General features: G+C 40.6%; 2 protein-coding genes across 2 annotated transcripts; one reads left to right on the top strand and one right to left on the bottom strand.

The window, feature by feature from the left end:
* The first annotated feature begins 67,110 nt into the window (after window positions 1–67,110).
* Window positions 67,111–261,204, top strand: NECAB1 (N-terminal EF-hand calcium binding protein 1). Its single transcript, XM_004602353.2, has 13 exons — window positions 67,111–67,460; window positions 76,736–76,760; window positions 106,842–106,950; window positions 158,769–158,794; window positions 173,805–173,902; window positions 213,121–213,257; window positions 227,855–227,976; window positions 229,967–230,043; window positions 234,922–234,975; window positions 246,874–246,986; window positions 254,823–254,900; window positions 255,615–255,706; window positions 259,923–261,204. The coding sequence occupies exons 1-13, from the start codon at window positions 67,362–67,364 to the stop codon at window positions 259,949–259,951; spliced, it is 1,059 nt and encodes a 352-aa protein (XP_004602410.2). The 5' UTR covers window positions 67,111–67,361; the 3' UTR covers window positions 259,952–261,204.
* Window positions 261,205–264,404: 3,200 nt separating this feature from the next.
* C2H8orf88 (chromosome 2 C8orf88 homolog) lies at window positions 264,405–285,026 on the bottom strand. Its single transcript, XM_055124424.1, has 6 exons — window positions 284,860–285,026; window positions 278,413–278,511; window positions 275,952–276,025; window positions 272,821–272,896; window positions 266,124–266,230; window positions 264,405–264,467 (listed from the first exon to the last, which is right to left on the bottom strand). The coding sequence occupies exons 2-6, from the start codon at window positions 278,483–278,485 to the stop codon at window positions 264,405–264,407; spliced, it is 393 nt and encodes a 130-aa protein (XP_054980399.1). The 5' UTR covers window positions 278,486–278,511; window positions 284,860–285,026.
* Window positions 285,027–288,358: the final 3,332 nt, after the last annotated feature.

Raw genomic sequence — 288,358 nt, 5'->3', positions numbered from 1 at the left:
GCTGTTGGGAAACTTTGATCTTAGCAAAACAGCAGCTGAATAAATATCCTGCACTCTTCCCAGTGCTATCAGCTTTTCTCCCTAGAGTGGCGTGAATATGATGGGGTAGTTTCACATATCAGGAGCGACAGAAGTATGGCAGTATTTTAACTATTGGAGAGTTTATCCTAAAGGAAACAATACTATGTTTTCTTCTAGATATATCTCTATTGAAAAGAGGCTCAGGGACTAGGGATCTGGCTCAGGTGGTAAAATACACACCTTGTGTGTGCCAGGGCTAGATTCTACCATGTCCCCTCTCTGCATCCCTACACCCCGAAACCCCTACTGAGCACTGCAATAAGAACCGTAGTGACAAAGACACTGTGTTGGGAAGGCTGAGTTCTGGACAAATAAACCAGCCACCTTCTGATTTCTTTGATATCTGTGAAGGAATCTAAATAGGCACATTCTTTACTCAGTCTCTGGCACTAAGCCAGGGTCCTAGTGAGCAAGGACTGATTACTGAAACTGTTGGGAAGCAGAGGATTACTGATACTGTTGATTTGAAGCCTGCCAGGTGAGAAGAAAGCAGAGATCTCCTGGACGTTCTGTCTTAGGTATATACCCCAACACAACCCCCACGAACTCCCCCCCAAACACACACACGTTTGCCACTTCCATAGATAAAAGAAGAAAGGAAAGACAAGTTCAAGGACAATAGTATGGAGTCAAAGCTTCCTTCTGTTTTCTGCTTAGAACTGACCTTACCTGAACTAACAAGCCCTAGACCCTAGATTCCATGTCTGTGTGGGCATGTGTTGGAGGCATTGGGATATAAAAACCACATGAACAGACAAAGAGCAAAATCGCTATCCCAACTGAATCCTGGATCAGCCAGTCAGACTGATTATGTGTCTTCACGTATTTTGGGACCCTTCTTTTTTTTCACTTTGTTTCTTGGCTATATCTCTTCTCAACTTTCCCTCTGAGTTGCTCAAGTTTTGTTATTCTTCAACAGCTGTCTTCTTCTAGAGCCAAGCCAGGTCAATCATATCCTTTAACACAGTGTAATTTTTTCCCTATTGAATGACATTTATTATGTTCTGTCTTTGACTTTTATCATATCTTATTTATTATAAACTTTATTCAGAACACTATTGGGGAGAATATCAGAGAAAGAGTTTATCTCCCCTCAAACATGTTTAACTGGCATTAACTCTGGATGTATTATCATTGAACGGCTGGTGATCGGAAAATTAAATTTTAAACATAAATGTTTGTTCAGCTGCTTACCCGTCAGTCTAGGTTTAAGGGTTCATAGCCCCATGGACATCCTCCTTTAATCACTTGTAATTTTTTTTGGAAAGGCATCATTTAATAATTTGTTTTCCATTGCTGAGAATGAAGACTCTATGAGCTCTATGAGCCACTGTCGCGACCGCGTGGTTTTGGACTTCTGGTATTTTAGCTCAGTTCACAGCCTAGATGCATTTCTGTAAGGAGCCGCTCTGGGTGCCAAAATGGGTTAGAAGACCTCTCAGATCATAGTCTTTAGGAGCAGAGCGTCTGTTTTGCGTGCGGCAGCTCCGGATCTTATCTAGGCCAATCACTTGTGATTTTGTCATTAAAATCTGCACTTCAGTTAGACTATAAGCGATAGAAATATATAAAATGGGGCTTGATTTCTGCTGCTAGATATTTAGTGTCTGTGACCCGGTCAAGTATATATTAAGTGCCTTAGAAAGCATTTATGAAATGAATGAGTGAAACATTCTGGAATACGTTTATGGACACCCATCATTAAGTATAAAGTCACTTAGCTCTTTGTGTCTGGAGTGGGAGCACCGGTAGGGGGCTTGCCTTGCATGCGGCTGACCCGGTTTTGATCCCCAGTCTCCAATATAGTTCCTGGAGCTCTCCAGGAGTGATTCCTGAGTGCAAAGCCAGGAGTAAGCCCTGAGCATCACTGGGTGTGACCCCCCAAAATATAGTGTCACTTGGCTCTTTTGACTAACTATGTTTTCAGTCAAAGACCATTAGATAAATGTTACCTTTTGGCATTACTGCGGCTATTCATATAGATGGTAGTTTTTTATTGATTCTTCAGCAATTATTATAATTCATAAGATAAAAGAAAAGAAATGTTTAACTGAAATAGATTTTAGAATTCATCTAAAATTCTAAAACATGTGTGCTATGAAGCGATACACAAATTTATGTAAATCTGGCAGTATGGGTTTATGTATGAAAATTTAACTACACCGTTATATGACTAAATTTTTTAAAAGTAGATAAAATAAATATTTGTCCTTATATGTGGCCACAAGTAACCCTTAGTTTACATTAGTATTTTTTAGATAATTCTCATAGTTCCATTCATTTAAATTACTTTACATAAAATACTACTTTGATAGGTTAAAAAAAAAGACTAAACATTTATTCCCCCTTAAATCCAATTTCTTGAACTGCTGAATGTCCAGTAAACTATGTAATATTTAATCAATCAATAAGCACAAATAAACTCTAACTTACTTAGAAATCCAGGTGCTGCCTCAGACTATTTATTATATTTAAGCTAGAAAATAGAGTATAAGATACTGGCAAAATCTTATTTATAAACTACATGCTTTTAAAAAGACTTTACTTACACAATGGAATACCATGCAGCTGTTATAAAAGATGAAGTCATGAAATTTGCCTATAAGTGGATCAACATAGAGAGTGCCATGTTGAGTGAAATGAGTCAGGAAGAAAGAGACAGACATAGAAAGATCGCACTCATATGTCGAATATAAAGTAACAGAATGAGACACTAACACCGAAGAGTAGTAGAGATTAGAACCAGGAGGTCTGCCCCACAGATTGGAAACTGGCCTCACATGCTGGGGGAAAAGGCAGCAGAGACAAAGAAGGGAACACCTAGTAGAGAATATTGGGAGGACCCACTAGGGTTGAAAGCTGAGTACCAAAAGTGGACTATAGACTGAACATGATGGCCACTCAATACCTCTCTTGCAAACTACAACACCCAAAAAGAGAGAGAACAAAAGGAAATGCCCTGCCGCAGAGGCAGGGTGGGATGGTGGGGGTTGGGTTGGGGGTGGTGGGAGGGAATCTGGGAACATTTGTGGAGGAGAATGGGCACTGGTGGAGGGATGTAAACCGAATACAAACATGAAAGTTCATAAGTTTGTAACTGTACTCCACAATGATTTACTAATAAAAATTTAGAAAAAATAAAAAATAAAAGACTTTACTTATCATATTCTACAATCCAATAACTTTTTGCTTTGTTTTGGGACCATGACTGGCAGTGCTTGGCTGCTACTTCTGGCTCAGAGATCAGGAATCTCTGTGGACGTTGCTGTATCCACAGTGTCAGGATTTAAGGGGGCTCCTACATGAGAAACATGTGACCCAGTGAGGGGACAGCGTCTCCAGCCTACACGGCTTTGAATGAGCATTGTCAAATTAGTGACATGTTTAGAAGTGAAAGAAATCTTGAAAGATTTGAGTTTGGGGGGAAAATGATTTATTTAAATGCACTATTAGTTTTCAGTACAGGAAAACGTAGCCCGTTTCAATAAACATAATGTGTTTCTATAACAGGAACAGCTGTGTGGAGGAGGAATAGCAAGCAGAAAAGGAGCAAAAAAGAAAAATACAAACCAAAAAAAAAGTGAATTTTGTACAGACGCCAAAGAACAGAAGGTGAATAGCCAACATAAAAATAAAGTACTCTTGTCATACTGTGTTAGTCACTTGGACTGTAAGATTTAACTTGTGACACAGCTTCCTAAACCTTCTGAAGTACTCATTACATGATTAAATGCACTTAACATTGACCTGGAAGTTCCACGCATTGTCATTCATTATTCATTAACGAGTCTCAGACTAGTCCACTTTGGAAATACACAGTTGATTCTGCCTTAAGGGTTATACAGTCAATTAGAGGTGACAGACAAGTAATAATTTATATATCCTATAATATTAGCATGCTCTGTTTGAAGGGATGCCAAACCACCTGTGAGGAAAATGGCCCCCAAATGCTTTCTAATTATATACCTGATGTTCAAATGACATTTTGCAAACAATAACAACTGGTGTTTAGTTGTACTGATAATAAAATGTGCATTCTCTAGCTACAATATTTAGTATTGTGTTTATATATTCTCATCTCATAAAATGACTATTTTGGTTAGTTTTTATTTTTAAACCAGCAGATGTTTATTCTTATTTGAAAATTAACATAGATACTGCCTATTTCATAGATGAACTCTCAGAGAAAATATATTAAAAAATAATAAGGCCAACTATGAAGCAAATAATTTATCAGTTGATATCTTGTGTTAGGAAATGGCATTAGTTAGAATATACCTAAAAAGTAACTTTTTTGAAGTCCCTCTTTCAGTGTCTGGGATGTTGTGTACACATGTGGTTCTACAAGGGATGGGGAGAGAACTCTGGTTCTATGGAACTAAAATCACATTTCATAAATGTTTTGTTTTGTTTCAGAAAAACTATTGGGGTTTAATTGCACTTATAATAATCTGTAAATGTTAGACTTAGCTACAAAACAAACAAACAAAAAAACCCTCTTAATTTAGGCAGCTTTTCTCATCTTTCTTTGAAGGAAGCCAGGTTAATTGACAAGGATGAGGTGAGATGAGGCTCAGACCTAAAAGGTAAAATGGTGGAGAAGAGAATAATTAGAGTGTAATTTTAATGTAGGGCTGGAGCAATAGCACATTGTAAAATGAATGAAAGTTTGAGGGAGGGAAAACTTAAATGATTCGCAGGTTCCTGAGGAGAATGACTGAGGTATGAGTTAGATGGTTCAGGTTTGAGTCAGATGTTGTTGAATTTCAACAGGGATGTGTTGAATTTGAAGGACATCCATAGAAGTAGGTAGAGAAAGATTTATGCTAGGGCTGGAGAGATAGCATAGCAGATAGGACGCTTGCCTTGCATGTGGCCAAGCTGGATTTGATCCCCAGCATTACATATGGTCCCTTAAACATAACCAAGAGTGATTGCTGAATGCAGAGCCCAGGCAAACCCCTGAGCATTGCCAGATGTGGCCACAAAAGAAAGAGGGAGAGACAAAGAGAGAGAAAGAAAGAGAAAGAAAGAGATAAGCAGAAGAAAGAAAGAAAGAAAGAAAGAAAGAAAGAAAGAAAGAAAGAAAGAAAGAAAGAAAGGAAGGAAGGAAGGAAGGAAGGAAGGAAGGAAGGAAGGAAGGAAGGAAGGAAGGAAGGAAGGAAGGAAGGAAGGAAGGAAGGAAGGAAGGAAGGAAGAAGGGAGGGAGGGAGGGAGGGAAGGAAGGTAGAAAGAAGGGAGGGAGGGAGGGAAGGAAGGTAGAAAGAAAGAAAGAAAGAAAGAAAGAAAGAAAGAAAGAAAGAAAGAAAGAAAGAAAGAAAGAAAGAAAGAAAGAAAGAAAGAAAGAAAGAAAGAAAGAAAGAAAGAAAGAAAGAAAGAAAGAAAGAAAGAAAGAAAGAAAGAAAGAAAGAAAGAAAGAAAGAAAGAAAGAAAGAAAGAAAGAAAGAAAGAAAGAAAGAAAGAAAGAAAGAAAGAAAGAAAGAAAGAAAGAAAGAAAGAAAGAAAGAAAGAAAGAAAGAGAAAAAGAAAGAAAGAGAAAAAGAAAGAAAGAGAGAAAGAGAAAGAAAATAAAGAGAGGGAGGGAAGGAAGATTTATGCTAGAGTTAAAATAATCAGGGATTATTGTGTATTGGTGATTTAGTCTGTCAAATTCAGGAATTATGTATATAATGAAGAAAGAGAAGAGCAGAGATGAATTCTAGAGAGCTATTTATAGAGTAGATGAATATATTTTTAAGAAAATAAAAAGAAGTAGAGTGGGTTGTCATGGAAATCTTGGAGAGAAAAGACTTAAAAACTATAGTGGTCAAGTGAGAAGAGGGCTTACTGAAGTGACTGCATTTAGAAATGAGTAAAAACAATCTTCATTAGTGGTGGTCAGATTTCAGTGGACTGAAGAATGAATAGAGAAAGAGGAAATGAACTTAGATTGTTCCTTTTAGAACAGGGGCATGTAAAGGGAAGAAAAGAGATTGTACTACAGCTAGGGGAGAGTTCAGGATCAAAAGATCCTTTCATTCACGGGAAATACATGAATATACAGTTGGCACTTGCCTAGCATTCGGGGTCCTGAATTCTCTGCAGTTAAATCTCTGAGTAAAACCAATGACTGCAGACAGTCTTTACCCATCACCTGTTGTTAACAGAAGGCTTACTAATAACACAAACAGTAGATTAACATATATTTTCTATCTCGATAGCACAGTGGTAGGGTGTTCGCCTTTCATGCGGCCGACCCATGTTTGATTCTTCTGCCCCTCTCAGACAGCCCAGCAAGCTACCGAGAGTATTGAGCCTGCATGGCAGAGCCCGGCAAGCTACCCATGGTGTATTGGATATGCCAAAAATAGTAACAATAAGTTTCACAATGAGAGACATTACTGGTGCCCGCTTGAACAAATCGATGAGCAAAGGGATGATAGTGACCATCACACAGTCTTACTCCTACACTAGTTTCCCCTTGTGTAGACTGCAAGGAGGAAGGCAAGGGTCCAGAGGTAAAAGCTACAGGAAGGTTGAGTGTGGAAAGAGAGGAAGGAGTCCCAGGAGCACTGTGTGTAACTGTGGAAATACATTGCAATTTCTCTATTTTTGTTTTCAAGTCCTTTGAAAAGACTCTGTAAGATGGCAAGTCTTAGTCCATTTGTCTTAGCGTTAGTGCTGGTTTCTGCAGTGAAACAAGTCAAAGCAGTAACCTTTCTTGCTCTGGCAGATGGCACCATTTGCTTTCTGGCAAGGCTTCCTGTCTTGCTCCTTGTCTGGTGCCTGTCCGAAGCACTTAAACCCACCAAGGAATCTTTGGTTTATTCCTTTACTGTGGTATCTATTCACGCCTAAGTGGACACATGCAGTTGAAACTGGCAGTTGTTGTTCAAAGGTCAACTGTGTTTACTTGTAGGAGGGAAATAAGAGGAGAAATAAATCTTGAAGATAAGTAAGAGTGCAGAATATGTGCAAGCAAAAAGCGAAGAGCTGATGAATGGAACAGCTGGAGATGGATGCACTGCTGCCTGTTTTGGCTCAATTGCTGTTAGATTAGTGCTTTCCTCATTCTTGCTCTCTAGAAGGAATGAGTGCCAAGTGTCTCCACTCAGTCACTTGTGTGACTTCAGAAGAGGTGGGACTAATGATCTACTTAGTAAAAATAAGTAGAACAATTAAGCCTTAGAATCATCAACTGAAATAGAGTCATATTTTGGGGGGAAGCATTCTACCTTCCCAGAGCATTTATTCTCTTGTTCCTCCAAGAGTCTTACCTGCCACGCAGGATGATCTGTCTGGCCCACTACTGCCTTGAGCTTAGTGGTTATGTGTTTCCTCCTGAGATTCAGCATAGTCAAGCTCCTTGGCTAACCAACGTTAAACCTTACCATGACTTCCACAGGTGATGAACATATTTTTTTGGTTTCATTATTTCTTTCACAGGTTTCTTTTTTTTATCAAATTTTTTATTAATGAATTACTGTGAGGTACAATTACAGACTTACAAACTTTCATGGTTGCCTTTCAGTCATACAATAGTTGAATGCCCATTCCTCACCAATGCCCATTTTCCACCACCAATGGTCCCAGCATCCTCCCCCACCCCATCCCGCCTCTGTGGCAGGGCATTCCCTCTTGTTCTCTCTCTCTCTCTCTCTCTCTCTCTCTCTCTCTCTCTCTCCCTCTCTCCCTCTCCCCCTTTGGGTGTTGTGGTTTGCAGTAGAGGTATTAAATGGCCATCATGTTCTGTCAATAGTCTACTTTCAGCCCGCATCTCCCATCCCAAGCAGGCCCTCCTAGCACCCTTTACTTGGTGGTCCCTTCTTTATCTGCCTTTTCCCCCAGCAGGCAAGGCCGGCTTCTAAGCTGTAGAGTAATCCTCCTGGTACTTTCTTAATGAGATCAATATTGTATGGGAGAGCAGAGTGTTATCATGTATGCTAGTTAATCACTTACAAAGTGCAGCCCTGTCCTGCACGAGTGTGTCACTCAGTTCCTGCCCCCTACCACTACTAAAAACCCTGCACTTCCATTCATAACTGGGCATGAAGACCCAGCTTGACACTATTTCTCACTTGTCTATGAGGAAATGGAAGCAACCTTCCTTACGGCAAGGAGCTAGTTTGACTATGTGATGAGGAAAGGGTCCCAGAGGCCTGAAAGCATGAATCAGAGGGGATACAGATGCTAAAAGTTCCTACATAGCTGACATGGTTGATGATGCTACTCAGGTTATTGCATTACCAAGAAATAAACATCTCAGTTGAACCATGATTTATGTAGCGCTCTCTGTTACTACTGCTTAATTTTACCTTAAAAGCCAAAATTATGTTTTTGGGGTCTAACATAATCAAAGTAATTTAAGGTCCATAGTGGTACATGTAATATGACCTGATAAAAGTTTTGACTATTTTAACTATACATTTAACTATATAGTTTAACTATAAGTTGCATTGCCAGTCGACCAAAAACTTACATTCGGTAGACTGAGAATACCTGTAAAGGCGATTAGAGGCTGCCCCAAAAGCCTTTGTCCCTCTCGGAGAGCCCGGCAAGCTACTAAGAGTATCCTGGAGATGTTACTGTCTCCCACTTGAGAAAATCAATGAACAATGGGGTGACAGTGACACAGCAATTCAGTGAAGTTACATTTCTAAATATTTAATTTTTTTTAGAAATAAATCACATTGTTTCTAACATAAGTAGCATGACCAGTCTGGGTATTTTATCAGTATGTTCCTAAATGGTGTTGCAGGATGTGCTGTTACTATCAGAGAAGTATATCAAGAACCCTGGGCTTACTCTGATTCTGCTTTAAAAAAAAATAAGTTTTTAATTACATTAGGAAATTTTAATTGAGAACATTCTTCTGATCACTACAGAAAAGGAGATCTGCAAATGTTAAGGGCCTAAATCAGGCATAAACTCAGCCCACACAGGGACACAGAGTGGGTGAAGAAGAATAGCAGGAAATGGGCTTATGGTTAGGTCCTTGTAAATCAGAACAAGGAAATAGATTTTTATTCTAGGACCTATAGAAATCTTTAAAAATTTTAATCTGCGAAGTGCAATGAACAGGTAGGCCTTTAAAACTACTACTCTGGGCCAGAGAGATAATATAGCTGGCAGCTGGCAGGGTGCTCACCTTCCATGTGGCTGACCTGCAGGGTTCGATGTCTAGCACATCATATGGTTCCAGACCCCTGCCAGGAGTGATCCCTGAGCACAGGGCCAGAGGTAAGGCCTGATCACCCAAAAAGAGAAAAATAAGTATATGACTTTGTGACTATTGAAGTCATGGCATATATCTGGGGGATCCAGAGGGAGGGAGAAGCAGAAGGAAAATCTGAGGAGAATGGAGAGGAGAGTGGAAGAGACTGTAACTGACACCAACCAGCCTGGCCCTTGTTCCCTCCTTTGTCCGCCCATCGCCAGCGGACTCCCCAGAGTGGGAGAAGTGATGGAGACCACCCAATGCAAGTAAAAGTGACGGAGACCACCCAACAGAGAGCCACCGCGCCACTTTTTAAATTTATTGGAGGGATGGGTACTTGATCATTGTATGACTGAAATGCAGGCACGAAAGTTTGTAAGTCTGTAATGTACCTCACAATGATTCACTAATAAAAAATAAAAAAGAAATGTGAAAAAAATGTAACTTATTTTTTTGAGTACACACCTTCTCTTTCCCTTTCCCTCTCACTTCTTGACCTCCTCTCTCCTTCCCCTCCCCCTCCTCTGTCTGTGTCTCCTCTTTCTCACTTTGTTGAAGTAAGCTGCCAGGTTGTACCCCCAGTGGAGGGCCCTGTGACGAGATGGAGGGTGATCTCCAGCCACCAGCCACAGGCAAACTGAGGTCCTCAGGTCAACAGCTTGAGGAACAGAATCTCACCACAAACTGCATGAGTCACCGTGAAAGAAATGATTCCAATCAAGTCTGGAGAGGATTGTGGTTGGGTACAATTTGATGGGATGGTAGGGAGTTTGCCTTGCACGCAGCTGACCCAGATTCTATTCCTCCATCCCTCTCAGAGAGCCTGGTAAGCTACTGAGACGATCCTGCCCGCACAGCAGAGCCTGACAAGCTACCCATGGCATATTCGATATGCCAAAAAAAAAGTAACAAGTCTCACAATGGAAACATTACTGGTGCCTGCTCGAGCAAATCAATGAGCAACAGGACAACAGTGCAAAGTGCTATGGTATTTATACATGATGGAATATTATGAAGCTGCAAGTAATAATAAAATTATTGACTTCTCTGTAACTTGGATGGAACTGTAGGATCTGTAGGATATCATATTAAGTGAAGTAAGTTGGAAGAACTGGATGATTTCGCTTATTTGCGGTGTATATAATAACAGGGAATAAGAAGATCAGAGAAGGAAAGAAGCTGAGGGTAGAAGAAGGGGAGAGTGGCAGGGAACAGGGCGGTGAGAATCTGCATGTTCCTCAGTGGTGCAGAGGGGAGGTATGTGCATATCTCCGAACCCCAGTCAACAGCACTGTGAGCATGGGAGCCAAGCCACAATAGCAATAACCAAATATGAAAGTGGGCCTGTCCTGTTAAGGAGGTGGCTGGGATGTTGGCAGGGCACTGAGGGACACTGGGAGAGGGAAATTGGTGGTGGCCTTGGTGTTGTGACGTGAAACACCTGGAACTTAACTGTGAACAACTTTGTAAATCATGGTCCTTTAATTAAATAAATTTGGAAAAGACAAGAGAGTTGAAAATAAATTTGGAAATAAAATCTAAAAACAAAAGATAAAAGGACAAAAGGCATTGTGGAAAAAAAAACCAGAATAAATAGATAAAATATTACTGATCTCCGGAAAATGAAAGTAAGGGAAGAGATAGGGAAATTGGTTAGGAGATATTGCAGTCACCTAGACAAATACCATTAGACAATGGTTCATATCTCTTGGGCAATTAGGGGATTTTGAACACATTTTTTTCTTTACCAGAAGCGTAAATATAATAAAAGTAAAGAACTTAATCCAGTAGCAAGGATTTTCACTTGTCTGATTCATGAGTCAGAACATTCCTTCCCACCCAAGGTCCAGGGCTGCCGCTGGCTGCTCCCAGCCTGTCTTTATTGTCAGGGAGAAAATATTTTGGCTCAACTTGGCTGGTCACCACAGGGACCTTTAGCCACAGTTGCTTATGGAAATATGGTCAGCAAAATGGTTGTCAAGGTTTCAGTTAATCAAATGAAACACAAGTGAGCACTTTGATTCACGGCTTCCAAAGTAAGATGCCAACAAATTCAGTCAATAATCCGAGCCATTGAAGGGGATTCTGCAGCTGCTTGCTCTGGTCTGATTTCTAGAATAAAAGCTATAGGCAACGCATGGATGGGACAGCTTTTGATGCATGACTCAAAGAAAGAGGACAAAATTGGCAGGAGATGGTTGCCTTCTGATTTTAAGTCACATCGATAAGACTCATATATTTTGGTTATTTTGAAGATCAAATGAAGGAGTTCTTGCAAAAACTTGAAGATTCAGGGCACAGCAGATGTTGAAATTGTAAATCCCAATATGATGATCTTATGAAGTGACATCTTAGGGAGGAATGACAAAAGTTGGATTTATATTTGAACAGAATGGCATCAGACACCTCACCTATGCTTCAATATGATTCATCATATAATTACTTAAAAACAGTTACATTTTCACAGAATAAAACTATTGAACATTGTTGGCAAAACTGTGTGGCAAATTTGTTTCAAAAGAGTTCAAAACTACTGTTGCACATGAAATCTCAGATAGATAATTTATAAACTTGAAACAATATGTTAATCACATTAGTCCATTGATTATTTTTCTTAGCCTGTGTTCAAACACACCTTTGGTGAGTCAGGCAGCTCTGGGTCTTAATATCACTTAAACTAGGAATTAGTATAGCAGATGCCACATTACATATCCTATGATAAGTTGGGAGACAAATATATTAAAATGCTACATATAAATTTATTAGAATATTGCATGAAACAACAAACTATGCAATTGAGTTAAAATAGGAACTTTTGAGTAATTATTCAAGAAGAATAGAAGAGATGTGTAACTAATTGCACGTATATTAAAGTAAAACTTTAAAAATGTTCTATGTTGAATAAGAGGAAACTGGTAAGATAGACCCTTACAAAACTACTCATGATTAGATTTCAGTCATTCAGTAATCTCTATGCCACAGTGATTCAATAAAAATTTAAAGCAAACTGATGAGAAACCAAATAGTAGTCTCCAAGTAATTTGAACAATTTTTTTCTGGTTAGTAAATATCTGCCTGCTGCATTATACCATGACACATTCTGGAAGGAAGAAATGAGATATTACCAGTATCCATTAAAAGCCCATAGAGGGGATATAATGATGCATGACAATGGGAGGCATTCAGAATAGATATAAAGTGTTTCTTCCCAGTGGAAACTGTCAAAAGTTATTTTCTTGTCTGTGGATAAGAAAAGGAAATCAGATGACACCCTGAGTTTCTTTCATGTGTAAGTTTGGATCTTCTGGCTAGACGAATGTTTCAATGTCTTACTAACTTGTACAATTTGGATGATGAGCAGTTTTTTTTTTACCTTGTGAAATAAGTTTTGTGTAATGGAAATAGGGTCTCTGTGAGAGAATCATATCCCTACAGCAAGGAAGTTAATCATGGAGAAAAGAAGTAGCTGTAAAAAAGAGAGAGAGAGAGAATCAAGATAGAGAAGGCTGTGAGTCTCAAAAGGGCCACTCATTATGGGAGAAATTGTCCGCCGTCGATGCAGGGGCAAGGTTGGGATAGTATCAACAAATCATAATTGTACTTTCAGTGGAATATCTCTAGAATGCTACAGGTGTAGCAAAATGAATAAGCCAGAAGTTATTGTAGCGTAATTGGTTTTAAGAATCACTTCTTTGAAAATTGTGGTAAATGCATATAATTTATTTACCTCAACTAACAGGGAAAAAAAGGAAATCTTGCTTTTGCTACAACTTCTATGAAACTAAAAGATACTGTAAGAAATAAAGCAGAGAGAGAAAGCACAAATGCAGCATCATCTCACTTGTATGTGATGTATACAGAAAGAGAGTGAAGGAATGGACAGGATCCAATGAAAACAATCCTCTGAACTCTCATAATATGTCGGAGTCTACCACAGCTGGGAGCAGGAGAAAGAGGAGGTTGAATGGAAAGGGATGTGGTGGACTGGACATAATATAAGGACCATGGAAAGAGTATTTGATGCTTTTGAGGTGGTAGAGGGTTGAGTAACTTGGTATCTCAAAAGCATAAATATCAGTTTTTGATTTGGTTCAAAAAGAAGAAAGGATTCTAAGTGAAAACAAAATCATTTTAGAAAAACTCTGAATTTTTGGACATAGTAGTACCAACTCTCTTACAACCATGTTGCCTTAATAACAAAATACACACAGAGAGACAGAGAGAGAGAGACAGAGAGAGACAGAAACAGAGACAGAGACAGAAAGAGACAAGGAGAAAATTGCTTCTTTAATACATATCTCTTTTTAATCTACTGTCCCTGTTATCTAGAGCTTAGACTTTTTTTTTCTTCCCAAAAGTACTCATTATAATTCTGAATGTATGCCAAGCCTTTGGTCCCACTCAGAGCCTTTTATGGAAAGTTTCTTGAAATTTTTTTGCTTGTGATTATTTCTGGGCCTTTTTGTTCTTTATGTTCTTCTCCTGTGCTGCACACTTGATGAAGAACATGCAAACTGGAATACTCTAATAAGTTGGAAAAATTAAAAAAAAATTTTTTTTTAATTTTTGGAGTTGGAGAATGTAAGAGCAAACCAAGCCAGCAACAAAAAAAGAACCCTGAATAATTTCAGATCATTAATAAAAAATTCCTGACAGCAGAAATTAGTTTAAACTTTACAACAAGAGGCTGGAGTGATAGTACAGCAGGTAGGACATTTGTTTTGCATACAACTGCCCTGGGTTGATTTCTGGCACTGCATATAATTCTCTGAGCCTGCCAGAAGTGACACTGAGCAGAGTCAGGAGTGGAGCAAAGAAATTTAATAATTTTTAAAATTAATTCATTAAAAAAATTTAGAACAAGTCTGTTAAACTTATTCCTCACCAACTTAGTTTCATAAATATCTTGTATATGCATATCTGTCTAGAGTAAAAGGTCTAATCTTTGAGAATTTCACAGGATCAATTACTTTGAAAAAGTGAACACTGGCTTTTTTTTAGAGACTAGAGTTAAAGTTTTGCAAATTATATTTCCTTGGAGAGAATAGCTCCATAATTTTGAGATTAAACTCTACCATCCCTGAAAACTCGGTTCTTATCTCAGCACCCACATCCGAGAAATAAAGAAAAGAGAAACAAAGCTTGAAAGGGAGTTTATGGAAGTTTACTGATTTTGAAAAAACATCATTAGACGTATTTCCCTTTTCATAATAATCTTTTTACACAAAAATTATCTAGCCATTAAAACTCACAAAATATTCATAGTCTAAATCAAGAACACAAAGGAATAAGCAAAAGTAAATAAATTAATCGAATCCTTAAATGAATTGTGAACTGACTACAGGTACCAACTTTGAAACTCTGATTTTTCAATTGCAAGATCTAGTAACTTGCGCTTTAGGAGTTAGAAAGAAATGATGGGGGTTTGGGAACATGCTCTCTCTAGATATATTTAGTAAAAGTAAGTTGACAATAAAGTTTTTAAGTTTATAGCAATGTGGAAGTGGGTGTTGCTGAGTGAAGTTTAGTTAGAGATTCCTCACCTCGCCAATAGATGCATTTTTGCACTATCATATCAGATACTAAATTTTGACCTGCTCAGATAAAGGAAATGATAAAGGAAAGAACATTCTGGAACAGTGTGTTCTCCCTTTCTTCTTGAGGACAGTTAGTTTAAAGTAATGCACAGCAACTCAAACAAATAGCAAAATAAATGGAATGGAAAGCAGAAACTCTTCTGGAACTGAATGACATAAGACATACATCAGTGGCTTGACAATTTCCTCCATGTCTATTCTAATCTCACTTCCAACTTATCATCCTAGAATAAAAGCCCTAAAAAGAAAAGAAACTGAGATCAGGTCCTGAAATCCTTTTTAAAATAAGTGGATTTAGAAGGGGTGGACAAGAATGATATGCTCATTTTTTCCTTTTTAACTGAAAACATTTGCTGAGAGGCCTAAGAAATGGTCTTTTGTTCTTATTGTTTTTGGATGTTTTGTTTTGTGTTTTGGGGTCACACCCAGTGATGTTAAGGACTTACTCCCAGCTCTGTGCTCAGGCATCCCTATTGGTGGGGCTTAGTGGACCATAGGGGATGCTAGGGATCAAACCTGGGTCAACCACATGCCAGCCAAATGTCCTACCCACTCTATTATCACTCTGGGCCTTAAAACCAGAGATATAGTAGCGGGGATAATGTGCTTGCTTGCATCTGGGCCTCGTTTGATCCCTGGGACTGTATATGGTCCTGTGAGCCCCTCCAAGAGTGCTCCTTGAGCACTTATTCAGGAGTGAGCCCTGAACATCTCTGGTGTGGCTCCCTAACCCTCACCCCCCAATTCACTAAGAGAGTTTTAATGATAAAAATTATTTCATACAAACTTATTTTATTAAAGAAAATATTGACATTTTAATAAACGTGATAATAAACATATTTCAAGATACCTACAACACACACATTTTCCCCATTTTATTATTCAATATGCCAAGTAATAGTAACAACAATCTCACAATGGAGACGTTACTGGTGCCCACTCAAGCAAATCGGTGAGCACTGGTATGACAGTGCTACAGTGCTATTATTTTATTTGAAGCATCAGGACTGATCATAGTTCATTAACTATAGCGTTTTGTGATTACAGTGTTCCAACACCACACCTCCCCACAAAGTCTCTTCACTCCACAGTTGTCTCAGGGGCCCTCCAAACTTTCCCTGTCCCCACCCTACTGGTAAATCCAGTGCTATAAGCCAAAGGTTTACAACCAGAACAAAGCTTCTAGTATTCCCATACTAGGTTTCGCCTATCCCACGTGTGAGAATGACCATTCTGTTCTGCCCCTCTCCAGACTTCACTCAGCATGAAACCTCCAATTCAATCCAAATTGCATCATGTCCTTTTCCCCCACTAGAATCAAATATTATTCCATTGTGTTAGTACCATCGTTTTCTTACCCAGTATCCTGCTCTTAGAAACTCGGGTTGTTTCCAGAACTTGGCTATTGTGACAAGGGCTGCAAGAAACATCTGAGCACACGTCTTTTTGAAATGGTGCTTTGGGGTGTTTGGGGTAGAATCTGAGAAGCAGAATTGCTGGGTCCTATGGAAGGTTAATGTTTAGTTGCTTTTGTTAGCTTGTTTTGTTTTGTTTGGCCATACTGCACTTTGCTCAGAATTTACTCCTGGCTCTTCACTTAGGAATCATTCCTGGGGTGTAGGAGGTGAGGAAATCTTATGGGGAAATAGGGATTGATCCTGGGTTGGCCAGATAGAAGGCAGGCACTGCTGTACTACCTCTTTGGCCCCAATCATTCCTAATTCTTTAAAGAAAAGTCCATATTGTTTTCCGAAGAAGATGAACTAATTGATATTCCCACCAGCAGTAGATGAAGGTGCCTTTTCCCTACATCCATGACCAGGATGAAAAGCAGAAATTGATTGTTTGTTTAGAGGCCTGATTGTTTTTGTTCTTTTTATGTGTACACACTTTTCTTCAAATATTTTATGTTTATACACAATTGATAAATTGTGTATTTATCAAGTATAAAATGCATATTTTGATATTTACATAAGCTAATATAGTTTTACCACAATTCTTTAACTTCATAAAAATCTAGATAATAGCAGCTTAATACCAACAGTAACAGCAGATTATTAAGTTTGGGAGGGAAAATTGGGATAATAATCTACTAGTATAGAACTAGGGTATGTGATATTATGCTTCTGTTTATTTCTTTCTCTGAAGTTTATTCTTTCTTTGAACTTGAACTGACTGCTTTGCAGGTGGTTGGCTTGGTGCCATTCCCCACATCCAGCTGATTATGAAGACACAGTTAACTTTTAAAATAAAAACATAACTTTGGTTCTCAATTAGGATTAAAGAAGTCTCTTTATCCAATATACTTTTTTTTAAAAAAAGGAGAGAATTTGAGAGTAGGACTGTAACAAATATTTTTGTTGTTGTTTCCAGCAAACTTGTATTTACATTTAAAGAATAGTTGTGAAAACTACAGAGAATTCCTATGTATTCTGCATTCAGGTTTCCCTAAAGTTAATATTATATTAATTCATTTGGCAGTCACAACTAGTGAAGTAATTATTATGCATTATATTTAACAAGGGTCCAAATTTTATTGGGATTTCATTCTTTTTAGATTATTTGCTTTAGCCATTAATACAGTTTGCTTTTTACAATAGATACTTTTATGCATGAAAATTAATTATTTAGATTTATACTGGTACAAATGGATTCCCTGAATTAGCTCAAAAGACATAGGGATAAAGGAACTGATTAAGTGCCCTTTAACTCTAGGAAAATTTGAACTGGAGAGATTTAATTGGATCTTAACTCATAATTGGCATAAATAAGCACTGAAAAAAAAAAGGTTTCTGCTGACTATAGTGAATTCTCTCAGATATTAGCAAGTTTATTTATTTCATTCTGACCCCTGTCACCAGCACTAAATTGTTTCTCTCTCTTTTTTAAAGGGGCATATTTTTATTTATTTAAAAATGCGAGCATATTTCCCATGGGTTTAATCACTTTTCAGAATCTATGAGAGAAGGCCCATTTGGCTGCTCTTGCTTTGGAAGATAAGATTCACGTTGAACATGGAAAGTGAGCAATGTGGTGTCCGGTACAGAATAATAAATATACTGTTTCACAAAGCAGTCAATATGGGCCAGTCCCTGGGCTAAAGTACTTTAGGTGTGTCATCTTATTTAATACTTATTTTATACTCACAGCCACCCTTGGAAACTGCTGTTTTTGGTGGAATGTCTCCAGCAGATGTGGGGGCTGTGAGGACTCTACCTGCTCATGCCACGAGGCTGTGCATTGTTAAGGGTTCGAGCCCGGCTCTCAGTGCAGACTGAGCATGTGCTCCAGCTCTGAGCTGTCGCCAAACCTGGAAATCACTATTGTGTGACGCTAAGAGCTAAAAGACTAAAGAACTTTCCAGAATTCGTTTCATTTTTAGTGAAGGTTGAAATTTAGGATTTAAATCCATGCCCAGGGTTTTAATCCTGTTCCTATAGTCTTGTTCTTAGATTTGGGGTTATAGTAAAACTTGTAAATATTTCAGAAATGCATGTGTTCATGAATAATAAATGAATAAACATATCCAGGTGCTAAATCTTTGCGTGTGGCGTGTCTTACATGGGTTGAGCTTGGAGAACTGTTTAGTTTAGCTCATCTTTACTTTAATTTTTTTGCAATAGATTTGCTCAAGAAAAACAGGCATACTTTCTGGCAGTTTTGAGATTTGCATAGGAATCGGAAGAATTGCTCAAGAGACAAAAGAGAAAATGCTTCTGTATATAAAATCCTTCTGTATATAAAAGACAACAGGAAAAAGTCATAATGAAAATAAGAAGAAATAAAAAAAGGGGGAGAATAAACATTCTTTTCATTGAATTGAAAGTGTTACAGGGAAAAGGAGATTGAATACCTATTGTCTGGGTAAGCTATTTGAATAACCTCATTCAAGAAGTAATAAAGAATCATCTAAACTCAGAGAGAGAGAGAATGAGTAGTCAGTATTGAATGTTATAATGTTTTTTCACTATTTGCCCTACAGCCTTTTGTACTGATGGGATATAAAAAGAGACCAAAGGCAGGAAGTGAAAGACAGGAAGATTGCATTAATCTCGCCAGGAGAAATGACTGACCTTTAACACAGTGTAGAAGGAAGCTTTTAAGGAGCTATCTCAAGGACAGAAGACATCCCCCTCATTAGAAAGTCATTTTGAAAATGAAAAGAACAACAATATACTTTCTCTTCCTGATAGCTAAATAGAGGATATCCTCTTCTATTTTATTTCTTCTCATTGTAAATCAGAATTATGTATTATCCCAAATAAGTGTAAGATCTAAGAAATTTTCAATGTGAACATTGTTAATTCTCATTTATTTATGTAGGAAACACAGGAAGTCTGAAACTATGCTTTGTAAACTCTAAGATGAAATAAAATGTTTGATAGGGCACAAAATCAGATAATTCGACATTTGTTTTGCAAGGATTCAGAGTGAAGTAGGTTTTACATTCTCAGAAAACACAAAACGGGCAATGGAGAACTTATCTGAGAAAGTCCAGAATTGGGGGAACTTTAGAGGGAAACCGGACAGAGACAAAAACTTTTCCTGGAAAATAAACCTAAGCATGAAGCATTTAATAATCTTATACATGTACAATAATGTTCAAAAATCCACGAAGTAGGGCCAGAGGGATAGCACAGCAGATAGGGCATTTGCCTTGCATGCAGTTAACCGAGGACCCTGGCATTAGGTGTGGTTCCTGAGTTTCCAACAGTGATCCCTGAGGGAGAAAGAGCTCTGAGCAATGTTGTGTGCCCCTTCCAACAACGACGACGACGAAAGCCAACCCAGTTCTACCTCATGAATGATTACTTCCCAAATGTAAAGTTTATCGGATAACTGACTCGTAAAAAAAAAAAAAAAAAGGCTTCCAAAGACTTAAACCAAAGGTTACGTTTTTCAGTATAGGGGTGTACTCGTAAAGTCACAGTAACCAATAAGGAGGCAGCAATGACTAAATGATTCATGAAAAAAAAGACGGGTGAAAGGCTTAGGCAATCTGATCCAAAGTTTAGACATTCAAGCTAAATATATGTTGCCAGTTACCCATGAAACAATTTTAAATGCACAGCTTTTATAACTTTCGAAACTGTAAGAATGGTTATGCATACTTAGGAAAATATAAAACCAACAAAATCATAATACTTAGCTTTTTGCTTGATACTATGTAGCTTAAAGTGACGTATCTGAGCTACGTAAATATTGAACTACTATTTAAAGAATTGATTTGAGGACCATAAAGTACACTTTAATTTTTTATTAAGGACTCAGGTGCTTTTACCCTGAAGAAGAATTTTATTGAAAGATCAAATGGAAATATTGCATAAATAATATTCTCAAGCTTCTCATAAGACTCTTTCACACTCAAACAACCTCTCATCTTTTAGTTTGCTCTGTCCCAGAATTCCTAAAATTGGCAATTGGAATACTTACAGAGAGGAGTATTCAATCACATACCACAGCTTAAAAATCCTCTTTTAATATCTCTTTCTCCAGAGTGCCATTCTTTATGGAAGCTGTCATGTGTCTTTTCTCTCTCGTCCAGAAAAATTCCTTAAGCTTTAATAGAAAAATAGGTGGGTTTTGGAGTTATTTTTTCTTTTTTTGGCTTTTTTTTGCATCCTACCTGGTGGCACTCAGGGATTACTTCTGGCTCTGCACTCAGGAATGACTCCTGGTGAAGCTCGGGGAAACTTGGGGGTTGCTGGGGATCGAACCTGAGTGCAAGGCAAATGCCCTTCTTGCTGTAACATTTCTCGGGGCCTATTATAGCAAAACATTTGCCACCGTATTTCCTACTTCGTTATACAACATTTTGAATGTGGTTCCACCCTACATCCCTACTTCCTTGTAAAATATTTTGAATGTGGTTGCCTACAACAATCTACTAGAAAAAAGCTAAGCACAACCAAATCCACAGCCATCTTCATCCCACTAGGCATGGCACTAAGAAAGCTCTGCATAAATATCTAATCAAATTATTGAAGCATCTGGCAATTTTATGTCCCTTCGCTTCCATCTAAAACTTAGAAAGATGCTCTAGGGTTAAGAAAGAAAACCAGACTGATGGAGCCTTGATGTTCGGGGAATGGAACAACCCTCGTTGGGTGAAGCCACCTTTATGTATTAATTTGACTTTGATTGGGTCAAGATAAAGTCATATAAATACCTTCGTACTGATATGTATCCCAGATTTCTAGTTGGTCAATACTGGTCAGTGGACACTGTACTGGAGACTTCCTTGATCCCCAGTTACTATTTTCATCATTAACATATAAAAATTATGCCCTGGATGATGCTTCCGCCTCATTTTCTGTGCATGTGATGGGCAGTAATATATACCTACTCCATGTTCCTCAGCGTTGCGTGCTCACCATTCCCCTTATCAATATGTATGAGTTCTCCTGAAGCACTAAAACATATGTATAGATTATTAAGTCATCCTGGCTCTCCCTGGGCATAATAAAAAACTGGGCATCCCCAGTTTTCTCACTGTAGGCTGGCCTTTTTCTTCAGTTTATGTTGTTCCTTACCCTCCCTTTCTATTTACTTGTTCCTGTGCTTTGGGGATGATGCATTTATAATCAAAGATTAATCTACATGACTCATGTAGAGTATATTATGACAGTAACTATGATTTATATGATAAACTAGCCAAAAATAAGATCATTCTTAAAAACCTTAAAACATTAGATTATCTTATTAAAGCTTTCTTCATTGAGGTCCTGTGAATTGTAAGTGTTACTGATGGTTTCTCATGCACAGAATTCCAACAATGCAGCCATCACCATTTACCCACCTTCCTTCTCCAAGGACCCCAGTGCCCCTCCCTCTCAACACTGCCCCCCCCACACACACACATACAGCTAGCAGCTCAGTCATGTGGATCAGCTCCTGATTGTGTTGTTCTTGACCTTTGTTGCTACCTGGCTGTGTATCTTGAAGTCCCACACACGAGACAGATCATTCTGCATCATTCCTTTCCTTCTGAAGGACATCATTTAGCATGGCATCCTCTACTTCCACCCAGGTTGCAACAGATTATGTGATTTTATAAAAGCACTGTAAGTTTTTTTTAAAATCAATTCAATTTCCTGGCTGTAGAATTATCTCCTGCTTTTGTACCAAGAGGCAGGGGCAAAGTGCAGGTGCTCACAGCACATCAGACCATAGTAAACTTCTCAGGGGGCTTGAAGTTGTGCACTTTTGTGAACACTCTACATCGTGGTTCTTGTGTGAGTGCCCTCAGAACTGGGAGCCCCTCAGAGCTGTGTCACATCCTCTGCAGCAGATAAAAGATGATAATGTCAGCTAGCTCAGAGCTTCTCTTCAATCTTCTTCCTCTGCCTCTAAATATTTACTAAATTGGAGTCATGCCTACATTTTTATTTGAAAAAAAATATCCTGCTGATAAAGTAAATTTGAAAACTGCTTGGCAAGCATAAACCTAGCTTAATCATTGCAGTGTCTGTAATGGGAGCTCATTAGAGACAGACAGTAACACATTCGTGGGAAATGCTTTCACTTCATTGCCTTATAATTATCTTGCAATATTTTGACATATTTAATTGAAAAACTATTCGTAAATATGACTTGTCCTTTATGATTTCTTTAGATAAATTTCTCTCATCTAGGAGAACAACTGTTTTTGTTTTTCTATGCTTTATATGGTTTCTTTAGTTGCTTCTTATTTTTACTACTTACTCCAGCTAGAGATTGTTTTTGAATAGAGTGTGAGAATTTAGTTGGTTATGTTATAAGCAACTATTTTACCAAATACATTTATTGACTATTTTATTTCACCCCTGTTAATGTGGCAATTTGCATAGAAGAGCCTTATTTTTCAAATACAGTGTCATTTGCTTTATTTATGTCTGTATAATTGCTCACTTTATTTCAATTGCTAATCTGCTATATTTGTTCCATAGTACATAACTCTTCCAATATTTCCTTGGTATCTCCAATAAATTCAAGTAACTCAAGTTTTTCCATTATTTCTTTTTAAAAAAATTTTTTTAATTGAATCCCTGTGAGATAAGCCCTTACAAAGCTGTTCAGGATTGGATTTCAGTCATACAGTGTTCCAACACCCATCCCTCCACCAGTGCACACTTCCAAGCACCAGTGTTCCCAGTTTCCCTCCCAACACCCCCTCACCCTCCATCCCTGTCTGCCTCTAAGTACCCTCCCTATCTGCAGCAGCATACACTCAAATTGTGCTTCAGAGCTGTGATAGTCCCGCGGCTGGAGTGAGAGTAAAATGGGTGGGGCACTTACCTTGCATTCACCCAGCATGGGCTCAATTACCTGGAGCCCCGCCAGGAGTGAGCCCCAGTGCAGAACCAGGAAGTTGCACTGAGCACCGCTTGGAAGAGCTTCAAACCAAACCAAATTATCAAAAAAACAAAAAACAAAAACATTAGGGGCCAGAGCAACACACAGCATGTAAGGCACTTGTCTTGCATGTGACAGACCCAGCTTTGATCCCGAGCATGGCATGTGGTCCTCCAAGCACTCCAGGAATGATTCCTGAGTGTGGATGCAGAAGTAAGCTCCGAGTAACACTGGGTGTGACTCAGAAAATGAAGAAACAAAATTTAAATAAAATATATATTGGGTCGGGCTGGAGCGATAGCAAGCGGGTAAGGCGTTTGCCTTGCCAGGTTCAATTCCTCCACCCCTCTCAGAGAGCCTGGCAAGCTACCCCTGGCATATTCGGTATGCCAAAAAACAGTAACAACCAGTCTCACAATGGAGATGTTACTGGTGCCCGCTTGAGCAAATCGATGAGCAATGGGATGACAGTGATACAGTGATTCAGTGATATATTAGGGCCATAGAGATAGTACAGAGGGTAGGGCTCTTGCCTTACACATGACTGATCTGGGTTTGATCCCTTGCATACCATAAGGTCCCTCAAACATTACCATGAGTGTCCCTGAGCACAGAACTAGGAGTAACCCCAGAGTAACCCCAGCTTATGGCTCAAAAACAAAAATTGAGTTATGATAGTCTTGGCAATTTCATAAAGTTCTGATTAATGTGAGGGAACTCTAGAACAAGACTTCTCTACAGAGTTTGCCTTGAACCACTTTATCAAAGTTAATAAATCTGCCCCTCTGGGGCCCTAGAAATCTGCATTTCAAACAGGCTTTCCTGGCTGAGAGAGGCTGGTGTGGAGACCCTGCTCTGCATATCTTCACGTGGCAGGTTGATGGGCTCTTACTCTTCATGTGACAGGGCCTGACGCTAGAGATGCTGATGTTAGAGGCAGGGCATGATGTATAGGATTACAATAAAGGTGATAAAAGTAGAAGTATTTATAAAATAGGTTTACTCTAACTTAAGGTATAAGTTGGTAGCCTTTGTTTTGAGCATTCTGATGTATTAATTAAATTTGAGTTTGGTTAATTGTTAAAAGCATGAATAGAAATGGCCAATTGAGGAAGGACTTCTCCCTTCTGTGAGAAATGACTTTTATTTGTTGACATGTCAAATGGTCACTGTCACTGTCACTGTCCTCCCATTGATCATTGATTTGCTCTCGAGTGGGCACCAGTAACGTCTCCATTGTTAAGACTTGTTGTTACTGTTTTTGGCATATTGAATACACCACAAGTAGCTTGCCAGGCTCTGCTGTGTGGGTGGGATACTCTCAGTAGCTTGCTGGGCTCTCCGAGAGGGACAGAAGAATCGAACCCAGGTTGGCAAATGCCCGGTAGGATGCTAAAATTTTGAATCATTAAATATCTTTTTCAAAATGCAGAGAGATCCATGAAATTTGACTCAGACAAGAGAAATCTGCAATTAAATGATGTATAGGCTAAAGCATTTAGAAACAATGGCACATCAGTTTTGCCACTTAAGACCATGTGACCAGGGGCCGGACAGATGTACAGGAGTTAAGGTGGTCACCTATCATGAAGACAACCTAAGTTTGATCCCTAGCGACACATAGAGTTCCCAGAACTCCAATGCGGAGTGACCACTGAGCACAGAGCAAGGAGTAAGCCCTGAGCATCGCAGGGTGTGCTCCCCACAAAGAAGAGGGCATATGATTTTGAGCAAATAGCTTCATTATTGATAGCCTCAGTTTATTTTTTTTTATTTTATTGAATCACCATGAGATAGTTAAAAGCTTTCATGTTTGGGTTACAGTCTCACAATGATCAAACACCCATCCCTCTACCACTACACGTTCCCCACCACCAATATCCCCAGTATCCCTATCCCCCCTTTCCCACCCTCCCCCTGCCTCCATGGTAGACAATATTCCCCATAATCTCTCTCTACTTTTGGGCATTATGGCTTGCAACACAGACACTGGGAGGTCATCATGTTTGGTCCATTATCTACTTTCGGCACACATCTCCCATCCCAACTGATTCCTCCAGCCATCATTTTCTTAGTGATCCCTTCTCTATTCCATTTGCCTTCTCCCCTCCACTCATGAAGCAGTCTTCCAGCTATGGGGCAATCCCCCTGGCCCTTGTATATACTGTCCTTGTGTGTCAGCCTCATGTGATGTTATTCTATACTCCACAAATGAGTGCAGTTCTTCTATGTCTGTCTCTCTCTTTCTGACTCATTTCACTTAGCATGATACTCTCCATGCCTATCCATTTACAAGCAAATTTCATGACTTCATGTCTCCTAAGAGCTGATAGCCTCAGTTTCAACACATGCTTATAACTGGGAGGACAATGCAACGATTATCAACAGAAAAATAAAAAGCTAGAAAATGAAGCTATCAGGCTGGGTTACTTCTATACGAGTGAGGGAACAAACCAGGAAGTAGAGAACAGAGAAGGAGTCTTGAGGTCCTAGAGAGAGAGTACACTGATGAGCAGGACGATGCTTGCCTTGCACGCGGCTGACCAGGGTTTGATTCTGGGCATCCCATATAGTCCCTTGAGCACTGCCCGGAGTAATTCCTGAGTACAGAGCCAGGAGTAAACTCTAAGCATCACCAAGTGTGGTCTAAATACAAAAACAAACAAAAAGAATGAGTCTTGAGTAGCTATCAAATTTGAAGAAGGGTAAGAATAGGCATTCAGAGATTCACAAATTTATTTGGCCTGCTGGGCCCTTTCCAGGAAAGAAAAAAGGATTCGGTGCCGCATTGGAAAGCATCTACTCTGGCACTCTGGATCACTCAAGCATCTCCCTCAAGGGAATGGGGGCGGAAGCAGTACATTTAGAAAATACTGAACATGGGAAAACTTTGGTTTTCTTGTTTCATCATAGTCTTGGTCTTCTGTTGAACTCAATTGGATAATTATTTCCCTCCTGTTTTCATTAGCATCAATGATTTTTTTTTCTTTTTGGGACACACCCAGTGATGCAGAAGAGTAACTCTTGGCTCTGCACTCAGGAATTACTCCTGCTGTGCTTGGGGGACCCTATGGGATGCCGGGAATCGAACCTGGGTCAGCCGCGTGCAAAGTGAACACCCTACCCGCTGTGCTATTGCTCCTGCCCCAGCATCAAGACTCTTAAAGGGCTTCTGAGGACAAAATCTAGCGCGTAAAACAAAGAAGAGGAAAATAATTAGCTGAAGTGGGGACGGCGCCAGATGCCCCAAGATCGCTCCTTCTTTGGCCTCTGCAAACTGTGGCCCTAGACATCTTTCTGGAAGCTTAGGCCCAAACAGCAAGGTGTGGGATCCACGCGATCAACACAAAGTCAAGCCTGAAAGACCACGGTCACTCTGACTGGGAAGTAGAAAAGCAAACAGGAAGCCTAGGAGAAGCACAGGGACAGGCTACTCCTTTCATTGCTAAATGGTGACTGAGGACTGACTTGTCTCGTGCAAGACAAGGTTTGAAGTCACAGCTTTGGCGTATGGATGAAAGACCCGCTTTTATTTGCCCCTGCTTTTACTTTGCAACTCAGAAATGGGCGATGCTTACTCATTTTGTATCTTTCTTGGGCCATTTTATTTTATTTTATTTTATTTTATTTATTTATTTTTTATTTTATTTTATTTTATTTTTATTGAATCACCATGTGGAAAGTTACAAAGTTCTCAGGCTTATGTCTTAGTTATACAACATTCAAACACCCATCCCTTCACCAGTGCCCATATTCCACCACCAATAACCCCAGTATACCCCCCGCCCCCGCTCCCCCATCCCCAACTGTATAACTGATGAATTTCACTTCATTTTCTCTTTACCTTGATTACATTCCATATTTCAACACAAAACTCACTATTGTTGTTGGAGTTTCCCCCCAAGAAAGACAGCCCTACTACCAAGGAAGCATTTGATAATTAGTTTTCCATTAAAAGATTGTATGTTTTCAGTTTTTAGAAAAGGTCGGCCGTGCGTATTGGAGCTATCCCAGTCCTGCATCCCAGAGCCGTGTTAGTTGCTGCTCAGTGTCGCCGGGGCTCCATCGGGAGAAGGTGTGGTGGCTGCACCTCCTCCGTCTGGATCCGCAGTGTTGCTGGCCTGGTCTCGGGTCCAGAGCATTATCCCGCCGCATTGCTCATCTTGGGCCATTTTAGATACTTGTCTTAGTTTGTTTTAAATATTTGATCTTCTTGCTATTTGTATTTAAATATCCATTGTTCTTATTTCTTCTTCTTGTTAGTTCACCAGTTAATATTAAAGGTTCTGCAGAGAAATTCAAGGTGAACAAATAATTCTAGAAAGACATGGAAGAAGTTCATGGGCATTTGTCTTTTAGGACCCATTATGCCTTTCCCTCTTATCTACTACCTTGCAAATAAGTTTGCATAATGAATATGTATCTTAACTATCTGTCAAGGAAATCCCTATTTCTACTGTAAATATTAACCTTGCTTAACTCCTTATCACTACTAGTACTCTCAACTCCTCAATAAGCACTTCGTCCTCTGTTAAAAAAGTAACAAAGAAAACAATAAATTTCTTTTTTTAAGACTTCTTTACTTTAATGGAGAACACATAATTCTTTTAGGCAATAGCAACTTCTTGTAATTTTCCAAGACTCAAGAATCATGTTACCAAGTTAATAAAGTAACTCAAAGCTAAAAATATAGAGTATAAGTATTTTTAATTAATATCTTTATATCCTTCATATAAATGACCATCAGTGACATCTATGGAACATAAAATATTTTTATTTTTTAAGGATCTTCATACTGTTTTCTTTTTCTTTTTAAGAGGTTTTATTGGATCACTGTGAGATACAGTTACAATTACTCATGGCGGTGCTCAGGCGACGATATGGGATGCTGGGAATTGAACCCGGGTCAGCCGTGTGCAAGGCAAATGCCCTACCTGCTGTGCTATTGCTCTAGCCCCAAGGCCAATACTTTTATCCATTAATTTTGTGTAGGGTATTAGCAATCTTTTTTATCTGTGGTGTGGTGGGTATTTTTCCCCAAACTATTTATTGAAGAAACTTTACTCATGGTATGAATTTGCTTCCTTTGTCACACAGTAGATGTTAATGTATGTGTGAAATTAGTTCCAGCCTCTATATTTCATTCCATTGTTCTTTTGACACATGTTTTTCTAATTCCATCTGTTTTATCTGTTTTAACTGCTGTCATTTTGTTATGTAGTTAGAATTCAGAGAGCATGATACTGATGTCGGTGGACCCCACGGGTGGCTCACATGAGTCAGGAGGAGAGAAAAATGGTCGCTTTCTCCCCAACCGCCTCTGCCACCCGGGTCCCAGGCTTACTGGGTTCTTGTTTTGCCTCACAGAAAAGAATTTCAGGAGTAGACAGGCAGTGAAGTAAAACAGATTTTATTTGGGGGTTTTGAAGGGAAGGAGGAAGAGAAAGTGGGAGAGAGTGGGGAGTATCATGCCAAAGGCTTCTCCAGGCTTCTCCAAGGGTGGAGAGACCCCTACACACACCCCAGCATTAGACAGATAAACATAAAAGTACACATCTCAAGATGCAGGTGGAATATTTGCTTGAGCGCCACATGTGCTCGGCCACATGGGCATAAGCAGCATATGGGCTCGGGCAGCATATGCCCTTCCTTTGTTCAAGGTGACCTTTATAGGGTTTCTCCAACCTGCCCCCATGTGGGGCTTCTACCTAGGTCAGAGTCTGTTGCTAAGGAGGTTGTCAAGGGGGTGGAGTTGGGAGTGGTGAGGGTCTTCTTTGAAATTCCACTCCTGGCCTTTTTATTCCTGATGGAGCTTCTGTCAGAGGGGGTCCTGCCTCCTCAGGGTCTGTTACAGACTGGCACCAGCTCTCCAGGAGGTCAGGACTATGACTTCCCAGGAAATTTACTGCCATTGCCCTGTCAGGGGCCTTCCCTGTCTGCCTGCCTGCCTACATCAATACCTCCACTTTGCTCTCAGGATTTCTTTAGTTGTTCGTTTGTTTTTGTGGTCCCACACACATTTTATAGTTATTTGTTCTATTTCCTTGAAAATGCCATTGTGCTCATAACTGTATCAATCACAATAGCCCAAACATAAAACACTCATAAGGTGTTTATGTTTAAAATAAACTGAGGTATCTGTAAGCTGAGTAGGAATACTACTGAAAGCAAAAAAGAATGATAAAATTGTGCCATGTGGGACAGAATGGATGTATCTTAAGGTAATCATGCTAAGTGACATAAAAAAAAGGAAATAAAAAATAGTTAAGAGATTTGGTGGGGGGTTAAGTGGGCTTGGGTCTTACATGGTGATGTTCAGGAGTTACTCCTAGCTTTGCACTCAGGAATTACTCCTTGCAGTGGGGGACCATATGGGATGCTAGGGATTGAACCTGTGCTGGCCATGTGCAAGTCTAGGCAGGGCTCTAGCCACAGATTTGTGATTCTCTAGCTGGTAGCTACAGGGCAAAGGGAGAACTGGAACAAATGGGTTGTGGGGTTTCTTGGTGCTTGGGTGGCATTAGGTCTCTGGTGTTGGTTGTGGTGAATCCTTATATACATAATGTGGTATTAATTATAAATCAGATTTTTAAAAATCATTTTAAATAAGTTTAAAGCTTGTCCTAGAAAAGTAAATTCACATATAACTTAAAATTGGGGGGAAATAATTTGGTTAAATTACTAAGTTGTGGATCTCAGAATTTCTGTGTACACAGTAACCAGTCAGACCACTGACGAATTAAAAAAAAAATTCTCAGGTTCTAATTACTCATAGTTTTGTTTTAGTAATTCTAGGCAGAGACCAGGATGCTATCATTTGAAGAACTATTCCAGGCATTTCTGATGCAAACCTTCCATAGGTCATACTTTGAGAATGCTAGACTGCAGCGTAAGTTAACAAGATCTTTCCAGAGAAGTGCTTGAAAACACTTTCCCTGGAATGTTTCCAGTCAGTGCTGGTCTGCGATTATTAAAAAAAAAAAAAAGGTTGAGAATCACTGGAAACCAGGGAGAGTTTCCACTTCTTCCAGATCTTTTGCATTGACGCCAGTAAAGGATTGTCAGATGCGGAGTGGGAGTCGGTAATTCCACTTAAGTCTGGAGATGAGAAAGTAAAGAACCAGAAGCACCGTGCCCCTCACTATTTAGACTGTTCTGTTTTTTATGTTTTGAATATTCTATATGATCTTCTGTGTTATATGTGCATATATGCACATATTCTCTGATTATATATGTATATAATTTATGTACATACACATATACACACATGTATGCATACAATTTTTTTTTATTTCATAAAGTAGTTCCCAATATTTGATTTCATTTAGTATTACGACCATGGCAGAGTCTGGCAAGATCCCCATGACGTATTCGATATGCCAAAAACAGTAACAACAAATCTCACAATGGAGATGATACTGGTGCCCACTCGAGCAAATCAATGAACAGCAGGATGACAGCCTACAATATTCCAACATTAATCTATTATACCTTCCCACCACCATATTTTGGATGTTTCCATCCTGAACTCCAACCCCGACTCCAAAGCAGAACGGAAGTAATTTATTTCGTATTGTTTGTTATGGAAAACTGCTGAAAATGCTCCATAAAAGTTTTTGTAGAGGAAAGAGGGTGAAGATTGTTGTATTTCACTCAGGGGCCTTTAAGCCCTTCTATAAAAAGATCACTAACATGTTGTTCAAGGTGGAGCCTTGTGTGCTCACACACACAGAGACACACACACATATCCATAAAAAATATTTCCCTCTAAGATTGGTTGCCTCCTACTTTAAACCCCACTAAACGTGGTGTGGTACTCTTGGAGTGTGGATGATGTGAGGTATGATTCAGGCTGCATGGTCCAGAAATACATTCACTCTGGGCAAGGCTTGGCCGAGCATGTGGAGGGAGGCTGTGAGTGTGGCAGTGGTTGAGTTCTGGAGGTTTTCGGCTGCAGGGGCTGGGTCCCTTGGGGTGGGGAGGGGTCTTACCCACCCCACTCCGGGATGCCCTGGATGAAACAGCCTGGTGCAGGGTCTGGCTCCCTTCCAGGTCTGGCTCCCTTCCAGGAGAGGAGGACAGGTGACTCTGCAGACAATTTTTTGAGAAGAGTCTCTTCAGCAGCGTTCAGAAGGCCCGGGCCAGACTGCCCTGCGAGCCTTAGCCCAGACCGCAGTTCAACACAAGTGTCCAGGGATTTGGTGTCACTCAGTCTGGGGCTGCTGGGGCTTACCCAGGCCCCCGTGACTGTGATCAGGGGACTCCTGGGCTGCATGTGGCAATGCCTGGAGACCATATGGTGCCTGGGATTGAACCTGAATTAGGCACATGTCAAGAATGTACCCTAACCTCTGTACTATCTTCTGGTCCCTGTTTTTGTTGTTGTTGTTCATTCTGTTGGGGTATGCTGACTGGCAGTGCTGAGAGACCCCTCACCTCCTGCAGGCAAAACATATGCAAAAGCCTTTGGAGCACTCTGTGGTCCATTGAGGATAAATTAAGCAACTCTCACATAAATGCATGAGATTATTAAAAAATGAATCATAAACTCTGGAAATCCACTTGCTCAGAAATTGCCTTGACAATCATGCTTCATATTTTAATTATAGGTGTTTAATTTCTTTTCATTATTAGTTCCTTTCTCAAGATATCATTACAGATTAGAATTTCTCTTCCAAAAACACTCAAGAAAACATAATCAAGTTGCTTGATTTTGAAACTGTTTTCTGAATTGTAAAAGAATTATCTTTGTACTGCATAAATAAATACAGAATTCTTTCTCTCTTATTTTTTGGTTTTTGAGCCACAGCAAGCAATGCTCAGGGATATCTCCTGGCTCTGCACTCAAGAATTACTCACCCATACCTCCACCAATGCACATTTTTCACAACAATGTCCCCAGTATCCTGTTCCCCATCCCACCCCTCCCCGTGCCTCTTTAGCAGACAATTTCCCGCATACACTCTCTCTACTTTGGGGCATTATGGTTTGCAATACAGATACTGAGAGGCTATGGTCCTTTATCTACTTTCAGCACACATCTCCCATCCCGAGTAATCCTTCCAACCATCATTGACTTAGCGATCCCTTCTCTATCCCAGCTGCCTTCTCACCCCAGCTCATGAGGCAGGCTTCCAAATATGGAGCAATATTCCCGGCCCTGTCTCTACTGTCCTTGGGTATCAGTCTCATATTATGCTATTTTATATTCCACAAATAAGTAGAGTCATTTTATGTCTGTCCCTCTCTTTTTGACTCATTTCACTTAGCATGATACTCTCCATGACCATCCACTAATACGCAAATTTTATGACTTCATCTTTCCTAGGCAGAGAGCCTCTTGCCCTGCTCCTGGCTGTCTTCACAGGGGCCCCTCACAGGGGGTTGGTCTCAGTTTCCCTCCCCACCCCGAGCAGAGCCCTGGTAGCTGAAGACCTCCGGAGCCCAGCCACAGCCATGCGCAGGGCCCCTGTCCACATGTTTGGATCAGCCTCAAGTATAAAGGAACTGGCAGTGGAACCCAGGTGTGTGGGACCCAGAGCTGAGATCTCCAAGGCTTCTCAGATTGAGACTGGGCCTCTTCCACCCAGATCCCCCATTTTCCGGTAGCTAGGTGGTCACACCCAGGGACTGCCCCCAGCGCCTTGAAATCCCACCAAAAGCCAACATCCAGAGACTATAAAACCAAGCTTTTATAGCCTAGTTCTCCCTCTGGGAGAACCTGGCAAGCTACCAAGAGTTTTCTGCCTACATGGGAGAGCCTCGTAAACACCCCATGTCATATTTATATGCCAAAATCAGGAACAATGATGGGTCTCATTCCCCTGACCTTGAAAGAGCCTTCAATGCGGCACCATTGGAAAGGACGAGTAAAGAAAGGCTTCTAAAATCACAGGGCTAGGATGAATGGAGACGTTACTGAGACCGCTCAAAAAATTCGATGATCAACCAGATGATGATGATGATGATGATGATGATCTTTCTCAACCGCTGCATAGTATTCCATTGTGTAGATGTACCAAAGTTTCTTTAACCAGTCATCTGTTCTTGGGCACTCGAGTATAAACCTATTCCTTTATTTTCAGTTGCCTGTGCTTTTACGGGGATGTTCTAGCACTGACTAGATCTTGTAGGTCCCTGTCAGCTCTTAGAGTGTGTGAGGTGGTGGCCAACAGTTCTGTGGAGGCATGGCCGCTCTCTCCCCCACACTGAGGCAGCTTCTCTGCTCACCTCTGCACAGCCGAGGAGGGTACAGCAGGAGCTCTGGCCCTGAGCTGAGGTGACTGGGCACAGGGCCCAGCCAGGGAGAGCAGCAGCCACAGGGCTATGGCGCCGCTGAGCAATGGGACCATTTAACTGTCAGTGTCCAGCTGTTCTGCAGGGGAAGGGGAGCAGGACCGGGGCGGGGGGGGGGGGGGCGGGCAGCCGGCAGGTTCCGCCTCTCACACGGGTGGCCAGCCCAAGACATTTCTATAATTATTTCAGTTGGAACATTGCATGACTGAAACTCAATCACAAACAACTTTGTAACTGTATCTCATGGTGATTCAATAAGAAAAAAGAAAAAAATTGTAAAAAAGCAAAAAATTACTGTCATGTTTGTTTGCCTGCTAGATTTTATGTCATGAATCTCTGTTTTTAATATTTAGACTAATTATTTATTTTTGTTATCAACATACCACCATTTATTTCCATCTTTATAAACCTACTACCTTAGTTTGAATTTTTTGGTGTAGAATTACTGCCTGAACTCAAATTCACCATAAACTTTCATCCAAAGCCTCAGACCCAATTTTCCCACTAGAGTTTTATTTTCTTTTCTGCTTCTTAAAGCACAACTAAACATATGCTAATTACCTACAGGAAGCAATGCAGACACCCACTATGTAAATTTCTTTCCCACTGTTAATACTTCCTAACACCAACCTTCAGTTAACACTATAAAAATATTAAAATGTTATTTTAAAAAAAACAACTATAGTTGTCCAAAATAAAGTTCATAACTATTTGTTTTATTTTTTATGAAAACAGTAACTGACATTCTAAACTGAGTGAGACCTTGTCAGAGGGGAAAAAAAGAAAAATGTACACAAATTTTACTATCAGTTCTGAATTATGTGATAGAACATGATTATCCTGTAGGTCTGTGAGACGGTTTCTGTTAAGGTGAATTCTCCTTTGAATATCTTTACGGCCTTTGAACTAAATCTCTCACACGATCTAGATTCTAGAGATTTCCCTGTCAGCACAGCGCTGGGTATCATGTTTATATCCCTAAGCCTGTTTGTTCCCAGTAGTCTTCATACTTGGCAGCTTCTAGAGTTTCGACCTGAACTGACCTTCTAACTGGCTTTGTATCAAACCAGGCTGGCTTGCCCACTGCTCAATGCATTCCAACACTCAACCTTTAATTAATTTTATCAACATTCTTTTTTTAAAAAAAAACAATAGTAGCTGTCTCAAAATAAAGTTTAACCACCATTCATTGAGTTATTTAGCTCCCTTAGCTCCTTAACCCAAATCACTGACTCATATGGAGAGATCGCTAATATGAAGAGTGTGAAGTTTGCTTGGACAAAATGGTGACCAGGGCCGAATGGCAACCCGCTGATGAGAAAACAGCATTCCCAGAATCAGAGGTCACCCTGTCCCCAGTGAGGAAGGTGACAGCAAGCCACCAGGCTGCATTCCATGCTTCCTCACATCTATCCCCTACAGATAACAGGCTGGCCCAAGCACACTGGTTCCACCGGTCTTTGTTCCTTTCTCCCCTTTTCCTGCCCAAGACAACTTATAAGCCCCTTTTATCTCTCCCAGAGCACGGCTTTTCCCCAGCCTTACCCAAGTTGTGTAGAACTGGTGTGTTCCCCAATAAACTTCTCCTATTTCCTTCACATTAGCTTATCTCTATCTCTCTCTGTGTCGGCTGAGGTCACAGACCTATCAGAGAGATCTCTGATTTTACTTGAGCTAAAAACTCAGAAATGTCTCAGTCTAGTCCATTTCCTTCTTGGAACTTGCATTTACATATCCATGTTTAATTGAACTCTTTTTTATTTAATTTTCAATACATTTTCAGAGGGTGCTCCCTCTGTGTTAGGTGTAGAGGGAAGAGCAGGGGGGATATCTCCCAAAGTTTCTGCTGCAGTTTAAAGCGAACAGCCTCAAAGGGAGGAGACTTTTGCTTCTTTGGTCGTCAGCACATTTCCCCCAAGAATTTGTCAACTCAAATGATCTCTAAAGTTCGCCTTACAAGAAGAGTCAGAGAAGGAGCTTGCCTTGCACACGGCTGGCAAAGGTTTGTTCTCTGGCACCATGTATAGTTCCCTGAGCACAGAACCAGGAATAATCCCTGAGCACTGCCAGCTGTGGTGCCCAAACCAAAGGAGAGAATACATTAAAAAGAAGAGAATTGAAAAGCACCTTACAATGCCGAGTATAAAGATACATAACCAACAGCAGAGCACGCGGATAATGTGGATTGCTGCCTCTCACTCCAGCTCCTCTTCATCAGATTTAAATGATAATTTTGTAGCATTGAATATTGTTGGCTAGAGTTAGGTTTTGTGTGTGTGCTTGTGTGTGTGTGTGTTGTATCACACTCAGCAGTGCTCAAGGGCTATTCCTGGATCTGTGCTTGGAAGTGACCCCTGGGGTGTTAAGGGAGCCATACGTGGTTCTTGAGATTCAGAATAGACTCAGCCACGTGCAAGGCAAGTTCCTTAAACTCTGTGCTGTACGTCTGGTCCCTAGGAGGTTTTATCTTCTAGAACTATCAACTTATCATGCTTCTCTCTCCTAGCTTGTAGGTTTTCTGTTGAGACTGCTAAGCATAGGGGCAGGAAAGATAGGAGAGTGAGGAGGGCACTTGCCTTGCATGCAGCCAACCAGGGCTTGATGACTGGCAGGATAATATGGTCCAGTAAGTCCTGCCTGAAGTGACCCCTGAGCACAGAGCCAGGTATAAACCTGAGCACTTCTAGATGTGGTCCAAAGTCATAAAGAAATGGAAGAAAGGAGGGAAGGAAGGAAGGAAGGAAGGAAGGAAGGAAGGAAGGAAGGAAGGAAGGAAGGAAGGAAGGAAGGAGGAAGGAAGGAAGGAAGAAGGAAGGAAAGAAGGAAGGAAGGAAGGAAGGAAGGAAGGAGGAAGGAAGGAAGGAAGGAAGGAAGGAAGGAAGGAAGGAAGGAAGGAAGGAAGGAAGGAAGGAAGGAAGGAAGGAAGGAAGGAAGGAAGGAAGGGTAGGAGGAAGGAAGGGTGGGAGGGAGGAAGGAAGGAAGAAAGGAAGGGTGGGAGGGAGGAAGGAAGGAAGGAAGGAAGGAAGGAAGGAAGGAAGGAAGGAAGGAAGGAAGGAAGGAAGGAAGGAAGGGTGGGAGGGAGGAAGGAAAGAAGGAAGGAAGGAAGGAAGGAAGGAAGGAAGGAAGGAAGGAAGGAAGGAAGGAAGGAAAAGGAAGGGTGGGAGGGAAGAAGGAAGGAAGGAAGGGTGGGAGGGAGGAAGGAAGGAAGGAAGGAAGGAAGGAAGGAAGGAAGGAAGGAAGGAAGGAAGGAAGGAAGGAAGGAAGGAAGGAAGGAAGGAAGGGTAGGAGGAAGGAAGGGTGGGAGGGAGGAAGGAAGGAAGAAAGGAAGGGTGGGAGGGAGGAAGGAAGGAAGGAAGGAAGGAAGGGTGGGAGGGAGGAAGGAAGGAAGGAAGGAAGGAAGGAAGGAAGGAAGGAAGGAAGGAAGGAAGGAAGGAAGGAAGGAAGGAAGGAAGGAAGGAAGGGAGGGAGGGAGGAAGGAAGAAAGGGAGGGAGGGAGGAAGGAGGGAGGAAGGAAGGACGGTCTAAGGATAGGAAACCTATCAGACCAACAAACCTATCAAACCTATCAAACACGGTCTTTACACACCGTGTCCCACCTCACCTCACCCTCAGTCCCTCGGGTCTATGGAGGGGGTACACTGAAGGATTTCTTCTCAAGGAAATCTTGTATTCTATGGACAGACTTGCCTAGCTCTTCAATAACCAAGGAGTTATCTAAGACTTCCAAGTTTGGCAGCTCGTCTCTGCAGCGCTAGTTTACAGGGTGGATTTCTCTGGCCCAAGATTCTGGCTCTGCTGATTATAGATACTGCTTCTCAGCGATGGCTAGCAAGTAGGAAGAGGCTGTTTTTGCCTATAGCTTCAGCTGAAATTAATAGGACTTTCATATACCACAGATCCCCACCAGATCCCCACTTCTGGCATGCTTCGGGGACCATATGGGGTCCCGGGGTTAAACCAGGTTCGGTTACACTCAAGGCAAGTGTCCTGCCTGCTGTCTCTCTCTCTTAGGTCCTCATGAGTCATCCATTTCTGAAGCTGGTCTTGGCCGTTAACTAGCTGGTTGGTAAGGGGCTCCAGAGTCTCTACACAGTAGGCACAACTCCTACTTGTGATGAACCATAGTGACTTGCATTTAAAGAATGCAAGGAAGGAATGTAAGAGGGTGCCTAGAATTGAGTTACAGAATTTAGAACAGTCTTTGCAGTAATGCCAGACCCTGATCTGTTCGCTGAAACATTCAAATGAATATGTGTGGAATCAATGTTGAACCAACCGATTAGTAGCGCTGATGTCAACTTTTGGCACAATGTTGCATAAGTCACTGCTTGCCTCTCTATAAAAATTCATAGGACAAAACTTCAGTGATTTATAAAAGATATAAAAGCAATAAGTCTTTTTAAAATTAGAAAGGTAATAGCTAAACATTTCAATTGACTCTTCCATAATCCAATCTATATTATGTCTCCTATGACATTTTTGTGTCATAGGAGACATAAATTATAATTTGAATAAAAAATTTTCTTAACAACCAAGAGGGCTGGAGCGATAGCACAGTGGGTAGGGCATTTTCCTTGCATGCGGCCGACCTGGGTTTGATTCCTCCGTCTCTCTCGGAGAGCCTGGCAAGCTACCAAGAGTATCTTGCTGAATGGCAGAGCCTTGCATTCATTATGCCAAAACAGTAACAACAAGTCTCACAATGGAGATGTTACTGGTGCCTGTTCGAGCAAATCAATGAGCAATGGGATGACAGTGAACAACCAAGTATTGCCATTATGGCTGAATTTGTTGGATACAGTGGCTATAATTTTACATATGGAAGCTAATATGGAATAAAGGTCTATATCTTGTCTTGTCAAGAAATAATAAAGATATAAAGAAATAACTTTCTTAAATTTAGCTAATGAATATGCTACTTTTGTCAATATGAATTTCTGAAATATTTGAGTATAGAGCAAGCAATGTATTTGGATTTTTTTTTTGGCTTTTTGGGTCACACCAGGCAATGAACAGGGATTACTCCTGGCTTTGCACTCAGGAATTACTCCTGGCAGTGCTCAGGGGACCATATGGGACGCTGGACTTGAACCCAGGTCAACCGTGTGCAAGGCAAACGCCCTACCCACTACTGTCGCTCCAGCCTGGATAATATTTTTAAAACTTGTATACAGAACAAATATACCAAGATTTTATGGGGAATAATTGTAAGAGGGAAATAACTGTTACATTATTTTTAATAATTTTAACGCGTTTTAATTCCCTTTGGGAAAATTTATTTGATTTCAACAGAAAACTTCTCTATTCAACCATAAATAGTGAAGTAAAACATTTATATTGTCACATCCACCAGAAAGAAAGTATGCCAAATGCAAAAATTGTTTCCTCCTTCATGTTTCCTTTTACTTATATTTTATTCATCTTTATATTTATTTTCTTATTAGTTCAAAAGCATTTGCTGAGCATCAACTATGTTTCATTCTCTTAGGTTCTGAGTCTTTAATGGTGATAAAGTAAAACGTAGGTGTGATGCCTATTCTGCTGATGAACCGTGGTTATATTGTTTGCACTGGTCAGCAGGTAGTTACCAATTTTCACTCTTGCCCAAAAATGAAGTTGGGATCTCATCTGAGGGAGCAGGAGAGGCTGGGAGCTCGGGAGCAGACCTTACCACAGTCCTTCAAAGAAAGGAGGAGTCTAGTTAAAGCAGAGCAACAAGAAAACAAACAAATAGCCTCATCGAAAGTGGGTGAAAAGATAAACAGAAGTTTGCTCAAAATAAAGCATACAGGTAACCTGTAAGTGTATGAAAAACTGCTCTGCATCATTTATCATCAAAGAAATGCAAGTCAAAACGACAATGAGAGATCACCCCAAACCAGTGAGACTGGCACATGTTAAAAGGAATGAAAACAACCAACAAGAAAGAACCTCCTCCGCTACTTATGGGAATGCCAGTAGGTCTAATATTTCTGGAAAACATTACAGACACTTCTTAAAAAACTAGGAATCGAGCCTCAGGAGGACCCGGCAACCCCACTTCTCAGCATCTCCCCAAATGCCCAAGTCTATTTAGAGAGACATTTGGACTCTACTGTTTATTGCAGCATTATTCACAGTAGCCAACGGGCTGGAGCAAAAACACAGCAGGTAGGGTGTTTGCCTTGCACAAGGCCAACCTGGGTTCAATTCCTCCGCCCGTCTCGGACAATCCTGCAAGCCACCAAGAGTATCCCGCCTGCACAGCAGAGCCTGGCAAGCTACCCATGGTGTATTTGATATGCCAAAGACAGTAACAACAAGTCTCACAACGAAGATATTACTGGTGCCCACTTGAGCAAATCGATGAGATGTCAACAGGATGACAGTGACAGTGACAACCAAGGCCTGGAAACAATCTTGTGTCCAAGAACAAATGACTGAACTAAGGAACTATAGTACATAAAGGCAGTGGTATAGTGCTCAGTTTAAGAAAAGATGAAATCATGCAATTAATTTGGGGAAGGATCTGGAGAGTATCATGCTGAGTCAAATTAGTCAGAAAGAGAGATTGATGTCTGTCACTTCTGGCATATAAAGAAACATAGTAAGAAAATAACAAATTTGCGAAGGCAGCAGAAACTCAGAATTGACCTTCAATAGATAGCTTATCGCAGGTCGGGGGAGATAAGATGGTTGGGGAGGGGAGGCAGGAGGGCAATTAGGAGAATGATGCAGGGGAGTGGGCACTTTGGTGGAGGGTGAGGTCTGGGATATTCTATTCTATTTATTGTTGACAGTACTGTAAATCATGGGGCCTAAAATAAAACATGGGGAGAAATTACCAAGCAGATATTCAAGGCTTCTCTTTTAATCAGACACAAAACTGCTGGAAGCTGTAAGTTTTTGCATTTAAAAAAATCGAGCTTCCAACATCACTATCAACAGGAAATGAAAATGATTTTTTTACTCTGATTAGTGATTTTTAACTTCAATATTCTCATTTTAGGTTCCAGAACACCTCTTTTAATCAGTTCAGTACCAAGGGTTTTATTCACTTTAGGTGTGTAAAAATTTCTCAACCATTCTACATAAGAAAGTAATATTTAACTAACTCCCTACCCTTATATCTCAGCATATGTTTATTATATTTTTTTAATTCATGTTTTTGTAAGTTGAGTTATTTTTGTTTTTGTTTTTGTTTTTTGGCTTTGGATCACACCCAGTGATGCTCAGGGGCCACTACTGGATCAGTACTCAGAAATCACTCCTGGCGAGCTCAGGGTGCTATGGACTGAACCTGGGTCAGCTGCATGCAAGGCAAGTGCCTCCCCTGCTTCCCTGTCTCCAGCCTCAGTGCTCACAAAACTTTTAAAGTGAACATAAACCTTAGGACATCAAGCAGCTGTCTCTCTTGGAAGGATATTGATTCATTTTTTTCCCTAAACAAAGTATATCTATGTCTGTACAACCAACAATTCTTTTTAATTTTTAAGGATTTAGAAACTTTAAAATAAGGTGGGAAAGAAAGGTAGTTGAGGATAGGTTATTTTTGTCTTCCTTAAATAGAAATGAAATCAGGTAAATAAAAAGTTAACTGTATTTATAAAGGTCACATGATAAATCAGTGGCAGAGAGGCATCTATTTATTTAGTCATTTATTTGGAGGGTTGCACTTGGCACCACTCAGTGCTTACTCCTGGCTCTGCACTCAGGGATTACTCCTAGCCAGTTCAAGCAACCGTATGGGTTACTGGAGATCAAACTGGGGTGGCCATGTGCCATGTAAGTGCTCTACCCACTATACTCTTTTCAGTTCCTAGAGATGGTATTTAAAACCACTTTCGTTTCTTTTTTCATAGTTACATTTGATTTTATTTATTTTTATCTCAAATTCTGGTTTTATTTTTTTAAATTGAACCAGCACGAGATACACAGTTACAAAATTGTTCATAATTGGGTTTCAATCATACAATGATCCAACACCCATCCCTTCACCAGTGTATATTTCCCACTATCAATGTCCTCAGCTTCCTCCTGCCACCCTTTTCTTCTCTCTTTTTCTTTTGCGTACGCTCTCTCTCTCTCTCTCTCTATATATATTATATTATATATATATATATTTCTGTCTTTTTTGGGGCATTATGGTTTGCAATACTGATATTGAAAAAAAACAAGTTTATTTACTCCAAAACTTGTATTTCTTGAATAGTTCGTCCAATTATAACTAAAATTACTGCCCTTGCTGTTAAGAAATTAGGCACAAACACATCAGATTCCTGATCTTTGTTAATGAACAAAATTTTTATTCTGAAAACTGTTAGAAGCTACTCCCTTGAATTACAAAATTTCATAAACACATATTTTGGTGGGTCTAGCACAGTGGGTAGGGCATTTGCCTTGCACGCGGCCAACCAGCCCCTCTCTGAGAGCCTGGCTAGCTACCGAGAGTATCCCGCCCACACGGCAGAGCTTGGCAAACTACCTGTGGCATATTCGATATGCCAAAAATAGTAACAAGTCTCAAAATGGAGATGTTACTGGTGCCCGCTTGAGCAAATTGATGAGCAATCGATGGGGTGACAGTAATACAGTGATACAATGATAAAAATTATAAAAAATAGTTCATTCATCTATAACTATATTAATATCATATTTAATGCTTGTCTAGATTTATTCAAGAATGCTTCAGTCTACCTGTGAAATGACATTTGGACAAGGTTTTATTCCTGCTCTGCTACGCTGAGCTCACTTTATGTGATCAAACATTTATAAGTAGCTAGTTTACATTTTTATGCTTGATATATGAATAGACATTTGCATCATAAGTTATATGAGTAATGTTTCTGAAATAACATTAACATACTACCTACTGAGGTTAGGCATTCTCAAATAGTAGAATTATATTTAGACCAGAAGAGGGCATAAGAACCATAGCAATGGAAAATTGGACACAGCAGATCATGGTTTTCTTAAAGAATTGTATTGTGAGCCAGTGTATGCACTACATAACTCTTTTTTTGAAAGAGTAGTGTGTTTTCACAGAAACATTTTCCCTATGAAAATCTCTGTGAGTAAAGAAAAACTACACCAAGATATATGAGCAAAAATTAAATTAAAATAACTCCAGTGTCACATTCCAAAGACAACGATCAACAGCCATTAGAACGTTATGTTTTATGCCTGGGTGTCCAAATTCTGTACCCTGGGTTATTTGTCTCCAGTTCTCTGTGGAGGATCAGATCTTATGCCTGGAAAAATAAGATTCATAACCAAGAGTCAAAAATCAATCCTGACAGTACAGATTTTCCTCACTGTGTTCCTGACATTGAGTGTTAGTTCCTAACCAGGTTGTACACTTGGAGATCAACAATCCACTTATGGATTTTCTATTTATGTGTCAAGAAGACAAGAGTCTGTTCTAGATGGATGATATTCCTCTACAGAGCAACAGCTTTCATAATTGCAAAATCATGTTCCACTTTTAAAGACAGAGAGTCCATACATGGAGTCCCAACTTCCAGGCTTAGTAAATAAGGCTCCATGTTTTAGGGTGGGATAACCTAGTGGGTTAATTTAAGGAATGTGGAACTTATAAGGAGATATGATGTGATATTTCCACAAGAAAAGGTAATAACTCCCAACAAATTTTATTATGCAGTATTTGGACAGTTACATGACAACAGAATCTCTTCCCAGCGTGAGTGTACCCAGAAGTCTATGATGAGTGGACCAGTACTGGGGGGAGGGGAGCACCATACAGTGAATCTACCTGGAAAGAGGAAGAGTGAAGTGGGAAGTTATTGGAGTCTCTAGGTGATATCACTCAGTCGCATGGAAAGAAGTGTCTGGGTTAGGGATCTCAAAAGCCAGCTGGGAACTTACAAGTGTATAAAAGACAAGGCAAACATTTTTCCTTTGTGTGTTATTTTATAAAAGAAATCTATGTGCAAAACTTAAATGGGATATCAGTGGGAATTTGAGCTCAGCTGATAGTGAAGAAGTAAATAACGTAGGAAGCAAAATACATTGCCTATCTTTGTTATTGTTTACATAAAACAACACCACTGTATCACTGTCATCCCGTTGATCATCGATTTGTTTGAGTGGGCCCAGTAATGTCTCCATTAGTCCTAGCCCTGAGATTTTTGCAGCCTCTCTTTACTTGTCCTTTCCAATGGTGACACATTAGAGGCTCTTCAGGGTCAGGGGAATGAGACCCATCATTGTTACAGTTTTTGGCATATGAATACGCCACGGGGAGCTTGCCAGGGTCTCCTGAACCCATAAATCAACCTACTGAAAATGCTGGTAGGTAGGTTTTTGTGACAGATATCGACAGGCTTTCTCTGTGTCAACATCTCTAACTGAAATCTTGGTTCTATGTCTAAAATGCTTAATTCCACACAAGTAAGACCACATCTTACGTTTAATTCTTGTAATGGAGTTCCACGATCCATAGAAGTCCCTTACTTGTAATAAGGATTCACATTTTATGAAGCTTTCTAACACTGAACAAGCTCGTATCAAATGTGCAGTATGGATTTCCACACTTGCAATGCTACATTACAGGGTTGGAGACCACCTTTCCACAGGTACTGTGCTGTATGGCGTAGATGTAGGAAATTTAACATATATAAAACTTGAGATATTAGGATAAGTGCTAAGCTCATATTTTAAAGAGTCTATAGTTAGAAATTGAGATTCCACACAGGAACAATGGCTGTTCCATGCTAAAGACACTATGTAAAGGAAGGCCGATTTCAGTGTCTAGAGAGATGTTTTTCTAAACTCAGAAATCCAGGTAAACATATGGTCAGTTCCAAGTATGGAGGATTGGAGGCCACATCTAATGTTTGAATAGTTTTTATTGTAAATTCTAAGAAGTTCAATTCTGTTATTTCAGGCTGAGATGAGCAGATTGCATTTAGACCGCATCTTTAGTTTCAGGTTTCACTTTAAAAAGACTGTTTTCCAGGCCTGAAGATATATCACATGGGAAAGAAATCATGATTTGCCTGAAAAACAAAAATTCTAATCTTGAAAGTCCTTATCCAGATAGAGAAACCTAAATTTCATTCCTAGAAAAATGATACTTTGTAGGGAGAAATGAGTTACATTTGTTCTGCCTTTGCATGCCTGCTATATCAGATTTTCTACTTAAAAAGTTAGGACCCACTTTTCTATAGCTATAGTCAACACTTGAAGGCAGATACTCCTTTACTGAGGACTTAATTCTATTATAATACTTAGGTTCTAAGAGAGTAGGCTGAGTCTCAAATGATGAGCCAACATTTATGCCAAAACAGGAAGAATATCCTTATAACCAAATTGATGGACTGGATTGATTCCTTGTCTAAATTTCACATAAGTAATCTAGGTCACAAGCTTGAGGTATGTAGCTCTTTATATTGTCAACTTCTATGATTAAAACACCAGGTGACAATCTGGCTGTTACCATGTTCAATACTTGAAAAACAATGTATAATACTTAGTGAGTAAAATCCCATGTGTGAAGCACCAGATTTTATTCTTGTACAGTCTTCATGCTTAGAGATTTGAAATTTTATAGACGCAGTGCCAAGTTGCTGCCAAGTTGCTCTCTTAAAGATCCAATTTTGGGTCTTCTCTTTTTTTCTCACATGCTTAAGGAATGGAATTGCACAACACAAAGAATATTAGCTTTATTTCTGGCAAAACTGAATTCCTTTGGGGGTTGGGGAGATAGTACAGTGGGAAATGTGCTGCCTTGCCCACTGCCAACCCAGGTCCAATCCCCAGCACCCATAGTCGTCCCCCAAGCCTGGCAGGAATGATTCCCTGAGCCAGGAGTGAGCCCTGAACACAACCAGATGAAACCCCCAAACACATAAACAAAACAACCCTAAAACTGAATTTCATTGTTAATAACTGTGACTCCATCTGTACGGCATCATATTCTATACTTTTAGGGGAGGGATCCATGTTGTGAGACAGTCCCTATTCATGGAATGCCAGATTCATATAATTTCCATGTTTAGGGATTAAACTTTAAAGTCTGTAGTGCCACTTTAATGCCCTCAATACTGGGCTAGAGTATAATACTATACGTAGCCTAAGAAATCAGGTTCAATAATTAGGAATATTGAAGCCCAAGATTAAAACACATGATCCTATGCCTAGAGAGTAAGTCTTCTCACATGGCATGCCAAGTTCTCTTTATGACTATAAAGAAGTACCATGTTCTATAACGAAAAGTGTCTCTAGTGCCCATGAATGTTTGTTCAATTCCCATATCTGTGTTGGCTGCATACAAGGTACAAGGTAACTCCTAATCTGCTGTGCTCTCTCTCCAGTCATTTATTTACCTTTTTTATTGTTATTGGGCCACACTGGCTATACTCAGGGCTCACTTCTTTTTTTTTGGGGGGGGAATCACACCTGGCGATGCACAGGGGTTTCTCCTGGTTCTGCACTCAGGAATCACCCCTGGCGATGCTCAGGGAACCATATAGGATGCTGGGAAACCCGGTTGTTTGCGTGCAAGACCCTACCCGCTCTGCTATTGTTCCAGCCCCCAGGGCTCACTTTTGACTCTGCACTCAGGGATCACTCCTGACAGGGCTTGGGTGTAAAAAACTAAAGAACGCCGAGGGGGGGTGAGCACTCGCGGGCTCTCCGGGCGGCTCTGTCTCACCACCCGAGTTCGGTGCTCTGGAACCGCAGTGTGTGGACTGGATCGGGACGGCCGGTGGTCAAGGACAGGCGAAGGAAGAACGAGGACCAAGCTGGTTGCTGATTAGTTACCATTTATTCAATCTTCAAACTTTCTCATCTCCCGCACTCCCAGCTCCGGCCTCTCTCTGGATCTCCTCTGCTTCTCTCTGGCTTCTCTCTCTCCTCCTCCCTGTCTCTCCCCGATCTCTCTCAGTGGATCTGGCCCTCTTGATCTGCCCCCGGAAACAAGATACAAAACCAAAACCGAAGCTGAAGCCTTCTTTGGGCTGAAAGCACTCGGATTTACATCCCAAAGACCAGGCTGGGCTGCAGCAAGAAATCTACATGTCAACTACAAACTAGACAGCACCTGAAATTTACATCCCAAAGACTAGGCTAGCACCTTAGATCTGCGGGTCAAAGATCAGCTAGGTTTCTGTGACAAAACTCCAGAAGGCAGCTGGAAAAGGGGAAATATTCCAACATCTCCCCCCTTTTTGTTTAGAACAGATTTTAACCATAAAATAAAATGTTAGGCACAAAAAGTTCAATAACACTAGCAGAACACCTATTCTCTAGCACAGATACGCTTTCAGCAGGACCCATCCAAGGATGAAATCCCATGGTTATGTTTCTCCTCTCTGTCCAACAAACATATAAGCATTCACAATATTAATCATTTTGTATGGGCATAGCAAGAGATGCATAAAACTTTTAGAATTGCTCTCCGGGGGTCACCTCATCTCAGACTACAGCGCTCAGGCCAGATTAGTCTTTCCTAGCCCTAGCAGGGTCCAAATCTAGTATCACTGTTTGGATCATGACAGCATTTGTCCATGATCAAGCTCTTAACTTATAGTTAAGCATTAGGCACTTTGTCCAGGCCCATCTCGATGCCAGGGTAGCACACAACTCACCGCTTGCCCTGGGTCCTTCTTGTCCCACGTCGGGACCGTGCTTTGGGGGTGCTAGGAAGTAAGGGCAGCTGAGGCTTAGGTCAAGAGAACAGATGCCCTGGAGGAAAATATCATGTAGAGTCAAATGACTCCCAGGTTACAAAAGCATAACATTTGTTAAGTCTTCCTGTGTCCATACAAAAAGGACTTGCTCTGAATAAACTATGCAAAGGACTCAAGGAGAAGAGAAAAACATTATTTACAAGTCAACAGAACACTAAGAAAGAAGCTACAAATAAACAAAGAGGAATAGGAGCACTGTAACGGGAGTAACCCAATAAACCTAAACTACTGAGGCTATGTTATCCTACATATCCCCCTTTTTCTTTTTACAAAAACACCAAAATTTGAAAATGAGGAACAATTCCAAATTACAACACAATTTCAAATAACAATACAGTCTCATTAGTTTTGCTAAGATTTCAGTCCGACCCTGGGTCCAGAGCAGTGCTTGTAGTAAAGAGTCCAATTGTCCTGCACTGTCCAGGGGTGGTAAGAGTCACCAATGATAAGAGTCATTTAGTCACAGTTTGAAGAAATGAAGTTTCTGGATCAAAACTGAAGAGTTGTCCTTGTAACAGCAGCAGTAGTGGTAGCAGCAATGAGTCTCTGGAAAGCAGCTATTAGGAGTCCAACAAATTTCAGGAAGCACTGGATCAGTCAGGGAGCACTGGAACAGGAGCATCGCAACTTCTGGCAGGAGAACTTCAGCAGAGGAATGCAGCCATTCTCTGGTCTGGTTCCTCGGCAGTCATAGGTGCAACCTAGCTTATGTTTGGAAAAAACACTTTAAAGTTATTAGAGGCTTTGACAGTTGGGGTTTGGTCTCCATGCCTGTGGATAAAGAGACAGAGGAAAGCTCCAATACAAATGGATATCCTAGAGATAAATGAAAAGGTGTTCCTGTTAAATCATTCCTTTCTCGTTCAGGAACCTGTGAATTCCAAGGAAAGGGTGAAAATAAAGTATTGTTAATTCAAATATGGAGGCCTGGTGGTTGTCCAATCCACAACCTGTAAAAGAGGGGTAGAAGGAAAGGTCTTAATGTGACCTCATTAGATGTGTAAGGAGCTAGAGGCCTTTGCTGCAGGTCCTCTAACGCTGGCTCCTCTTCTTTCCTTGTGACTTCCAGCTGAAGTCAGTTTGGCGATGAATCAGAGCTGGAATTTGAAGGGTTGTGAGACTCTGGAGGTCTGAGATCCAAGTCAGGTGGTTGAATTCTGCTTCTGATAAGAAGTAAAGGGATCCAAAGTTTCTTAGTGGGGTTATCATCTGTTGAAACAAAAGCATAGCCTTTTCCTCGAATGAGGAGTTTTCCTGCTACATTCAATTGAGAAAATACCTCCTTTTTGTATTTGATTTAACATTCCATATGTCCACTGAAAATGCAGAGGTGGTGGGCTTAAGGCCGCAGTGTTCTATACTGAAAAGGGGTTGTAGTAACTGTATCAGGGCAGGAAATAGGCTGCACTTCCTGCCATCCCTGGCTGCAGCGATTATACTGATTGGAGCTTTGAGACTCCACACTGGGGAAAGGGGCTGCAACTGAGAACATCCTCTGATCTTGCGGGGCCTGGGGCTGGCCCCCTTGCAGGTGTCCCGAGTTGGGGTCACCCACTGCATCAAAATTAAAGCGACAATCTCTGGCCCAATGATTTCCCCTCTTACACCGGGGACAGGGCCCGGGAGGTGCAAGTCTGGCTCTGCAGTCTCTGGCCCAGTGGTTTCCCTCCTTACACCTGGGACAGGGCCCAGGACGTGCTCTCGTAGCACGGCTTGGGGGCGCATTGCAATCTCTACGAAAGTGGCCTGGTTTTCCACAATTAAAACATCTTTTCTGAGCTTGTCTCTGTAAGGCATAGACCTGCACCTTATGTTTAACAGAGACAACATTCCAGCATGCTTCCAAGTACCCGAATATGTCTTCCTTCTCCTTAATAGGGCGCAGAATGGCTTGGCAATCCTCATTAGCATTTTCAAAGGCCAATTGTTTAGTCAACAGCTCATGAGTCTCCTTACCCTCAACTTGCATTTCTATGGCTTCCATCAATCTTCCTACAAAGTCTGCATAAGGTTCTGAGGCTCTCTGGAAAATCTTGGTAAAACTTCCCTTAAATTCTGCTTCTGCATAAACCTTCTCCCATGCACGCAGGGCTCTGTCACGGACATAAGCAAGAACAGCAGGAGGCAAGGTGACTTGCCTTTCTGGGTCGCGCCATTTCCCTTCACCAGTTAACATCTCACAAGTCAACTCAATCCCTGAAAAGTTTTGTCCAGCATGGCGTAGGCCTTGAAGCTTTGCCTTGGCCTCCTTGCTGAGCCACATTCTCCATTCCAAGTACTGAGAACGGCTTAAGCACGTCTTAGCAACCCTGTGAAAATCTTGAGGTGCCCAGTAGGCCTTTTTACTCCAGTCTGCAAGATACTCCCTACAGTACGGAGATGTAGGCCCGTACAAGACACAGGCCTGTTTGAAACGACTGAGAGAATCCATCCTTAACCTGCAACAAGATGGATGCTGCTTCTTCTCTGCCTGGACTGGGCGATTGGGAGCATGTCCCGAGCGGTCTGGAGGCCGCTTGGCTGAGTCACTCTCGGACTCAGAATCTGAGTAAGTGGCAGAAGACTCATAACCAGCATCACTTCCATCTAATACAATAGAAGTAGAGCAATATTCACCAGCCTCAGAAGTATTTTTACTATGGAAACCCTTTCGAGACTTAGGTGTGGGAGGAGCTGAGGCCGTATTATTCCATATATTCTCCTCCACATCAACTGCACTTTTCAAAAACAGGAGAATAGAATTAACAATCTCCCAGGTAGTCCAGAATTCCACGGGGATCTTAGTCCCTTCCTTAGATGCCTTGGAGACATTTTTCCTAACTTGTTTCCAAATCTTACTTTCTAGAGTTCCTTCGTCTGGGAACCATGGGTTAACTGCATAAACTACCTTAAAGCAGGACCGGAGTTGGTCTCTGGAAATGCAGAGTTCCGGGTCTCCTGTTCTGCGGGAGAGACACTGAATCAAATCCATAAATGGCTTGCCCTGTTCAGTCTGGCTCGAGAAAATATGAAAGATCTTGGGAAGGCCCAGAATCTGTCCCATCTTAGTGGAGGATTGCTGTTCGGATTTTAATCCACAGCACACTAAAAAATCCTGTTCTCCCACTCTCTAGAGTGGGGTGCACCGAACGCTATTCTTACCTTTAGTTGGTAGTTCGTGCCCGCTCCAGGGACGCCAGCTGTAAAAAACTAAAGAACGCCGAGGGGGGGTGAGCACTCGCGGGCTCTCCGGGCGGCTCTGTCTCACCACCCGAGTTCGGTGCTCTGGAACCGCAGTGTGTGGACTGGATCGGGACGGCCGGTGGTCAAGGACAGGCGAAGGAAGAACGAGGACCAAGCTGGTTGCTGATTAGTTACCATTTATTCAATCTTCAAACTTTCTCATCTCCCGCACTCCCAGCTCCGGCCTCTCTCTGGATCTCCTCTGCTTCTCTCTGGCTTCTCTCTCTCCTCCTCCCTGTCTCTCCCCGATCTCTCTCAGTGGATCTGGCCCTCTTGATCTGCCCCCGGAAACAAGATACAAAACCAAAACCGAAGCTGAAGCCTTCTTTGGGCTGAAAGCACTCGGATTTACATCCCAAAGACCAGGCTGGGCTGCAGCAAGAAATCTACATGTCAACTACAAACTAGACAGCACCTGAAATTTACATCCCAAAGACTAGGCTAGCACCTTAGATCTGCGGGTCAAAGATCAGCTAGGTTTCTGTGACAAAACTCCAGAAGGCAGCTGGAAAAGGGGAAATATTCCAACACTTGGGGAACCATGTAGGGTAACAGGAAATGAGCCTGGGTGGGCCAGATGTAAGGCAATTTCTTAAACTCTGCACTACCTGTCTGGACCCTTTTTTTTTTTAGTGATTATTCCCTTTCTGACTTGTAGATAGCTTTATTTTGGTTATACTTTCATAGGACATTTTCTCTGTGCACACATAAAGAATGATCTCTCATATCTCTTTCTTTGTCAATGCTACTGTGTTAGTGTCTCACCATAAGACTCATTTAGTCCTAATGACCATTTAAAAAGCTCTATTTTCAACCACTCACTTTGGGGATTAGGGATTCATCCCAGAATGATGGAGGCACACAATTCAAGCATATGGCATGTCAAGTGTGATGCCTTCGAGAGATGTTTCCATGTTTTGGAGAGCTGTTTTCTCTGACTGTTTATTCATTCACTCAACTTCCATATCTGGAATGTCATATTTTAAACATGCCTGGCTAAGCCTGATTCTTATAATCGACACAGTGCCTGTTTCCATACTTGGAGGTATGGTCTTCATCCTTAGAAATCAAAATTTCATACCTGAAATATCAACTTCAACATTAGTAGGGCCATCGTCTCCCCTTGGAAGTTGAGATTCCACATATGGAATTCCTGGTTTCTTGTCAGAAGACCAAATTCCTTCTATGGAGACCCAAAATCTATGAGAAGATATAGATCTATGTATCTTATTTATTAAGCCCACATTTTGGTCATGTAAATTTAGGATTTTTACATGTTGTGCCATTCTCCATGTTTGGAAGACTAGGATCCCTGCTGGAACATTCAGATTACATACACAAATCATGGATCCACTTTTAAGATGCATAAAAAATAGGCAATTTCCCAGGTTTCAGAGAGTTCATGTATATGCTTGAAATACAAGACACAGTCATGTCCCACACTTGAAGAGCCAAGTCACATATTTTGAAATCAATGACATGATCAGTGGAAGACACAAATCATGTAGTTTGCCTATACCATTATAGTTGTGACCATTCAATTTTGTGGCTACACCAACAATTACTGAACACTAAATATGTACCTGAATAATTTGATTTTATTCTGTGGGCTATTTCTCAATATCTGACAGGTAAGAAAAGTGGCACAAAGAGTTTTGGGGCATTCCCAAAGTCTCTTAGCATAATAAGATGAACTCTTTCACATGTGTTTTATATGATAATAAACTAGATTTGATTGCGCACTTCAATGAGCCCAAAACTAAAGCAGTGCTAATTTCCTGGCTGTACAACCAGCTCAGCTGTCTCTGTGGGATAATATGCATAACCTATACTTTGAATTGTGAATAAATTCTAAATAGTACATAAAATAAATGGTATGTCAACTTCAAGAATATTTCTTTATAGAGTAAAAAATAAGTTCCATTCAACACCAGTGGAAGAAATTCATGGCATGCACATCAATATGATATTCATAATTAGTTCTTATAAAGCAATTTCCATTCCTGAAGCATTTTATGAAATTAATTAATCTTTCTCCTATCCTTTATAGGGAGATAACTACTCTCTCTGCAAGAGCCTCTAATCATGAGACTCAAAATGCTTTATGAATATTATATATAGTGATAAGCAGACCCCAGGCACTTCAGATATACACAAGCTGGCACCGAAGAGATTAGGGTTCATTCATTCACTAAGCAAATGTTTATTTAGTGGCATTACTAGAAATCTATCTCTCTGGAGTGATATTTCCAAGACACACATTGTAGGACTGGATGGAGTGGACATTATAAAGATGGTATTTTCTTTTTATTTTTCCCAAGAAGACAACAAATTCCTCTTGACTGCTTCCAAATGTAGAATTGGTCTCATGAGGGTAATTCACCCACGTGTAAAGGGTTCTACTTTCTTCAGCTCATATTTTTTGAACTTGTAGTTTCTGGCTCGGTTGCAAGACTTGCCATAGTTTACCTTGAATTTGTAGTTCCGTCTGCCCATGTTTGCCTTTGGTATACACCATGGCTACTGCACTGTCCACTGCCACATCTTTATTCACTTTCAGCAGTAAATCTTGGCCTCTAGCACCAGGCTGCCAACTACTTCCCAGAGACCTAAACATCTCTAGCTCAGAAGTTTGAAATTCAGTTTTCATTCGTAATGTTAGTCAAGCATTAACTGCTATTCAAATAACTGTTTATTTGGAGCCACATTCAGCATTTAATGACATCTAGGTCAATGGTGAAACACAAATACACACACACACACACACATATATGATGGTGGAACCAATAGGCTAGTCACATAACCAATGCGAGTAGAAGGCCAGACCATGTAGGGTTGTGTAGTTACACGCTGTGATACTTGCATAATGAGAAAATCACTCAAAGATTCCTTTCTCTGAATGAATCCCAGTCATTAATGCTACATGACTGTTCGATGATTCAGTATCAGCAGGACCTGACTGAAGAGGTCACGTAAGTAGCAACAGGAACAATGGGAGTGTGTCTGAAAGCAATTCTGGCGAAGCTAATTAATAGAGTTGGGAGGCGAGAATATAACATTGGGTTCTAGAGATTGTCAACATGGGAGACTCTACCAATAGCCAGAATTTTATGCCCTAAAAGGGTATTGTAAGAAGTTCTAGTAAAAGGATGCTTAAAGCCAGAGCAAAGGAATGATGGAGGGAGCAGGGAGCAAGCAGGGAGGGCAGAACCACCGTGATGCAGATCTGCCTGGACCAACCATGAAGCAAATTCAAAGAGCTTGAGATGATTTATCTTGCTAAGTGTCTATGTTCTTGTAAATTAGAAATATAATAATAATAACAAATACTACCTAACTCATAATGTGTGGATATTCATCATCATCATCATCATCATCATTATCATCATCCCGTTGATCATCGAATTTCTCGAGTGGTCTCAGTAACGTCTCCATTCATCCTAGCTCCAGATTTTAGAAGCCTCTCTTTACTTGTTCTTCCCAACAGTGCTGCGTTGGAGGCTCTTTCAGGGTCAGGGGAATGAGACCCATCATTGTTACTGGTTTTGGCATATGAATATGTCACGGGGAGCTTGCCAGGCTCTCCCATGCGGGCAGGAAACTCTCCATACTTGCCAGGTTCTCTGAAGGGATGAATTAGGCTATAAGATGTCACGCGGCTGCAAAGCGTGCTTCTGGGAGCTTGGTTTTATAGTTTCTGGATGTTGGCCATTGATGGGATTACACGGCGCTGGGGGCAGTTTCTGGGTGTGACCACCTAGCTACTGGAAAATGGGGGATCTGGGCAAAAGAGGCCCAGTCCTGATCCGAGCAGGCTTGGAGATCTCAGACCTGGGTACCTGGGTACCGAGGAATCTCACGCATGAAGGAACCGGCAGAAGTGTGGATATTAAATGATTATAAATAAAATATATTTTATAGAATATAAAATATATAATGGTCTCACTCATATGTATGTTGAAAAGATATATTTTATATATGTATAATATATTCAAATATATATTTTATATATGTATATGTGTTCTGAGTAGGGTCTGGAACTCTTTTGGCAATATATTTTATTTTATCACTACTTAAGGAAATCTCTGATGTAGGCTGCTTCTGAATGCTGCTGCTTCTGAATACTATCTTTTCTTAGATTCCTCACTACTTACCTTGATCTATGTATTGGAAACCAAAGTTTTTCCACACTGACTTCATATTGAGTCAGTGACCTTGGCTGTCTGTGAAACTCCCAGCTTACTGCTGACTTAGCAGACAGGTTTAGTTCTAATCTCAGTCCTCTCATCTGTCTATTACTTGCACCCAGCCTGCATAGGCAGAAAGTAGACCTGCCTCCGGGGGAACGCAATGGTGGTATTAAAAGCTCTGTGTCTTGGAATAACTGCATTATCAGGCATTCAAAGACAGTAACAACTGTCAATGGGGAGATGTTATTTCATCTATTCAAACTTAGTGCTATAGACCATAATTTTATTATACCACTGCTCCATTTCACAGCTGAATATCATTTCAAACAGGATTTTTTTCCCGTCACATGAAATGATAAATCTGTATGTTTATGACTGCAAATCTAGTTATTCATGCTTTATGTAAGCAAATTAAAATTTTTCCAAGTGCTGATTGACAATATTGAATATTATGAATTTTCTTGAGATGCTGAGGAAGTGGTGTAACAGATCCAGTGACTTAAGGATGGGAGGACTTAGCCCCCAGAGGGTGAGAAGAAGCTGTGTGGAAAAACAAGATTCAACACAGTCAAACCAGAGAATCGGTATGAGACATCGACTGCCGTGATTTTTGTGCATCTGTGTCCACCACTTCACTACAAACCACTTTTAATCTTTGTCTTTCCTTTCCTGCCTACTTCCCCTTTCCCATCACTTTAGCTTACCCTAGAATTATACTCCCCAATACAGCTTGACTGTGTAAATTTTGCTTGTGACTCTTTTTTAGCCAACATGGGCCAAACATCTTCTTTATATTATTGGCTGCTTATTCCCCAAGAGAGAAGTGCTTAGAAGTGAATCCACGGGGCAGAGGGCACAGAGAGTGAACGATTATTGGAGCTTTAATTTTTCCCCTTTTTGCAGAACTTAATTGGCATTGGCATTTCTTACACAAAGTTGTTTCTTCAAGTCTAAACAACTCTCCTTCCTTTTATCCTAGCAGACAAATCTGATGCCAGAAGGAAATTGGAAGGAAGAAGTTATTGCTGTTGCTCTCTCTGAGAACTTTCTCAAGTGTAATTCAATTTGTAAATTGCTTTCGTAAATTTGACTTGAAAATCGTCTCAAAGATGTATGTAAAATGGTATCTTTCATAAGAAAGTTAAAAGGTTTGCTTTACTTCTATCAGAAATAGACTGGTTCTAAAGGGTTAGTTTTCTTCAGAAAATAAAAGAAGTTTACATGGTGGATTCTGAAACGCTAGGAGGAGGAGCAGATCTATGATTAGAATATGATTTCCAAGTCTTCTGCAACAAAAAGTAGTTTAATAAATTAAATAAAATGATTTCTAAATTTGTTTCAGATAACTTTGACTTGGGGCCAAGAATATGACTCAGGCATGAGGTTCTGTTGGATTCCCCGCAGGGCACACACGAAAGCTTCAAATAACCTTAATTACCCACAATCTAGGAGCCATTTAAGCTTCGGGTGGATCTCTTGTAGAGATTTCTTCACTAACAAGATCATTCTTACTTATTTCCCTAATTAGAGACTAATTTGCACTATTTTAAAAAATTGGGATAAATGGTTTTTCTCCACCTTCTAACCTGTTTTTAATTTATTTTTTATTTTTAAAATTTAGATTCCTGTAATTTACAATACTGTTAATGATAGGTTCATGCATACATAATTGCAACACCACATGCATCACCAGTAGGATACCTACTTCCCCCATCAAGATCCCCAAAGCCTCTCTCCCTTTTAACCACACCCCTACCAACAAAACAAAACAAAACAAAACAAAACAAAGCCTCCATTTTGTAGAGCAATTCTCCTGTTCTGTTGCCTTTGACACTTTGTTTCTCTGTGTAATTTTAAGCTTCACATGAGAGAGATCAGTATGTACCTATCCCGTTCCTTTTGACTACACTCTAGTTCCATCCTTGTCAAGGCAAATTGCATAATCTTGTTATTCTTTAGAGCTGTGTAGTATTCCAATGTGAATATGTACCTCAGCTTCTTGATCCATCCATCTGGAGCTGGGCTTTTGAGTAGTTTCCATATCTTGGCTATTTTATTAAGTGTTGTAATAAACATAGAAGTGCATATATTCTTTTAAATGAATGCTTATGTGTTTGGGAGTAGATGCCAAGAAGTAGTATTGCTAGTTCATATGGGAGTTCTATTCCTTTTCTTTTTCTTTTGGAAAGACACTCATATTATTTTAAATATAGATATCGAACCAAATGACATTCCCAACAGTAGATGAGAGTTCCTTTCTCACCACAACCCTGCCTACACTGGACTACTTCTCAACCTTTTGGTATGCACTGTTCTCACTGTTTTGAGATGGTATCTCAATGTTGTTTTGATTTGAATTTTCCTAATCATGAGTGACTATGAGAACTTTTTCATATGCTTATTGACCATCTGTGTTTTCTTTGGGGGAAATGTGTGTTTATTTCCTCTCCCCATTTTTGGATGGAGTTGAACTATTTTTGCTAAGTTTTGTGAGTGCTTTATAGACCTTAGATGTTAGCCCTTCATCTGAGGAAGTGTGTGCAAATATTTTCTCCTAACAGTTCGTTCATCATAGCACTTTTAAAAATTTATTTATTGAATCACTGTGAGAACAGTTATAAATCTTGGTCATCCGATGATCAAACACCCATTCCTTCACCAGTGCACATTTTCCACCACCAAAAACCCCAGTATACCCCCCCATCCCACCATCCCACCCCTACCTCTCCCTGTGTGGCAGATGATTTCCGCATTACTCTCTCTACTTTTATTACATTCAATATTTCTACTCCAGTCCCACCATTATTACTTGGAATTTTCCCCAACACTCAGACCTGCTGAAAAGGCAATATTAGACCATTTGTTTTCTATTGCTGGCGAGAATGGTCACTCGATCTTGGAATTCTAAAATTTTAATAATTAGGTCTGGAGAGATTTCTGCCAAGAGTCACTCAGTTCCAAGATCCATTTGTGTGTCTCCGGGATCATGGCTGTTAAGGAGCTTAATAAGTAGCCAGGGGCCCTTTGTGGGTCTCCTTGGGGTAGGAGAGGAGAAGGACCGGCTCCTCCCCTACCCCATGAGGCCTGGTATGTGTCATCACTGCTGGCCCGTACCTGGATTTTCCAAAAAAATTTGGAAGATGGCGGTCACCAGGCTTCCTGGGGAACAGGCGGAGGGACAGCACCCACTCCCATCTGGGGTGGCCCAACGAAGGTGGCCTAATGAGAAGTCCAGAGGCATTTCTGCCAAGAGTCACTTTGTTCTGAGATTCATTTGTGTGTCTCTCAACCATACCATTTTTTTAATAATAGCTTGTGTTTCTTTTGATGCACAGATTTTTATTTGATGCCTTCCATTTATTTTTGTTTTTGTTATCTTTAATCCCTGACAAATTTCACCGGCACATTGAGAACTTACTCTGTGTCATGAACAGCACTAAATGCTGGGATTCACTGGTGAGCCACGCCTTCAGGATCTGCCCATGATGGACCACAACTTAATTCCTGTCTATGTTCAATTATCAATCTTACTGAATCACTGTCAAAGTCGTTTTAAAGATAAAAAGACTTGCTCAGGTCTCCATGACAGATAAGCAACAAATGACTTTTCCAACTCTCTCCTACTATCTCCCCAGGAACTAATGATTCACTGTCAGGAACTCATTTTGCAATCCCACAATTTACGACCTGGAGAAGATACTAAGCATATTGATACAGCCATCAGGACCCGTTTCTCACCTCACTGCAAGTCTGACATTGCATGTATGTATGTGTGCATACATGTCCACAAAGCTTCCTGAGTGTTTTTCCTCTTCAGATTGGAAATTCTTACTAATATTCCTGCATTTGACATTTGACAATAGTAACAAGATCTTCAACTGTCTAGCTGACATTAGACAAAAAGTGTGTGTGTGTGTGTGTGTGTGTGTGTGTGTGTGTGTGAAAATTCTTATTTAAGTAAATGGAAATTGAGGGCCTGAGCAATAGTGCTGTGGGTAGGTTATTTGCCTTGCATGTGTCATCACCCAGGTTAGGCCCAGCACCCTATATAGTTCCCAGAGCCAGCCAGGAGTGATTCCTGAGTGTGTAGTGCCAGAAGCACTGCTAGGTATGGCCAAACAACAACAACATGGAAATTGAAGTGGGAGCTCAAGAGGTCATACACAATGGCAAATGGTGAGATAATCACTCATCTTGCTCCCCATTTTTTTTGCATTTTGGCTCACACCCGGTGATGAACAGGGGTCACTCCTGGTTCTGCACTCAGGAATTACCCCTGGTGGTACTCAGGGGACCAAATGGGATGCTGAGAATCGAACCCCAGTCGGCCGCATGCAAGGCAAATACCCTACTGGCTGTGCTATCGCTCCAGCCCCCTTACCCCCTAAAGTTGAATCTCAACTTCATTCTCATTTTAATTTTAATTTTAACATAATTCATAGAGGCTATGAGTCTGGTTTTTTAATATATGTTGTTGGTTACTAAAATAGAGAGCTGCTTTCTATATTTTCTCCTTGTGAAATGGTAGCCGAGTTCACCGAAGACTGGCCTTTCTGTGGTGAGGGTGCTGCTCTAGCAGTTGTGCCTGGCTTTTAATATAATTCACTACTTATTATTCTGCTCCAGGTTGTGAGGTCCCTCTTCTTTTCTCAGTATCTGTTTTAATCATCAACTTACGTAATTGAATATTATGACAAGGAAGCAGCTACCATCCTTCACTCTCTCACTCTGATTCCACGCTCGGGTCAGAATGTATTTAATCCTTCCTTCTTGCATTCATTCCACATTTGCTGAGTGCCTTTCATGTGTCTAGCAACTTCTGAGACATAAAGTACAAATGAAAATATAGTTCTTATGCTCTAGCATCTTAGAATGTAGACAGGCAGTCAGAAAGGATACTGAAAAATATAATTTTCCAAAGTATAATAAGAGACATGAAAGGGGTATGTGGAGAGTATTATGAAAATGAAGGCGGAAAAATCATCCTATTCTAGGATTGGTGGGGGCAGCAAGAGGGAGAAAAGCAGGAGGAGATTCTGAACACTCGGCCGAGGGGAGGCTGGCTGGCTGTGGAGACCCTGTATTCTAGGCGGAGACGGTCAAGGGCAGCAACCCAGGAGAATGGGTGAGCAACGCGCTTTCAAAAATCTGCAGAAATAATAGTCATAACTCTGTGCCATTGCTTCTGTGCAAAGTAGCTGCTAAGTGTTTTACATGCATTATTTAACTTCCGTTATCCAAACCCTCATCTCTGTGGCAGAGAGCATTATTATTTCTATTTGAGAGTCGAGAAAAATAGGATCTAAGTAGCCCACCTTAACATTGACATGATTTAGTCTCCACAGATAATAAAGAAAGTCTGGGACATGAGCCCGGCCCTCTCCACATCAGAATTTGTCTGATTATTCACTCCAGTCATCCTGCACAGCCAGAAGGTTGAGAGTTTGGGGAGACTGGGGTGGGAAGAGGGGGGTGAATGAGAGGAAGGATAAAATTGAAAAAGCAGAGGTGGTTTTTTTCTTGAAGGCACCAGTGACTGTCTGAGATTTGGGGCAATGTCCAAGTTGTCCAGAGGTACATTTTAGAAGGCATATTCTAAAGGAGCAGAGATCGGAGGACAGAGCCAGGCAGGGAAACCAAGAAAGGAGTGGGACACGGCCACAGGCGATAGATGACAGGTTTTTTTTTTTTTCATCTTGAGATATCGAGGCTGAAAGATGGTAGCTTCCAAGACAACCCTTGCAATTGCCATGAGGAAAAGATCAAGTCAGGTGAGGGACATGGAGGAAATATTCTGCTTTTTCTCAGGTTCTTCTTTTGGATGAACTGATAAAGGAGAATACTCGTTAATAGGCTGGAAACAAATGATACAGGGAATTAGGAGAGTTTATGAAGTCAACCAAACAGAATAAACACAGCCAGACTAAGAGTGCAAGTAAAGGGAAGCAAATGGTCATTTAGTGGTGTCCAGGCTGTGGACTGCAACTTCAAGTAGCTCGGGCAGCACTGCTCACCGGACCCTGGGGTCAGACATTGGCCTAAGGACAGGGTGCAGAAACTTTGCATCTTACAGGGTTTCGAAGTGGTGGTGCTGATAATGACCGCAGGCACTGAGCACTGGCTCTGTGTTCAGTATTTGCACACGATAGCTCACTGAGAGAAGGCTACAGATTAGGCAGACTGCCCGGAGCAGTGCCTGATTCATGGAGGCTCTTTGGTGTGTGACTTGCTTTTGCCAGCCACATACCAAGATAGAAGCGTCCAAAATTCAATAAAACAAGTAGACTTTAGCTTTATTATTCATACGGTTTAATAGCTCTCTCTCTTTTTCTCTCACTCTGTGTGTGTATCCTAAATGTATGACCATATCCCAATGTATAAAATAGAACATGCAGTATATGATAAGCCAAAATATTCCAGATATCTGAAAACATGTATAGGGGCTGGAGCCATAGGACATCTGCTTTGCATATGACCAACTTGGGTTCGATTCCCAGCATCCCATAATTCCTGAGTGCAGAGCCAGGAGTAATCCCTGTGCATCGCTGGGCGTGACCCCAAAAGCGAAAACAAAACCAAAACAAAATATGTATAGGAAGGTAGCCAATATTGGTTAATTATTTGGGCTCGAGGTACTCACTACTCCTGAAGCTCATTCTTCCTGCTGTGGTTATGCAAGTGCTCTGGCAGACGAGGCACTAATAAGGCGCTGTGCCCTGCGCTGTCCTCTGTTAGCTCTCACTGCAAATCACTTGTCTCATTGCATTAAAATTATCTATTGAAATAGTGCCACTTAAGTCACATCTTCTTCAAGGGCAAGGACAATTCTTTTCATCATATCCTGAACTATGCTTGTCCCAAAGCAGATACTGCACATATGCCTAAACAGGATTAAAACAAACAAACAAACAAAACGACTTTTGCCCAATAGACAGATTTCTTAGTCTCTCTGTCTGTCTGTCTCTGTCTTTCTTTTTTGTTGTGGGACCACTCCTGGCAGGATCCTGTCCCCAGCGGTGATCAGGCCTTATGGTACTCAGGACGCGGCAGTGCTCCGAGAGGGGGGAGGTTGGACCTGCATGTGCAACACCTGGGCTCCTCACCTCGTGCATTGCCTGAGCACCCCACCCTGTGCAGTGCCTGTGCACCCCGCGAGCCACCCTCGGGGCTAGGCAATGGTTGTCTTTAACAGGTAGACATTTAGTTACAGTTACTCAGAGTCTGGCTGTAAAAACTGACTCAATCGTTTCTGTCATTTTCTAGCTTTTCTACTCTAGAAAACAATATGTTTTCTAGAAAAATTAGTCATAGAATGACCAAATAGTCTAGCTCTCTCAATTCTGGGTATCTAGTAACAGAAAAGGAAGATGGGATCTCAAAGAAGCACACACACTCTCATTTTTACTATAGAATCATTTGCAATAGGCAAGAAAAGGGAACAATCTAAGCGTCCTGCAATAAATGGATGGGAAAAAATTTGATGGAGAAAAGTATCTATATACACACATACAAATAGTATCACTTCACTTGTATCACTTGTCATCCCGTTGCTCATGGATTTGCTCGAGCGGGTGCCAGTAACGTCTCCATTCATCCCTTTCACGTGCTAGTGTAGTCCAATGGCATCTGCTTGCTCCAGGAACACAAAGAGCCTCAAACTGTTCAGGGCCTTGACGAAGAAGTCTGACCATTCGTAGGTAGGCAGGCACGCATTCTTTTGACATCCTGTGGAATCCAGTCGGTAACAGCTCTAGTCCAGTGGTCTTCTCCAAATTGCATTACGTGTCTGGCCCATCTCATTTTCGACGACATGGCAAACGAGACAGCGTCCCTGATTCTTGATTGTCGATGGAGGTCAGAACTCCGGATTCCTTCTCTCACTTGAATGAAACGTAACATTCCAAGCATGGCTCTTTCGATTCCTCTTTGGGAGACCTGAATAGCGTTCTCATCCTGTTTTCATAGGGCCCAGGTCTCTGAGGCATATGTTAGTACACATACATATAGTACATATATAATTTCATGCAACCAAATTCTCAATCATGAGAAAAAAGAAAATCCCATCACTTGTAATAACATGGAAGAACATTGAGGACATTATGCTAAGTAAAATAAGCTAGATAGAGACAGAGGGTCAAACTCATGGAAACAGAGTAGAAAAGTAGCTGCCAGAGGCTGGAGAAAGGATAGAAAACTCCAACTACGAAAACACGGAAAAGAATGATTCCAAGGACTAGCCTACCTGCCACTCAGGAAGTTGCCAGGAAGTTGGAGGCCGGGTTACTGCAATCATAGCCAATGTTTGGATCTCTTAGTCTCCATGGGGGAAGTGATTCCAGGACTCCTGGCACTGTGGACACTTGACAGAGTCTACCAGAATAACTTTTCCTTGATGACTACTGATCTACCAAGTCCCAAGTAAAGATCTCAGCCTCTCCTGCAGTTTCCTGAGGCCAGAGTTTGGACGTAAGTTTCTGTTTTACTTCATTAGGAGAGGTGAGCCCAGCTCTCAGCAGACCCTACATCCAAATTCCAATGTGAGGAGAAGAGTTAGGCTGCCAAGCAATGAGATTGTCTTCTAACTGAAAGGGTTAGGAGTCAATACCCCAAATGATGTCCTGAAGAATCAGAGGGAGAGAGAGAGAGAGAGAGAGAGAGAGAGAGAGAGAGAGAGAGAGAGAGAGAGAGAGATGGGGGGTGGGAAGAGAGACTAATGGCTGTCAGAAACAGTTTAGATAATAGTTCCTACATGGAATATAATACATTCCTACATGGATATCATCTCCTGGTAGCCTAGAAATACCTTTTAATGTCAAAATCTTATCACAAGAATCCTGAGGGATGGAATCTAGAATTCCGTTCCCTTTCCTCCCGCCCAGGGTTGAGCTCCAAAGAAGTTGGTAAGAGGATCTATTTTCTCCCTCCAGTCAGCTGTCTCCTGTCTGTGACTGATACTACACACAACAGTGAAGCATCTGTGTTTCGGGAAAGCGATGTGTGAAAACAGTTTTCAAAAAATGCAGACTGTCTACATAAAAAGAAAACCCCCAATATGGTGGGTTACCACTTTGGAGAACCGACTGAATTTGGCTGTGAATGGGAATCTAATTGCCACCCATTTCTCTGGGAGCCGTCTACGAACATCATGTTTTATTTGACTAGAAAAATAGCCACATTAGCATGATGTCCTTGTGGAACTTGTTTTTTTTTCTTAAAAATTAACTGGTTGCTTATTAATAATTTGCATTTCTTCTTGACAGTCCATTAGAGAAAATAAGTAAAGCCACAAGTACAAAAACTGTCATTTGTTTTGGCAGAGAAGAGAGGAAACTTTATACTCAAGTGTTACAAATAGCTACTTGTATTTGAATTATGACTACTGATGATTTCTCCTATTCATTTATAATCAGAGGAAGACTTCATCTACTCTTGCTACCATGGATTGCATAAAAATATCATCAGCAGAGCTGAACTTAAGGGCTGTCGGACCCACGGGACGGGTTAGAGGAGCTAGAATCAAGCTGTGCATGTTGCAGAAGATCTTTTCAATCCTCCATCTCATCGCAAGAGCAAATAATGTATTTCTGTAAACTGGAGAGCATGATGTTCATGGAAAAAAACTTGCAGTTTTTCTTCTTCAGTAACTTAAGTCACCTGTTTCCATTTGATGGTCTGTTTTTAATGATCTTATAAATAAATTGTTTTGATGAGCAGTTGTCAAAGAAGTTTGGCTAATGAGATTTGTTATAATTAAGGCAAAAACACACAAAGCTGCCAGACTAAGATTTCTAAAGTGCAGCTCCAATCAACATTTTTCCTTATTGATTCTAATGTCCCTGCCTCGGTCTCTAATTAATGCTTGAGTTGCATCCTTGGACTTCAAGTGTCTTCACCCCATAGCCTTTGCCTATTCTCTTCGATTTTATTCTATTCTCTGTATGTTTAGTATAAACCAGTTCAGGGGCAGTTAATCCAGGATGCACATAAAACTACTTGAGAAAACTTTTTAAAAAATCGGTGCTCAGGACCCATTGCGTGCTAATTGGAAATTAATCTAGGGGTAAAGCATAGGTATTACTTAATGTTTCTACTGTTTTTAACTAGTTCAGTCCAATATAGTTAGAAAATAAGCTTTTTTATGAGGTCTTTAAATTCATTTGTATTAAACAGTGACTTTTTCCTGGGGGGAACACCCTGCGATGCTCAAGACTTACTTTTGGCTCTGCACTCTGGCAGGCTCCTGGGACCATATGAGATGCCGGGTATGGGACCTGGGTCGGCTGCATGCCAGGCAAATGCCATTCCTGCTATACTTCTGTTTGGTATGGTGAACATTTTTTTTTCAATGCTCCCAAATTCTGAGTCAAAACTTCAGACAGGTTGGAGGAATAGTATAGGGGTTAAGTCTTTTGCTTGCACATGGCTGACCTGGTTTGATTCTTAACACCTGAATATGGTCCCAAGCACTACCAGGAGTGACCCCTGAGCACGACTGCATTTGGTCTCCAAATAAGCAAACAAATTCAGACAAGGTACTTAGCAATGAGGGAAATTAGACTCCTGTCCACATTTCAAACAGACTAACAAGAGGAGCAAATGCTTCCAGGGATAACTGAGTCTAGGTGACATGATATAACTACAGATTGATCCTGGATGTCCTTGAAATGGTCATGGACTTGTTGTGTAACCACTGTGAAATGTCCTTCAAATGTGTTCGTACTCTTGAGCTAGTCTCATCCTTGCTTCACAAATGATGATGCCTGAGGATTTCTGTTCTTGTACTTCCTGTCAGCTACCTGCAAATGCCCCTCCCCAATCAGACACCCTATAAAATGAAGTTCTTTCCTTACCTCTTTCTTTCTTTTTTTCTTCCTTCCTTTTTTCTTCCTTCCTCGTTTCTTTCTTTCTTTCTTTCTTTCTTTCTTTCTTTCTTTCTTTCTTTCTTTCTTTCTTTCTTTCTTTCTTTCTTTCTCTCTCTCTTTCTTTCTCTCTCTCTTTCTTTCTCTCTTTCTTTCTTTCTTTCTTTCTTTCTTTCTTTCTTTCTTTCTTTCTTTCTTTCTTTCTTTCTTTCTTTCTTTCTTTTCTTTCTTCCTTTTCTTTCTTCCTTTCTTCTTTTTGTGGGGAGGGGCACCCCAGGCTCTTTACTCAGTGATCAGTCCTGACCAAGCTCAGGGGACCATATGTAATGCCAGGGATGGAACCCAGGTTGGCTGCATGCAAGGCAAGTGCCCTGCCTGCTGTCCTATCTCTCCAGCCCTAGATTGAAACTTTCATTTCTTAGGGCCCAGTCTTTGGAACAGGAAGTCAGCTGGGTCATCCTGAGTAATAAACCTGAGTTCTGCCCCATTTGCAGAGCCTTGGCTTGGTTTTTGCTGGCACCTGGTGAGAATGTCCTTGACAACAGCACTGCTGATGTGTGACTTCGCTCTGTGCCAGCTGGGGTCTTAACTAGGGTGGCACAAAGGGCTGGGCATGACTCCGATGGTATTGAGATCACCTGGAGAATGGCTTCATCAATCAGGTATTTGCTGCATAGACAAGGAATGGGGGCTGGGCTCAGCTACCCGGCCACAAGCCACATGCTTTTGCCCCCCCCCCCCCCCCCAGACTGACTGCCTTCCATGCTGCAGGCACCAGGGATCAGATTTCTTACAAGAAACCCTGCTCCAGGAACAAGCACTTGGCCAAAGAGGGCTTCTACCCACCTAGCTTCTACCCACCTAGCACTAGAAGGCGACTCACATCACTTTTGCTTACATTCATCCCGTGCATCACAATCCTTCAAGGGCAGCCTGCCCACTCTCCACTAGAGAGTGCCACTGAATTCCTGGCCGGCTTTTAAAGCTGTGTGGTCATCCATCTCTGGCCTCTCCAACGACACACACAGCACTGAAAAGTGTCCAGTGCATTTCCTGCAAGCAATTAGTGTCCTTAATTTTGTGCCTTAAAGGCCTCCCTCTTTCTGAGTCCAGGGCGGCTCCCCGGAAGCTCACTGGGGTCAAGGCAGGCTGGGAGGAGGAAGGGGGACTTGGAATCCTTGGGTCTCCTTCTCGAAAGCTCTGCTCTTAAACCTGGGGGGTGGGGGTGAGGGATATGTAAGCACAGGTTGGGGAGTGGGGGTACTGCCACATTCCAGCCTGGACCCTTTGAGGTTATCACCATTTTCCTAGCAAGGAAAACGGCTGCTCCCAAGATTCAGCCACTTGTTAGCGCACAGAAAGCAGATGCACTCAATCCTAGTGGTGGCTCGCTCTGGTTTCAAGATTCCTCTCGGACCTAACGCAGACCAGAATACAGCCCTTAGCCCACCGGCCTTCCTCTGTGGGGCCAACAAGTCTGTTTGGGTGCGTGGGTGGGTGGGCGAACGCTCGCTCTAGGTTCTTTCGTGCAGTTTCCAGCGCAGTTAGCGCAGGGCTGCTGGGGATAAACAAACAGTTGCAGGTCCCCCAATCCCGTCTCCACGCTTCTCTCCACACGCGACTCCCTGCTCGCCTGGCTGTCAGCGGGGCCCGCGGCGAGGCCGGGGGTCAGAGCCGCACCCCAGCGGACGCGGGGGGCTGCGCGTTGCTAAGTGCCGCGCTGAGCCCGGCGCGGGCGAGCAGGGGCGGCGCGCGGAGAGCGCGTGGGAACGCGGAGCGCGTGGGAACGCGGGGCGCGCAGGGCGCGGGGCGCGCGGGGCAGGCGGCAGAGGGAGCGCGGCTTGGCGCCTGCTGCAGCGGCCGCACCCTCGCGCGGCCGGCCCGGCTGCACGATGGAGGACTCCCGGGAGACGTCGCCGTCCTCCACCAACTCGTCGCAAGAGCTCAGCTCCGCCCTGCAGCTGTCCAAGGGCATGTCCATCTTCCTGGACGTAAGTACCGAGCGGGCATCAGGATTCTGCCCTGCGGGGAGCAGGAGGGTGGCCCGATGCTCATCAGCCAGTGCTTGCCGGGGTCCCCACCCCCTAGCCCCCAAGCCCTCTGGCCCCTGTCTGGGCCCCGGGACAGCTCCCCGAGCGAACGCGGGCGCCGGGCGCCGACAGCCACGCAACTTGGAACCCGGCTGTCCCGCTGCTGCAGCGCGGGGCCGAAAGTTCCGTCCGATCCCCCCCAGCCTCGGTGCCAGGCGAGAGCTGCTCGGTCAGCGAGGGTCGGTGCCGAGGAACCCGCCCGTTTCCAGGGGCGAAGGGCCGGGCTCGGTGCCCTGCGCGCTGCCCCCAGCCCCTTCCCTGCGCTGTCACTTGGCGAGCACGTTGCCCACCTTTGCTTTGCTCGCCTTTTCTTTTTCCGCCGAGACGGCCAAGATCTCCTTTAAGATGGTTCTGTTCTCCCGGACACCTCCTTCCCTCCTGTTTTTCTTCCCTGTTACTCTCCTCCCCGCCCCGCTGCGAAGTGCAATGACTGGTGTTACGTTGTTCTTCACTCCTGCCTTTAGGCTGCTCAGCCGCTGGTCCTTTTCATCGCTTCTGTATCCAAGACTCCTTCCTTCCTTCCATTTGTCTGATCTGAGGATCCTTCTTTCTTTAACCGCCCTCCCACACCTCACTCCCCCCCCCCCACCCCATTTCTTTCTGAGTGGTTTCTAGCCTTGGAGCACGTTTCTTCATGTTTCTTTCTTTCCTTCTCTCCCCCGCCCCCACCCTTTTGCTTTCCTTCAATTCCCTGCTCTTTCTGATTTTCTCTCCCCTGCCCAGGTCTTTTCTTTACCTTTCCGTTCTGTGCTTTTTCCTGCCTCCCTGGGCACCCCCAGTCCTCACATTCCCGCTATGTCCAGGAGGGAGCAGGTGGGAATAATTCTGGTAACTACTTAGGATTCTGTTTAGGCAAGATAGGAAACTGGCAAAGGGGATTAAGGGGTATTGAACGTTTGCTCCTCTCCGAGTTATGTCCTTTGGAAATCAAGATGAGGGCCCCAGAGTCTAGGCGTGTTTGTGGGAAGACAGAAATATGGGGAAATCCAATTCTCAGTATCAGTGGGTGAAGCAGAGCGAATGGGGAGGAACACAAGAACCCTCTTAAACCTATTTTGAATGATTTTTGTGGGACTCTTTTCTTTTTGTGTAGGGAACAAAACCTAAATATTCAATAAAACCTGATCTAAGGCCAGGGTTGGCTAAGGATGGAGATAACGCGGAGCCAAATCACCTAGCAGCTCGTCTCCATATCCCGGCCTGCTTGGCCGGCCAAACCTGCCCACCAAAATCCAAGTGTCATTCCCATCCTTAACTCTGTGGGATGGATGACATTATTCAGGAGCCATCAACTCGATTTGCTTGGGCCAACTAGAAGGTATTATTGGTGCTAATGGCTTGGTGGTTCCCTTGAATTCTGGCCATTTTAGATCAAGAGCCTCAGGGGAGCCCAGCTGACTCCAGGCTGAACCTTTGCTCTCCTGGGAAGGAAATCCGGAGGGCCTGAATCCCCAGCAGTTAGGAGGTTAAGAGCTAAGCTCCTGGGAATTGACCCCGGACCACCTTCCTTTCTTTCTGACTTCTGGCACCTTCTTCCCTGTGGCCCCTAGGGATGGAGTACCTCTCTGTGACTTCTTTGAAAAGCGGCTAGTAAATTCTGGGGATGCTGTGAAGATGAATGCCTTGCAGCTATTTCTGTGAAAAAAACATCTTCCCTGAAACACATATTAAGCTTAGCCCGAGAGTCCAAACTGTGACTTCTTTCTTTCTTTTTCTTTACCATTTTTTGGGTGAGATACTGTGATTTACAGTATGGCTAATTCACATTTTTGGTCACATTATTCCAACACCACACCCATCAACCGAGCTCTCACTCCCCCCACCAGTGGTCAGGGACCTCTTCCAGTTACCTCCCCAGAATTCTGTCTCAATTCTATAGAAATAAACCTCAAGATCTGAGGTCTTTATCCATTTCTTATTCCATTACTCAAGTGTAAAGAAAGAGAAAATAACATCTCATTATATGTACATGTATATAGGGTTTTGGACCACAACTAGCCATACTCAGAGGAATATTCCTGGCTCTGTCCCCGGGAATTACTCCTGGCAGAAATTGGGGGACAGGTATATGGGATGATGGGGGCCCAAGCAGGTCTGCTACATGCAAGGCAAACAACCTACCCACTGTACGTCACTCTGGTCCCTCATTTAATATTTTATGTGCAGTACTGTTCCCAAATTTTGCAGTTATAAAACATCAGATCCCTGTCCTGAGGGCATGTACATTCTCTAAATTGGAAACTCTTGCTTTTCTATATCTATTTCTGGAATTTAAAAATAAAAATCTGGGTTCATATGAGAATGAGAAGTGTTAACATGCTTGTATGTTAAAGTCTAAAAAAAAAAACCTGCTGTTGGATGTTTTTTTCAGATACAAAACATTTTGTTTACACTTTTCTTCAATATACTTTGTGAAAATTCTACTACTCTAGTGAAATAAGGAAAGGGCTTTTCAAACTTAGGAATTTTGAAATTTTTATTTCTAGATCATATTGCTTTTTAGCTGAAAAGAAAATGTAAAATGTAATTTTATTTGATTACTTTTAATGTATTCCAATAGCATTGCAAAGGAAGATTGCTTTTTGAATTCTATTCTGATTATAATAAATAGGTGACAGATATTTCCTATTCCAAAGAGCAGCACAAATGTTACCAACTAGAATTTCTTTGTCACACAGACCAGTTTCCAAATTTCAGAAAAGCTTTGATTTCCAGGGTTGATATTCTAATTCCAATTAATAATTAATCTTTCAAGACATTTTTATGGATACTATTATTGACATGAGTAGACATAGTCGGCTGATAGAAACAGCCATCAGCAGAAAATCAGAGAGATTTGCCACATATACTGCCTTTTGCTCCTTTTTTCTTATCTCCAAGTCCTCACCAGTAAGAAGTGTGACACTGATTCTAAAGGTGGTTATTGTGATTATGAAATAAGACTTCTTAGGGTAGGGCACTGACTGAAGAGGAAATGGAAATGCATGACAGAGAGACAGAGAGAGAGAGAGAGAGAAAGAGTGAGAGAGAGAGAGAAAGCAGTCTTTATTCATATATATGACCTTTTACTGATACTTTATATCAGTGTTCTATGCTGAATGCATAAATAACAATAGCCAAAATCAAAACTAATATGAGGTCTATTTCTTTACTTGGCATTTAAAAAAAATTTTTTTTTCTTTTTGGGTCACACCCAGCGATGTTCAGGGGCTACTCCTGGCTCTGCACTCCGGAATCACTCCTGGCAGTGCCTGTGGGAACCATATGGGATGCGGGGCATTGTATCTTGGTCGGCCTCGTGCAAGGCAAACGCCCTACCCGCTGTGCTATTACTCCGGCCCCTACTTGGCATTTTTAATTGCTTTTTCTTTTAAAACAAATGATGGCATTAAGTGCCCGTTCACATAAATATTCTCAAATCTCTATGGAGGCATTTGGTAGCCTGGTGCTCTCACCAAAGCGTGTCCCTGTGTTGAGTGTGGAAGTGGCTTTTCCAGCACCGGTGGATTCTTGAGTATTGCGTGAACATTCGCATACAAAACTCCCAAGATTAAAAGTCAGTGTTTGTGGCACGTTTGAAGAATCCGGGAAAGGGTCCCTCCCCAAATGCCCGAGCTTCCCCTTTACCCACGGACACCACCGTGCTGCCCCGTCCTGTCCGCGTGTCCGCTCTGCGGCCAGGCCCCAGGCCTGCGCTCTCTGGCCCGGCCACGCGCTCCTCGTCTGAAACTGTGTCTGGCCTCCCTGGACTGTGTTCCCCAAGCCTTGTCCGAGCTTGCCTGCGCCTCCCGCCTGGCCTTGCCTGGGTCAGAGCCTGGGTCTGAACTTCCCGGGGCCCCTGTCTGGGCCTCTGATACCTGCTGTCCTCGGCTGTCTGTCTGGGTACACAGAATTGCTAGATTCTGCAGTCTTCGGGCGATTTGGAAAGAGAGAAGGGGTGCAGGAGGAGAGAGGGAGAGAAAGTGAGAGAGAGACAGAGAGAGAGACAGAGAGACGGAGACCTCTGGGGGGGCGGGGGTCTCCTTTTATCTGCTTGCCATCGCCCACGCAGCCCTCAAATTTGATTGGCTCCCTGTTCACGGGCGAGATTGAAGGTGACCGATTAAATTCACCTGCCGCTCCGCTGTCCACTCCTGCTGCGCGGCGTATTTGCTCAGGGCCGGAGAGCAGCTCCATGGAAGGACCAGGAAGGTGACAGTCATTTCCTTCTGCAACTAGTCCCCAGGTTGCTGCACTGCTGCATGTTGGAAGAGGCCCCTCTGGGCGCTTTAGAGACTCTGCTCCTGAAGGGACAGCGCGAGGACATTCAGCTCATGCTCCCGCGCGAGGGACATTGCAGTTCAATTTCACTGCAGCTTTGCACGCGTCTTTTCACTGTCTTTCCCCATATGCTTTGGCTTCGGTTTTTCTTTCTGGGGAGCATTTGTCCTGAACCACCATAGCTGGTGATTGTACAGTGGGACCAGTCTGGCTTTGATCCTGAGTACCCCACATGTCACTCTTCCACTTTGAACCAGTTGAAATAAGGAAAACATGGTTGGATTGTATTATACATTCATTGTTTGAATGTATAATAAACAAGTCATACATACATTGTTTGTATGACTTACAGAGGCAAAATTGAGAACTGGAGGGAAGTGGAGGCCTGAGAGTACAGCAGGGAGGGAGTTTGCCTTGCATAATTTTTTAATCCCCATTTGCCACCTATTTCAATGCCCGTTTCCCTACAGTTTTGTGCCATGATGTTGAGTGACCTGGTAGTAAAACTACCCTTTGGATGTGACTATACGCTCTAGTTGGAGTTTACCTCCCTGTATCCCACATTCTCTGGAGTTCTCTAACTGACTGGTCAGATATCTTTTATTTTAATAAGAATTTCTAAGTACAGTTTAAGTAATAGTGATGATAGTGTTCAAGTTTATAGAATTGATGTACAAAGATCCTGCACCCCACCACTACCAAAATGCCCTTGACCTTACCCCCCTACCACTTTATCACCTCTTGACCTAGTTTTATTTTATTGGATGTTTATTATTATTATTTTTGTCTTGGAGCAACATCTTGTAGTGCTCAGGACTTACTTTTGGCTCTATGCTTAGGGATCATTCCTATCTGGGTCAAAGGACCATGTGGGGTACTGGGGATCAAAGCCAGACTGGTCACATGTAAGGCAAGTGCTCTACCCACTGTACTATCACTCTAGCCCCTCCTGAACTAATCTTAACTGTACATGAGAGGGGTGTTCAGCAAATACTAATTCAGTGAGTTATGACTGCATCACAATTGTATAACAGCTGCCTTCAACTACTTCAGGTAGGAACTAAGTAATTTTAGTCCGGGTTATCAGTGAACATATTTTGAAGTAAATTATGTTATCTAAAAGTTATTGTAAAGGCACAGCATCAACTGCATTCATAATAGTCTGATAATATATGTAAACCTCTTTACTATGTATCTTGTGATAGTAACCAGTGCAATAATCCTTGGTAGCACTGTACCATTGTTCATCGATTTGCTCAAGCGGGCACCAGTAACGTCTCCATTGTGAGACTTGTTATTGTTTTTGGCATATCAGATACATCACGGGGAGCTTTGCAGGCTCTGCCATATGATGGGATACTCTTGGTAGCTTGCTGGGCTCTCCGAGAGGGATGGAGGAATCGAACCCGGGTCGGCCACGTGCAAGGCAAATGCCCTACCCTCTGTGCTATCACTCCAGTCCATAGTAGCATAATGTTATTAATTCAATTGCTATCTGTAGTGCACATATTTTTTATGACTCTGTGTCCACAGAGGCAAATTGCAGCAGAGTCCTTTTCATATTTAATTACAAAGAACTGTCTTAATAGCAAAAGCTTCCATCTTAATTTCTTCCATCACTAGGAGTCTGCATGCTATTTAAGATTGCTCTTGAGGAAATGAAACGACAGAAGTCTGAAGTCCAGGTTTCAGTCAGTGGTTTTCCTCTTCTTGACACTTTCAACCCATAAGGACACATCAGAACTTGGAACAGAATCAGCGTTTGTCACAGATAAGGAATAGTGTGTGTTTTGGGTCTCCCTGATTTTCAGCGGAGACTTTATATTTTTGAGGGAGAAACTAAGAAGTAGAGGTATTTCCCCTAAATCCCTACAAGAAATCATGCCTGTGTTGTAACAGGTGTGTGCTTTTGGGCCGGCAGAGATGAAACAATAGGTCAGGGTCTTGCCTCACTTGCCACTGATGTGGGTTCAATCCCTGGCACCGCAGATGGTCTCCACAGCCCCACCAGGAGTGATCCCTGGGCAGTGCCAGGAGTACTGGCCCTCTCTACAACGTGTGTTCTGTTCTGCTCTAAGCGCAGAAATTGCTTACTATAGAAAACAATCCTACTGCAATAATTAAGTGAATTATTTCTAAAGAATGGCCAAATTCCTAAGCCACATGTCCAGTCAGGGTAATAGAAGGCTGTTGTTGGAAAATTTTATTTTTATTTATTTATTTTGCTTTTTGGCTCACACCTGGTGATGCACAGGGGTTACCCCTGGCTCATGCACTGAGGAATTACTCCTGTCGGTGCTCAGTGGGACCCTATGGGATGCTGGGAATCAAACCCGGGTTGGCTGCGTGCAGGGCAAATGCCCTACCAGCTGTGCTATTGCTCCAGCCCCTGTTGTTGGAAAATTTTAACAGGTGAGATTTCTAGTAATAATAGTAGTATTTTTGTTGTTATAAAACACACTGTAGTAATGGATTCATCTACTCCTCTTCTCCATGAAGTGAACAAAAGAAAGGAAGATTGTGTTTCTATAGTAGCAGGCAGCAAAACAGGCACTTTGGTAATGAAAATTCTTCATGATTCATGCTGGCCAACAAGAAGTAATGAGTTAAAAGTGAGCAGCTCTTGTACTTATCCATCTCCTCACATAGTTTAGAAAAAAGATCTTCAAGTGTCCCTTGTACCTGGTTTCAAGATTGTACTTACAATGTGGTAAAGGAACGTGTTCTTTGATGTTATGTAAGACATCATTGTGCATCTTATTACCATATTTTCCCTATAATTAAGGATCCATTTGATAGTTACCAACAGAAAAACTAATTCAGCCTCGCTTTGCAAAGATTTTAAATAACAGTTCATTCTCTCCTGTAGTGAAAGGTGGAAATCATCTTTTCAGATGTCCTAAATAGGGACTCAGAAATGTCCCCAGGATCTGCCTTCCTGTAGTTTCTGGACACAGCTTTATCCAGAGATGTATATTTCCAGGTTATTAGATATTGAATTAATTTCCTCGGGGTGCCATAATAAAGTACTGCACAAGGGTGGTTAAACAGTAAAATTTATTCTTTTGACAACAGGTGAGAGAGAGGGCTACAATTACAGTGTGGGTAGAACTAGGCTTCCTCTGAAGGCTGCAGTGCTAATGTGTCCCTTGCCTCTCTCTAGCTTCTGGGAGGCTGTTTGCCCCTGGCAGCTCTTGGCTTGCCTCTCCAGCACTTTTTCATTACCTCTGTCATCATATAACCTCTTACTTTCTCTCTTCTGATACACCTCTGAATCTCACCTTAGAGAAATCATAAACGCTTGAATTTAATTCAGTGAGGCCTTCTCTTAGTTTAATATTAATATATAATCTCTATTCCTAAACCAAGTCATAATCAGAGTAAATGGGGCTTTGGGTTTCAACACATTCCAATCCAATAGGATAGCAAAAAGGTAGACAGCAACTCATTCACAGATTCAAAGTCAACTGGTAACTCCAGGAAAACCACCGGCTGTGGGGGCCAGAGAGACAGTATAGTATGGAAGATGCTTGCCTTATATGCAGCCAGGCTGGGTTTGGTCTCTGAGACTGGCCAGGAATGATCCCTGAGCACAGAATCTGGAGTAACCTTGAACACAGAACCTGGAGTAACCCTGAACACAGAGCCAGGAGTAAGCCCTGAGCGCAGATGAGTGTGACCCCAAAACCCAACAAAAAATATGCCTTTTTTATGTGCTTTTGCTTGAATAGAGACAATGTCGCCAGGGGGTGATGAAAGCTTGTTGACTAAGCTAAGCACACTTTGCTTAACTTTGAGAGTCTTGCTGGAGAGATAGTGCAGGAGGTAAGACACTTGCCTTTCATGAGAATGGAGCATCTGTGACTGGCTTCCGCTTCCTGTTTGCATATGGTCCTCCAGGCACCACCAGGGGTCACTCCTGAGCAAACAACCAGGAGAAAAATCCCCTGACACCTGCTGGGTATGGCCCCCAACCCCTCTTCCCTGCCAATACAAGTAACAGAGTAGGTGCCAAATAATATAGTTAGTGCATAGTAGCAAAATTAGAGTGCTGTACATATAAATACTTGTTAATCCACAATAGATTTTTTTGCTTTTGTTTGAGTTTTATTAATACACGATAGCTATAGCACAATGGGTAGGGTGTCTGCCTTGCACGAGACCGACCTGGGTTTGATTTCTCTGTCCCTCTCGGAGAGCCTGGCAAGCTATGGAGAGTATCCTGCCCACATGGCAGAGCCTGGCAAGCTACCCATGGCATATTCAATATGCTAAAAATGGTAACAAGTCTCACAATGGAGACATTACTGGTGCCCGCTCGAGCAAATTGATGAGCAACAGGATGACAGTGACAGTGACGGTGATGATTAACTCACATTGGATTGAACATGTTTAATGTTGGTGATTTATTATATATGTATCTATAAAGTCATCACTATCAACAATAATATGAATAAAGCGTCTTCATGTCCTCTGGTAATCTACCACTTTGTCTGCTAATTCCTAAATAACTCTTGATCTGTTCTCTGTCATTCTAGGCTAATTTACATTTTCCCATATTTACATAAGTGGAAACCAATTTTTAGGTGTTATTTTGTCATTTTGTCTAGTTTGCTACTCAGAATGACTACTTTGAAATCTATCCAAGTTATTATGAGCACCCAGAACTATTCCTTTTCATTGTTCAGCTCTGTTCCATTGTGTGGATATATCAAAATTTATTTGTATATTCATTTATTAATGGGCCTTTGGGTGAGTTTCAGTTTTTTACTATTATGGTAACATCTTATTTGGTAGATTGATACTTATTTAAATTTGGAATTTCTCTTATTTGAAAATGAGAGTAATCTATATATAAAATTTGCTACAATATTTAAAACAAATCATAATTAAATTTTTCTATTTTTCCTTTTCAGATACTGAGGCGAGCAGACAAAAATGGTAAGAACAAAAATATATAGCTTTTGTTCATTAATATTTTATCTTTTAAATCAGTTTCTAATGAATAATATGGCAGAGAGTGGAGAACTCAAGAAATTGACATATAAAATGTTAACTTTTTTCACCAAGAGATTTAGGCAAGTTCATAGCATCAAATATTCATGAAAAGTTGAAAGAATTATTTATATTTGATGGGAAGGGGGAATTTATGCCTTAGAAATAAAGAACCATCTTATTTTGGCTCTGAGTTTCCTATTGCTGCTTTTATTTTATTTATTTGTTTATTTTTTTGGGGGGTTCACTCAGGGGTAACTCCTGGCTCTGCACTCAGGAATTACTCCTGGCAGTGTTTGGGGGACCATATGGGATGCTGGGAATCGAACCCGGGTCGGTCGCGTGCAAGGCAAACGCTTTACGCACTGTGCTATCACTCCAGCCCCAACTGCTGCTTTGATTTTAAAGTAAAAACAACGTCTATTTCTATCTTTGAATATTTGCTGTATACAAGGTATTGAACAAAGTGCCTTGCATGCATTATGCTTTAGATTTAATAAGATATAATTCTGAAATTAAACAGTAGGAACAGATCTGCAGCTTGTCTGTGTGACTTTTCAAGCTAAATGTAGTAGAAGCATTGGGACTGGCTTCTGCACTCTAAGACTGTTTTCTGTATCCACTACCAGATTTAGTTTTACTCCTTGAGTCTTGACCTTGAAATAATAATATACTGAGAGTAATAATCTACAGAGAGAGAAAAGAGAAACTAATAAGAAACAAATGTGTAAACCAACTACCATTTAAATGATGCATGTATATGCTGTCATAGTCAATATCCTTTCACTCTTTGACTCCAAAATAAATTTGTTCTATAGGTACCAAACCAGAGCTTGTTGAGTTTATGTTGCTGTGATAGCAGAAGGACGCAATAGACATTTATTCTTGACAAAGAGTTTCCTGGCAAATTTAGTTTACCAGAAGTCCTTTTCTTTGTTTGAAATACGATTTCTTATCTAGGGGAGATTCCAGACAGAATCCAAAGCAGGCAGCTTAAAGACATACATTACAGTCTAGTTAGCCACTACGCAGCCGAATCAAGAAAAGCTTAACTGGTGCTATCAGCATTTTGACTCGAGAGAAAAGATGTTAATCCATGGAGCAATAGAAGTGTCCTAGATCCTTCTACTATTTAACTTTGTACATCCATCAAAATGTTTTCTCAAACTATGTCGGAGTGATTGGAAGCTTATCAATTCAGTGGCCCTTTTCCCGTGGCACGTTTCCCCCTGCGTCACTTGATTAAATGTTAAGACAGCCATAATGATGCGATCTTCTTTTCTCCCACTCTTCAGCCTTCTGCCTGATCGTCACAGTGCAATTTGAATTGTCCGCGTGTTTCCATGCCACCAGCTCGCATCTCCCTCCTTATTGCTAGCTCATTCATGCCCGTTTTCTTCCTCCTTTTTTTTTTTTGCTTTTTGGGTCACACCCAGCGATGCTCAGGGGTTACTCCTGGTTTTGCACTCAGGAATTACTCCTGGCAGTGTTTGGGGGACCATATGGGATGCCGGGGATCAAACCCAGGTCGGCCTCGTGCAAGGCAAAAGCCCTACCCGCTGTGCTATCGCTCCGGCCCCTTTTCTTCCTCTTTATACAAACCCCTAGTTTTCTCAGGTTACACTACCCATTTCTTGGATCACAGTATGGAAGGTCTTTATGATCTTGACATATGTCACTCTTCTAGCCATTAAAACATATCTTATATAAAAAGACCTTAAAAAAAAACACCAGAATGACTTAATGGCTTTTATGATGCCTTCATACACCATGTGGTATAGAGCGGCTACTTGCCCTGGCGGCCCCAGTGGTCCTGTGCAGTCCCAGATTTCCTCTTCCTGGATATCCTGCTATGACACTTCTACACACCTCGAACCCTGTCCTGAGCCCCAAGTCTAATACGCTGCCAAAGCTGTCGCTTGTTCCTTATTCCCATCATCTTCACCAGCCCCCTGAGACTCGGGGGGTTTGTACTGGCCACACGTACAGAGATGCTGCCTGCTTGGACGTGCACCTGCTCTCACCTTTTCTCTTTTGGCCATTCGGGGAACCCCCATTCTCCTTCCTCACGGGAGGCTGCATCTGAGAAGTCAGCCGGAACGCCCAGGCAGGGTACCCCGCTCTTCACACGAATAGATTGTTGCCCCTTCTGGGATAAGGATAGCAGCCGCTTACCAGACGTTCTCCTCTTTCCCACACAGCTCTCTAGGGAAGGGAACTTGTCTTATGAGCAACCATTACGGCCAACCTGTGGACACTCGTTGAATGAATCTCTAATGGCTTGAGAACCTTTCAGTTCCCTTCATCCCCCTTCTCTCTGGCCGCTCTGCCCCTATCTTTTGCCCATTTCACTTTTCCTGCCCCTTCTCTGTGTAAATGGAGAGGAGGGGGAATCAGGAAAGTTCGGCATCTTCACCCTTAGCATCTCTTTCATAAAATGGAGATAGTGGCTTCTACGTCAGTAGGTTCTTGTGAATATTAAAGAAGATGATATCTATGCACCCAGTTTAGCACCATGCATACATAAGATTAATTTGTTATAGTTGTTGGGGGCCACACCTGGCCATGCTCAGCTTACTCTGGGCTCTGCACTCAGGGATCACGCCCAGCGAGTTTGGGGGACCAGCTGGCATGGCAGGAATGAATCTGAGTGGGCCGGGTGTGAGCCAAACAGTCCCCACTACTGGCCCCTGAGATTTATGTCTGTAGGTAGCTAAGCTGCCAGAGCCAACAGGACTGTATGCATGGGACACAGTTACGCTTCAAAATGTGCCTTGCAGGAGGCAGGCTGGGGGGAGAGAGGGGACCTGCACGGCAGTGGTAGACGGACATGAACACTGGTGGTTTGGAGTTGGAAACGCTATTATTGACAGCCTTGTAAATCATGGTGCTTAAAAAATTTAAGAATAAAAAAACAACCTTATCCTGCTCATTTTGCTGTTGTTAGGATTCAGCATCACTATCACTGTTATCACAGAAAGCTGGAAACTGCCGTTTGAGCCACTGTGCCTTGGCGATGGGACACACATCGCACATTCCAGCCGTTTCCATTCCAGTGGAGATGTCTGCTGTTGTTGTTTTTTTGGGGAGAGACGAGTTACCATGCAAACTTGAAAAAAAAAAAGGGAAAGGGATACTGGATAATCAAATGTAAATGAGAAAATATCAGCTTAAAAAAACATCTTTCTGCACCATGTGTTCATCACATTCTGTATTTGCAAATAAGCAGCTGCTGCATTCCTTGATCTCTGGGGAACAGACCCTCACATGATGGAATCCCTTGTGGAATTGCAGAACTGGTGACAGGTTCACAAAGGGAATACGGGTCGATAAGCAGTTTGATAGCTGGCCTGCCAGAGTCGAGAATTAACCTTTGGAGTCCCTTGGCATGAAAGTGAAGCTGCTGGGAAGGTTTTTATTCTTCAAATTCCCATTTTCCAGTCTTAATTAATTCTATATGATTGGTGACTAGCTAGAATAACGGAGTCTTGGAGAGATTTCGGTTTGGGTTATTTTCAAATTTCTTCCCTTTTTTGGTGGGGGGGTGCTTGGGGAGGGTACATGCCTGGCTATGCTGAGGGTTTATTCCTGGCTCTGTGCTCAGGATCACTCTTGGTGCGGTCGAGGGAACTTCTGGGGCACCAGGCATAGAATCCAAGTTGGCTGCATGCAAGGAAAACACCTTACCTTCTACGCTATTGCTCTGGTCCCTGGTTTGGGTTGATGTAGAATCACAGACTAGAATCCTGGATATAAAGATAGCAGCACTGTAGCACTGTTGTCCTGTCATTGATTTGCTCAAGTGGGCATCAGTAATGTCTTCATTGTGAGACTTGTTACTGTTTTTGGCATATCGAATATGCCACGGGTAGCTTGCCAGGCTCTAGTATATAAAGATAGACCTCAAAATAGGACTGCTTAGCAGAGACATAAGTGCTTTGATTGAAAGAGTCCAGAATTAAAGTTAGACATGCAAAACTCCAGAAAAAACTTACGTACATCTATGTAGAATTAAGATTGGAAAATGGGCACTTGTAAAATCTGCTAAAAGATGATTTTAACCTTAGAGAAAGACAAAATGAAAATGTTCAGGGTAATTAATAAAATCTTTGAGTTCTGCTTTGGATATATGTCTGCTAAGATCAGCTGCCATTTTTGGTCATCAAATAGGTCTATTGTCTGAAAAGCATCTTGATCCCCACTTAATGAGCCATCTCCTTGAGATGGTCTTCCAATCCTCAATGGACTTTAATTCTCTCCAGCTTCCTGTGCTTTGTAGCATGTGAGGGCAAAGATCGCTCCTATTTCTTTTTTCTTTTTTTTTTAAATTTTTCATTAGAGAATCACTGTGATGTACAGTTGCAAACTTATGAACTTTTGTGCCTGCATTTCACTCATACAGTGATCGTTTACCCATCCCTCCATCAGTGCCCATTCACCTCCACTAATGATCCCAGTATCCCTCCCACCACCCCCACCCCATCCCCCCGTGACCCCACCCTGCCTCTGAGGCAGGAATTCTCTTTTGTTTTCTCTCCTTTTGAGTGTTGTAGTTTGCAATTAGAGGTATTGAGTGGCCTTCATGTTCTGTCTATAGTCTACTTTCAGTTCGCATCTTCCAACCTGAATGGGTCCTCCCAACATCCTCTACCTGGTGTTCCTTTCTCTATCTGAGCTGCCTTTCCCCCCCAGCATGTGAGGCCGGTTTCCAAGCTGTGTGGCAGACCTCCTGGTTCTTATCTCTACTACTCTTGAGTGTTAGTCTTCCACTCTGTTATTTTATATTCCACAGATGAGTGAAGATTGCTCCTATTTCTATCCCACCAAAAGTAACCAGCAAAATGTCTATCACAGTGTAGGTGCTCAATTAATATTTGTGACTTTATTATAAGAGGTTGGTTGTCAACAATTTGACCTGGAAAACTGAAGAAGATATAATCCAGCTTGGCATTTTTATTATTTATCTGATATGTATTAGTTAATTTAATTAGTTAATTAGTATTATTTAACTAAATATTATTTTCCCATTTTATTATTGTTTTAGTAATTCTATTAAAGTCTACATAATAGATAACTTAGAAAATCCTAGTAATATGACCTTAAACACATTACTTCACTTCCCCTTGACTCAGCTTCCTCATCTATGAATGTAGGATAATATTTTTTCTCTTAGAAAGTTGACTAGATAATTAAATGAGATTATGACTATAACACAGTCTTTATCTTACAAATTGTATAATTGCATGAGCAACTGCTCAACATTTTAATTTTTTAAAAGTTGTATCATCATTTTAAAAATGAATAGGAAATAAAGGTTAAACATTTTTTTTCTGAGTTACACTGTAGCTAGTGGTAACCAAGATTTTTTTTTTTGAGTCACACCTAGTGATGTACTGGCTCATGCACTCAGGAATTTCTCCTGGTGGTGCTCAGGGCACCATATGGGATGCTGGGAATTGAATCTGGGTCAGCTTGCACGTGAGAACGTGCAAGGCAAATGCCCTACCCGCTGTGCTACCACTCCAGCCCCAGTAATCAGGATTCTTGAACCTCAGTCTGACTACCAATTTGTTGAGCTTTTTATTTTATATTATATGCAAATATGTATATATTTTATCCCACACATACATAAGTATAGTTGAAACTATAATTTGACTTTGTAAAGTTTTTGAATATAATCTTTTGATTATTCAATATGCAGTAGTTTTATTGACTTAGTACATTAGATGTTTCTTGGTAATCTGAATGTGGTCAGGTAGAGCTGTTTTTGTTGTTGTTGTTGTTGTTGTTGGGCTTTTTTTTTTTTTGTCTTTTTTGGTGGGGTGGGGGTGGGCTAAAGCCATAGGAAGAAAAATGTGATGTGTGTGTCCAGTATGTACTATTTTGTTTTTTTTGTTTTGTTTTGCAAGAAGAGTTGAACTATTTTTGATAACAAGAGTAAATGGTGGAAAATGCTTTAAAAAATAATAATTTTGTCTCTTCATTTTGTTTTGGGGCCACACTTAGAGATGCTCAGGAATCATAGCTGGCTCTGTGCTCAGGGCCCACTGCCGCTGTGCTTGGAAGATCCCGTGGGGGTGTTGAGGATCAAACCTGGGTTGGCTGTGTGCAAGGCAAGCACCTCGCTGACTGTTCAATCTCTCTGTTCCCAAGAATTGTAACTCTTATAATAACCATTCCACGTCAGGAAAATAACTCTGGCAATAAAACTCTAGTTTAAAAGCAGTTTGCATTTGGGAATATTTTGAAAACTTCATTGAATCAATATAAAACCAGTGTTAACACATTAAATGAGAATTGTGAAGTACTTTTAAATTTCATTGTTTAAAATTTGGTTTAGTCAATTAACACATAACAATGTAACCTTGGTTAAAGGGGGGAAACAGATATTCAGTAACTGGGAGTATTTTCCCTAAAGACAGAACATTTCAACACCATTTGGAAATCTGTGATTTTTTATTTTCTGCATCTTGATGTTTTACTTAGTCAAGCATCATTTCCCACCCTCCAGTGTACTACAATTCCTTTTGAGAGTCTAATCAGGGATTCTAACTGCACAGAAAGATCAAAATGTGAAAGATTGAGCCTTGGATATGTACACTGACATAAAACTAATTCTCATTTCATTATTTGCCACTAATTTTTCAGTTGGGAAAAATGGGTGAAACAATCAAATCACAAAGCAGTAGGCTTCTCAAAGAGTCCTTTTCCTCTTCCTCTTTTTTTCCCCTCTCAGTCATATGTAAATTCACAAACTCTTTGATTATACATCTTTCTGGAATTGTAATGGGGTTAGGTCCTGGTGAACCTACATCAAGTTGAAATAAATATGAATTTTTAAAATGTGTATAATTCCGCCAACCTAGTGAAGATCACAGCTAAGGTTCACCTTAAAGAGTCATAGAACAACCATGTTAGTTTATAGTTGGCTAAATCATAAAGTGTTGACTATCGTATAACTTATACGTGAGAACCAAAATGGTGGCATGGACTTCCACCATCTGTGAACACCATCAACGAAAGACATTCTGGAGTATCAGTTGTTTGCTGCCCGTGATCACTAGGCTGATTGGAAGGTCTGACTTAAAGCGACTGTCTGGCCTTAGGGGACCCTCAACCTAAATACACTGATTTCAGGAAAGTTAAAATTTCAAAGTTCAAAGTATAGTTTCTCCTGAATGCAGATCGTGCTTGCTCCATCTTAAAGTCTTCATGTTTTTTTTATTTTTTCAACTTTGCAAGTGGAACCCTCTAAAATTGGGGACTGTATGTATCTACCTGCTTGAAAGTCAAAGCAGAGTCTACTAAAAATGAGTCATCAAAAAAAAAAAAAAGCCTTGTGCCCCAACAGTTACCCTTTCTGACAAAGTGTGCTTATCGAGCAGCGCAGGGTGTGGGAAGTATGAGTGGGAGCTGGATTGTAATGATTTTTTTTTTTACCAAGAGCAAACAAATGTTCTATTTCCATAGTATTTTTTTAATCAACATTTAAAGTAGTTCTTGCTTACAAATGAATTGTTTTTTCTTCCAAACACCAAAAAAACTATAAAAAATTCGTAACTTTCCTTAGCAATGCTTATCAGTTAGAGAAAATTTAGGCTGAAATTTCGGAGCTCATGATACGGCTGCCGTGGACAGCCAGGGCTGTGCTGTCAGAGCGACTCTACGGTTACATCCTGGAAAGAGCCGGGGAAAGGATCTGCTGCAATGTGGCTCCTGCTAGAGAAGTTTCCTATGACCCAGATTCAGGGATTGGCAGCCCAGCCTTCCCTTCCCTTTCTGTTCCGTCCAAAATCATTTTCTGTGCTCCAGGAGGCCCGTAGCATTATAGTTAGTCTTCTGATTTTGCTGTCAGCTGACCTGATTTCAATTCCGTTTCATTTGCTCTGTCATCTGGCCAAGTGCTAACTTAAGTCGTTCATCTGTAACATGGAGATGAAGATAACACCTTCTTCCTAGGCTTGTTGAAAGATTACTTACACGCTTACGAAGATGAACACGTTTACAAAGGTATTCGACCCTAAGGAATGTATTAAAGGTGTTGAAAATTTTCACATTTCATTTGAATTTTTATTCTTATTCGCAATTTGGAATGGACAATCCCATCTAGCTTTAACTCATTCTGAATTCTCCATCTGTCATTACCAGATATTCTTTTCATGAGGAGTTGACTGAGAAATCTGAGCTTTCCTGGCATTTTCTACCTTTGCCCCGGTAGTTCTGCATTGCCTATGTTTACAGATCAGAAATCCTATCATCATTTTCTACGTGTGCTTGGAGTTGGTTCTTTATGTCTAAGGCATCTTTTGGGTTTTATCCTTCACAGTGGAAACTGAGACAGAAATTTATCTTGATAAACAAAGTAAATAAATAGTTTAGGGCTGGAGATAGCTCAAAGGACTGAAGTGTGTGCTATGCATGCAGGAGACCCACGCCTGTTTCCAGATACTCTATGTTTCCCCAAGAAGTACTGAGAACAATCGCAAGCACCAACCCTATAAGCACCAATGAGTATAGTCCCCAAATAAAATAACTTAAAATAAGATGACATAGAAGGACAATTAAAGTAATAAAATTGTTATACATAATACATCAAAGACTGTCTTTGACTTGAAAATGCTGCAGTGCTGTCTTATGTTGACCTTGTATTCCTGGTGTCAAAATAACCAGTATAACCAGTGGGTCACTGCATTCTTTTAAAAGTAGCAACCATTCAGCTCTCCAGGGTTCAATTCCCAGCATCCCATATGGTCCCCCGAGCACCGCCAGGAGTGATTCCTGAGTGCAGAGCCAGGAGGAAGCCCTGAGCATTACCAGGTAGGACCCAAAAAAGCAAAAATAATAATAATTAAAAAATAAATCAAGGTAGCAACCGTTTGGTCTGGGGCTATGATTCAGCGATAGAGCACATGCTTACCAGGTTTGAAATCCTTGGTTCAAGGCCTGGAATGAAAAACAAAATAACACAGTTTGATTTTTATTCAGAGAAATGGTCCAACCAGTCATTATTTACACAGGCTTAAAAACTGTTTTTATTAAAAGAAGGAAAACTCTGCATATAAATGATAGTGTAAGTTTCTATAGTGCAAGAGAGAGTGCAGTATATTCTTGTCTTCCATCTTTTGCTCATGTAGCTACTATTAGGCAATGCTCTGAATTGCTGCACTCTAGAATAGGCACTAAAGATATCGAAGTAAATGAGGCAAACTCAAACTCTGTATGGTATGTGTATGCGTGCGTGCGTGCGTGCGTGCGCGTGCGCACATATGAATTGCGGTGGGGGGGGGGGAGATAAACCTGAATTAGAAAGTAACACTCCAATGTATGCAGTGACATGTCTGCACTAGATAATATATCAGAATAAACGTTAGGTAGTGTACCTCTGAGTTGTCTGTTAGAAATCCATCTTTTGCTACCTATGTATTACCTGTAGGTAAAGCCTAGACTGCTGAGCATGAATTTGCCTGACCATAGTTCTCTTCGTTATCACTAAGGCTTGGCTTCTAATTCTCTCAGCCCTCAATCTCTGTCTCCGCACAGCTTACCCTGCTGGATGGGCTTGGATTTTGTTACAGTTAATCCATCCAATGAAACCTGTTCAGAATTTTGTTTGGCACAGAAATGGCTTGAGTTATGAATTGCTTTAGAAGCGAGTTTTGTTACGTGGGCGTGTGATTTTGGGTGGTTACTAAAATCCTCATGCGTGACTTCAAGGACTCTTATGATAAATGAATAAAACAACACTATGAATGCACGTTGTGTATATGACAAATACATGCCTTTGCTTAATTCCTCATTTTTCTGCACTTTTATAGTTTCATAGCATATACCACACAATACCACCTAGCACAGTTACACAGTTTGTGTATATCCTTTTCCCTTATTAGATTTTAAATTATTTGAAGGCATTGTTTCATAAATATTACTTATTAATAATTCATTGCAATCTATGGGGCTATAGAGAAAAGTAAGTCAAATTCTGTCTTGGATATTGAGAAACCTCCTGAATTATAACTCATCCAGGTAAATTCATGTAGGCTAGGTGGGTGTCAGAAATTCTAAGAGGAAAAAAAAAAACAAGGACAAAGACACAGAGCCTGAAAGGAATGCATAGGAATTAGTTACTGAATACAAATTCTCAATTGGAACAAATCTGTCACATGCATTTTACCATGCTCAAATCTACCACCAAGCACAAATTTCAGAGGCTTCTTTCTCTAATAACTTGACATCTAATCCATTCACAGCCAGTCTGTTTACTCCGCTGTTAGAATATCTTTGAAGTCTAATTATTTTTCATTACTTTCAAATCTCTCCTCTCGTTCAAGCCTTCATAACCTTGTACTTACACTATTGAGAAATCTCTTATATTAGAGCAATAAAAGGACTCAATAAATCCACAACAAAGGTGAGCCAGGTAAGAAACTGGAATAGATATTTTTAGCTGAATAACTAGCCAAGAATTGGGGATTAGTTGGAAATGTCTAATGACAGAGAGGGAGGCGCCTACTTCTGCACAGCCGAGGTCAGACTTCAAGGAATGGCATGGCTCACTGGGTAGCAGTAATCCCGATTGATAGTTCCATATTCATTTGCTGTGATTTGTAGTCACAATTAATTATGAAAACTGATGGATGAATAACTGTTTCTTTGTTAAGAAGTAGACTCTGTCCTCTCCCTTAATATTCTAAATCACATCTGTTTTGTTAAAATATATGAAAAATTTAATAGACTTATATTAAATTTAATAGATTGTCTTACATGACTAAGAAAATTGCTTCAACTTCTAAAAGAAATTAATATTATAGTAATAACAGTAAATAATGCTGGCAATGGATTACTGTGTACCAGATGCTGTGCTAAGAATGATTTTATTATATCTCCATTATAATCTGACAAACAAGATAATATCATTAACCAGTTTTATCACTGAGCAATCTGAAATATAAGAAATTTGTTCAAGGACATAAAACAAGTAAATAAGATTTATATTCAAATCCACCTCTAATTCAAAAGTTTTATAGAGTACTTAGCCTAAGATGCTTCATTTGGCTCTTCTCTAGATTTTATGCTGTTGAAATCTAGAAATATGAACTTTTCCATATAAACAATGGTAAGCAATTTAATGTCATTAAAAAAGTAATGTCAAAAATATATGGAATAACTGCCTTTGGGCCTGTTTGAATGCTGCATTGTATAATGAAGGTTTGGAACCAAAAGGACCATCTTGACACTAGCATTTGTTATTCAACCATTTGCCAAATATTCTCTGCTAGGAACTGTGGTAGGTGATATGAGTATAAATACAGAAATTATATAAAGTTTGGTATGCTAGATTGTAAACTTAGGTTGACCTCTATTATTATTTATCTATTCATTTTCTATGTACAAAATTGTAAATTAGTGGAACTTTTCTGAGGAATAAGCAAGGTAAGTATATGTAGAGCTTGTAGGACTATGTTTAGTGTATGTAGATATGCATATGTATATGTAGAACTAAATGTTTAGTGTATAGTGGATATTTAAGGAATTTAAGTTTCTCTGGAGGGTACCACGCTAAGTGAAATAAGTTATAAGAAGAAATACTAGATGCTCTCAATCATCATGTATATGGAGAAATAACAAGGGAATAGACAGTAATAAATGATGACTAATTTTTGGCTTTTGAGATACTGGAGTAGAAGGATGGAATGCCAGATGAATTTAGTTGGTCAGTTTGAATTTCAGCCATTGAAAATGTATTCAATCAGAATAGTAATTGGATGGCTGGGAATAGCAGCAGATAAATAGATAAATGGAAACCTCCAGCCATTCTCTCTGTCTGTCTCTGTTTCTGTCTCTGTCTCTGCCTCTCTCTCATATTTTCCTTTCAGACACTATGGCTTGCAATACAGTTACTGAAAGGGTATCATGCATATCACTTTACCTCCTTTCAGCACTCAGTTCTTGTCCAGAGTGATCACTTCCTACCATCATTATAGTGATCTCTTCTCTGATTTCACTCAGCATGATACTCTCCATGTCCACTCATGTATAAGCAAATTTCATGACTTCATTTTTCCTAACAGCTGTGCAGTATTCTATTGTGTAGATGTACCATAGTTTCTTTAACCAGTGACCTGTTCTCGGGCACTTGGGTTGTTTCCAGATTCTGGCTCTTGTGAATAGTGCTGCAATAAATATAGAAGTGAAGATGGCTTTTCTGCATTATGTTTTGAAACCTCTAAGGTATATTCCCAGGAGCAGTACTGCTGGATTGTCAGAAGCTCAATTTCTATTCTAGTTTTTTTGAGGAATGTTCATATTATTTTCCAGAAAGGTTTTCCCACCAGCAGGAAATGAGAGTCTCTTTCTCTCTATATTCACAACCACACCGGTTTTTCCTTTTCGATGTGTGCCAGTCTCTGTGGTGTGAAATGATAACTCATTGTTGTTTTGATTTGCTTTCCCTGATAATCAGTTATGTCTGGCAAAAAAATAACAATTCTTTTGGGGAAGATAAACTAGCTGGGAGAGGAGTGATTTTCTAGGGAATAGAAGTGAGGCCAACTAAGCAATTCAATTACGTATGGTATTCTTTTTCTCTGAAGCTTATATTACAACATTTTTTATTTTGCAACACATTTTGCCTACACATGGAGTATTCTTTGCATCGAAAATCATGAATCCATATTGTCTACAAATGCTAAATGTTCCTCCAACAAATGTTTCTTCCGGTATTCTATGAGAGGCTGAATAATGGGGGGAGAGGGGCGTGTTTTCTTGTTTTTCTCTCAGTCTTGCATGAAATGTTATTAATTTCCCATGGAAATGACTTAAACAATTTTTACTAAATTGGAATCACATCATCTTTTTGTCATGAAAAACTAATCACATTCATTCCCTCGAGATAAGTTTTTCTATTCCAAGTGATAAAAATACTTTTTATATGAGGAAAAAGAAGCTTTCTGATAAAGTCAATATTTAGAATCCAGTCAGTGAAGAGCCAGACACTTAGCTGGATTATTCTGTTTTCTTCTAGGTATTTTTGGCAGTTGGTAGATTTTTAAACCAAAGGCAACTTAATGATCAGCATCCAGAATTGTGTACCAGGTTATGTTTTTCAGGGATTTCAGCTGAGTTAATTAACCATTTTATTTGCTTGTTTGGGAGTCACGTGTGGCTTTTTTACCCCTAGCTCTGTGGTCAAGATCATTCCTGTGGTGCTGGGTGTCAACCTATGTTGGCTGTATGTGAGACAAGTGCGTTGCCTGCTGAACTATCTCTCCAGCCCTTGAATTAAATATTAGTAATGGATTTTAGTTTTTGTCTGTATTAGGAATATATATATATATGTATTTGTATATGTAACAGAGGCTGAGACCTCCAAGCCTGCTCAGATTGGGACTGGACCTCTTCCGCAGCTAAGTGGTCACTACCCAGGGACTGCCCCCGGCGCCGTGTAATCCCACCAACAGCCAACATCCAGAGACTTAAAAGCAAGCTCCCAGAAGTGAGCGATATTTTATAACCTACTTCTTCCTCTGGGAGAACGTGGCAAGCAACCGAGAGTCTCCTGCCCACATAGTAGAACCTCACAAACTCCCCATGGTGTATTCATATGACAAAATCAGTAACAGTGCTGGGTCTCCCCTGACCCTGAAAGAGCCTCCAATGTGGCATCGTTGGAAAGGACAAGAAAAGAGAGGCTTCTAAAATCTCAGGGCTAGGATAAATGGAGACACTACTGAGACTGCTTGAGAAATTCGATGATCAACAGGATGATGATGATGATGATGATGATGATGATGATGATGATGATGATGACGATGGTGATGATGATGATGATATATAACAGAAAAGAAAATATAAATGCTTATGAAATTATTGTGAGTATGATCAATAAAATACCAGTAAAAACCTGCTTGATAGATAACATTTTTATTGTATGAGTAACACATAAAACATTCTTTCAATTAATTTATAGAAAGAGAACAAAGGTAACTATATCTGGGATTGAGAAAATGAATCTTCTGGTCTCTATAGCAACAAATGCCTTTATTTCAAAATATAGCATAAATAAATATAATGCATCACTGAATAACTGTATCACTGTAATCTTGCTCCTCATTGATTTGCTCGAGCAGGCATCAGTAATGTCTCCATTGTGAGACTTGTGGTTACTATTTTTGGCATATCAAATACGCAACGGGTAGCTCTGCCATGCAGGCAGGATACTCTCGGTAGCTTGCTGGGTTCTCTGAGAGGGACGAAGGAATTGAACCTGAATCAGCTATGTGCAAGGCAAACGCCCTACCCGCTGTACTATTGCTCCAGCCCAATATAATGCATAATGCAATTTATTCACATCATGTTATATGTAGGACTCCTATCCTAAAAAATGCCCTAATATCATGTCTCTCCTCTCCAACATTCCCTTTTCCTATGAATTTATGGAAACCATTGATTAATTTTACAATATTAACAGCTGAATCTTTCCTAGAACATTATAACATGGATTAATAAAATTATCTTTCAGAGTGGCAATTTTCAGTTAATAGTACATTTTTTTAAATTTTATTTTATTGACTCACCATGTGGAAAATTACAATGCTTTCAGGCTTAAGTCTTAGTCATACAATGCTGAAACAACCATCTCTTCACCAGTGCCCATATTCCACCACCGAAAAAAAAACCCACAGTACGCCTCCCATCCTGCCCACCCCTGCACCCCCCCTTGTAACTGATAAATTTCACTTTACTTTCTATTTACTTTGGTTACATTCAATATTTCAACACAATCCTCACCATTATTGTTAGGAGTACCCCACTAGAGTCAGACCTGTTGTGAAGGGATATGAGGTCGCACGGCCGCAGTAGCGGCTGCGCGGTCTTGGATTTCTGTACTTTAACAACTAAGTCCAGGGAGATTTCTTCCAGATATTGGATAATTGCAAGCTTGTAAACCCCATCTGTGGTCATCATAATATGGCGTCCCCACGCCCTTCATCCCCGGGAAGGGACAGGCGAGAGAGAGAAATACCTTTTCCCTCCTGGGCGGGCATGGGGTCTCGGCTTGGTTCTCAGGCTGGAGACATTCTGCAAGTAGCTGCCCATGTTGAATTTGGTTCAGCTGGGTCTGGATTCACGCTCGTGCAGCCGTGGAGGAGCCAATCGTACATTTTTTAATTAATTTATTTTTTAATTAGTGAATCACCGTGAGGGTACAGTTACTTATTTATACATTTTCGTGCTCATGTTTCCCTCAGACAATGTTCAAGAACCCGTCCCTTCAAAAATGCCCATTCTCCATCACCAGTAAACCCAGCATCCCTCCCACCCCCACCCCACCCTGCCTCTGTGGCAGGGTATTCCCTTTTGTTCTCTCTCTCCAATTGGGTGTTGTGGTTTGCAATATGGGTGTTGAGTGGCCACTGTGTTCAGTCTCTAGTCTACATTCAGCACGCATCACCCTTCCCCCGCGTGGTCTCCAACCACATTTTACTTGGTGTTCCCTTCTCTATCTAAGCTGCTTTTCCCCAGAATGTGAGGCCAACTTCCAAGCCATGGAGTTAACCTCCTGGTACTTATTTCTACTATTCTTGGGTGTTAGTCTCCTACTCTGTTATTTTATATTCCACAGATGAGTGCAATCTCTCTACGTCTGTCTCTCTCTTTCTGACTCATTTCACTTAGCATGATACTTTCCAGGCTGATCCACTTATATGCAAAGTTCATGACTTCATCTTTTCTAACAGCTGCATAGTATTCCATTGCATAGATATACCAAAGTTTCTTCAACCAGTCATCTGTTCTAGGGCACTCGGGTTTTTTCTAGATTCAGGCTATTGTAAACAGTGCTGCATTGAACATATAAGTGCAGATGTCATTTTGACTATACTTTTTTGCTTCTCTGGGATATATTCCCAGCAGTGGTATTGCTGGGTCAAATGGGAGCTCAATTTCTAATTTTTGAGAATCGTCCATATTGTTTTCCAGAAGGTCTGAACCAGTCGGCATTCCCACCAGCAATGTAGCAGGGTCCCTTTCTCCCCACATCCTCTCCAACAGTGGTTGTTTTTGTTCTTTTGGATGTGTGCCAGTCTCTGTGGTATGAGGTGGTATCTCATGGTTTTTATCTGCATCTCCCTGATGATTAGTGATGTAGAGCACTTTTTTATGTGCCTTTTGGCCATTTGTATCTCTTCCTTGGGAAAGTTTCTGTTCATTTCTTTGGCCCATTTTCTGATGGGGTTGGATGTTTTCTTCTTGTAGAGTTCAACCAGTGCCTTATATACCCTTGATATCAACCCCTTATCTGATGGGTATTGGGTGAATATCCTTTCCCATTCTGTAGATTGTCTTTGTATTCTGGTCACTGTATCTTTTGTGGTGCAGACGCTTTTTAGTTTAATGTAGTCCCATTTGTTTATCTCAGTAAACAGTACACATTTAAGACGTACCTTTCCATGATCTGATATCTCAGTTTTTAAAATGAATGAATTCTACTGTAGATAAACCTGTCATCCATGAGTCTACAGAAAGATATCCTGGATATTTCCTATATTTGATGATTATGGATAAAGCTTTTATAATAGTTAAACACAGGTTTTTAAATAGATATTAATTTTTGGCCAATTGAATAAATTCCTATGAGCATTATTACTGTGAAAGAAGATGGTAGAATTTCTTCCAATGTGTCTGTAACATTTATTTTTTTAAGAACCAAGAATGAATATCATGTCATTCCAAATCCTAGCAGGAAATTAGTAGTATCTGTTTTGTGTGTGTGTGTGTGTGTGTGTGTGTGTAGAAGGGGTTTTCTCCTATTTTAATGAGTACATTGTAATCTCCTATTACTATTTTAGTTACTAATTCCTTTTAACTAACAATATTGAAAATATTTCTAAATACTTATTTACTATATCCCTCTGTTGTTGTTGTCTTTGGGGTTTTTTTTTTTGGTGTAGTGTTTGTTATGATTTTTTTTTTGTCATTTTCTCACCTTTGTTAATTTGGGGGCCACATATGCCAATGCTCAGGGCTTACTCCTGGCTCTGCACTCAGGGATCACTCCTGGCGGGGCTCAGGTGACCATGTGGGGTACTGGGGATCAAACCAGGGTCAGTCACAGGCAAGGTGCTCATGTCTGAACTGGCTTTCACTTTCTTGTTGTTGAATTCCTTGCAAATCATTATGCTCAGATACAGTTTAACAAATATTTTTCCTAGTCCATGACTTTTCATGAAAGATCAATAAAGATCAACAGATATAAAGATATTTTAAATGTTTGTGAATTTTTTATATTTCTTTTTATTAAAAGTTTAATTATAATTGAGGTAATAAAGTATAGGGTATAGATGTACAAAATTACTGCAAACCCACCATCGTCAGCGTGCCTCCACCACTGTCCTCTGTCCCCTCATCTGCCCTCATTCCTTCTCGCTCCAACCCCAGTGCTTGTAATCAGGTTTGTAATTCAAAACTGGGGTTGTCATTTTTCGACCTGTCTATTATTTGCTTAATTCAAAAATCCCAATATGTGCACAAATACTCAAGCAATGGAAAAATAAGATTATGGGGTGTATTTTTGGGGGTTCGTGTTTTCTTATAAACAAAACTAATGTGGAATCCTTTGATTACTATTCTCTGACTTCTTGCCAACTATATACTAAAAAGATAGGACAGGGGTTACTTGCTCTTACCTTGCATTTGACACACACTGGGTCAATTCCCCCTACTACTTAGTCCCTGAGCACTGCCAGGTGTAACCCCTGAACCACGCACCCAGAAGCAAGCTCTGAGCCACTACTAGGTGTGACCCATCTCTCCCCATCCACCCCACTCCTCAGAAATCTAAACTCTAAATTAAACCATGCACCTAGAATCCTTATGTTTCTCTGACAACAATCCTATAGGAAGCTACTTTTTTCAAATGAAATATTTTATATGAAAAATAATTCTTCTCATATGTGCTTATTAAAACAATGAAAAAAGTATTTGTAGCATAAGACTGATTTACGCTTTTGTGTAGTTTCTTTTTTTTTTTTTTTTGCTTTTTGGGTCACACCCGGCGATACACAGGGGTTACTCCTGGCTCTGCACTCAGGAATTACCCTGGCGGTGCTCAGGGGACCATATGGGATGCTGGGATTTGAACCCGGGTCAGCCGCGTGCAAGGCAAACGCCCTGCCCGCTGTGCTATCACTCCAGCCCCTTTTGTGTAGTTTCAATTAATAAAATTATCCCTCATGTATTTTTTAACTTCATTATTTAAAACTGAAACACATTTTCTTAGAGAAATTATATTGCAAATTTTGTTTAGTTTAGATTTAATACCTGGGCCACAGAAATATTAAATTACATATTAGCCCGGGTTCAATTCCTCCTCCCCTCTCAGAGAGCCTGGCAGGCTACCGAGATTATCTCATCTGCACAGCAGAGCCTGGCAAGCTACCCGTGGCATATTCGGTATGCCAAAAACAGTAACAACAAGTCTCACAATGGAGATGTTACTGGTGCCCACTAGAGCAAATCGATGATCAGTAGGATGACAGTGACAGTGACAGTGACAGTGACAATTATTTGACAGACAGGATTTGTCATTATTTGATGGATTTATTTCCTTAATTTGTCCCTCTGTGTTCCACAGGTGAGTGAGATCACGAGTATCTGTCATTCTCCTTCCAACTTATTTTACTCAGCAAGATGCCCTCCAGTTCCATATATGTTGCGACAAACTGCAGTTTTTCACTTTTTCTATCTCAGCGTACAACTTCCCAATCAACTGTAATTGTACATTTGGGTTGTTTTCATATTCTGGCTAGAATAATAAGTGCTACAATGAACATGGCCCCACATATATCCTTTCAGATGATTTTTTTTGTTTTGATTTTTGTTTTTGTGTCACACCTTGCTGTGCTCAGGGATTACTTCTGTTTCTTGCTGTGCTCAGGGATTACTTCTGTTTCTTGCTGTGCTCAGGGACTACTTCTGTTTCTGTGCTCAGGGGTCATACCTGGTGAGCTTGGGAGACCATTTGTAAAGCTGGGGATCAAACCCGGGTAAGCCACACACAAGACAAGTGCTTTAGTCCTGTACTATCTCTTCGGGCCCAAAATAATATTTTTATATTTTGGGGCAGATACCCCGCACAGTAGAACCTGGCAAGCCCCCCGTGGCGTATTCGATATGCCAAATACAGTAACAATAACAGTCTCATTCCCCTGACCCTGAAAGAGCCTCCAATTGTTGGAAAAAATGAGAAAGAAGAGGCTGCTTAAATCTTAGGGCTGGGACAAAAGGAGACATTATGGCGCCCACTGGAGTAAATCAATGAACAATGGGATGACAGTGACATTCACAGTGACGGGGTAGATGCTGAAGAGTGGAATTGTTGGGTCATATGGGAGTTCTATTCTGGCATTTTTGAGAGATCCCTGTTCTGTTTTCCATAGAAGTTGAACCAAATGATATTCTCACCACAATAAATGAAGATTCCTTTCTCATTACTTCCCAGCCAACATTCACTGTTTCACATTTCTTTGATATATCCCATTCCCAAAGGTGTGAAATATTATCTTATCATTGTTTTGATTTGTATTTCCCTAAGTACAAGTGATGGCGAGCACTTGTTCCTATGTCTATTAGCCATATGTAAATATTCTTTGAGGAAGTTTCTGTTTGTCTCCTCCCTATTTTTCCATGAGTTAATGGATATTTTTATTGAGCTTTGTGTTTTGTAAATTTCAGATATTAAACCTTTGTCTGATATATTATGTGCAAATGTTTCTCCCATTCAGTAGATGTCTTTGTATATAGCTTAAGTTTTCTTTGCCATGAAAATTTTATGATTTATAAAATTATATAATAATTATATATAATTTTTATAATTTTTCAATTTTATAAAGTTTCATGTATTTACTTTAAAATTTTCAGTTTGCAGTATTGATAATGGCGGGTTTTCATCAAAAAACATTCCAACAGCAAACCCTCCACCATTGTCCCACCGTCCGCCTTCCCCTCACCCTGCCTCTCCTCCCGTAGTGATGAGCTTCCTATCCAAGGCTGGATCTCGGTTTCTACTGCCTTTGAATATTTGTTTCCTTGCTACACTTCATTATATCCCATGCATGAAACGTATTCTGGGTCTTTCCCTTGCCTTCTAAGTTCACTCAGCGTGGTACTTTCCAGATCCATCCACCCAGCAACAAATGCGATGCTTTTGTTTTTCCTTAGAGCCGAGTAGTATTCCATTATGCTGCTATGCCTGTTTCTTTATCCACTTTATCCTGCTCTTGGACATTTGGGTGCTTTTTAGATTTTGGCTCTTGTGACTTATGCTTCCGTGAACCTTGGGGTGCAAAAGTCTTTTCTGAATAGAGTTTTTGGGCCCTTGTGGTAAATACTCCAAAGCAGAATCACTGAATCATATTGAGAGATGGGTAAGGAAAGAACTCCGAGGGCATCACCCTGTTCTCATATGTTCTAGTTCTTATTTTTCTAAAGAGGTGTTTCTTTGTCTTGCACTGCTGAACCTTTCAACTCAGTGATTCTTCAACTACTTGTTTGTGCAAAATCTCTTGATTGAGGCCCTAAGGATGAGTCAGTGTTGGGAGACCTGCCTGCAACCTCTGGTTTTATCCCATTGCCCTCCTGCGTGCTGAGTGATATGCTGGTGGCAACAAAGTGTGCAGCCTCTGCCGTGCCATAACCAAGTGGGTGCAAGTTCTGCAGCTGAAGTTTGCCATCCCTGGCCAGCACCCCAACTAGTGTGGGGGCAATAGAACCAACAGTGTGAAACCCCCTGGTCACTGCAACAGCAGCAGCAGCAAAGGGAAGCATGGAGAGCTAAAATCCTCCTTGGTATTCTTCTGTTCCAATAGTCTATTCTTAAACTTGTTACTTCTGCTTGAAACATTTTAATTTATTTTAAATTAAATTAAATATAATTAAACATTTTAATTAATTAATTTGTTTTTTGAGTCACACCCAGCGCGGCACAAAGGTTACTCCTGGCTCTGCACTCAGGAATTACCCCTGGTGGTGCTCAGGGGACCATATGGGATGCTGAGTATCGAACCCGGGTTGGCCACATGCAAGGCAAACGCCCTACCCGCTGTGCTATGGGCTCCAGCCCCACATTTTTATATTTTCTCTGTCTTTGTTGTAGTTCTCATTTTATGGTATTGACTCCTTTTCTTATTTCAGTTAACAATGTTAAGACGTCTGCTTTGACTTAGTTTTCAGGTTAAATTACCTAGTTCTGTTTATTGCATCTGAAAAATTTCCCCGGAGTTTTGTTTTGCTTCATTATTTATGGCATACCCCTCTGATTCTTGATTTTAAGAACAGAGATCAGCATCTGTGCTTTGGGTTAAACAACTGTCGTTCCTTGCTCATTGTGTGAGGAGTAGAGCTGGCAGAATATAATTCTGGTTTATGTATCCGAGATATCGTGGTGTCTGTAGCTTTGAATAGTGAAACACTGTGCACATTTAGAGGGATGGAACTCTGGTGCTAACACAGGGTAGCAACTGAGTGAACAGGGCCCTGAGATGCTATTAGAAGGCCCCACAGATTTCAGCCTTCTTATGGAGGCCACCAACACCGGCCCGGGGGGCTCAGGGACCTGGCTGTATCTGGAGGTGGTCAGGGGCCCTTTGGGTGCTGGAACTCCAACTTTGGTCCTTGCCCATCCCTTAACCTGTGGGTTCTCTCTACAAACCTGCAAAGTGGATTTATTTAATGCATGGCTCCTGTTCCTTCTCATGACCCTTTTCTGCCCACAAGGTACAACATGGATGAGCATTGCCAGAAACACCTCAGATACATTATGCCTTTGATTTTTTTCCCTTAATTTTAGCTTTTTAGGTCATACCCAATGATGCTCAGGGGTTACAACTGGGTCTGAACTCAGGAATTACTCCTGGTGGGTCTCAGGGACCATATGGGATGTCGGGAACTGAACCCGGGTTGGCCACGTACAAGGCAAACGCCCTACATGCCGTTCCATCTCTCCAGCCCCTGCCTTTGACTTTAAATCCATTTTTCATCTTCTGTATTCAAGAAACTTCTTACAGTGGCCAGCCTTTTCCTTGGACCTATACATCCCATTATGTGGCCCATAGTTTAAGAAGCTGGATTGTAACAAAACAGGCAGCTTGGATTTTGTGTTGTACTTGCTCAGTGTCCTGTCTTGTTTGGATTTTGGACCACCCTTGGTGGTGTTTAGGGCTTCCTGCTGGCTCTGTGCTCAGGGACACTCCTGGCAGTATCCAGATGTGTGTGGTGCCAGGTGTGGGAGCTGGGTCAGTCCTGTACAAGGTAAGCCCCTCACCCGACATACTATCTCCCCAGCACACACAGTCTCTTTCTTTTTTTATTTTATTTTATTTTTTTTAATTTTATTGAATCACCATGAGATAGTTACAAGCTTTCATGTTTGGCTTACAGTCTCACAATGATCAAATACCCATCCCTCCACCAGTGCACATTCCCCACCACCAATATCCTGGGTATACCCCTACTTTCCCACCCTCCCCCTGCCTCCATGGCAGACAATATTCTCCATACTCTTTCTCTACTTTTGGGCATTATAGCTTGCAACACAGACACTGAGAGGTCATCATGTTTGGTCCATTATCTACTTTTGGCATGCATCTCCCATCCCTACTGGTCCCTCCAGCCATCATTTTCTTAGTGATCCCTTCTCTATTCCATCTGCCTTCTCCCCTCCACTCATGAAGCAGTCTTCCAGCTATGGGGCAATCCCCCTGGCCCTTGTATCTATGGTCCTTGGGTGTCAGCCTCAAGTGATGCTACCCTACACTCCACAAATGAGTGCAGTCCCTCTATGTCAGTCCCTCTCTTTGTGACTCATTCACACTTAGCATGATACTCTCCATGTTTATCTATTTATAAGCAAATTTCATGACTTCATCTCTTCTAACAGCTGCATAGTATTCCATTGTATAGATGTACCGAAGTTTCGTTAACCAGTCATCTGTTTTAGGGCACTCGGGTTGTTTCCAGATTTTGGCTATTGTGAACAGTGCTGCAATGAATATATAGGTACAGATGTTGTTTCTGCTACGCACAGTCTGTCTTTCAACTGCTGTTGAAAGAGAAAGTTGACAATGTTAGATTAACATCTACTTGGTTGGTAGTCATTTTCTCTTGTTCTCTGTCTCTTATCTGGTTTTAAGCAGTAATTTATGATTCTATTTTATATCATCCCTTAGCAAATTAATCACATTTCTGTTTATAAAATTTAGTGGTTGCCATATGCCATTTTTGCTAATGTAATTTTGTAGCATTTCATTTTTACTAATCTATCTTCAAATTATACTATTCTACTTTGTGGTTATAGCAGATATAGGAGAATATTGTCTATAATTTTATTCATTATGAAATTAATATAATATTTCACTTGGCCATGTGCTATAATTACTGATACATTTTAATATTATTTTTATACACATATCTCTTAGATTAATTTAGAACAAGAAATATTTTTTTCATTTCTTTCATTTACTCTTCATTTACTATTCTTTCTGCAAATTAACATTTCAGTACAATTACCACTTTTCTCCCTAGAGAACTTCATTTAACACTTCATGTAGGAATAAGCTGGTGGCAATTAATTCCTTCAGTCTATATGAGAAGGCCTTTGTTTTTCCTTCACTTTAAAAATAATTTCACTGCATATAAAAATTCTGGATTGTGTTCTTTTTCCTTCTACATTTCAAATACTTCAGTCTCTACTCTGTGCTTATGTGGTTTCTGACAATAAATTCATTGTAAATTGCAATTCTTATCACCGGTCCCAGGTAGATGTTTTTCCTCTACTTCTTTCTGAACATCCTCTTGGTCTTTGCTAGTCTGCAATTTAAACGTGACATGTTTAAATTATCGGTTTAGTATGTCTTTAGATTGTTATCTGTGGATTCGGAGGAGTAAATGTTGTTTAAAACTCTCACAGCTTTCTATACCTCTGATTTCATTTTTCTCGTTAGTTGTGGAAACTTCTTGACTCATTACTTAAAGGTTTTGTTGTTTGCTTGAGTTTTCTTTCTTTGGGTATTTCACTTATGTGTATGTGACACCTTTTGAAGCTTCAATGTTCCGATTTTTTTCTTATTTTTGTTATGCATTTCAGTTTGAACATGCCACTGATTTTTTTCTTTGGCTCTGAAAAGTTCCCTGAGCATTCTTCATAGACATTCTTTAGTTAAATTTAAAAAAAAAACACAAAAAACGTTTTCTAGTATTTTCTTTCTTTCTTTTTTTCTTTCTTTCTTTCTTTCTTTCTTTCTTTCTTTCTCTCTCTCTCTCTCTCTCTTTCTCTCATGGAGATTGCACTCAGCCTCTGGCAACTTATCAAAATTAGTGTTTCCATGTTCATATTAGCTTACGACTAGTTACTTTTACTCTAGATTAACCAATCTTGACTGCTACACTCTTTTTCCCCCCTGATTTGAGATAGTCATTAGACCTACAACTTCAGTTCTATGATGAATCCAAGAAAAGTTATAGATCTTCACTTTGTTCCAATTTTTGTTGTTTTGAAGGACAGGATGATGCCAAAGGAAATGGTGCTGCCTCTTTACAGATGCCCTAAAATAGGAATTATTCTGCTTTTGTTTTCAGTGTAGAAGTTATCAGTGAGTTATTTAGAAGCACGCAGCATTGAAAGCCTGGAGCAGGAAAAGGCTCCCATTTAGAGATAAGGAAGTTAATGTACAGTGATGGGGAATGACTTGCACAAAGTGCTCTGTACGTTTGACAGAAAGTGTTTATCTGTTAGATTGAACAAAAAACAATGCATTGTAACTTCTCTGAATACACAAGCTAAGAACTTCATTTCAGAGAGAAGGTGCCATTTTCTGTTTCCGCCTCTACAATTTGCAAATATGTGCAAAGACGCGCTGTCCTTTGTCTGCCAAGCCCAGTAATGCTTCCCAGGTGTTCATTTGTACCAGGACTTGGCTGTTATAATTGATGATGATCATGTTTTGTTTTTGATCTTGTAAGCTGCACTACTTAAAGTGTTCCAAAATGTTAAAGTAATGCATGAAATAAAAGCCATGTTTTGAAAGGATAATTACTTTAAAAGCTTACAAAAACTAAATTAAAATGGTGATAGAGGGAGGAGAAGCACTGAGATATAGAGCTTAAGTGGTTGGCATATTGATGGAAATAAAACTTGAAGAAGAAACTATAGCAGTGTAAAACAGCCTTCCCCATCTCATAGAAACACCAGATTTACATGTACAAAAGCTGATCACCTATAAATTAAAATTTAAATGTTAAAGCACATTAAATATTATATTTGTTTGAATACAATATTCTTCCAGGATAAAAGATAGGCACCAAAAACTTATATATTGTCTTCACTTAACATGAGAGCACTAGTAAATCCATCCCAAACAGTATCTATAGCATGAAAATATGTGTGCAGTTATGTTAACCTCTTTGTTCTTGCAACAGAAAAGCATTTGCAAACTCCACAACATAAAGAATTCTGTTGACACTCCCAGTCTATTCTATTCTATTTTTTCCTCACTCTTAAGCCTTTTTCCTGAGACAACAAACTGACTTCTAGAATCTCAGTTGCTCTGTGTTTATGAAGCCAGAAACTCAGCCTCTTCCACCTTCTCCTTCCACCCTCTCCTTCTCGCTCTCCTCTCTCTCCTTTTCTTGACTCATAACATCCTCTGACTTGCTTGATGCCTTATTCCACCAGAATATAAAATTTTAGCAAGGTAGAAGTGAGTTCTGTACATCACCTTCTGCTTTCCTAAGGGGAAAGAGGTGTTACATCCAACTGTGTAGAGGGCTTATAATGACTGTGCCAAGGATCATGTGTATTGGGGATTACTTGATGCTGATTGGACCATCTGTGGTGCTAGGGATAAAACTGGCATTGGTTGAGCACAAGGCAAGCTCCTATGCTGGTCTCTCTCTCAGGCCCTCAATCTCCACTTTTTTGTCCGGTGCTTTTTCTTGCAATGAGTGAAGACATCATCCATTTGACTGCTCGTAACTGGAAAGTGTGTATCACCCTGCATTTCTCTCTCCACTCCTAACTATCACAATTCCTCTTGATTATACTCACTAAGCGGATTACAAACCTATCCTTTTTTTTTTGGCTTTTTGGGTCACACCTGGCGTTGTGCAGGGGTTACTCCTGGCTTTGCACTCAGGAATTATTCCTGGCGGTGCTCAAGGGACCATATGTGATGCTGGGAATAGAACCCGGGACCCGGGTTGGCGGTGTGCAAGGCAAACATGCTATCCGCTGTGCTATCGCACCAGCCCCAATATTCATTTTTTTTGTCCAGTGTTTTTTCACATTGTCACCACCAAAAATGTATATCACCACTGATTTCTTTAAATACTAGGAATTGAGCTTCCATATGACCCAGCAATCCCACTGCAGGCATCTACCCTGAGGGTCCAAAACCACAATTTAGGAGCCACATCTGCATTCCTGTGTTCATTGCAGCACTAGTCACAGTCACCCAAATCTGGAAGCAACCAAAGTATCCAAGAAAGAAACTGTTATGTGTACATATACACAATGGAATATCACTCAGCTGTAAGAAAAGATGAAATCATGAAAGTTGCTGCCATATGGATGGAACCTGAGAATATCATACTGAGTGAACTTAGGCAGAAATAAAGAAGGAAAGGCACAGACTGAGTTCTCTTATATGTGCTATTTAGAGAAACAGGACAGGGGAACAACTAATGTCCAATAGTAACGGAAACTGGGAACTTGAGTGCAGTCTGCAGCTTACCACAGAAAGTAGGAGGGCGAGGGACACTGGGACAACTGTGGTGGAAAGTGGATAGCTGGGTGGAGGGGGTGGTGCAGGAATATTTCATGTATGACACCCTACTAATAACAGTCTTAAAGTGCAGTGCACCAAACAAGCAACCAAAACACTCCAGCAGACTTTGAAAATACCCTTTCTGCGGCTGGAGTGATAGTACAGCAGGTAGGGGGTTGGTTTGCCTTGCATGTCGCCGACTTGGGTTTGATCCCAGGCATCCCGTATGGTCCCCCAAGCACCAGGAGTAATTTCTGAGTGCAGAGCTGGGAGTAACCCCCGAGCATCGCTGTGTGTGACCCAAAAGTCAAAATAAGAAAGAAAAAAGAAAAGAGATACCTTTGTTTTAATATATATATATAACTATAGCATAGCAGATAGGGTGTTTGCCTTGCACGCAGCTAACCCGGGTTCGATTCCTCTGTCCCTCTCGGAGAGCCCAGCAAGCTATCGAGAGTATCCTGTCTGCATGGCAGAGCCTGGAAAGCTACCTGTGGTGTATTTGATATGCCAAAAAGAGTAACAAGTCTCACAATGGAGATGTTACTGCTGCCCGCTCGAGCAAATAGATGAACAGGAGGACAGTGCTATTGGTGCTACACTTTCTATCCTTTCAGTCAGACACGTAATTCAATATCTTCTATAACTTTTTCATAGTTTCCCTGAGAAGAATCATGAAGAGAGGCTTATAGCCACATAGAGCCATCAGAACACTCATTATTTGGTGTTTTCATTTAATAATATGTACATTACTGTTCGAACTCAGTCACTCTAGTCACTGTAGAGAAGTCTTACCCTGTCTGTCCTGCCCACATGTAACTGAAGTTCTGTTGACTCAGCTCACAGGAAAACGATGAAATATTCATCAAGGAAAACATATTCCACTATAAAATATGGATGTAGTACAGTTGTCGCAGATCATAGTGGAAAAAATGGAAATGGTGGATGGATTTCACTTTTTCTTTCATCACTTTTTGAAAAAATGTAGATGAAAATGTCTTTCCCCTTCTCTCTTTGACAGACACTTAGATCTGGTGTGTGTCCAGTTCTCCTGCCTGGAAATAATATGTATTATATAAAAAGAGGTACACAATAGATACACCAAATTTAGTTTGATATATATAGCAAGTTAAATGGGGCTAATGTTTAAAATAGTCATTTGGGGCATGACACTAAAATAGCCCATTCAAGCAGGGACCCAAAATTAGGCACCGGCAGTGAATGAAGGTCCCTATTCCTCCACACCCATGCCAACACTGGTTGGTTTTGTTCTTTGTGATGTGTGCCAGTCATATCCAAGCCTGCTTTATAACATGTAGGACTACTGGAAAGTTTCAATTTAGGCTGTCGCACTTTTAAACAAGCAAATGCAGAGTTACTTTGAAATATTTCTAGATTTGAGTCTTAATGTTACAAAAGTATTGTGTCTTATTAAGGATGTAGAAGAGAAATCCGGTTGGAGTATGGTTCTGCATTACTAAGCAATTATAAACTTGTATTACATTATTTTATTTCTACTTCATTTGCTTGTTTACATTTTTTTAAAAAAAGAGCAACACAGTTAAGTCTTCTTAACTGGCATGACTTTCAGAATAACATAATTCATGAGCTCTAATATATGATAGTAAATCTTAATTTTTGCCACCCAAAAGGCAGTTTGTAGTTTTTCTATCCAACTTACATGTTTTGCCTGAGTTTTTCCTCAACAAAGTTGTCCTCTGTCTGGTTTTATCTTAAATTATGCTGTTTGACCTTCGACTCTAAATCCCACTGTTATTATTGTTATTGCAATAGAGATAGAGGTAGCAGAAAGAAGTTGCTTTGAGCAACTTTTATTTGCTTTATGACACTGAAAAAGGAACACAATAATCATTTGCATTATGACACTGAAACAGGAACACAAAATTAGGCAATTGATGAACCTTGGATTAAACTTGATTTTGTAATGAGTTGCTGTGCTGTTAAATGGCTGAGCTGAACCGGCTTAGGGGGATGTGCCAGTAACTCCTTCAGTGCTGGATCCAGAACAGAATGTCTAGACCTCTTATGTTATGTATCCAGCAGAGCCTGGAAAGCTACCTGTGGCATATTTGATATGCCAAAAACAGTAACAGTAATGGGTGTCATTCCCCTGATCCTGAACTCGATAGGGGCAAATGAGACATTACTGGCACCCACTCGAGCAAATTGGTGAGCAATGGGACAACAGTGATACAGTGATTCCGTGATGTTATGCATCTACCCCATTAACTGTTAGCATAAATTAACTGTACATTTGGTGTAAATACCTATTAAAAGTGAAATGAAAATCTAAAGCTCTCAGAAGGCTTTATACTTTAAAACTTAGAATTGGGTTAGAGTGATAATATAATTGTTAAGGTACTTGCTTTTCAGGCAAAGGTATTCATTTGTTTAGTCAGTAAAGGAATATACCCAGTTTGCTGAACTGTGTTAGCAATCCCACATGTTGTAATCTACTTGATCCATATATACCTAATGATGGTTCTTCAATCTTTGAGACTGTATATGGAAGCAAACCATTAAGTAATTGCATCTTTCTTGGACTTTTATCTATAAATATAATTTTGGTATGGCCAGTTAAGTTGCTTATTGTTTGTCATACCTTATGAGAAAGAAGAACCCAAAATATTCAAAACCATCTAGACATTATATTAAGTGTACATATCCAAAATCTCTTAACTATAAAGATCACTGTATCACTGTCACTGTCATCCCATTGTTTGTCTATTTACTCGAGTGGGCACCAGTAAAGTCTCTATTCCTCCCAGCCCTGAGATTTTAGCAGCCTCTCCTTACTCGTCTTTCTCAACGATTAGAGGCTGTTTCAGGGTCAGGTAATGAGACCTATCGTTACTGTTTTTGGCATATGAATATGCCACGGGTAGCTTGCAAGGCTCTGCCCGTGCAAGCAGGATACTCTGTAGCATGCCGGGCTCTTGGAGAGGTATATATATGTATGTGTGTGTGTATATATATATATATATATGTATGTATATATGTACATATATATTACTTTTTATGATTTGTTGATTATTGTCTTCTTTAATGCCTTGGATTGTTCTCGTTTTGAATATATATGTACACAAATCAACCTGCACAAATATATAAGCAAAGATTTTTTAAAAAGTAAGAGATGAAATAATGTACAGTGTGGAAATTATTTGCTTCTTTTCTGCTTATGCAATTTCAGATGATGGAAAATTGTCCTTTGAGGAATTCAAAGCATATTTTGCGGATGGTGTTCTAAGTGGAGAAGAATTACACGAGCTCTTCCACACCATTGATACTCACAATACCAAGTAAGGAACTTTTTCAGCATTTGGATTTGTGAATTAGGTAGACTGGAATAAATATAGAGCAATAAAGGAAAGCAGAGGAAAGTTCTGAGATTCTTCTTCTTTAATAATTAAAAAAACTGAATATTGAATTGAAAACCTTCTATAGGAAATTCTTCTTAAATAACTTCAGATAAAACAAAAGCATAAATTATATGTAATTCTAAATCTGCTCCCTAATAAAAGAGAAGAATTTTATCTTGTTTCCAAGGTTTTAGATCAGATTGTTTCACTTAAAAAAATTATCCTCAGTTCACACTTGAATTAATATAGTGGAATGAAGAATTGCAGCTCTTATCTGGACTATTCAGATGTGCTAAACTCTCAGTCACTGTTAACCTGAGAAATGCAGTCAATGCAGGACGTAGAATTTTCTCTAAACTACCAGTGCATACAGGGATCTGATTTATTTATGTTATACATGTAGATCTCCTCTTTGCAGTAGTATTAGATTTATAAAGCTTCTATTATAATCTCCTGCAATTTAAATAAGTAAAATAATGAGAAATTGTGTGTATTGAACAGCAGAAATATGCTGCTTGATTTGGGTAATTGATCCAAATCACATTATTTGTGTTGGCTGTGTTTACAGAATTTTAATGTGAAAATACACCATTTCAACCATAATTTGAGACCTCTCAGCTTGACTCTTGCTTAAAATTCACTGTCTTGCTTCAGGCAATTGTTGAGATGGCTTCATTGCACTAGCCAGCACCCCAAGAAAATGTTCTTGGACAATCTATGCACAGATTTTTTCTTGAGGCAAAATAATAAGACAAATTTAAAGATTAAGTTCACTTTACTTAAGCAGCCGACAATTTAAAAAAATCAGATTGTGAATTTGACTGCTATTGGGGTTTCACATCCCTTCTGAAATGGCATGCGATTTTTGTGGTCAGAAAAGATATTAGCAGGATAATTTGCTTTATATTGCTTGCTATAACTAAAGGGTGAAATGAATAATCAAAAATACTCAGTAAAAGAAAATTTGTGAAAATTGTTATATATCACCACGGGATTGTGAAGTCTTTGTCTGCAGATTAATAAATTGTTTGTCACTAATTGAGCATTTATCATGTACCTGTTCAGAAGGCAGACATGGGTGGAGGGGAAATATAGACATGGTGCAGGTAAGGTTGCTCAGGTGGTAGAATTGGTGTTGGAACATCAAAAGTCTGTAATAACTGTATCATGAACAATTTTGAAGACCATGGTGTTTAAATATATTTTTTAAAAGATCCTTGTAGATAAGAGCATCAGAAGTCCCTATGCTATCCAATAGATGCTAACATGGCACACCTCTACTAGGGGCTGGCAATACAGTGTGGAAGCAGTGTTTACTTTATAGAGAAATAGACCCAGGAGCTGGCATTTCACTCAAATAGATAAACGCTATGATTTGATGGATGCCTAGGATCTTAGAATGACAAAGGGCTAGGCTTTGATATGGTAGGCTCAAGGAATATTTCTTGGGCAGGTGAGTTATAGTTGACCAAGTAAAGAAATAGATGGGAGAATTTCCCAATCAGAGGAGAAAGCGTCAGACAAATTCTGGAAGCTGAAGGTGAACGGATGCAGCAAGTCTGTTCACCAAGTGAAAAACTCACGTGGATAAAGAAACTCTGCTACATCTAACACAATGGAATACTAACAGCTCAAGGAAAAATAAGTAATGAAATTTGCTTATACATGGATGGCCGTGGAGAGTATCATGCTGAGTGAAATGAAGCAGAGGGAGAGTGACAGACAGAATGATTGCAATCATTTGCGGGATATAAAAAATATATAGATGATATTAATACCCAAAGACAGTGAGGGTCTGGAGGTCTGTGGTTGGAAAAATGCTACAGGTGGGGTTGGGTGGGCTGGGAAGGGTAGTTAGAACAGAGGGGCACCAATGTCACATTGGTAGTTGGTAGTTGGAAATGATCACTCTAGTCAGGAACTGAGTGCTGAAAGGAGGTAATAAACTGATATACATGATAACCTGATAACTTTTCAGTATCTCTATTGCAAACCGAAAAGTCTGAAAGGAAAGAGGGATGGGAAGGGAAGAGAGAGAGAGAGAGAGAGAGAGAGAGAGAGAGAGAGAGAGAGAGAGAGAGAGAGAGAGAGAGGTGTCTGCCATAGAGAGGCAGGCTGGTGGTGGCAGAAGGGAAGTCTAGGGACATTGGTATTGGTGGTGGGAAATATACACTAGTAAAAGGATGGGTGTTGGAACATTGTATGACTGAAGCCCAATCCTGAACAACTTTGTATCTTACGGTGGTAAATCTGAAAGGAAGGGGAAAGACTAATCTGGAGAGAAGAATGAAAAGGAAGGGATTTTCATCCTGAGATTGCAAAAGTGCAATGTTGACACCTAAACCAGGGAAAACTACAAGAAAGTAAGCAACGTTTTTGCATATCATTGTGATTCTGTTGAAGGATAATTTTAAGGGCAGGAAGATAGAAAAAGAGAACAAATTATAGCTAACCCATAAATGGCTGTTGGGCATGATGTTTTTGCAGAGAAGAAAGGAGGACCTATTGTTACTTTCTGAGAAATGAGACTGAGTGAAAAAAAAAAGGATCAGAATTTTCCTTTGAGGTTTAAGCGTTGACATTCAAATGCTAATACTGTCGTGTGTGCTGATTACTTCTTGCTGATCAGAGTTGTTAAAGTTTTGACAATATCCAGGTTTGGAACAATTATTGGGAGTTAAAGTTCTAGAACTAGGTGACAGAGGTTTTTAAATGTGCATTTGCTGGTATTAGTAACAAATCATTTCAATAGGTCTTGTTGATGATTTTACTATTTTATGTGTGTGTTTTAGCTGGAGTTCCTTGAAATGCATAGCATTATATTAGCTTACATAAATGCTAAGGATTTGCAACAATGGCTCATATAATAAGTACATAATAATATTTAACTGCATTTTTGCTTATATATATCAGTAACAACTGTTTTCTTATACTAATGGTGTTCAAATTGATTTGGAGCTCACATTACGATGGATATTATAGTCCAAAATTCCATTTTAAAGGATAAGTGTCAGAAGCTGGAGAGATAGTTTAGATGGTAAGGTTCTTGCACTATATGAGCCAACTGCAAGAGTAATCCCTAAACTCAGTGCCTGTCTAAGCCTTGAGCACTGCCAAGTGTGACCCAAACCACTGTCCCATCCTCCCAATTAAAAAAAAAGTTGATTCAGTCTTTAATCCTTTAAGGATATGAATTCAGACACTGACATAGAAATTTCAGTTTATTTTTATGCAGTGTTAACTCTTTATCTTTGTATAGTCTACTTTTTGTTATCTTAGTGATTGCTATATACTTCCCCCCATCCATTTATTTTCTGAGAAAATAGACTTTCATATACACTCAGCATCCCAACCACTCTGACTAGATTCCGGGAATGGCTTAGCCCGGAGGAGTCACTTCAGACAGAGGCTGACAAGGCAGAGTTGTCTCATGCTCACAGGGAAGCACAAGTGTCCGGAAACTAGAATGTTCTCGGAGGCCAGCAAGACTGCTCTGGTGGCCTGATGTCTAGTCTGGTGATTTAATTTAGCCATAGAGTCATGAAGTCATTATCTCCCAGAGCTCTGAATTTTCTTGTTTAGTTGAATAACATCCTGTGCCTTGCAAAGGGATATTCAAACACAATATTAGTTGAGTTCCTTCCTCCTATCTATGTAAATTCAAGTCTCCTTGTTATAATTATGGATTTTGTCATGTTTGTTGTTTCAGGGAGGGTACACTTGCTTGTTTGGAGGATCATGCATTGTCAAATTTGAAAAGTAACATGCACTCTTTGATAATCTTTGTAAATGAAGAAAAAATAATGAGAACATTCTTGGTCTATCAAAATTTCTCCTCCTAAATATATTCTTAAATTTTAATTTGTGGTCATGAGAAATCAATATTGTTTGGAAACACAATTAAAGCTGTTCCAGTAATGCCAATATGAATATTTCAAGTATTTGAAATATCAAAACTCAGTAAATTATTTCCTGTAAAATGACCAAAAAGAAAAGCAGCTAAACTTATACAACTGTTTAGAGATCATATTTTATAGTTTCTAAAATACTTATTTACAGGGGCTGGAGCAATAGCACAGAGAGTAGGATTTTCCTTGAACACAGCCGACCCAGGTTTGATTCCCAGCATCACATATGGTCCTGTGACCACCGCCAGGGGTAATTCCTGAGTGCAGAACCAGAAGTAAGCCCTGTGTATCACCAGGTGTGACCCAAAAGAGAAAAAAAATTAAAATACTTGTTTAGTTTACACATTTTTATCATAGTTTAAGTCATACGGTTCCAATAGTGCTTACGTTTGTAGAATTGATGGATAAAGTTACTGCACATTCCTGCAATCTAAGTGCTCATGTCTTCTCAGGTTCAGTATTCCTTCCCTCCACCCTTCCCCCACTATTTGTGAATCGAAAATTATAGATTGGTGTAAATTCTTACCTCATTTTACCACACCAATGTGCCTTGGACCCTCATCTATGCTCTTGTGTTACTTCCAACCTGCTTCATCATTCCCCCAACTCAGCCACTTCTTCTACAACCGGATATTCTCAGCGCTGTAATCCAGAGCCCAAAGCTTATTATTGATTGCTTGATTTTTCTTTTTTAAATTTTTAATTTAAAAAAAATTTTTATTAGTGAATCACTGTAAGGTACAGTTACAAACTTATGAACTTTCATGTTTGCAGTTGGTTTAAATCCCTCCACCAGTGCCCATTCTCCTCCACCAATGTTCCCAGTATCCCTCCCGTCACCCCCACCCCAACCCCACCACCCCACCCTGCCTCTGCGGCAGGGCATTCCCTTTTGTTCTCTCTTCTGTTGGGTGTTGTAGTTGATGAAAAATAAGATGTTGGGTGTTGTCGTTGATGAAAAATAAGATGTCACCTCACTGGTGTGAGGTGACATCTTATTTTTATTTCCTTGATAAGTGACAAACACTCTTTCATGTACTTACTAACCACTCATGTCTTCAGGGAAATGTCTGTTCTCCTCCCCCACTTTTGATGGGGTTATTGGGTTTTGTTGTTGTTGTTGCTGAACTTTATAAGTGCTTTATACATTTTGAATATTTATTCTTTACCTGATACACTATGTGCAAAATACTTCTCCCAGTTGGTAGAGTTTCTTTTTATTTTAGAGTGAGTTTCTTTCTTTTGCCATGTGAAAACTTTTGAATGTCATATAGTCTTACTTGCTTTTTTTGTTTGGTTTCGTTGTCATTGCTAGTGAAATTAAGTCATTGAAAATGCCTTTGAGGTTCAGATCCCAGAGAGTTGTAAGGTTTACTTTAATATTTTTATTAAGTTCAGATACTAGAGAGGTCTAAATTTTTCTTAATGCATTTCATAATTTCTGGTCTAATATCTAGCTCATTGATTCCCTTTGAATTAATAATTGAGTATGGTATGAAATATAGACCCAGTTTTATTTTTTTGTAGCCTGTTATCAAGTTTCCCCAATATAATTTGTTGGAGACTTTCCTGTCTCCACTTCATGCACCCAGCTCCTTTGTCATAGATTAACTGCCTCAGGGCTTATCATTGAACAATCAATAGTAATCCTTTATTCTGATGTCCTTATGAACTTCATAATTTTCCAGTTTATTTGTCATCTCATTTTAAATCTTCTGCGGTCAAATGTACTTTCCCTAAAATTAAAAAAAATACGTCTCATAATTGTATTTATTTATTCAGTTTTTTGTTCAGTGTTGTGTGGGGGTCCCGTCCTGTCCAGCAGGGAGGACCCTTCGTGGGGCTAAGGAGGGGACGCAGACGAATGAACAGATGCAGAGCCAGATGGAGGAGGAGGAGAGAGAGAGTTTATTCTACTGCAGTTACAATACTTACAATACTTATACCTCTCTGCTGGGAGGAGGTGGTATAGTATGCATGCTTGGATTCCCATAGGAACAGTAGTAAAATGCAGATCAGGCATGGGCGTTGGCTAGTGAGAGACAAATGGCGAAATGATAAGATCAGCAGTGGCTGATTTGTTACAGGAATCCCAAGCAGCCTCCGCTTGACTAGAAGATAAGAGCCAGGCTTTTAAAATGGCTCCCTACAGTGTTGCACATATACTGAGGATTGAGTCCAGAGCCTTGTATATGTAAAACATGCAGTCTACCTCTGAGCTATAGTCCATACTCCTAATTATCTTTATAGCTTCATTTATTTTCTTTAAATATTTGGGAGGGAAGGACATACACTATTATTTAAGATAATCAACCATATTTATAGTGACTGATATAAATATGATTGTAGAGGAATCAATCATATTTATGTTGACTGATATAAATATGATTGATACAAATATGATTATAGAGGACTTTTAGTTTTGTAATAACATCTGTAATAGGCCGCAGATTCCATCAACATTGGTTGATTTCCATTGATGCTCAGTGTGCTGCCCTGGGTGGAACAGGCCTGCACTAGAGTTGAACCCAAGTACCTTTCTCTTTGACTTCCTTTTTCTTCTGATCATTTCCCTTCACATGGTTCAGGAAGTTCTCTTGATTCAGTATGCTTCATGTGTTCCCTTAAGAACTCAGATATGAATTGTCTTATTAAGAATCTTGCCCTCATGTTTGGTCCTTAGTCTACTTTCAGCACACATCTCCCATCCCAAGTGGTCCTGCCAACCATCATTTGCTTGGTGGTTCCTTCTTCATCCCACCTGCCTTTTCCTTCAGCACATGAGGCCATCCTCCAAACTGTGGAGCGATCCTCCTGCCCCTTATCTCTACTGTCCTAAGGTGTTAGTCTCATATTATGTTACTTTATATTCCACAAATGAGTGCAATCATTCTATATCTGTCCCTCTCTTTCTGAGTAATTTCACTTAGCATGACACTCACCATGAATGGTGGAGGGATGGGTGCTCAGTCATTATATGACTGAAACATAATCATTAAAGTCTGTAACTGTATCTCATGGAGATTCAATAAAAAAAAGACTCTTGCCCTCTACTTGTCCATTTACAACAATGGTAAATAGCATGGTGGGTAACATCACTGACTTCTAGTTTTGCCTTGGAAACATTTGTAAGGCATTTCTTTCTTAGCTGTGCCCATTATTTTTATGTCTACAATATCACCTTTCTTGTATATCCAAATGTACTCTTGAGAACCTATATTGGAAACCTATTTTCAGCTTCCTTTCTATTGACTCTTCTGGCAGTTTCCTTGGAAAGAGTGGCTTAGCCAAAAGAAAGCTCATTACATATTTTTAAAACTATTTTTCTTTAGTTTTGTAAAAAAATGCTACTTAGAAAAGAATACTGTATCCCACATTTAAGTTTGAGTTTTTAAACATCTAAAATGAACAAACTAAACACATAACTTTGATACCTCACAAATTGAAATCACCACACAGAGAACAGAATAGAGGAAAGATTGCTAACTTAAGAGGAAGTTTCCATGGTTCATCAAAAGTGTTCCTAATTTTTAGTTAGAGAAAAACATGAGTAAATCGCCATAATTCCTTAAGTATTATCCCATACAGTGACAGAGGGAAATATCCTTTAAAGACCAAAATGAATCTCAGTGTACAATACTGTGGAGTTCCAGATTGTCAAGATAGACCAAATTGTAGACCAGATGGATGTTTTGCTCTTAGGTCAGAGAAAAAAATAAGCAGAAAAGTTTTCAGGGTCTGCAAATTGAGCTGTGACTAGAGAAGGACAACTAATGTCTTCAGGTCAAGTATTTTTTTCTAGACTAAAATATTTTTTGTTGACTGCTAAACATTAATTTCAACCCAGTACATGCTAAATAGCTGAAACTCACGAAAGTAACAGAAATATCTCCACAGACTAAAAGAGCACTGTCCATCTTGAGCCAGTTTTGAAAGCCTAAAATACTTTTTTTGTTAAACTAAACAAAAAAATTTCTCCCTAAATATCTACTTATTTTTTCCTTAGTTCTGTTCCTTGGGATCCTGCTGGATACAAATATTTTAGCAAAGGTTTTTCCAATATCTGAAGGGATCCCTTATGCACCCTTGATGAGATAAAACCCTACAATAGTTGGAGAATGACGATATTAAAAGGTGCATCCATATGTTTTTTTTTTCAAGTAAAAATGCTGTTTATCTTAACATTTCTCTACACCACTTAAATTCTAAAGCTTGATGATTTTGTTGATAGTCTTTCTCATATCCAATTATCCACCGCTGTGCTTAAGTCAAGATAATATGTTTGCTTTTGGGGGCCATACCCAACAGTGCTCAAGAACTTCTTCCTGTTTCTGTACTCAGAGTTGGCTACTCGTGGTGCTGGTGATCGAACTGGGATTGACTTTGTGTGAGCAAGCACTATAAGACATATACAACTTATCTTTATAGCAACAAATACATAAATTTTATTGACAGTTGGAAACATAAAGCAGAATTGCTGTTCAAGAAATGAACAGGTTGGTCCAGAGTCAAGCAAGTCTACACTGCATTGTGAGTCAAAAGTTTCAGCAGCGTGCAGGAGAGCACCTATAAATATGACCTGTCCCATTTTCAACTAGAACTAAAGACTAGAAAGACAGCACCAAGAGCAATATATCTGGAGAACATGGCGGGTCACAGCTCCAGGTAGGTAGGGCATGACTCAGAAAAGGTGAAGAAATGTGGTAGAGCTAATGTCGAGAGATGAAGTGGAAATTGAAGTCTAAAGCAGTGTTTCTCCAACTGTGGCCTCCTTCCAAGCTTATTTCCTTCTTGTGGTTCTCCTGTCCTACTCTGGTTATCCCCCTAGTACCACACTGTGGCCCCCTAGCTATGTTATTGTCGAAGGGTCACCCTTGGCATATCCCAAATGCTCACAGTGGTTTGCATGTCCCCAATTGAGAAGCACTGGACTAGAGGATAGCAGACTTAACTGCACTGGTCAAGTGAATGTACATGCCAGGGTTGAGTTTTAGCAATAACTTCGGTGAAGGGGTTTTGCCAGCAGCATGTTGTACATATTCTGACAAAGCTCAGACTGACCCTCAGCAAACCAGCCAAGAAAACAGTCTAGAGGGAGCATGTCTTTTAGCTCCATGAGTAAGACTTAACTGTAAGAATGATGCAGTATCTAGGCATTGAGTAGCTTCCTTAAGCAAAGAAATATGCTGCTTTCCAGAGAGAACTAGCTGACATCTGTGGCCAACGATTGAAGTTAGAATATTTACATGCTGAATGGAGACACAGAGGCTGTAAGTTTCTCCTTAGCTGGAGGGAGAAAATAATAGTCTTTCAACAGAATTTCCTCAGTTTCTCCTGGGTTCAACTTGGCCAGAAATTAAAGCAGAGCTAAAGATAATGTAAGCCTTGACTTTAGGCTGTGAAGGACAGAAATACAAGTGGACTTAAAGAAATAATTGCCTGACTTGAGTATTTGAAAAGGTGTGAGATAGATCAGCTTTGTACATACTAGACCAAATGCTTCAATGGGAGCATTGGTTGGAGCCTGTTTGTCATTATCTTTCATCTCTTCTTTTCTCTGAGCTACCAGTTCTCTTGGGAAAACCCTTTTGCTAAGAGTTGCTTAGGAGAAGGTCAACAAGGTTCAGAGTGTAGCTACTTGGCTAATTCTCAGTGATGGTTTTTATTTCCTAATAGTCCAAGCAAAATTCTGATCTTGGATTCCATCCTAGTTTCTGAAAATGACTGTTTGCAGGAAAACCGTGAAAGGTAACCAGAGTGCTATTATTAGAATGGCAGGAATAGATCCTGTGTAGGCAAAACTCGACACCCCTGCAGAGCAAGGAACTGCCTGCCTAGCTTTGAAGGCTTCCCTGGACCAGCTCAGGGTTTGGAGAGGAACGACCTGTTTTTCCAAACACACAGGACATTTATTTTTTTTTAATTTTATTTTTTATCGAATCACTGTGAGATACAGTTACAAAGTTTTCATATTTGATCCACCACCAAACATGTGCATAGCCCCCTCCCACTCCCCCTCTACCTGCGTTGCAGACATTTTTCACTTTACTCTTTCCTTACTTTGATTACATTCAATTTTCAACAGGGATCTCACTATCATTATTTGGAGGTTTTTCTCCAACAGTCAGACATGTTGGATGGCATCAATAGATTGTATGTTTTCATTTTTCAGAAAAGGTCGCACTAGCGGTTCGGAGCTGTCCCAGTCCCTCATCCCAGACCTGTGTGAGTGCTGCCCATTGTCGCCAGGGCTCCATCTGGAGAAAGCGTACCGGCTGTACCTCCTCCATCTGGCTCCCTGGTGTGGCTGGCCCGGTCTGGGGTCCGGAGCATTCTCCGGCCGCGTTGCTTACCAGAATGCCCGCTTTCTTCTCTGTTGAATGTCCATACAGGACATTTAATGGAGTCTGAAATCTGGAGTGTTCTGACAGTGTGAGGTCAACCCAGAAAACGTGGACCTCTGTGAGGGCAAAGATTCTAGGGAGAAACAGGTATCAACTCAGCTCTTCCTGCTCATCTCCAGGGTTTGTTGCAAGGGCTCTGCTTCCAGTGCTCTGACACTAGAATCTTAGTACAATGCTCTCTACTGCTTTGCCCCCATGGCCTTGCCAGTTCCATCTCCCTGGACTGCCCCAACTTAGACTTAGTGAAGGAAACCTCAGTGGTCTTCCCTTAGTCTTTCTTCATATCCACCTACATCATTTCGTTAATTGGTTACTTAATTAATTGCTTTGGGGGCCACAGTAGCTGATGCTCAGGGGTTACCCTTGCCTCTGCACATAGAAATTGCTTAGGGGACCGGATGGGATGCTGGGAATTGAATTTTGGGTCGGCCGAATGCAAGGCAAATGCCCTACTTGCTGTCCTACTCCCCCAGCCCCTCACCTACTTAGTTTGTAGTTTGCACCTTGGGAAGTTTTCACATATCATGTAGTCTTTGTTTTTCTTTTTTATTTTAAATGGGGGAAGGGAGTTTCTGGACCACACTCAGTGGTACTCAAGGCTTACTTCTGCCTCTGCTCAGAGAATACTTGGTGCTCGGGGTATCATATCTGGTGTCAGAGACTCAACCTAGGGCCAGCTGTGTGCAAGCACTTGCATAACACCTGCATCATCGCTCCCATCTTGCTCTCTTTTCTAAAGAACTAAAAAATGAGAAAGAAATATGACAATAACTAAGAGAAACAGAGTAATAGCTTCCCATACAGCTGCTCTTTTTGCTACATTTTAGACTGAGACTGGTGGGTCATCTCATTAGGAAAATCTCCCATCTGTGACAAGTTCCTGTTGGTAATACCATTTGGGTATTAGATCTAATCTAGAGCTGTTCGATTTCTTTTGAATTTTACCATTTTCACATGTGCTGTCTATTTTAATAATTCCTAAAACCCATTTTCATTCTTTGTGTATCTAGACTTCATGAAGAAATAGAGAAAAACACACTCGTTCCTGAAAATGTGTTTAAAATTTCTTTTATTTCCAGGAAAGGCATTTCATTGTTAGCACCCCTATATTAAATCGGGCACAGTTTTCAAGATGGTACAGAAGATTTTTCCGTAGAGGAACAGTGAGTCTCAATAAGGCCAACTTCATAATTAAGAAGTTGAGCATAGTTTTAGAGATTTACAAAGGAAATACTCTCACAGAAATTTTTTTCAAATGGCACAGAAATGGTTTCTTTTTAAATTTTAATTTGGGGATGGCGGTGTGTCTATAAATTTCTCTGACAGAAGTGTGACAGAAACCAAATTTTGTGTCAAAGAAGTTCATATTTGATGTTTTTGAAATATTTCATTGCAGAGCTGTATTGAAGTGCTTGCTTTGCACATGAACGACCGTCATTTGATCTCTGACACCAAATATGATCCCCTGAGCACTGCCAAGAGTGCTTTTCTGAGCACAGTGCCAGGAGTAAACCCTGAGCACTACTAATGTGGCCCCAAACATCCCCCAGTTTTTAAAAAATTACTACTTGGTTGAAAACTTAGAATTCTGTTTCTTTGTGATCATCCAAATTTGCTAAACATGCTACTGTTTCTCTTATACTCAGTTGATGTTGGATCCTCAGGGGTAAGTTTGGCAATAAGCCTGGTACCAGTTGAGCCAGAGAAAGGAAAATATTTATTTGCTAAAGGAAATATTTAATTTTTAATGGTGAAGGGAGATGTATTTGTTAAATGAGTAAGTGCCAGGCACTTCTTTCACTATCTTATTTTCCTCCTCCTCCTTTTTCTCCTCCTCCCCCTCCTCCTCCTTTAAATTGAATACCCAAAGGTATCTTACATAGGTAGTATGGACAGATATTTACAAAGGCCAGTGTTTGTCTGAAAGCAAAACTTAGATTCTTTCCACCGTCAACGGCACTTCAGGAAATTTCTCTGAATTTTAGCTATTGACATTTGAGAACAGAAGCCAAAATATTTTAAGACCAGCTTTAAACTTCATTTTCAGGTATTTTATTCTTGGTGAAAGGTGGTTAGTTCTCTTCAGCAGTAGAATATATTTGGATGTACGGTATAGAGGTAATTGCTTTAATTGCTGCCTTTATCTCTTCTCTTTTTATATCCATTATGTAGGATTCTTACATGTGGGAGTTGCTACAATGCAGAAACGTTAACTTTTCTCTGTGGACATTATTTCCATTCTTTGCACATTTTCCTTCCCTCCACCCTAACTTTACTTCTGCGTTTGAACTTAGTCCCCCAACCACCCTCCATTCCATCACTTGGCATTTGCTTCATTCTCTCCATTGTTCTTCAGAATGCTTATGGAATTTTGCTGCTGCTTGTAATCATTTGTATTAAAGCTCTTTGTTCTCAGACTTCCTCAGATCTTCTGGTATATTTCATCTTATCTAGATAATTATTTTCTGGTTGTCACTTACTCTTTTTAATGATGAACTTGAGTTCTCTCTGTACTCTTCAATGAACTCTCATCAGCCATGATACAGTTACTAATGTGAAGCAAAATTGATTACTGCTCAAAGACAAAAATTGTCTACTGGGGAATCCAGGTGAATCATTTATTTTCTAGATGCGTTGTTCTTTTTTTTTTTTTTTGAACCTGGGCAGTATCAATCAAGTATATGAGATCAAACCAGTAACATTTAAATCCTCCTTTTTTTTTAATAGTCACTTTGGGAACCATTTATTCTCTCTTTTATCCCTCATGATCAAATACACATATCATGTATGTTCCTTTTTTATCATTTCCATCTCTATCTGAGCAAAGAGTTCAGTGATTTACAAATATGTTATTTTCAGGTGGGGTAACCTGCCACAACTCTGTTATTTTCAAGAATGGTCAGTTTGGTGGAACAATAAGTTGTTTTTCTCTGTGACATCTCATCTGTAATCTGTTTTTTTATAAATTACAAAACAACAACAATAAACAGCAATCCATTACGTTTGAAATAATATTTTTTAGTTTTTAAAGATAAACTTAATCATTTATTTCTTTAAAAATTATTTCAATGTAAACAAAAGCAGTAACTGCTAATACAGTTCTCAAGTTGAAATTGATTAGATAACAGAGTTCCAACAGTAAAATCAAATAGTATAGAAAATCAGTTCTTAATGTGAAAATTATTATATCTGACCATGGGATTGGTAAATCCTATCTAAAAATGTATTAGTCTAGTTTGCTGCTAGTTGGGCCTTCTGTGTTGTTTTTCTATGTTTAGTTGGCTTCTATGTAATTTCCAATCTAATTTGGTGTGCTCCAACTGGAATTTCAGTATTGAGGATTGAGTTGACCCCAAGAGCCAGTGTGCCCTGAACTGCAGTTGTGTGGCATGCATCTCCTCAGAGATTTTCAGTAAATGGTAGGGCCTGGTGGTGGAAGTGGTAGGTGTGTCTAAAATGAACGTTTTTTTTTCTTTTTTGGGGGTCACACCTGGCAATGCACAGGGGTTACTCTTGGCTTTGCACTTGGCAATTATTGGCGGTGCTCAGGGGACCATATAGGATACTGGGAATCAAATCCAGGTTGGCCGGTGCAAGGCAAATGCCCTACCCGCTGTGCTAGCACTCCAGCCCCGAAATGAACACATTTAAAGAACAATTTCTTTAAGAAAATATGTGCTCCACAATAAAAATTATATAAGTAACATGTTTTTTTCTTATTAAAAAATCCAAACAATATAGAACTCTTGAGAAACAGCATAAAAATACCTGAAATTCTACGGCTTTGAGATAGTCATCCACAGCATTCGCTTTATGTTTTGTGTACGTTATCAACATTTACTCTAAGTATTTCGAGTACCATTTCTTCTATGCTAGTCCTATAGAATTATTTTCTCTTGACTTTCTCTTCTCCCCATTCACGCCTCTCATGCCCCTCCCCCATCCACCCGAGCACCAAAGCCTGACCTCAGAAATTTTGGTTTTCTGTATCATTTTTCTTTATTCCGCCCTTATATAATCACACACTTATTTCTGTTTTCCAGAAGTGTTCCCTTTCTTGCTAGGACGGTTTTCTCACATCGTGCGTTCTTAGTGTAGCATGCATTTCTTTTCTACAGCAACTGTACTTGCTACCAGTTTCTGTTTGTTCAGCGTCTATTTAACGATCGCCTCCTCCCCGGGTTTAAACTCTGTGATGGCAGAGGTCATGGCTCCTTTGCTTTCCCTTGATTCCCAGACCTAGCACAACGTCTAGTACACACTGCAATCTCGGACTCAGTAGAGAGCAGCTAACAGCTTTCCGGTGAGTTTCTGCTGTGCTCTTGGGGTCACCAGACTTCCCCTTCCTCTCATTGCTGCAATATGGAGAGGACTCAGGGACTGCAGGAAGTGTGGCTTCCATCCTGGTACTAGCTGCAGTGTTGCACACTAATGCATAAGCAAGCCATTTAAGATATAGTCATTTTGTTCCTTTCTGATCACCCATCTCCAAATGCCTACCATTGTTCTTTATGCTTTTATAGAAAAGCTTTCAGTTACATAATACTCCCGTTATTGTTCAGGGTTCCATAGCATTTCATTGGTTAATCTGTCCAAACTTAAATCAGCTCCTTTGGGACAAGGATGCTGTTCACACTCATAATTGCTCTAACACATTCAATAAGCCCTTCATTAATTGATTGCTATAGGAGAGGGGTATAATGCTTAGATAGAACAAAGGAATGCAAAGCCACTTTGCTAGGGACTTTTAGAGTGTAGACCTGGGCTGATTCTCCTTCCTGATGCCACAAGACCAGTCCTCTCAAATAAAAAAGAATTGGCTCTTTTTTTTTTTGATGATGATGAAGTAAATAATAAATCTGGGTTTGGACTCCCAATTAAACTTAATTCTTTTTAATATTTCTCTTTTGAAATAGTTACTGCATGGGTGAATTAAAACCTAGGAACTGTACAGGTGGATTAAAAATATTTTTTAATAGATAAAAATATGTTCAAATGCAGAGTTTGACTTTGTCTCAGTATGATTAATGGGACTGAATTTATATGTATAACAAAGTTTTCAAGGCTTAAAAAGAAGCACTATTACACAGAACTAAGATGTTCTCTTTCCTGATCCTAAAAGCTTTTTCAATTGAAAAAAATAAACTAACGAACAAACGAACAAGAGCTTTCAGGGGTTAACTCAAATTATAATAAGGAAGCTAAATATGGGCATCAGCAGAACATTATTTTTCTTGACTTAATTGCTAATAGGGTTGATGTTTTAATTTTAATTTTTGCCTGGGAATCTATTTTAATTGACTTTAGGTTAAAAACAATGATTCTGAATAATTAAAAAACTACCTTCAGAAGACCAGGAGGATTTTGAGCATTTGCATAAATAATCATTCTTCCATCTGTCTATCGCCACCTGCCATCAGGATGAAGTTAATAACAACTTGAGATTGGCACCGAGGTTTTCTTCTTTGCTTTTTCTTTTTGAATCATGAATAGTTTTCAAGTGGAAACTCCAAGTGTCAGACCTGACGACCATTACTACAGATGACTTTGCTGCCTCGGAGAAATTATTCATCTTCCCATGCTTATTCACTTATTAATTCAATAAGTATTTAATAATCATTTATATGAATAATATGTATTATGCATAAATGAATAAATATCACCTCATAATTATGGAAATTCTACATGTTAGTGAATAGAGTTGCTTCCAAATATCTGGAAAGAGGGGGGTTTCTTTTTTAATGTCCTGTCAATGACTCGTTTCCTGATTGAGAAAAGTGAAAAGTCACATTTATACACTGATATTTTCTTTATCGTGCCACCCAGAACTTTCCAATACTTAATTCTTGGTAAAAGATAATGTGGTAACATGTTTAGGTGCTGCTTTGATACCTGATCTTATAACAAACATTAGATTGAATGCTAGGAGGAGATTAATGATTTTTTAAAGGATAATTCCCCCAAATCACAACTTCTGAGTTTTGTGTTACATGGAAGCGATCTTTAGTCAAAGGTCAACCATTTAAGGACATCCCATAGATAGGAGAATGAATGAAAACCTATTACTTGGGAAATAATAGATCAAAACTCTTCCTGTGGCCTGCCTAGTGAGGGAGAATTACCATCTGACCTTTCATTTTAAAATGTGAGAAAAGATAATAAAATTGTGTGAACTCTCTCTGAGTCTTGGTCTTTGTCTGGTTTCTGTCTCTTGCTCTTGCTTTTGCTCTCACTCTTATTCTCTACCTTCTCTTTGTACTTAAGTTTGAAATTTGTGATTTTCATAAATACTAGACTCTTCACAAATACTAGACTCTTTTCCATTAGAATGAATGTAAGTGATTTCCATTTTATAAATTTTGGACTATTGTCCCTCTTGGAGAGCCCAGCAAGCTACGGAGAGTATCCCGCCTGCATGGCAGAGCCTGGCAACCTCCCCGTGGCATATTTGATATGCCAAAAACAGTAACAACAAGTTTCACAATGGAGACGTTACTGGGGCCCGCTCAAGCAAATCGATGAACAATGGGACTACAGTGCTATAGTGCTACAGTATCTATTATATATTTTTGACGTTTTTTACTTGCATTTTAAAATTTCTCACCTCAGATTTTGGCTTTTGATAGTTTACATTTAAGAATCTATAGTTCATGGAGCTAAATATATCTATGCCCTGGCTGATTTATAGCACTGTAGCACTGTCACTATCATCTTGTTGTTGGAGCAGTCACCAGTAACATCTCCATTGTGAGATTTGTTATTACTGTTTTTGCCATATTGAATATGCCACGGGGACTTTGCCAGACTCTGCCATGTGGGTAGAAAACTCTCGGTAGCTTGCCGGGCTCTCCTAGAGGGGTGGAAGAATCAAACCCAGGTCAGCCATGTGCAAGGCAAATGCCCTACCCGCTGTGCTAAAATTATATATTTAAGTCAGAGTGAATTCAAATAAAATATTGTCAAAATATCACTGTTTTTAACTTGTTTTTGTTGAATGCATAGAGAAATATCCTTATTATTATTTGATGATAACTTATTTAGAGGGATGAAATAATCTGTATTTCAAAGTCTATCATAGAATTTCCCTTCCACAATTATAGACCACCCAAGACACATCTGTCCCTGATTTATTATTTGAACTCTTTGGCACAGAGATTCTTAAACTGGGCAGCATGAATTATTGGAAGTTTAATATTTAACATGAATACATATCTGAAGGTGCTGCATATTTTTATTCTGGTGGGAAATGAGAAATGGTGGTTGACATCTTATTCAATGGTCTGTGCCAAAAGAGTAAAGACCCACTTACACTAAACTCATCTTCCCTCTTAATATCTACAACAATTAAGTTATCAACCTTTTATAAGTAACATATACCAATATAGCAAAAAGTACAAGTACTTTTAAGATGACCACAAAATTTCACTGAAGGTTTTTCAGGTCCTTTTGAGGAAGAAGACCCTGGAGAGTAGGAGAATAAGCAACATTATGGTTGAACACTGAAGTCTTAGGACTGGAATAACAGTGGGGCATTTGCTTTGCACATGGCAGGCCCAGTTGGATCCCCAGCGTCCTAGGTGATTCCCTGAGATCTTGAGCACGAAGCCAAGAGTGAACCCTGAACACTGCTGGGTGTGACCCAACCCACCTGCCCCCTTAGATAAATTAAAAGGGGCCAGAGAGTAGGAAACTTGCTTTACATGCAGCTGACCCTGGTTTGATCCTCAGCATCCCGCACGGCTCCCAAACCAGGCCAGGAATGATTCCTGAGTGCAGAGACAGGAGTGAGCCCTTAAGCACCACCCAAAAAAGGGAAAAGAAAAGAAAAGATAAACACTGAAGTCAACCCTTGTCTAGGATTGTGTTTGGCTTGTACAAATGGAATATCCTTTAGACCAAGAGTTTCTGAGTGCGTGCTATGGGCCAAATACTGTGCTTGGTACTGGGAGGTTAATGCTGAGCAGGGGTGTATAGATGAAGCAGAGAATCTAGACAGTAATCACATCAAAAGAGTAATAACCATTTATGACAGAAAACAACTACTTTGTTTTGTATTTTTATTTTTTAATTGTTTAAATTTTATTGAATCACCATGAGATATTTACAAGCTTTCATGTTTGGTTTACAGTCTCACAATAATCAAACACCCATCCCTCCACCAGTGCACATTCCCCACCACCAATATCTCGGGTATACCCCCCCCATTTCCCACCCTCCCCCTGCCTCTATGGCAGACAATAATCCCCATACTCTCTCTCTACTTTTTGGCATTATAGCTTGCAACACAGACACTGAAAGGTCATCATGTTTGGTACATTATCTACTTTCGGCATGCATCTCCCATCCCAACTGGTTCCTTCAGCCATCATTTTCTTAGTGATCCCTTCTCTATTCCATCTGCCTTCTCCCCTCTGCTCATGAAGCAGTCTTCCAGCTATGGGGCAATCCCCCTGGCCCTTGTATCTACTGTCCTTGGGTGTCAGCCTCATGTGATGCTACCCTACACTCCACAAATGAGTGCAGTCCCTCTATGTCTGTCCCTCTCTTTCTGACTCATTTCACTTAGCATGATACTCTTCATGTTTATCCATTTATAAGTCATGAAATTTTCATGACTTCATCTCTCCTAACAGCTGCATAGTATTCCATTGTGTAAATGTACCAAAGAGAAAACAACTTCTTTGGAACTAAGCACGATGGGGAACCTACTCTAAAGGAACCTTTTAGAAAGAGTAACTATTATTTTGTTGTATTTATTTATTTATTTTTGTTTTGGAGTCACATCCAGTGGTGCTCAGGGCTCTTACTTCTGGCTATGTACTCAGGGGTCACTCCTGGTAGTACTCAGGGGACCGACTGTATGCAGCGCCAGGAATAGAACCTGGCTCGGATCGTGCAAGGAAAATGTTCTGCCTGCTCTATGCTCTCTCCAGACCCAAAACAGAAACTTTAAAATGGAGGGATCAGATGTTATCAAGATTTGTGGATGTAAGTGGGAATGGAGATGGGACATTTCCCATCAGATATGCATGAAAGTTTGTTTTTGTTTTTTTACTTTTGTTTCTTTTGGTTCTTCAGGACACACCCAGTGATGCTCAGGGTTTACTCTTGGCTTTGCACTCAAGAATTACTTCTGGTGGTACTTGGGGGACCATATGGGATGCTGGGAATCGAACCTGGGTTGGCCGCATGCAAGGCAAATACCCTACCTATTGTGCTATCGCTCCAGCCCCCTGAATCACATTTTGAAAGTCTGTACCGACTCTTTTTTAATTGGCTTCAATATTTATGATTTGAAAATACTTTAGTTGATAGCTCCTCTGATGCTGCAAAGTAACAGCAATACTTAACATTTATGAAACATTTGTCATGTTCCAGGCCCTAATTTAGGCACTTTCTACTCATTAACCTATAATTCAGCCCGTTTCTCACATGAAAGAACTGAAACATAGTCAGATTAATTCTACCAAAATCACACAGAGAATAAGGTTGGAGCTGGGAAGCCTGGCTTTTAGCTTTACCTTGTTCCAGCCTGTTAAAACTGCACACAGCCGTCATCTTCTGTCTCTGAAGGCTCTGGCCAAGTAAAACTTTCAATGCTTTATGATCGTTGACTATTAAGTGGAGCTAATAATATTTTCTGGCAAGAAATTATGAAAATTCATGAAACAAATGTTAAGAAGCAGTTGAGTCTGCCAGGCGAGGAAGGTGCTACATAAATATGTGGAGTTTGTTTGACTTGAGCAATAGTACTTATTTGAGCAGAACCATATGAAGTACAAATTCCTTGCTCTTTGCTCACTTCCGGCTCAGGACAGGGGAGAGAGAGGGAAATGTTGGTGATGGTGAAACGCTGCTGTTCATTTGTTCTCTGCACTTTCTTCTAACTCTTCTTGGGACGAGAAATGTTGCTAATATGTTGGTGCAGGCAATTTTGCTTTCACTCAATAGAAATCTAATAGTTCAAAAGCTGTTTCTGGGTTTGGAGAGAGAGTACAGGAGATAAAATGCTTGACTTGCATGCAGCTGGCCTGGGTTTGATCCCCATCACAGTTATGGTGCTCTGAGCCCACACCAGGAGTGATCCCTGAGCACAGAGCCATGAGTATCCTCTGAGCACTGCTGGGTGTGGCCAAAACCAAACAAACAACCAAATGGTATTACCAGGAAGGAACAAAGTGGTAGGGATCAACTTAACTATGGAGTGACCAAAGTAGTTTGTTGAAATAGACTTTATAGAAATGCTCTTTGTTGGCTGGAGAGTCCATGATAATTAATCAGTCTCTTTTTGAAGAATCTTAAACATGTGAACTCCAGTTGTCAGAAATTATTTCTCTAATCACCATGTCTCAGAATGCAGCATTGCTGGATAGGTAGGCTTTCTTTGCAAAAGGAGATTCACATAGATAGATGGAGGGCAGAGGACCTTGACCTCGGTAATAAGAGAATATCAGAGGCTAATGGAGCTTTTAGGTTTCATCTGAGCGTTTCATTTGTCCACAGTGAAACAAAAGCCAAAGCGTTCCCGAGAACAGTGAAGAAAAAGGGAACTGTACACTTTAGGTTGTGATCCTTTCAAGAAATCTCTGTCTCCATATTTCTTTTGTTCTTGTTGCTGGTGTTTCTGCTGCTCCCACACCTGGCTGAGATGTTTGCACACTCAAACATGGTGTTTGCCAACACCGCACTTCATAATTGTGGTGCTTGCACATGTACTTGCCAGAGTCAGACTCTTCTCAGTGGTGCTCATACGTCTTGTCACTGCAATTGTTCACTGTAGTGCTCACCCAGGCAATACCCTTAGAGTACTCACATGCTGTGTTGTGGGGCAGCCACACGGATGTTGGCCAACAGAGTTGCCAGTCTCAGCACATGTGGTGGCACCAGGAATTGAACTCTGTCCCTCTGTGTCGTTTTCTGCTGCTCTCAACAGCAAAGGATGGAGGAAAGAATCATACTGTGTTTCTCTTGCAGCTCTTTAGTTCCAGAAACAGATATGATGAGCAGAATCTTGAGTGAAGCTTTCAATATTTTTCAGTGTGCAGCAGAAATATGAATTTGATAACTTCTCATTGGCCCTGTTGTCTCTCCTTAGAAAAAAAATTATTACATGCTCACCAAGCAGAACAGCAAGACATAATGAGATGACAGGGCCCGAGAATAAATTCAACGCTGAACTCCAAATTGTTTCATGCCGCTCAGATATTTACCAAGTTTGGCTCAGGGCTGGAAACCATGGAAATGCAAAAACTAGCATAACTTTGGAGAAGAAGCTTTGAGCTGAAAGTTTGCTTTTAATTTTTAGGTCACAATTCATATCAAAGAAGAGGGGAAAAAAACCTCTTCTAACTGAAGGGTAATTCTAATTTAAATCCTCATTTTACGTTTATAGAAACTGACTGCTGGATGGAAATGGTGTACAGCAGGTAAAGCATCTCCTTGCATGCAGCCAGCCTGGAGCCCATATGGTCCTCCAAAACCTTTAGGAGTGATCCCGGAGCTGAGCACTGCTGGGTGTACCCAAAGTCCCAAAACAAAACAAGTTAAAATAAGACAACACACAAATAAAAAACCCGAACGAGAAATTGATTGCAAAGCAGCTAGGTAATTCCCCTAATTTATGACAGACAGCACTGTAGTACTGACTTCCCATTGTTTATCGATTTGCTTGAGCAGGCACCAGTAACATCTCCATAGTGAGACTTGTTACTGGTTTTGGCATATTGAATACGCCACAGGTAGCTTGCCAGGCACTGCTGTGTGGACGGGATACTCTTGGTAGTTTGCCAGGCTCTCCGAGAGGGACAAAGGAATTGAACCCAGGTCAGCCGTGTGCAGGGCAAACGCCCTATCCACTGTGCTATCGCTCCAGCCCATGACAGACAGGGTGTGTGTGTGTGTGTGTGCGTGTGTGTGTGTGTGTGTGTGTGTGTGTGTGTGTGTATGTGCTCGCGCGCATGGAGCCACACCTAGCTGTGCTCCGGATTTATTCCTGCCTCTGTGCTAGGGGTTACTCCTGGTGGTACCAAGAATTGAACAGGGGTCTGCCATGTGCAAGGCAATCACCTTACCTGCTGAACTCTCTCTCCACCTAATGTTTGGACTAAGTGCATCCTGCCTTGTTCTCAAACCCCAGGCACTTGTGTGTCTTCTGTCCCATTGTGCCATTTTCTGCTGCTCTCACATTGTGAGGGTCCCTGTAGGGTTCTCAGATCACTCTGTGCAGGTAACTCTCTGCTGCTGCCTCAGGTTCTCTTGCCCAGACATACTGAGCAGGTGTATCTGCCCTCCTTATCACACACTGACCAAGGACAACACTCTCTTCCTCTCTGGACATGGCCACACCTCTCCTTAATGTTTGTCTCAAGCTAGAAAACCAGAATATGAAAAAAGCCCCAATATCCTATGACAGAGGATTCTTTATCTAATCAACTATGTCTGTGTACATAACGGAATACTATGCAGCTATAAATAAAAATGGAATCTTGCAATTTGCTGCAACTTGAAGCACTTTAAGTGAAAAAAAAAAGTCATAGGTAGAAGAACAAATACCCAATGACCTCTCACACCTGTGGTATAACAGAGAAACAAAACATAGAAATAGAGAATATAGAGTGACAACAAACCTTTGGCACTTAATTGTAAAAGTGTGATTACCAAGCAGTGAGAGTGGTAATAAAGGAAGAGGCAGGTTGGAAGCAACACAGGATAGTGGTGAGGGTTCTTAGACACTGGAGGTGATGAAAGTGCAATACTTTGTTCATCCAAAAAATAAACCTTGGGGCCAAAGTGATAGTATAGCATGGTCTATGGTCTCCGGAACACCGCCAGAAGTAATTCCTGAGTGCAGGCCAGGAGTAACCCCTGAGCACACAACTGGTGTAGCCCTCAAACCAAAACCAAAACAAAAGAAGGCAGAAAACCCATGAAACTTAACATTAACCATGATACTCAGACTACAAAAATTTTTAAAATATGTAACAAATTAAGAATAATGAAAACTGGAAAATAAATATTGACGGGATTTTTAAAAAGCCATTTCTATCTAAAATTGGCTTCACAGAAATATACAGAATACTATTTGACCTTATATATAGGCAGCATGGCCTAGACAAGTGGACACATTAAATTAGTTCTCTCAACCTTCTCTTGCATTTTCTTAGAAGCTTAAAGAAAGAAATAATGCCAGATTCTGCTAGAGTAAAACCTAATGGGAAACTCTGGCTTGTATTTTTAAAATATAATATATAATTATATGTTGGATTTAGTAATTAGAACTTTTAAGTATGTCTCTTAAAATATGTTTTAATTTTATTTTTTTGCTTTTTGGGTCACACCCAGCAATGCACAGGGGTCATTCCTGGCTCATGCACTCAGGAATTACCCCTGGCAGTGCTCAGGGGACCATATGGGATGCTGGGATTCGAATCCGGGTCGGCCGCGTGCAAGGCAATTGCCTTACCCGCTGTGCTATCACTCCAGCCCCCTGTTTTAATTTTTTTATGTGTTTATTTTTTGTCCTTAAAAAATAAAGATCTGAAGTTAGGGACTGATTTATATCCCACTAATTACAGTTTATATATATGTATATGTGTGTGTATTTGAGTAATAAATTCCAGCAATTGAAAATTATTTTTTTTGAAAAATCATTTTTTATAAGGATTGGTACTGTACATTTTGGTACAAAACCATGCACTTTGCAGGCAATATTTGTTGCTGAGAAAATATTTAAATATAACTACTTTTAATTCACGTGAGGTTTTTAATTTTCTTGGGATTTTCTTTTTTCATATTCATGTAAAATTAAAGTATATTAGGAAAAGTTCTAGACAGTTTTGCCAAAATGAACAATATTCTTTGCTTCCAAACAGTAGTGAAGATTTTGAATGCTGTGTTCTTAAGACATATTTATTTGTAATTCTTTGTATAAAAATAAAAAGAAAAGGAAAGGGCGCGCAGGCGGCGAGGCAGGTGAAGGAAGGAAGAAGGCCAAACTGGTTGCTCGATCGGTTTATTTCATGTCCATCTCCATTATCCTCTGATTCTCCTCCTGCTTCTTTCTCCCCCATCCTACTTCATTCTCTCTCTGCCTCTCTCCCGGCTCTCAGTCTCTCTCTCTGGATCTGTGGATCTGGCTCTCGTGGATCTGGCCCCGGTGGATCTGGCGCCGTGGATCTGGGCCCCCAACCCACTCTTCCAGCCTAGTTAAATCTCCACAGCATGAGGGGGTTGGGGCATACACATAGGTGTGGTCAACAATAGGGCAAGGTTCTTTTCCCTCAGGGGATGCTTCTCCTAGGACTTAATTCTCTATCAGCAGGAGGATCCACCCAAGGGCAGAGTCCCATGAATGTGTTTCTCTTCTCCTCAGCCAGCAAACATATAAGAATTCATAATATTAATTATTTTGTATGGACACAATAAGAGATGCATTAAAGCTTATAGAATTGCTCTCCTGGGGCCATCTCAATCTCAGACTACAGTGCTCAGGCCAGATCAGTCTTTCCTAGCCCTGGCAGGGTCCCAGTCTCATAATTACTATTGGATCATGACAGCATTTGTCTATGATCAAGCTCTTAACTTATAGTTAAGAATTAGGCACTTTGGCCAGGCCCATCTCGATGCCAGGGTAGCACATAACTCACCGCTTGCCCTGGATCCTTCCCGTCCCACGTCGGGGACCCTCCTTTGGGGTGCTAGGAACTGAGGGCAACTGAGGCTTAAGTGGAGAAAGCAGATGCCCAGGAGGGAATATCGAGGCCAATTAAGTCTTAAGTTATAAAAACATAATATTGTCTTCTTGTGTCTATACAAAAAAGACATAGCTTTAAAGTAAATTATTCAAAAGGCATAAAGAGGAGAGAAAGGCAATGTTATAATATTCAGTGTCCTAGGAAGTTCTGACCTTACCAATTAACAGAGTTTGATTAAGGGAAGAGCAGATAAACTGGTAGAATTGGTTACAGATAAACAAAAGAATGGGAGTGACTCGGGAGCACTTTGATGGGTGTGACTGATAAACCTAAGCTCCTAGTGGCAAGGGGGAAAGGACAAACCAATGATATCCAACAATTCTTTACTTATTTTGGTGCTAGGAATCAAAACTAGTGTCTGGCTTTCACATGATCCCCCATCCGCAACCCCACATTCTGAATTTTTTTTAATTAAAAAAATTGTTTTTTAATCACCAGGAGAACAGTTACAAAGCTTTCAGGTTTAAGTCTCAGTCATATACTGATCAAACACCCATCCCTTCATCAGTGCACATGTTCCATCACCAAGAACCCCAGTATACCCCCCTCCCACCCCAAACCTGCCTGTGAAGCAGATGATTTTCGCTTTACTCTCTTTTTACTTTGATTACATTCAATTTTTGACAGAAAGCCCACTATTATTATTTGGAATTTCCCCCCAACAAATAGACCTGCTTAAAAGGCATCATTAGATCATTTGTTTCTCTTGCTGATACTGAAGAGCACATGATGCCACACAACTGTGACAGCGGCCGAGCAATTTTGGAATTCTGGTATTTTAGTAATTAAGTCCAGAGTTATTTGTGCCAGCAGCCAATGCATCCCGAGATTGGTTTGTGTGCCTCTGGGATCATGGCTGTTCAGGAGCAGAGGAACCATTCGTCTGTGGCTGCTCAGGTCTCGTCTGGGCGGGGAGCAGGGCCAGTTCTGGCCCCCACACTGGGAGATTTTTTGAGTGCCCCATCACTGCAAGCTCCTACCTCTCTCTCCAGTTGGCTCTGAAAGGTGGAGGTCACCATGTTGCCGCAAAAGGGAAAAGGCCGAGGGACAAAAACCCTTCCCCTTCCCGGGTGGCACGGGGCCATAGCTTAGTTCATAGCCCAGGAGTATATCCGCCAGCAGCCGCTGTGTTCCGAGATTGGTTTGTGTGCCTCTGGGATCATGGCCATTCAGGGGCGGAGGAGCCGTTCCTGAGTGTTTTTTTGTATATCAGGAAAGGTTTGGGGAAATAGTCCTGGTCCCCACATACAGGACCCATGTTTGTGGAAGCTCATGGTCGCCGGGATTCCATCTGGGGAAGTCGGGGAGACTGCACCTGCTCCATTGGTGGCACCCTGGTGTGATTGGCTCAGACTGGGGTCCGGAGCATTCTCTGGCATACCGTGCCCGACGGCCAGGATCCTTCACTGCTGAGTGCAGCAAGATGGCCCCGGGAGCAGGTTGAGGGCGTGACTTCCGGGGTCAGGGGCGGGACATTCTGAATTTTTAAAATAGATTTTCCATGAGGGAATTTTGAGAGATAACAAAGTTAAGCTTACATCTCTTTTGTTAGTTACTGGGACACCACAACTTTTTCTAGATTTATGTCACTCGGTGCATCTTAAATTCTGTTAAGCAGAAATCAAGCTGTGCTAAGTGACATATCCCTAATTATTGTAAAATGGTACCTAATTATACTCATGCTGGCTTTAATGTAGCACTGATATAGCCAAGTCAGTGTTTGACTTTAACGTGACTTACTAAAGATAACCGTTTAGGATTTACTCCACCAGTTCTCCCAACTTGCATTTTAATGAGAATCCTTTGAGTATATAAGTTGTCAATATGGCTAATCACATTTTGGTTCACTGTCATTGTCACTGTCATTCTGTTGCTCATTGATTTGCTTGAGCAAGCACCAGTAATGTCTCCATTGTGAGACTGGGTTTTTTTTTTTTGCATATTGAATACGACACGGGTAGCCTGCCAGGTTCTGCAGTGTGGGTGAGATATTCTCAGTATCTCGGAGGAATGAAACCCGGGTAGGCAAATGCAAGGCAAATGCCCTACCCACTGTGCTATTGCTCAGCCTACATTTTGGTTACTTATATTTAATATTTTAATAGATTTACTATTATACTAAAATATCATGTGGTTTACTATTACTATTTAGGAGTGATTATTTCACTGTGTGCTTAAACTTGCTTTTAATACTTGGAACAAAAAACCTTATTGTCATCAAAATGGAAACTAATCTTAATTATGTCATAATAGATTTGATCTGTGAACTTCTCTTGATCTCTGGTGGAATTCTTATAATATTAAAAACCTGAAATAAAATGCTGTAATAAATGTTTGGAATTTTCATATTATAAAAGATTGTCTATTACTGATCTTTGGTATTTTGTAGCAAAAGATTTGCAATAGAAAATTTAGTTTTAATTACCTTCCATGATGAAAATGCATTAATTAAAAAAAACAATTTTCAGTTTCTGCTATTTTTAATTTGTTCATTATTCCACAAATATTTGAATGTCTAGTATGTGTCATGGCAAGATTGACATATACCTAAAGCAGTAAAATAATTTAGGTTGTTATTGTCAGATTTTTTATTTTTGTGACAGATAAAAACCAAGATTTTACTTAAGAAATTTACAGTACATTTAATTTTCAGAATAAAATATCAAAAAAGCATCCATATTTGATCATTATAACTTCCATTTTATGATAAAATAATATGCTTTTGCACTAAACTCTCCAATGCAGAAAGAGAATAAACTAGAATGAACTAGAATTAGTCTGAAATTAACTTAATATGCCAAAATGTAAGAGTAAAGAATAAAGCAAAGTTCAGAATAACCTGTCAAGTAGAGTAGTTACTAATTAACCTCAGATTATTTAAATTTTACTCTTTGGTTGTCAGGAAGGAACAGAGAATATAAAAATTGATATGTGGAAAGAAAAAATTAAAAGGATGAAAGAAAAGTACATAAGGTGGGGCTGGCAAACGTAGTTACATGTTTGATGTTAAAGCTCTTTTTATGAAATGAAAAAGTAAATTTGTGAAATGCAAAAGACAATATTTTACAATATAAAAATTCCAAACATTTATTATGAATTTTTTTGGTTTTCAGTATTATCAGAGTGCCACCAAAGATCAAGCAAAGTTCATAGATTAAATCTATCATGATATTATTAAGATAAGTTTCCATTTTGATGACAATAAGGTATCTTTTTCCAAGTATCAATAATTGGTTTATATAGTTGCCCTCAAAGGAAAAAATAAAAACAATCTTCTCTGATAGTCATACCTTTGTGAGTCATCCAATCACTTAATAAAGGACCCTGTGTACTAGCTGCACATACTGCCAAGCATGTTTTGTGAAGAATCAGTAAAATTAATGGAGAATGGGAGAAAAGATTTAACCTGGAAAAAAAATTGATGTCAGACATCTGGGAATTCAGCAGTCTGTAGCAAATAGTGAAACTAGGAGATCACTATCATCCCATTGATTGTCGATTTGCTCGAGCAGTCCCAGTAATGTCTCCATTTGTCCTAACCCTAAGATTTTAGCAGCCTCTCTTTAGTCATCCTTCCCAAGGGTGCTGCACTAGAGGCTCTTTAGGGTAAGGGGAATGAGACCCATCACTGTTACTATATTTGGCATATGAATACGCCACGGGGAGCTTGCCAGGCTCTCCCAGGGCAGGAAAACTCTCGGTAGCTTGCCAGGTTCTCCGAGACGGAGAACTAGGCTATCAGATGTCAATCCCAGGAGCTTGGTTCTATAGTCTATAGATGTTGGCCATTGATGGGATTACATGGCTTAGAGGACAGTTTCTGGGTGTGACTTCCTAGCTACTGGAAAATGCGGGATCTGGGCGGAAGAGGCCCAGCCCCGATCTGAGCACACTTGGCCATCTCAGCCCTGGGTCCCACACACCTGCATTTGTCTGCCGGTTCCTTCATGTATGAGGCTCATCCGAAGGTGTGGCGCGAGGCCTTGAGCATGGCTGTGGCTGGGTTCTGGACGTCTTCAGCTGGCAGGGCTCTGCTCAGGGCAGGGAGGGAAACTCAATCCACCCCTCTCTGAGGAGCCCCTGGTGAAGACAGCCAGGCATGGGGGCCAGAGACTTTGAATCAGACAAAGATCACTTGTTACAAATGTGGAGAGCTGAAAATATGTAGCTTATGATCCCCATAGGCCAGAAAATAAAAAAAAGCGTGCTTCTGACAGCTGCTCAGAGGAAAGAGCAGGGGTTAGAAGACCAGGAGCTCTGGTGCTTTCTCCAAGTCTTATTCATATACATGTCTTATCCTTGTCATCATTAAAATCATTGAATTTCCATCTGGTATTTAATTTTATTTATGTCCTTAGTCCTCCAGTACCACAAGATCCAGTGCCACCTTCACGAATATGAATGAAAATGAATTAGCATTTTTGTTATGGGCGTTTTCATGTTATTGTAGGTAAGGGAATGTTTTAGGAGGAATGCATGAATAAAAAGTCTTCCCTCGGGGCCAGAGAGGAGTACAGTGGGTAAAGTGCTTACCCCACATGCAGCTGTTCCAGGTTTAATTCTGGCACCAACTATGGTCCCTCAAGACCTGCCAAGAGTGACCCCTAAGCACAGAGATGAGAGTATGCCCTGAGCACAGACATGAGAGTAAGCCCTGAGCACTGCCAGGTGCCACCCAAATTCCCCCACGCCAAATATTTTATTGGTTTCCTACATGCTCACTTTTTAGAGAAAATAACTAATTTTACCTTTATATCAATATCAGTGGGCTGGAGCGATAGCACAGTGGTTGGGCTTTTGCCTTTCACGCAGCCGACCCGGGTTTGATTCCTCCGCCCCTCTCGGAGAGCCTGGCAAGCCACCGAGAGTATCGAGCCTGCACGGCAGAGCCTGGCAAGCTACCTGTGCATATTGGATATGCCAAAAACAGTAACAATAAGTCTCTCAATGAGAGACGTTACTGGTGCCCGCTCGAACAAATCGATGAGCAATGGGATGACAGTGACAGTGACAGATCAATATCAGTTGTACTGCAAGCTGTGAGCTGCCACCTTCCAACAGTACACAAAGCATGCTTTTAAGCATTTTGTGCCGTGGCCTCCTTTAAAATGTCCACCATCTACCTGTATAAAAATAAAAAGAAAAGGCGCAGGCGAGGGAAGGGACGCCTCACCACACCGAGCCAGGCACAGGGCCTAGGGCAGCAGCTGTCTCTCCCGCTACCCGAGTTCGGTAGCCTCCAGCCGCTTCCCCCACCCCGGGGAGGTTGATGGCGAAGATGTGGCAGGCGAAGGAAGGAACGGAGCCATGATGGTTGGTCTCACTTGCAGTTTATTCCAGTCTTCCCTCTATACACTCTCCGTCCTCTCTACACCTTTCCGCCCTCTATACACTTTCCGCCTCTATACACTTTCCCACCTCTATACACTTTCCACCCCCTCACCTTCTCTCTGAACCCCTTTTATTGATCATGGCCCTTCCAAAGGGCGCAATACATTGATGTCACCAAAGGCACCAAAAGATCTTACAGGAAGAACGTTGAGGCAACATAATTCTCTTGTATCTGCAGGCCTTTAATCTAGCCCCCCCGCCCCCCAAAGAAGATACAAAACCAAAACCGAAGCCTTCTTTGGGCTGAAAGCACTCGGATTTACATCCCAAAGACCAGGCTGGGCTGCAGCCTGGAATCTACAATGTCAAATCAAGCCTGGCTAGCACCTTAGATCTGCGGGTCTAAGATCAGCTAGGTTTCTGTGACAAAAGGTTTCTGTGACAAAACTCCAGAAGGCAGCTGGAAAAGGGGAAATATTCCAACATCTACCAAAGCCCAGTCTAGTTCCAAAACTTATTCAGGTCACATAATTCATGAAGAATGATCAGGGAATCAAGCCAAAACTTTGTGTCTTCAAAGTTCGAATTGATTGTTCTTATTATAGTATGTTTTCCACATGCCCCTAACCCATTTTAGGTTAGAGGAGACTGAGATTTAGAATGAATGTGTGCGTCAGTCATGCTTTTTAATTTATAGCAACTCAGTGATTTCTTTTTAGAGTAGCTGGCTTTTTTGTTGTTGCTATTTTTCTTTGGTTTGTTTTTGATCTTTTGATGGGATGGAACACAAAGTTAAAATATAATAATGCATCAGGGAGGGCACTTTCCTTGCATGCGGCTGACCCAGGTTTGATCCCTGTCATCTCAGATGGTCTGTTTCCCTTTGTCTTGGGGCTCCCCATTCCCCACTCTCAGCTGCCTCAACTTTCACTTCACATTTTTTGTCTTGTCATTAATATACATTTACCATTTCGGTGCTCATTTAACTTTGCAATTACCCTAAAATAAAGGTCATTCCACTGGAAATTATATACACATTCTAATTGGACATGAATTGTAATCGCACGAAGGATCGATACCTCAGAGTACTCACCTCTCCTGAAACCAAAGTTGCAGAGCAAAGGAATGTTTTTGTTCTTATTTTTCTTTTTGGGTCACATTCAGTGATGCATAGGGGTCACTCCTGGCTCTGCACTCAGGAATTACCCCTGGCGGTGCTCAGGGGACCATATGGGATGCTGGGAATCAAACCCGGGTTGCCCGCGTGCAAGGCAAACACCCTACCCGCTGTTCTATCTCTCCAGCCCACAGAGCAAAGGAATCTTAACCAAATTTAACCAGGAATCTTAGAACATGCCTTGCAGACAAGTGCTCTGTGGGTGCGCTTGGCCCGGGGCATTTCACCAAATGGTGGTACCAGCCACCATTAAGTCAACTCAGCTCTTACTGTGACGGATACGGGAACTGTCCAAGCTTCTTTCACGTAGGCGTCTGTTCATGCTTTCTCTGCTGTTTGTTCTCTGCTACCCAGAAGCAGACTCATCTGCGACCCCTAATCTGTGACTGCTAGCACCAATACATGGAGACGGCTGTGGGAATTGTTGCTGTAAGGGGGTTATTTGGAATTACCTGGGAGGCTCCTGTGATCTTTTGGAAATGTCCGGGCACCAGACCTTGGTTATGGTGCATGTAATATCTGTGTACCAGTATGTTATTTAAATTCACAGCAGCTAATATTTAATGAATGCTAATTCTTTGCCTGACACAGCCTCCTTTATTCTCAAACAAGCTTTCCAGCTGAATTTACTAAGGTCTTTTGCTTTATTTTGAGGAAGCTCAGCCCCAGGGCTAAGAAACTTGGCTAAGGTCATGAGAGAGCTCAATTCTAACCTAATCAACCTGATTGGGGAGTTTATTATTAGTCTCCTGTCACTGGAGCTCAACTTCTACATAATAGTCTTCTAGGAGCCCAAAAAACGAAATAGCCTATGGGTTGCTTTCCTGCATGCTGCCTACTGGTTCCATCCTTGGCACACCTGATGGTCTCCCGAGCACCTCCCAGAGTAATCCCTGAGCCCATAATCAGTCCCTGAGCACTGCTCAAAAACTAAGCAAAAAGGGATAGAGGGAAAAAAAAAAACAAAACCAAGCAAAAGAGTCACTACTTCAAGACTGTAATAAAATCCAAAGAACCAAGAACTCTAGATAGGACTTTAGCATCACTTTTTTCTAATGAAATGATTTGTTTCTAAATATAATGTACTTCTACAGACATTTTAACAAAATTATATATTATAAAGTTTCTGAGTTAAAATCTCCAAAGCATGGCTTCTGTTTTAAACCATGATGATAGGGATTAAAATTGTGGCTTGCTCAGAGCTCTCCAGTCACCGCAATGGACAGGTCCTGGGACTCTAGATAGAGCCCAGGATTGCAGGATGCGCTCCTTCTTCAGTGATTATAGTAGAAAAGCTTCGGGTGGACTTGATTTCTTTCCTGGAAGAACAATGAATGGTCTTTTCTCTTCAGCGTACCCAGGATAAACCATCCTGTGTGTTTTTGTGTATTTTTTTGAAGAGTCTAATAGGATTCCAGGGTAGAAAGTCAAGGTGCACTGGCTCATTGTTTTTCTTTCTTTCATTTTTTTTTCTTTTTCTTGAATCACTGTGAACTAGAGTTACATAGCTTTCGTGTTTGGGTTTTAGTCATACAATGATCGAAAACCCATCCCTCCACCAGTGCACATTCTCCACTACCAATGTCCCCAGTATCCTCCCCATCTCTACCCTCCTCCTGCCTCTATGGCAGACAGTTTCCCCCATACTCTTCCTCTCTACTTTTGTGCATTATGGTTTGCAATATAGATAATGAGAGGCTATCACGTTTGGTCCTTTATCTACTTTCAGCACACATCTCCCATCCTAAACATCTCCACCCATCATTGCCTTAGTGATCCCGTCTCTATCCCAGCTGCCTTCTCCCCCAGCTCATGAGGCAGGCTGCCAACCATGGAGCAGTATTCCTGCCCTTGTGTCTACTGTACTTGGGTATCAGTCTCATATTATGTTACTTTACATTCCACAGATGAGTGCAGTCACTCTATGTCTGTCCCTCTCTTTCTGACTCATTTCACTCAGCATGATAGTCTCCATGACCATCACATGACACCACCACAACATGCCCATTGTTTATTCTTCATAACTCCTGAGAGTTATTTGTATTTAAGAACTATTTCTAGTATACAGAGTATATTCTGTATACAGAGAATGCCAGTAAGTTAAGAAATATCTTGCCTGTATGCTTAAGAATTTACTAGTCTAGGGGCTGGAGCAATAGCACAGTGGGTAGGGAGTTTGCTTTGCACGCGGCTAACCCATGTTAGATTCCCAGCATCCCATATGGTCCCCTGAGCACTGCCCGGGGGTAATTACTGAGTGCAGAGCCAGGAGTAACCCCTCTGCATCGCCGGGTGTGACCCAAAAAGCAAAACAAGAATTTACTAGTCTAGATGGAAGATAGTCCATTTATGTTTATCACCAAGATACAAGTGTCAAGTTGTGTTAAGTGCTTGTACAGTAGTTCAGCACTTGCTACCAACAGCACTACTGAGTCACTTGATTCAGAGCAAAATGCTCCACAATTTAGGATTTCAAGTATCAGTACCAGCTTTTAAACCACCAAGCAAGCTTTTGTGAATATGGTCGCTCAGATTATGAACTGAGATGACTCATGGCATTAGTTACTTAGATCCCCACTGGTGTCAGCTACGTAGACAGGGCTGAGTTTCACAGCTTCATGTTTGGAAAAGGGAACATGAGGTGGGTTGGTATGGACAGAAGCACCACTGGGAAATGAAGCAGAAAGTGTGACAAAAAGGAGAGAAAGGAAGGAAGGAAACAAGCTGTGGAGGAAGAAATAAGCTCACTAGAGTTTGAATAGTGAGAGAGAAATAGTGAGAGAGATTCTTTGGAAAATAATTTTTATTGCTTGTGAAGTTTAATTATCCCTTTTTCAAGGTCTCGCACTAATCAATAAATTTCTTTAAAGGACTGTTAGTAAAAGATTTAGAACTCTAAGAGATGTCAACAAGATGCCAATGAAAGAAGAGGATTCTACTTCGTTATTTTCCATTTAACATAATATTCAGTAACACAGCTTTTACGCCCACTGATTTTTCTGATTTCCACAAGGTCCCTTTCTCTGCTATTAGAGGGGGAATTAAAGAGAGATTTCTCCATAGGCAAACACTAAAATCAGAAACTTCCTGTTTCTCTCCTTGATAGTAACCCAAGAGGACTAGCAGTGATAACATACAATTCCATTTTTTCCTTTCTCATTTAAGCAAGATTGCAAAAACTTCCCTTCCATAGGGCAAGAAATAAATAAAGAGAAAAAATGGATCACATGCATTTCTTCTTTCTTCCTTGTCATGGAATAAGCCATATTTTGGAAGTAGAATACTGCAGAATCCTCTCAGTCTAAGAATATCCATTCCATGTGGCTGAAGGTAAAGAAAATTTTATCACATGGCAAATAATGAAGATGCTGCCCACCCTTTAAACTGTTGATCAATAGGGTTACAATTGGTGGTATTTTAATCATGCATCAGGCTTTGAGGTCAAGGCATTACATATATTTGAAGGTAATTTAATTTTTACTAACAGTCCATTAAGAAATGTATAATTACTATTTTTAAGAAAACTTACACATTAAGGTATTCTAGCTTAAAATGTAAAATCTTGCCTCAGTGCATCTGTCTAGGTGCAACCAAATACAAACTTCCACATTTCCTGTGGTCAGCCATTACGGCGCACTGCTGCATAGACAGAACAGATCGAAACCCAGATGTGAAACAGGAGAGTATGCATTGAAACTGGCAAGGAAATTACCAGGGCTTAAAGTAGTTTTGAGCAAGCGAATTGACATGGCACTACTCTCTCTATGCATCTCTCTCGGTTCATTTGAAAGTAGTCTCAGGGTTGGAGCGATAGCACAGCAGGTAGGGCGTTTGCCTTGCACATGGCTGACCTGGGTTCAATTCCCAGAATCCCTGAGCACCGCCGGGAGTAATTCTTCAGTGCAGAGCCAGGAGTAATCCCTGTGTATAGTCGGGTGTGACCCAAAAAGAGAACAAAAGTAGTCTCTCTTTACATTTAAATCCTTTCATTATGGACTTTATAAGTTAATTATGGCATACATTAATTTGGTAAAAACCTATGTAGCTATTGAAAAAAGTCAGGTGGGGGCTAGAGAGATGGGACAGTGGATATCTTGCATGCGGTTTACCTGGTTTCATCCCCAGCATGCCATATGGCCCCCTCAATTCCTGCCAGGAGTTATTCCTGAGTGCAGAGTCAGGAATAAGCTCTGAGTTGTGACACAAACAAATAAACAAAAAGTTCTCCATTAAATTAAGCAAGACATGAAACAGTTTGTTCTTTGGGCTACATTTTTATTTAAATAGAAAAGTATATATGTGCATGAATTCGTAAGTATATATAAGACTACTCTTGGAAAGGTACACACAAAACTGAAAATAATAAACACCCTACTCAAAGGGAACTACAGTTAAGGCATGGTTGAAAATGTACAGACACTTGCTGTCTTATCTCCTGAATGTTATAGCTGAGAATATATATTATCATGGATGTACATGCTCAAACAGGTGGTCTGTACAGTAAAAATGAAGTTTTCAGTGGTAACAATGATGTTTGGAACAAGAATGTAAATTGAGTTTTAGAAATCTCAGTAAAGGATGGCATTTTATTAGCCAAACAATGCAACAAGTTTATTTATGGATTCTGAAAGGACAATATCAAACCTTTGGAGAGATAGATCAATTGGCATGTGCATGCACTTTGTTTGAATTTGAATTTCTGTTTTAATTTGTCGATTTCTTTGAGACTTTTTAAAATATAGATCACTGTTTTGCCATATTTTTGAGTTAATAAATTGGTAATCAAAGTGAAAAGGCAGCAAAAATAAAAATATCTTTTAGATACTTAAAATATAAATTATATATAAATATTTCCATAAAATATATTTCTTACATCCCCCTCTTGCAAATCATATATAAAATTCAGAATATTCCAACATGCTGATAGTACACAAGAAAGCTAGAATGGTTTATTTGATTCCAACCAAGTTTCTTGATTGCATGCAATCACCTCCTTCTTCTCACTTGTAATGCACCTTTTTGCATTTTAATTTAATATAATACTTGTTTTGCAACTTCTTTCCCTTTTACGAATATTCACTTATGTAAAGCACAGGATTTATTTCCCCATATTCTTCTCATTTCTTACTCCCCAAACTACTTTTCTCCATAGTATTTAGTAATTATCTGAATTTTTTTTACTTGTCTTTGTTATACTGTCTACCTGAAGACAAAGATTGAATTCTCAAAAGCAAGGTGGCGTTTGAAATAAGGCCATATAAGATTAAATTTTAGAGAGAAAAATCAAGCATTTTATGAAGCATGATAGATTCAGTAATATGCATAACAATATTTCATCACATCAAAAGAAAAGTGTAAACATGCTGTAAAGCCATCGTTTTTCCTGCTCTCCAAAGTAACCTTTCTGTTTCTCTGAGTTCCTTTTTGAAAAGATTTAGACCTTCCTAGTCATATCAGAGTTACTTAAATTGAGATAATTTTCTTAAGCTTTTTATGTGTTTACCAAAAAATGTGAGTTTTTCTCAGGCATCTTTTGGAATGGCCTTATTATTAAAAAATCATTTATATGATGCTAAAACAGACTACATTATGGGAAAAATTGTTAAGTATACACAAGATATATATGTGATATATGCACGAGAGGTTGCATTATATAATGAGTGAATTGATGTGTTTAATATATTCTTGATGGTATTTGAAAAGTCTGGGAAATGGGAAATCTGGGTGGAGGAGGCCCAGTCCCGATCCGAGCAGGTCTTGGAGGTCTCAGCCCCGGAGTCCCACACACCTGGGTTTCTCTGCCAGTTCCTTCATATGTGAGGCTCTTCTGAATGTGTGGAGAGGGGCCTTGAGCATGACTGTGGCTAAGCTCTGGAGGTCTTTGGCTCCGGGGCTCTGCTCGGGGTGGGGAGGGAAGCTGGAGCCCATTCCCTCCGAGGAGGCCCCAGGGAAGACAGCCAGGCACAGGCAAGAGACTCTCTGCCCCCTCCCCGCCCCCCCCCCACCCGTGCCATGTAATCCTGTCAATGGCCAGCATCTAGAGACTTAAAAGCAAACTCCCAGAAGAGATATCTTATAGCCTACTTCTCCCTCAGGGAGAACCTGGCAAACTACTGGGAGCTTCCTGCCCACATGGGACAGCCTCGCAAGGTCCCCATGGTGTATTAATATGCTAAAACCAGTAACAAACTGGGTCTCATTCCCCTGACCCTGAAAGAGCCTCCAATGTGGCATCGTTGAGAAGGACGAGTAAAGAGAGGCTTCTAAAATCTCAGGGCTTGGATGAATGGAGAGGTTACTGAGACAGCTCAAGAAAATTAATAATCAATGGAATGATGATGATGATTTGAAAAGTCATTAATATTTTTCTTAATTTCTCTTTATTTTAGTTAAAAATAGGCTTTTCCGGGGCCGGAGCGATAGCACAGCGGGTAGGGCATTTACCTTGCACGTGACCAACCCGGGTTCAATCCCTGGCATCCCATATGGTCCCCCAAGCACTGTCGGGAGTAATTCCTGAGTGCAAAGCCAGGAGTAACCCCTGAGCATCGCTGGGTGTGACCCAAAAAGCAAAAATAAATAAATAAATAAATAATAAAATAAAAATAGGCTTTTCCAATATTTCCTCTTAAGGTAAAACACACGTTTATACTTTTTAGAAGCCTGATCAGATTTTTCCTTAAATTTTTCTCACCTTTCTCACTCTCATAACTCTCCTTTTCTCACTCTGACAAAATTGTATGCTTCTATCTATTTATCTATGTATTTATCTATTTCATGTTAATTTTTAAATGGATTAGCATAGAATTATTCAGACCTATATTTTTTTAATTTATATACCTCGAAAAAGATGTCAATTTTTTTTTAATTCCATCAACTTACATTAATTTATGATTTTTTTGAATTCCAGGAGTTTAGTTTTGTCTTATATGTGAGGCACTGTCACCACCTTTACAAAAAAGATTTAAAAAAAAAAAAATCAAGACCTTTTTCCTAACTGGGATATCAAAACTCATGGTATGGGAACAAATGACCAAAGTTGTCAAAACTGTAGATTTTTTTTTTTGCTTGTTGGGTCACACCCGGTAATGCACAGAGGTTACTCCTGGCGGTGCTCAGGGGACCATGTGGGACCATGTGGGATGCTGGGAATTGAACCCGGTTTGGCCAAATGCAAGGCAAATGCCCTAACCTCTGTGCTATCGCTCCAGCCCCAAAACTGTCTATTTTGTCTATAGAACTGAGCATACGTGGGAGGAGGTGGTGGGAGGGTCCTTGGAACACTGGTGGAGGGGATGGGCTTTTGGGTGTGGGGATGGAATGGCGGATGGATAATGTTAATGGTCATTAATAGTGTTGTAGATACTGAGGACAATCGGTGTTGGAGAATGTGCACCTGTGGAGGGATGGGTGTTCGATCATTGTATGACTGAAACTCAAACAGGAAAGCTTTGTAACTTTTTCACAGTGATTCAGTTAAAAAAAAAAACCCCAAAACCAGTTTTGTAAAGACTTATACACAATGAAAGTTGAAAAAAATTTAATAGAGATGATAAGAGACATATATATGTGTATATATATGTGTATATCTATATATATATCAGATGAAGTGATGCCTGAAAACATCCAATTATTTGAGATTATATGGTAAGGTTCTGATTTCTTTGTGTCAGAATCCTTAGTAGTACCCAGCTCTTGTTCCATATTGTGCTGCTGTTTCTCCTACAAAGCGCATGTATTGGAAGTAAATTCTGAAAACGTAAATGGAAGCATTCTGAGCAGTTTGTGCCACAGCAGCTGTCTGTGAGGGCAGTGAGCGTGGAAGCCACGGGCGGATGCCCACCCAGAAATTGGTATCTGTCCACACTGAGATAAGAAAGCGTGGAGCATTTAGAAGCTTTTATAGCAATTTGGTATTGCTACAGCTTCCAAGTACATATCCAGAAATTCATGTTTTGATGGTGTTTTGTGCATTTGTTTTTGTGTTCCCTTCCTCCCCTTCTCTTCGTTCCTCTTCCTACCCCTCTTCTCAACTGCCCTCCTACCCCCTTCTCTGTCTTCCCTTCCCCTCCCTCCTCTCCGGCTCTCTTCCTCTGGGTAGGGCATTTGCTTGCACACAGACGCAGACCTGAGTTTGATTCCCAGCATCCCATATAGTTTCTGAACACCACCAGGAGTGATTCATGAGTAGAGTCAAGAATAACTCCTGAGCACCAGTGGGGTGACAAAAAAAAAAGTAAGTAAGAAGCAAACAAAAACCAACCAAACAAAATAAATCAGCACAACGTCAAAGAAATCCCATCCCTCCTGACAGGAAGCTGGAGAAACAGTGCCCTGCAGGAGGTCTGTGCGACTCCTTCCAGAAAGAATCCCCAATGGAGAAGCTGCAACCGAAATAACTTTGGGTGGAGGAAAGCAGGAAAGAGCTTGAGTTAAAATGACTCAGCAAGTGGACACAGCTCACTCAACTGTGTCCTGTGGAAGGGAAGGTGATTTGTCGCAGGGTAGACAAGAAATGCGTTCATTGGCTGCTGAGTTCTCTGTGCTAGTCTTCTTATAGCTATGGGTGATATAAACCAGCTCCTGTTAGCTGTGGCCAAGCGTGGCGCAGTCTGGGGCCATTCACCATAGCCAGAGGAGCAGCCTACTTCAGAGTGCCAGTCTGCGGTGCTGGCATTGGCGTGAGGAAGGGTGTGAATGAGCCACTCTGATGAAAACCCGCACCGTACTTACCCGAGCAGTGTCCCACAGGTAGGGCACGATGCTACTGAGAGTGGAAGAAGATCAGAGCAAGCAAGAGATGCCTCTACGTTGAAAGGCGGCTTTTGGGGGGGTATATAAAAACTAAGGCAAATGAGGTGCTGGAGAGATAGTACAGTGGGTATGGCACTTGCCTTGCACATGTCTCACCTGTGTTTGGTGACCAACACCCCATGAGGTCCCCTGAGCCCGCCAGGAGTGATCCCTGAGCACAGAGCCAGGAGTAAGCCCTGAATCAAACACAGTGTGCCCCCCCCAAACAGAAACAAACCCAAAAATCAAAAGCTAAGAACAATGAGATTCGGTAGAAGATAGACATGATGTTTTAAAAATGATGACACTGAGCAAAAAAAAAAAATAAAGAGAAGAGAAAGAAAAGTGTTAGTCGCTTCTGGGAGCTCTGATGGGGGTGGAGCTGGTGTTCAACAGCGGAGAATAATCAATGAGTGAAAAGGAAGAGAAATGGAGAGGTGGAGAGTTATATTTTAAAACTCTGATTTTTAGTGCTAGAAGACTGTGGTGCCAGTCAGCCAATTAGAGCTAAAAATTCTCTAGCAGTTAAGAATATAATCTCATCCACAGCAACTGATCCTTAGTTATTTTATTTCTGCAGTTATCTAGCACAGTATGATTTTTTAAAAAGTGTTTGGTAACTTTTAAATTATTTTAGAATTATTTTCCTTACTCCAATTTCATCAAATTGATAGAGCTATAAAAAGTCATTTTTCCCCCTGAATATGAAATACCACTAGTCAAGAATTTCTGCTAAAGATCTGGCTTCATGCACCACTTTTAGAACAGACAGATGCGGTTTTAAACGTTACTTATGTTTTGAAATCTGCCCAAATTGTAGCTTTGGAGAAAACTGTCTTTGACAACTTGTTTAATGCCAAATACCTGCAGTAATTAGGGAAGCTTCTCATTTTGTGTCGAACCAAACACGTTGGTATAAATGAGGCCAGGGCAGTGCGGGCTCGAGAGATCTTGCTGGTGGCTTCTGGTGCTATCGAGCCCTTCATTCAAAGCTGGGAGCTGAGCTCAGGGGACCCTGTTGAACTGTCAATCAAAGCTGCTGAGACTGTGGAGTTGGAACGGCTCCCCTTGGAAACTTGAGAGGCACATGGACTCGGGGATGGATTTGGGAATCTTTGTTCAGTAGGTTTCCAGATACTTCTCACATTCGTGGAAGGTGGAACAGCCCTAGTGCTGGGACTAGGTTATCACCTATGGCAGAAAGAGGGCTGAGGTTTGGAGGCTCAGACTAGAGAAAAGCAGTAGGAGGTGGGAGTTTTAGTAATTGAAGCCACACAGAGAACAAGTGCTGAGGAGAGGATGCTGGGGAGCCTGAACACGACTTTGGGGGAGAACTTGGCGGAAGCACGTCCAAAGCAGTGGGCTAAGGGCCCTGACCACAATTCTTTGCCAGCTGGCAGTGGGTTCAGCACAGAGGCCCCCGCATGCCATGCTGCTGGGGTCCTGCACGGGCCAGGGGTGCCCGGGTCACCTCTGAGCCCAGGGCTGCGCCCGGCAATGCCGGAAGGGTCATGGGTGCAAGAATCGAACCCAGGCTGGGAGGAAGGTGCCCAGCCTCTGTGCTGGCCCCTCGTGCCATGTCTCGGGGGCGGTGTCACTGAGGCGGCCTTCCTTCTCTTGCAGCTATTCTGTTTGGCTTAGAATAGAACTGGGTCAGTGTCTGCTTTCACTGGGAGACTGACCTCTCCTCAGACCCCGAGCATCAAACAGAAGAAACAGGAGAGGTCACTAGAAGAGAGAGACTGAGCGTATGCCGTTCCCGTGAGCTCCATAATTAGAAAAACCTCAAGCCGCCAGTGAGGGTACGGCAGATACTATTTGCAGCGTCTGCCTTATTTTCATTATATTGGCTCAAGCTGAGAGATAATTATGGAGTGTGGAATGGTAGAAATTGATTAACCAAATCACCTTGGCCACTTCTTAATATCATTTCTTTTTCTTTCTTTAATGAAACTCAAATATGAAACCTTTGTAGTGTTTTCACAGTGATTCAATTAAAAAAAAACAGTTTTGTAAATCCTTATACACAATGGAAGTTGAAAAAATTAAGTAATAGAGATAAGAGACATTTATATATATGTATATATAAAACAGTTTATATATTTATATATGTTTATATATAAATATATAAAATTATATTTATATATAAATATATTTATATATAAATATATTTATATATGTTTATATATATATTTATATATATAAACATATATAAATATATAAACTATAAATATATATTTATATATTATATATATGTATTAGTTATATATATGTATATATATATATAAAATAGTTGCAGTGATTCCTGAAAATGTCCAATTATTTGAGATTATATAGTAAGGTTCTCTTTTCTTTGTGTCAGAACCCTAAGTAGTACCCAGCTCTTGTTCCATATTGTGCTGCTGTTTCTCATACAAAGCGCGTGTATTAGAAGTAAATTCTGAAAATGTAAATGGAAGCATTCTGAGCAGTTTGTGCCACAGCAACTGTCTGTGAGGGCAGTGAGCATGGAGGCCACGCTATTGGGCTGGAGCGATAGCACAGCGGGTAGGGCGTGTGCCTTGCATGCGGCCGACCCGGGTTTGATTCCTCTGTCCCTCTCAGAGAGCCTGGCAAGCTACTGAGAATATCCTGCCCACACAGCAGAGCCTGACAAGCTACCTGTGGCATATTCCATATGCCAAAAGCAGTAACAAGTCTCACAATGGAGACGTTACTGGTGCCTGCTTGAGCAAATTGATGAGCAACGGGATGACAGTGATACAGTGAATGTCAACAAAAGACATAAGTACAGGGGGCTGGAGTGATAGCACAGCGGGTAGGGCGTTTGCCTTGCACGCGGCCGACCCAGGTTCGAATCCCAGCATCCCATATGGTCCCCTGAGCACCGCCAGGGGTAATTCCTGAGTGCATGAGCCAGGAATGACCCCTGTGCATTGCCGGGTGTGACCCAAAAAGAAAAAAAAAGATATAAGTACATTTCTGCACATGACCTGGAAGCTTCCATTCTGAGGTTTGGATCCTAACGTTACTTAGAAAATGTCCAAGCTGCTTCAGGTGCTCAGCCAGATGTAAACAATCTCTCAGGAGCCTGGAGACGGGTCCGTGGCGAGAGCACTTCTTCTGCAAGCCTGAGGCTGTGAGTTCCTGGCACCCTGGTTACGGATGAACTCTATAAGCCGACCTGTGACCCCAGGCGAGCACCATAAGCAAACTCTGAGCCCTGCTGCCCACCTGTCTGCAACCTCAGACTCACACAACAGCAGCAAAGGGAGAGGAAGGTGCAGAAACCCGTCAGGCAGAAAGCAGATGTCGGCCTGGCCTTTAATTTTCTTGTTTGGGTTTGGTCTTGGGTTTGAGGGCCACCCTGGGCAGTACTTAGGGCTGATGCTGGCTTTGTGCTCAGGAATCACTTCTCATGGTACTCAGTGGACTGGAGGAGTGCTTGGGACCCAACCTCAGTCAGACATGTGCCAGGCAGGCGCCCAGCGTGTGCTGTCTCTCCAGCCCCAGACACTTGAGAAGTCTGGCTTTGGGTTCTCTTTTTCTGTTCGGGGGCCACTTCCAGCAGTGCTCTGGAGACCAACTAGAGGCCGTACTGGAGCCCGGTGCTCCAGCATTGGGAGCAAAACATTTGTTCCTGCCCTCAGAGCTGTCTCCTGGGGCCCTCTACTTTATTTATTTATTTATTTATTTATTTATTTATTTATTTATTTATTTGCTATTTTTAGGTCACACCTGGTGATGCACAGGGATTACTCCTGGCTCTGAACTCAGGAATTACTCCTGGCGGTGCTCAGGGGACCATATGGGATGCTGGGAATCGAACCTGGGTCGGCCGCGTGCAAGGCAAATGCCCTACCCGCTGTGCTATTGCTCCAGCCCCAGGGCCCTCTACTTTAGTCAAACAAATTGTAACCGTTTTCTGTTTGTGTGTTTATTTTGTTCGGGGCCACACCCTGCGGTGCTCAGGGCTTACTCCTGGCTCTGTGCTCGGCTATTTCAGGCAATGCTCACGGGGCCACAAGGGGTGCCAGGGATAAACCTGGGTTGGACACGTGCAAGGCAAGTGTCCTACCCGCTGTACTATCACGCTGGCCCCAAACAAGTTGTAGTCTTGAGGAAAGATCCTTCCTGCTTCGAGACTCCCCTTAGACATCAGCCGGCTCCTTTCCGTGTCCATGTGGCCTCCCGCCACTTGTTCCCTCCTCTTTCCTCTCAGGTTCTAGCTCCCAGCCTGGACCTAAGGCTTTCTCCCTTCCTTGAACCTCCCCTCACGTCTCCTGAGCCCTGCTTAAATTTTGTTTTCATGCCACATTGGGCCCCAAAGTCTCGTTGCTCTGCCAGCACCGAGACAACCCAGCTCCCTTCTCCGATAGCATTGGGAGGTCTGGCTTGAAGGTTTCTTTCAGAACAGGCCGGTCCACCCACTATCACGCAATGGGACTTAAATCATTGGCTCTGTGCTGATCTGCGCAGAGCAGGTGTGTGAATGCCTTTGGCCACTAACCTGTCGTGAGAGCTCCCTGGGGCAGGGCTGCCTCACCTTTTCCCTCCTGTCACCCCTTTCTGCCTGAGAAATGCAACAAAGGAACCGCCAGAAGTGCCTTTGATTCATGCCAGTTGATTTTAAATTAAGTTTTGGTCATATGTCCTTGGAAATATTTTACTTTTGCTAAATTTTTTGCCAGCCCCACTCAGTTCTGAAACTTGCAGTTTAGGAAGCTAGACTTGAGGTGGGTTCAGGCTCAGAGAAAGCCCCTCTGCATACTTGATGCTGTATAGATACCGTCTTTCCCAGGGAAGCAGCCCATTCTGTAAGCCTATGTTCCTCTGTTTTGTTGTTTTGTTTTGTTTTCTTTTGTTTTTTGAGTCATATCTAGTGATGCTCAGGGCTTACTCCTGGCTCTGCACTCAGGAATCACTCCTGGCAGTGCTCCAGGGACCATAGGAGATGCCAGGGATTGAACCTGGGTCGGCCATGTGCAAGGCAAACGCTCTACCCGCTGTACTATTGCTCCGGTACCTCTGCTCTTAACGAGACTCTCGTATGACCAGTTTCAAGCAGTTTTTGGAGTCAAATACCTTCCCAAATGTTTTCAAGGATAAGACTCATTTACTAATTTTGCTTCTGTTGATTTCTATTTATGCATTTTTCTGGATATATCAACCCTAGCTTAGCACTTCGCCCTGAAGAGAATGGAAACATACTCTGTTTCGATTGTCTCTAGAGAACTGGAAGATGACAATATTACTCTGTGAAGCAAAGAACACAGTGCTGGCTGAGCTACTGTTGGTCAGCCAGTGGTCACGCGGGCATCGCCTCACCTGTTCCCTGCGGGCCTACTAAGGGCGTGCTCCCTGCGTCTCATCCTTCTTGCCTCAGTGACTTGCTCGAAGCAAATATCTTTATAAGACAAAATGAGCTTTTCAGACTACTGAGGAGCTTGGAATTGTATTCACAGACTTTGACTGACTGAAGAAAACTTAGGGTTTTTATATTTTTGGATTTCTTCGTGTTGCTGCTGTGGGTGGTGTCTGGGGCCTGTGCTTGCTCGTGGCTCGCTGCCAGGAATCACACTTGTCGCCCACAGAGACCCGTGTCGTGCCGGGCTCCCTACTGGGTGCCGCCAGGTAAGCCCCCTCCCTGTGCCACTGGCACTCAGGCCCCAGTCTTATATTTTTATTCTCAGGGCCACTCCCAGCCTGGCATTGGGGATTAACAGTTGAGGGCTCAGCCTGGCAGTGCTCAGGGGTTATCTCGGTCATAGTCAGTTGTGCTGGGGGGGACACGTGGTAATGATGTCAGTGGGCCCCACGGGTGACTTATGTGAAGTGGGGAGTCACTTCGTCCCCATCTGCCTCTGCCCCCCGGGACCCAGGCTTACTAGGTTCTTGTCTTGCCTTGCAGAAAGAATTTCAGGAATAGACGAGCAGTGAAATGACAGTTTTTATTTGGAGGTTTTGAAGGGAAAGAGGGAGAGAAAGTGGGAGAGTAATGTACCCAAGAGAACCCGGGCTTCTCCAAGGGCGGAGAGGGCCCCTACATACATCCCAGCATTAGAAAGCATGAAAGTCCACATCTCAAGAGGGGAGATGCGGGCAACACATGTGCTCAGGCAGCACATGTGCTCGGCCACGTGGACACAAGCAGCACATGGGCCTGGGCAGCATAGACCCTTCTTTTGTTCAAGGTGGCCTTTATAGGGTTTCTCCCACCTTTATAGGGTTTCGGCCCCCACATCGGCCCCCACCTAGGTAAGAGTCCGTTGCTGAGGAGGTTACTGGATGTGTGTGTGGGGGGGGGAGACAGTGGAGAGGGTGTGGAGGTGGGGGATGGGAGTGGTGATGGTCTTCTTTGAAATTCCCCTCCTGGCCTTTTATTCCTGATGGAGCTTCTGTCGGAGGGGGTCCAGCCTCCTCAGGGTCTGTGAGGGACTGGTGCCAGTTCTCCAGGAGGTCAGGGCTATGACTTCCCAGGAAATGTCCTGCCTTGGGAGGGGCCTTCCCTACCTGCCGGCCTGCATCAGTACCAAGAGTCTAACTCAAAGCTCTGCACGTGCTGGACATGTGCTCTCAGCCATGTCTTTCCCAAGCCGTCTTTTCTTTTCTTCTTTTTTTTAAATTTTATTAAATCACCATGAGATAGTTACAAGTTTTCATGTTTGGGTTACAATCTCACAATGATCAAACACCCATCCCTCCACCAGTGCACATTCCCCACCACCAATATCCCGGGTATACCCGCCCTTTCCCACCCTCCCCCTGCCTCCATGGCAGACAGTATTCTCCATATTCTCTCTCTACTTTTGGGCATTATAGCTTGCAACACAGACACTGAGAGATCATCATGTTTGGTCCATTATCTACTTTTGGCATGCATCTCCCATCCCAAATGGTTCCTCCAGCCATCAATTTCTTAGTGATCCCTTCTCTATTCCATCTGCCTTCTCCCCTCCACTCATGAAGCAGGCTTCCAGCTATGGGGCAATCCCCCTGGCCCTTGTATCTACTGTCCTTGGGTGTCAGCCTCATGTGATGTTATTCTATACTCCACAAAAGAGTGCAGGCTTTTTATGTCTGTACCTCTCTTTCTGACTCATTTCACATAGCATGATACTCTCCATGTTTATCCATTTATAAGCAAATTTCATGACTTCATCTCTCTTAACAGCTGCATAGTATTCCATTGTGTAGATGTACCAAAGTTTCTTTAACCAGTCATCTGTTTTAGGGCACTCGGGTTGTTTCCAGCTTTTGGCTATTGTGAACAGTGCTACAATGAATATATAGGTACAGATGTCATTTCTGCTGTGCTTTTTTTGCATCCTCGGGATATATTCCCAGAAGTGGTATTGAGGGGTCATACGGAAGCTCAATTTCTAGTTTTTGAAGGACTGTCCATATTGTTTTCCAGAAAGGCTGGACCAGTCCCAGCCTTTTCACAGTTAATGTTCAGAATGGACAGGCACTATCGACCTACCTCTCTGGTCCTGTCATTAATGAGTAGGTGGTCATTGATTCGTTTCCAGTTTTATTGAGGTACCATGATCCAATATGACCGTTGGTGATACTGTCACACATCCATCACCCAACCCCACACCTTCCACTGGTGTCCGCTTGCTCCCACCAGTGTCCCTGGGACCCTGCACATCCAGTCTCTCCGTTCACAGTTCACTAAGCTACTCAGCCCAGGAGCGTTTTGTTTCTTTCCTCTTTCACAATTGTCAGTGAGGTGGTCATGGAAGTTTTAGCTTCTGCTCCTCTTTGGCTTGTGGCGGAGACGTTCTCAGAGTAACACCCCTTTACATGTGCTCTAGTAAGGATGCGTTGACAGGGCCTGTGTATGGATTCAGAGGCCAGAGCAGATGCTTCGCATGCAGGAGGCACAGGCTCAACTGCCAGCACCGCGTGGCCAGGTCCCACACGTTCTCCCAAGCACTGCCAGGACAGCCCCAGGCCCGGAGCTGGCAGTACAGTCCCCGAGCACCGCCGGGTGGGTCTCTGAACAAAAAACAAGAGGGTGTGTACATACAGTGTAGATGACATTTTTGAAAAGTTTCCTTCCTTTGTCTTTTGAGTTAGCTAAAATTTGAGAGGATTACTTGCCCTAAACATGAAAAGAAGCAGGGAAGTATCACATGCAGATGAGTAGACACTCTAGACTTGTTGGTAATTTAATATATCTTTAAAATATCCTGCATGGGATCCGGAATATGGCCTGAGTGCTCTCTCTCTCTCTGTGTAGAGAGATAGATATAGCTATAGATTGATGGATAGATAGATATAATATTTGTGTGTTACATAGAATAGAAATGTATCTTAGTAAGTCACGGCTACTAAAACCCATTCATAGAAGCTCAGAGTAAAAAGCATGCCCCTCCCCCACTACAGACAGCCCAGCACAGGCGTGCGAGGGTGCTTTATAGACATGCTCTTTCATTAAGGAACAAATGGAACTAAGCCATTTAAATTATGTTGTACCACTATATTTTATTTTCTAGTAATTTTTCAGTAATGGACTGGAACTGTGTCTTCCTTCGAAATTCAGAATCAATCTCATTATGAACTTGTGAGTCATTCTGAGGAAAACAAATACAAAACCAAAATGACCTTTAAATGTTCTTTCAAGCCTGAAGTTCTGGGAGAAACATTGTGTGTGAGAAAGGACGTGTGTTTTAATGGGCCAAATGTTTGAAATGGTGCTTTTAAACAGCCTACGTGCCCTAATTTCTGAATCCACTCAATTCCCAGTTTCATTGGCTTCACCTTGCACTCCATATCTATCTGCTTCTTTCTACCCTTCCCCCCGACCTGCCCATCATTTCCAGACAACACTGAAACTTCTTAGGTTATCACGGGAGGCTTTTCACAGGTTGGTCCCATTTCCTTTAAAATTTATGGTGTTGGGGCTGGAGTGATAGCACAGCAGGTAGGGCATTTGCCTTGCACGCAGCCGACCCAAATTCGATTCCCAGCCTCCCATATGGTCCCCTGAGCACCGCCAGGGGTAATTCCTGAGTGCAGAGCCAGGAGTGTCCCCTGTGCATCACCGGGTGTGACCCAAAAAGAAAAAAATTATGGTGTTGATATACAAACATACTTCAATTACCACCACATGTACCGAGGTACCCACCACCCTCTCCCAACAGGTGAAGGCTCTTTTCTAGTGGCTCTTGCTTCGCCTCCCTCCCCTGCCCACCGTGTCTTGCCATTGGTTCTGTACTCCAATGTCAAGTGTTTGTCGTTGTCCCATACTGTCTGCGTTCTTATCTGCACTCCCTGTGATGTATAGATGAGTGGGATCATCCTGTATTCATCCTGTTCCCTCTGATGATTTCACTTAATGTGATGCCCTCCAGTTCTGTTCATGATGCAGCAAAGCTCATGGTTTCATCCTTTCTTTCAGTTGCGGAGTATTCCATTTTGTATATGTGCCACAACTTCTCTATCCATCCATCCACGGTCAGGGCTCCATCCTGTTTCTTCACTGATGACCTGATTTTGGCTAGAGGAATTACTATTGCCTGAAATTTACTGATACACTCTTTATACTTTAAATTTTTATTTGGCTGCAAATAGTAAAGTTTTTCACTTTTTTCTCTACCTTCTATATTCATATAAACCTCTTATTTGGTCCTAAATTTTATGTTTTTGTGTTGATGTTTTGTGACTTATCCTCTTCCTGTATAGCAACATTAATTTTGAATTTTATTTCTTTTCTGAATGAGTCTACTTCAAATTGCGTATTAAAGATTAGAAATATGACATTTATTTTCGAGTCTTTTGCAACTTGATATGTCTAAGGGAATTAAATATTTCATGCCTGACACGTAAGTCTGAATAGTGATGAATGAGTAAAGAGGGACTCACACCAAATTTACTGCAAAAGAATTTACATATCTATTTGATGGCAAATACTGCTTTAATGAAAGCTCTGTGTGAGTCTGGAGATAGCCTTTATCCAAGATAAAATATTTGGTTTAGGATAAAATTCTGAGTTTGAAATTAAATTGGTGATGGATTTGGTGAAATGATACAGTGTTTGCAAAGCTTGTATCAGGATCTGTCTCGTCCAGCGATTCTCACTGATCCTTTAAGAGGAAAAGAAACCACGAGGCTAATTAACCTTGAACTTTAACATGAGACACCGTATAGAGACATAGGTTTTCAGTTCATTGATATTTGCAGTTGAGTTTTGTTTTTTTTTTAAAAAAGAGTTTTTAAGAGGTTTACTGCAATTACAATTTTGCTTAAATTTTTTAGAATTAGGAATGGGGCTGGAGAGATAATACAACAGGTGAAGGCTCTGTCCTTGCATGAAGTTGACACAGGTTTGATCCCCAGAACTACATTTGGTCACTGGAGTACTGCCAGGAGTGACCTTGAGCACAGACCCAAGAGTAAGTCCTGAGCACTTCCAGATGTGTCCCCAAAACAGCAGCAATAAAAATTAGGAATGGCTGTTGGATTTCATTATACTTCCATTCAGTTTTTGTTTATATAATGCTTTTCTACTTTATAATCTAATAAGCTTTGATGCATCACCTGGCACTGGGCCATGTTTTCATTCCTGTACCGTCTCTTCCTTTGTCACAAAATGTTGCTCCTCTAACAGCAAAGTCTTGTATCTGCTAACATTTTATCTATATATTTCACAACCATAATCAGAAGAGTAAAGGAAGCTAATTGTATAGATGTAAATACTGAGTAGCATAACTCTTTTGCATATTTTAGAAATCATTTGAAATAGGCATTGAATCAAACATCTCAGGCTGAATTGGGTATGGAAATGTTAGCAGTTCTATCAGCTCTGGAAACATGGTATCTAAGAGCTACTAGGTGTTTACTTTGTGCCAAGTATTATTTTAGCAGATATATATATATACGCATTTACATGCATACATATATATACAATATGTGTATACTGTGTATACATATACACACATATGTATGTATGTATGTATACACACACTCATTTAAATACTATGTCATTCCCGAGAAACAGAAAGCATCATTATATTCTTGGGTTGAGAAATGGAAGCAAAGAGTCAGGAAGCACTCTGTCACGTATTAGATGACAAAATCAAAATCTACCATTTTTTTATTTTGATTTTGAGCACTCTGGCATTAAAGCAAGTATTCATCACTATGCATGATACTCTGAGAAACACAAATACAGAAATTTCTGTTCAAAAACAGAATCTGGTAAAATTATTGTCAGCAACTTCTTTTTGACTGTTTAAATACTGTAGAATTTATAAAAGAAATGTTGTAATTATGTATCATCTACTAACGTTATAATATAGTTTGGGGGAACTATTGCATTGAACTACTTTAAAATATTGAAAGCCTACTAAAGTTATAATCCTTTTTTATTTTATCTTTTCAGCAATCTTGACACAGAAGAGCTGTGTGGTAAGTTTTTTCCTAAGACCAAATAAATGCATTATTTGCTTTAAAATGGAAAAAGAACAATGGTACCTCTTTCTACATGCCTTGAAATTAATGTTACGTGTTAACATTATTATAAAATAAAACATTGAGACCTCAAAAGGTTTATCTTTATTCTGTGAGCTTTGTGTAAGCACATATTTCACTTCCGGAAGAGTTAAGCTTAATTCATAGGCAAAAAATTATTGACATAATTAGTTTTCCAAGAGAAAATTCATCATTTTGAGTATTTCCAAATATTCTTGAACATGGCACTCAATGCAATGTTGCCATTCTCTTCTAATATAATGTGCCATTATTTTGTAATCATTTTGCAAAGTTGACTCCTTGCTGTGTACAAACAACTTTGCCCCACACTCGCTCGACCCATTCTGGAATTGAAATGTCACTTACAAAACAAGGAACTTAATGAGAAGAGAGAAATCTTCACAATAATGACCTTTTTACTTTCAATATTTGTGGTTGGAAACAAAAGTCAAAGGTTACAAATGAGACAAGGCAAATCTTTTTGTTATTCATTTCTTTTCATGAGAAAATTTCAAGAAAAGGAATTAATCTTTCTTAGAGTAGCAGTTGCTGTGAAGTTGTTCATGACCATCCATGTGCTAAAATCTCTGGCGGTGGAGAGATGGAGTAGAGAAATGAGAAGACAGTCTTTGGAATTTCACAATTTTATTTTTTCCCACAATTTTCATAAAACTATGAAATTATTCCTCTTGAAATAACTATAGACTTTCTCTTAAAACTGGAAGGTTTTAGTTTTGTCTTAATAGAAATGCATAAGGAATACTTGTCCAAATATAAGCATATCGTCTAGGTTACTTAGTAATTTTGGTAGCTAGAAATGCATTTCTTTGAAAACTCAACTGAAATGGCAGTTTTTTCTGAACATCTTATTATTCTTACACATTTAAAGTTTGCCAAAGTCATAACAATTTTTTGTAATATCCATGGTGGTAGATCTATATATACAGCATGAGTTACTGTGCCAAGAAAATAGAAAATTTCAGAATATAGGTTTGCCAGATGAATATTCATGGCAGATCCTGGCCAGCTACCCGTGACATATTCGATATGCCAAAAACAGTAACAACAAGTCTCACAATGGAGACATTACTGGTGCCCACTCAAGCAAATCTATGAACAATGGGGTGACAGTGCTACAGTGCTACAGATGAATATGATAGCATAACAAAATGAATATGATAGTCAACAATTTTCAATCTCTGAACTTAATAATTTTTCAATGATGATATAAAACTGTTTATGTTATGGTATTATGTGATATCTTGTTCACTGAGAAGAACCCAAATGAAAAGCAGGTGTGCTTGTTCAGAGTGAAGGTACTTTGGTCCCCACGTAGGTTATGCTTTTGTTCATAAGAAGCACAAGCAGATGAAAGAGAATAATGCTGACACACTCTCAGACACATCAGACATAACATGTGGGCACCATTGTGCCAGCCGGGCTAATAGGCAGGTGAGGATTCATAACCGTTAATTTCTTTTATGAATAGCAGTTGCTGGAAAGTTGTTGCCCATGATCACCCATGCACTAAAATCCCTGCCGGGAGAGAGATGAAGTAGAGAAATGAGAAGAGAGTCTTTGGATTTTCACAAGATTGAGAGCCTCATTGCCTCAAAGGTGTTAGATGAGAGCAACCATTCCCACAAATCATCCAGATAATTTTGTTTTTAGTACTTCAGCCTACATGATGTGATGCATGAAAATGCAAATGCAATGGGACTCTTAACAAAACATTTAGAGCGTATCTATTTTCATTAAAAATTTTATCACGTATCCTGAGGCTTGAGGGATGGCTTAGGAAATTCAGTACTTGCCTTGTAGGGTACCAACCCTGGTTCTATCTCTGGCATCTATCCAGTCCCTGAGTGCCTCCAAGAGTGATCCCTGAGCACAGAGCCAGGAACACACTCTGAGCAGCACTGGGTTAGCCCCATACCCCCCAAATTATGTATCCTCTATCCTATTATTCCTTCCTCCTGTATCTTATTATAACAGTATATTTATACCCAATTCACTAAACATGTTTTGAATTTGTCTTCTATAATAATGAAACTAAATTAGGAAACTACTGTGTAACTTATTGAAAAAACTTAGTCAAGGATTACACTTCCCCCCTCAGAAAGTTTGAGGGAGCTAGTATAATTCAATAAAATTGCCCTATTTTTAAAGCCAGTGATTGTACTCCCAACCACATATTATAATCCTCCTCCTCTCTGTTCAAGAATATGATTTAAATTTCCAAAGTGTAGTTGCATTTTTCATTATTTTGCGAATATAAGGTAAATATTTAAGTTGTAGTCTAATCAAAACCAAATGTCTCGGTGATAGCAAGAGAGATGTATCGAGTCACCTGCACCCTGCAGAAATTGCCCTTGAGTGGGTGGGACAGCACTTGATTGGCATGGAATGCAAATTTAGCGTGCTCTTTCTTCATACCCTATTATGAAGGTTTAGGCGTCCAAAACCTTTTCATGCTTTTTCTTATTTTGCAAACAGTATGGACCTAACATAAAAAACCCACGAAGATGAATCATGCGTTAAAAAAAAAAGATTTCAATTTCGATCATGAAAATAGTACTTAACTCATTTCACAATGTGGAATTATGTAGATGTATAAGACAAAATGTCAGAGTCTGTCTTAGTCATTTCTGCTTTCCTACTGGGGTCTGCTGCTAACTGCCTGAAGCTCGGCCTTCCAACATCTTTTTGCCTGCCTCAACTGACACTAATGTATGTACGGAGCTATTTCCGACCCTGAGCTCATACTGTGGAATTGGTACTCTGTGCACTAGTGTCAGCGTGAAGGTGGTCTCATCCCTGAGTGGTACCTTGAGTGATGTCTGAAGGGTTTGCAGAAGTTTGTGAAGTTGTTTGTTGTCCAGGTTCAGCAGCTGGTTGGAGGCTCACCCTCAGTCTTGGTCTCTCTCTCTTTTCACCCTAGTTTGACAGTACTGGTCCTGTCCTTCACCGCCTTGTCTTGCTGCCTACTTGCCCCGAGTGTTTCCAGGCCTGTCGTGTGTGCTGAGGTCTGTGCCCAGAGCCCTGGGACTGGTGTCTGGTGTCCCCTCACTGAGGCTGCTGCCCCTCAGGCTCCTCTCGATGCCCCTAGTCCAGCAGTGCCCTGTGCTAGGGCACTTGCTTTGTTCTCAGCCACGTGACAACTGTGGCTTTCTGCCCTCTGGCTGGGCACAGGTGAGGGACCAGAGAGGAAGTTACCTGGCCAGAGGCTCCCTACTCTCTCCCACTCCCAGCCATTTCCTTATCTCTGCTGGCTGGCTACATCTTTGATGGGGTGAGAGTTGAAAGGACCAATTCAATGAACTCGATTACCGAGCACCTCTTTCCTTTCCTCCATTTCCGTTACTAACACTGCTGCATCTCATTATAATAACTAAAAGGCTATAGGTATCCTCATCTACTTTCATATTTTTTTTTTTTTTGCTTTTTGGGTCATACCCGGTGATGCACAGGGCTTACTCCTGGCTTTGCACTCAGGAATTATTCCTGGTGGTGCTTGGGGGACCATATGGGATGGATGCTGGGAATCGAACCCAGGTCGGCTGCATGCAAGGCACATGCCCTACCAGCTATGATATGGCTCCAGCCCCTACAGTAATCTTTTGGCTCAAGTCCTTGTCAATGAGTTTCAGGTTGTTTCCCATGTTCCAAAGACAAACAATACTGAAGTAAATATTCATTTCTCAGCCCTCTGCTTTGTGAGAGTAGTTCTGGATGGTCAGTCCTTAAAAGATGAATTACTCAATGTTTCTTCTGATGGCTACAGTGTCAATTGTGCCAGGATTTTTCACTCTTTCCACTTTTTTGTTTTGTTGTGTTTCGTTTTTTGCCGAGACCACACCCCGTGTTGCTCAGGGCTTATTCCTGGCTTTGTGCTCAAGAAATTCCTTCTGGTGGGATATAGAATAACAGAGTAGGAGACAAACACCCAAGAATAGAAGAATAGTAGAAATAAGTACCAGGAGGTTGACTCCATGGCTTGGAAGCTGGCCTCACATTCTGGGGAGAGGGCAACTCAGAGAAGGGATCCCCAAGTATAATGCGGTCAGAGGCCATGCGGGGGAAGGGTGATGCAGGCTGAATGTAGACTAGAGACTGAACACAGTGGCCACTCAACACCTCTATTGCGAACCACAACACCTAATTAGAGAGAGAGAACAAAAGGAAATGCCCTGCCACAGTGGCAGGGTGGGGTGGGGGGAGATGGGATTGGGGAGGGTAGGAGGGATGCTGGGTTTACCGGTGGTGGAGAATGGGCACTGGTGAAAGGATGGGTCCTCAAACTTTGTATGGGGGAAACATGAGCACAAAAATGTTTAAATCTGTAACTGTACCCTCACAGTGATTCACTAATTAAAAATAAATAAATTTAAAAAAACATATTTATAAGTAATCTACAATATACCTATCAGTGTTTAGATTCATTTTCAATGAATTGAAATAAAGAATCTTTGCACATCTTAAAAAAAAAAAAGAAATTCTTCCTGGTGGGGTTCAGGGGACCATAGGGGATGTTGGGGATCGAACCTGGGTCAGGAACATGCAAGGCAAGTGTTCTACCCACTGAACTATCTTTCTAGCCCCTGTACACATTTTTGGAAGGCCTTTATTCTTATTGGCATATAACTCAATTTAATTAGATGACTGTTCAAGTTCTAGCACAGAGGCTGGTTTTTCTGTCCATGTCTTGTTTAGCCGTGATCTAAAATTCACCCTGGAATGTTATTCCCATCTTCCTAGCCCTACTCAGTTTATAACTGTTTTCTTTTTTAAGCTTATTCTTTTCTCTTTTTTTGCTGAATTCTTTTGCAAATCGTGAACTTGGCAGCTCAGTATTTTGAGATATTTATAGATGGGTGAAGACTAATTGCAATGCAAGTTCATGTAGCTAGAGTACTTGATCTGTAAGCAAATTGGCAATAAAGCTTCATGAGCAAGATTAAACATATTCAATAGTCTAATTCTTCATCTAGTTGTTGCCTACCAAATTTTAAACTTTTAAACATTCAACAAAGTCTGTACATAAGATCTACAAAAACTAGCAGTGCGGCTAATTCCCATTACAAAAAGCTTAGTTGCTTCTTATGTAAGGTGGCGTTGGAGCTGCCTGAGGCTGTTCCATCAGACCTGGAGGAACAGAGCTTTTATGCTAAAGGGCCTGTACCCATCCAGTCTCTGCTCCTAGGCTGTTAGAGGCATGGATACCAGAAACATTCAATCACTGTCACTGTCACCCCATTGCTCACCGATTTGCTCGAGTGGGCACCAGTAACGTCTTCATTTTGAGACTGGGCTCTCCGAGAGGGGCAGAGGAATCGAACCCAGGTTGACTGCGTGCAAGGCAAATGCCCTACCACTGTGCTATCTCTCCAGCCCACCAGAAACATAGATACAATTATTATCTTTTTAAATGTTTTTTAATTTTTGGGTCACACCTGGCAATGCACAGGGGTTTCTCCTGACTCTTCACTCAGGAATTACTCCTGGCAGTGCTCAGGGGACCATATGGGATGCTGGGAATCGAATCCCGGTCAGCCACGTGCAAGGCAAATGCCCTACCCACTGTGCTGTGGCTCCAAACCCAGAATTTTTTTTTAAAGCAAAATATTTTGAGCTACACTGCTCTGCATCCATTCAGAATGTAGCACTGTAGTACTGTCATCCATTGCTTATTGATTTGCTTGAGTGGGCACTAGTCACGTCTCCATTGTAAGACTTGTTGTTACTGTTTTTGCCATATCAAATATGCCACGGGTAGTTTGCCAGGCTCTGCCATGCAGGCGGAATACTCTCAGTAGCTTGCTGGGCTCTCCAAGAGGGGCAGGAGTTGAGTAAAAATAAAATAATTAAAAAAAGCTTTCTACACACCCCCCTTTACCCACAGTACACACACACACACACACACACACACACACACACACGCACACACGCACACACACACTCTTTAACCACAGTGTTGTCAGCAGGTGCCCCTATTCACTATCCTTTCCATCCTCTCTTTTTCTACTCATTCCTGCCTGGCTGTCTCCTCCTTTTCTTGTCTTCTACCTCGTCTTCCTTTTCTGTCAACATATTGCTTAGAAAGTTTTAGCAAAATGCCTACTACAGAACTCATGTACCACGCATGGAGATTAGGTGTTAAGGTTCATTTCTGGCTCGTTTTTGCGCCAGCTGTGGGTCTTCTCTACCTGATTTTGGAAATCCTGGGCCAAAATTCAAACTCAGCCTCTTGGAGGGAGGGAGATGCACATTATGACAAAAACAAAACTATAATTCAGTGATGTCACCACTACTTTGCAGGGATAGTGGACAGAACTGTCCTTGATTTAGCATTTTATTAGAGAAGATACATTGAATATTCATGAAGAGATTATTTTCTTTGCCTCTAAGTGTCTGTTTTTAAATCCTCTGTAACAGATCATGTTCTGCTCTTTCACTCCAACTAGTATCTAAACTATTTTTTTAACGTTTTGATGCTCTTTTCAATGCTTCTTTACTTAAAACGAAGAGAATTAGGGCTCAGACATTTCTATGAGTTCACATGTGGGTATGGATGCAGGAGGAACTGTGGGTCTCTGCAGTAATCAGTTTTTTCAATGAAAATGCTACAATAATTCCTCTAGACTCGATATTTGCAGCAGGCAGGAAAGTTTATTAGAAGTAGAGGAACAGAAAATGTCTCCCCTCAGGGAGTGACCTAGCACTGGGACTAAGTCAAAATACAAGCTCCTTGTACACTTTTACAGGAGCCCTAGCAGTGCAGGGGATTTTAAAGATAAATGAGTCATTGTATTTTTAATCAGGCCTGCTGGGCTGGCAAGAAGCCACACGAATTTCTACTTGTCCCTCACAGATGTTCTGCCAATTTGGGCCCTTCTTGTTTTGTTAGAAGACAGAAGAGGTATAGCATCCTGTATTTTCAGTTGGGCTACTAGACCTGTTATTTTCCACAAAACGTTTTCTTATTGAGGGTCATTTTGTTATTAATCCTAATCTCCTGTCCTGTTTCTGTTCGCTACTACCACTTGGCCTCCAACTTTCTCACGATCCACCTCAAGGCGCAGGGTGTAATCCTCTCATTTGTCTCAGATTATGGTCTTGGGAAGCTGCGAGCTCCCTCCGTCTCAGGCAGACCCAAGACACTGCAAGAGAAATGGAAACAGCATCATGGGAGTTAAAATGGGCTCACTCCTGACAGCTGGCAACCGGAAGTGCTTGGATTTCCCTTTTAACTACAATTAAGAAATTCTTTTCTATGAGAAGTTATTGTAGTGTTCAATGGACTTGAGTTTTATTTATTATTTTGCGGGGAGGCTTTTTTTTTTTAGTTAAGGAACTGTGATTTTTTTAAAATAAAATATTTCATGTTATAAGAATTATAGTCTTATAACAATGAGTTTTTGGCACCTTGAGTACTCGATATGCCAAAAACAGTAACAATGACGGTCCTCATTCCCCTGACCCTGAAAGAGCCCTCAATACAGGCTACACTAGCACATAACAGGGACAAATGAAGACGTTACTGGTGCCCGCTCGAGCCAATCGATGAACAATGGGATGAGAGTGATACAGTGAATAATGAGTTTAATACATCACACCTTAATTCAAAATGATATATTCCAGGGAGACAAATAATTTGGCTATTTATTTTTACTTGTATTAAAATAAGATCAATTCCATAAAAATAAGAACTGAGATTTACAAAGTTATTGATAGTTGTGTTTTGTGTTTTAGGCATATATTTCAACACCTATCCCACCACCAGGGGACATGAAGTGGACATGAGGTTTTGGGGTTTAGTTTTTTTTTTGGCTTGTTTGGCTTGGGGCTGGGGGCCCAGACCTGCATGACTGGGCTCAGGGGTCACTCCTGGCAGTGCCCAGGGACCCCATGCAGTGCCAGGGACCAATCCTCGTAGGTCACATAAAGGCAGGTGTTAATCCCTGTACTACCTTTCCAGTCCCCAGGCAAGAGAATCTTTTCTTTCTATTTTTATTACTCATGGATAGACCACATTTGCCCAGCCCACACTGCACATCACATCATGAGTCAAACGAGAAGAGTGAGTCATCATGACAAGAATAAAGCATTAGCCCGGACTCAGCCGCTCAGGCGCCATCACTGGCTTCCCTCTCCTGCCAGCGACCTCCCGGGTTCTGCAGCTACCTTGCTGAAATGTCAGGCTCCTCCCCACTTCCTCCTCCTAGATTTGGTCCTTGTCTTTGACGAAATCATGATGGCAGCTGAATCTATTCTGATCTCTCCTAGTGTTGTCACCGTGTATCCCACAGGCCTCTTCTGTAGAGTCAGGATCCTCTTTGCAATAGGGAAATCTGAGAATGAAACACGCTGTTCCAAAATTGTCCCATGGATCTCTGCTACCAACAGTGTTTCTCAATTAATCTGCATCATGATTTCCTAGCAAGCTTATAAAAATAATGATGCTTGGTTTCAATCCAAAAATTCTGATATGGTAGATAGACTCTTAGCTTTTATTTCTAGGAAACACTCTAGAGTAATGCATCGCAAACAGAGCTTATGAAAACTTAAAGTCCAAGTTAGTAAAAACGGAGCCAAGCTTAATGAATTTTATTTATTTATTTTATTGAATCATTTGCGATACAGAGCTATAAAGTTATTCACAATTGAGTTTTAGTCATACAATTTTCCATCACCCATTCCTTGTCCAGTGTACATTACCCACATCAATGTCCCCAATGTCCCTCCTGCCCCCTCCTTGCCAGCCTGCCTCTACGGCATGCACTTTTCTTCTCTCTCTGTCTCTCTCTCTCTCTTCCCCCCCTTTTGGGTGTTATGATTTGCAATACAGGTGTTGAAAGGTTATCATGTTTGTCCTTTTACCTACTTTCAGCACTCAGTTCTTGTCCAGAGTGATCATTTCCAGCTACCATTGTCACAGTGGTCTCTTCTGTGTCCTAGCTGCCCTCTCTCCAGCACCACTTGTGGAAGCTTCCCACTGTGGACCAGTCCTCCTGGCCCTTGTTTCTACTGTACTTGGGTATTACTCTCATACTATTTCTTTTTCATATCCCACAAATAAATGCCATAATTCTATCTCTCTCCCTCTTTCTCTTACTCATTTCACTCAGCGTGATACTCTCCATGTCCATGCATTTATAAGCAAATTGTGTGACTTAATTTTTCCCAGCAGTTGTGTCGTGTTCCTTTGTGTAGATACACCAGGGTTTCCTTATCCAGTCACCTCTTCTCTGGCACTTTGGTTGTTTCCAGATTCTAGCTATTGTAAATAGTGCTGCAGTGAACATAGTAGTGTAGGTAGCTTTTCTTCAGTGTGTGTTGGGGACTCTGGGGCATATCCCCAGAAGTTGATATTGCTTGGTCGTATTGAAGCTTCATTTTTAGCTTTTTGAGGAATGCCCATATTGCTTTCCAAAAGCCTGGAGAGTCAGCATTCCCGAGCTAACTTTCATATAATCACCATTCAAGTGATTTTAAGACAATATGGACTTTTGCTCTTTTCATACATTATTTTTCCTATATTGTGAATAAATCTTTTCATAATGTATTTTTTCATACATCATTTTTTCACTCTTTTCATACATTATGTTTTCCAAGAGGCCCTTTGACCCCACGCCTGGCTGTCTTCACCAGGGCCCCTTGGAGCAGGGCGGGTTGAGTTTCCCTCCCTGCCCCAAGCAAAGCCCATGGATGCGTGACCTCTTATAGCCTAGTTCTCCCTCTCGGAGAATCCGGTAAGGTACCAAAAGCATCCTGCCCACAAGGCAGAGCCGGGCAAGCTCTCTGTGGCTTATTCGATATGCTCAATAGAGTAACAGTGATGGGTCTCACTCCCCTGACTCTGAAAGAACCTCCAATGCAGCCTCACTAGGAAGAACAAGTAGAGAGAAGCTCCTAAAATGTCAGGGCTAAGATGAATGGAGATGTTACTGACACCCGCTCTAGCAAATCGATAATAAACAGGATGACAATGATACAGTGATACAGTGATTTTTTCCTAATTGCCTAATGGTCAGGTGTTGCTGTGTCTGTGAGACTTCAGTCACTCCGTAGGTACCTGCTGTGTACTAGAAGCAACTGTAGGTTCTGATGATTCTCAGTGAACACAGCAGTTCATCCAGAGATGAGGATGTAATGGAAACGCAAGTCAAACTCAATACGTAGAAAACTCAGACTTGAGATGCTGCATTTGAACCTGTGTATAGGTGATGCTCATGTGTCTGTTCCACAAACCACAGTTTGAGCAATGAGGCTTCCGGAATATTCTCCAGAGGGTTCTGGTACAGGTAGTCAAACCACTGACTTAGACTTGATGATGAAATTTAGAGCAACACTGTCATGACTTCAGCATTTTATTTTCTGGCTGCTTTTCTCAAATTCCCAATTTTACTCTTTAACCATTTCCTTAAACAATGATCGATCATCCCATGAGTATAGCACTTGTTTGTCAAAATGTTTATTTTTCTCTTACCTGATAGTGTCCTCCTATAAAATAGAGGTTCTGCATAAAAAGAAAGTGGAAAAACATTCAAAAACTTAGAGATGAAACAACACACTATTGATTGCATATCAGGGCAGTGAGGAAATCAAAGAAGAAATTTCTTTGATGCTATAAACTACCAGAGCAGATGGGACCCAGCAAAAGCAGGACAGAGACGTTTATAGCAACATAGTTTAAAATAGAAAATAAGAAAGACTCTAATAATCTAATGTTGGGGCTGGAGCGATAGTACAGTGGGTAGGGAGTTTGCCTTGCACGCGGCCAACCTGGGTTCCATTCCCAGCATCCCATATGGTCCCCAGAGCTCTGCCATGAGTAATTCCTGAGTGTAGAACCAGGAGTAACTCCTGTGAAATGCCAAGTGTGACCCAAAAAGAAAAAAAAATCTAATGTCATATTTTGAGGAACTAGAAGCAGGAAAGAAATAATTTTTTAAAATATAGCAGAAATAAAATTTAAATTTTATTTTAAAATTTTATAAAACAAAGAACTGTTTTTTGAAAGTATGGAAAAGATTGACAAACCCAAGAGAGAAAAGAAAGCTCTATTAAGTAGAATGAAAAATGAAAGGGAAAACTTTACAACTAATACCACAGAAATATAAAGCCCATAAGAAACTAGTTTGAACAATTTCATTTCACTAAATTAGAGTGAAATAATTCAAACTTAGAAAATATGAACACATTTTTAAAATTTTACAACCTCCCAAACCTGAATAGACATTGCATAAAACCCCTTAAGAGGCCAATTACATGTAAGTAAATTTAAATATTCATCAAAAGCATTACTCTCAGTAAAACCCACATCCAGATAGTTTTACTATGAGTTCCAAAGGTTTTACAAACCTCTAGAAATGACCTATTAGTTAACCTTCTTAAGATCTCTCAGAAAAAAAAAATAAAAAAGAAATGAGAATTTTTCCAGACAGGCTCTATGTACCAACATTACCACAAAAATCAAATAGATGTATCACAAGAAAGGAAATGGCAGATTAATACCCCTTGGGAGCATAGATCCAAAGATTCTCAGCAAAATCTTAACAAACCAATTCTTGAATACAGTAAAAAGATTATACATCATGGCGTTTATTCCAGGAATGGAAGAATGGTTCAACATATGCAAACCAATTAACATACCAGATCAACAAAACAAAAGATAAAAATCAACTGATTGTATCAGGAGATTCAAAAAAAGGTTTTGACAATAATCAACATTTATGATAAAAATTCAACAAAATGGTGTTAGATGAAATATATCTTGACATAATAAAGGCAGTGCACCACAAACTCATAGCTAACACAATGACAAAAGAATGAAAAGCTTTTCTCTAATTAAGTTATGACAAGATGATATTTTTCACTACTGTCATTCAAAATACTACTAGAAGTTCTAGCTAAGATTTTTTGGGAAGACAAAGAAATAAAAGGTGCCGAAAATTAGAAAAAAAAATATGTTAAATTATCACTATTTACTGATACTATTATAATATAAATTTAAAAAATTACTCCATCAGAAAACCTTTAGAATTGATATAGTAAAATTGCAGGCTTAAAAACTAGTATTATAAAAATCTTGCACATTTTCATATATAATTAACTAGAAGAACAATCCCATTTAAAATTGCATCTTCAGACCGAGCTATAGTGCAGCGTATAGAGTGCTTGCCTTGCATGTAGCTGACCCATGTTCACCTCTGACACCACTTCTGGTCCCTCAAGTCATGCCAGGGATAATCCCTGAGCTCAGAGCCAGGAGGAAGCCCTGAGTGCTGTTGAATATGGCCCAAAAAACAAACAAAAAATTTACATCTGAAGAGTTAAGTAACTAGGAATCAATTTAAGAAAGTAGGTAAAAGACATTGAAATTTAAGAAATAGGGAAATGGGAAAATATTTCATGTTTGTGAATCAGAAAAAAATGATTTTTTTCTTGTTTGTTTGGGGGCCATGCCTGGCAGTGCATAGGGTTAACCCCTGGCTCTGTGCTCAGGGATCCTACCTGGTGATGCTCAGGGGACCAAGAATTATCATTTTAAAAATAACCATGTTATGGAAAACATTATACAGATTTAATATAATCCTTAGAGAAATTCCAGTAGTATTCTGCAAGGACTTAAATGAAGATTGCTAAAATTTTATGGAACCAAAAAACTCCCTGAATAGTCAAAGGAGACCCAAGGGGGCAAAAATTAAGTTGGCAAGCATTGTAGTCTCTTGCCTTATACTATAAAACCATAGTGATCAAAACAGTTGGTGTGTTAATAAAAGCAGACAAGCAGACAGTGACAAGTGGACTACAACTGACATCATTTCATAAATTATACATATATATATATCATTATACATAAGGGCACTTAAGTTATGACAAAGTAGCCAACATAAAGAGGAGAAAGTAAGGGGCCGGAGTGATAGCACAGCGGGTAGGGTGTTTGCCTTGCACGAGGCCGACCCGGGTTCGATCCCCGGCATCCCATATGGTCCCCCAAGCACCGCCAGGAGTAATTCCTGAGTGCAGAGCCAGGAGTAACCCCTGAGCATCGCTGGGTGTGACCCAAAAAGCAAAAAAAAAAAAAAAAAAAGTAAAATATCTTCAACTAATGACACTAGAAAAACTGAATTTCATCATACTAGTGGAAATCAGATCACTATTTCCCCCAGTGAACAATGGCTAACTCCAAATGGGTTAAAGACAGGTGCTAGAATCTATAAACTGCATTGAAGAAAACATAGACAAAACACTCTGTGATACTGGCTTTAGGGATATCTTAGGTGATTTGATTCTATTTGCAAAGAAAATGGGGGAAAATCATCTAGGGGGGATTCGTATCAAACTGAAAAGCTTCTTGCAAAATAATGCTCAGGAAAATTAAAATGTCGCATAAATTAAAATAACAAAGACATCATCATACCTCAGAGAAAATGACATATCAAAAGAGCCAGAAGCAATAAGTGCAAGCGAAGATATGAAAAAGAGGAGCCCTCATTTATGGTGGGTGAGAATATAAACTGTTCAATCTCTTTGGAAAACAGGATGGAGACTTCTCAAAATGTTAAAAAAAAAATCTGCTATATAATATACCAATTCCACATAAGGTGTGTATCCAGAGAACATGAAAACACTATTTTAAAAAGATAAATGTACAACTCTGTTCACTGCAAGATTATTTACAATGTCCAAGATATGTTAACAACCTCAGTGCCCAGCTGTTGCTGAGCAGATTAAAAAAAAAAAAGATGTGCTATGTATTCAGAATGGACCACTCAACTGTAGGAAAAGAGAAAATCCTGCTCTTCGCTTCAACATCAGTGTGACTTTGGAGGGCCATGTTGAATGGAGTAAGTCAGAAGGAGAAAGACAAAAACTGGATGATCTCACGCATGTGTGGGATATAGAGAAGCAAACAAAGAAATAGAGTATGTCTAATGAACACAAGTATTTAGACTCTGACCAGGGTTGTGATTTCCACAGCAGGACTGCAGGGTTGGGAGTGACTGGGCTGAAATGGTCCACGGGTCTGTGAGCGAAGTAGATAGGCACTTTGGTGGTTGGCATCATGCATTCATACTGTGCCTTAAGGCACGTCAACATTTGCAAAATTGCAGACCCAATAAAAAGAGTTATAAGTTAGAGATTCTGTCTTTTCCTCTTGGCATTCAGCACTTTTTACATGGCATCTGACTCATAAAATAAATGCATGTTCAGGGGGCTGGAGCAATTGCACAGCGGGTAGGGTGTTTGCCTTGCACACGCCGATCCGGGTTCAATCCCCGGCATCCCATATGGTCCCCCGAGCACCACCAGGAGTAATTCCTGAGTGCAAAGCCAGGAGTAACCCCTGAGCATCGCTGGGTGTGACCCACAAAGCAAAAAAAAAAAAAATTAAATAAATAAATAAAATAAATGCATGTTCAGTGATGCAGTGAATAAACAAAACCTCCCCGTGATGAAGTGAAGAGGGAATTATTCCCTTCTTCTGTATTTAATGTCCTGTTTCTTTTATCTAACTCTTCTATGTGAGCTCACTGCAGCTGGACTTACCCTGACATTCATCCCTTAGGGAGTAATTTTTTCTAAACCACTTTGATACTAAGCTTCCCCACCTGAAAATAATGCTTACACTTAGACTCACAGCATAAGTTCCAAGCTAGGGCTTTAGCAACATGCTGTTAAGAACAGTTTTATTTTAATGGAAATTGTAAATTCTGTAGAACCAGACTAATTTCTTATTTTCTTATTAAAAATGTTCTTCGAGAATAATAGCAATTACCACACTTTTAGTAAAATGGTGATGGTGATGCTTTAATCTCATTTGAGAACCTTCCAGTTTTATTTATTTTACTCATTTATGGAGTGCGTGCTCTGGGTTTTTGTTTGTTTCTTGACTATGTAAATGGGAAAGTGAAACTATTCCAATATTTTTACTTTTCAGAATATTTTTCTCAGCACCTGGGAGAATATGAAAATGTGCTAGCAGCACTTGAAGACCTGAATCTTTCCATCCTGAAGGCAATGGGAAAAACAAAAAAAGTAAGAAAGTAATTCTTCTCTTGAAAACTCTTTCTGAATTTTTTTTCCTAAAAATCATATCTCTTCCTTGTGGTTTCCTGAATATCTCTATTTTTGGCATTGAGATTTACTGTTCTTGACGCTGAGTAAGCTGTTATATTCATTCATAATGCAAGAATAAAATAATTTCTACTTGAGGCCAGAAAGATTGCACAGTGGGTAGGGCATTTGCCTTGCACTCAACATGGGTTCAATCCCAGCATCCCCCAAGTACTGCCAGGAGTGATTCTTGAGCATCACCAGGTGTGACCCAAGGGGTGGGAGGGGGCGGGGGGAATTCTGCCTACCAGATGCTTTGCTCCTTGCTGAGATGCAAAGAACTAGTCAAGCTGCTCTTATTTTGGTGGAAAGATAAGTTTATGAATAAGCAATTGCAATAAAGCACAGCATTAAGATGCAAGCCAGAACATCTTACTCTCATTCCTATCATGGAAGATAAGACCTGAGCCACAGGAGATACCAGAAATGCTTACAGCTGGCCCAAGGAGACCCTGAAATAAGGAACAGCAGAAGTGAAACTCCTGTGTCCATAGAGCAAGAGCATTCAAGGAAGGAAAGCTAGTCTGTGAGGCTGACCGCTGGGAACTGAGCTGGTTGAGGGTGGGGAGCACGTGCCTTTTACGAAGTTGTTGACAAACCTAAGGAATTAGGCCAGTATTTTTAATGCAAAGAAATCAGTCACTATTTAAAGCAGGAATCTGAAGAATCATGCAGTAAAGCATCAGGAAAAATTTGGGATTAGGGTGAAAACGTGGAAAAATAGAATCAGAAAAATGAGGATTGCAAACTAGTCCTACAGATGTCAGAAGACAGAGTGAAAGGTATGTGGGTTACATGTATCTTTGAAGTCATATTCATATTAATAGAAATTGGAAAGGGATTGAATTCAAGCATGGGGGAATGAATGGCCCAGGACTAATCCATTTTTCAGTCATGTACCTTCATTATTTATATCTCATCGTAAATTCCATGCTTCTGGAAGGTCTTCTCTGATCACCTCATCAATTTAGATGTTCTCCTCGTGTTAAACATATTTTATTTTTATTTTCTCTTTGATAAATGAAGACTATCTCTCTGATCATTAGTAATTATCAGAATAAGTAGCTGTATTTTGTTGATTTGTAGTCTGTATGGAGGGAGAAAGGGCAATACCATTTTTTATTATCTTTTTTAAATATTTGGACGAAACACTGTGAGATACAGTTACAGACTTACACACTTTCATGATTACATTTCAGTCACACAATGGTCGAGTACCCATCCCTCCACCAATGCCCATTCTTCACCACCAACAGATTACCTGGTTCTTAGCATCAGATCTCACAAACAAAATGTATTCAATAAAAATTTGATAACTGAAGACTGAAGAGATAGTGCAGACGTTAAGCCATTTGCCTTCCATGTGGCCAATCCAGTTGCACCCCAGCACCCCAGATGGTCCCCCAGGCACATTTCTGAACACTGCTAAGTGTGACCCAAATGCACACATACACATACACACACAGAATTAACTGGCTAGATATATTGAACAAGTGCATATTTTTACAGCTTCAAAAGTAAATGCTTTTGCTCCTAAAAGAAAAAATTATTCAAAATCCGTTTAAACAACTTACCATTTTTTAATGAAGGCAAAAAAGTAAGTAATCTTTCTTATTTTCTCACGAATAACACTAATAATGTCTTTATCTTGTATTTGTACAAGGCTTTCCCAGTAAACTTCGGGGTGTGTGTGTGTGTGTGTGTGTGTGTGTGTTTTCGGGGTGTGTGTGTTGGGGGTGATTACATCTAGTAGTGCTCAGGAATGATTTTAGGATCTATGCTCAGAAGTGACCCCACTGGCAGTGCTCAGACCATATGCAGGGCTGAAATTAAACCAGAACTCATTAAAGTGGTCTCATGCACAGCAAGTGCCTTACGTTGTAGAATAACATTGTTTCATCCTTTCTCCTCCATCCTTTCTTCTATGCCACAGGGAACTTAGGTTTATTGGGTCACACCCACCACAGTGCTCTCGAGGTACTCCCATTCCTCTGTGTTTATCTTTAATTTCTCTGTGCTCTGCTTCCCCTGTTAATCAACTATATCCCAAATCAGACCCTGTGACTTGTAAGGTCAGATCCTTCTAAGGACTCTGGATTTTGTATTTGTAAGTGAAATATTGCTTTTCTCTTTCCCTTATGTCCTTTGCATAGTTTGCTCTAGAGCAATGTCCTTTTGTATAGACACAGGAATACAGTTAATGCTATGCCTTTGGGACTATAAACACCTGCACACTAGGAGGCAAGTCTTTTGGGTGACTAACTGTAGAAAAAGAGAGAGTTAAATGACAAACCTGTTGGTTATGATGACATTCCAAAGTCAAACAGTGGTTCTGCTTCTTCAAAACTTTCAAATGACCAATGAGTTTTGTCCATTCCTAAAATAAGTGAAGTAAAATTACCTGCCAACAAAAGAACTGAAGTTCTGGCAGAAAGAAGAGGTGGAGGAGGGGGAAATAAGGATGACAAACTTCATACTGAGTCACCACCGGGCGTTTAAGTTAAGCAATTGAAACCCATCTTAAGCATTCTCTGACAAAAGAGAGATGTTCTGCCCGTTAAGACAGGCTGCAAATAGCTCTCATTTCATTTTTTATTAAAGCCTAGAACAGTCAGTCCTTCGTATCGAGACAGGACTTTTTATCCAAGTAAAAATACTTATTCTCAAAAATGAATGTTGTATTTCTCACTCATAGTTTTGGAGAAGGAGATGTCAGTCAACAATGGTTTGAAAAGAAGGTCAAAACTGCAATAATGGTTTGAAAAAAAAATGTCAAAACTGTATGCACTAGTACTTTGCATACTAGTATGCAAAATATTTATATAATTTTATTTTGACCTTCTTTTCCTTTAAAAATGATGAATTTATTCTTGATTAAGAAATATGATGGTATAGATCAAACGTTTTCTGGGGTAGGGGACGCACCCAGTGGTGTTCAGGGCTTACTCCTGGCTCTGCACTCAGGGGTCACTCCTGGCAGGCTGGGGGGCCATATGGGTTGTCTCAAAGCTGGGTGGGCGCGTGCAAGGCAAGCATCCTTTCTCCTCTATTGCTCTCCCTTCTTAAATGCATTTTTAAGGGTCAGCATAGAGAAAAGAATTTTGTAATTAAGAAACCAAAGCAACAGGCTAAGGGACCCAAGAAATAGTACATGATGTAATGTGTGCTCAGTAAGTGTGTGTATAGGGGGTGGGGGGGTTGCCACATGTAGTTCAGTGGTCATGAGCTGCCCCCTCCCGACCTGTAGCCACTTCCATCAGTTACATGAATACTATGTAGCTGTCAGAAAACACGAAGTCTGGGAAGAGGGTCCCAGACTGGCTGATGATCAGTTGCCGTTTATTCCATTCTCCCACGCTTCCATTCCAGTCTCACTGGGGGCCCATTCCAGGCTCACAATGCCCCTCCTTCCCGTGTCCTACTTTACCCATGCGAGCCCAATTCCCCCGGTTGTTTTTTTTTGTCCAGTACTAGCAAAACAGAAACCCGAACTTTCGGAAAGTCTGTTCCATTGAGTCGCAGGAAACGGGTTCCCTTTCATGAACTTGTAGTACTTTATCACTTAGTGAAAGATTCTGGACAAAGGAACTCATTTTCTCATGTGCAAGCAGAGCAGACCACCTGAAAGGCGAGACCTGACACAGTTCACAACTCCGGGTTGATTTAAAGGTGGGATGAAAACACCTGGAGGTTATCGGTTGTGTTTAAATAATGGTGTTGCAATGGAATACTATGTAGCTGTCAGAAAACACAAAGTCATGAAATTTGCATATAAATGGATCAACATGGAAAGTATCATGTTGAGTGAAATGAGTCAGAAAGAAAGAGACAGACATAGAAAGATTGCACTCATATGTGGAATATAATATAATTGAGAAGAGCAAGTTTGTAGTGATGCAACTTCTGGCAGATATTTCTCTGGACTTAGTTACTAAAATACTAAAATACAGAAACCCAAAACCTGAGGCCACTAGGTGCGGTCACTCAACCTCATACCTCTCCATTCTCAGCAATGGAAAACAAATTGCCAAATGCTTCCTTTTCAGCAGGTCTGACTTTAGGGGGGAGACTCTCCAAACTATAATAGTGAGTTTTGTTGAAATATTGAATGCAATCAAAGTGAAAGTAAAGTGAAATTTATCAGTTACACAGGCAAGGGGGGGCTAGGGGTGGTGGGGGTGCTAGGGGTGTGGGGGGACGGGGTGGAGCTATACTGTGATTCTTGGTGGTGGAATATGTGCACTGGTGAAGGGATGGGTGTTCGAGCATTGTGTGAATGAGACTTAAACCTGAAAACTTTGTAACTTTCCACATGGTGACTCAATAAAAAAAAATTAAATTAATTAATAAATAAATAATGGTGTTGCATAATTCATTCAGGCAAGGACCATCAAGAGTACACTAGTGAAGGGACGGGTGTTGGAACATGGTAGGTCTGAAACCCAATCATGGACAATTTTGTACGTGAGTATCTCACCGTGATTTAATTTTTTTTTTTAAAGAGTGTTGGCTTGAAAGATAGGCTGGTTCTTATAGACAGAAATTCACACTGATGTCTGGGGGATTCAGGACTTAAACTGACATCTGTCCAGAAACCACATCATTAGTTTTTTGTAACCATTGTTGTAGCTTCTCCAACCTCCTATGGGGCAAACAGACTTCCCTGAGCTAAGTTCTAAGACAACACCCAGTGTCTGTTTCTGCCAGTTTAGGAGGTCATGAACACAAAGAAAATGTGCAGTAACTCTAAGTGTCAATTAACATTTAGATAGTGCCTCAAAGTTTCCACATAATTTTATATATATATATATAATATTACTTTTTACTTTATAGAATACTATTGAGGAACATTAGACAAATGGGAATATACTCACTCCAAAAATGTGGGAATGGAATCAGAATGTGATGCTGGTTTTTATTTACTAGCATCATAGAGTTAATAAGATTTAAAGCAACTGATTCTCAATTGGAAAATGTCTGGTATCAGATGCATTTGGTCTTTGTAATAGTTGAATTCTTCAGACTAAAGACTTCCAGTTTCTATGGGAAGGTTCTATTTTCAATATTGATTTAGGCAAATGCACTAATGGATGCCCAGAGACTAGTGTAATTTGTGACGAGTATATGAAAGAAATTAGAGATAGAAGCAGATGGTAATTAACTGCTGAATAATAATTAAGTATTAGAAAATTTGAAAATGGTTCATAGGCAAATTTTAGGTAAGGAAGTTCATGCATTTTTAAATACATAATCTAACACAATTAGAAAATAGGATGGAAATTTAATTAGGAAAAAGGGAAGCTACATGCTGAGAAAAACAAGGGGTATTTAGCTTTTTCATAACTAGGAGAGTGAAATATATTCAAAAGAACAGTTAATATTCTTGAGAATAGTAAAAAAAATTGGTGGCCAACCTCTGAGTAAATTTAGAAAAGATCCCAAAAAGAGTTCAATTAATGATTCCAATAGTTTCTTTAGCACTCCATTCTGTTATCCACTAACTTAAAATTCAGCATCTACTTTTTGCTACATATTTGTGATCAGATTTGCATCAGCACTTATTGTGTTATTCTGTTGACAAAACTGACCTTCTAAATCATTAATTTGGCATTGTCTTAATTCTAGAATTCTTAATACTTGAATGTATTAAGAACTGTGAAACTAAGTCTACCCTTATTGTCTTTCTTTATAACAGAGTGAGGTTTTTTTTTATTTTACATTTTGGTAAAAGTATTTTTAGTGGGTTTTTCCTTTCATATTCTATGGGATAATCCTTGGGAATTTTTAATAAAATTTGCACTAAATTTATAAATGGAGAATTGTCCTCTTATTAATATGATTCCTTCTCATGCATGGGCATATATATTTATGTGCATATATACATATTTCTCTACTTATCCAGGCTGGTTTTTTTGTCTCATTAAAATTTTTATTTTTATGTAGTTCACTTGTTTCTGAATAAATCACTGCATAGATATTTATATTTTTGTTGGTTTTATAAATTAACTGTCTTCCCACATTCCAAAATTAATATCAGTGGCATATTGCAAAATGATTGATTTTTGAAAATATATCTGGTAACTAGGTTAACTACTATATTGAGTAGCTACTCTCTGTGATATGCCATTTATCTCCGTTTACTGATATTGTGGCCTGATCAATGATATGCATTGCTACTTGCTGTAAGAAATGACATGTCTCATCTGTCTTCTAGAAACACTAAACATTATTTCCATAGTCTTTTGCTTTCTGACTTGCCTCCTTATAATTTTCTGTTTTTAACTTTGAAACAATACCTTATATGTATTTTTATGTAAGTTTTCAAATTCTACTTCGACACAATAAATTGTGCCCCTGTATTTTAAAATCTTATTTTTAAGGGAGCAAGAATTTTTCTCAACACCAAATGAGCTTTAAAGGTTATGTTACAAAATGCTACACATATGAATCTATAAAACGTTAACATATTTTTAATATATGTTTTTATTTTGAGGTAAAAACAGAAACAAAAAATGGAAAACTGGCATTTCATTGCCAGTACAATGATATAGGCTGTGAATAAATTTGACACTCAGAAAGATTTAATCAATAAATTAACTGATCACTTAAAAATCTTTTGTAGCAGATAGACTAGATATCCCTAATAAAAATAATATGGGTATTGGATTGGTAGAGATAGTACAGTTGATAGGGTGCTTGCTTTGCATGTGGCCTACCTGGGTTAATCTCTGAAACCCCATATGGTCCCCTGAGCTTTGCTAGGGGATATCCCTGAGCTTAGTGCTAGCAGTAAGCCCTGAGTACCACTAGTTTGACCCAAAACCAAAATAATAATAACAGAGACTTACCTGGCTAGAAGGAAAACTGTGTTCTGACTAATAGCTGAAGGATAGAATGAGCAACCATCCATTGAGTTTTGGAGGAAAATAAAAGGGATGCCATCATAAATAAATAAATAAAAACAGGAAAGATACTTATGTCGACTGTTTGCTCAGATAAAATTTTGGGGAAGAGGAGACATATGACAAACTTCAGAGCTTTAAGATATTTTAGTAGAGGAAAACACAAGAGCCAGTAAATAATGATCCTTCTTTGGCCTTATAAGGCACTTGTCTTGCAAGAGGCCACCTTGACTACGAACCTGGTTCAGTCTCCAGCACTGAATATGGTTCTGGAAGCACTGCCAAGAGGGCCGTGAGCCCAGAGCCATGAGTAATCACCGAGCACCACCCAGGGGGCCCCCAACAAGACCTAAGACAAGAAAAGAAAGTTGGTTCTTCGAGATTCTGCTGTTCCAGTCCAGGAGAGGCTACAGTGTATGTGTGGATATGGCTGTGCCTCGGTTTATTTTACATACTGTTTCTGGAATGAGTATATTAATAACAAGTGGTATATCTTGCATATAACCGTGAATTGAGAGGACATTAAAAGAAATACAAAGGTTCCTAAAGCTTTCATGTTAGAATCTTAGTGAATTTCAGGAGTACTCTTGACCCAAAGGGATCCCGGCTAACTCATTTTATGTGATCACTTTCTATTTTCACATAATTCTATGTCTTCCCTACTTTTTGCCTTATTTCCTTACCCCTTACTACTTCCTTACCCCTTCCAGAGATAAGATTGAATTTAAAAAATTATTCTCTAAGCTTCCATAGTTTTGAATAGCTGTCTAGTTCCTTTATGGCAATAATTTATTTATTAATAATAATTTATTATAAGGTCTGGAACAATAGCACGGCGGGTAAGACGTTTGCATTGCACGCAGCTGACTAGGTTTGATTCCTCTACCCTTCTCAGAGAGTCCAGCAAGCTACTGAGAGTATGTCGCCTGCACAGCAGAGCCTGGCAAGCTACCCCTGGTATATTCTATATGCCAATAACAGTAACAACAAGTCTCAAGATAGAGACATTACTGGTGCCCACTTAGGCAAATCAATGAACAGCGGGACGACAGTGATAGTGATAGTGATTTCTTTAAGTTTATGGCCGCTCTTAGCCATACTCAAGGCTTACCCCTGGCAGGACTCAGGAGACCATATAGGGTGCCAGGGACTGAACCTGCCTCAGGCGGCGCCAGGCAAGCACCCTACCTATTGTACTGTCTTCCGGGCTCTGAGAATCTCTTGTTCATTATCTTTTCATCTCTTACTGGAACACTTATGCTCTTAATAGAAATTTGAACCTAATTGCCCACTTAGTAGTGAAGTGATAAGCAGAGTACACTGCTTAAACAAAAAGAGGAATTTTGCGAAAGGATTAAGTTCTGAACTAGTAATCTTTGTGAAGTTCTTTCTTTAAAAAATGATAAATGATAACTGAAATGTTAAAAAAATAATTTAAAAACCAGATAAAGGAAAGAGGAAAGTGAATGCAAACATTTCTTTTTTATTATTACTTAATTTATTTTTTAATTAGTGAATCACCATGAGGGTACAGTTACAGATTTACACATTTTCGTGCTTGTGTTTCCCTCATATAATGTTCGAGAACCCATCCCTCCACCAGTGCCCATTCTCTACCACCAATGAACCCAGTGTCCCTCCCACCCCCCAATCCCATCCCCTCCACCCCACCCCGCCCCTGTGGCAGGGCATTCCCTTTTGTTGTCTCTTTTTTGTTGCTGTGGTTTGCTAAAGGGGTATTGAGTGGCCATCGTGTTCAACCCATAGTCTACTTTCAGCACGCATCTCCCTTCCCAGCGGGTTCTCCAACCACATTTTACTTAGTGTTCCCTTCTCTGTTTGAGCTGAATGCAAACATTTCTTAGGGAATACACCACGTTTGATTCCTTCTGTCATGAGACTGAAATCTGATGTGACTCATTTATTTATTTGAAGAAGAAAAGTACAGAGTAGAGAATAAAATTGGTATGTGCTGTATTTCTTAGGTCTGACAGGCATAAATTATTGTTCTGTTGAGGAGTTGTCTTATTTTCCTGTTTTTTCTATTGCTTGCAAATGAGAAATACTAAATATGATTGAGGAGTTAGTTTTGCCAAATCCTTATGTAAGTAGAACATTCAGAAACAACTTGAATTTATGGAGCAAGTGTGCCTCTAGAACAATAATGCATAATGCAGATGACCACTGACTACTGCATGGTATCTCTTGTGGACACACCTACAGTGCCCCAGGTTTTATTTCTCTATTCATGCCTGCTTCCATTGAAAAATTCATGTCAGTTTTCATAACTGTCTTGTGTGCCCATTGTCTTAATCATATACTGCATTGCTTAGAGAACCATGTGTTTCCTTTGAATTATGATTCTACTCACGTGAATAAATATGTGAAATAAGTATAGACTCAAAATGTGTATGACAAGATTGAAAGACTATTTTTCTATGGTTATGCTTAAATAAATAACCTTTTACAGGTCATTTGCAAAGAGGGTTTGGTTGCAAAAAGGGTTCCATTTACTTTTCTAGCTAATTAAGGAATAATCTACTTACATCACAAGTTTAAGGCATATATAAAATATAAAGATTTGGGTTACAGACATTGTGAAATTATTATCACAAAAAGTTTACCTGACAACATTAATCTCATGTAGATAAATAAGAAGAAAGGAAAGAAAAATATTTCCTTACAGTGAAACTCCTAGTTTCTATTCTTTCAATATCCTTCTTATATAAATACAATAATATTGACAATAACCCTATTGCATCCCCATGACTTATCTTGTAACTAGAAACTTTTACGTTCCTTCAATGCCCCACCTGTGATAATCACAGTCTGATGTCTTTTTCTGTGAGTTTAGGGATTTTTTTCTCTCTCAATTGACTTGTTCAGATTTAGAGATAAATTTAAGAATTTTTTAACAATATTATAAATACGATCCATCTGTTTTGAGAAAAGTCATTGTTAGCTAATGAAAAGTACTGATTTATCAGCTAATTTTGTATCCTGTAATAACTGAATTTGTTAATAGAGATATAGCAGTTCACTTTGTGGAGTTTTTAGGGTATTCCATATGTAAAATTATATTGTCTACAGGCCAGAGTAATAGCACAAAAGTCAAGACACTTGCCCAGCATGGTGGCTGTGCTGTAACCACTAGTTCAAATCCTGGACTCCAGATGTGGCTCCTGAGCCCTGCTGGGCATGACCCACGAACAAGCAAATACGTTGTCTGCAAAGAAAGACAATTTTTTTAATTTTTCAATTCTGGTCTTTTTATTTCTTTTTTTTTGTCTGGTGCTTCTAACTAGTAATTACAGTGCTTATTGATTAAGAGTGGTAAGAATGAACATCCTTACCTTGCTTCTGACCTTCTAGGAAATGCATTCAACCTTTACCATTGAATGTGTTATATGCAGATTTTTTCATATGTGGCTTTTATTGTGTTGAAATATGGTACTTTAATGACTAACCTGTTGAGTTTTTACCATGAACATATGTTGAATTTTGTCAAGTCAAGATATGATTGTATCACATAGATTTGAATCAGTTGAACTATCCTTCCATCACAGATAAATCCATTTGATCATGATTAATATTATTCTAATGTGTTTCTGAATTTTGCTTGTTTTATTGAGAATTTTGACATCCGTAATGATCAGGGAGATTAATCTGCTGTTTTCTTATAGTATGTTTTTCTTGCTTTCATGACAGAATATGCTGCATTTGTAAAATGGCTTGGGAATGTTTCTTTTCTTTTCTTCTATTTTTTTTTTGTTTGGGGTCACACCCAGCAATGCTCAGGGGTTACTCCTGGCTCTGCACTCAGTAATTACTCCTGGTGGTGCTCGGGAGACATATGAGATGCTGGGGATTGAATGTAGGTCAGCCACTTGAAACGCAGACACCCTCCCTGATGTACTACCGCTCCTGTCCCAGGGATGTTTCTTTCTCTTCCATTTTTTTTTGAATAGTTTAAGGATTGGTGTTCATTCTTTAAATGCATGGTAAAATCCACCATGAAATCATTACCTTCTGTCTTTCATCTTTGTCAAAATTTTGTATTACTTTTACACTCTTTTTATTAGCATTTTTCTCTTCAGATTAGTCTAGTTCTGATTGAATTGGTCTTGCAAGTGGTTTCTAAGAATGCACACATTTATTTTAAATTGACTTTTAAAAGACAACCAGTTATTGTTGGCTTCTAGTTGTACCTTCTTAAAATCCTTTGGATTGCTGTGTATTGCTGTGCTATCAGTTGTAACAGCTCCTTTCCATTTACAATGTTGTTCACTTTGGTTCTTTCTCATTTTCATTCATTAACCTTTAAGTTTGCCAATTTTATTTTTCTTTTGAAAAACCAGTTCATATATGATTAATCTTTTCTGATTTCAAGTCCTCTGTTGCCCTTATTTTTTTGACTAATATAATTGTTTTCTGATGCAAATTTTAAGATTAATTAATTATTTCTATAAATCCTTTGGATCTAGCTTTAATTTGCTTATTTGGGATCATCTACTGCTTCTAAATGTATTGCTGTATATTGTTGCTAGGGAATTTCCTCATAAATAAGCTTTTGCTGTATCCCATATGTTATGGTATCATTGAGCTTCAGGCTTTGTTTGCCTCGGAAAGTTTTTTTATTTTTCCCTCAATTTTTTCTTTGTCTATTGGTTATTCAGAACAGTTAATTCTGAATAACTCCTGGATCTCTGCTCAGGGATCATTTGTGGCAGTTCTCAGAGGGGATCAGATGTGTTTCAGGGATTAAGACCTGGGTCAGCTGCAAGCAAGAAAGCACCTTACCCCCTGTAGTCTCTCTTTGGAGCCCAGGATTATTTTTAATGATTAAAAAATCATGTCTCTAAAGAATGACTCAGTTCAGTCACTGATTTGACAGAATTGTTGTACTAGGAAGACATCTAAGTTGTACAGTGCCTTTTAAGAGGCTCATGTATAGACCAGAATAGGTCATTAATCCAGGAGCATCTATAATATAGCGTTTTGAACAGGTAGGAACAGTTCAAACTATGGACAGGAGGAATAGAACATAGAATGCATTGCTTTATACAACTAATCTGGAGACTTGTCAAGAAATAAATAGAATTTGGGCTGAACTTCAAAAGATGAGCCAAGGTTTAGGAGCAGAGATGAGTGGAATCTCATAGGAAGGGAAGTCCCTTTCAGGGAAAACAACCTAAAGAAACTGTGAAAACAATTCATTTTTATGCCAATTCGGGAAGTGCTGCATGTTGCAAGCTGAGAGCTATTTTGAATGTTAATGGGATATTCACACTGAAAGGCAAATTGGCCAGGAAATTTAGAGTTTAATCATCAAGCAATAGAGGTTCATTGAAAGGGAACAGGGACAGCTACATGGGAGTCAGTTAAGTGAGTTAATTTTTTATACCTCTGTGCTTCCCAACTGTCGTCTGCATGATGTTCATTTCAGTCGTACTGCTGCTGTTTATTCTTTGGCTGTGGTGGTGAGAGGTGCGGGTGTGGCCGGCACACCCCACGCCAAAGGTCAGGGTCTTCACTTAGCAGTTTTGTGGCCCACTGAGACATCAACCCCAAACATCTAAAGCATATGCTCTGCTACTTGAACCACATCTCTGGCCAGCATCTTCCTTCTTTGAATGAAAAGCTATTGCACATGTTAGGCAATTTTATACATAGTGATACAAAATTGATACATAGTTGAAGTAGGGCATTGTTAGGAATGTCAGAAGGTTTCTATTTCAGCGAACATTCCTTTATTGCACATAGAAAATATCTCATTTAGTTATTATTGGGTTTTGTGTGTGTGTTGTGGGGGACACACTGACATGGCTCAGAGGCAAGTGAGTTGGATTCCTGCTGTACCAGGGATCAAACCCAGCATCCTGCATGTGTGAGGGATGTACTTCACCTCTTCAGTCATATCTCTGGCCCAGGTTGTCCTTTTATTTTTCTAAGTTCTTTTTTTTTTTTTTTTTGCTTTTTTGGGTCATACCTGACAATGCTCAGGAGCTACTGCTGGCTCTGCACTCAGGAATCACTCCTGGTGGTGCTCTCGGTACCATATGGGATGCTGGGGATTGAACCTGGGTCAGCCACATGCAAGGCAAACGCTCTACCCGCTATGCTATCACTCCAGCCCCTCCCAAGTTCTTTTGATCTGATTCTATTTTGATGTTGTTAACCATCCAAATAAATAAAACATGAAGCCCAGGTTGCCAGCACTCTTTTCTTCTTCCAGTATATTTTTACACAATTTGTTCCAAACATAGTGGATAAAGGCCAAGCATTTTTGGCTGCACTAAACAAAATGGCAGTTGTGTAAAATGTTAAAAAATATTTGTGTTTAAGAATTTTACTTTATTTTCTCGGGACCATCAAAATATTTAGCCTTTTGATCCTTTTATATTTTCCTCACATGATTATGTGTTTTTTAATAACTCTGAAAGTTAGGCTCACAAATAGAATTGGAGCAAGTGAGGGGTTATTTCACAGTCATTTTACCTATTGAGAGAAAAATCTTTTAGTTGCATTTTGAGTCAGCCAAACATAAGCAAAAATATCTTATTTTAGCTTCACTGTTTTAGTAGCATTTCATATTTTGATTATTATTTTTAACCAGATCATTGTCACCTCTACCCCATTTTCTCTTTAATATGTACAGTGTTTAAAATAATTATAACATTAAAGAAATATTTTGTTTTATATGTTATCTGCCTTACAAATTTTTGTTAAAGTAGCATTGATTTAAAAGTCTATGTTTTTGGGGTACAATTTCACACCTCTTCTAAATACATGTTACTACACCACATCCACAATCAAAACATTCTACACTCCTCTGTTTTCCTATTCCCCTTTCCGCCGTGGAGACCTCAGTTCTGTCCTTTGAGTTCAAGGATTTGCTTTCATTTGACTTCATAAGTTTCCTTGTTTTGCTTTCTATATTCCACAGATAAGCGATATTATCAGCTATTTTTCTTGATTTTTTTCTGACATGTCTGACTCTCCCCATTCTTGTTGTAACAAATATATCATCATTTTTATGGCTGAGTAGTATTCCATTGTCAACATTACCACATTCTTTCTTCTCTCATTGTTCCTGGTACTTGTATTGTTTCCAAATCTTGGTTATTATAGACAGTGTTGCATTGAACAGAGATATCTGTATATCTTTTCAATAGTGTTTATGTTTAATTGATAGCTACCAAAAAGTAGAATCAATGAATGATATTTTATTTTATTTTTGTTTGGGGTCATAGCTGAGGTAATCAGTGCTCCCTCAGGAGCTGTTCATATCTGTGGTAGTGCTTACTTCTGAGCTCGTGCTCAGGGATCACTCCAGGTGGTGATTAGGGGTATATGTGCAGTGATGGGATTGAGTCTGGGCTGACTTTGTCCAAGGCAAGCTCCTTATCTGCTTTGCTATCACTCGTCCTCTTGTTTTAAATGTTTTGAGAAATATCCATTCTGTTTTCCATAGGAGTAGGACCAATTTACTTCCAACCAACAGTGTATCCAGGCTTCCTCTTCCTCCTGCAGCCCTTGTTTGTATGATTCTTTTTAATGTAGACCAGAGGTTCTTAATTTTTTTCCCACTTGGCCTACTGATCACACATTCTTGGCATGCCAGGGTTGTTTCCTGTCCTGGCATGGCTCACCAAGAGTTGGAAATAGCCCGTGAGCACTTCTGAGTGTTGCCTAATCCCTGTCCCAAATACAAACCATTGTCCACTTGAAATGCCTTTTGTCCAAGAAACGTGTGTGTTTACCACACTTTTTTTCTTTTGCTATAGCTTTTTAGCATAATTTGAAGTTGGGTAGTCTGATGCTGCCATTTTTCTTCTCAGGATTATTTTTGACTGGGTGTTTTGTGGTTCCGTATAAATTTTATTAATATTTGTTCAGTTTCCTTGAAAATTTTATTTGGAGTTTGATAGAGCTTCATTGAATCTATTATAATGTGTCAGAGTGGATTCTTCTAAGGCATGAATGGGTCCTTTTTTTCATCTCTGTGTGTGTTTCATTTCTTTCAACAATGACATCATTTTTAAATATGTCTTTCACATCGTTTGTGAAATTTGTTTCTAGATACTTAAGCACTTTACATGGAAAAGAAATTACGCACAAGATTATTATCCAAACAAAAAGCCACATATGTGTCTATGTTCTTTAAAGAGCTTTGTTGCTATTGGTCCTTTATCTTGTTCCCTATGGTCAAATTGATCAACTGATCCTGATGGTTTCATCTATTTCATTTCATTCATATTCATACTTTTCTCTCAGAATCTAGTTCTCTGGCCAGTGTAGACAGAAACACCACAAATCTCACCAATTCACCTTCACTTCACAGTAATGGCAAGGTTCAAATCCAAGACCTCTCCCATGAAAAGCAAATTCTCTACCACTGACCTACATCCTGGGCTCTCTCACTGTGCTTCTTTACCACAGACACCTACCTCATCATGGAAACGTCCATTGTTATCTGTAGACCTTGCTCTTGTCTGTGAAATAAAAATATTTCCAAAACTGAAGCTTTCATCTGTCTAAAACCTTTCAATGTTTCTCCATTGCCCTCAGGTAAAGGATGTAAGCTTCATCCCCAGAGCTTTGAGGTCCAGCAAAATACAGAGCCTCCTTGCCCAGCTGGTAGCCATGCCCATCTCTCAAGTCTCAGTCTTCGGTTGACCTTACAATGTGATTTTTGTCCCACTTACACTCATGCAATTTTTGTTCACTCCTAGTTTCTCTCTCCCATTTGTACTTGCCCTATAATGGTCCTTTTGTGGAGATGAATGCCGTTTCCCTCCTCAGGAGCAGGAGTCCTTTATCCATTTACTCTTTTATCTGGCTGCTCCTATTTCTGGTGACGCCATAGGCATCACCTTAAAAGGCACTTCTCCTGAGAAGGTTGCCTTGGCCCTCGAGTAAGAGTTGAAAGCTGTCAAACCTCACGCATTCCTCCATCATAGGTTCCATTACTTATCCGTTGTCCCTGACTTGAGGTAGCTTATAGTACTATGGCTGATTAAGGCAGAGAATGTTTTTTAATTTTTTTTAATCACAGCAAGATACACAGTTACAAAGCTGTTTATGATTGGGTTTCAGTCATATAATGTTCCAACACCTGTTCACCACTGTACATTTCCCATCACCCATGAAGGCATAGGACATGTTTTAAAAACATGAATATATGTTAGCACCCAGGCTCACTGAGTTATGCTGTCAATCATTGCTGATTTTGAATCAGCTGGAAGGAAGGATGGGCTCTCTTAGTGTAATCCAACTCAGGATTGGTTGAACACTTCTGATTATCTCTCCTAAGAACTAGAGATACAGTGAAGCTGGAACAATCAATGAAACTCCACCGAACATTGTTTCTGAAATTTGGAATGATTGTTTGCCTAATGCAACAAACTGTTTTCTGTGTTTACCAGTGAAAACAACTGATCTCTAAGTCATGTGAGTTCCACTGGTCTAGAGGCTGTCAGTGCCCTGGACAGGGGTCCAGATGCATTTTGTGACCAGCTGCAGAAAATCGGACAAAAGAAAGGGATTGACGGTTTTAACTATAGTGCTCATACAATTGTGGATTTTGTAAAGGATCCTGATTTAGGGGGCAATTTCATTTTTTTACAAAATTATAGGGCAGCATCAAATTTTCTCACTGCTGGATTTTTTTCCTTAGTCCGTTATGTTGAATTTGTCTTTAAAATGCTTTTATCTACGACACATCTTCAGTTCATGATCTTCTGTTCTGACATTTTGAAAGCTGTAACTAAGATTAAAGTGTAGCAGAACACGGTACGTGCAGGTGAGTTATATTTTTAGAGTTTCACAGGAACAGAAGCTTATATTCATGCTGATACTCTAAAGAGCATCAAGGAAAAAGAGACAAATATCTCATAAACGGGATTTGATCAAATATTCAGTTATATGTTTAAGGTGTTTCACTTTTTTATCTCCATGTAAATATTTTTAATAATGATGACAATAAATAGAGCATGGTCTTCTTAGTATACAAAGAAATATATAGTACTAGGAAAGGAGAAACTTGTTTTTAGTTTCTTGTCAATTCTAACTTTGAATTCTCTTGTCAATTCTAACTTTTAATTCTCTACACTGCAAGAGTATAGAGAAAATTATCATCTCCCGTATACAATAGCCAATGGTAACTGGCTGTGAGAATTTGCCTAGAGAACTGACTTAGCTAAATGGGGTGTAGAAATGGGGTGAAAGGAAGCCCAGAGACATTGGTGGAAGGATGTAGGTACTCAGGTGACAGATGTGATATAGCAACATGGTAATCCTGAAACATTCATATTAGCAGTGCTGTAGATATAATACATATATAAATATGAGTACAAAGAGGTCAATATATGTCATTAATTATCTTTGTTTGTTTGGGGGCCACACATGGTGGGCTCAGGGGACCATATGGAGTTCTGGGGAATTGAACCTAGGACAGCCTTGTGTAAGGCAAGCAAGCACCTTCCCCACTGGACTATGTCTCTTGCCCTACTTAATTAATTCTTAGTACAACAACCAAAACATTTTGTTTCTACCGAGTAGAAAGAGAATTTGCCAGAGTTGAACTGTTTTGGAATTCAGCAGAGAAAAAAATTAACATTAATCCAGAAATTTACCATCGTGATTTTTATATAGAAAATAATGTTTTATGAAACTCTCCTTCATGAACGGATGCACACTTAGTCAGCCTCTGCAAACCAAATAACTCATTCAAGGAGACGATCCTGTGTCTGGCAGGCCTGGGGAATGCAGAGGGGGCATGAGTGTCCCTGGGTGGTCAGCCACGCTGCTAATTCAGGCCAGAGACACATGATGTGTGGAGCTGCAAATACGTATCAATAGAAGAATTATACAACTGTCCGCATTAATTCCTAATAATATAGGGAACAACCAAAAAGGAAGTACGGCTCCTAGTCAGCCATCTCCTCATTAATATGATCAAAACAGATCATCTGCAGCGACAGAACATACACTCCTACGGCCGCCTCGAAGCACAAAGGAGGGCTGTGAAACCTGCCTACCGGAGTTATAAATAGCTCCAGCGCCTCTGAATCCTAGAGAGAAAACTCAGAAGTAGCCGCGACACTGAGGAAACAGTCTTCTTTGGAAAAGCTCCTGACGAAAAGGATGACATGGAGGCAATGAAGACGCTGTCTTGAGTCCAGTTTAATTAGACACGCAGGTAGCTTCCGCTGCATGCTAGCCACTCCCAATGCTTCCACACCAAGAGGACTCTCATGGGAACAAAAGAGGATCCCTCCCCCCTCCCCAATCATGAGGTGATACAGTCAAAACATGTTTATCAATGCTGCCCTCGTGTCAGGGCTTGTTCAGTGGATAGCAAAATATTTTCTCAATCAGGTAGAGAACCAGAGTAGAAATGATGGGGTTTCATGTCCCAGAAGATTGGATGTGAACTGTATCTTTGACTTCTGCATAAGGGAGGGCTGCAGAAAGGGACAGATCTGAGGCCACAGGGACCAGGACAGGAGTTAGAAAGGGCCACTTTTCTTTCATTTCTCTCTGTCCCCTTCTGTTTATTCACAAGCAAATCAGAGACACAGGAAGATGTCAGTGAACTGATCCTCATTAAGAAGACAGTTTCTTTCATTTGTTCCTCTTAGACAAGGTGTCAGGTACGGTGCCTGCATTTACTGAAGTCTGAGAGACCTTTTTTAAATGAATGCCTTAAACACGTTCCAGTAAAACAACAGCAATAAACATCGCCTATTTTAACATGCATGATAACCTTTTATTATGTATATTACAAACCATACTGCCCAGAAAAAGAGAGAGAGAGAGAGAGAAAGAGAGAGAGAGAGTGTGTGTCAGGCTGGAGTGGGGTGTGGCAGCAGGGAAACTGGGGCCATTAGTGGTGGGAAATGTACATTGGCAAAGGTTTTGGAACATAAACAACTTTATAACTGTGTGTCTCCTGGTAATTCAATTAAAGAGAATTAAAATTTTAAGTCCCTTATTTTGATTTTAAAGTATATTCTTGGCAATTCTTTCGCTCCTATTCACACTTCTCATGAGAATTGTTCAAGAAAGAATCAGGGTGCAAATTTACTAGGTATCTGAGGCCCTGCAGTCTCAAGATCCTTTGTGCTAAACTTATTTTCATATTTAAGATTGAAGCACAAAAACATTAATATGATATTGGGTGCTGCCCTGGATTCTGTTATATTGTATTTTATATGTGATATGCTGGGAATTGCCATTCTAGATTCTGGAAAAGCCTGAATTTGGAAACACCCCAAATTGATGCAATAAGTTATTGAGTTAAGACGACTGTATCATTTCATGTGGTGTGGCTTACTAGTTATTCTTCTAGTTCTTCTTCTAAGCCATCAGATTTTATACTTCAGTGTGCTGAGACTGTTTTTATTTTAACCTACAAATTCTTTCAAAGACTGCAGAACATATCAAGTATAAACCCTGAAAATTAACCTCTAGTGCTCTGGGAGAAGTATAGATATATATTTATTAACTTTTCAAAACTGAGGCTGAACTAATTACATGCGTGGCAAATGTACCAGAATGTAGTGGATCTGAAATGCTTTTTCTGACAGGCTTGATTAACTAAGAAGAATCAGAAGCTGTCTACTGAAAGCCACTACAGGCAGATGATTCAGATGGCTTTGAGCATAATCAATTGGTTGAAGTAATAGTTCCCTTTTGTATCTACTGATGCTACAGAATGGAAGTAATTATTGTTTTCTTACAAGCCTTTTATGCTCTGCAGTGTTCTCTGGAGATTTTCTAGTTTCTAGAAACTCTACAGAATGTCCATAGGAAGATTTCTTAATCTGTATCTTCCTAGGAGGTAGAATGTGGCTTTAAAATCGTGTCTTTTGTTGTTGTTGTTTGTTTCGGAGTCACATCCAGTGGTGTTTAGGGCTTACTCCTGGCTCTGCACTCAGGGATCACTCCTGGCAGTATTCAGGGGACCAAATGGGGTGCCCGGCACCAAACCTGGGTGGGCCAAAGGCAAAGCAAGAGCCTTGTCCACAGGACTATCTCTCCGGCCCTAGAGTTTCATTTTTAAGGAGGTAGAAAAGTTAAGCGTCAACCTACCTTGGTACTTCCTCGTGAGAATAAATACACATCTAATCAAAGTCAAGTCAAGTTCTTAGCTTTAGACTTTGTCTATTCTCACCTTTGTCTAGGCCCTACCACTATTTCTCAGTACCTCAAATCCAAATTTAAACCTTATGGACCAGAATAGGCCATCTTACGGACCGATACCAATAGTTCCCCTCTTCCCAGTGATCAGACATTATGCATACCACACAGACATATATACATGTGTGTGGAGAGTCCCAGAACTGAGCCCCCCAATGAAGAGTCCCCAGTTTCAGAGAAGGGCCCTGCTCTCCACTCTCACTGTACTGAGTCACTGGCTTGGGGAAGGCAGCCTGGGGAGAGTGTGGGTATCGTTATGAACACGGCAGAGGTCCTGCAAGGGACAGCAGCTGGAGTTTTGCTGTTCATCTATTAAGCACCATTCTTTTGGCAGGTTGTGTATTGTGGTATGTGGTACTGCTATCGTTGCCACAGTCCCTCTTATTTACCAAGATGGTTTAAGGAGTATGATTAAAAATGCAAGAGTCTTTATAAATTTATCTTTAGAGACACACCTCTCTTAACTCTCAAGGGTTGTCTTTTTATTTTGTTGAATTGCTGTGAATGACAAAGTTGAAAGTGAGTCATGATTGACTTTCAGGCTTTCACTGTTCAAACACCAATCCCTTCACCTGTGTCCCCTTCCCTCCAGCAATGTCCCCGTTTCCCTCCTGCCGCATAGCCCATCTGTATGACGTTTTCCTTTGTTCTTGAAGGCACTGTAGTTTGCAATACTGTTATGATAGGGTCTCAGTCATAGCACTCTCCCTTCTTTCAGCACCCAGTTCTCACCCAGAGTGACCACTTCTCTCTGTTCTTGCCCTAGGGGCCCCTTCCCTGACCTATTACCCCTTCCCCCACCCCCCGTGACAAACTTCCTACTAAGAATCAGTTCTCATACCCTATATTTCTGTTGCATTTGGACATTAGTTATGGCCCTACTGTGTTTCTCTAGATCCCACATATGAGTGAGACTATACTTCTGTCTCTCTCCCTCTGACTCACTGCACCCAGCCTGAGATTCTGCAGACCAATCCATGAAGCAGAAAATTGGTTGACTTCTTTGCTAATGGCTGCATCGTATTCCACTGTGCATGTACTTCTTTATCCAGGCATCTGTTCTTGGGAACTTGGGTGTGTAAAGTTCTACTTGTTACATGCCGCAAAATCAAGAACAAGCACATACCTTGCTTGTTCTGGAAAGACACTGAAATGAACATTCCCACTTCATAAATTTGAGCAAATTTTCCTAACAAAGAATATTTTTTTCTTTTTGTTTTATTGTAACTTAGCAAAAAAAACCTTGAAAGCTTGACTTGAGCTAGAGAAAGGGGAGAAATGCTGAGGCAGAAAGTACAGTAAGGGTTTGTGAGGCACCAAACACAGATTACTTAGATCCAATTCTGTGATGATTCGTGATATGGATGCTCTAGTCCCATCCTTGTTGTATAATACAATGTAATACAATAGAATGCGTTTCCCTTTTTTAAAATGTGGTATTTTTATATTATACTCTTTTTTATCCAGAAAGATCTTCATGTTTCTTACATACCTATGTATATATATATTTAGGTTTTGATATATTTGAGGGTCCTCAGGGCTCACTCCCTTTCACCTGGCTCTGTGCCCAGGGATCACTCTAGTGGGCTCTACGGACCATATGGGGTGCTGGGGATCAAACTTGGGTTGACCCATGCAAGGCAAGAGCCCTACTCACTATCTCACTCAGGCCACATTCTCTCTCTTTTCTCTTTCTTTCTCTCTCTCTTTCTTTCTTTCTTTCTTTCTTTCTTTCTTTCTTTCTTTCTTTCTTTCTTTCTTTCTTTCTTTCTTTCTTTTATTCTTTCTTCCGTTCATTCTTTTTTCTTTCTTCCTCTCTCTCTCTCTTTCTTCCTTTCTCTTTCTCTTTATTATTTTGTTGGTTGATTTGGGGCCACATGCTGTAGTGTTCAGGGCTTACTCCTGGCTCTGGTCAAGGAGGGCTCAGAGGAAAGTCATTTTCCCTGAAGCCAGATTATAATCATGCTTAACATTATAGACCTCAAAATGTTGTGGAAATTTTTTGAAACCTAATAGTGACAGTGTATGAAGAGAACATCCAGCCTTCCTCCCTGGAGCCAGGTACACTAGTAAAAGGAATCAGCCTTATCCTAAACAGAGCAACTCACGGAGGGCTCTGCTCAGCTCACCCACCTCGGGAGAGCCCCACGGAGGCACCATCTCTCATCAGGAGCACCAGAAGCCCCTCTCTGCTCTACTCCGAGGGTCCGCTTAATGTTTCACAGTTTTTTCATTATTAGAACGGTTGTCTTTATTTCATTAAGCAAATCGTTACTTCTTTTGAATGAGTACTTGAAGTGACTCGATCTGCGGCAGCCCTTGTATATTGAAGCTGGAATACTCGAGTCTGTAGGATATCCAGACACAGGCGGCAGAATGACGTCAATGCATCGTTTCCTCTTCATCACCTTCTGACCTTTTTATGAAGAGGGAGGTAAAATGGGCAGGTGATACAACTTGAAATTGCAGAGATAAATGATTATTTTCTTACCCCACTCACGATGTAACAGTGAGCACATACCTTGCTTGTTCTGGAAAGACACTGAAATGAACATTCCCACTTCATAAATTTGAGGGGGGAAAATTAACACAAGAGACTTGATGCTCTTGCCTCAAATTACACTGTTGGTGGCGAGCCTGCCACCCAACATAGAGTCACATTATCTGTAAAGATAGAAAAAATATTCAAAGTGCGATGGAAACAATCAAACGTGTTTGTTTCAGTCCAATCTCTAAATTGTCAACCCAGAACCTCTTCTGAACATAATGAAGATTATCACTGCAACCTCCCAGCTACAATCTTGTGCGTCTGTTGCCATGACAAAGGAGCAAAATCTAAGTCTCTGATTAGCATGAATCTCTTTTGTAAGAAACAATCAAGATTCCTATCAGAGTTTCATCACTGCCCTATAGTCATTTCATTTTTTTCAGAGTTCCCCACGCCCGGAACTCAAAGTACCTACTTGAAATTTGATTCCTGTTGTTTACATAATAACTGAATTAATTATGTCTTACACAGTTTCTTGATTTCTTTTTCAATGACATAAAATATATTTTAAATCATTCTGATTCTTTGAATGATTTCATTTCAGTGATGAAAAATAGGGTCAAAGAAGAGTAAGCTGATAACTCACATTTGTTTCTTCTAGAATATAAATTTTACCTCTCAATATTAATGTGCCTGCTTGATTCCATGCAGAATACAGAAAATCCATTTCAAATATGAAAAAGAAATAGAAAATTACAAATGAAATAACTGGGAGCCTGGAAACACACATTCCACCAGAGGCCTTGATAAATCCTTACCTGGAGGCCATCAACATTTCTGAGGAAAACTATGAGTCTGATGTATTTTAGCATCTCTGCTCAAGTAAAACTGGATTTTAGAAATGATTCCGCCTTTTTTAAAAACCACTATTAGCTTAGAGAAATTCAGCTGAAATTTACATAACATTTCCCTTCCTTTCACATCACTTATGTTCTGCATCCAGAACAGTGCTTTTAAGGATCAAGTTTTACAATCAAGAGTCTTCTCCCCTCTTGAATTCAGAACCTTCTGTGTCTTGCCATGCATCTGGAACGATCAAGAGGCTGTTTGTGTTTGAAATGGGCTTTTGCTAAGAGAATGCAGAGAAAGGACACCTGTGTCCCTGTTTTGCCTATGAGGCTTCATCTGTCTACCTGGAGACTCACTTCAGAAATGAGGAGTTTGCAGTCAGCCCTATAATGCATCGTCTTTGATTGATAATCTCTTTGCCTATGAAATTTGGTGGATATTTAACGCTGGATTTGGTTTACCACATGAAAATCTTTCATTAAATATATCTCTCTCGCCTCAACTTTTTACTTACATGTCAGTGTTGAAAGCAGCATTATTTATGGCAGAATACAAATGAGTCCTGATTAATTATCCCCATCTGAAGTAGCGTCTAGCTCAAACCCTTAGTGACACTCTGTTTCATTGGCATTAAGGTGTTTGTTGACCAAATGCATTTTAGTGGAAGCAACTTTGAAAGCAGGGTGTTTTGCTTCCATCTTAAAACACTGTGCAGTTATACTTACAGAGTGATAGTCACTACATTTTGCAGCATCTTCATTTTTTTTTCAAGATTAAGACATGAAAGTATGACTTTATTTTAAAAATTTCACTCCTGTGGACAGGAAAGTAGCTCAAGTTGTAGTACCCAAGCCTGTCACACATGAGGCCAGAGTTTGATAACCAGCATACCTGCGTCCTTCCCGTTTTGAAGGACCAAAATGCTCCCCCAGATTGCCCCCACCCCACCACATGGCACTCCAGATCTAAGCACCAAACCATCCGGCTCACTCCATCAGCATTACCCCGCCCTCAGCACCGCTGGAAATAACCACTAGAGAAACAGAGAAACAGGGCTGGGGTGACAAAGGGAGAGTGTTTGCCTTACATGCATCTGACTTGGTTTTTCTCCTTTTCTTTCTTTCTTTCTTTTCTTTTTTTTTTACTTGTTTTTTTTCAATGCCAGCATTCCAAATGGTCCCCTGAACCTGCCAGGAGTAACCCCTGAAAACAGAGCCAAGAGTAAGCCCTGAGAACCACTGGGTGTGGCCTAAAAACAACAACAAAAAAGAAAGAAGGGGAGGGAGGAAGGGATGAAGGAAGGAAGGGAGGAAGGAAAGGAGACTTATTGCTGAAAAAAATTGATAATAATATCTTGGAAATATTTCTAATATTTTTAGTATTCCTCAAACTTTATTGTTATTTTTACTTATTTATTTTACTAGGATAAGAAGGAATACTTAACATAAATTACATCTTTGATTTTTGTTTCAATTTATGTTATGTTGACTATGTATCCAGTGTTTACTACAGATCTCTAGCGCTCACTTATCTTACTTGAAAGTTAAGTTCCCTCATCGGTAGCTCCTCATTTCCTTCTTCCTGCAACTGCCATTCAACACTTTGATTCTATGAATTGATGATTTGAAATAACTCATATAAATGGAGCCACACAATTTTTATCTCCATGACTATTATATTTCATTTGCATGTCACCCTCCAGGTTCCTCTATGATGTCACATACTCACATCCTGCAGAATACCAGTAAGAAGTACACTGAAAAATATTTTTATTAAAATATAAATTTACCAGAGTGCCCGAAAACAGATGATTGGCTAAAGAAACTCTGGTATATTTACACAATGGAATACTATGTAGCTGTCAGGAAACATGAAGTCATGAAATTTGCATACAAGTGGATCAACATGGAAAGTATCATGTTGAGTGAAATGAGTCAGAAAGAAAGAGACAGACATAGAAAGATTGCACTCATATGTGGAATATAATGTAACTGAGAAGTACAAGTTGGCAATGATGCAACTTCTGGCAGATATCTCTCTGGACTTAGTTACTAAAATACTAAATTACAGAAACCCAAAACTGAGAGGCCGCTAAGTGTGGTCACTCGACCTTATACTTCTTCATCCTCAGCAATGGAAAACAAATTATCTAATGCTTCCTTTTCAGCAGGTCTTACTTTAGGGGAGAGACTCTCCAAACAATAATAGTGAGTTTTGTTGAAATATTGTATGCAATCAAAGTGAAAGTAAAGTGAAATTTATTAGTTACACAGGCGGGGGGGGGGCTTAGGGTGGGGGGGCTAGGGGCGTGGGGGGGTTTGGGTGTGAGGGGCGGGGTGGAGCTATACTGAAATTCTTGGTGGTGGAATATGAGCACTGGTGAAGGGATGGGTATTCGAGCATTGTATAACTGAGATTTAAACCTGAAAACTTTGTAACTTTGTAACTTTCCAAAATAAAAAATTAAAAAAAAATTTAAAATTAAAAAATAATAATAATTAAAAAATAAAATAAAAATAAAATAAATAAATAAAATATAAATTTGAAGTGGCTGGAGTGATAGTACAGCATGTAAGACACTCGCTTTGCACAAAGCTGACCTGGGTTCGATTCCCAGCATCCCATATGGTCTGGAGCACCACAGACATACAAAAAAAAGAGCACTTATATTTATTTTATTTCAAAAACAACCAGTGCTGGCGTGGATGTGGGGAAAAAGGGACGCTCCTTCACTGTTGGTGGGAATGCCGACTGGGCCAGCCTTTCTGGAAAACAATATGAACAGTCCTTCAAAACCTAGAAATTGAGCTTCCATATGACCCCGCAATACCACTTCTGGGAATATATCCCGAGGATGCAAAAGAGCACAGTAGAAATTATATCTGTACCTATATATTCATTGCAGCACCATTCACAATAGCCAAAATATGAAAACAACTCGAGTGCTCTAAAACAGATGACTCGTTAACGAAACTTTGGTACATCTACACAATGGAATGCTATGCAGCTGTTAGGAGAGATGAAGTCATGAAATTTGCTTATAAATGGATAAACATGGAGAGTATCATACTAAGTGAAATGATTCAGAAAGAGAGGGACAGACATAGAGGGACTGCACTCATCTGTGGAGTATAGGGTAGCATCACATGAGGCTGACACCCAAGGATGGTAGATACAAGGGCCAGGGGAATTGCCCCATTGCTGAAAGACTGCTACATGAGTGGAGGGGAGAAGGCAGATGGAATAGAGAAGGGATCACTAAGAATATGATGGCTAGAGGAACTAGTTGGGATGGGAGATGCATGCCGCAAGTAGATAATGGACCAAACATGATGACCTCTCAGTGTCTGTGTTGCAAGCTATAATGCCCAACAGTAGAGAGAGAGTATGGGGAATATTAACTGCCTTAGAGGCAGGGAGAGGGTGGGAAAGGAGGGGTATACCCGGGATACTGGTGGTGGGGAATGTGCACTGGTGGAGGGATGGGTGTTTCATCATTGTGAGATTGTAACCCAAACATGAAAGCTTGTAACTATCTCACGGTGATTCAATAAAATTTTAAAAATTAAAAAAAATTGTTTTATTTGCGCCACAATAATTTATAATGCTGTTAGTGATAGTGTTTCATGCATACAAAGTTCCAACACCACAGGTGTCCTTCATTTCCACCCCTTCTGGAACCCTCACTGTGTTTTGTAGATTTCCCAAAGCCTGCACACACACACACACACACACACACACACACACACACACACACTCACATACACTCTCTCTCTCTCACACACACAAACACACACTCTCACAGTCTCATACAAACGCACTCAGCTGTGGACCAGTTGTTATTCAAAGGCTGAATAGTATTCTATGTATATCCTATGTATATGTTCTATGTATATTCTATGTATATGTTTACATATTTTTCCACTTATCCATCTGTCTGTGGACAGATATGTTCCTTTCACATTTGGCTGTTGTGTACAATGCTACATATTCATGCTACAATGAATATGAGCGTTCCAAGATCTCTTAAAGATCATGGGTCTGAGTATTTTGGAAAAGACACAAAATCCTGCATGAGATTTATGTGACATTGTTGACATTGCCAGGTCATATCTAGAATTAGTTTTATTTTTGTTAACTCCCTCTGTACTAGTCCCCAGAATGGTTCCATGCTTTCACATCCCTACCAGTAGTGTTCAAAGACCCCAGTTTTTCCATATCCTGTTCACACTTGCTGCACACATTTGTTTTGTTTTCAGTTAGATTTTTTTTGTTGTTGCTTTGTTATTTGCTTTGAGATCACACCCAGCGGTGTTCAAGACCTAATCTTGATTCTTCCCTCAGGGATCACTCTGGAGGGCCGGAGTGACCTTACAGTATGCCAGGGATTGAGCCTGGATCTGCCACATCCAAGGCAAGCACTGTACCTACAGTATTATCACCCTGGCCCCATGCATACATATTTTTGATAATAACCATCCTGTCAGAAGGTTGTACCTTTGTGATTTTGATTTGCAGTTCCCTAACAATTCGTGATGTTGAACATTTTTTTTCACATACATCTATTCATGTTTTCTGTTGATGAAATATTATCTTAAGTTCTTGGTCCATTTTAATCACATTTTTTTTTTTGCTGGGCTGGAGCGATAGCACAGCGGTAGGGTGTTCGCCTTTCACTCGGCCAACCCGTGTTTGATTCCTCTGCCCCTCTCGGACAGCCCGGCAAGCTACCGAGAGTATCACGCCTGCACGGCAGAGCCTGGCAAGCTCCCTGTGGCGTATTTGATATGCCAAAAACAGTAACAATAAGTCTTTCAATGAGAGACATTACTGGTGCCCGCTCGAGGAAATCGATGAGCAACAGGATGACAGTGACAGTGATATTTTTTTGCTATTAATTTGTAAAAATTCCCTGTGTATTTTGGAGATTAACCATTAGTCAGATATATGGTTGACAGACATTTTCTCTCATCACACTTTCCTAAAAACACATTTTACTTTGTTGTTTTCATTGCCATATAGAAGCTTTTGTAAAATGTCATCTCTATATATTTTTGTTTATTCACCTTGAAGGTACAAAGTTATTAATGACAGGACTTTAGGCATGCACATTCACAGGTGTCCACTTCCCTCTATCAATGCCCTCCACCCCTGGTTGGCCTCCCATACTCAGTCAGAGGTAGATAGGTAGGGAGACATCTATCTATCTATCTATCTATCTATCTATCTATCTATCTATCTATATATATATATATATATATATATATATCTATCTACTACCTACCTGTCTATCTACATATCTATATCTGTGTCTATCTCTGTTGGATTTCCCTGTGGCTAAGAGTACCATCGCCAATATGGTTTTATACATAACATTTTACCAACTTTCAGCATCACCTCCTCTTCCCTCGACCATTGGCATTGTACCCCCTCCCCACACCCTATGCCCCAACCCCTTTGAGTGGTATGTGTCCTACTGAAGGCCTGTTCTCATGTTCTTTGTCTTCCTTGTCCTTGGGTATCCATTGTTCCCCTATTATGTTCCTTTATATCCCTCACATGAGAAAGACCTGCACAGAATGTAGGCTTCTCTCCTCTGGCTAACTTCACTCAGCATGATGCTTTCCAGGCCCTTCCATGGAGCAGAAAATTGCATGACTTTATCTTTCCTTATGACTGAGTAGCATCCCATGTGTATGTGTGCCATATATATATATATATATTAGAAACTACATAGCTATGAAAGTCAAAAGCCAGCTCAAGATAGTTTTTTTTTCTCTCTCTGAATTACTTAGGTCAGCCACATGCAAGATTTTGCACTATCTCTCCAGTCATGCCTGGAATGTTTATTTCTGAATAAAATGTTTTTTAAATGGCACTCTACTTATAAATTGGCCACAAAAGTAAATTAGATTAAAAATATGTCAATGTTTATATATTAACTATCTGCTGTTTCCCATATATTATGCTGTTTACAAATGCTTATATTTTAACGCCTCTCTCACAGTTTGTTTAGATTGGGAAAGCAAAAAAAAAAGCTATCTTTGAAAACAGAGAGATCATAGATGATGGAATTAAATGGTATTTGTCTCTGAAAAATTTACTAACAGGCATATTAACTCAACATACTAGGAGACTGTGGTTAAAGCAGAACTTGTCTTCTGACATACTCTGAAGAAAAAAATCAAAAAGTAAATTACTGTTACATCTGACCTACTTAAAAATGATACTCAAAAAAAGAGTGTGTGATTAATAGATAGAAAGTACCATACTTTTAGGAAAGAAATTTTCACTTTTTCAGATCAAGATTAACAAACATACATTGAGTCTAATATATTTATAGAATGTAGCTCTGTGCTCTTTATCCTGAAGATGTGAATGTTTTGTTCTGTTACACTCCAGAAGATTATAGCAGTTAAGGGAATTGTGAATGAAGTGATACAAAAACTACTAATTGAAAATGATTGCATATTTTCCCTGCTTTCAGCCAAAGAGTAGTGTTTAGCTGTGTCTCTACCCCAGCAACCTCTCAAAAATATCAGCATAGTGTGACTCTATCAAGCTTGTTTCAACCCATTTTAATATTTTTGTTGAAAAATAAAATTAAAAAGAGGAAAAATACGCAAATCAATTCTATAATGATTCCAGGAAGCACTCTCTGAAAGTCACCCAAATTAAAAAAACAATCCTCCAGGTGTCCAGAACTTTCTTGTACCTTGTGCCAATTATAATCTCACCAATGCACAAAAGTAGTTCCACTGATAATCATTACTTTCCATTTTCCTATGGTTTTGTTGCACTGTCAATCCCTGTAAACTATAGTAATGCCCATAGTTTACCTGTTGCATCTCTTTTTCTTTTAATTTTATTGAATCACGCTGAGATATAGTTACAAGCTTTCATGTTTGAGTTACAATCACACAATAATCAAACACCATCTCTCTATCAGTGGACATTCCCCACTGCCAATATCCCCCGTATACTTCCCCTTCCCAGCCTCCCACTGCCTCCATGGCAGACAATTTCCCCCATACTTTCTCTCTTTTGGGGGGCATTATGGTTTGCAGTAAATATTTATATATATATGTATGTATACATATATATATATATTATACTGAGAGGCCATCATGTTTAATCTATTATCTACTTTCGGCACACATCTCCCATCCTAACCAATCCCTCCAACCACAATTTTCTTAGTGATCCCTTCTCTATTCCAGCTGCCTTCTCCCCCCATCCCCTTCTTGAGGCAGGCTTCCAACTATGGAGCAATCTTCCTGACCCTTGTGTCTACTGTCCTTGGGTGTCAGTCACATGTCGTTTGTTCTGTCCCTTTTAATTTCCATATTAGCCTGTAATCCTTTAAAAAGTGCTCCTCTTATAGCCTTCTCCTAGTGTTATTCAGTTTATATTCTGAACTTCGTTTTTACTAGCAATTGTCAACTGAATTTAGAAACTGGTTTGGTAAATCTATCTATCCGATAGTGTATTCCCTATGAGAATGCATATATCATTATCTCTCTTTTTCTGCTGTTGGCGGTCTTTGATATTTTTTGCTTGGTTTAGTGATCAGAATTAACCATGAACCAAATTCTGCCAACCATGTGTTTTAGATGATCTATGAACAAGCAAGACTCATTCAACTGCCTTCTCTGCTTTTTACCACAGTGGCAAGCTACGTCATCTCATGTTTTCACAAAATCCAAAATATTCACTATATAATAGACCTATGCAAGCCCCTCAAAAAAAATAGTGCCAATGCCTAACCTACATCATCAGCCCTTTTTTTTTGGTATTGTAAACTTTTTTATTGTTTTTGTTTATTGTACCACATCCCGTTGTTCTCTAACTCTGCACTCTGGAATGACTCCTGGCAATGCTCTCAGGCTCCTACGGGGTACAGGTCATCCAGCTTCAAGGCAAATGCCCTATCCACTGTACTATTTCTCCCGATTCTAGAAAATTTAGTCTGTTTGGGGGAGCCACACTTGTTGGTGCTCAGAGCTATCTGGCTCTATGTTCAGGGATCATTCCTGGTGGGCTCAGGAGACCATATGGGGTGCTGGGGATCAAACTTGGTTCAGCAAATACCCTACCTACTGTATTATCACTCTGACCTCAAACATTTAAGCTTTTAGTATGTCACTGTCACTGTAACTGTCCTCCTGTTGTTCACCGATTTGCTTGAGCGGGCACCAGTAATGTCTCCATTGTGAGACTTGTTGTTACTGTTTTTGGCATATCAAATACACCACGGGTAGCTTGCCAGGCTCTGCCGTGTGGGCGGGATACTCTCATTAGCTTGCCAGGCTCTCCGAGAGGGACAGAAGAATCAAACCCTAGTCGGCCACATACAAGGCAAACACGCCTTACCCACTGTGCTAAGGCAAACATAAAAGCTAAAACTTTTAGTATATTTTCTAGTATTTTTCTGCTACTTTCTTGTAATCTACACATCATCAGAAATTCTAAGCATGTTAGTCTTTTATATCTTCAATATTTACATCTAGAATTGACTTCAGTTTATTTTTAATGACTTTAAAAATTAAGTACCATTTCTCTTTTTATTCTCTGTTTGGGGGCCATACCATAGGCACTTGGGGCTTACTCCTGGTGAAGCTCCAGGGACCAAATGGGGTGCTGGGTCAACTGCATGGCAAGGCAAGTGCCCTACCCACTGACCTATCACTCCAGTCTATCCTCTATGCTTTTATTTTTAAGACAAAATTAAGATGGTGTTCTAGTTTTCTTTATTTCAGTTAAAATTAAAATCTAAGAATTTTTAAAGAAATAGTCTAGATAATACAGTGTAAGCCAGTTATTTATATGTATATACATATACATATATGATAGCAACATTGTGTGGATATAATGAAAACCAAAAAAGGCAACCTTATCTTTGTTAAAGTGATTTTTCCCCCTAGAATAGAAACCAGCACAGATGTCTGTGAGAATAGTGAGAGCTGCAGGGGCTGAGAGGAAGCCAGCCAGAAGCCCTACCCCTCGGCTCAACGTGATTGTCTGATCTCATAAACAACACGACGCTGAGCAGAGATGTCATTGCTTTGATTAATTTTCAAGCAGGGCAAATACAAACAGGGAAGCCTGATGCTCTGATTTCCCTAATTAGCTCGGATGATTCATGGTGCTTAATAGCCAAGATCTCCACTCTTTCATCACCTAAATGGGCCAGATCTTACTTTCTGAGAAATGATCTGACATCCAAGATGCAGGAAGTCCCCTGAGAAGCCTGCTTTGCAGAGCACCGTTGCTTCTCACGCTATGCTCTTTCGTGGCAGTTTGGTTTAGATGATTTTCTACTTTGTCTTAAACTACCATTGCATTCTTGCACTTTATAAATTTCAGGTGTTCAGCATTCAGAGCCAAATTGTACGTTTCATTTGTCCAGATTAATCCTCCCTCACACACAAACCACACACACACACACAAACACACACACATACACACACACACACACACACAAACACACACATTCATGAGTGTTAATTTGCCTGAATGCTAGCTAGGTCTGTTTCAGGTCCAAACAAAAAGAAATATGCAGATTAAAATTATTACATTCTGGATTTTCAAAGACACAAATGAAAATATTGTTACTTTTTAAATTAGTTCTATTTGTCAATTAATGTATCTGACCATTTCCGGTGCATAGACACTGTTTGGAATCTGAGAAACATGAAATCTCGCCTTCCTTTGCCATATCCATTCGAGGAGCTTAGAAGATTTGGGCTGGATTTGAAAAAAAGAAGCAGCATCAGAATACCAGCTATAGCCTGTGCATATTGAGCTGATTTTTAGTTCGAGAGAACAAGAATAACTAGTCCTTTGTACTGTTCTCTTGAACTTGAGGCTTTGTCCAAAGGAACGAACTCCATAAACCGACAGATTTATCTTCCTTGGAGTTCAGTATGCAAAGAAATTTTTTTGTACCTTCACAGCCACACACTTGTTGAGAATAAAAAGGGCCAGACTTTGACATTTTCCAGCTTGTTATCTATTTAATTTTCCATCTGTTTCTTTTGCCACTGCCTTCCAAAAGAACATCTGCTGCATAACTGAGAAAGAAAGGAAGATTGGAGCCTTGCCACTTGGATCTGCCATTCTAAAGCTTAAGGTCCAGAATAAAGGAAGAGAAGAAGACTGAGGCTGACAGTCTGCTAGGAACAGGCTGCATTCGGGGCTGGGCGCTAGCCTTGCACACGCCAACCTGCATTCAATCTCCCGCACTTCATATGGTCCTCTAAGGCTACCAGGAGTGAGCACTGAGCACAGAGTAGGGAATAGCCAGCCCTGAACACCTCTGGGGGTACCCAAAAGCAAAATTTTTTTAAATGTTGCATTGCCCTTGATTTCAGAATCCATACAGCTGTGCATGCCCCTCCCCACACACACACCCATTGGTGTTAGGCAAATGATAAATACAGGCGAATGAAGCTAGAGCAACGTTGGCTAAGGCTGAGTGTCTAGAAGCTTCTTGCTCCTTGCATATTAGTTAAGCATTTGTGGGTCTCAGGCACACTTTGTTATGAGCATCCTAGAGACAGAGATAACCAAAATATATTCTCTACCTGCAGAGATAATGAGGATACATTCTCTACCTTTATAGAACTGTCCTAGGATGGGAAGAAAGAGAAGAAAACAGCCAGTAACAATATATAATGATGAGTCCTGCAGCTGAATAGGGAATTGGTTTTACGGGAACACTGAGAAAGAAAAGAAGTGCCTAATGCTCTGAAGGGAATCGGTGATACAAGGCAGGGACTGCTACAAAAAGGCAGTGACTTGAGCTGAATTTGGACTTTTAAATATTAGCCAGCAAGCTATTTTTTCTCTGTCCTTATCATCAAGGAGCAGCGTATAACAGCAAAACTTCATAACTGACTCAAAGAAACGTAATCTCCCAAATCCTTGCACCAGTTCATCTCCCCTCTTGATGTCAAGGTATCAACACTTCTATCTAACAAGCTTCTGGGTTCTGCTGGTTTCTTTCTTTTTTTTTAATTTTATTGAATCACTGTGAGATAGTTTCTTAATATTACCTGGGGAGACTCCAGTGAGGAAAGCAAACCTTCATCAGACAGAGATGAAAGTCTCAGCCGAACAACAATTCCTTAATCGACTCTACCGGAGCAATGGTAGAATAAGCAGCTATCTGATGGCAAGTCTTTGGAAATACCCAACATCGCCAAAAACTCTTCTATTAAAAGACCACAATAGCAAACACAATAGATTGTTAGAGTTAGGAGTTTGTCTTGCTAACGTCAAACAGAAAGAGTGTATGCTTTGGGCACCACGAGGCAAACAGAGAATGGAGACATGACCTTTATGTCTAAGAAGCTAATAATAAGTGACTGGAGTGTTTAGATTGAAAAATGAAAAAAATAATCCCCTTCCGTAGTTCTTCCATGGCAAATATTTAACATTTATGTGAGAAAAGAATAAGCCTAAGGCCAATGTGATGCCATTCTGCTCATAAATGTGTTTTCTATGTTTTTTGAGCTTATCTACAAATAGAGGAAAAACCATACACTTTCATGCAAATACAATTGGCGCAATCTACACAATTATAGCTTTTCATCAATGTAATAAAAAACCATTTTAGATTATTGTTTAGCACTGTAAATGACTAGAGGAAAAACCAAGTGCATCATTTTTTCTTTTTTTAAATTCTTTTATCACTCTATTAGTGTATGATTCTTTTGGTTATCTTTCACTGTACTAACTTATCAGTAGTTTCCAACATGGCATTTCTGGGGTTTTGCCTCATACCTCTATGTGTATATCATCTAGCAACCCCAGGGCTCCAGGGCCACCCCACAACCAAAAAGGCCCCATCACTAGTGGGCAGGAAGTTGGCCAACCCCCTTTTCCAACTGTAAAAACTATATTTTTTTTCTATTTTAATTGTTAGAGTTTAGGCCTTGTGTCTACAAGGCATTCGTGTTTATGTGTATTGCTTACGTTTGGTTTGATTTGGTTTGGGAGCCACACCCAGCAGTGCTCAGAGCTCATCCCTGGCTCTGTGCTCAAGAATCACTCCTGGCTGGCTTGGAGGACCACAAAGGGTTTGAGGGATTGAACCCAGGTCAGCCCTGTGCAAAGCAGGCACCCGACACATGGTACTATTGCTCTGGGCTGTGTTTATGGCTTTGAATATGGTCACTGTACTTCACCATCACCACCCCGACATGCCTAAGATCAGCCACCAGTGTCCTTTGGTTACTCCAGCCTGATTGATAATCAGTTTTATAATCCAAGTCTTGAAGTTTGTTTGCTTACTGCTGTGTATTCCTTTGTTTTGTTTCTCTCTGTGTCACCCATAGTGGAAAACATTGCTGTTTTTACTGAGTCTAGGCGTTAGTTTTTTGGCCCATCTCTTTATGTTGTTGTTTTGGTTTTGCTTGGGGCCGCCTCCAGCTGTGTGCAGTGCAGCTCTGCACTCAGACAGTGCTCAGGGCACCCTACGGAGCCGAGGGTGGACCCTGTGTCTGCTCCATGCAAGGCAGGTACTCCGCCTGCAGTACAGATAAGGCCAGCCCTGAGACAACTCTTTTCTATTATCACATTTCATTTTAACTTCAAGAAAAATGACTCAGTTTTTCATTTCAATTGAGAAATAGTTTATAAAGCTTTGACTGACACTAAATAGCAAATTATTTGATCAAAATTAAGTATATAATACATATATATATACATATGTATGTATATGCATGTAAGAGGTACTACTCCCTGATGTTCCATTTGCTCTCAATGGAACAAACATCTCCAAATGCAGCAGCTATGTGTACTGTGTCGAGAACTCAACATGAGGAGTTTTAGCGCCAGAACTGCACAGGAGGGAAAGAGCAGCGTGGAACACCTTCAAGAGCATCGAAGAAGTGGTTGAGAGGATAAAGAAACTCCGGCTCCGGGCACATCTTTTTGACTCCACCGTTCTTCCTGCACTAACATACACCTCAGAGACCTGGGCCCTAGGAAAACAGGATGAGAATACTATTCGGGTATCACAAAGAGGAATCGAAAGAGTTATGCTTGGAATATCATATTTCACTCAAGTGAGAGAAGGAATCTGGAGTTCCAACCTCTGTCGACGGTCAGGGACGCTGTCTCTTTTTCCAAAGCATAGAAAATCAGATGGGCCAAACACGTAATGCGATTCAGAGCTGACCGCTGGACTAGAGCCATCACTGACTGGATTCCACAGGACGTCAAAACATCACATGGCCGCCCACCAAGGAAATGGTCAGACTTCTTCGTCAAAACCCTGAATGAATGATTTGAGGCTCTTCCTGTTCCTGGAGCGAGCAGATTTCATTGGACTACACTAGCACACGACAGGGAAAAATGGAGACGTTGCTGGTGCCCGCTCGAGCAACTCGAGGATCAACAGATGACAAGTGATACAATGATGTTGAGAGAGAGAGAGAGGGAGAGAGAGAGAGAGAGACAGAGAGAGGCTTGAAGTAACTCATAAAACACCTTATTGTTATTAGGAGAATGTAGTGTTTTGTGTTTTGCTTCTTAGGCAGCTCATAAAGGCATTAGAAATTTTCACTTTTAAGTAAGTCTTATTAAATGTGGCCAAAAAAATATGTACTGTGTTGTTTGCCTCTGAAGAGTGAACATTAAAAAGACTGATGATTAAGACCTCTCACAATTTCAAATTAGAAAATATGCAACTTTTATGACATTGGGTTCTGCTAGAAACAGAACAAGTTTCTTGTTCTTGTTGGAATTTTGAAAGAAAAATTCTAGAATTGCTTATTAGGAGCCTGAGAGTTTAATTTTTTTTCTAATTTTGAGTTTATAGAAATACAGAACAGTTTTTAGTTAGAATGTGGGGTGGAGCTATTTAGTCTGATGGTGAACAAAAAGGCTGAAACCCAAATATTTTTTAGTGAGCTACTTAAATGAATTCTCTTTTTGGGTTCATCAGCATGCCCTAAGGCTGCCCAGAACATTGCTTTTTGACATTGTTTTATCACCATTGTTCCTTTCAGCTTTAGATTTCCATTCATAAAGAAAAACATTTTGCTTAGGAATGAACCAAATAAATTATTTTTTATGACTTTACTTTTTTATGAACGTGTGTCTTCTACTACCACACAAGACTAGAAAATCAGATTTAAATGGTTCATCTCTGACCTGAAAAGGTGTGTGAGTCTATTTTATTCCGTGCTGGACTTCTTCCTTGGCTTTCCCTGAAACTTTAGGAGACTCTTTAGCCACAGGTGCAATGTCCTCAGCCCTCCTCTCTGCCTGAGGAAGCTTAGCAAGTTTAGCTTTTGTGTTTCTGGAGAGGAGGGGCAGTTTGAATGAAGGCTTCTATTGTGGCTATGTACTATGGTTTAGATGATAACGAGAACTTCCTTAAAGCTAATGAGGGAGGGACATTCATAAATTTAGTAAATTATGTTAAGTTCTTTTAATATCTCAACACTAATGGTTTCTGAATTTTGTAATAACTACATATAGTTTCCTTTGCCTTCAGATGAATACAGATCAGGCATAATTAATACACCAAGGGAAAGGGAAGCTGATTGCTAAAGCATGACAGCACTTGGTGACAGAGAAAATACACAGTGGTGTGGTCATCATTTATTTACTTATTTTTTTCCAGTGCTTTTTATTCATCAACAATTAAATGACAGAGACACATAGCACATGTGTGTTGGGAGAAGACAGAGCTTCTGTGGCTTCTCCAGGGGTGTTGTTGTCCCCAAATCTCCAAGTTTGCAAGCCGGGGAGTCTTTCTAATCCCCCAGTTTTGAGTTATTTTAAGGCTTCATTCTTTGGACATGATTAATGCCATCACTGACCCACTACTCCATGAAGGTGTGTGTGGAGCGGGGCAGTGAAGGGTATGTTGTTTGCAAGTTTGCAAGTCCTATAGTCACATATTTGATTTTTCTGGCAACTAACCCCTCTAGGTACTTGCATGGTCCTTGAACAATCAATGCCTTTACACACACCTAGAATACTTCAAGAATTGGTGACCTATGATCTAGAAGCAAAGAATTGTCATGGAAGAGGATTAATATTAATTTCTCATATTTATAATAATTATATTGTAAATATAATTTTTTTCTTTTTGGGTCACACCCAGCAATGCACAGGGGTTACTCCTGACTCTTCACTCAGGAATTGCTCCTGGTGGTGCTCGGAGGACCATATGGGATGCTGGGAATTGAACCCGGGTCAGCCGCATGCAAGGCAAACGCCCTACCCACTGTACTATCATTCCAGCCCCATAAATATAATTTTAATTATCTAATATGCATGTAATTTCATGATAATTATATTATATGTGATTAATATGATGATAGACATATCTTGATCGTTTCCTATTTCTTAGAAACAAAATGCAGAACCAACCCTGAGTCAGTCACATTCCAACTTTTTATTCACATAATAACTTTTCTATGTATTTTTCTATGGACATTTGTTCTATAATGCTACTGAATTTCTTTCCTTTTTCCTAACCTCCTGGCAAGTGTCAGAGAACTTTTATTCACCTTGCAGTGGGTGGGGAGAGGTCTGTTCCAGCCTCTCTAACAAGCTTTATTTTCTCCTTGTCTCTTTGTTCTGCTTTGATTTTGATAGGTTCATGGGAGAAATTTATTACTGATTGTTTTTTCCTGCCACAGTTCTAATTGCATCTGTTTGGTCGTCCTTAGGGCTACCAAGAGGCATCCAATTTGGAGCAATTTGTAACTCGGTTTTTGCTGAAGGAAACCTTGAATCAGCTGCAGTCTCTTCAGACTTCACTGGAATGTGCCATGGAGACAACAGAGGAGCAAACCCGTCAGGAAAGGCACGTTAAAAGTTTTCATCTAAATTCTCTTTATGTTTCTAGAAGACTAGTTAAAGGAATCTTCCTGAAACTAGTGAAAACCAAAATTGAGACTTCATAGATTATAAAGAGAATGACAGGGACTTCCACTGGGCATTTAGTTTATCTGCTCCTAAAAAAAAAAAAAATGAGCATTCTACTTTTACTATTTATAATTTAGTCAACAAATGTTATTGATTATTACTTGCTGAGATACCAGATCCTTAGGCAGGTCAGGCAAAGTGCTTTTCCGCCGAGGTACCTGCCAGATCCTTATACAACAGATTTCAATTAATTAAGAAGTCTTTAAAAGACATGGTGAGAAAACCCTTAAGTAAGCCAAAGTCTAGTTCATAAATGAGACATGCAAAATTTAAAATGTAAGATGTACATGATAAATAACATACAGGGAAGCAAGTAGATTGTTAAGAGATTTCAGAAGACTGAAACTTTAGCGATAGGTAGAGGGTAAACACAACTTCATGTAGTTTCCAGATGATATTTGAACTCATTCTCAAGCGGGCACCAGTAACATCTCCATTGTGAGACTTGTTATTACTATTTTCGGCATATCGAATACACCACGGGTAGCTTGCCAGGCTCTGCTGTGTGGGCAGGATACTCTTGGTAGCTTGCTCGGCACTCCGAGAGGGACAGAGAAAAATCGAATAAAAATAAAATAATAAATAAATCCTTCACACACACACACACACCCTTTACCCACAGTATACGCGAGCACACACACACACACACACACACACACACACACACACTCTTTACCCACAGTACTCAGTACTGGTCAGAGCAGGGAGTTGTGAACTCATTCTACAAATGGCTGTTCATGGATGAGGAAAACTCACAGGCTAAGAGAACCTCAATATAAAGGGAATTTGAATAATAAATCTGGTTATTTGAGGAAACAGCAAAGTAAATAAAAGACTTCAAAATTTGATAATACCAATTAATCTCACTGAGAAAAATAGTGATCTAATATTTATATAGCTCAAGATACTGATAAACACAAATTAATTAGAAATGTGTAAAACAGACATGAAAATTATTCCCACAACAGTTGTTACTTCTTGAATTACGCTGTTTATTCCTTGAAAGCTATAGAAGGATTTGGCAAAACTCTTGCTTTTACAACATATTTTTGCATGTGTTTCTGTAAATCTATAGATATAACTTAAATAACTGATTCAAATTTGGGAGAATCACACTAAGTGTTTTCAGCATACTGATGACAGGCACTTTTGCAGAGCTGATTTTTCTCAACAAATTAATGGATATATAATTACTAGGACTTTTCAAAAAAAGTCGAATTTTCAAGCATGTGTTTACAATGTCAAAATGAGTGAGTGCTACCAAATGCGAACAAAAAAGCCTGTAATTTCAGATCTAATGAGAATGCGTGCAATGGATGAACCAACATGCGTATCTATGTGACATTTCCGCATTTAAACTTCCTAATTTTCACTGCCTTGGATGGCTAGGTATAAATGGCAATGTGTAACAATTAGTTTATGGAAAGCAATAATCCTGCTCCTCAGGTTTTAGCGGGATACAACAAATGTCTTGAATACGATGAAATTGATTTCACCATTCCTAATGAGAAAAATGAGGTTGCTTTTCTCATTTCTTTTGTTTGGATTTCCTTGACACAAAATGGATTTTCTTCCTTTATACAATGAGTCATTTGCCACCTGAGAAGAGGCTTTGAAAAAAGTTTTTCTCCTCGTTTTTTTTCCTTCTACCCTTTTTCCTTCTACCGGTTCTGTCCTTACCTCCTGCGTAGTGAATGGTAATAAGCAACCATTCTTTGTCTTGGGCCAAAGGCTACTCTTGAACTCTGTGACTGCTGCCAACAGCTGGCTCGCAGCTGTGTTTAATGAGAAAGAGTTTAATGCAGTGTTTAAGGAAAGAGGACACTGGAGAACAGATCTTTCCTTTGTAGCCAAAAGACAAACAAAAAACCCAAAACACCCAGCTTGTAAGAATGGGAAATATATAAGTAGGATGATAATTTGGGGATTGCTTTCGTATTTGAGGTGCCCATCAAATTCCAAATCCCACCTCAAGTTTCAGAGTAATATTTTGGAGGGGAGAAGAAGAGTCTGGAAAAATGACAAAATCGAGAAAATAGAAAATTGGTCCCTCTATGGGTCTGTGACCTTCATCATCACAGGGACTCTCTGGCGTACCTCACTGAAGCGTGTGACAGAATCTCCCCTCAAGGCTGTGCCTTCTTACCGCTGCCTTGGAAACCGGAAGGAGAAGCCCCGGGCTCTCACCAGAGCTGGGAGGAGGATGGCCCCGTTCTGTCCTGCTGTCCCGTCAGAGAATAGTGACAACTCATGGGGAGGACTTTGAGCCAGGCCTGTAGGCTGGATTTGATCATTTTCTCCCAAACGTGGGGCTAGAATTTCTTTCCCCCTTTGCCTCCGCCTTTATTCCCCTGCTCCTCTCATCCGGCTCGGCCCTCCTGGGTGTTTAAGTCACTCTTCATACAGCCCTTTCTCTGGGAAGTCATCACAGCATTCAAAACAGTATTTTTACCTTCTAGCCCAATGTCATAGGCTTACTCCTAACATTTATTTTAAACTTTTTTTTCTTTTTTTTGCTGAGTCACTGTGAATTTCAAAGTCACAAAGATATTTGTGATTGAGTTTCAGGCACCAGTCCCTTCGCAGGTGTCCAGTCCCCTTCACCAGTGTCCCACCTTCCCTTCTGACCCCCAATCTGCCTCTGTGGCAAGCATTCCCCCCCCTGCGTGCACTGGCGTCCCCTTCCCTAACTTATCACCCTTAGCCCTGCCCCAGTGCCAAGCTTCCTGCTAAAGGCCAGTTCTCCTGCCCTTCATTTCTTTTTTTAAAAAAATTTTTAATTGAATCACCATGAGAAAAGTTACAAAGCTTTCAGGTTTAAGTCTCAGTCATACAATGATCCATCCCTTCACCAGTGCACCTGTTCCCCCACCAAGAACCCCAGTATACCCCCCATCCCACCCCCCACTCTGCCTGTGTGGTTGATGATTTTCACTTTAATCTCTCTTTACTTTGATTACATTCAATATTTCAACAGAAAACTCGTTATTATTATTTGGAATTTCCCCCCAACAATCAGACCTGCCGAAAGGCATCATTTGATAATATGTTTTCCATTACTGAGAATGAAGAGCATATGAGGTCGCATGGCCACAATAGCAGCCACACAGTTTTGGATTTCTGGTATTTAGTAATTAAGTCCAGAGAAATTTCTGCCAGAAGTTGCATCACTGCAAGCTCTTACCTCCGTGTAGTGGGCTCTAAAAGATGGCAGTTGCCACGCCACTGCCGAAAGGAAAGGCCGAGAGAGAAAAACCTTTTCCCTCCCTGGGCAGCATGGGGCCGTAGCTTAGTTCACAGTCTAGAGGTATTTCTGCAAGAAGCCTCTGGGTGCCGAAAGTGGTTAATGGGCCTCCGGGATCATGGTCGCTCAGGAATGGAGGAGCTGTTTGTGTGTGGCAGCTCAGGGTCTCGTCTGAGCGGAAAGTGTCACATTTCCTTTTTTTTTATTATTTAAAAAAAATTTTAGAGCATTACAAAGCCATTCATGATTGGATTTTAGCCATACAGTGTTCCAACACCCATCCCTCCAGTGTACGTTTCCCAGCACCAGAGTCCCCAGGTTCCCTCCCATCACCCCCCACCCCCCACCCGCTTCCTGCCTCTTTGGCAGACACCTCTCTCTCTCTCTCTCTCTCTCTCTCTCTCTCTCTCTCTCTCTCTCTCTCTCTCTCTCTCTCTCTCTCTCTTCTCTCTCTCTCTCTCCCTCTCCCTCTCCTTTTGGGCATTGTGGTTTGCAATATTTCGATATTGATACTGAAAAGTATAAATACCCCCTCCAAAAAAAATCCCTTATCTACATTTATCCCTCAAATCTATTGCCTTTGGGCATTTATATTCCCCTCTGATAGTTTTTTGATGTCCCACATATGTGAGAGAACATTCTGAGTCTGTTTCTCTCCCTCTGATTACTTCTGTCTATTTAAAGTCTTAATCTTGTTTATGTCCCACACTAAATTTGAAGTTTCTGGAGGACAGCATCTTTGCCCAGTTTCTTTATGTGTAGCACTCCCTCATGTCATGTTCAGGAACAACCAGTTAGAAGGAGACGTGGATCTGAGAGAACAACATGATAGGCCGAGAGGGCTTAGAATGTCTTGAACTATAGATGTATTTAGATGTGATCAGAGGTTGTCACTGAGAGCTATAAATACAAACATAGTAAAAATATATACTAAATATCATCATCATCATCATCATCATCCCATTGATCATCGATTTTCTCAAGCAGGCTCAGTAACATCTTCATTCATCCCGCCCTGAGATTTTAGGAGCCTCTCTTTACACATCCTTCCCAATGGTGCTGCATTGGAGGCTCTTTCAGGGTCAGGGAAATGAGTCCCATCATTGTTACTGGTTTGGGCATATGAATACACCATGGGGAGCTTGCCAGGCTCTCCCATGTAGGCAGGAAACTCTCAGTAACTTGCCAGGTTCTCTGAGAGGAAGAACTAGGCTATAAGATGTCACGCTTCCGGAAGCTTGGTTTTATAGTCTCTGGATGTTGGCCGTTGATGGGGTCTTTACCGGGACCCCTCGGGTGAGTTGAGCTTCCCTCCAGCCCCGAGCAGAGCTCCAGCAACTGAAGACTTCTGAAATATACTAAATATATAAAGAAAAATTAGTTTCATGGTGGTGTATAGTAAAAAGATCTAAAAGAATCAACTTAAGGAGAAAGCAAATCAGTGTATCCAAAATATTCACTAATATTTTATATCATGTAGGAAGTTTCCATAATTGCTCATGCAAATAAGAACTGTAATGCACGAGAACTTTAAAACTGAAATTAGGAGCTAGAGAGTGAGTGCAGCAGGCTGGGTGCATGCTGTGCACGTGGATAACTCAGGTATGAGCCCAGACACCACATGTGATCGTCCAAGAACTTCCAGGAGTGATGTCTTAGCACACACCAAGGACTAAGCCCTGTGAAGAGATGGGTTTCAACCCAAACCCAAAAAATTAGACTAGAAACTTAAAAGTGTCAGAGATCATGCAGGGCTCAGTGTGTTTGCTGACAGATGGCCAGGCCTGGTTTGATCCCTGACACCACACATGGTCTCCCAGGCCCTGCTGGCAGAGATCCTGAGCCCGGTATAAACCTGAGCATCACTGGATTGGCCCCCAAACAAAAATGAGGAATTAATTTTCAAATTCCAAAATTCACACTGAGGAATTCCTGTGGGGGCCAGAGCAGAAGCAGGTATAAGTGGGGCCAGCAGGAGGAGACGGGGTTGCCGGAATAGTTGGCATCTCTGGCTTTCGCAGGGGGCATGGTGAACTCGCATGGTATGGCATGGCATGACGTGGGACTGGACACAGAATTGCTTTCTCTGACAGGTTTGAGCAAGTGCAGGCCATTGCAGGAAGGGAAGGAACTCACTTCCTCATCCCTTGGGGACCGAAACACATTCATTACCTTTGCTTTTTTTTTTAAAGAAGTTTTATTGGATCACCGTGAGATACAGTTACAAACTTGCGTGATTACATTTTAGGCGCACAATGCTCCAGCACCCATCCTTCCACCAGTGCACATTTTCCACCACCATTGTTCCCAGCGTCCCACCCGCTCCCCGCCTCTGTGACAGGTACTATCCTTCTTACACTCTCTCTAATTTTGTTTTTTGGGGTCACACCTGGCGATGCACAGGGGTCACTCCTGGCTCATGCACTCAGGAATTATCCCTGGTGGTGCTTGGGGGACCATATGGGATGCTGGGATTCAAACCCAGGTCGGCTGCGTGCAAGGAAATCGGCTGCCGTGCTATTGCTCCAGCCCCACTCTCTCTCTCTGATTTTGGGCACTAAGGTTTGCAGTACAGGAACTCAGAGGCCTTCCTGTTTGGTGCTTGGTTTACTCTCAGCACACATCTCCCATCCCTCCAACCATCATTTACCTAGTGGTTCCTTCTCCATCCCAACTGCCTTTTCAAACCCATTACCTTTGTTTTTTTGTTTTTTTCTGAATGCCTCTTAAATTTATTCACACTTTTTTTTTAGTTTATTTTTAATTAGAGAGTCATCGTGAGGGTACAGTTACAGATCCATACATCTTTGTGCTCATGTTTCCCCCAAAGTTCGATAACACATCCCTTCACCAGTGCCCATTCTCCACCACCAGTAAACCCTACATCCCTCCCCCCCTCCCCAGTCCCGTCTCCCCCCACCCCACCCTGCCACTCTGGCAGGGAATTCCCTTTCGTTCTCTCTCTCTGATTAGGTGTTGTGGTTTGCAATAAAGGTGTTGAGTGGCCATTGTGTTCAGTCTCTAGTCTGTATTCGGCCCACATCACCCTTCCCCCACATGACCTCCAACCACATTTTACTTGGTGGTCCCTTCCCTGAGTTGCCCAGAATGAGAGACCAGCCTCCAAGCCATGGAGACAATCTCCTGGTACTTATTTCTACTATTCTTGGACGTTAGTCTTATAGTCTATTATTCTATATTCCACAGATGAGTGCAATCTTTCTATGTCTGTCTCTCTCTTTCTGACTTATTTCACTTAGCATGATACTTTCCATGTTGTCCACTTATATGCAAACGTCATGACCTCATTTTTTTCTAACAGCTGCATAGTATTCCATTGTATAGATGTACCAGAGTTTCTTCAACCAGTCATCTGTTCTAGGGCACTCGGGTTTTTTCCAGATTCTGGCTATTGTAAACAGTGCTGCGGTGAACATATAAGTGCATATGTCACTTCGACTATACTTTTTGACTTTTCTAGGATATATTCCCAGCAGTGGTATTGCTGGGTCAAATGGGAGCTCAACCTCTAGTTTTTTGAGAATCATCCATACTGTTTTCCAAAAGGGCTGAACTAGCCGGCATTCCCACCAGCAGTGTAGAAGGGTCCCTTTCTCCCCACATCCTCTCCAACAGCGGTTGCTTTTGTTCTTTTGGATGTGTGCTAGTCTTTGTGGTGTGAGGTGGTATCTCATGGTTGTTTTGATCTGCATCTCTCTGACGATTAGTGATGTAGAGCACTTTTTCATGTGCCTTTTGACCATTCGTATCTCTTCCTTGGTAAAGTTTCTGTTCATTTCTTTGCCCCATTTTTTGATGGTCAAACCCATTACCTTTGAACGTCACACTCAACCACTAAAAGTTGCAGAGATCCCTGGCAACGAATATTTAAAGAATGCCGCATCGCCAGCTCCCCTTTGCTGCACCAGCACGGGAGAAGGCCAGGAGCAGCTCCGTTCTGTCCATCACGACAGAAACCTTCAAGTCCCTTAGATGCAAGAGGACAGTCACCGTACAGAGTGCACAGGAACCTCTGGCCTCCTCTGGGATCTAATATACTGGACTCCAGAAGCTGCGGAAGCCAGATCAGCCCCTTCTCGGGAAGCAGAGGGGGCGGGATTTGTGGTGGGAAGGCCGATAGCAGCGGTCAGCAGAGACACCAAGGCTGCAGAGCCAGTCTCCAGCGCGCTTGCCCCTGGCCGGGGCGGCCTGATGGAGCTGCGCAGGCCGGCAGAGGCCACAGGGCAATCGCAGCCAGCTCTGCGCTCTGTCAGCGCCCTGGAGTCTCTCCAAGCTGCAGAGTCAGGCCTGTCCCTGCTCCCCTCCAGCCTGCGGGATGGACCTCAGCCTTCAGGACCGGCCCCACGGCCTCCCTTCTGCTCCCCCACCCAGACCTCACGCTGTTTCTCGAATCTGCTTCAAGTAAAGGCAATAAAAGTTCAAGTCACGTTTCAAAACGTTTGGGAGTTGTAATAACTCGACTTCCCTGCAGCATCCGTGTCCCGTTAGATTTTATTATTTGGGAGTCCTGGGGACACAAAAACCTCCCCGGAATAAAAAAAAAGGGGGGGGTTTGAGACATCGTGTTCTCTCGCTCTCAGCCCCAGGGCGGGCTGACACGGCGTCCTTCATCCTAATTCATCGGTGATGAGTTAGACATGCCAGGTTGCGCCAAGTGTCTGCGTCTATTCATGTGAACACGGCAATTTCAGCCAGAAGGGATGCGTCCAGCTGGATAGGCCACGGAGGTGAGACTTTCAGATGATATTCTAGAATGCTTTTTGAAGATGCCCTGGAAACGGGCTAACTGGGAGCCACTTCAATTCCACATCTTTGAAAGCACCTAATAGCCAATGACAAGAATAATCATCGCTTTATACTGCAGATTCCCCCTGGAGGACGCCCGTCCTCTCTCCTACAGCTCGCTCTCCGCACAAACAAGATTTCTGGGAACTCAGTTTAATTATTTGTGAATTTTATTTTTCTAATTTTATCTGCAAGTTTGCTGATTTTTTTTTTTCAGTATGCTCTGTCCAGATGGATGACAGATTTCTTCTGGGCTTGGAAGTTATTTTTTTCCTTCTGATGGCTGCCTATTATAGATGTAAAGAAATAGCTTTCATTTCCCCTATGACTATAAATGTTTGCACAGCTTACATTCCCTTAGCCTAAACAGAGAGAGCTGCACTAATGACATATTTAGTAGCCATGAAAGATTTGAGAAAATTGTCCGAAAGAGGATTGAATATTGGAGAGCAAGCATGAATCGATTTATTTTGCTTATTATTTAAGCCCTTCAATAGAATGGCATCAAAATTGACTGCTGTTTAAATTTTTTTAAAAGGCCCTGTGATAAAAAGGCAAGAGCTGTAGAGTCAGAAATTTGGCAGGTGGAAAGGTGGGTCTCATGACAACTTATTTTGAAACACAGAGCCAAGGACAGGGAGGAGCACCCCAGGGATGGAGTTCAGGCTGGGCGTGTTCAGGCTTTCAGCTCCAGCACACACGGCTCCTCAGCACTGCTGGCTGTGACCTCCAAGCCTCCGAGCACTGCAGGGCCGAGCACTAAACTGTCAGGTCACATCAGCTGAGCTGAGCATTGCAGAGTTACAGGTGCCCTCAGGTCCCTGTAAATATAAAAAACACAAAATCTGCGTAAGTAAGAATCTAAGTAGGCAGCTGAGATGTTTTGTAGTTGGTATCACAAAACCTCAGAAAGTCACGAGAATTAACTGAGAACTAACTGTGCCATTAAGACTTGAGAGGGGAACCCAGAGTGATAGTATAGCAGGGAGGGCATTTGCCTTGCATACAGCTGACCCGGGTTCGATCTCTGGCATCCCATGTGGTTCCCTGAGCACTTCCAGGAATAATTCCTGAGTACAGAGCCAGGAATAACCCCTGAACATTAAAAGAAGCCAAAAATAATTTATTAATTAATACATAATTTTAGAATTAAAAAAATAAAGCTTTAAAAAGAAGAGTAAGGACTGGAGTGATAGCACAGCAGGTAGGGCGTTTGCCTTGCACATGGCCGACCCAGGTTCGATTCCCAGCCTCCCATATGGTCTCCCAAGCACTGCCAGGAGTAATTCCTGAGTGCATGAACCAGGAGTAAGCCCTGTGCATTGTTGGGTGTGACCCAAAAAGAAAAAAGAGAGAGACTAGAGATAGAGACCAGAGAATTAATGAAGGCACTTGCCTTTAACATAGAGGATTCTGATTTGATCCCTGGCACTGTCTAGCTTCCCCCACACCCCACAACCTCCAAGCACCACCAGGTGTGATTCCCTGAGCACAGAGCTGGGAGTATGCCCTGAACTCTGGTGATATGGATCAAAATGACTCCCCCCAAAAATACTTTTTAATTAAAAAAAAGAAATGGGGTAAAGATGGGCTGAAATATCATTGAAGGTTCAACAGTAAGATGATGGCCCCTGTTTAATCCTTAACAAAGCCTAGAGCTGGGCTATTGAAGAAGGTGGACAGATGGACCCTTGGCACAACTGGGAACCAGCATGTGATCATCCAAAATGGGCCATTAAGGAGACTAACACCCAAGAATAGTAGAGATAAGTACCAGGAGGTTTGCTCCAGGGCTTGGAAGCCGGCCTCATATGCTGGGGGGACAGGGGGGGCAGTCGGGAGGAAAGGCAGCTCAGATAGAGAAGGGAACACCAAGTAAAAGGTGTTTGGAGGACCCGCTCCGGATGGGAGATGCGTGCTGAAAGTGGACTGTAGATCGAACACGATGGCCACTCAATACCTCTATTGCAAACCACAACACCCAAAATGAGAGAGAGAACAAAAGGGAATGCCCTGCCACAGAGGCAGGGTGGAGTGGAGGGCTGGGGTGAGTGGATGGGACCGATACTGGGATCATCGGCGGTGGAGAATGGGTACTGGTGAAGGGATGGGTTCTCGATCATTGTATGACTGAAACACAAGCACAAAAGTTTGTAAGTCTGTAACTACCTCACAGTGATTCACTAATAATTCTTTTTTATATAAAATAAGCAATTAAGAGCAAGTCTACAGACTGAAGAATGTGTATTGAAACCAATTAATATACTTCCAGCATCTTGACAAAATGATATAACTTTTATATTGGGGGTGGGAGTGTGCTTCTTGAAAAAATTTCACTAATTCAAGGAAAGTATCTAAGAAGTCAGTCTAGCCAGATTCTTTCACAGTATAGCAGTAATTTGCATTGCCTGGCAGACACAGAAAATCTGATCATACTTGGGCTCTTTCCTTTGTGATGGGCAAATTGCTAGCAAGCAAACGAGTCAAAGAAAAGGTAAAAAAGCTTAGGAGAAAGAGGAATAACCTAAAGAACAGGAAAAAACAAATGTTAAAGGCCAGAGTGATAGTACACTATCACTATAGTGGGTAGGGCATTTGCCTTACATGCCACTGACCCAGGTATAATCCCAGCATCCCGTATGTCCTCAGTCTCACTAGGAGTCATTCCCATGTGGTCCCCCAAGCCCACCAATAATTCCTGAGCTTGAAGTCAAGAGTTACCTCTGAGCACCGCTGGGTATGGTCCCCAAAATGAAAATAAGACAGAGTCTGAAATTAAAATAATAATAAATGTAAAAAAAATTTTTTTAAATAAATTATCAGTTGCCTCTGAAGCAAAGACAAAATGTCTCTTATATTATTAAGGATAAGGTGCTATTTTAAAATTATCAAAGCATTCAAATATCCCTGAAAATGATTATTGCCAAAATGAAAACTTCTGATGAAGATTTAGAAATAAGTGTGTAATGATATTTTTGCAAAGAGAAGAAAAATAAGAGAGAGGAAAACATATAAGTAACTACAAGGTGTCTATTGTTTGAGAGATAGTTATTCTAGAAAGAGAACTAAGGAGAAAATCATCAGAACAAGTAATTCTCAGAACAAGGTAATGAGTCTCCAGGCAGCTATAACAAACTGAGAGACCATTACAGTGAATAATAAAAGTTCCAAAGCATGCCATTATGAAATTTCAAATACTGGAGACAAAGAGATTTGTCTGAAACTCCCCAGAGAGGCAAGTCAAATAATAAACAAAGGACCCTCCCCCAAAAACAGATTTTTCCATGAAAATGTAAGGCAGAATGTAATAAAGCAATGACTTCAAATTGGATGAAGAAATTACATGTAACCTAAAAATTAGTTACTCTGTAAATAAAGTAAAAGTTTTTACATACTGCCACAAAGATTTTTCTTTTTCATGGTGAACCCTTCTTTGTGAAATAATTAGTAACTGTTTTCAACAGACACAAGAAGTATACTAAATAAAAAGTGAAATCTAGGGTATTTTTAAGGGAATGTGAAGAGTTCTAACAGAAAAGATGAAAAAGTAATTATACAATCTGATACTACAGATCCTTTGTTGAGTATTAGATTTTACTAATACTAACTAACTGATAAATTGGCAGTATGATACCAATTAGTACGCATAACAAGAAAGAAAATGGATTCAAATATAAATAGACTTATTTCTTATTAAAAAGCCTACTGGTAGATATCTTAAAGCATGAGTGACAACTCTGTAGATTTATCATAGACCTCCTGGCTTTTCCATTTAGTAAGCTTGTCTCATGGCAAGTTTGTCTTATGATCCCCAATAGTTGTTAAAATTCCAGTTATCGTGTCTTTATAGAAAAGTATAAAGAAAACCTGAAGTCTTGCCTTCCAAGTTGAACCCATCTTTTTAAACATCCATCTTGTAAATTTCTTAAAACACTTTTATGTATATATCATCTGTCTGGGTTTTTTATATTAGGAAGTTAATAGATTAAAACTGGAACACAAGGAGCAAATTAAGCATCTTACAGACAGATATGAAGATACTCAAATACCTGTGGTGCATTATTGCCTCTGTGTAAATCTTGTTATGGAGTAGAAGCTTCTGTTTATTAAAATCACCTTTGTAGAACTCTTTTACTTTTCAATATAAACAGATTCTGGTTTGGATTTTTCAAATCAAATTTAACAATCCATTGCACAAAGTGAAGACAGTGCAAGAAATACAGAATATTAACCCCATCAATAAATGGGGAGAATAAATGAATAGAAGCTTCCTTAAAGAAGAAATACAAATGACCAAAAGGCTCATGAAAAAAGTGCTCTACATCATAATCATCAGGGAGATGCAAATCAGTATAAAACTGAGATAGCATCTCACACCACAGAGACAATACACATCAAAATACAAGAACAACTAGTTCTGGCATGGATGCAAGGAGAAAGGGACTCTCTTTCATTGGTGGTGGGAATGCTGAGTAGTCCAGCCTTTTTGTAAAACAATATGGATATTTCTCAAAAAGCTAGAAATTGAGCTTCCATTTGACCCGGCAATACCACTTTTGAGAATATGCCCTGGGGGCCCAAAAACACACAGCAGAAATGCCATCTGCTCTGAGCAGCAATATTCACAATAGTCAGAAACAACCCATGTGCCTGAGAACAGACAACTAGATAAAGAAATGATGGTACATCTACAGAATGAATACTACTCAGATGCTAGGAAAAATGAAGTCGCAAAATTAGCTTATAAGTGGATGGGCATAGAGAGTACCATGATGGGTAAAGAGAAGGAGAGGGACAGACATAGAATGACTGTACTCATTGGTGGAATATTTAATAAAACAATGTGGAAAGACAGGGACTAGAAGAACTGGTCCACAGTTGGAAACTTCCCACAAGTGTGCAGGGAGCAGAGGGCAGTTAGGATAGAGAAAGAGCCACTATAACAATAATAATAACAATGATCACTCTGGATAAGAACTGAGCACTGAAAGTAGGTAAAGGGATATACATGATAACCTTTCAGTACCTGTATAGCTAACCATAATGCCTAAAAGGAGAAAGAGAGAGAGAGAGAGAGAGAGAGAGGAAGAGGGACAGGGAGAGGGACAGGGAAAGAGACAGGGAGAGGGGGAGGGAGAAAAAAGTGCCTGCCATAGAAGCAGGCTGTGGCAAAGAGTGGCAGAAGAAAAACTGGGGACATCAGTGGTGGGAAATGTACACTGGTGAAGGGGACAGGGTTGGAACATCGAATGACTGAAGTGCAATCATGAACAACTTTGTAGCTGTGTAATGCATTGTGATTCAATTAAAAAGAAAAAAGAAATACAGGGTTTCCTGGAGTTATGGAAGATAATAGGTTGTATATATGAAGAGGAAAACTAGTCACTTTCCAAGTAGAGGATGCATTATGTGAGGTCTCGAGTTTCTTAGTCTGGGCATCGATTCACCTGGCGATTAGGTTATTGGTGGAGATATACAAGAAAAAGTGGAAGCAAAGGTATTTCATGAGTTCAGAGTTCATGAGAATGGCAAAGGAGGAGGATCAGAGATTCAGACTCAATGGTTGAGCTGACACCCTTTGCCCACTGACTCAAGGAGTTGCAAATTGCGTAGTTCCCCTAAGTTAGACTGTCTTCCTTTCAGTGCAGAGATTTTAGAATACCCATTTCAATGTTCTGTTATTTATTTTTGAGTTATAAGAACTTTCAAGTGTATGTCATGTATACATATATATGACGAAGCAAAAGGATATTTTTATTTATAATCAATATATAGGATATTCCCAGAATTCCAAAGCTGCTATCATATCCTTTTCAACCAACACTCACTCCCCAAAATAGTGGCGATCCTGAACTGCCAGTTTGCCTGTCTGAAGTTTATAGGAGTGTAATTAAACAATTAAAAAAATCAATGTAGGGGGCTGGAGTGATAGCACAGCAGGTAGGGTGTTTGCCTTGCACGCGGCCCACCTGGGTTCAATTCCCAGCATCCCATATGGTCCCCTGAGCACCGCCAGGGGTAATTCCTGAGTGCAGAGCCAGGAGTAACCCCTGTGCATTGCCGGGTGTGACCCAAAAAGCAAAAAAAAAAAAAAAAAAAAAAAAATCAATGTAAAGATTGAGTGAAAACTCCATAGTTGTCATACAACTAAACAAACTACGATGGCATGGTCTATACAAAACCATTTTTTCCCCACGTAATGAAATTAGACAAGAATTTTTTCTGTTACTGAAATTGCAGGTTAAAATATAATTTTTACTAAAATGTGTCAAGAATGAAAAAAAAAGTCAGGGTATTGTTCCTTAGCCTCATGTTATACTAAATTCCCCTGGGTCTCCGAAGCCTGCTGATAGAACTCTTGTACATTTTCCCATTAGGCATCTTCGTGAGCGTCTTGGAGTTAAACGTGATCTCTGTTGTTCTAGGCAAGGGCCCACGAAGCCGGAAGTCCTGTCGATTCAGTGGCCTGGGAAGCGGTCAAGCCGCCGAGTTCAGAGACACAACAGCTTCTCCCCCAACAGCCCGCAGTTCACTGTTGGCGGGCCAGGTAGCGCATCTTTGTCTTTTTTCTTGAAAATTGACTTGAAAATTTGTGTTTCTACATTGACTTTTTTTTTAATGGAGCTAAAGAAAATGCAATAAAATGCTTTCTTTTATCAAACAAGTTTACCAAGATGAAAGTGGCAACATGTTGAAGGGTTGAAAAACCAAGATAAGAAACCTAGCTCTCACTTCTGTCCGAAATCTGGCGGTTGTGTCCAGCCAGGACACAGTGATAGAGGATAGAGAGTGGTGGAAGATAGTTCCACCTCCTGATCAATGAGAGACTAGTGAAAACTAAAGAAACCCAAGCAAAAGGAGGACCCTTTTTTAAATACTGTAGATCCTTATGTGCAAAAGTTTTCGAGGTTACTAAGGCATACTTTAGATTAACTAAGTTAACTGTAGATTATATTTACACAGGCTCTATTTTGTTCATAAATTAATTTTTTCTGTTGTAAAGCACAATGATTCTAATTTTGGCAACAACTTCATTGTGGAAGTGCAGTTCCTTATTTTGGCATCAGAATTTATTTGGTGGGTTTTGAGAGATGTTTCACCCAAGAAGGCTGATAGAAAGAAGACTCCTAATAGGACAGATTATCCCTTTATCATTTTTGGTTTCATTTGCTAACATTCAAAGCTAAAACAAAACTTTCATAATCTTGAATTCAATAATATATTCCTATCAAAGAAATTAAATAATACCATTTGTAGAAAATATTGTAAGCAAGTTTATTTTGGGACACACAAGGCTGTTTGTGTAGGGGTCTCAGATCACTGCTCTTTCCCTTACACCTTTGCACCATATTTATAACAGCAGCAACAATCAAAACTAAATTTTTATGCTTAACCTGGTGCAATATAGAGATTATACATATTTATCTATAGTGATAAAGATGCAATTAGGTATACAGGCACACACACACATGTAAATATTTGTGAGTATTTTTGAGTCTATTTTACATATGTTCTCATTTAATCTTCATAGTGATATGAGAATGGTAATATTATTATCATTTTTAAAATAATAAAATTAGAGCCCTAAGTGTCAAGTAATTTGACAAAGCTCAGTAGACCCAGTCTACCCTGCTAACCGGTGTGTCACAACGACAGCACTCATATGGATTCAGGCTACTCTTTACAATGGTTGGCACTAGTTACACTGGCCTTAGACTCACAATTTTTATTAAATAAATTATTTATAATTGGTTTGCAACAACTTCACATCATTGTGTGTATATATACTAACTATGCCCACCACCAAAATTCCAAAAGTATACATCATAAAAATGACCCCCCTTGACCCAACCCTCCCCCTTTTTCTCTAGTAACTGCGATTACTTTTATAGTTTAGGAACTATAGAGTGTGTGTGTGTGTGTGTGTGTGTGTGTGTGTTGATTATTTGCTTTGGTTATATATGTCACACATATGAAGGAAACTACTCAAAATACGCAATTATTTTCACTTCCTGACTGATTTTTATTAGTGTAATCACCTCAAGTTTCATCCACGTTGTTGCTAAAGCAGTTTCACCTATGTCAGTAGCTGAGTAATATTTCAGTGACTTAGGCATTTTTTAAATGCCACAATTTATACCTTGCTATCATCGGGGCTATGCATTCTCTAGTCTTTGCCCTAGAAATTTAGAGTTATTATTTAGAATTATTGATTGATGTTTTGCTTTATTCGAAGAAAAATTGGCTAACTTTTTTGAGTTCCAAAAATGGCTCTGCAGAATCTCTTATTTTGAATATCAAAGGCTACATAGGAAGCAACATAAAAAAGAAATAAAAGACTCATGAAATGAGTCCACTGGGATGCATGCATCTGTGGAAATCAATAACTTAGAAAGCATCCTGTGAATATTTGTTAATGCATAGATTAGTTGCCAATACTGCGTTTTTCCTTCAGGAGAAAGGGGAGACATTGAGGTAACCAAAACATTCTGCTCTGTCTAGAATTTTACGTGTTGCACTAATGATTTTCCCCAAAGGCTTGCTAGAGGAAGATAACCAATGGATGACCCAGATAAACAGACTCCAGAAATTAATTGACAGGCTGGAAAAAAAGGTGAGTGCTTCTGTTTTTTCTCTCCTCGCCCCTTTCTGTGGATATTGACCTCATTGCCCTTTCTATCCGTGGCTGTGTCATGCATAGAATATCAGTCATAACCCCAATAGTGAGGCTCGCATTAACTCTCATCCCCAGCCCTACTTAAATTTATATAGTATGTAAGACTGAACGGAGAGTTAAGTAAGTCTGCACGGACTCTCAGTGGCCTGGCTCTGTGTTGGATGGTGTAAATAGCAGCTCTTAATCATGCCTTGGTTGTAGTCTTGGAAATGTTTCAAAGTTATTCATGACAACTAATGCATATTAAAGAGATGAGATCACATACAAGCTTCTAGAAATTAGTATATATATATATATATATATATATATAAACTGATGGTTTGGGGTATTAAAACTGCCTTTTGTAGCAAGCAAACTCCAATGTGAAAAAGAGTTCTTTAGGGCTATATTTTATGTTTCAGATTACTGTATTTTTCTCTTGGCTTATTCAAGTAGCCCAAAGTTGTCCTGATGTTGTGATATTTCCCTCAAACAATTTTGATGAAATAGCAACTTTGTCAGTCAATAAAAATATGTTTTCTGTGCATACCAGACATCAAGGAATATTATATTTAAAAAACAGTTACTGATTATAAAGAATTGTTTAACCTTAAAAAACATCCCTCCAGAAGAGAGTTATAATTTTTGTCATGTTTGTGGCAACCTATAATTAGGTTTACAGTTAATGCTAAGTGACTACTGTAGACTAGGTGGATCCCAGTCTGCTCGCCTGCAAGAGTGAACACCGTGTTGCAGTATTTGGGAAGGATTTCATGTGGAAAGTTATGGAAAGATGAGCTTAAATAGAGTTCTAAAAAAGAATAACAAGTGGGAATTTTAATTACTTGTAACTGTTGTCTGTTTATTTGGTTTTGGAGCCAAACCTAACAGTGCTCAGGACTTACTGCTGGTTCTGTGCTCAGGGATGACTGCTGGTGGGGTCCAAAGGACCATATGGGCTGCCAGACATCAACCCTGGGTTGACCATATGGAGGGCAACTGCCCTACCTGCTGTACTATCTCACCACTCCCAATATTTGTCTCTTTAATCAGAAAGACATTTTATTTTTCCTGGAATGATATAAAAATTCTCCCAGAATCTGGAGTCCAGCCTGGAACCTGAGACTCAGAAATAGTCAGGAGACAAAATCATTCTAGCCCTCTCCAAAAAAAAAAACAAGAAATCCTCAACTGTCTGAAGTTGCGTGTCCTGGAGTAAATGAGTTCCAATCCTTTTTAGTGAACTGATATTCTATCTAAAATTTCAGGAGATAAAATCTGGTTCATCTTGTTACTACCCCATCATGCTTTTTGGGTAGAGAAAGGAGAACGCCATGATCACAGAGGACAGTCTTAAACCATTGTATGAAAAAAAGAAAATTCACTAAACGCAGCACTGTAGCACTGTTGTCCTGTTCTTCATCGATTTGCTCCAGTGGGTAGGGCATTTGCCTTGCATGCAGATGACCTGGGTTTGATTCCTCCATCCCTCTCAGAGAGCCTGGCAAGCTACCCATGGCGTATTCGACATGCCAAAAACAGTAACAACAAGTCTTACAATGGAGATGTTACTGATGCCTACTGGAGCAAATCACTAAACGTACTGAATTAAATTGAAGATAAACCATTGTGTTACCATTTCAATTGGATATTAAGTGCTGGTTAGCTAATAAATATTTGTTCTAGAAAGTAACATTTTATCAAATATAAAGAAGATGGTGATAGTCCCCAGGAAGGATGATGGCGTGAGGGAAGGCTAAGTGGACTGTGTGAGTAAACTGTTCTATTTAGACAAGTGGCAATGAATAAAATTGTGAAGGATGAGGTCGCATTATGGGTAATCTTCAATAGCAGACAAGGAATTTGGACTTGGTTTTAGAGATAGCTGAGGGCACTTATTAATTTTTTCCAACAGCCAACTGACATAACAAAGAGATTTGCTAGATTAAAAATCGAAAATGTGGGGACTGGAGAGATAGCACAGCGGGTAGGACGTTTGCCTTGCACGCGGCCGACCCGGGTTCAAATCCCAGCATCCCATATGGTCCCCTGAGCACAGCCAGGGGTAATTCCTGAGTGTAGAGCCAGGAGTAACCCCTGTGCATCGTCAGGTGTGACCCAAAAAGCAAAAAAAAAAAAATCGAAAATGTTCATCAAGATGCAAAATCAGTTGGAACAAGAAAATTCAGTCAGAGCTCTCTGAGTCAGCTTAAACAATGGCAATAAAGGGCAAATTTTAGAATTGAACATGCTAAGAGCATTTGCCTTCCACACAGCGACCATGGTTCAATCCCCAACATCACATATGGTCCCCTGAGCTTGCAAGATGTGCAGGAGTAAGCTCTAAGCATCACTGGGTGTGGCAAAACAATGAAAGGGGAAAAAATGAAGCTTTGTCCACATCTGAAAGCAGATTTTCCCTCCTGAAAGCAAAAATTTTAGATAGAATATCAGTTCACTAGAAAAGGTTGGAACTCATTTACTCAGGGCATACTACTTCAGACAGTTCTTCTTGTTTATTTGAGATAGCCATAATGATTTTGTATAATCACTGTCACTGTCATCCCGTTGCTCATCGATTTGTTCAAGCGGGCACCAGTAACGTCTCTCATTAAGAGACTTATTGTTACTGTTTTTGGCATATTCAATACTATGGGTAGCTTGCCAGGCTCTGCCGCGCGGGGTCGATACTCTCGGTAGCTTGCCGGGCTCTCCTAGAGGGGCAGAGGAATCAAACTCGGGTCGGCCGCGTGAAAGGCGAACGCCCAACCGCTGGGTATAATTGTAATAAAAAATAATAATTTTAGCTTAATTTATTGACTTTAATAAATATAGTAATAGGGGCTGGAGTGATAGCACAGCGGGAAGGGCATTTGCCTTACACACGGCTGACCTAGGTTCGATTCCCAGCATTCCATATGGTCCCCCGAGCACTGCCAGAAGTAATTCCTGAATGCACAAGTCAGGAATAATCCCTGTATCGCCAATTCTGACTCAAAAAGTAATAAAAAAAAAACAATAACAATAAATAAAATAGCCATCGCCCTAAAAGTGAAGCTGCAAGTCCTATGATGGATATGGTCTCTGCAAAGGGGCTTCTGCATTGAGCCAGGCTCGAAGAAGTACCCTAGGAGAATCCTGTCCATTCGCGTCCCTGTGGTTAAATTTGACCTCTTAGGAGACAAATAACTTATAGTAAGAGCTCGTTCTAATCAGAGATCCCAAACTTATTTGGCCTAACCCCTCCCCTCCTTTTCAGAAAGCAAACTCTGCACCCACTGGAAATTGACCTTCTTTAAACAGAACAAACAGGAAACACCCCCACAATCCCAGCCTGGGACGCCCCTACTGTCGCCCTGAATCATTCTAATCAATCTACACGCCCCTCCAGCCCCCTTGCCCCTCAGGGAAGAGGGGATAGTATCACCCACTTTGAGAATCACAACTTTCAACTTTTTTTCTTCCTAATTTCATTCATTGATATGTAAACTGAATCCAAAAAATAAAAAACATAAGAAAAAATAATGGCTTCAAAAATTAACCTGCCAGATAGAGGGATCCCAAGAGTCTTAAACAAGACTCTTACTTAGAAGGTGTGTTGCTACTTAAACATTTCAGTGCTAAGCGTGATACTTAAGTATTTTATTGCTAAGTTTGAAAGAGCACAATTATCTATTTTTAAAGAGTTTTGAAGTTGTGTCTTGATAGTTCTTTTTAAAGGAATCCAACTTGGCTCATACCCTTTTCCCACCCCAACTCTTAAATCCTGGTAACAATGTCTCTTTTGTTCCAGGTTCTTTTTTTTCTTTTTTTTTTCTCAAGCCCCTTCTTCCTGTGAAAAGGGTTTTATTTTTAGGACAATGTCTAAGAGATTTGCTGAAGGGACAATGCGATGCTCTACATTGGCACACCTGCTGTGTGGAACTCAGTGTGATCCGGTGTTAATGAATAGGAAAGTAGTGCACGATCAGTTTGCTTCTACAATGGATTCTCAACTAAGTTTTTTAGATTAAAGAAACTACTCCGTCACCACCCAGAAGCTAAGCATATGTCATGTCCCTGCTGGCTGTCTCGTCACCTGTAGTTGGTAGCACGTGGCTGGAGCACCCTTTGAAGAAGGTGTGCCTGTGCTAGAACACAAGCTGTCTTTTCTCTCCATTGAGTTTTTATACTTAATCTCCCATGTGTTGTCAAACCAAACTCGGTACTACTCATGTGGGGTTGGGGGAAATAACACTTGCTGGAAATAAACTCTCCAAGTTTCTCCAGGTATTCCTTCTTTCCATTTGAGCTTCTGTAATAATTTATTGAGACATGTTGTAATTATAGCTCTTGATTTAGTTCAAGTCAGCAGAAAATATTTTTTTTGTTTGGGGACCACACCTGGCTTTGCTCAGGGTTTACTCCTGGGTGTGTACTCAGGGGTTAGCCTTGAGAGAGCTTGGGGGACCAAATGGGGTGCCGGGGATTGAACCTAGGTCAGCCACATACAAGGCAAACAACATGCCCACTATATTAGCGCTTCAGCCCCAGCAAAAAATATCTGTAATGGTAAATGATACAACAAGAATAACTGTTTTATTCTTTTCTTTTTAAAGTTTAGGTAATAAAGTAATAACAAATTGAACTCAACCATACTGACTACTTTTAACTTACTCAATGGGAAAAACTAATCTTTATTAGAATAACCTAATTTTAAGTAAGATTATTTTATCTCCTTTCACAGGTGTTGCTTTTAATTTAATATTTACCATAAAATAGCTATAATTTCAGCATATGGTATTTCTTTTCATCTCTTATTCTGTCTTGTCCCTTCTCCTTTTTCACTAACCGAAGGATCTCAAACTTGAACCGCTAGAAGAAGAAGTTATTGATGGAAATACCAAATCTGTAAGTAGTTTTTCAAGGTCACTTTTAGAAATGTGTACTTCAAAATTTTTATTTTCTTCAACATTATTGTCTCCGTGGAAATTGGAAAAAGTAATACTTCACATACTTTATCTTGTCTTTTCTAAATTGTGATTTGCAGAAAACCAATGTCTACTCAGGATTTTTATAAAAGTAAATGGTATGTAATCCGTGCACAATAAACATTTTGTACACATGTAAATTAATGATTTATTGAATTATTTATTATATGACTGCCAGGAAAAAATAAATATCAAATTATATTATAAACATATTGCATAAACCTTGCTCTGCTGAGCCAGGCTGAGCCAAGATGTGCTGTACTTTGTGACTGGATTGCCATATTGCCAGCATTGAGCCTAGTGGTGAGTACATGGCAGAGGCCCAGAAAGATTTTCCAAAGAAAATTCCTCTTTACAAGAATAAAACATTATATGCCTGCTTCCCCCAGTCTCCGGCGACCCAGGGGTCACACCCATAAACCACCTCCTGCCCGACCCAGATAATCTCCTCATTGGCCACCATCCAGAACTCACAGTTGCTTCTCCCAGAAGCGACCATAAAATGTGCCCCCCATAACCACGCTACCAGACTCCATGCTAGGCTGTTTTCACTTGGGGTGCCCCGAAGGGGGGGCAGGTAAAGCCCTCCTTGCCCCAAGGGACCCAGCCCCGGCAGCCGACCTCCACAACTCAACCACTGCCACTATCCAGGCCTCTTTCAACATGCTCGGGCCAAGCCTCATGCATGAGTGAACATATTTCTGGACTGCACGGCCATCATAAGGCACTCCCTATTCATTTTCCATAATTACCAGATGATATTTGATGGGGTTCAGACAGTAGGCAACAAAGCATAGGGGGAGATATATATATATATACATACATATGTATATATATATATGACTGGGGAACACCTGTAAAGGCAATTAGAGGCAGTCCCAAAAGCCTCCATCCCTCTGGGAGAGCCCGGCAAGCCACCAAGTGTATCCCACCCGCAGCAAGCCACCAAGTGTATCCCACCTGCACGGCACAGCCTGGCAAGCTACTCATGGCATACTTGATATGCCAAAAACAGTAACAAAGACGGTCCTCATTCCCCTGACCCTGAAAGAACCCCCAGTAGCCATCAGGCTACACTAGCATGTGACAGGGATGGATGGAGACGTCACTGAAGCCCGCTTGAGTGTATCGATAAACCACGGGACAATGGGATGACAGTGATACAGTGATACTGAAAAGAAGTCACCAGATTGGTAGTAATTGATGGAGACTTTAAAAAGAAAAAGATCCTAACAGAGATGACAGGGAGAAATGAGTGAGTAAATCAACTCATTGAAAAGAAACACATGTCACACATTAGTGAGCTTATTTTGAGGATTTATAGCACAATCTGTTGTGGGAAATTATATGTCTGCATATATAATTACAAGTCAATGGAAATTTGGATTCTAAAATATGGGATATCTCTAGACAATCAGTTTTCTTATTAAATATATTTTCTACTATATAGATCTTAAAGGGGTAATGATAGCCACATAAAAAAGCAAACAAAAAATACCTTTCATCTCTGCACTGTGCATTTCTTTCAGAGATCTTGCCTACATGATACTTCTAAATGTGATCGTGAGTCTCTGTCAGACACTGGCCTGTGTGTCCTGTCTGAACTCTGAACAGACATAAAGAATCATCCAGCGAGAAAGTGAAGGGAGTTCTCAGAAAGGCTTAAAAATGATTGTGATAAATAAAATCTTAGAGCTGCAGACACTTCACCTGGTAAAAGCTGTATTTGCACTGATGATCAGTGTTTTCATTCACCCGACCCCAAACATGAATATGATCTGAGTTAATGCATCAGCATCTAGAAACTTTAAGTGGTGGGTTTTGGTGTGAAGGAGAGTCAAGATGCGGGTTCCTGGAAACCTGCCAGGGTTAGTAGCTCTGGGTGTCCCAGAAGCATGAGATGGTGTCCTTGTGATCTTGCATGATCATCATCTCGTAGGTTTGCATTTAAGGATAATAACCCCCCAGTTGAGAAAAAATTCAGAGATGCTTTGTTTATTCTTAAATAAACAAAGTTTTATTTAAAACTAGCAAGATAGTTTTCTCTTACTAGCAATGAGAGAATATTAGGGTCAGGATTGTACAGTGTTTTATTCTCTTCTTACTGACAGTGGGGAGAGAGAGAGACAGAGAGACAGAGAGACAGAGACAGAGACAAAGAGACAGAGACAGAAAGTATCAACTTTAAAAAAAAATCTATCAGCCCACACAGCATCATTAATTCAATTGTGCACAGAAGCATTTTGAAAAAAATTTAAAAGACCTGCAAGGTGATTCACTAGTAAGTATTATTTAAAAACAAGAAAAAGATATTCCTTAATTCTCATCATATGTAAAATCTTTGAAAATACACATACACTAATGCTTTTAATTTGTTATATTTTTTTTACTCCATGTAGTACCAGGAAACATTTGACACAAAAACTTAAATTATGGGGCCAGGGAGATAGGGCACTTGCCTTGCATGGGTCAACTTGGTTTTGGTTCCCAGCACCACCTATGATCCCCCAAGTACCACCAGAAATAATCCTAGAGCAGACAGAAGCCCTGAGCACTGCTGGATGTGGTCCAAACAAATAACCCCTACAAAGGTTTTTTCCTTAGTGTTAAATCATGAATATCAGGGTTGGAATAATAGTATAGCGGGTAGGGCCTTTGCCCTGCACGCAGCTGACCTGCATTCAATTCCCAGCATCCCATATGGTCCCTCTGAGCACTGCCAGGAGTAGTTCCTGAGTGCAGAGCCAGGAGTAACCCCTGTGCATTGCCAGGAGTGACCCGAAAAACAAAACAAAATAAAAAATCATGAATATTAATGCCTATAAAACCTCCCATATTCAGAATGACAAGATAGTTACTATTAATTCACTTCTAACTTCCATAATTGTATGCTACTGTATGCTCAGTGAATTAACCAGGCTACCAAATCTGCTTTTAGAATGTATTGACTAAAAATATGTTTTTCCTTTTTTTATAGTGAGTGAACGAAAAATATGTCTCATATCAGAAGGCAGAGAGTAAATTTTCATTTTCTAGCTTGTCTTTTAAAGCTAATCTTCACTGAGTGTGAAGATTATGTGCCAAGTGTCCCAAACACACATACGTAAATCTCTTAATCCTCCCAATATCTGTGCAAGGTGATTCTTTTGCTAAGCCCATGTGACAGATTAAAAACTTAAAATGTGGAAAGGCTTAAACATCACAGCAAACTTGCCACTTCTATAGTAGACCTGTGCCTGTCATCACTTGCGTCTTTCAAATCTGGTGTGTTGTGCATTTCTAGGTACTAAAGTAGAGTTGCTCTTTGCTAGAGGGGTTGTGAGCTAGCAGATGTCTCAATTTCTTGAGATTTCCTACATTACAGCAGAACAGATGATCTGTTCGGTTTATTTAAGCACAGCTAAAGTCCTGGACTGAGCAGTAGCCATATCTAGTTTTCTTGGACATGAACCATAAAATAATGATAAATCCAGGATGAGATTATTTTTGGTCCTTTAAAAAAAAAACTCAAACTGGAGTAAGAGAAGTGACATATATTGACTATCATCCGTAATAATTGTTACGTAGATAATTCCATCTAATCATCCCCCAAATGCTCTGATATGACAACTATTATTCTAAGTTTGCATATCAAAAGACTGTGATAAGAATGATTAAGTAACCTGTTTAACATTAAATAATTGGTTTTAAAATAAAAAGGAACCCAATTCTTTTGAATTTATGACCTTGTTCAGAAAGGAAAAGACAAAAAGGAATCAGACCTTGGAGAGTGCTAAGAGAGTTCCTAATTCTGCAGAGTGCTGCAGTTTCTGGAGTCACCTCAATCCCTTGGAATTAACCGTGTGTAAATAAAATGTACTAAACAGAATTTATAAAAACAGTCAGTGACTAAAATCAAAGCATTTTGGGGGGCTGGAGTGATAGCAGAGCGGGTAGGGTTGTGCACGCTGCCAACTCTGATTCGATTCCCAGCATCCTATATGGTTCCCCAAGCACCGCCAGGAGTAATTCCTGAGTGCGTGAGCCCGGAGTAACCCCTGTGCATCTCCAGGTGTGACCCAAAAAGAAAAAAAAGGCATTTTTTCCCTTTTATTTGGTTTTTGGACTACACCCAACTGTGCTTAAAGCTTATTCCTGGGGGCTGGAGCAATAGCACAGCAGGTAGGGCATTTGTCTTGCACACGGCTGATCTGGGTTCGGTTCCCAGCATCCCCCTGAGCACCTCCAGGAGTAATTCCTGGGTTCAAAGCCAGGAGTAACCCCTGTGCATCGTTGGGTATGACACCCCCCAAAAAAATAAGGCTTACTCCTATCTCCAGGCATCACGGTATCACTGTCACTGTCACCCCGTTGTTCGTCGATTTACTCGAGTGGGCACCAGTAACGTCTCTATTACTCTCAGTCCTGAGATTTTAGCAGCCTCTCCTTACTTGTCTTTCCCAACGATTGGAGGCTCTTTCAGGGTCAGGGAAATGAGAACTATTGTTACTCCTTTTGGCATACCGAATACTCCACAGGTAGCTTGCCAGGCTCTGCTGTGCAGGCGGGGTGCTCTTGGTAGCTTGCCGGGCTCTCCGAGAGGTGCGTATATAACTGTTACTGTATTTTTGGATATGAATATGCCACGGGGAGCTTACCAGGCTTTCCCAAGTGGGAAATAGACTCTCAGTAGCTTGTCAGTTCTCCAAGAGGGAGAACTAGGCTACTAGATGTCTCGAGGCAGCAGTGCGGCCGTACGCTTCCTGGAGCTTGGTTTTATAGTCTCTGGATGTCTCCAGGCAAGGGAATTAAAACTAAATCATTTTTTACTTGTTTATTCCATAAATATACATTGATTGCCAATGAAATACAGACCTGGCAAGTGGGTGCAGTGAACTTAGAGATGAAATGGTGAATATTACAGGTTAGATGATAATCCAAAAGAAAATTCTAAGCAAAGCATATTAAAATATCCTAAATGATTTACACCAAGCTAGTCATAAAGACAGCATCCCTAGGAATTCAGTTTTATTCTTGGCATGATAAAATGATACATTTTATGATCTGTTGCAAATCAATTCATATCCACAACTTAGAACTTGACAGTCACACTAAAATGTCAGCATGATTTTTAAAGGCAGTTTTCCCAACGCGAGAACTCATCCTGGATCTCCCAGTGAACTGATTCACTCAAATCCTTTCTCCCTGGTGCCACATGGCTCATGTGGTACTTCTCAAACAACTCAAAAATTATTATTATGTTCAAAATACTTCCCATATACAAAAGGATTTTAATAATATTTAAATATGATTTTATTATATTCTAATATTTTTTCAAAAACACTAACTTATCTTGAGTCATTACCATATTATAGGCTGAAATAGCTTATTCTATCAATTAATACAAGTCTAATGTAGCTTTCTACCTCTCTACACTCTTCAAATGATTATTTGAAGAGCAACTCAGTTATTCCATACACTCTTACACATTTGAGGACCTATTGCCAGCAAATATATCAAAGGTATAAAAATATAATCTTACTTTGCAATAGCAATTAAGTAAATAAAAGTACAAAGTAGGCTCTGATATTTCTGAAGACATATTAGTAATAGTTACTAATAAAGTAAACATAGCCAAGAAACATTAAACAAGTTAGTTATATTTAACATTTTTCTGATAAAAGACATAACAGAAAAAAAAGTAAAAAAAAAAAGATTCTGATAAAAGACATTTAACCCAAAGGAAGAAAATAGCCAAATAGGGAGAGTTAGTCTAACACTCTCCCTTATATCTATACCAAAAACGGAGTTAAATACAGAATGCTGGCTGAGTTCCAAAAAAAAAAACCCATCGTTGAATCTAAGCAGCCTTTTAGGTGAGGGACCCCATGGTGGAATTACAGGCTGTGGCAGGATCAGATGCACAGGACAGGAGAATGATGAGTATCTCTGTGTGGACCCCAACAGCCTAGGATGTGTCCAGCCTCAGAATTCCAAGGTGCCGGAAAAAAACACAGTGGGGGTATTCTGAGGACCCAGGTTTTCCAGATAACCCCCTTTATTTCCACAGCCACTAAATTTAGAAGCAAGTGAGTGACTACTAGCCACTTGAGTCAGGGCTAATGGAGGCGTTTTCTGTTGTCACCTGTGGTCTGCTGAAGGCCACCATTCGTGAGGGTAGTCCTACCCATCTCAGCCCAATTTCAGGGCAAGTCCATGACTGATGGACCCTTGCTTAGTCATGCTCACATACTGTGACTTTCCCAGCCTGTCCGGGGCTGCTAGAAAGGAGGCAACACCATCCAAAGCCTAGTCAGCAAGCAGGGGGATCAAGTGTACTGTGCAGACATTCAACTCCCAAGTCCACATTACAGGTAACTCATTCACACACAGGCTTGTACCAACACAGACCCTCACAACAAAGAGCCTCCAACTGCCACTCACACCTTCCACACTTAAGAGCTAAGGCACCCAGGGATAATCGTGATCTGAAGACCAGTCACTGATGTATACACGACCACAGTTCCTAATCATTGCTCAAGTCAAATAGACATTGGATTCATATCTGCTACAGATACCGGCAACTCGGAATCAGACCCAGGCCTGCTGCATCTCAATATTATAGCAGCTCCAAGAACTGCCATCGATACTGACTTGGTTTGGTAAGTGTGAGTCCTTGATTGTCATGTGGGCCAGTGAATACTTGGCTCTTTACCCCTGAGCCATGTAAAATAATGAGGACTCACCTCATCAGTGGATGAGAACAGCAAGACACGTGGCATTTGAAGCAGCAGAAAGTGCAGAACAAACCAAATAAGGAAACAAAGAGCTCCTTCAGGCAGCAAAGGAAAAGCAAAGCCAAACAAGAAGAGGAACCCCAGAGATTCTCGTGGCATTTCTCAAATGAAACTGTATGTGCCAGAAGGGAAGTATTCGATATCCAGAGGCAGATACAAAGTGAAAGTGGAGAAACTGAAGGGGGAAAAAAGGCAAAATAAAAGCACAAAAATCTTAATGGAGAGAGGAGACCCCGAGCGGCCCCACACGAATGGCTCCTCCGTTCCTGAAGGACCATGATCCCAGAGGCACACTAACCAATTTCAGAACCCAGCAGCTTCTTGCAGAAATGCCTCTAGACTGTGAACTAAGCTACGGCCCTGTGCCGCCCCGGGAGGGGAAAGGTTTTTGTCCCTCAGCCTTTCCTTTTGGTGGTGGCGGTGGCGTGGTGACTGCCATCTTTTAGAGCCCACTACACAGAGGTATGAGCTTGCAGTGACACGGCTTCTGGCAGAAATTTCTCTGGACTTAATTACTAAAATACCAGAAATCCAAGAAATCATATGCTCTTCATTCTCAGCAATGAAAAACAAATTATCAAATGATGCCTTTGCGGCAGATCTGATTGTTGGGGAAAAATTCCAAATAATAATAGTGAGTTTTCTGTCAAGATATTGAATGTAATCAAAGTAAAGAGAAAGTAAAATGAAAATCATCAGCCACACAGGAGGAGTGTGGAGGTGGGTAGGAGGGGGGTATACTGGGGTTCTTGGCGGTGGAACATGTGCACTGGTGAAGGGATGGGTGTTTGATCATTGTACGACTGAGACTTAATCCTGAAAGCTTTGTAATTTTTCTCATGGTGATTCAATAAAAAAAAAAAAACTTAATGGAAAAATAGCAATAAATGCTTTTATGTCAGTGATTTCGCTGAATGTCAGTGGAATGAACTCCCAGATCAGAAGAACAGAATGGCTGAATGGGTCAGAAACAAGGCAACCTTCTGCTGCTTATAAACTTGAACTCACAGAATTAATCCACTCTTGGAATAAAGGCAGTCAAAAAGGTCACCTTAAAAGACAGGGATAATGCGGATGCAGGGATTATATGGGTGGCCAAGTCTAAACTATTTACTGTCAAAAACTTTGCTGACCCTGCTCTCATAGAATTTGTTTGCATGACAGTCTTGGAGATCTAAGAGAAAAAGAAGAAACTCCCAAGGCCTCTGCAGTCTTAAGCTTCCCACGGGCTGACTGGAACTTTTGCCCCTGTCTGTCAAAGCAAGTCAGAAGGCCAGCTCAGATTCAAAGAGGCCAGAAACATAAACCATATCTTGGTGGAAAAAACTGAAAATATACATCCAAAGGCTAAGCTCAGAGAAATGAGGCAGCGAAGGATTTCGTTCATTTTGCAATCAACCTCACTCATTCACATTGCTCTCAGCCTGAGAGAATTGTGGTGAAGGTACATTTGTTTATCTCACTTGGAAGGGTCATAAAAATCAAATCATCGAAGGCATTGTTACAATCACTTTATTACAATTACAGCCAAGAAATCCCTGTATATTTCTTTCAAAAGGACATGTCCAGAATAATTTTGGCAGTGATTAGCATATTTAGTTGTTGATATTAACACTGGACCCTGAGAGAGTCATGTAGGAAACTCATTACAGAGCTTTACACGTGAGAGTTATTGGCTTCTGTAGCCTGATACTGATTCTTGATCCTGAAAGAAAATAAAAAGGCTGCGGTTGAAATTACTGATCTCATTAAAGTGATTAGGCTATAGAAACAAATAATCCTAAAACACAGAAAGAGTCTTATACAATTGAGGTTCATATACAGTGATTTGATGACACTGGCAAGGAAATCAAAAGGCCAAAACTAAAATTATAAAACAGGTTAGTCATGGTATGTCATGTATGACACATGACTATCAATAACATTGTACTGCATACATGAAAGTTGCTAAGAGAATCAATTTAAAAAAAAACTTTAATCACCATGAAAAGTGATTTATATAAAGTGAATTTAGAATTGCAATGTTTGCAATATGTAGATATTGTTATGCTGTATGGTTGATTTTAGTAACAGTTGATATGGCTGAATTTGACATAGTTATGCCAAATTATATCTGTTTAAAAATACTGTTTTAAACTAAAATAAGGTGGTATTGAGATAGGAGGGAGAAAACTCATTCTGAAAAGTCATAAAATGGGAAAAACACAGAATTCCACTTTTCATTGAAGTAAAGGATTCAGTATGAGGGGGAAGGTATTTGGCATTGAAGGAATTTTTGTAATTAACACTGCATTTCCATTGTGGAAGGAACTTTATTGCCTTTACTGTACTTTGGAGAATTTCTCCTTGGTTCATTATTTTCTTTGACCACAACAGTAACAGTTCATTGGAGAGTTTTCATCAATATTCATAGTCTGCTTCCTACCAACTAGTATTTAGGTTTGTCTCATCTTTTTAAACTTAACTTTTATTTAGACACTATGATTTGCAAGGTTGCTTGTAAATAGGAGCTTGAAGCTTACAATGTCATGTCCCGTCCCTCCCAGTTAAGGCTAAACAGACAAATGATGTGAAGACTGGAACGAAGATTTCATTCATGCTTAAGTTTGATTCTCCAGCACAACCCCACAAACTTAGTGGCGCCTCAGTCCTGCAGTCCGAGAGATCCTGTGGCATAATAAGTCTGTGATCTCTGATATACTGCAACCAGTGTGTAGACACTGAAAACAAGTGTGTGACTCCACTTAAAGCAACAGCAGTGATTAACAGCAACCACAAAAGGAAAATAACGGGAGGAAAAGATGTCTTTGATGATAAAATGCCTCAAAGATTTAGTAGACTCCTGGTCAATTTACATGTGATCAGTTTCATGGGCTACTAACCACAGCTAACATTGTTCCTCAAGCAAAAGTTTCACACTTTTGTTTATTTCTTTATTACATCCTTTAAAGACAACATACTATCTTGATCTATAACTGCAGGATACCTATATATGAAGTGCCTAACATTATACCTACAATATAATTATCATCAACAAACAATAGCTTTTAACATGAAATGAAAAACTCGGTATTAGAGAAAATCTGAGATTAATTTCTACCTCTGTCACTGGGTATTATTGTACAAGTTATTTCCTCCTCTTTTACATTGTCCTTACATTTTTCTTTTGCATTTTGTTATTTACCCCCAAATCTTTACTTTCACTTTTGTACTATCATGATTCGCTCCCATCCCTGAGATGAGGAAATGGTGAATCTTGAGATCACAATTCCATGAAAAGTCCATAGGCTTTGGGATGGCCTCCGAATTACAATTCCTTTAATGACAGGAATTGTTCCAAGAAGCAGTGGCCTTCCAACTCAGTGTGATTGATCCACACACACTCCCTCTAGCTTTATATGATTATGAAGATGCGCTACTGCAGATGGTCCCTATGTTATAGAGCACTATAATGTTTTCATGTATATTTGTACAGGTGTCAGGGGACACATAAACTTTGAGTTTTGGTTGTTAATGACTCCTGCAGTATGAATAGTGCTACAAAATATTCGAGAAGATGGGCAATGCACTGTGTATAATGAATAGGTCTCTTTCCCATTCGCTTGACCATAGTCAAGTTATCTGAGGAAGCTTCTTATAAATTCCAACTCCTAGACTCTACTCTGAGATTCTGGTATAAATGCAATTTAACATTTATTCCCTTCCCTCAATGATTCTATGAAGAACCCCTGCTTTTCTTCTTTTTTCTTTGTTACTGAATCACTGAGATAGACCCTTACAAAACTATTCTGATTAGATTTCAGTCACACAGTGTTCCAATATGCATCCCTTTACTAGTGTACATTTCCCAGCACCAGTGTCCCCAATTTCCCTCCCATCACCCCAACCGCACCGCCAACCTGCCTTTATGGCAGGCACTGCTCTGTCTCTGTCTCTCTGTCTCTCTATCTCCTGTCTCTCTGTGTTTCTATTTATCTCTCTCTGTCTTCTCTCTCTCTCTGTCTCTCTCTGTATCTTTCTCTCTCTGTCTCTCTGTCTCTCTGTCTCTGTCTCTGTCTCTGTCTCTCTCTCTCTCTCTCTCTCTCTCTCTCTCTCTCTCCTTCTGGGCATTGTGGTTTGCAATACAGATACTAAAATGGTTATCCTATAGATTCCTTTACCTACTTTTAACTCAGTTCTGTTCAGAGTGATCATTTCCACTGTTATTGTCATACTTGTCCCTACTTACCTACTCTCTCTCTCTCTCTCTCTCTCTCTCACACACACACACACACACACACACACACACACACACACACACACACACACACACACATCCCTTGTGGTAAATTCTAGCCATTGACCAGTCTTTTTATCCCTTATTTTTCCTGGCCTTGGATATTAGTCTTCTATTCTATATTTTTTATATCCCACAAATGAATGAAGTCATTCTTTATCTATCCCTCTCCTTCTGACTCATTTCATTCAGCATTATACTCTCTCTCTCCGTGTCCATCCATTCATAAGCAAATTTCATGATTCCATTTTTCCTAACCACTGCACAGTAATTCATTGTGCAGATGTGCCATGGTTTGTTTATCAATTTGTCTGTTCTCGGGCACTCAGGTTATTTCCAGATTCTGGCTATTGTGGAACCACTGCTTTTAAGAGAGGCATTTTATGACAGACATGTTAACTGGGAGTGAGCAGAGTCCTGTTTAATTATAGCTTTTATACTATGTGACTTGCACTTGTCATAACTTTTGTGAGGGTCACTCTTGTTTTTTTGTTTGGGCTGGGAGGCTACACCCTGTGTGTTCAGTGGCTACCCCTGGTGTGTTGCTCAGGGCCGTCAGTCCCCTCAGTGTCCGGGGGAACATGCCTAATGGTACATGGGATCAAGACCAGGGGCCTGGCCTGCAAAGCATCAGCTGCAGCTATTTTGCCAACCTGGTCCTGTTTTTAGCTGGTTTTCGTTACCCTGGGGGGAGAGGTGGGCTGGGCAGTAGCTTGGCGTAAGTAAACCTGCAGACCACACAGTAACCCTCGCCCTGTCCTGGCAGCACATCATGCTTGTGCAGCGTCAGATGTCCGTGATCGAAGAGGACTTGGAAGAATTCCAGCTTGCTCTCAAGCACTACGTGGAGAGCGCGTCCTCGCAGAGGGGCTGCCTGCGGTAAGTGCACGCGGAGGAGGATGGCGTCTACGAGACCTGCCGCGGAGTCCCTATGTGCCTTTAGGCTGGGTGTTGGCAGCCTCCAGGGCATGCGTTTGGTGGTGTTTTATTGGGACCTTCCCTTTAGTCCTTGTACTCTGTGTACACATGATCATTTGGGACTCCAGGGGAGAAATCAAATGAAGAGAGTTATGTGAACGAGAGGGGAGTTTCAAACTCCTCCCTTTGCAGCTAGGCAAAACCCACATTCTAATTTCCTTATATCCCTGGTAGCCAAGGTCCCAATTCTGGTGCATTTCACTCTGATTATTCCTTTGGCGGTGGCTGCTCTTGCCTTAATAATTGCTCCAGTTGCTCAGAAATTACACCAATGCTGAAGTCCCTTTGCAGACCTTTATCATTAAAGAAAACTGTCTGTGGCCACCCCAGCTCTGCCTTGACTAGTACGGGCTCCTAAGATAGGCGAATTATTTCTTCTCTTCCATTTCCATACCCCAAATGGCCCAATAAACAGCTGGCACAATTACTTCCCAGAAACAATTATTGCAAAACTGATCATAGAATTCCTTTAAAACTTTTATAATTTTCTGAGTATCTTATTAAATTCATTTATCCTGAATTTCTACCAACTGATCCCAAGATCACAGCCTACCGCCATTGCCCTTTCTCAGCAGACTAAGGTGCAGTTCCAGCTGCCCAGCACCTTCTCTGATTATTGCATTTCCCTCTCTAATCAGAGTGAGGTGTGGTTCCAGCTGCCCAGTGCCTTCACTGTTTGCTGCATTTCCCTCTCTCATCAGAGTGAGGTGCAGTTCCAGCTGCCCAGTGCCTTCACTGCTTGCTGCACTTCCCTCTCTCATCAGAGTGAGGTGCAGTTCCAGCTGCCCAGTGCCTTCACTGCTTGCTGCATTTCCCTCTCTCATCAGAGTGAGGTGCAGTTCCAGCTGCCCAGTGCCCTCACTGCTTGCTGCATTTCCCTCTCTCATCAGAGTGAGGTGCAGTTCCAGCTGCCCAGCGCCTTCTCTGATTATTGCATTTCCCTCTATAATCAGAGTGAGGTGCAGTTCCAGCTGCCCAGCACCTTCACTGTTTGCTGCATTTCCCTCTCTCATCAGAGTGAGGTGCAGTTCCAGCTGCCCAGCGCCTTCTCTGATTATTGCATTTTCTTCTCTCATCAGAGTGAGGGTGCAGGGTCCAGCTGCCCAGCGCCTTCACTGCTCATTGCCAGGCTCTACAACTGCCCTGGGCCTATCTTCCCTGGAAGGTGGGCCTGACCACAGATTTCCACTAGCCTAGGCTCTGCCTCACCCCCAAACTCGCCTGCCCTGCACAACTGCCCCAGCTAAGTTTGCCCCTCCTGAATTTCTTTATAGTTCCTCTCAGTGTTCCTTAAATCCCGGGATGGGAAAGTGTTTTTGCACACATGTGCTTGCACATCACGTCCTATATAGGGGCGTGCTTCAGTGTTCCTCTCAGAAGTCTCTACTCTGCTACTATTGCAGCAGATGAAGCATTTTTATAATTTTATGATTTTCAGCATATAAATAATCGACAGAACTGTCTCAGTGCTGTTTATGTTCAACAACTGAGCGTCTCCTTTATAAAGGAACATGGGAAATGCTGTTTTCCTTGCTTTTTATCCTGTTTATAGCAGGCTCAGGAAAACACAAATAAAAACAACGTTTCAATCTTTTTACTTTAATGACTTATGAGTGACTTTGTTGTGGTGAGAGTTTATGTAGTTTTAAAAATCCTTCTTATAAGGCCAGAGAGCTAGTACAGAGGTAGGACACTTGCCTTGTGTCCAGTGACCAGGGATCAATACCCTACATGGTCGCCCACTCCCACCAGGAGTGATCCCTGAGTGCAGAACCATGAGTAAGACCTGAGTACCACCAGGTGTGGCCCCAAAACAGAAACAAACAAAAAAATCTTGCTTATTTTTTCAAGTAAAATTGAGCATCTGGAAAAGCAAAGATGTATTTTCCAAGTGAAATAGATTTTATTTTTAGATTTTAAAATATATGTATATATCTATATTTAGTTTAGTGCAGTATACAATGCATGATGCTTACTGGTAGTAAAGTGTAAATGACAGAAAACAGAGCTCAGTTTTGGCTGGAGAAACGTGTGATCTGGCTTGGTATTTTACAACGTTGAGGAATCCTTTCTTAAGGATTCTTCACTCACTTCCAGTGGCCAGTTTTTCCAGTGTTAACTGGAGCATTCAAAGGGAGTTGGTTTTTTTTTTTCTCAGGTGGAATCAGCATCAGAAAATCATCACAATGAGAGAATACATGGAATACACACGATGCCAATGTGGCTGTCTAAATGTGGCTCTCTCAGTTCCTCATATTTTTTTGTTTTCATTTTTTAAAAAGGTTTTGAAGTACTGCTCTAGTGTATGCTAGGAAAATGATCTGAAGATATCAGATCAGCCTCAGGGTAGGGGTAATAGGCCACGAGAGAGTAAGAGAGTACATTTGTGATGCTCGCTGTACTGTTCTCTTAATAACCATGAAAAACTATTCCCTTGGCTCCAGAGGGAAGCGGACTAAAGGAATGCATCTTCTTCATGTGAGATCAATTAAAGACCTCACCCTCTCCTTTCAGTTTGTAAGACTTGTTTCTTAAGGATTCTTTACTCAGCTCTGATGGCTAATTTTCCCAGTGTGACTGGAATATTCAAAGAGAGATTTTTTTTCAGGTAGACTCAGCATCAGAAAATCACCATGACAGAATATGTGGAATACACATATTCCATGCCAATGTGGTGTGTCAGTTCCTCAAATCCAATTTCCTATCAGTTAATGACTGATGTAGTGGCCCTCGTAAATCGGGATTTATACCCCAGTGCACTCACAGTGACTGCCTCATGCAGGGCTAAAAGCTCCAGTTCTCAGCGTGGTAGATTTTATTTCCTCTGTTGTCTTGGATTCTGCCTCCCAATGGTTATACAGAAAATGCTGTTATAAATTAAAATAGAACTTAAAGATTTACTTAATTGATCATTTTGTAACAATTGTCTTTTTTGATCTTTACTGCAAATCATCAGAGGTATAATACTACATGTCACTTAAAATCCACTCAATGCACTAAACAACTTGCCCAAATTTATCTGACTCCAAAAGCTCATGCTCATTTTTTTCTTACCATTGTTTTGTCATTCTTGAATTTGTTTATTAGACTTTCTCTGGTTCAGTAAGCCAGGATAATATACAAGGTTTCTCCTTTTCAAATTACAGAAAAAATCTTACTTGCTAGAATCCAGACCAGTGAGTTAGAGAGATTATGTTCTTTCTGTATTTAACCAGGTGACAGGGAGATATGGGGACTATGGAGGCTTTAAAAATCACTGTCACTGTCACTGTCATCCTGTTGCTCATCAATTTGCTCGAACGGGCACCAATAACGTCTCCATTGTGAGACTTGTTACTGTTTTTGGCATATCGAATACGCCACGGGTTTTTTAAATCAGTTGTTGGTGGAAAACCCAAGATGATGATTATGTGACACATATATAATATCTCACACACACACACACACACACACACACACACACACACACACACACCATAGAGTTCAATGCTCTTTTCACTTATTTGGTAATAATGAAGGCTCATTATCCTGTGCTTGACACTTGACATCGACAGGTACCCACTGCATACACCCAGTGTCCCACGTGTTGGAGTTACAGTTAGCTCCAAAGAAATAAGATTTTCTGCTTTCAGGGGCCCCAGAATCCAGATGGGAAAATAGGACACAACAAGAACAAACAGAGCATAGAGCACATAGACCTTGTCCTGACGCTTTATAGCTATTACGTAGAATGAAATTTCTGAAAACAGTCTTCAATTTCTAGAAATTATGTGTGTTCTGAACTCCATGTCAAAGGCCCAGGGAACATGTAGACTATTAAGAATCAACCCTGAGACCATGATATTAATAGTCCCGTGGGGTACATTGAACTACACGGCATTTATCAGCATTTATATCAATAAAATGTGGTCAAAACTCCGTGTGGAGAGATGGGGGCGGGGGTGCATTCCTCTTTCTGTGCATTCTCTGGCAGCTGGACGCAGGGAGGTAAAGAGGAAGGAGAGAGAAGGGAGGGTCCATTCTGAGAGGGTCCATCCTTAAGGAGCTAAGTCTGACCTCTAACCCCAGCTGTTCCTGCATCATCATTTTCCACCAGAAACCACCGAAATTCCCCGGCAGCTGGCCAGCTGACAGTATTTGGGGTCTCCCGAAGGTCCAGAATGAAGCCCTTCTGTCTGCCTGCGGGAGTGGAAAGTTCGGCTTTGTTTTAACCAGTGCCTGGGGCACAGGGCGTCCTGAGGGCCAACAGTTCCCAAGGGTGCTTCATTCTCCTAAATTTGCAAATTAAAATCCCAAAGGCCTTGGTAACAACTCATTTTCTCTGAAAATTCTTCCATGTGTGTCTCTGGTTCACCTTACCCAGCAGCATCTAGTCCTTGGAACAATTTGGATTAGCATCTTCATTTTCCCTTCGGACTTGTGGAATTTTTAGGGGTATCTTTGTATTTATCGCCCGTTCTAAATTAAGGTTTTGTCCCTTCCTTGAACTTTTATTTTGATTTGGCCTTTCAGTGTTTTCCTAAACTCCCTCTCTACAGTTTTTTTTTCCTGCTTTCTTCAGCTATGCCAACTGGTTCCTGGCCAGATGGCCAATAGACAGGAAGAAATTGGAGGAGAAATAATCCCACCCTCTTGTGTAAGGACGCAAATATTTCCCAGAAGCTCTTGCTTCCCAGCCTATTTCCTTGGCATCCCCCTTGACCCCGCTTCAGTCACAGTCATTCCTGACTCCAGGGGAGTGTAGGAAACAAATACAAAGCAGAAATAAGTGGCATTGTAACGATATCTCAGTCCAGTGACCCCCTGAGCACAGAACCAGGAGTAAGCACTGAACACACCATGTATAGATCAAAAATGAAGAAAAACAAATGCATCCCCGAAAAAAAGTCATTTTTTATCTTCTCTGTTATACTGGGGGCAGAGCAAAAGTACAGCAGGTAACACTTGCCTTGCACACATCTGACCCGGGTTCAATTCAGACACCCCATATTGTCCCCACAAGCCCGAAGAGCCAGGAGTAAGCCCCCAGCAGATGCCAGGTGTGGCCCAAACAACAGCAAAAATGTCTCAATTGCATTCCAAAAGGTGCTGGAGTGATAGCACAGTGGGTAGGGCATTTGCCTTGCACGCGGCCGACCCGGGTTCAAATCCCAGTATCCCATATGGTCCCCTGAGCACCGCCAGGGGTGATTCCTGAGTGCATGAGCCAGGAGTGACCCCTGTGCATTGCTGGGTGTGACCCAAAAAGCAAAAAAAAAAAAAAAAAAAAAAATTTCATTCCAAAAATGTCGTGTTTGGAAGCCCTTTGAGACGATGATGGAACATGCACATTAATTTACAGTTCATTTCAGAGGTTTCAATCCCCCCCCCACAAACCCACCTCTAAACCTCCTACAAGGATCAACAAATGGATTTCACATTCTATTTATTTGATTCTTTTATAAGCCTTTACCTTAGGCTAATGCTAAACTAATATTTACACATTATGCCTTAATAAGCCAAAAAAAAAAAAAAAGAAAGAAAAGAAACAACTCTTGAAAAACACTATTTAAAAGCATGGCTAACGGAAAAGGTATTAAAATTTCTGTGTAGTTACTACCACCTACTGGCCGCAAATCAGTAAAACCTAATTCTATACATTCTCTCTGGCTCCTCATTATGATAATGCTTAGGTATTTTATTTGTTATTTCTTGTTGATTATGCCAGACCTGGCAATGCTCAGGGGTTACTCCTGCCTCTTGACTCAGGAATCACTCCTGGTGATGCTCAGGGAACCATAGCGGATGCTGGGGATCGAACCAAGTCAGCCGCATGTCTGGCAAGTTCCCTACCTGCTGCACTGTCACTCCGTTTAGATATTTCAAACCATTTATTTATTTTTTAAAAGCCACCATTTTTTGTTTTGGGGCCACACCCAGCAGATGCGGAGTAATAGCCTGAAAAACAAACAGACTAAAAAAACGAAGGGAGAACCAGGCTTCCATCAGTCTAAAAAGTGTCAGGATAGAGAAGGTAATAAGAGATAATGATGCACATTATATATTGGTTAAAGGAATTAATACATCAAGAGGGGCTAGAGTGATAGTACAGTGGGTAGGATGTTTGCCTTGCTCCCGGCCGACATGGGTTCAATTCTTCTGCCCCTCTCACCCCTCTGGGAGAGCCCAGCAAGCTACTGAGAGTACCCGCCAGCATGCTGTGGCATATTCGATATTCCAAAAACAGTAACAAGTCTCACAATGGAGATGTTACTGGTGCCCACTCGAGCAAATTGATGAGCAATGGGATGACAATGATGCAGTGATAGCTTAACTATTAGTCTGGCATGTTCTTTATTCTCTATTTAATCAATTCTGTAATTTTTCTAGCAGGTTATTTTGATTTCTAATCTAAAACTTTCATAAAACACAAGACTTAATAAGATGGACTTGTGGAATGAAATTTTAGGGACACTTCTGTATTTCCCTTCCATTCTAAATTGAGGTTCTGTCCCTTCCTCTTTTTACCTTGATTTGGCTCTTTATTCTTTCCCTAAACTCTCTCCGACCTTTTCATTTTTTTCTTGCTGTGATTACTCTGCAAAGGAGATCCCACGTTGCTAGCAGGATGTTTCCACGGCTTCTCTAGCTTCTCCAGCTTCTCTAGGGCATTGTGTTAACGCCTTCCAAGGCTCCTTACTGCCACAGAGTTAAATTCAGTCTGCATCTCAACTGGTCAGGAACTTCTCCTTCCTTGTTCTCCCAAAAATTAGTATGGCTCTGTAAGAGCTCTTGAGCTAGTCAAAGGGCTGGAAGGAACACATGTGTCTTCTGTAAAATAGAAAAATCATTTGGGAGGGAAAAAAAAACCTCTAAGTCTCAGTACTTCAATTTTAAGTTAAAAAAGAAAAAACCACCAGGGTCTGAAAGATTGTACACGGTTTACGGTGCCTGCCTTGCCAGCTGTCAACACAAGATCAAGGCCTGGCATCCCATAGGGTCCCTAAGCACCACCAGGAGTGAGTCCTGAGTGCAGAGCCAGGAGTAAGCCCTGAGTACTGCTGAGTGTGGCCAAAACCAAACAAAATAAAAAATAAAACAAAACAAAACCCTTACAATTATGGTTAGAATGTGGACTCTAAAAATTAGTCTACACAAAGAACTTTCAGATAAGGAGTGGCTGTATAGGCATGTGCTTGTGTGTGTGTGTGTGTGTGTGTGTGTGTGTGTGTGTGTGTTTGCTAGCATGCATGAAATGAGACTCTGGGAAGTTGGGAAGTGGCAAACAGAGGGTTAGCTGATAATGGCACTGCGGTCCAGGTGACTTAAATGACCTACAGTCAGACTACAAACAAGAGCTAGAAACTCAGGAATAGACTAAAAATTCTGCAAGAATTTGGCTCAGGAAGGTGATAGGATGAGTTCAAATAGCTCCATTTGAGAATATCCACTTGTACTTTTCCAAACCCTGACAGAACAGATACATCTTTCTGAATGAATAAGCGTGAAATTTTACAGAAGTTACATTAATGATGTCTATTAATATAATGCGACAACCTTCTTAATGAAAATTAAGCAGAAAATTAACAATTTGTTCTGTCAAGCAAACTTATTAAACAGTTCTTGACAGATCTTCAGTTTTCATGCAGGGCATGTAAGGTGTTTTATATAATGGGTGAGTTTCAATACCACATACAGAGATGATTAGAAAAATCCATAGCTTGACTCAATGACTCCTTGCTTGTTTTGCCTTTTCAGTATTTCTACACAGAAGCTTTCGAATGAATCGCGCTACATGATTTATGAGTTCTGGGAGAATAGTAGTGTATGGAATAGGTAAGTAATGACTTTGTCAAAGTGGCAGTTTTAGAACTTCCATTATGTGTCCAGGAATTCTTTGTTTTTCTTAACAAAATAAATCTTATTATTATAATATTAGAAATTAATAACCTTGTTATTATTAGATTATGAGTTGAAGCTTATTTTAATTGGCTTAATTAGTTCTCTAATTAGCTTTTTTCCCCCGCAATAGAGATGAAAGAATGCCTGGATACTTAATAGATATATATTTCAGTTCAAGTTTCATTTTTGAAGCTCTTTTAAAGCAGTCTGTGCTATAATACATAACAGAAGTAATAGAATTTCGGGCACAGAATAATGGTTTAAAGAAAATTTATTTAACAGTGTGCCTGGAGCCTGCATTTTTAAGATTTCTTTTATTCTTGAAAGATGCAAGTCTCATAGTTTCTTAACTCTTTTGTAAACATTTTGCCAAGATTTTCCTTCTATAAAAGCATTTGCCACAACTAAATTCTATCTTTTTCAAACCATCTGCAGGTAGCATTTTAAGAAATATGTTTTTAAAATTCTGGTTGACACTTGTTACTCCCAAAAATTACTCCCAAGTGTTTAAGGCTAAGTAACTGTAAAATGAATCTTCTTTGTTCACACATTTCAGTCATACAAAACCTTGTCTTTACTGATCTGATTCTACTACACTCTGAGAAGAAATTAAAAATGCTCTACTTTAACCTGTAATTATTTGTACAGCCACCTTCAGACAAATTATAGCAAGACATTTCAAAGAAGTAACGTGGATTTCTTGGAAACTCCAGAACTCATATCTACTATGCTGGTTCCCGGTAATTATCCTGGATGCACAGTGCTTCTGTGCTTTTGTAATGTTTTCTGTTTTGATTTTATTTTATTCCATTTTATTCTTTTCAGAGCATTACAAAATCATTCATGATTGAATTTCAGACACACAGTATTCCAACACCCATCCCTCCACCAATGTACATTTCCCAGCACCAGTGTCCCCCGGGTCTCTCCCATCACCTCCCACCCTCCCCTTATTTTGTGCTTTTTAAAAGATAATGTTTACCCCCACCCCACGCATAAACTTTAGCAGTGGTGTTTCATTATTTAAAATTGAGTGGAAAGAAGAGATTTGCATATCTATTCTATTGCATTTATTTCTTAGTTGAATCTATTTGTATCACTGGCTATATTAAATCATTAATTATTATTTGCTGGTCATCTTTAAAGAAATCTAAATGCTTTACCCTTGTAACTTAATGTATCGTATAATATTTTAAAGTGACCCATGTATGGGCTGGAGTGATAGCACAGCGGGTAGGGCGTTTGCCTTGCACGCGGCCGACCCGGGTTCGATTCCCAGCATCCCATATGGTCCCCTGAGCACCGCCAGGGGTAATTCCTGAGTGCAGAGCAAGGAGTGACCCTTGTGCATCGCCAGGTGTGACCCAAAAAGCAAAAAAATAAATAAATAAATAAATAAATAAATAAATAAATAAAGTGACCCATGTAGATTGGAGGTAACAATCAGCTAAAAACATTTTGTAATAGCTTTAAATATTACTTGGAATTGGGAGAAAGAATGGAAAGGAAAAACTGAAATTAAATTATTTAAGAAATTTGGCCTAGCAAATGCTTATTTATTAAAAATAACTGAAAACCAAAATTCTACTCATTCAACTGATTATGAGTTACTGCATATTATTTATGCCAGGAATTAGAGTGCTTAGCTTATTTGCAAGCACTGATTGAACTTAAATTTTGAGCATTATACCAGAATAATACAAAGTAAAAGACAGTTCCTACCCAGAAAATGTTTTGTCTAATTGGAAGACTTGGAAGAACAAAGCCAAGGTTAGAGCATAACATCATGGTTATTATGGGTCAAAATGTACAGCTGGATTTAAAGAAGTAATTCTTGGGATTGCAGGGCTAGTACAGCGTGTAAGGCACTTGCATGCTACTGACCCGGGTTCAATTCCTAGCACAACTTGTGGTCCCCTGAGCCAGAAGTGATCCTTGAGCACAGTCAGGAGTAAGCCCTAAGCACAGGTAGGCGTGGCCCCAAAACAGAACAAAACAAAAAAAAATTGGAAGACTAATTTTTTTTTTCACCAGATTTAAGAGGCTGGAGCAATAGCGCAGTGGGTAGGGCATTCGCCTTGCACGCAGCTGACCCGGGCCAATTCCTCTGTCCCTCTCGGAGAGCGCGGCAAGCTACTGAGAGTATCTCACCGGCCCGGCAGAGTCTGGCAAGCTACCCATGGCATATTTGATATGCCAAAAACAGTAACAAGTCTCACAACAGAGACGTTACTGGTGCCCGCCTCGGCAAATCGATGAACAACGGGATGACAGTGACAGTGACCAGATTTAAGGTTATTTTTGAGCTGTAGTTTGAAATATGGGATTTGGCCAACTGTCAACACTTCCACAGAGGCAAGCTGTAGACCTGACAAATGAAAGTTAGTCAATATGTGACTAACTGATGCTATCAGGTGGGCTGAAGGCCGAGGCTTGTGCAAGCAGAGAGGAGGGAAGAAGTGACATAGAGATGTCATAATGAGGAATTTTAACAATTTTTTCTTCAGTTTGGGGCCACCCCCGACTGTGCTCAGGGATCACTCCTGGCAGTCACAGGGAACAAAATGGGGCACGGGGGATTGAACCCAGGTCATCCACGTATGAGGCAAGAGCTTAACCCATTGCACTAAACTATTTTCTTAAAATATGGAGACTTTAAAGATTCCCAACACAGCCAGTGGATGTTCTAATCAGTCCTAAGTGAAGTAGGAGAAAAGTCGGATGTATGGAGAGGACTTGGGCAGAGTAACAATCTAGCAAAGGAGAGGAGAGCCAGGGAGCATCTGAAGCAGGAGCTGACCAGAGTTTCAGGAATTAACCACATCAAGATGTAGCAGAGCCCAGGGTTAGTGAGAACACAGCAGCACAGCAGCAAACTTTCACTGTATCACCGTCATCCCGTTCCTCATCGATTTGCTTGAGCGGGCACCAGTAACGTCTCCATTGTGAGACTTGTTGTTACTGTTTTTGGCATATCGAATACGCCACGGGTAGTTTGCCAGGCTCTGCTGTGCAGGCGGGATACTCTTGGTAGCTTGCCGAGCTCTCTGAGAGGGATTGAAGAATTGAACCTGGTTCGGCCACGTGCAGACAAATGCCCTACACACTGTGCTATTGCTCTAGCTCCAGCAAACTTTATTGAAGTATTACTTTAATAAAACTTAGAATTTATTTCCCTAATTTACAAAAATGTTTTCTCCCTACTTTTCCAGTCTGAGATTCATATTTTGGTTTTAATCTGCTTATAACATGAAATAATAATTTTAAAAATTTAATTTGAAAGTCCTAATTTCACTCAAAATCCAATCTTATTGATAAAATATTATATGAAAATGAAAAACAGGGCAGCATTTAAAAGGCACTAAATTTAAAAAATTACTTTGTGTATGTAACTAAGACTTAAGCCTGAAAGCTTTGTAACTTTCCACATGGTGATTCAATAGAAAAAAAAATTACTTTGTGTTAAGTGAAAAACTGGTTTCTGTTTTCATGGATAAACTTTTATTGAAACATTATTTTAAAAGACACTGTAGTGAATTCAGGCTAGAAGAATGAAGTGACCCAGCTCTATTTGCACTCAATTTTTTATATTAAAATATGTTTCAAGAAAGCATAGCAAACACATATGTTTATAGCAATGTGAAGTATCCACACTGGTAGAACAATAAAATCACATATCCACATTATTACGTGCAAAGTCTTCAGTGATATCAATATCGACTAAGATGCAAACTTAGCAAATTAGTAAGAACTAATTATCTTCAATCTGATAAAATGTAACTGAAAAAATATAAGCTGGTAAAAATATAATGAAAAAATATAATCTGGTCAAAATAATATTGAACTTAAGAGGAAGGTAGAAGCAGAATTAAAATTTCCACCATCCATAAACAATTATGGACTAAAACCACAAATCTTAACCCTTTCCAATGGTCATTTCTCAAAGACCAATCATATTTATCAAAGGCATATATTTGGGACACTTGTATTCGCGGGGGAAATTTTTCTAATTTTACCATATAAACATGCCAAACAATATTATTTTGAACAAATCCATTTGCTTATAGCCACCCATTCAGACATCTATACATTTTACAGGTATTTCCAAACTGCTGCCAGTTCTAAGAAAATTCAAACCATAACATGATTTTATTTTCAAGATATTTATAATCTCGGGCTGACAGCTCAATGGGATGAGTGCATGCTTTGCATGCGGGAGGCCCAGATTTGATCCCCAGCACCACTCGACCCCCCAACTCCTGATCCCCCATGCACCAGCAAGTGTGGCTGCAAAAATAAACATTTAAAAGTGACGGGCCTGGGGGCTGGAGCGATAGCCCAGTGGGTAGGGCGTTTGCCTTGCACGCAGCCGACCCAGGTTCGATTCCCAGCATCCCATATGGTCCCCTGAGCACCACCAGGAGTAATTCCTGAGTGCAGAGCCAGGTGTGCATCACCAGGTGTGACCCAAAAAGCAAAAAAAAGCAAAAAATAGTGACGGGCCAGAGGGATAGTGGAATCAGGTAGGGCACTTGCCTTGCACACGGCTCACCCAGGTTCAATCCCGGGCAGTCTATATGGTCCCCCGAGCACCACCGGGAGCAATTCCTGAGTGCAGAGCCAGGAGTAACCCCTGCGCATCGCTGGGTATGATCCCCCCAAAACAAAACAAAAATTTGAAGTGATAATCTTGTTACCAAGCTTACATACATATGTACATGTATAACTTACATGTACATATAATTTAACAAGTTAGGTCAGACTAGCATGACATGCCCAAAGGTTAATCTGAATAGGAAGAGGTCAATGATATTTCAGATAGAAACAAACTAGGAAGATAACTGTGCAGGCTAAAGTTGAGATAAATATTTTAAGAATGGTTTGGAGCCTTGCACATATTTGTTTACCTAGCAAGCTATTGTCACAGATTTTTAAAATTTTTTTTTCTCTTTTCAGCTTCATGGTGGATCCTAAACAACAATTAGATGCCCTCCCACACATTTCCCTATGGTTTTAAGTGCAAGATGCGTATTTAAAGTGTTGCTGGTCTCTGTTGTTATTAGTATACTCTGTACTTTGCTTTACTATACTTAAAGGTGTGCATTCTTCTAAAATGTCTTCAATAACTTTATTCTTTGTGAATTTTAGCTCAGTTTTCCAAGTTCACTAGTCTCACTATTTGCTGATGTTTTGTTGCATTGTAACCTGAAACCATGTAATGGAAAAATCCTAAAATGTGAGAAAAGTTTACACATAATGAAGCAAAATTGTGAAAAATAAATTCTGTTGAAGAAAAATAGATAAAATAAGCAAATACTACTTCATAGAACAGCTTGTGTAGATTTGTCATAAAGGTTAAATCAGTGTATTGTGATTTTCAAAGTAGTTTTCTGTGAGTGAAGTTTATTCCTAAATAATGCTATTCCTTCATTTTCAATTCATTACCCTAAGACCACTTACATTGTATCACTTAAAAAGTTAATATATAAGCATAAAGCAACCTTAATTATGATCTATAGAATCAATCAGGTTATAAACTGGTATTTTACAAGTGAACAATTAATTCTGAGGCAATCGGTGTTCAAATAGTAATATGCACAAATAATTCTATCACAGCGTTTTCTGTACACACGTTAAACCATCAAAAAAGAAGAGAATTTTAAATTTTAAATTTGAATCTGATTCAACTTTCATGGCATATGATTTAGGTCTGTAATCAAGAGGCCTATCTTTAAAAAAAACATGCATTTACATTTAAATAAGGATTTCAGATATTTTTAAAACAAAGTTTCAACATAAATGAACAAAGACGCACAAGCATTTTAGTAATAAAGCACTAAGGGAAATATGAGAGAAGACATTCTGCTTTTCCATTTCAACTTTAGAATGACTTCACTAGAATTTAATTATGTACCTTATATACTCTCCATCCTACATGCTTATAAATTAAATATTTTAATTAAAATGTTTGATAATAAATGCTGCTAATGAAATGCATGTAGAAAATTGTTAGCATGTTGTTCTCTAGTATGAATTTCATTAAAACTCTAGGTCTTCCAGAAAAAAGCTACAAGTTAAATTTTCTTGTGTGGGGAGTTTCTTGCTTTGTTTTCACTATGGAAAACTCAGAAAAAAAAAAAGCAAGATTGAAAACTTGCGTTTGTTTTGGGGCCATACCCAATGCTCAGGAGTTACTCCTGGTCCTGCATTCAATAATTACTCCTGGCAGTGCTTGGATGCCAAAGTCAAATCCAGGTCAGTTAAATGCAAGGCAAATGCCCTACCACTGTACTGTCTCTCTGGTCCAAACACATTTCTTTTTTAAATAATAATTTGACTCAAAATGTTTTCTTAAATTTCTGAAATATTAATTATTGTCATTGTATACCCTCGGTTCTTAAGAAAGCCAAACAAAATTATGATCCCCCACCTCTAGCTTCTACTAGATATAGAGAGTAAATTTTTAAATAAAATATACACAAATATATGCATATGTGTGCATATATACACATGTATGTCTTGCCTTTGGTCATTTCTAAGGATGACAAATACTACGAAACAGTACCTGGCTAAACTCTTTAATTTATATACAAAGAACAACATTGATGGAGATGTACAATGATTATTCAGATAAGTTATACATATGTACAAAGTCAAATAGATAAAACAGTCTTTGTCGTCTTACTCTGATTATGTACAGTAAGAGAGGATCAAAATACTTTGAAACCTAGAAAAATTTTGAGATACAAGCTCTTCTTGAAAATGTTGGTTACAAATTGTTTCAAAATACAAATAATAGCCAAGCAAAACATTGTTCTAGTTAGTTGACTTCAATCTCAGAAAACATGCAGAATACAGTTTCCAAAACAGCATGGTAGTGCGATCTTAAAAGGGTTTATGCTCAGGAGCCATGCTAAGTAGCCCAACCTAACGATGGGCTTTTTCAGATTTCAAATTGAAATTTATTCTATCATATTTTTTAACTTGGATAGTATCAAAAGAACCTGAGAATAGACCAAAAATAAAGAAAACCAGTTACATAGTAATTGCAGTGCCAGCTTTTAGACAAACTATACAAATATTTTATAGATTTGTGTGAGAAGAAGAGACACACACATACCCACACCCATACTCACTGAAATCTTTAATATAAAGTGAAAGAGAAGACAAAAAAAATGGGGAAAAAAATGGGCCCTAGGTATAATCTCATTTTTAAAGTAAGCAATACACTTACGGTTAATGAAGTTTTATTTCTATTAAAAAAAAAACTATCAATTGGGGGTGGGAAAGGAACAACAATATGAAAAGTAAAGTACTTGAAAGACCAAGTTGGGAAATCTACCAGGGACTAAAATTTGAGTCTGGGTAATAAACCAAAGAGCAGTGAAGAAAGAAAAGTTCTGGTTTAAGGAGTTCCAGATCAAATATCCTGAATGCCGCAATGGTCCTGGGCATCTCAGCAAACCAAAGAATACAAGTAGGAAGAATTTATACTTACCATTATATCATCAAATTTTTTGTGTGTGTGCTGCTGGTCAAAAAAAAAAAAAAGCAAAAAAACTTTTCTCTGCAGTAACATCCAAGAGTGACAAACTGCAAGAAATTTAATGTATAAAATTTCTAGAAACTAAAAATTCTAAACCCCAAATTCTTCATCCATATATGTTCTTGCTTTAAGAAACTACAGATGCATCTCAATTATTTTTTGCAAATACCTAAATTTTCCCTCTTTCGGAAACAAAACTATCGGTTTTGTTTTGCAATTGTTGAACTTCTGTTCAAGTGGTCTGATTCAAAGTTAGGATACAAGTAACGTCTATTTCACTTTCTATTCTTGTTTCCAAAAGGTCCATCTCTGTTAGTAACTAGGAATCTTATACAATATTTCGTTGCTATCATAACCTATAGATAAATCCATATATTTGAAAAAATATGACTAGCAAGTTACTCTCTCTTCAGTCCTTGAGAACCGCACTGAAGACCCTGAATTGTTCGAAGCCTCAGGAAAGATTGTAAAAAATTCTCTCGAAACTTGGTATGAAATCAGTTAGAAACAGAACAAAAGAAACTTTAAAAGGAACAAGAAATTATGTACCATGTATACGCTGTAGCAAAGACTTTATATTTGAGAATCTTTACAGCTTACATTTCCATTCCATTATTACAAATGATGAAAAAACAAAAAAAAATGCAAGTAGCATGCAAATTCTAAGTACAGTTTTCCCCCTTACTAGCCAGACTCCTGCACTCTGCAGTGTTCATTCTCAATGTATGCAGGAAGCTGCCTGCAAAGCTGAAACTGATTAGAAAATTCTTTAAAATATTTCTTTCTCATTTTAGGAGAAACCAAATACCCAACCATCAAAATTAAATTGTCACAGTCCATTACAGTTATTGTCACTAGATCCACTTCATTTGCAGGTGTCCAAAATATAAAATGAAAAATTCTTTATCTTCAAATTCATCTGTTCTTAAAATGCTAATTAAAACTTTGGTTGTTTTCCTGTAATACAGAAGAAAAAGTTATCAATCACATGGGAGTTTTTACTAATAGTTAATCAAAGTAAATACTGTGACACAGATCAAATGCATGTTACTATAGAAATAAGGCAACTGAAATTTGTCAGATAATAAGCACTTCTGTATTTAATAAGGCTTATGTAATTTGTTTCAAATATTGTATTCTAAACCTGCTGTCTTGTATTTGTGGTACCTGGTTCTTAAAAGAAAATGTTTCAGTGCATCAACCAAAAATAAATTCTATTGTGTAAAATCTATTCAAAACGTGTGAAATTTTATTTTCCAAACAAAAAGTCAAAGATGAAAGTCATCAAATGAAAAGGTGATATTTTATACAGCACTAAAGTTTATACTTACTTTCACAGAACAAAGGAAACAGGACAAGTTCTTAGAAATGTAATGTACTATCTCCTCATTTAAGTAATTCCTGTGTGATATACTTTGAAAAAATGGTTTCTCTTTTATTTGAATTAGCAATTGCAGACTATAAGTCTGCTGATTAGGACATTTAAATTTTAAAAACTTGAACAAACATTGTTACCAAGCTAAAAAAGCAATTAACTGTAAGTAAGCTCTATTTGGGGAGGTTAAAGAACCCCCCCAAATTGTAGAGCACCAGCCATTCACAGTACATCTTCATTCTATTGAGCTTGTCTCAACAGAATCCTAGTTTCTTTTACCTAATTAAAACAATGCTTATGAAAACGCTAAAATTCAAATTCAAATTTTAGTGAAAACGGAAGTAAAGGCCATATAGGACAGAAATAAAAATTGAGTTCATAATCAGAAGCAATGGTCATACTAATCACTTTTTTTTTTCTGTGTTTGAGCCAGCATTGGTGGTGTGTTCAGGGCTCACCCCTGTTCTGTGCTCTGCGATTATATACAGTGCCAATAAACCGCATGCAGGGCAAGCATCTATCTCTCCAGCTCCACGACTTCATTTGATTCTAAGAACCAGGTATCATATCTCATCCTTATCTACAAGTGCAAAATTGGTCTTAAGAAAGTTAAGTGAATCCGGGGCAAGAAAGAGCTTGCCTGGCCAACGGCCAACCTAGGTGCAATTCCGGGTATCCCACATGGCCCCCTGAGCCTCGCCAGGAGAGAGCCCTGAGCTTAGAGCTAGGAAGAAGCCCTGAGCACTGCTGGGTGTGGCTCAAAAACAAGAGGAAAAAAAAACCAAGTGACTTCTCTACATGTTTGAATCATGTAGCAGTACACATTAATGCAGATACAATTTCAAACTAAGTCAGATGGCAAAACTCACAATATCCTGAAAGATGCCTGTATCTGTTTACTGCGTGCTTACTTTAATGGATTTCAATACAGTGATTCAGAAATATGAAGGGCTAAGAACACACACAAAAAAGCATGTTGGAGGCTGACTGCGCACCTTTTGGGAGCCAACTCACCATTCCCTCTGAAAACACAAGTTGAAGAAATGGGATGCTTGTTTTATACTTTATAAAAAGATTAACAACAGAATTGAGGGTGCAGACAACATATGTACTATCAAAAGGTGAAAGAGAATTACACTTTGCAATAAATAGCATGAGCTGCTACGAGAATGGCTGGTATCAATGGTTGGGGACAGGGGACTGAATCCCTAAACCTCACCTTATATAATGAAATCAAATCCAGGTGAATTACAAAATATAATTATAAACCAAAGGTCTGTAGCGATAGCATAGCAGGTGGGGTGTTTGCCTTCCTTGCAGCTGACCCGGGTTTGATTCCTCCGTCCCTCTCAGAGAGTCTGGCAAGCTACCGAGAGTATCCTGCCCAAATGGCAGAGCCTGGCAAGCTCCCTATGGCGTATTCAATATTCCAAAAGCAATAACAAGTCTCACAGTAGAGACGTTACTGGTGCCCCCTTGTGGAAATTGATGAACAATGGGACGACAGTGCTACAATAATTATAAACCAAATGCCAGAACTTCAGAAGTGACTATGAGGTACTTTGGGGCCTGAGAGCTAGGTCTGCAGGCTGAGCACAGAACTAGGTAAAGCAACTGAGCAACTCCAGTTGTGACTGGTAAAATGAAAAAAACAAAGAATAAATTTTGGGGGTGTTCTGGGGAGCTGAGCTGGTGTTATCTTGTTTTGCTACTTTGGTGGTAGTGACATGAGGTAACCATCTACCAAGACCATTAAGGTCAACAACATTATAATAATTTTAAAAATAATATTAAAATATTCTTTGCATGCCCTTTCAGTAGAAAAATATTTCTGAAACAAAATAAAAAGGTCATTCTATTTATGACTTGTGGTAATGATGATTTCCTTATACATTTTTTTGTCACACCCTCTGATACTCAGGGGTTCCTCCTGGTTCTCACTCAGAAATTACTCCTGGTGGTGCTTGGGTGACCCAATGGGATGCCGAGGATTGAACCTTGGGTCGGCCTCGTGCAAGGCAAATGCCCTATCCACTGTACTGTCCCTCAGGCCCAATGTTATACATTAAATGCATAACATTTAAATGTATGCTTTTCTCAATTATATTTCACAATGAAAGGAATAAAAATGTAAACAAGTGAAAATATTCGAGACAAATATTTTAGAAAGAAGCAATGCAAAATTAGGGAATTATTCACAGGTTACAATCCCAATGAAACTAAGGAAAGTGCTTACTGGCTTTTGGAGAACAATGGGATGATCAGGCAGAAAGTCTGGTTTTCTTCTGCTGATGGAAACACTTGAGAGCTTCAACAGGAAATCTCTGCTGTATTTAATTCTCTCTGCAAAATTTAAACGTCAGGTTCTGAAGGACACAGAACTCTCCCAGATCACATTTTGACTTGTTTCTTTTTGGGGTCTTCCTCAAATGTCCACTTATAAACTTGGAAAAACCTTATAAACTTTAAGAAAACTTTTTCTAAAATAGTTTATTTATTATCTTATATAATGGATGTAAAGTTTTATAACAAAGAAAATGCTTCTTTTGTAAAACATCTACTTGATACCCTTTCAGTAACAGTATTGCAAACCACAGTGCCTAAAAGGGAAAAAAAAAAGAAAGAAGAAGTGTCTGCCATAGAGGCAGATGGGGGCAGGAGGGCGGGGGGGAGGGGAGGGGGAAGCCGAACTTGGGACACCAATGAAGGGATTGGGTTTGGAAAACTGTATAACTGAATCTCAATCATAAACGACTTTGAAACTGTGTATCTCATAGAAATTAAAAAAAAAAAAACCTTAAAAAAATTTTAAAAATTCTATGGGACACCTCACTTGGCATTTCTTCTGAAGACTAAAAAAATGAAACATGTGTTTGGAGGAATATGAGAGAAGCTGCTTTGGAAATTTACAATCTCCAGAGGGGAAGAACATTTAAAAATAAAACAATTTTTAAAAGTCTACTTCCTCCAACTCTTCTTTTACATAAGCAACGTAGTCCCATATTTGGGGAAAAGTGGAAGAAATAGAATAATTTCTTCAAGTTGGTGATCACTGTCTTCTTTCACCTGTTTTTCAAGTATAGTACTGTGATGTAGAATACCAGTAGCCCCTACCGAGCAATTCAGATTCTTCCAAAACAAAATCTGAATGAACTCAAAGTCAAATTAACATATCAAAATTTAATATAACCAAAATACAATCAAGAAACATTTGCTAGACACCCACCTGCCTATAGAGCCTGTCAGGTAAGATAGAATCTATATCTTTAAGAGGGGGAAAAGGGATTCAAATATATGCAGATTTTTCAAGAAATAATCACCACAAACTATCACCTGCACATGGAGAGTTTCATGCTAAGTGAAATGAGTTAGGAAGAGAGGGACAGACGTAGAAGGATTGCACTCATTTGTGGAATATAAAATAACATAATATGAGACTGACACCCAAGGACAGTAGAGACAGGGCCAGGAGGAGTGCCCCATAGTTGGAAGCCTGCCTCATGAGCTGGGGGAAAAGGCAGCTGGAATAGAGAAGGGATCACTGTCAACAATGGTTGGAGGGATTACTCAAGATGGGAGATGTGTGCTGAAAGTAGATAAAGAGGTTACCAAACATGAAAACCTCTCAGCATCTGCATTGCAAACCATAATGCCCAAAAGTAGAGAGAGAGTATGGGAAAAATTGTCTGCCATAGAGGCAGGGGGAGGGGTGGGATGTGGTGGGGGGGTTGGGGAGGCCTGAGGACATTGGTTGTAGAGAATGTGCACTGATGGAGGGATGGGTATTCGATCATTGTATGACTGAAACTCAATCATGAAAGCTTTGTAACTATCTCATGGTGATTTAATAAAATAATTAAAAAATAAAAACAGAGGATTTGTAAAGAGTACCAATGAAAGAAACTACCAGAAGGAAATTGTAAGTTTTGTGGTTTTTTGTTTTTTTTTAAGAAAATAGCACTCAGGAGTCTTGGGCCGGAACGGATACCGGCTTGCACTCCACTGAGATTCGACCCAGGTGGCCATGCTTTTGCATGGCCACTTTGCTGCTGAACGACCAAGATCCAGAGGCCAGCTACACTACTTCTGGTCCCAGCAAGTGCTTGCAGCCATGTCTCCAGACTGTGAACTAAGCCTTTGCCCCATGCTGCCCCAGGAAAGGAAATGATGCAATTTCCAACATAAATCTCCCTGGGCTTAATTACTAAAATACAGAAATCCTAAACCGTGCAGCTGCTACTGCAGCTGCGCGACTTCATATCTCTTCATTCTCATCAATGGAAAACTAATTAACAAATGCTTCCTTGTCAGTAGGGCCATATTTTTGGGGGGTAAACTCCAACAACAAGTTGTGTGTTGAAACTCCAACAACAATAGTGAGTTTTGTGTTTAAATATGAAATGTAATCAAGGTAAAGAGAAAATAAAGTGAAATTTATCAGTTATTCAGGTGGGGGTAGGGGGCTGGGGGGTGGGAGGTATACTGGGGTTTTTTTGTTGGTGGAATATGGGCACTGGTGAAAGGACAAATGTTTGAGCATTGTATAACTGAGACATAAGCCTGAGAACTTTGTAACTTTCCACATGGTGGTTCAATAAAATAAAAAAATGTAATAATAAAATAAAAAATAAATAAATAAAAACAGAAAGACCTTCCGGTTGGCCAGAAATAGGAGAGCAAATTCTTTTAAAGTGCTAAATGAAAGCTATGCCACAACCCTTTCTCACCACAGTCTCCAGACATTCTGATATGTGTCATTCTCACTGGCATGAAGTAATATCTCAATGTTTTTTTGATTTGCATTTCCCTAATCATGAGTTATGACGGAAATTAAATAGCATGCTCCAAACTAATTTGAAAGTAAAAACAATAAGGAAATTAAATATCTTAAGTGAAATACCAAATAAGAACATCAGATCAGTGGAATGCAATGGAAGAAGTGCTTTAATGAAAACTTACAAATGTATCAAATAAAATACCAATATCAATAAGAGAAATGATCAAAATAGAAAAATATGTGTAATTAAAAAGCAAAAAAGGGATTTTAAGGGGCTGGAGCGATAGCACAGCGGGTAGGGCGTTTGCCTTGCACTCGGCCGACCCGGGTTCGATTCCCAGCATCCCATATGGTCCCCTGAGCACCGCCAGGGGTAATTCCTGAGTGAAGAGCCAGGATTAACTCCTGTGCATTGCCGGGTGTGACCCAAAAACCAAAAAAAAAAAAAAAAAAAAAAAGTTAAAAAAAAAAAAAGGGATTTTAAAATGAGAAATTTATAAATTTCAGCTCAACTGATAAATTTCTATTAAAAATCTGGAAAAAGAAGCAACAGAAATGACTAACACTGGAGATGAAGGGTTATCAGCACAGATCCGACAGGCATTAACTAGAAAATAAGAAAATGCTATGAGCAACCTCAAGCCTTTGGGATGAAAATGGTTAAAATAAAATGAAATACATTATGTTGTAGTACAATGTAATCCCTTTTTGTTCAAATTTATTTCAAACTAGGTACAAAACTTCTGGTTTACATAGTGGAAAAAATTTAGAATTGCTAAAACTGAATAAATAGTTATAATTGTCAATGCCAAAGCACTGGTAAGTGTCAGAGCAATTATATTTGTAAATTTTGCCAATGGTGGTAATTTTAGAATGAATTTTTCATGAAATTATGCATCCACCTCCTCATATGATAGAGTAATCCCATTTCTACCCAAGAGAAATGAAAACATATTTGCATATAGAACATTTATAGAAATATTCATAGAATTTCTCATGATAGCAGAAACTGAGAACAATAAAAATGCCCATCAAGTAGTGAAGAAATTCAGGGTCGATACCACACTCTATAGTGGCACTGGCTACGGTACAGAAACACCGTATGCACAACAATCCTATCACAAATCTATCATAGCTCAACTGTCTTGGTTTGGGGTCCACACTCAATGGACCCCTGAGCTTACACTCAACTCTGCGCTCAGGGGTCCCTCTGGACAGCCTCAGAGCTCCACTCCCAGGGTCCTAGCAAGCAAACCTGAGTTGGCCACATGCAAGGCAAGCAACCTACCTCGCCGTACAACTGCTCCAGCCCAATAGTGCAACACTGTCTAGTATCTCAAGCTTCTGAAATAACTAATTTCAATAAAAAACTAAAAGCGGGTCTCGTGGAATACTTATCCACCAAGCAGAGAAAAAAAAGCAAGTACAGGAATTTCTCATTCTACTACATTCTACACACTGCTTTTCTTTATTGATTTGTGTGAAGGCTTGCAGTAACCCCCTAAGTTAGGTCTACTACTAGTGCATATGCCTACGTAAGAGTTTTTGTGTTACATTTTTGCAATTCCAGCAATATTTTATTTTTATCATTGTATCTGTTGTGATGATCTGTTGATCAGTGACCTTTGATGCTAGAGGGTTTTTGTTTTGCGATACCAAATACCGTGTCCATACTAGACTGCCAATGTAATAAATACGTGAGCTGCCTATCCCACGCACCAGTAAGTCACCTCCTCTAGCTCACAATTTTGCTTCTCTATGCCCTCGGGAACCACAAATTGAAATAAGGCCAATTCATAATCTTACAGTGGCCTCCACAGCTCAAGTAATAAAGTTGTATACCTTTCACTATAAATCACTGTAAATGATTAAGCTTATAATGAAAGAATGTGTGTCCAAAGCTGAAAGCTAGGCCCTAGCTAAGTTGTTCATTTAGCGAGAAAGTTCTTGAAGGAAATTAAAATTGCCACTCCAGTGAATACATGACGAGGAAGGAAAAAACAACCTTATTCTGATATGGAGAAAGCTTTAGTATCCAGAGAGCTGATCAAGCATGCCACAACATTCCTTGAAGCCAAGAGCAATCAATCAAGAGCAAGATCCTACACTTCTTCAATTTTGTGTAGATTTCACAGAATTACAGAGGTGAGGAGGCTGCAGGAGAGAAGTGTGAATTTCACAAAGTTTGGCTCATGAGATTTAAGGAAGAAGCAATCTCCATAACATAAAAGTGCAAAGTGAAGCAGCAAATGCTTATGTGGACTAAGTAACAAGTTAGAATGTCATTCATAAGCGGGGGCTACACTAAGCAACACATTTCAATGCAGACAAAAATAAAATGTTTTATGCTGGAAAGAAACATCATCTAGAATGCCCATCATGGCTAAGGAGGAGGGAGGTGAAGACCCAACAACCACAAAGCATCAAAGATAAGCCAACTGTCCTGGCTCAAGGGTAATGCAGCTGGTGACCTTAAGTTATCAAGTCAACACTTATTTGCTGTTCTGGAAGCCCTAGGACTCTCGAGAATTCTTTTTTTGTTTTGTTTTGGGGTCACACTCAGTGATACACAGGGGTTCCTCCTGGCTCATGCACTCAGGAATTACTCCTGGAAGTGCTCGGGGGACCATATGGGATGCTGGCAATCGAACCCGGGTTGGCCATGTGCAAGGCAAACGCCCTACCTGCTGTGCTATTGCTCCAGCCCGGACTCTCGAGAATTCTACTAAATCGATTTTACCCGTGTTCTACCAATCTAATAACAGATCCTGATAGCTCATCAGTTCACAACATGGTTCGCTTGAATATTGCGAAGACCTACTGATCCAAAACATTCCTTTCAAAATATTACTGCTCTCTTCACAATGCACCAGGGTCACCCAAGGACGCTGATGAAGATGTACCAGAAAATCAATGTTATTTTCATGTCTGAAAAGTGTAATACTCCTCCTCCTACTACTAATGTGTATCAATGAGTTATTTTGCCTTTCAGGTACTCTACTGTTTAGAAAATCATTTCACAACGCTATAGGTTGTTCTGGTGAATGTGGGAAAAGTTTTCTCAGAACCATTTGTTGTAAGAGGGTTGGTTTCCTTGCAGGGCAACACTATGGATATGATTAAGGAGAACATACTCCTGCAACAAGGCAAGAGACTGGGCTTCTGTCCTGCCTCGGTTGGGTGGCCGTGAGCTATGTTCCGATGTAATGTTCCAGCCCTCTCCCCCATCCCCCCCTACTGCCCCAACCATCCCCGATAGGTGAGGCTGCATATCAGAATAAGGTTGTTTTTGCCTTGGTGCTGGGGCCGCTGTGGGCGGTAGGAGAAGCATTCGTCTTAGCCTTGTGTTGGAGGCAACTTACTGAGTAGAACATTGGGACGGCTGCAATTTCATTCGGCAGAAAAAGCAAAGCAATTTATTAGATTGAAATAAACTCTATTTTAAGTCATTATTATTGCCCTGTCTTTAGAAGTCACTGCCCTTTTTTTTAAGGTAAATTGAGAGACTAATAGATAAAAACAAAAACTCATCAAAATAATATAGTAAAACTGGGGTCGGGGAGACAGTACAAGCATATCAGGCACTTGCAAGTGGCTGATGGCTGATGGGTTCAGTTCTTGGCATCCCATATAGTACCCCCCAAGCTACAGCAGAAGTAATCTCTGAGCACAGAACCGGGAGTAAAGCCCTGAGTACTTCCAGATATGCCCACTCAAAGGAACATAAAATGGATATATAAAAGATAGATCCTAATGTATTAATATAAATCATATATATATATATACATGCCTCTTGGAGAGCCCGGAAAGCTACCAAGCTACCGAGAGTAACCCGCCCACATGGGCAGAGCCTGGCAAGCTACCTGTGGTGTGTTTGATATGCCAAAAGCAGTAGCAATGGGTCTCGTTCCCCTGACCCTGAGAGAGCCTCCAATAGTTGGGGGAGATGAGTAAGGAGAGGCTGCTAAAATCTCAGGGCTAGGAAGAATGGAGACATTACTAGGGCCCGCTCGAGTAAATGGACAAGGAACGGGATGACAGTGATACAGTGATACAGTATTGATATAAAAATTAGGTTTGCAGCTAAACTACATGCATATTGACAAAATATCAACAGCTGAGACATTCCATTTGAGATGTACAGCAAGATGTTTACCTTTTTTAACTGGAGACTGATGTTGCTGTTGTTCATTAAGACCTTGAGTAAAGGCTTGCATGCCATTCGTCTTACACTGGTTGCGGGGAGAGGGAAAAACATATTTAAACCAGGTTTTTGAAGTTCAGCAATCCTTTTTTATCCCACCCCAGAGACATCTTTCTACCAACTCTAATCAAGGAGAATGTCACAGCGATGGCCACATAGCTTGCTTCTCACTTCACTTTCTCACAAGAGTGCCAATCATTCACCCATACGATCTGGCCAGGAAGGGAGCAGAACACAAGGCGAGGCCGGAGTCCCCTCCTGAACCCCAGAGGCTGACATGGTGTTGGAGAGGAAGAGGAGGAACGCCACACTCTGTGGCAGGGCTGCTCCAGCCCAGCAAGAAAGGGGCTCTCCTGGGGCAAACAGCCAGGGGGGCCCGAAGGTCAGGAGGCCCACTCCAGCGCCACCTGTCGGGGAGTGGGGGAGCCGCCCTGCAGGTTCCACCATGAAAAGCTGCATTTGAACGTCACCGACAACCACCCAACTAGGAAGCCTGGCTCGGGGTGCAGCTGCATCAAGTCTGTAACTGAGCGTCTTGCCTCTCTGGCTCTATTCTGTTGTGTTTTTTTGTTTTTTTGTTTTTTTGTTTTTTTTGCTTTTTGGGTCACACCTGGCGATGCACAGGGGTTACTCCTGGCTCTGCACTCAGGAATTACCCCTGGCGGTGCTCAGGGGACCACATGGGATGCTGGGAATCGAACCCAGGTCGGCCGCGTGCAAGGCAAACGCCCTACCCGCTATGCTATCGCACCAGCCCCTCTCTGGCTCTATTCTATGGCACCCCTGAGAGTAGAAGTCTCCCCACAGCTGGAAAACAAAACAAAACAAAAAACAGCAGTTGGGGCTGGAGCGATAGTACAGAGGGTAAGGCATTTGCCTTGCACACAGATGACCTGGGTTTGATTCCCAGCACCGCCAGGAGTAATTCCTGAGTGCAGAGCCAGAAGGAACCCCTGAGCATTGCCAGGTGTGACTCAAGAAAAGAACAAAAACCAAAACACAAAAACAAAAACAAAAACCAGCAGTGGTGCCAACCAGGCAAATGGTATCTATGGAACAAGAGATATGATGCGCCTTAGCAGCAGACACAGCCGTACATGTGTGACCTGACAGCAGAAATGTAGTATTTGTTTTTAAACTGAATCATTACTGGGGGGGTTGCGGGGGAGAAGAGAGCTTGTGCTGGGATCCATGAAATAACAAGGCTAATTTAGGGCCTTTCAAGAGCTGTATAGATTTCAGCAAAGCAAATCTGCTGAGGAAACTACTGTGTTTTATTTCTCTGGTCAAATCAAGGCTCTTTGCCATGTATGTATGTTATCCAAACTGTATTTTCAAAGAGTCTACGCACGATTTCCTTATTTTAGAGTGAAAAATAGAATAGTGTTACCAGACTCGTTACTTATGTATAAATCACTATGATAATAGAGAAAAAAGTTTAATGCACAGCAGCCTCCATTCCCAAAATGAAAATATACAGTTCAATGTTTAAAATCTTATTTTTAAAATCTCAAAGACAAAAAGCAAACAAGAATAAAGAAGTAACCCATCAGCAGCTTATTTCTGCGATATAAAATACCCCCTATAAAACATTTTTATTAAATGTCTTTAGAAATGTCTGGAGAAAAAGTAAGAATTCTAACACGGATGAAAGAAAACTCTTATTTTCCTTGTGCTGATGGACAGTGGCCACAGTGGCAACTTTCCTCGCGGCCTGTGACAGAGCAGGCTTCAGAGCGTCCATCCCCTGTGTCTCTGGATACTCATTCAAGAGCCTAAACGAATGGTCCGGGAAGTCCCAGACAGATGGAGAGGACATCTGGCAACGTCCCCTCCAGGGCCCAGCGGCAGCTGAACAGGACAGGACAGTGTGCAGCTCCGAGCGTGAACCATCTGTCAGCCAGTCTGAGGTTTCCTGGGACCCAGACACACGACACATGTCTGACCCGGTGACAAACGACCACCTGAGCCCAGTCAGGTCACAGAACCATGAAACCCCAAATGCTGCTGCTGTCACACTTTTCAGATACGTAATAACTTTTTTTTTAAAAAAAAAAGCTCAAACGATGTTCCTGGAAGAAAGAACATACACCATCTGGCAGGGGTGGGGACGGTGGGGCACGGCAGGACACTTATACAGGCTTCTCCACAGCGGCCTGCAGCTTCTCTGCTAATTTATAGCCGAAAATGACACTAAATATTTCTGCCAAGGGCCCTAGACAGGAAACAGGCTCCCATCCCAGCCATCCAGAAACATGGATTTAGGGACAGGGATGAAGCTGAAGTGCTGAGACATAAGCCGTGAAGCTGGGGTCCGATCTCCAAAATTATGAGGCCGCTCCCCGGAGTACACAGCAACCCACACACCCCAGGGGGTGCCCAGGCAAGGAACAGCCCCCATAAAAGGGGTTTCATACAGCGAAATGAAGAGAGTGCTAGAAATGCGCTGGATTAATCAGATAAAATTTGGATTTCAGCAAGTTGAAAACAGAACACACGAAAGCAAACGTAGAAATGTGTTGCATAACACATTTACGGTGCAAGCCGCAACAGAACAAGAATATGAGAGTCTACTAAAGAGCCCTACAAGGGCATGGCGAGTTGATGTGTTGGCTGCATGCCTGCGTGGACAGATCTGATTCCCAGTGCGTGTCCCCATCAGCAAGGCTGACGGACCAGCGCTGGCCGCCCCTGAGCAGCACCAGCTAACGGCACACATAGGACAAGCAGACGAACAATCGGGTCCACGCAGCCGGGCGAGCATTGCCTACACCCCCTAGTCCTTGGAGCAGCCCCTATTTTTAAAAAACAAAAGGCCACAAATTCTAGTGAGCTTATATATAGCTATATGCACACAGATAAGTGACAGGAAAAATACCAACACCACATGTGTATATCACATGGTTAGGTGAGAAAAGGCTGGGCAAGAGGTTTAATGCATATAGCCTCTGCTCTGTAAGGACCGGAGACTGATCCTAAGGCTTACAAAAAACTAAGCAAGGTACCCGGCAGAAAATACCCCTCTAGCAGATGTTACTTTTCAGTGACTAATACTTCATCTTATTATCATTTCTTAGACTTACTCTGCTAACTCCACTCTGTAAGCACTGAGTGCTACACGGATATTCATTTTGAAAGTTGAAAGGAAATACTGCTCCTGTAAGGGAAAATAAAAAGGTAACTACTTGAAATGTCCATGACTTCAATGCATCAGTCAACACCCGAGATATCCCAGGCAGTTTGAAATTGTTTTCTGATAGCTCAATTATTCAGCAACTGAGACACTATGTTAAGGATTATATACAAGTGTGGAAAGAGTTCAGAGATCAAGGAACTCAAATTCATAAATCGTGATTACATGAATAATTCAAAAACATGACCCTAAAAATAAGTTAAGCAGTACAGAGAAAATACTAGACGAGAGAGGAGTATTTTGTCGCAAAACTTCCCAGAAGGAAGTAATTCAATCTGTGTCTTTTAAAAAAAAAATATGAAGAAATTCCTTTGGAAATACAAGCTGGCTAGAGAGTATGGGGGGAAAGAGTTAACAAAGGTCAAAATTAATTTCTGATTTAATAAAATGTTCTACCAAATAAAAACCACGCCTTGCTGGATTTGAAAAAGATAAAATTAAATTCGAGATCATCTGAGTACTCGCTCCCCACCGTTTATGCCTGTGATTCCTTAGGGGTAAAGATCAGTGAAAAGCAGGAGGTAAGAGAAGAGTGATTTACACAGGCTAGTTCAAAATAAAATTTTACCCCTATAGGATAAAATCAGAGACTTTACACAACTGCTTCTTCAGTGCAGTTTTAGACTATAGGATCAGCGTCAATAAGACAATGGTCCAGAAAACCCACCCTTATCATTTGTCTAGCCTAAGTCACAGCCCCCTCCAGAGGAAACATGACAAGTGGGGACCCTCTTTCTTGGAGCTGAGTGGAAAACAATGCAGGATTGAAGAACTGGCACTATTCCTATTTTTTCCTGCTTCATCTTTATACCAAATAAATGGTCTGCTTTTTGGTTTTTTATAAGAAGACAGTGTAATAGCAGGCTAAGAAGAATTTAAATAGGTTATATGCATATCACTTAATTAAAACATAATTTTAGAATTTGTTCATTTAGGATTTCTGAAATTAGATTTTTCAGAAGTCTCAATTACATTTTTTAAGGTTACAGCCCAAGACCCTAATCAGTAAGTAATGTTCTGCGCTAATACATCATTATTATTATTCTTATTATTGCACTAGGTATATCTCTAGTAAGGCTAATTCTCCATCTTGATTGCTCTGCAGTGATCATAATTACAGGGCACAATTTGTACTCAATCGCTTTGAAAATGAGACATAAAAAAGTCCAAAGCAGCCAGAATGATAGGACAGTGCACAGTGGGCAGGCATTTGCCTTGCATGCGTCTGGCCCTGGCTGGATGCCCAGAGTGCCCTCCATATGGTCCCCCAAACCCCACCAGTACTGCTCCTGAGGGCAGTGCTAGAGTAAGCTGTGAGCATCACAGAGTACCTCAACACACACACTCCCTCTCCCTCTCCCTCTCCCCCTCTCCCTCTCCCTCTCTGTCAAGAGCTTTGCTTCCATTGTCCCAGACTGTGAACTGGTAGCCTATTAAGAATCCTTTTCTGGGCATGGAGAGATAGTATAGGGGTTAAAGTTATTTGTCAGGGCTGGAGCTATAGTACAGTGGGTAGGGCATTTGCCTTGCACGTGGCCAACCCAGGTTCAATTCACAGCATCCCATATGGTCCCCCAAGCACTACCAGGAGTGATTCCTGAGTGCAGAGCCAAGAGTAACCCCTGAGCATCTCTGGGTATTACCGAAAAAGGAAAAAAAAAGTTATTTGTCTTATACTCAGGCCCAGTTCGATGCCTGGAACTGCACAGGATCCACAAGTCATGCCAGGAGTGATCCCTGAGCACAGAGCCAAGAGCAAGCCCTGAGCACCACCAGGGATGGCCCAGAAACAAGAAAAAAAAAAACAGAAACAATTTAAAAAAGAATCCTTGGGGCCAGAGAGATAGTACAGTAGGTAAGGCACTTGCCCATACACATAATGGCCTGAGTTTAACTCCCAGCGCTTCATCTGGTCCATAAGCCCTGCCAGGAGTGACTCCTGAGCACAGAAACAGCATTAAGCCCTGAGCATAGCCAAAGTGTGGTCCAAGATCAAAAACAATTTAAAAATATATAAAACAATCATTTTCTGAGTGCAAACCTCAGTAAGCACTGAGTGTCAAAGTGTGGGCAGGACAGCAAAGCATTTATACGGCCCTGGTCTTAGGGACAACAAGAGGAATACAGAGCAAAGGAGAGAGGTGGGTTTGTTTGTTTGCTTGTTTGTTTGTTTGTTTGTTTGTTTGTTAAGAGGGCTATTTTCTTAGGTGAAACTCCGAAGTTCTGCAAATAGAGATCATTATTCTTCATTATGTATGCGCGTAGCCACCATCAACGTTCTTTCATTTAGCTTGGCTCTAGTTAGTCACTAACCTGCTCCTAGTTCAAGACAGACACTCCAAGTTACTCACCAGGGGGAGAAGCCAGATGACGAACAGGTCTTGCAGGTTGAAGCGGTTTACCAATAAGTTTTTTGGTTTCCATTATCACAAAGACCTTGAGGTTCCATACTTCAGGAAAGGTAAAAAAAATAACAGGTTTCTCTTTAGGGCAATATCATCAGGATGACTTAATGCCTTAGTGTCATGATTATTTATTGCCTATTTTATGAGTTATGGTAGAAAACCACTACAAAAAAGCAAAATATGGGGCTGGAGGGATACTCCAGTGGGGTGGATGTTTCCAAAGCATTTGCAAACCAGGCTGACCCAGGTTCCATCCCCGGCATCCCATATGGTCCTCTGAGCACCGCCAGGAGTAATCCCTGAGCATCGTTGGGTGTCACCAAAAAAAAAAGAGCAGCATGCAGTATGCCTTTCACGTAAATATAATATCTCACCTACGTAAATATCTCACCTACACCTGAGATGCCTATTTAGAATCAAAGTTGAACATTCCCTCTTTAAAACATTTCCCTAAATATCCCTGATATCCTACTTTTATGGCCTTTTATTTTTTTAGCTCACCCATGTGTTAGTAGTTGTAGCTATTATTATTACTATTATTGGGGTGGTACAATAGCACAGTAGGTAGGGCGTTTGCCGACCTGGGTTCGATTCCTCCGCTCCTCTTGGAGAACCCGGGAAGCTACCTAGAGTATCTCGCCTGCACGGCAGAGCCTGGCAAGCTACCCGTGACGTATTCAATATGCCAAAAACAGTGACAACAAGTCCACAATGGAGACGACGTTACTGGTGCCCCCTCGAGCAAACTGATGAGCAACGGGATGACAGTGATACAGTGATTAGTATTATTGTTATTAATGTGGCAGTGCGACTCCCAACAGCTCTGTATACTGAGTTCTACCTGCGTGCTCTCCCGCACTCCCCAGCAGCAGGCTCTCAGCCCACCACCCCCACGCCCCCTGTCCCTCTCTCTACCTCCTCCCCACATCGCTGTTCTCTGGCGCCCTCTAGGGGCTTCTTGCCCTTTGGGGCTAACATATTGCTTGCTTTGATTCTTTATATTCCCCCACGTGAATGTGATCATTTGGTGCCTTTTTCTATCTTTCTTGTCATTGTTTTGTTCTTTTGTTTTGGGGTCACAACCAGAGATGCTCAGGGGTTACTCCTGGCTCTGCACTCAGGAATCACTCCTGGTGGTGCTCAGGGAACCATAAGGAATGCCGGGGATCGAACTGGGGTTGGCCACATGCAAGACAAATGCCCTACCCACTCTATTACCTCTCAGGCCCTTTTTCCTTTTTTTTTTTTTTTGTTATTGCTGTTTTGTTTTTTTTTCTTTTTGGGTCACACCCGGCAATGCACAGGGGTTACTCCTGACTCATGCACTCAGGAGTTATTCCTGGCGGTGCTTCAGGGGACCATATGGGATGCTGGAAATTGAACCCAGATCGGCGGCGTGCAAGCAAATGCCCTACCCACTGTGCTATCACTCCAGTCCCCCTTTTTCCTTTTGACTCACTTCACTTTAGCGTGGTACTCTCTAGCTCCATCCTGGTTCCAGCCCACAGCATGATTTTATTTTTTATTTTAAGATAAGTGATATTTTACTAGGCATGTATAGTTTCTTTGCCAATTCCCACTTTTGTCTCCAAATAAAAGTAGAAATCCTTATATCTTTGGCTTTGAACCTCTTAGCTAAACCTCACCCTTTCTCATGAACATAGCCACTTACCAATATTAAAATTGCACCATAATTTATACAACCAGCACTTTTTCTAAAACCAGTTCATTTTTGAATTGCCTAAAAATATTTCAGTTAATATCTTATCACAGAGGACTCAAAGGCTACATATCCAAGATCATATTAACTGGCTCTGAAAAAAAAAGTCCCACTCCTGTTTTTCTTAGTCACCTCCAACTTTCTCAGGCCAGCTTCACTGAAAGAAACCTTCAATTTGGTGGTCTCAATTTGCACCCGCCACAATCAGTATCCAATTCCTGACCACCTACTTCCAAAAGAACTCATGAATCCTTTTTTTTTCCCCCTCATTCCTACCACTAGATTTTTAGTTCCATAGCAGTTCTTTACTCATCTCTGGGACCACTCCAAGATGTAAACATTCCTTTTCCCCCTTCGCTCTAGCAAATGTGCCCACAGCATGACATTTAGAGAACATAGTGCTGTAAACTCTAATGGCTGGCTTCTCTTCCGTAAGAAGTGAAATGAAAATTTCTTTAAATGAAGGACATAGGTTTTATTTACCTATGTTACTTGTACTGAAATACCTAGACTGGATGCAAAGTAGACGCAAATCAAACATCTGATGAATGGGTGAATTCAGTTCTTTTTTTCCTTCCCAAACTATGATCCTTTCATAAAAATAACTCTAGATTTTAAAAAAAAATTAGGATGGGGCTGGAGTGATAGCACAGCGGGTAGGGCATTTGCCTTGCACTCGGCCCGACCCGGGTTCAATTCCCAGCATCCCACATGGTCCCCTGAGCACCGCTGGGAGTAATTCCTGAGTGCAGAGCGCCAGGAGTAACCCCTGTGCATCGCCAGGTGTGACCCAAAAAGCAAAAAAAAAAAAAAAAAAAGGCTAGAGAGATAGTACAGTGTACAGGGCACCTGCCTGGCACACAGCAAACCCATGGTTTTATTTCTGACACCACACAAGGTCCGCCAAGCCCCACTGGAGTGACCCCAGAACACACACCCAGAGTCAGCCTTGGGGGGCTGGGTGTGGCCCGTGCTCCCCTCCACCTACCTCCCCCCCAAAACATTTCATTGTTGGGGCAGAAGATACAGTACCAAGATTAAGTGCTTCCTAGCACGCTGCTGTGGCCACTCTCCGATTCGATTTTAAGCAGTGTCTATGGGTCCTGTGCACTGCCAGGAATGGCCCCCACCCCTTCAAATAACTCATTTCCAGCCCAGGATACAGCTCAGAGGTCAAGTGCTTTTCAAGCTCTGGGCTCCATCCCCAGCACTACAAAACAAGCAAGAGGAACACCTCAGTTCCCATCACCCCAGCATCCGCATGGTCTGAAATGGGCTGGAGCCATTTCTTCAGACACCAGCCCAGGGGCATCTTATACGCCCCCACATCCCAGCACCGCCAGGAGAAAATCCTGAGTATCACCACGTGTGGCACCAAAATTAAAAATTAATTAAGTTGCCTTTTTTTGGTCTTTTTTTGATTTGCCTGAATCAACAGCTGGCAGTGCTCAGGGATGACTCCGAGGATGCTCAGGGTACCGCATGCATACTGTGCCAGGAACTGAACTGGTAAGGTAACCTTTAGCCCTTGTTCTAGCTCTCTGGACCCTTAAAATATTGTTTTAAACTAAATTTCTTTTTTCTTTTATGTGTGGACACATATTGTCACTGTGGATATATAAATATAATATTTATATATTTATATATTCAGGGTCACATAAAAATTTCTCATGGGACTGGAGCAATTGTATATGGGAAGGGCTATTGCTTTGCACTCATCTGACCCAGGTTAAATCCCCAACATCCCATATGGTCCTGTGAGCACTGCCAGAAGAAATCCCTGAGCACAGAGCGAGGAGTCAGCCCTGAGCACCCCAGGTGTGGTCCAAAACCCCCCCCAAAATTCTCAAGAGCAAGAAAGAAAGAGGAGGAAGAAGGAGAGGAAAAGGGAGAGGGGGAGGGAGAGGGAGGAGGGAGGCAGGGAGGGGGGAAGAGAGACAGACAGAGGGAGAGAGGGAGAGGGAGAGGGAGAGAGGTGACTGTCATAGAGGGGGGATTGGGGATAGTAGGAGGGAAACTGGGGTCATTGGTGGTAGGAAATGGTACTGACAGGAGGACAGGTGTTGGAGCACTGTATGACTGAAACCCAACCATGAACAGCCTTGTAATTAGCTATTTCACAGTGATTCATTTTTAAAACATAATAATAAAAATAAAAGATTTAAAATTTTTTTTAAAAAATTCTCAGAAAAGGGGCTGGAGTGATAGCATAGTGGGTAGGGCGTTTGCCTTGCATGCGGCCAACCCAGGTTCAAATCCCAGGATCCCATATGGTCCCCTGAGCACCGCCAGGAGTAATTCCTGAGTGCAGAGCCAGGAGTGTGCATCGCCAGGTGTGACCCAAAAACCAAAAAAAAAAAAAAATTCTCAGAAAAAATGGGTCATAGTGGGAAGAGTATAATAGTATAAATAGTATTAAATAATGCCCTCCCTCCCCTCCCTCCTGTTAATGTTTGGATTTTTTTTTCCACACCTGGCTGCGCTAAGGGCTTACTCTTGGTTCTGTCTTCAGGAATCCCTCCTGGCAGTGCTTCAGGGGCCCATATATGGTGCCGGGATTGAATCCAGGCCAGCTGCATACAAAGCAAGTGCCTGACCCACCGTCAAATCTTCTCCAGCCTCTATATATCCGCACCCCGCCCTTGTAGCACCAAAGAAATACATTCATCTGTTTATTAAACGCCTTTGGACATCATTTAAATGTTTTATCATAAATTTATGAATAATCTCTTGAAAATGAGCAATACAGCTAAGAAAATATTGTTATTTTTCTAGATGTTTGGGGGAAAGCAAAGCTGCCTCTGTAACACTGCTCCCTGGTACTCCAGCACAGCTGTGACCCTGCGGGGGTGGAGGAGGTGACAGCAGGGCTACAGGCACTGCACCAGGGCGGAGCTCAGCCCGCACACAGGGTTCTCTGCACGGGCCAGGACTAGCCCGTACCTTACGCCTGGCACTGCCCATAGCCCAAAAATTCATTCTAAACACATGCTGCTACTACTGACAATATAATTTTTATGTAGGTACCCTAGAAAAAAAATTTCAAATGTTTATTTTCTAACTTTCTATGTGGAAGGGAATGTTTAAAATAAAGACCAAAATATATATAGCATTAACGTATGTTGTTCACATTTTGAATTGGTTCTAATACGGGTTAAGTAGAAACTTTCCATCCTGCTTCCCATATTTAACTAGTGCGTCAGAATATACGAGTCCAATAGCCGAACTGTCCTCACTTCTCACTACTCAGCTGAAACCAAGCCACAAAGCCAGAGGTCTTTTTTAGCTGCTGAGCAATACAAACTCACAATCTAGGGATTTTCCAGAGTTAGGGAGTTATAGAACAATCCTGTGAATTTTCAGAATAATAAATGAAGCATGAAAAACACCTTTTATTTACCAGCAACTATTTTCAATCCCTAGTAAGAAAACTAAAGTGTGTGTTGTGGGGCAGCGGGTGACTGGAGAGATAGTACAGATAGTACAGACAGTATAAACATGCCTTGCATCTTTGTGACCTGGGTTCGATACTTTCCCTGGTGCCCCAGGAGTGATAGACAAGCACAAAGCCCCGAACTCAGTCGAGTATAGCACCCCACACAAAACAAACAATAAAATCTAAATCAAAAGTATGAGACTAGGGGCTGGAGGGATAGCCCAGTGGGTAGGGCATTTGCCTAGCATGCAGCCGACCCGGGTTCGATTCCCAGCATCCCATATGGTCCCCCGAGTACCACCAGGAGTAATTCCTGAGTGCATGAGCCAGGAATAACCCCTGTGCATCACCAGGTGTGACCCCAAAACAACAACAACAACAACAACAACAACAAAATAGTATGAGACTAATATCCTAGGACAGTAGAAACGGGGGCCAGGAATACTGGTCCATGGTTGGAAGCTTGCTACGACTGGGTGAGCAGTGGACAGCAGTTAGGATAGACAAGGGGCCATCATGACAATAATAGTTGGAAATGATCGATTTGACAAGAAATGAGTTGGAAATGATCACTTTGACAAGAAATGAGAGCTAAAAGTAGGTAAAAGAATAACCTTTCAGGGAGTGTACTACAAACCATAATGCTGGGGGGGAGGGAAGGATAGGAAAGGGGAGAGAGAGGTAAGGAGGAATAATAAAGAAGTGCCTGCCACAGAAGCAGGTTGGGGGCAGAGAGGGTTGCTGGGAAGGAAACTGGGGACATTGATGGTGAGAAATGTACACTAATAAAGGGAAGGCGTTGGAGCACTGTATGACTGAAACCAAATCATGAACAACTTTGTAACTGTGTATGTCATGGTAATTCAATACCATAAATAAACAAAAATTTTAAATGTCTGTATTATACAGTGGTCTATTTAATAGTTTTTTTTTCTTTTTAATTGACAGACACTACATAGAGACATTGCCTTACAGGTACTAGCATTATCGAGAATAATTTTGGGGTCACAATACATACTACATAGCACCACTATGCATAAAACATCATCAATGAAAAAAAAACAAGTATTTACAACAAAGAATTATTGTCATTCTGATGCACAGGAGTATAGTCTATAAAGGAAAGCACTCTAAAAGCCAAAGCCTTACTCCCGGTTTAGACTGAAAAATAACAAACAACTGCTCAGTTCATAAAATAACTTATTCTTAAACTATAATGCCTGCTTCACTTACTCACATTTTTAAAGTGTACTACAAAGTTTTTCGCACAAAATTCAAGTACAAAGATGAACTAAAAATGCTCCAAAGCTTTCATATGAAGCTACTGGAAACTATCTGAAAGAAGTACATGAGCTGCTATAAAGAACAGTTGCAAAAGAAACAGAATTCTACCCACAACAGAGGGTAGCATGGAATGGGTGCATTGTCCGGACTGGGTGACAGCACCTATGGCTGAAGTGCCATCACCAAACAGTCTGGACCCCAGGAATCCACTCCCAAGCATCAATCCAAGAGTATCCCTCAACTACCACAGGCTGTGGCTCCCAAAACAAACAGAAAATTAGATGTACATTTTTTGATATAGTTCTGCCTCATTGTGTAAAAAATTTCATTGTATCAATATATGCTGAGAAAATGTGGCTGAGAGAAGGTGCTTTTCCCTCCAAGCTTATACATATGTAAAAAATTACCTTCAAAAGCTAAGTAGAACCTAGGTCTGCAAGACAGAAAACCTAAATGCAATTGCTACTCTAAATCTAGCAATACTGAATACATCTTAGGTTCCTTTTCTGTTTTCAAATAACTGGATATAAATCCAATTCACCAAATAATTCTGAAATTATAAACTAACCTAGAACTTTCTACCATGGAGCAATAAGAACCCATACAAACCAAACTGGGCCCAGTCATATTACTTAACATCTTCTCTCTATGTATTTATTGTTAAAACTCCATTTCTGGGGGCTAGGAAGGTAGCACAGAGGGTAGGGCACTTGCCTTGCAAGCCGCCCACCTGGGTCCATAGGACCCGCAAGCCTGCCAGGAGTATCCTTGAGTGCAGAGCCAGGAATTAGCCCTAGGCACAATCAAGTGAGACCCTCTACCCAAAAATAGCGAAAAATTAACCTCCACTTCTGAGCTCCTGTTACGTGCTTAATGCCCTGCACATGTTTACTTCCAAATTTTAAGCCATACACTGTGGAAGAAAACTATTAGTCACTTCACAGATGAAAAGGCTGATGTTGAGAGAATTCTGGAATGGTCAGGCGCTAGCTCTGCGTTCTGAAGCATCGGCCTCGCCAAAGTGAGTCCACAGGCTTGCTCCCTGGAGCTGCCAGCCTGCGCTGAGCTCGGGCCTGCAGCTCTGCTGTGTGCGTCCCAAAGGCTGCAAGCAAGCACTGCAGTCAAGAGTGTGCAACACTGCAGTTAAAGGCTGCGAGCCCCAGAGAACTGAGATCAAAAGGAAGTGTGGGGTCTGTGGCCACACCCTCTCCCCAGCCTTATGAAAAGTGCCACTATAGTGGGCAACCCCCAGCGAGCTCTACAACAGAATACACAGATATGGCAACCCCAATTAGCATTACAACAACATCAACAGAGAGATGGGAAGGAGGAATCTTTTATTTAAAAGAAAAGCTATTATGGGGCCAGAGATAAGAGTAGAACTGGGAAAGTACTTGCCTTGCACGCATCCGCATCCTACCCAGGTTCAATCCCCACCATCCCATATGAACGCCGAGCACTATCAGGAGAGATTCCTGAGTGCAGAGCCAGGAGGAACCCTTGAGCATCACCATGTGTGGTCCCCAAACCCAAATAAGTAAATAAATGTATAAATGAAAGCGAATTAAAAGACGTGCTGCAGTTCACATGGTTAAGATGTCAGGAATTGGGGTTCGACTATAAAGTTCATTGTCTCAGCATGCCTAAGTTCCAAAGGCCCCAAACTCTCCATGTGGCAACTGCTCTTATGAGCTTTGCCTTGCACCTGGCCATTTGGGGTTGGATCCCAGCATCCCACATGGCCCAGCACTGCCAGGGATAATTCCTAAGTGCAGAGCCACGAGTAACCCCTGAGCATCGCGGGGTGTGGCAGAAAAACATAAAACAAAAGTTGGCAAGTGACAAGCATTTGCATTTGCAGAAAATGTTTCTTAAAAAACAAAAACTAAATGATAAATTTTATAGTATGTGACGCTCAATCTGTAATGGAACAGAGTCTTAATCATAGACAACAACATAATAGATATAAAATGTCCTCTATTTAGAAGTTGGGTTATTAGTCTTTGCTAACTCAGATTCCAGATTTTATTAGAACGTGCCATTGCACTACTGCAGTTAATGATTTCAGGTAAGTGTAAAAGCCATACATTTCTCTGTCTCACGTCTATCTCCCACAGAACCAGGTAAGCTTTGACCTCAAGTTTCAACTTCAAAGTATTACTTTTCCAAAGTTAGAATGTCTTGGAACCAAAGGCTGCCTATACACCAAAAAATGCCCAGACTGGGAGATTAGAAGTAACAGAAAGGATATAAAGAAGAGGAGAGAAAGTGATAATGACAGGAAACAAGTTTATATCCCACAAATACAAAGTCAGGAAAAAAATCAAAAACTAAAGTATTAAAGGTCATAAGAGAAGTCTATCCAAAGGACATGATGGCCTCTCAGTATCTGCTTTGTTTTGTTTTGTTTTTTTGCTTTTTAGGTCACACCCGGCGATGCACAGGGGTCACTCCTGGCTCTGCACTCAGGAATTACCCCTGGCGGTGCTCAGGGGACCATGTGGGATGCTGGGAATCGAACCTGGGTCGGCCGCGTGCAAGGCAAACGCCCTACCTGCTGTGCTATCACTCCAGCCCCGGCCTCTCAGTACCTGTACTGCAAAGAATAATGCCCGAAATAGAAAGTAAGAAGGAAAGTGCTGGCCATAGAGAGGGGGGTGGAGGGCGGTGGGGGTGGGGGGAGAGTTACGGGGGACGTTGGTGGTGGATAATGTACACTGGTGGAGGGATGGGTGTTCCATCATTGTATGACTGAAAAATCAGGAAAGCTTTGCAATTGTATTCATGGTGATTCAATTTTTTTAAGGTAGAGGAGGGGCCGGAGCAATAGTACAGTGGGGAGGGCGTTTGCCTCGCAAGCGCCCACCTGGGTTCCATCCTGGCATCCCACATGGTCCCCAGAGCACCATCAGGAGTAATTCCTGCGTGCAGAGCCAGGTGTAACCCCTGAGCATCGCTGTGTGTGACCCAAAAAGCAAAACAATAATAACAGTAATAATAATAAAATTAATTTTAAAGGGGGGGGAGAAAAGTCTATCACACTTCCCATTTCGTGCCTGTTCTTCCCAGCAGCTTCTCCCTTTTCAGAACACAAACGCAACACGGGTTTGCATTCAAGTGCAGATAACGGGCGCTGGGGCGGGTGGAGCTGAAGCGACGCCCTTTGGGTGGCTGCTGGGGGTTCCCTAAAAACGCGCACCCCGATGACACGGCACACTCGAGACCTAAGTCAACACGCCCATTTGCCGCCCCCAAGACCCCGTTGGGTCTTGGCAGGCCGGGGGGCGGCGGGGGCGCGGGCAGGAGCATCCTCTGCGCTTCCCCGGGGCGCCCCATCACGTCTCGGGGTCTTTCCGGGAGTTCTGCTTTGGGGTGAAACCGGCTTCAACCGGGGTTCCCCTTCCTGCAGGACCCTAAGAGCAACTACGCCGTCTAAAATTAATCACAAAAAA

The sequence above is a fragment of the Sorex araneus genome, chromosome 2 (assembly GCF_027595985.1).
Source record: "Sorex araneus isolate mSorAra2 chromosome 2, mSorAra2.pri, whole genome shotgun sequence".
Classification (NCBI taxonomy): domain Eukaryota; kingdom Metazoa; phylum Chordata; class Mammalia; order Eulipotyphla; family Soricidae; genus Sorex; species Sorex araneus.
Note: the sequence above shows the minus strand (reverse complement) of the source record. Positions and strands in the feature narration are given on the sequence as shown.

Excerpts from the sequence above, each read along its gene's own strand:
- NECAB1 (XM_004602353.2), top strand. The coding sequence starts at position 67,362 with ATGGAGGACTCCCGGGAGACGTCGCCGTCCTCCACCAACTCGTCGCAA. Across the intron at positions 234,976-246,873 it reads TTGATGGAAATACCAAATCT|CACATCATGCTTGTGCAGCG; the intron begins GTAAGTAGTTTT and ends CTGTCCTGGCAG. Across the intron at positions 255,707-259,922 it reads ATCTACTATGCTGGTTCCCG|CTTCATGGTGGATCCTAAAC; the intron begins GTAATTATCCTG and ends TTCTCTTTTCAG.
- C2H8orf88 (XM_055124424.1), bottom strand. The coding sequence starts at position 278,485 with ATGGAAACCAAAAAACTTATTGGTAAACCGCTTCAACCTGCAAGACCT. Across the intron at positions 276,026-278,412 it reads TCATCTGGCTTCTCCCCCTG|GAGCAGTATTTCCTTTCAAC; the intron begins GTGAGTAACTTG and ends TTTCCCTTACAG. Across the intron at positions 264,468-266,123 it reads CCATTGTTCTCCAAAAGCCA|ATAAGGATGAGATATGATAC; the intron begins GTAAGCACTTTC and ends TTGCACTTGTAG.